The sequence below is a fragment of the Callospermophilus lateralis genome, chromosome 3 (assembly GCF_048772815.1).
Source record: "Callospermophilus lateralis isolate mCalLat2 chromosome 3, mCalLat2.hap1, whole genome shotgun sequence".
Lineage (NCBI taxonomy): Eukaryota > Metazoa > Chordata > Mammalia > Rodentia > Sciuridae > Callospermophilus > Callospermophilus lateralis.
In genome coordinates this window covers 109,595,441-109,881,023 of record NC_135307.1, presented here as the reverse complement: position 1 = coordinate 109,881,023, position 285,583 = coordinate 109,595,441, and the positions used below count along the sequence as shown (strand labels likewise).

The following is a 285,583-nucleotide window of genomic DNA, read 5'->3' as shown; positions in this document are numbered from 1 at the left end:
TGATGTGGGGGTCTGCAGCTCTGCTTGAATTGAACCAGCTTTTGTGTTACTGTGATAGTTTATTTGGTAAGAAAACTGGTCACAAAGCGAATGGCTTGCTTTGGCACATGCTCCCACTTTGATGTGCCACTCTCACTGGAGGCTCCCAAAGCCATGGGGCTGTTTGATGTTGAATGGAAACTTCCAGAACCAAGAACTAGCAAACCTTTTCTCTTTATAAGTTAATAGCCACAGGTATTTTGTTGTGGTACCGGGACTGCTGACTAATACAGCAGTTGCTGGCAGTGTTTCCTGGATGGAGGAGCAGTCTGCTTGGCTACTGGCAGAGCAAAGACAGAGCTTACTGAACAGAATTCTCTAAAATGGCATTGTCCAATATTGTGGCAACTAGCCACATGTGGTTATATAAATTGAAATTAATTAAAAAGAAAGAAAATGGAAAATTTTAGTTCCTGGATGGAAAAGACTGTATTATGCAAACGATCAGTGAAAGCAGGAGTGGATATATTACTATCAGATAAAAGTGGGCTTCAGAGCAAAGAAAATTGCCAAGGACAAAGAAGGACATTTTATAACGATAAAAGGGACAGCTCAGGAAGAAGGTATAGCAGTCTGAAGTATCTATGCACCACACTCCAAAGCTGCAAAATAGTTGAAGCAAGAATTTGGTCATTTCGTTACATGAGACATATTTCAACTGCTCAAAAATCACATGTGGGTAGTGGCTACTGTACTGGCCGGCAACAACTAGAACATTCCCATCATTGCGCATAGTACTGTGAGCAGCATTGCTCTAGAATATCACTGCTTTATCCTCACCATCTAGAAGAGTCCCCAGCACCTAGTAGGTGCTCAATATTTGCAGACTTAAGGAGCTATAATCCCAATGTGGCCCCTTTCTTCCTGTGTGACCTTGGACCTGTTGCTCTCCCCCTCTGGACCTCTTCATTCATCAAAGGGCTGGCCTCCTCTCTGAGATCCCTTTCAGCTTTAATTGGATGACTTCTCTTATTTTATTCACAAGGAGGGGTCAGAAGGAGCAGGGTAGGCGAGGGGGCAAGTTTGATTTTTAATTTTGGGTTCGGTTAGTGTGGCTCCCCAGCACTCCCCCATGCAGGCATGAGCTTTGCCTGCCCTGCCCTTTCCTGTCTGCCCTTCCTTGGTACCATTTCCCAGTATCACTGGGCCTCCCTGTGGACTGGGAAGCCTGCATGGGGCATAGGGGGCTCACCCCATTCACAGAGCTTGGCCCTCTGCCCTCCAGCTGTCTGGAGCCTGGAGCATGTCTTCCCTCTGGTCCCCTCTGTGTTTCGTGGTTTGAGGCAAACTGCCAGAGCCCCGGACCTGAGTCCCCTGCCGATGCCCCTGTGTGGGGGAGTCCTGGCAGTGGGGACTCTGTGCTGGCTGCTGCCTCAGTACACGTGCCAGCAAGCCTCTGGGGACAGGCCCTGCGGTAGGGACGCTGAGTTAGCAGGTGAAGGCCAGCCCGGGAGCTGGCAGTGGGGGAGAAGGCAGCATATCCCTGTGTTGTCGGGGGCTCTGTGCCAAGAGGAGGAAGAGAAGTGGAATCGCCTTCTGTCCTGGGCTCCTGGCGGAGGGAAGGGCTTCTCTGCCAGGCCCCAGGGCCCTGTGGGCGGAGGGTTTGGGAAGCCAGGAGGGGATATCTTCCTCTCCTCTCTTCCCTGGAGGCCTAGGGCAGGGCCAGCCCAAGGAGGCCATGCCCCCAGAACACAGCGGGCCTGTGCTGACGGGCGGAAAGATGCAGAGCACAGCTGTGGACTGGGAGGTGGGCACCCTAGTCCTGTGTTTGTGTGCTGGGCCTGTGGTTTGGGCCTTGGTGAGGCCCTGGGGTGTGGGATGGGTGTCTTTGGTCCTCTTGGGACTCTGCGCTCTGCCCTTCCCTGCCCCGGAGGAGTTGGCTGCTGTGTGGGCTTCCTTCTTCCCTGCTGGGCTTGGGCTGCCCAGTGGGAGGCCCCTGGGGAGACTGGAGGGCAGCAGCGTTGGGCTGTGGTGTTGGCTTCTGGGTTTGGTTCTCTCCAGGTCGGCTTCAGATCTTGCTGGTTCTGTGACTCTTTGTCCTTTCATCCTGTCTTCCCATCAGTGCCAACCCCTCCTAGGTCCCCTTCCCTCTGGCCGTGTGTCTGTAAAGAATCCCCCCACAGTGAACTCTGCTCCTTTCAATACTCCTGGGTGGAGTCCTGATGGACTCTGGCAGTCTTGGGATGTCTGATCTCTTTCCCTTACCGTTGTGTGGTGGGTCTGCGTTAGCGATTTTGGTCCCCAGTTACCGAATCGGTGTGTCTTCCTCTGACCTTCCTCGCAGTGCGGTCACGTAGAGAAGGGAGCATGACGCAGACCTCATTTCAACTATCCTGGGAGGAGGGTGGAAGCTGTTTCTTCATGTGCCGTGTGGAGTCATGGTCAAAGTCTTCGACAGCTGGTACCTCAGAGCGCTGGTTATGGAGAACGAGGCACTCACTGAGCGGAACAGACTCTGGCCTTGGCACACCTGGTGACGTGGGACGGTCCTGCTGCACGTCCTGTAAATGGGGCCAAGTCACACATGGGGTAACAGGCTGCTTGTACTGGCCCAGCTGTGAGGGTCACAAGAAGAGTGTGCCCAAGGAAATACGTAAGGACGAAACATGGCACTGAAGTTAGCCCATCGTCCCCACAGCCATCCTGGGATCTAGAGTCCCAGGATTGGGCTGTGCAGGGAGAAAGCCCAAGATTTCTCAGGCCTCAGGGGCCAACAGCCAGAGTGACCTTTCTTCTCTGTTCAGCCAACATTCCTGCTCCCCCCGGAGAGGCCTTCTACCCCTGGTTCTCTAGCAAACAGGACCTGGCAACAGTCTCTTGTTAAAACATGATGGAGGAGTGCAGCACAGTCTTGGGAAGGAGGAGTGAGGGGAAATGGAGTGGCCCAGGCCTGGAAGGAGAGCGAGAGCTGGCCGAGGGGTGCCCAGCTGACCCTGCTGGTGGATAGCTCCAGGGTGAGCTCTGTCTTGCCAGACGGTCTTCAGAAGGGCCACAAGAGCTCCCGCATCTGGGAAGGAGATTTGCCCACGAGCTCCTATCTCTCCTGGGGTACTGACTTCCGAGGCTCCTGGGTTGCCGTGTGTGTGGGTACCTAGTGGTTCCTGGGTTACCCCACACCTCAGGGCAAGAGGGCAGGGGGCCAGCGGCCCGGGGGCTGGCGCGAGGCCTGGTGCTGGAGGTTCTGCCTCTGTGGGTCAGTTGCTGTGGCAGAGGCTGAGCAGGGCCACCCAGCACTGGCAGTGGCCGGGTGGAATGTGGAAGTACCTGAGGAGGTGGTTAGAGGTGTCAGATACCAAATAGGTCGGTTTCCACCTTCCCCCTCTGTGAGCTGCTCCCAGGGAGAGGACACTGCCCCCAGGGGCCCTTGACCTCCCTGAGTGCAGCTCACATCAGCTGATTTCCTTTCCTGTGACCCTGTGGCAGAGGCTTGTTTTAGGGGGAAAAAAATCTGAAGAGAAGAACTCAACGTGTGGTAGCACCCCCACAGGGACAGACGGTGGCAGTGGGAGAAGTGCCCTGGAGTTTGTGGGGGGATGTGGGGTGCCTGGGGTGTGGCCTTCGGGAAGGCCAAGGCCCACTGTCCTCCTCCCCCTCAAGCACACCAGGCGAGTGCTGTGTCACTGTGCCACACCCCCAGGCCCCCTCGCCTTACTCCTGGAATGTAGGTAACTTTCCACACAGGAAGGCAGCTGGGTCCAGATCATGCTGGGAGTTGGCATGGCGGTGGCAGAGCCCACATGGCACTGCAGAGTCACCCCTGGCTGCTGGTTCTTTCTCGCCACTTATGATTTATCCCCTCCCCTGTCCTGGGGTTCAGATCCAGTTCTTCCTGGAACCGGTGGCCTTGGAGATGTCCTGGCTGGGAACCTCCTATTTGCCTTTCATCCTAATGGGCTCAAGAGGAGCCTGTGGCCTTGTGGCGAGAATCCAGGCAGGAGGAGACTGTGGGGCCTTGGGAGAGGAACTTCTCTTCCTGGGCTTCAGTTTCTCCACACAGAAAATCAGATGCTCTTAACAGTCCCTTCCCTTTAAAAATGGTGAGTCTGTGGGATGCAGGTGGTTCCTCTACGGGCTGCAGTTGGAAGGCAGCGGGTCATTCCGTCCATCTTCCTTATCCAGCATCCTTCAATCAGCTAAGGCTGAGCACTGTAAGGTACGTGGACAGGGTGGATGGGAGGAGGTGCTGGTGGGACCTTGTGAGGCTTCCTGGCCACGGTAGGGATCAGACTTGGTCTTCTCATTTTTGCATTCTGATAAGTGGGCCTGAGATCATGTCTCCAGGCAGGGTTGGGACTAGACCAAGGCAAGCCAAGCCCCTGGGGCCAACTTAAGGAAGAGCTCAGGCTCAGGTGCTGGCCCTGCCCTTGCCCAACCCTGACAGTGAGTGTCTTCCTAAACTGCTTTGAATTAAATTGCTATTTAGATATTTGTAGGTTCACACACAGTTGTAAGAAATAATATCCGTTACTCAGTTTCTTCCAATGATAACATCTTGGAGAACGATATAGTAGAGCATCACAGCCAGGATGTGGACTGATCAGTCAAGACACGGGGCATTTCCATCCTCGCAGGACCCTTCCTGTCCCTCTTTTGCAGCCATTCCCACTCCTTCCTGCTCTCCACCCTAGACTGTCACTGATCTGTTCTCTATTTCTATAATGTTATCATTTCAAGAAAGTTATTTTCTGTAAGTGAAATCCTGCTCTAACCTTTGCTATTGATCAGAGAATAATTCTCCATAGATTCATCCAGGCCAATGTATTTATCCATTAATTTGTTCCTTTTTATGTAAAGGTACAAACACAAACTAATGTCACTGCTCTAGGTAGTAGTCTATGACATGGATGTACCACAGTTTTTAAACTATTCACCCATTGAAAGGCATCTGGTTTGTTTATGGTTTTTGACTATTACAAATAAAGGAGCTATCAACACTCTTTTATAATTTTGTGTGAACCTAAGTCTTTATTTCTCTTGGATAAATGGTCAGATGTGCTGGGCCATATAGTGCTTGTATGTTTAGTTTTTTTTTTTTTTTTTTTTTTTGTACCAGGGATTGAACCCAGGAGTACTCAACCACTGAGTTACATCCCCAGTCCTTTTTATATTTTATTATTATTTTTTTAATATCTATTTTTTAGTTTTAGGTGGGCACAATATCTTTATTTTGTTTTTATGTGGTGCTGAAGATCTAACCCAGTGCCTCATGCATTCTAGGCAAGCACTCTACCACTGAGCCACGATCCCAGTCCTAATATTTTATTTTGAGATGACAGGGTCTCACTAGATTACTTAGGCCCTCAGCTAAGTTGCTGAGGCTGGCTTTGAACTTGTGATTCTCTTATCTTAGCTTCCCAAGCCACTGAGATTACAGGTATGTATCACTGGGCCCAGCTGTATGTTTAGTTTTGTAAGAAATTGCCAAACTAACTTCCAGAGTAGCTTTAGTCTTTTATATTCCCGTCAACACTGTGTGAGTGATACAGTTCTTCCCACATCCTTAATCACATGTGGTATTTTCACTGGTTTTTATTCTTTTACCTAGTTACTTAAGTTGGGGAATATTTTGAAGTCACTTTGCCAATCTTAATATCTCTCTCTCTCTCTCTCTCTCTCTCTCTCTCTCTCATTAATCTTTTAATTGGTATATTTAGACCATTTACATTTAATAAAATTATTGTTCTATTAGGTCTTAAGCTTGACATTTTATTTTTGTTTTCTATTTTGTTCATGCTAGGCAAGCGCTCTATCGCTGAGCCACAATTCTAGCCCCATGGTGTTGCCATTTTATCAGTTTGAAAGAAGTATAGAAACTTTACCTCTCTTTATAGCCATTTAGCTTTTCCTATTTTTAGTATAGTTATCTTAAATATTTCCCATACATAAATTTAATACAACTTAATTTCAAAAGTATGTAGACTTTGCTTCTAAAGATCATTTTGATAAACAGCTATATAAGCAAATACAGGAAGCAAAAGATTACTTCAATAAGAAGATAGAGGTTCTGAAAAAACAAACAAAAAGAAGTTCTTGAAATGAAAAAAACAAAAGACCAAACTAAAAACAAAATAGAAAGCACCACCAACAGATTAGATCACTTGGAAGACAGAACCTCAGACAATGAAGACAAAATATATAATCTTGAAAAGAATATTGACCACACAGTGAAGATGGTAAGAAGCCATGAGCAGAACATTCAAGAATTATGGGATAGGGCTGGGGTTGTGGCTCAGTGATAGAGCACTTGCCTTGAATGTGTGAGGCACTGGGTTTGATTCTTGGCACCACATATAAGTAAAAAATAAAGGTCCATCAGCAACTAAAATGAATAAATAAATTTAAAAAAAGAATTATGGGATAACATAAAAAGACCAAATTTAAGAATTATTGGGATAGGGGCTGGGAATGTGGCTCAAGCGGTAGTGCGCTTGCCTGGCATGTGTGCGGCCCAGGTTTGATCCTCAGCACCACATACAAAGACGTTGTGTCTGCCGAAAACTAAAAAATAAATATTAAAATTCTCTCTCTCTCTCTCTTTGGAAAAAAAAAAAGAATTATTGGGATAGAGGAAGGCATAGAGTTACAAACCAAAGGAATGAACAATCTATTCAATGAAATAATATCAGAAAAAATTCCAAACATGAAGAATGAATGGAAAATCAAATACAAGAGGCTTACAGGACACCAAATTTGATTTTTACAAAATCAAAATGGATCCACACCAAGGCACATTATAATGATGAAAATGCCTAGCATACAGAATAAGGAGAAAATTTTAAAAGCCACAAGAGAAAGGAATCAGATTACACATGGGGGAAATCAATTAGGCTATCTGCAGATTTTTCAACCCAGACCCTGAAAGCTAGAAAATCCTGGAACAACATATACCAAACTCTGAAAGAAAATGGATGCCAACCAAGAATCTTATAGCTAGCAAAATTAAGCTTTAGATTTAATGATGAAATACAAACCTTCTATGATAAACAAAAATTAAAGGAATTTACAATTAGAAAGTCTGCACTACTGAATATCCTTGGCAAAATATGCCATGAGGATGAAATAAAAAACGACAATCAGCAAAGGAAGGTGTTACATTTTGCTTTTATCCCCCTTCTTTGTGGTACTTGTCATATAGATGGCATTTTATACTTTGTGTGCCTGTCAACACAGATTTATAATTTTTGCTATGTGTAGTTGTCTTTTAGGTCAAATAGGAGAGAAATTACAACAAAAAATAGGTTTAAATGGTCTTTTATATTTACTTTTGCAGCTACATTTAGTGATGTTCTTTGTTCTGTCTTCACTGCCTGGTGTCCTTGCATTTCAGCCTGAAAGACCGTTTAGTATTTTTTATAGGGCAGATTTGCTAGTAGTGAGTCCTCTCAGTTTTTATCTGGAATTTCTTAGTTTCCACACTTTTTTGCAGGATAGTTTTTCTGGGTATAGAATTCTAGGTTGACAATCTTTTTCTTTCAGCACTTTGAATATGTCATTCCATTGCCTTCTGGCCTCCATGGTGTCAGATGAGAAAAACAGCTGTTAATCTCACTGAGGGCATTTGTATGTGATGAGTTGCTTTTCTCTTGCTATTTTCAAGAGTCTCTCTTGTCTTTCAGAAGTTTGATTACAATGTTTCTAGGTGTGAATCCATTTGAGGTTATAGTGCTTGGAGTTTGTTGGACACTTTGGATGTGTATATTAATGTTTTCCATTAATTTTGGGATTTTTCAGCTATTATTTCTCCATATATTCTTTCTGCCTTTTTTTCTCCTTGCAGTCTTTCTGGAATGTCCATTGTGTGCATATCGGCATGCTTCATGTTGTATTACAGACTGTCATTTTTCTGAATTCTTTTTTGTTGTTGTTCCATTTAGAATAATATCCACACCAAGGCACATTTTAATGATGAAAATGCCTAGCATACAGAATAAGGAGAGAATTTTAAAAGCCACAAGAGACAGGAATCAGATTACTTATGGGGGAAACCAATTAGGATATCTGAATTGAGTTATCTTTGGGTTTACTGATTCTTTTCCTGACTGTTCAAAGTGGCTATGAAGCCCCTTTAGTGAATTTTTCATTCAACTTATTGTACTTTTGGGGGGTTGTGGGGCTTCTGGGGATTGAACCCCAGGCTTCATGCCTGTTCAACCCCATAATTATTGTCTTTTCTAACTTCAGGATTTACTTTTAGTTCCTTTTTGTTTTCAAAGAAATAATAATTGGCAGCTTTCAAAATTTTTTGTTTGTGTTTAGTTTTCAAAAGTTTAATTATTATATGACTTAGAATGGATTTCTTTGGGTTTATCTTGTTTAGAGTTTGCTCTTAAATCTGTAGAAATAGGGACTGGGGTTGTGGCTTAGTGGTAGAGCACTTGCCTAACATGTGTGAGGCCCTGGGTTCGATCCACAGCACCACATAAAAATAAATAAACAAAATAAAGGTATTGTGTTCATCTACAACTAAAAAATTTAAGAAAATCTGTAGAAATATGTCTCTCACCAAATTTGTAGTTTTCATATGTCATTTAAGTACTTTTCCAGTTTTGCTTTCTTTTTCTTCTTTTATCTTCCTGCTTTCCTTCTATTTACAATCCCACATGCCCCTGAAGCTCTGTTGAGTCTATTTCCTTTCTATTGATCATATTGGATAATTTCTGTTGTTCTATCTTCCATATCACTAAGTTTTTCCTCTGTTTTCTCTATTCTGCTCTTCAGTCTATCCAATGAGCCCTTTATTTTAGTTATAAAATATTTATATTTCAATTATCAATTTTTCCTTTCATTCTCTATATCTTCTATTTTTTTTTGCTGAGACCTATTTTTTAAAAATTTTGTTTCAAATATGTTCATAATTGTTCACAGAAACATTTTATAATAGTTGCTTTGACATCGTTGGCAGGTAATTCTAAACATCTCTGTTGTTTTGGAGTTGGCTTCCATTGATTGTCCTTTTTCATTCGGTTTGAGGTCTTCTGGGCTCTGGGCATGGTGAGTGATTTTTGATTGAACCTGGGACATTTTCATGTTGTGTTATGAGACTCTGGTTCTTACTTAAACATCTTTGTAGTAGGCTTCTCCTGACCACTTGCTGGCAAGGAGTGGGAAGAGCTGCTTGTTACTGTGAGGAAGAGGTAGGAATCTAGATTCCCCTCATCCTTGACCCCAGGAGGGAGCGTGTCCACTTGTTCCTGCTCAGCAGGGGCGGGAGGCCTGCTCACCACCTGGGGTGCACTGCAGGGGCAGGGTGTTCCCTGCTGGAGGGAGCAAAAGGCCAGGCTCCCTTCTTGGCCTTCTCTGATGTGACCCCAGGGGAGGCCTTGCCCAGCTGTGTGATGACAAAAGTGTCGGCTGCCCAGTTGACCTTTGCTGGTGGCCGTTGGTGTCTTTGTAACTTTCTTCCCCCTTTTACAGATATTTGTTTTGTTTACATTTTATTATAAAATAGAAAAGTAGAGAGAATAGTACAATAAGATTCCACACACCCGCCACCTACGTTCTTCAACAATACTAATGTTGTCTGAGTTGGCTTCATCTATTATCTTATTTGAGGAACCATTTTAAAGTAAATTGTCACATCACGGTATTCACTCCCCTGTCAGCACGTATCTCCAAAAAATAAACACGTTTTTCTACATAATCATAAGAATGTTATCACAACTAACAAAATTAATGATTTCTTAATATCTCCTAATGCCAAGTCTATATTAAAAAGTTTTCTCTATTGTCCTCAAATATCTCTTTAGCTGCTTTTTTTTTTTTCCCCTAAATCAAGCTCCGGTTAAGTCCCATGCATTTGTCACTTGGTCCTTTGGTCTCAGTACTATTTAATTTAGGAGGATCGGTTCTGACCTTTGTACTGTTGTGGGGTGGGAAGGAGGGAGCCGAGGTGCTTGGGGTCGGAGCTGGGATGGTGACTCAGTTTCCCTCTGAGGTTCTCAGGGTGGAGTTCTCTTTAGGGTTACATCCTTCTTATAAGAAGACAAGTGGTGGATTGAGAGGGGGCTGAGAGGTCACCCCTGTGGGCCCATGGCTTACAGTCAGGACAGCTTAAGGGCTGTTTCTCCCAGAGGAACAATGGTACCTTTCCTGAGCAGTTACCTTTCCTAGGAATTCAGGGGTCTTACCCTTATCATCAGTTACCCTCACCCATATGTAGCTCCAGGACCCCCTGAACAAGGAATAAGCCTGGGCTAGCCAGCAAAAGGGCTAGGACAGGGAAGCCAACCCCTGGATACCATCTTCATTGCTATCCAGATACAAAAAAGGAGTATAACTTCAACAGGAAGGAATAGAGTTAGACATAGGCAGAACTCTCCTTTTGACATAGTAGGTAAACCACAAAGTGGGGATATTCCCACCCCTAAGGGGTTCAATAGTGGGTAGGAAAGAGCAGGCCCACTTGGAGGCAGGGAAGGGGTTGCCTCTAAAGGTTCATTCCAGCCTAAAACCCCAGTCAGGGTGAGGTCAGGTTGTCCTGGGAACAATGGCCAGAGAGCCAGAGCATCCCAGCCCTCTCCACAGCCAATCAGGGGAGCTCTAGGCTCCAGCCTGAGGCTGGCTGCCTGGGCTCCCCTGCAGGAACTCCTCAGGACCAAATGGCCTCTGTGGGGCTTAGGGTCAGAAGGGAACGGTCTCTGAAGTAGCAGCCCCCAGTGCCCAGTAATCAGTATCCATAATCCCATGGCACCCATGAGGTCCCTTCTCAACAACCTAGCTCTAGTTTACAGTTCCCATCCTGGGACCCCAGAATCTGATGGGCACATCCCAGTCACAGTTCCAAATGAAAACAACAGAAGTGGACTCCTGCTGCTTTTGAGAGACCAGACATTGTGGTGGGCGCAGTTCACAGTGACGGTTCCCTTCTACCATGGAGGGTTTTTTCTACTCCACGAATATTGCGCAGCGGCCTGCGTGGGAGGAGGCCCTCAGAGTCAGCGGATGGCAGGCTCTGATCTCCATGAATGTCTAGGCCCCTGCCCACTCAGAGGTGGCCAGGTGGGCATGCTCAGGCAGGTGGGATTGCAGAACACGCTTAGGGGTTGCTGGGGCGAGCTGAGAGGCAGGAACTAAGGTGTGTGGGAACAGCAGTTGCCTCACGTGGTCAGATGCCTCTGGTCAATTCCTCGGGGCCCTTGAGGGTGGAAGGAGCATGTCAGCCTGACAGATATGGTGTCTTTTTCTGTCACTCTTCACAGTGCTCTTGATATAACTGCCTTGGTGTCATTGGGTCAGGCCATCTCCCTCTCACAGGGCACTCACCTGCCCTTGGGGCCAGAGCTCAGGGAGAGGAGTACAGTCCTGCCTGGCGGTCCTAAAGGAGGCCCAGCCATAGGCATGAAGGAAACTTCCAGAAAGGGAAGGACCTCTTCAAAATTCCGTACTGGGTGGGTAGCTGGGGACGAGGGGTATTGCTGCTCAGAAGGACTGAGGGAAGAGAGAGGGTGGGGTCAGCAGGATGTGGGGGAGGCCCGTGGCGGGTGTGCAGGGGTGGGGGGGCCGGACTGCCATTGAGGGTGGCAGGAGGTTGAGGAGCAGCTGCCAGGCCAGCTGCAGCCATGTTCCTTCCCTCTCAGGGGCAGGAGTGCTTCCTGCCTTCTCATTCTGCCTGAGTGGCTGTCACTGAGGAGAATGGCACTTGACCTCAGCCTAGAGGGCCATAGACCTACCCACTGTGGGCGTGATCGCTCTCCCACCATTAAATATTTCATTGTAAAAATTCAGGGGTCCAATTGGGCTGCCAAACAGACACTGGGCATCGATTACTCTAATGGTCAGTGGCTGGGTTGGGTGTGTGTGTGTGCGTGCATGTGTGATGCACGTGCTGGGCAAGGACATGGTGGTACTTGTGCATGCTTGTGTGGTGCATCTGGTGTGTGTGTGTGTGTGTGTAAATATATGTGTGTACATTCATGTCTCAGTGCTTACTGCAGCCCCCATCTGCCAGTCCTCTTTTCACACACTGGAGAGGGTCAGTCCAATCCCCTGAGATTAGTAGTAAGGTCTGGATACAGGTTTTCAACTTTTTTTTTTGGGGGGGGTACCAGGGATTGAACTCAGGGTCACTCAACTGCTGAGCCTCATCCCGAGCCCTTTTTATATTTTATTAGAGACAGGGTCTTGCTGAGTTACTGAAGACCTCACTAAGTTCCTGAAGCTGGCTTTAAACTCACGATTCCCCGCCTCAGCCTCCCGAGCTGCTGGGGTTACAGGTGTACACCGCAGCACCTGACTAGGATGTCTTTTGGAAGGATGGCAGAGGGGCAGGGAGAGTTGGCACTATTGTATGGTGACAGTGGTTCTTCTGCAGGACCTTCCCAGCCTGGTTTTTCCAGCTCCATCTCACCCTCTCATCTGCAGCCCTGCCCCACGCACTCAGCCCGGTGTGCCTCCCCTGCCCTTCTGCCCTTTTTTTTCCAAAGTTTCCCGCCCTCTCCCTCCGGAGAGCAGCCATGGTGTGCTTCCCTGCAGCTTCAGCACATTCAGCCAGGAGGAGGGGTACAGGGAGAGGCTGGAGTGGAGGAAGGAGGGCTGAGTCCTTGAGGTAAGGCCTGGAAGAAGTGGCAGGAGCCATGGGAGAGCTGGGGATGGGCTGTGAGAAGGGACCTCATGGGTGCCGTGGGATTATGGATGCTGATTACTGTGCACTGGGGACTGCTACTTCAGAGACTCTTCCCTTATGACCCTGAGCCACGCAGAGGCCATTTGGTCCTGAGGAGTTCCTGCAGGGGAGCCCAGGCAGCCGGCCTCAGGCTGGATTCTAGAGCTCTCCTGATTGGCTGTGGAGAGGGCTGGGATGCTCTGGCTCTCTGGTCATTGTTCCCAGGACAACCTGACCTCACCCTGACTGGGGTTTTAGGCTGGAAGGAAACTTTAGAGGCACCCCCCTGCCTGCCTCCAGTGGGCCTGCTCTTTCCTACCCAGTATTGAACCCCCTGGGGGTGGGAATATCCCCACTTGTGGTTTACCTGCCATGTCAAAAGGAGAGTTCTGCCTATGTCTAACTCTATTCCTTCCTGTTGAAGTTATACTCCTTTTTTTTTGTATCTGGATAGCAATGAAGATGGTATCCAGGGGTTGGCTTCCCTGTCCCAGCCCCTTTGCTGGCTAGCCCAGGCTTGTCACTTGTTCAGGGGGTCCTGGAGTTACATGTGGGTGAGGGTAACTGATGATAAGGGTAAGATGCCTGAATTCCTAGGAAAGGTAACTGCTCGGGAAAAGTACCGTCGTTCCTCTGGGAGAAACAGTCCCTGATTATCCCATAGAGACTATTGCAAAGGGTAAAACAGTGTCATAAACAAGAGGAATCAGTACATGCAGCTTGGATTTCAGAGTAGTCTTTGGTTTCACAGACTAAGCTTTAGGAGAAAAACATTGTTTCTTCTCTTTTATTTTTATGTAGAAGTAAAACTAAAAATGTAGCATGTGGGAAACCAAGACCAGCTGTGATTCCTTAGGTCAGGGTTTAACTCAGTGCCAGACCCACACGGGCCACTGGAGAACCCTTGCTGGAGCCTGGCTTGGCAAACAGAGGCACATGAGCACCTGTAGGTACGTTTCCTTCCAGGATTTTTTCTGTGTATATTTACATATTCATAATTGATATAATATTGTATATAGATTTTGAGGCCTGTGTCTGCATTTGATCTCATGGCTTGGGAAGGTACCCATATTCTTGGAATTTTCTGGAAACATAATTTTTAATAGCTATGTAATAGATGGTCTTGTAGATACACTGTAATTTTTTCAACTCCCACTGGTAGATATTGAGATTGTTTCTAGTTTGGACTACATTATATAACATTTCAGAAGACTTTTTAAATAGTGTTTGTATGTCTCAGGCACATGATTACCCAGATAAATAGGGGCCTGGGGCTTCGGGTTGAGCTGTGGCTCAGGAACTGGGTCTGAGCGTGGGGGACCCTGCAGCAAGGACCAGGCCAGGCCAATGGCCAGTCAGCATACAAGGATCCTAGGAACCCTAGTGGAGAGTGAGCCCACAAACACTGGAGTGGAGACTGGAGAGAGATGGAGATGAGGGCCGTAGGAGTGGGGGTGGGAGGAGCGGAACCAGGGCATGGGGGCTGGGGGGAGTATCTCTGCAGAGGCATCTCTATTTGCATTCTTCACTATTGTTCATGAGAAAAGCTTCGAGTTCCACTCCACTGTGTATAAATTTGTTAATAAACTACATACATATACTACTTATCAATGCATACTAAATATTTAATAAAATGATTTTCTCCTTTTAGATAAAATCACATACCCAGGAGATTACATTTTTCCATTGACAAGCCACAGACCCCACTGCTCACACCCCTCTGGAAAACCTTCTATAGAGAGTAGGAAGCTGAGCCCAGGCCCTGCAGAGAGTTCTTGGGGCCAGAGTTATTAGGGGGACATCCAGGTGGAGAGAGAAGGGCCCCTGGATGGATCAGAGTCGTACTCAGTGGGTTGATCTGCAGATGATTATTTAACATCGTTCTGCATGATTTGAAAGTCCATATTCAGTGTGTTCAATGAATGAAGCTTCAGGTGGCTAAAGATCACATGGGTGGGGAAAGATGGAAGTGGGAGCAAATAAACTATGATGGAAATTAAAGCGTTGTGAACAGTCAGAGAAATGGCAGATGAGGAACAAAGCCGGTGAGTTTAAAGGACTCTCTGTAACAGTGGTTTCTAGCCTAGGGTTCCTTTAAGAATTATATACAAAATTTCAAAAAGAATCCTGCACCCCTACTATTGAACATTTATCTATATTAAGAGACCATTTTTCTCTGCTTTTATCCAAAACGCTGTCAAGTTCAAATGGTAGGTAGTTTTCACGCTCGTCAGAAGCTCTTGACTGGTTTTGATTAATTCGAAGTTGGAAAAAGTGTTTTCATTATTTCTTGACAAATGTAACTTGTTCTGCGGGCAGGATTTCTTGAAAGCTGGAGCCTTGTTGCGGGGGGGCTTGGGGAGAATTAATTAAAAGGGTCCTTATTAGAGGAGATGTTGAACTCCTGCTAGGATGTGAGACTCTGAGTGATCCATTAGGCGACCATCAAGGACAAAGGAATTTTGGAGACTTTATAGATGTAGTTCAAACCTTAAAAATGTCATTTCTGTGAGAGGCAGTGGCCCAAAAGGTAGACCAAATTTGCATTTAATGAAGCTGGGATGAGTCTGAATATGTCGTGCCACTGAGATGTCACAAAGCATTGGATGGTCCCATGAGACTCATGAATCAGTGATCTTACCCAGTATTGAGGTTTACTAATAATTTCAAGAATACAAGTAATCGGGGAGCGCAGATGAATCAGGCAGCAGTCTGGGACTCTAAGCAGCTCCACGAGGCCTTTTTCACCACATCTGGATTCCTCTGCCCAGATTGACAAATGAGGTCTCTAAGAACTCTACGTGATCCATCACTTACACACAGGGAGCTCTTCTGGGTTTGAATCACCTTCAATTTATATTCAGGTAGTTATTTAGCTTATGTGACCAAAGGGGTCCATCCATGCCCCATAAACTCATAGCTTTCCATGTTTATCCACCGTAGGCAATCCTGCACACCCATGCAAACCAGGTACCTCTGCTAAAAGCACTCCACAGGGTTTCTTCCTGAGCTCTGTCTGGAGCATGTTTGCTGGGAGGTTTGACCAATCCGCTTCTTTCTTTCCAAGGACCCCTCCTCCCCACCCCTGCTAAAGCATCTCCTGCTAGGGAGCCTCTCCAGACCAAGATGCCTCTGCAGTGCCACGGGCAGTGGTTCTTGTCTGAGTCACCTTCCTTCTTGGTTGGAAGTAGATGGGTCGATGCTGCACCCCAGAAAAGTCACCAAAAAGCCATTCTTCCCACTCCTGTCTGCATCTAAGTGGGCAGGGAAATTGCTAAACACACCTCTGTTATAGTTCTCTCTCTGCCCTTTCTTAAACCCTTCAATAGCTTCCATCACTTTTAGGATAATGTTCCAATCCCTTAATATGGGCCTGAATGATCTGGTGTCTTCCCTCCTTCCAAGCCTCATCTGCCAGCACTGGTTCTCCCCCTGAGCTCAGCTATATTAGCTTTTAGTGCTCTGAGTGATGTATATTCCCCTCCTGCCTCAGGGACTTTGCACTTACCATTTACTCAGCTTGGAGAACTCTTCCTGACATTTAGCCTTCTCTGTCTAGCTCCTACTCATCCTGCAGGTCATAGTTTGGGATGACATCTCTTGTACCTCACTAGTCCTCTCCCCCCATGTCTTACTCTAGCCCCTGCTGTGGTGGCTAGTTCCATATAGGCTTTGACCCACTTTTTACCTATGGACCCTGGCAGGGCCTCATGGTGGCCTGTTCCACATACCTCTGGCTTCTGCTCCCAGGGCTTTTCTGACTCTGAGGGAACCTGTGTGGCAACATAGAAGAGTCAGGGGTGTAGCCATCCCTAGCCAGTGGGGACAACACTGATGGGTAAATACTCCTGTGTTTTATTTCCTTCATGGAGACTGAGATCCTCTTAGGAGTCCCAACTAACTTGAGCTCAGTTTCCTGAGGCCCACTCAACAAGCTGTCCTTGCACTGGACCTCCCCGTCAATTCCTCTCTTGTGCTCTGGGAGCACCTCCCAAATAAACTACCTGCATGCATACCTTTGTCTCAGGCCATTCGTGGGAGAACCCAGGCTAAGACACACTCCAATGTCACTTCAACATGCCCAGAGAAGTCAGGTTTCTCTGAACTTGCATGCCTTGGAGTATTGCTGTGGGTTGATTTTGCTCCTCTAAAAATCATCTTTTGAGAGCTGGACACAGTGCCACACTCCTGTAATCCCAGTGACTTGGTGAGGCTGAGGCAGAAGGATTACAAATTTGAGGCCAGCCTCAGCAACTTAGTGAGACCTTGTCTCAAAATAAAAAAATATAAAGGGCTGGGGATGTGGCACATTGGTAAAGTACCCCTGGGTTCAATCCTTGGTATTAAAAAAAAAGAAAGAAAGAAAAAGAAAACAACAAAAAAGTTATTTTGAAATCTCAACTTCTAGTACCTTAGAATGTGACTATAACCGGAGGCAGGGCTTTAAAGAGAGCTTTAAAGAGAGCCAGTTCTTCTCCAGTGTGACCGTGTCTTCATAAGAAGAGCTCAGGACGCAGACAGAGTAGGAGCATCATCTATAAGCTAGAGAGGGGCCTTAGGAAACCAGGCCTTCCAACACCTAGATCTTGGGCCTTTTGCCATCACGGAAAGCACACGAGCGTGTTCATGAACTGTTGAGGCAGCATGGTTGCCTGGGTCCTGGCTTTGTCTCCTGAGAGTTTGTTGACACATGATACTAATCTAAAATAGAAATGCATTTAAAGACTCACATTGATGCAGGGACTGTTGGCTTATTCCAATGCTATTTCCTGGGGAGAACGGGATGTTTGGGAATGCCCTTGACCTTGCCTTGATTGCTGACCCAGCTCCAGTGGCTGAGGGCAGCTAAGGGCCTTTGAGGGATTTGGATGTTTTTTTTTTTTTTTTTTTTTTTCCCCAAAGAGAGAGAGAGAGAGAATGAATCTCTCAATATCCATCCTTTAGTTTTTGGTGGACACAACATCCTTTATTTTTACGTGGTGCTGAGGATCGAACCCAGCGCCCCGCGCATGCCAGGTGAGCGCACCACCACCTGAGCCACATCCCCAGACCCTGGATCTTTCCCCAAGAGCAGCACGGCTCCTGACGCTCCCCTGGGAATCCCATCACAGCTTTGCCTATAGAGCTCTTAGAAGGCAAAAGATACTTCCATTGATGCTATTTTGGTTGACTTTCTCATGCCTCATTATTATTATCACTTCCATTTTAAAGACAGGGAAACTGAGGCTTGGAGAGGTTAAGTACCCGTGTGTGAGGTGGCCGTGCCCGTTTAGCACAGGGGCAGTTTCATTTTTCAAATTTACGTTGACACTTGTCCACTCAAGTGAATGTGTGTTTTGTTGGGACCTAAGTCACTTAGTGGGACAACAGGTTCATGAGCCAGTTTGAAGAACAGGACAGGAACAACCAAGAAAGACATTAAGGGCCATGTGTCCCTCTGGGATCCACCAGTTATGATTCAGTGAGGAGTTCTCTCAAGGCCCTGCCTGTTTCCTTCGTTCTCTGTCTACGTAGGAGATGACTCTCCTCTGATTTGGCTAATGTATTGCAGAGGTCTCTGGATGGTACTGTCTGCAGGAATAGGCATCTCCTTCAGATTGGGGACCCCTGCAGAGGGGTGGGAACTGAGGCTCCCCTATCAGGCTGGAAGATCTTTCAGGGCAAAAAACAGGTCCTCCTGTCTGGTGGGGAGCTCCCCAGGGCAGGAGATGTGTCTCGCATCAGAGGGGGACTCCCTATGCTCTGGCTCTTTCCCATCTGGCCAGTGTTTCTGGCAGGGAGAGTCCGAGTCCCCCATCGGAGAGGGAGCCCCCTGAAGGCAGGGTTGTCTCCCTTGCAGATTGCGAGCTCCCCCACTAGGCTGGAGTCTCAGCATCGCAGGTCAACACTGCCTGCTCCGAAACGGGGCCCAGTGCTGTGGGTGACTGATTTGCCACTGTCCTTTCATTGAGATCTGGAAAGCAGGGGTTCCAAAGCCATCTCGTTTCCCGGTGAGGGAAGCTGTGAGTCATTTAATTGTTTCCAGAAGCAGCAGGTCTTAGCTTTGGGCCTTTCTTTGGATCAGGAACCTGAAATTCATGATGTCCTTTGATGGCTGGGGGCTGTGCACGGTGGCCGCTCTCAGGGCACAGAGTGAGGCTGCGTTCTGCCCTCGCTGAAGTCACGAGGATGCCATTTGGCACCTTCCTCCTTGCAGGGAAGAGAGATTGGGGTTGTGGTTCTTCTGAGGGAGTCTCTGTGGGGTGGAGGGGGCTAGGGTTGACCACTGGGGAAGCCAGGAATGTTCTCATGAGCCTGGCAGGTGAGGACTTGCACTGTGGTCTCTTCCTCCTTGGCTGAACTCACCTGTGTGGCTCCTGTGGTCGTAGGCTCCACTTTGGACTTCCTTGGGGCCTTGCACACTTGCTATCCTTGGAGGGCAGTGGGTAGGAAGTGTCCTCCCATTTTGCACACGAGGAGGTAACAGCTGACATCAGAACACAGGTCTTCCTGAACCAAAGCCCACATCTATTCCTCCCCATCACACCACCTCCAAGTACCACTCTGCCAGGTAACAAGCCAGTGCTGAATCATGGAACCGTCTGACATTTCTGATGTGTAAAAAGGCGGAATGGGGGAGCAAAAAGGGCCCCACCCAGGGTCAGGAGGTTATAGAAACTGGCTCTTTGTGTCTAGTGGGGCTGCTCTTCCTGGCTTTAGAGGACAGCGGAGAGGCTCACTTGGTAAAGGGTATGAGTCTCATAGGTTGGAGGGCAGATCCCAGCTCTGTTTCCTCCTGCCCTGTGACCCTGGGCAAATTTATAACCTTTCTGAGCCTCAGTTACTGTCATCTGTAAATTGGGGTAATTATAAAACTTGTATCCTGGGTTCATTAGGAAGATTTTACTATCAAGCCTTGTCAGGCAGAAGCCCCAACCTTTGCTGAGCTACCATTCAGTACATCTTTCTGTTGACTTTGGAACTCAGGCCAGGTAGGGTGGCACAGGCCTGTAATCCCATTGGCTCAGGAGGTGGATGCCAGCCTGGGCAACTTAGCAAGACCTTGTCTCAAAATACAAAAATAAAAATGGCTGGGGAATGTGGCTCCATAGTAGCGTGCTCCTGGGTTCAATCCCCAGTACCACAACAAACAAACAAAACAACAACAACAACAACAAAAACTCAACCTCACTTAAACAGATGAATCATTTGAAAATGGAGTACATTCTTTGTACTCAGAAGCCACCCATTCCTTCTTACCCCAGTCCCCATAACTGATGAGGCTGAACTCAGTTGAGGCCACCTTGAAAAGAGGACCCTCCCTGTTCACCTCACCTCCTCATTCCAAGGTCTTATCTAGATGCTTGTTCTCTGTGGCACTGTCTCTGTAGTGCCCCTGGTTGCGGGGTCTCAGCACCCCCGGGCCTCTAGGTCCAGGTTCCCCAAGCACTACATCAAAGACTTTTATTCCCCCACAATCATTTCTCTCTCTGGAGCCGGCTGTTAAGATAATGGATTTTCCCACTCAACCTCGTGATGCAAAGCCTCCATGGAGACCCCTGCGTGAGAGCTGGGAGCTAGGAGGGGCCTTTGGAGCCAGCTGGAGCCTTTGTGCTTTGGTCTTGAGAGTGTGTCTATAATCAATTAAGAGACCATTCTGGCGAGCGGGCCTGACTCCAGCCTGGGTTGACATGGCTGGTCCCCAGGCAGGATGGGACGACAAAGTAGGGCTGTCATCGTCCGTTTGTGGGGCACAGTTGAAACAGTGAGGCTGCCCTGGTGCTCTGCAGAGGACGTCCTCCATCTTACCCCTGGCCTGGTTTTGGAGGAGGAAGCGGCTCTTTCTGACTCTGGCAGTCCAGCCAGGCCGCGTCTTGTCCCTAGCAGGTCCTCTCTGTGAGGGGTTAAAGCCTCTCTGGGAGTGCGCAGAAACCCGATGCTAAGTGGGAACACAGTTGCAGCAGGAGGCTCAATAAATAAGCCAATTTATTTTACCTCACCTGCTTGGAGTTGGGGTCTTTTTTGATTTGACAAGGCAAATTTATGCAAATGATATGCAAATCAGACCCTTTTTGGATTAATAGGAAGGAAATTGAAGCTCTGGGTAATGCCCAGGGTCTGGTCTTGTGTCAGGTGCATGTGCGTTACGAATCTTGGTGCCCTGTGAGTTGGCTGAATGGAGTCACCAGGATGGTGTGTGGGTCCTGAGATCCACAGTGGGTGGGGCTGCCGGGATATCTGGAATGTCCTTCTGTAGGTCTCAAGTGGGCAAGGATTTCTGACAGGCCTGGCATTTTGAGGGTGCTATCCCAGGGTTACCCGCCACCACACTTTCTCCATTCCTCGCCCTTCCAGGGACCTCATTTGCAGGAAGGACCTCTGAAGGTCCCCTGACCCTCCTCCTACTTCCTCACCCACAAAAGACTCAGTTCTGCTCTTGACAACCTCATAGACCTTCCGTCCTTCCGTGGACCTGCCTTCTAGAGCCCTTTAGAAAAGCTGTACTTAGTGTCCACCCTAAATCCTTTCAGTTGCAGAATAATCGACAGCATTGTGTTCCATCCTCATGGAGGCGGATGAGCACGGAGCCCCTTGACCACACCTGCAGCACGTCAGAGTCACCCAGGGAGCCTTGAACACAGTGAGATCCAGTTCAATTGTTCTGGGGTTCCACAGGGGCTCAAGAATGCAGCCTGGTGGAGAACTACTGACCCAACAGGTCACTGGGCTTTATAAGATGACTTTAGACTGGGGATTCTTCCCCAGTTGCCCCTTGGAGCCAGAAGAGCCCATTCCTTAAGCATCTACTAAGTGCCAGTGCCTTAGACCCGCAGCTCCTGCAACCCTGTCAACAGCCTTGCAGGAAGAACCGACTCTTCCACAAGTAATCAGGCTCAGAGGCAAGGATTCCGCAGGAAAGCAGCAGGCACAGGGTTAGAACCTGGGTCTGCCTGACCTCAGAGGGCCCTGTTCCTGCTGTCCCCTGTGGGTCTCCTTCCTGGCAGTTGATCTAGCAGAGCTGGGAGGGGCCATCAGTGTTGGGACCTGCCTCACCCTCCCTGAGCCTCAGATTCCACGTGTGTCCTACGACAGTTGCAGCCTGGTGCCCATCTTGATCGTGGTCACTGTCCTTCCCCTGCCTGGTGTCCTTTGTGCCTCCAGCCACTTCCCCTAGCCTCCCAGCCCAGCACACATGGGGTTTTGAAACTTGGATCCTCTTGGCCTCCACAGAGGATTCCACTTAATCTTCCGCCCTCCAGGGAACACAGAGACTGTTGCCCTGGGAGAACAGGGGCAGTAATTAGGGTAAATAATTTAAGGTAACTTTTAATTTTTAAATAATTCCAATTTGCATCTGTGCAAATTACCTCTTCCCCCTCCTCCGTCTCCCACCATCCCTGTTTTGTTTGTTTGTTTGTGTACCCATTTAGAAGTTCCAGTTTCTCTTTCCTGGATGACCCGCTGGCTCTGGGTGGCCCCTGGCCAGCCCCCTCAGAACGCTCACAGACTGTGAGGCGGAGGCTGAGGGTGGAATCTGCTGACTTGGAAACATCTGAAGGGCAACTTGACGGAGCCCTGCAACCCCCTTTGGGAAGGCGAAGGAGGGAAAAAACCTGCTCAGATTGGTTCTGCAAGGGTGTAGGCAGGGTGCTGTCTGGTGGCTGGGAACCCCGGATGGAGGATGGCCTGCACTCTGGGCAGACTGCAGGCTCCTGGGGGAGAGAAGGACCTGGCTGCAGTCAGCACTGGGCTGGGGCCTGGCGCCTGCTCGGGGCTGCAGGGCCTCAGGCAGATAGTACCCTCCCTCTGAGCCTCGGGGCACCTCATCTCCCCAGGGGGATCCCAGCAGCCACCTGTGGGAGTGATGCTGGGTGAGCGCCTGTGCAGAGGGGCCATGAGATCCCAGTGCTCAGTGCTCAGCAGGGGCCAGAACTGTGGGTACAGAGCCGACGACAGAAAGGCTGGCGGCCTGGCAAGGTCTTATTTTTGGTCTTCTTTTTTAAAGATATTTTTTGGTTGCATACGGACACAATATCTTTATTTATTTGTTTATATGTCACGCTGAGGATCGTACCCAGGGCCTCTCGCGTGCCAGGCGAGCGCTGTACCGCTGAGCCCCAGCCCCAGCCCTTTCTTTTTGTTACTTAAAAATCATGTGTTCAAAGGATTTTATTAATTTTTTTTAAATTTAGAAATTATTTTAGACTTAGGAAAGTTACAAAGTGGTACCAAGAATTCCTTTATATTTTTCTCTCTTTCTCTGTATGTGCAACACACACACACATGCACGCACGCGTACATATGCGCACACGCACACACATGCACACACACACACCCCTTCATCCAGTGATTTCCAACAAGAAGCAGTCCTGCCCCCAGGGAATGTCTGTCTGTCCCTGGAACAATTTTGTTGCATAACTACCTGGGGGGGGTGGTGGTTGGGGACCAGGTGCTACTGGCATCTAGTGATGGAGGCCAGGGTGCTGCTGCTCACCCTGAAGCCCCCCACCCCACCCCAACGTGGAATTATCCAGGATGTCAGTAGTGCCGATGCTGAGTGTGTGCGTGTGTGTACATGTACACATCTAAACTGTTTGATGGTTACTAACCTGATGTCCCCTTACCTCCAAATGTTTCGGTGTGTACTTCCTAAAATCAAGGGGCTTCTCTTGCATAATCACAGCTCAGTTATCAAAATGATGGAATTGCATCCCTACGAGAAACTGGGGTTTGACCTTGATGTTGGTGGGGGTGAGGGTGCAGGGGAGCTGTGGTCAGGCCCCAGCAAAGGGACATAGAGGTGGTTGGAAACTTGGGCCTGGTCCGTGGGGATGGAGCCTCATGGCACTGGGCCATCTTTTGCCATTGTTCTTCCTGTAAAGCGGGGCTGACAGCTCTCACTACCCAGCCCCTTCCAGGCTGTGGCTGAGGGGAAATGCGTGGGACAGGGGGCAGAATGTCAGCAGCTGCCATGGGCTCGCTCCGCTAGTCCCTGGTTGTGGAACTGCAGCTCTGGCCAAGCCTGGGGGTGTGGATGGGCTTGTTCCTTCAGTTCAGGGACAGGCCCGGCCCAACTCCTGAACCTTGGAGAGCTGGGGGTGTGGCCAGGGACAGCAAGCCGGGAGTGTGTGTCTGTGTGTCTGTGTGTGTGTGAGAGAGAGAGAGACAGACAGACATGACTTGGAACTGGGAGGTCTTTGTACCCTATCATAGGAGGGAGGGAAGAGAAAGAAGGAGCCAGGTCTACTGGAGACAGAGAAATGCACGGCCCACCATGTTCCTAGAGTCCAATTTCTCTCAAGAAACGCTTCCTTTTCTACTGAAGAGTCCTTTGTAACCTCCTTGTTGGAATGATCCCAAGACAATTTGTTTTAGGACTTGGAATTGGAAAGAAAAAAACAAACATTTATTAACTGCTTTCTATGTACCATCACTCTCATATATTTCTCTTATTTCTTCCTTGAACCTTGTGAGAGAGAGAGAAATTAATACATTTGTTACCAGAGAAAAACAGGCTCAGAGAGGTTAAGTAACTCACCTCAGGTCACATAGTTGGTAGGTGGCAGATCTGTGATTAAAATATAAATGGGATTTACTTCAAAGCAGGTGCTGCCTATGGCTTAAGCCCTAGCTCAGCCATCACTAGTTCTGTGACCCTGGGCAAATTCCTTAACCTTTCTGTGTCCCAGGTTCCTCTCTCATAAAAGCATGCCAATCATGTCCATCCTCCCTGCCAAACAGAACACAGAGAAAGCGTGTTTTCACCGTCCATCAGCATTGTGCTTAGCGCCAGGGGATTCTCCTTTGGGTTTGATTTCTCATCTGTGGTGAGTGGGTGCAGGCTCAGCAGGAGGAGCTGGCCTGGCCTGGTGGGGACCACAGTGACAGACACAGTGAGGTGCTCCAGTGAGGAGACAGGAGGATGTTCAGGACTAGCTGGGGTCTTGGGTCAGTGCCATTTCTTTTTTTTCTTTCTTTTTTTTTTTTAAAGAGAGAGTGAGAGAGGGAGAGAGAGAGAGAGAGAGAGAGAGAGAGAGAGAGAGAGAGAATTTTAATATTTATTTTTTAGTTATCGGCGGACACAACATCTTTGTATGTGGTGCTGAGGATCGAACCCAGGCCGCACGCATGCCAGGCGAGCGCGCTACCGCTTGAGCCACATCCCCAGCCCCAGTGCCATTTCTTGAGGATGATGTCTCAGTGTGTGTAGCAGACTTGCCCCCTGTCCCCAGTCCCCTTTCTGGATGCTGCCTTTGAGAGAGGTCACCAGCTCCCTCAGCTTGAAGCCATGCTGAGCAGAGGAGGGTTTCCTGCAGTGTCACCACCCCCTGGCTTCAGCTCCCAGCTCAGAGAGGGAGGTTGCCCACAGTCCAGGACAGAGGGACAGAAGCCACCGAGGACTGCTCTGAAAGCTCTGGGCCCCAGAGCACACCCGGCCCTAGGGCAGCTCCCTCGCCTCCCAGGGGGCTCCTGCTGATAACTTCCACCCCGTCCCGGTCCCCTGGGGCATCCTAAGCCTTGGCGAAGCCTGAGAATCCTGGGGATGTGTTGGGGCGCCTCTCGGCCTGGGTCTGGCCAGGTCCTCCCTTCATTTCCAGACGTCCCTCTGACTAGGCCAAGCTGAGCCTTGTGAAGAAGGGTCCAGTCCCGCCCCCAATCTCCCCCGGTAGCTGCTGAGTGGCCCTGAGGCCTGGGTAAGCTTCAGGCAGAGAAGTGACTAGGAATACTAATGGGGGGTGGTGACATGGAGGTGGCACACCTGGAGGCTGCTCGTGGCTCTCTGCAGACCCTCTGAGTCCTCCGTGCCTGGTTGTGTGCCTGACCCAGGGGCCTGGGCAGCCTTGTCTTTTTAACTCCTAGGACACTCAGGGGCACGGAACATCTGACAAGGGCCTGACCCTGTGTCCTGCTGCCCAGTGCTTCTTCAATGACCTGGGCTCCGGGGGTGCTGTGACCTGGCATCGACCCTCTGCCCCCAGCCTTAGCTGTGCTATTTCTGCCACCCCTTTCTGGGGTGACTTCCTCCTGTCTCCCAGGTCCTTGACAGGGCTGGGGAGCAGGTCCCAACCTGGCTCTCTCAGGCCTGAGTGTGACTCCATGAGGGGTTTTTGTTTAGATCCAGACCGTCCTCTGACACTCGCTTTCCTATTCTCATGGCACTGCCAGAGCTTGGGATCCAAGCCCAGAAAGGAAATGAACATGTCCAAACACAGCAGTGTTGACACTGTGGGGAGAGCCCCCACCAGAGCACAGAGCTGCTGACTTTATGCAAAGTGTGCTTGAAAGGAAGGTTAAGGATCAGGTTAGACACGAGGGGGGACTTTCAGATGAGCTCCTGTTCAGGGCTGGGGATGGTGTGGGATAGGGGTGGGCTTTGGAAATAAGCCACTGCTATCTCCAAATCCTAGAAATCTCTGTCCCTGGGAATGACCAAAGGCCCTTTTTTCAGGGTTTACTAAACATTCTGACAATAGATGAGTATTTATGGAGCACCTCCTGTGTGCCAGGGTGCCCCTTGCTGGTGAGTGCATGGTGCCCACCGTGCTGGCTCTGGGGAAGGGAAGGGAACTTGGGTGTAGGAGGGTGAGGAGCTCTGATTCAGCATGGGTGGGTGGGGGCCGTGAGGGGACCAACAGGAAGGGACACTTGAACTGGGTCTGGAGGATGTGCAGGAGTTTCGGACTCCCATCCTGAGCGGGAGGCGCCTGATGTTTTGGAAGAACTATTAGACATCGGCGAAGCTGGGTGGAGAGTGACAGGGGCTCAGGCTGAGATGGGGGCTGCGAGCCTTTTGGCCTTGGCACCTCCCCTCTTAAAGGACTTAAAGGGAGGTGGGAGTGACAGGGTCAGATCTGAAATGAAAAGAGATCACCACCACTTTGTGGAGACGGGATGGGGAGAGGTGGGGAAGGGTGGGACCCACCTGCCTGGGTGAGAGGGTGGCTGCTGGCCTGAGGGGGGCGCTGTGGAGGAGCCACAGACTGCAGAGAGGAGGCTGCGCTCAGCTTGGAATGCAAACAGGAAGGTCCTCATCCCTATGTGACCCTGGGGAGAAGGGCCACAGCCATTCTTTTATGTTGAGGTGTCTAAGATGCACAGCAAACTGTACATATTGGAAGTGTCTATTTTGATGAGGTCTGAAGTATGCACATCAGGAAAACCATCACCATAATCAAGAAAATGAAGGTATCCATTACCCCTAAAAATTTCCTTTGTTAATCCTCCTGCCCTCCCAGCCCCATTGTTCTGCCTTTTGTCACTACAGACCAACCTGCCATTTTCACAAGTTTTTATAAATGGAAACATATATTATGAATCTCTCTCTCCGCTTGCCTTCTTTCATGCAGCATAATTATTTGGCGATTCATTCATATTACACATGTAAGCTCTTATTTGGGCTTCGCTGCTCAATTTCTATCTTGGTGAAGTCTTTTAAGCCCGTGCAGGTTGAAGTGAGGTCCACGGACGGCAGCATCTAGGTTGCTGGGAGCTTGTTAGAAATGCAGAACCTCAGTCTCCTCCCCTGACCTCCGACTCCATCTGCATTTCATCAAGACCCCCAGGTGGCCGGTGGGCACTGGGAAGCTAGGAAGCCCTGTCTGCAGCTGATGGGATCTCATCGCGTGCCTTTTCGTTCCTGGTGGGTGGACTTCAGGTGCGGGGAGTTGAGTTAATCACTCTGGACAGCTCATTGATCTGTCCTGGGCCTTTCTTTCATTTGGGGGCTTCTGAGTGTATTTCTTCCTTCCTCCACCCTCGCTCCCTTAGGCGCCCACTCTAATGTGTTTAGAATATGTTCTAAAAGATGCATGCCTCATTGTAGAAGATGTAGTGTCATTCCGTGAGTGTGCGTTTTAAATTTACATACATTTTATTATGCTACAAATCTCCTTCCATTCCCAACTTTTCCCACTCAGCATTGTCTTGTGCTCCGACATATCGCTCTGTGCATGTCCAGAAGATGGCTTCTACAGGCTGAGTCCTCCACGATGCTCCCACCACCTGTTACTCCTTAGCTCCTGATGGCTCAGGGATGCCCAAGCTTGACTCCAGTGCCCCTTGACCACAGCTTCCTCCCTGGAGGCCAAACCCGAGTCGCCATCCTTGTAAAAGACATGTCAGAGGCTAAATGACCCACGTCGCCTGCAGCTCTCTCTTGCTGTCACTTCTGTTCTAAGCGAAGATGGTGGCGAGTTGCAGGCCTCCAAACTGTCAGGCAGGAGATCTGAATAGTCGTGTTTTTCTTTGAGTTAAGTTTGCAGCTGACACGGAGGATGGTCTGAAATCCTTTGATAGTCAGAGTCCCTGAGCCTGTCTCTTTCCTCCTGAGCCCATGAAATGCCTTAACTTCTGAAAAATTTTTCCTTGTGAATAATATACCAGCGGCTCTGGGGAGCCGAGGGTTGCGGCAGTTTGCAGGTCTGTTTAAAATCCCGATTCTGCAAACTCCTCAGAAGGGAGTGACAGTTCCTACGCCTGTGTAATCATTTATAGATCAGGTAATGATTTCCCTCTTGGCCCAATGACAGTTCTATTCTCCGGAGAGCTGGTCAGCTTGTCAAATAGTGCTGATGTTCCCGCTGGTGTGGGCTTGGGGGATCAAATGCTGTGGCTCTGTCTGCTCACTCCTGTACCCACAACCGGCTAAAAAGTCACTTGCTTCAGAGGAACCTCAGGACTTGTGACAGGAGCTGGGGAACTGGCAGATTCTATTTGTCGTGGTCCTGAGGTCTTGGAGAGGCCCCCCTGCCGCCCTTCCCATTCCATTTGCTGATTGTCTTTAGAAGGGGCTGCCTTTCGGTGGAGGAGGCTGGGGAACATCAGGGGGTCCTCTGTGGATAAGGGGCCACCCAGAGACTTTCCAGTGGAACTCAGCCACTGTTTAGGAGGTCACCCTGAACCAGGCTGTGCTGGATGGGTGGGGCTTAGGGTACCCGTCTGACTGGTTGACTGAGGACCTTCCTCTGGGAGAACTTCCCTCTATGGAATTGCTCCTCACTGGGGGAAGCGGATCACTATGGGTGGATCCCAAAGGATGGGAGGTGGGATTCCCCAGACTGATGTGAATTGAGTTCTGCTCTCTTGTTACCATGATGAGTGACAAGCAGGGACAACACCCCTCCCCCAGCACTGGCCCTAAATAAAAGTCTCATTAAGAAAAATGGGTCTATGTCCATGGTTCCCAAGGGTGGTGCATGGGCCTCTGCTAGATGGTAGCCATGTTTTCACAGATGAGATTAGGAAAATGAGAACGATATGGTCGATTTCTCATGAAGCTAAACACATTCACTGTTAAGGATTGTTCTTTATTCTAAGATGTCTTCCTGTATCCTTAGTGTTCATGAAATTGGGATGATCATAGACATTACAGCCAGAAATAATGGAAGATGGCTTCAGAGGCTTTGTGTGGCTAAATAGAAAGTTGGCAAATTTCTTCTAGGTCTGCTCGGTGTGAAAGTGTGCATATTTTTTTTTTTTTTTTTGTCTGCAAACCTCTAAAGCCCGGGAACCCCATGTAATTCTGGACTTAGACTTTGATTCTTAGCTTCTCTCCAAAATGAATACATAGTGCATTGTATCCAATATGTAATGTTTCTTTGTTTCTAATAATAATGATTTTTGTTAAGATAAAAATCTTTCCTTTCACAACATCAGCAAACTCCACAAATTAGGTTAATTTAGCAAACATTTATATCGTAATGAATAGATTCATTGGAAATTGCATAAGTTAACATGTAAATGAGCAGCAGGCAGGAGGAATGCCAGAGTGGTCAGCTGAGGGTCATAGAGATGCAAGGGGCTCTTCTCCTGTGGCTGTGGGGGTCACAGCCAGGGCCACCGAGGAGGGGGCTAGGACCAGGCAGGTTCCCTGGCTTCCAGGGCACCCGCCTGGTTCCTCTGCTCTATTTAAACGGAGAGTCAGAGTGAGAACGTAATTAAATTGTGGCTGTAGAGCTCGACAACTTAACTAGAGCCCCCTCATGCTATACGCTCCAGAATTTAATTTTCCAAATAAACTCAGTGTGGCTTTGATGCCCAGGGAGGATCAATAGAATGGAAATTGCTAGCAGTTTCCCCTTAAGTGTTACAATGGACCACCGCTCTCCCAGTCCCCACCACGCTCCTTTTTTTTTTCCTGCCAGAGAGCGCCTGGTATTCATTCCAGGCACATACTGTTTGAGGAAACAGAAAAAAATAAATGAATAAAAAAGGAAGCCGTAGCCCTGTCCTCCTGCTATGAGATGGGGGCTCCAGGGTCACTGTGAAGAAGGAAAGCACCCATCCCACTCTGTGGGGCTTGGGGAGGGGGCTGTGTGTGGGACTGAGGTGTCCTGAGAAGGGACGTGGAGGGTCTTCACTTCGCCAGGTCCCCAAGGAGGCCCCTCAAGAAGGTGAACCAGACCTCAGGTCCTAAGGGGCTGCTGCCTGAATGTCACTGTTTGCTGATCTGCTCTTGAATTTGGGAAACGTTCTAGTTCTTTCACATTCTCTCAAAACTGTGGGGCCAGGGAAGGTCCCTGCTAGCCCTGGCTGGCTTGTTCCTTTGGGGCTGCAATTGTAGAAGATGACAACTAACCCACGGACTATCGGGAGGGTTTTTTTTTTTTTTTTGGGTATTGGGGATTCAACTCAGGGCACTCAACCACTGAGCCACATCCCCAGCCCTATTTTGTATTTTATTTAGAGACAGGTTCCCACTGAGTTGCTTATGGCCTCACTAAATTTCTGAGGTTGACTTTGAACTTGCGATCCTCCTGCCTCAGCCTCCTGAGCTGCTGGGATTACAGTCCCGTGCCACTGCACCTGGCTCTGTAGGGAGTTTTAATGTGGATTTTTCCACTGTGGAGCTAAAGGGTCAAATGTCATGTTCTTTTATTTTTGATCTTTTAAGGGAGATACCATGGAGCTTGTACAGATGGCAGGAAGAAAGGACTCTGGGGAGTGAGTCTCTTGGATCATACCCCCTTGTCTCCCGTGAGAGCTTTGGGACCCCTTGCCTGCTCCATGGATGCATATGGGCTGGGGCAGACTGTTACTGGGCATGGCTGTGTGTGAGATGTTCCTGCATATGTTGGGGGGATGGGGAGGCGACAGAGAAGAATGACGCTCGGTTCGGATCCTCAAGGAATTTATAGATTGGACAAGTAGCCAGAGGCTTTCATGCTCAACAGGGTTTTTGTGTGAGTTCAGGAACCTGGGACTGGATTGGGTACAGTCTCCTTATCTTGCTAGGGGGAAACCGAGGCAGGAAGGTGGTTTTCTGCAGTCTCTCACACTGCTCTGCCTTCCAACCTGCGGTTCCCCTTGGCTAGAACTGGTCAGGACATGGTGGTGGCGCGGGGTGAGTGGAGATTCAGAGTAGGGTGCTGCTCTGGGCTCTTCTGCTCCCTCCTCCTCTTGTGGAAGAGGTGCCAGTCACCAGCCCCCTAGAGCAGGGGCTGTGATGCTTCCTGGGGCTGACAGATCGACCCTGTTTGGAGATATCTGGAGAGTGAAAGTTCTGGAAAATTAATTAGTGGCAGTAGACATTGGCTACCCAGAGGCTGCGGGAATTTATGGGGTTTTTGTTTCCTTTTTGTCATGGAATAAGTTATCAGCATGTGTGTTGATTGATTTCCTGCTAAATTCCTCTCTATCTTAAAAAAAAAAAAAAAAGAAAAGAAAACATTCTCAGAGTTTGGAGTCCCTGGAAGCATTTTAATGAACTTCCTTCCTGAGTCCCTTGTTCTCTTGGTGTCCTGTCCCCACTCAACCATTCTCCCTTACTTCTGACTTCCAGCCCAGTGAAGTGGTTCTGAAGGGCCAGGACCCGGGAGGTGGGGCTGAAGCCAGGCCTCCTTAAGTTCTAATGCCCAGGGTACCTGCTTGCCTCCTGGATCCTGAGCTTGCTCTTCTGACCTCAGCATCGTTCACAGTCTAGGGGAGATCCAGAGGCAACATCCCAGAGATTCAAATGCAGAGGCCTCATGGATAGGAACGAAGTGAGCCTGCAGAGTCCTCCCCACTCCAGGGTGGACGGACCCACAAGGTGTTAACAGAAGAGCATGTTTGCACTGGAGGCCTCTGCCGCAGTCTGGCTGGGCACAAATCACGAGCCACTCACAGCTTTGTAGATTCAAACAGCAATTCTTTATTCCCGATCTCACACCGGCCTTCTACAAACACGTTCTGAGGAAATCCACGTTCTCTGCCCAAATCCACACCTCCACTGGGCTTCTGTCTCCCAAATATATTCTGAATCCCGTGAGAACTCAAGGGGAACTCAGGCAGCAGGATACGCCCTATTCTAAAGTGGGAACGCCCTAAACTCGGATTATCCTAAACCGGGAACACCCTAAACACGGATCCACCCTGGTCCTTGAGCAAGGTCACTTTACATGCAATGAAGCTGCAAAATGTCCTATTTCCATGAGTCCTTCCACTAAAGAAACATGGGGGTACGCTGGCAAGGAAATTGTCATACCTACTTGGCTGATGGCTCCCAGCAGGCCTCCTGTCCAGTGTTGACTGGGATGGCAGTGGGCAGTTGCTCAGTCCCCCCTTCTCTGGCCTGTTTGGTCCCAAAGTCAGGTCCTGTCTGCAGAGAAAAGCCCCCAGAAAGGTAGCTGAGTTGGGGACTAGGGCAGATATGGTGCCCTGTGCAGCTTTTGAAGGTGATGGTAGCTGCAGGGCCTCAGTGGAGGTGAAATTCAAAAAAAAAACAACAAAAAAAACCCAAAGCTGTTACTAATTTAAAATGTGACATTCCTCTCGTCCCACCCCCTGGAAACAGAGGAGAGGAATTATTGAATTTGTGACATAGGCGGAGAAAGATCACTGTGCATATTAAGCAAGGAGAAGAGTGATTGCTGAATACATGATGTAAGAGGAGATAGTCACCACAAAATTAAATACAAAAAAATTCAGCAGAAAATAATTATTGTCTATCCATTATGGGCTTGACATATGGTAAGTTCTTTACTTTTAAAAGCCTCCTGTAATTTCTAGATGACCCATTTAGCTGTCTGGCCCCCTCCCCCCCATGCTCCTAAGCCATCAGAGAAGTTGTTTCTTTGGCTTTTAACTCCTTGGGGGAATGTTCCCAGTCATAGATAGGAATGATCTCAGGGAAATGAGAACCCCAAAATGATCTCCCATTGGTCATGTCAGCAGAAGTCTCCCCAGTCCTGGGGCGCTTAAATGTTCTCTGTCTCTTTCTCCTCTCTCCCGCCCAAGCTGTAGCATCCTTAGAGGGAGAGAACAATCAGGGGACAGATCAAATATGAAGGGGGGCAGCTGGCCCAGGGATGGCCAGTGAACATTCTCATTGCTGGAAGATAATATCTGTGAGGACCTTCACCAGGTACCAGATGGCTGTTAGCTGGACTCCATCCTTCTCAGGTTCCGGGGGTGACTGAAGTGTCCAGGGCCATCTCTCAGGCAGATAGGAATTCCTATCCCATGGTCACTTGTGGTCAACCTCCATTCTAAAACCACCCAGGGTACTCCCTAGAGCAGAGCACTGGAGAAAGTGGCCAATGAGAAGTACAACAGAAGGGAATTAGGGAAGCTAGAAGAAGCACCTTCCAAAAACAAAGCTTGGCTTCTAGAGCAGCGCTGTCCAGAGGGAAGTCCCGCCATGATGGAAACATTCTATGTCTGCACCGTCCAGTACAGCAGCTGCCAACCACAAGTGGCCACTGAGCACCTGAAGTGTAGCTGGTGGGACCGAGGAGCTGAGATTTGAGCTTTATTTATTTTGACCAATTTAGGCTTAAATAGTTATGGTTTAAAAGAGGGTGGCTTGGAGAGGGGCAGGGAGGCCGGGGGAGAGGAGGTGTCTGCCAAGGCTTGGGGGCTTGCCTCCCTTGGGGGAGCTGTGCCAGCCCCTCAGAGCAGCTCCTGCTAGGGCCCAGGACTGGGGCTGGGCTGCGTTTCCTACTGTAACACCTGACATCTGGGATGTGTATTGCTTTGTCGTGGTCATCTAGGGTACAGTACCAGGGTTTGAGGTCCCTGCTCTCTTCTCCCTGGGAAAAAGCCAGAGTCACATTACACTTGAGTGTCAACGTCACCTGACGCAGCCTTTCATTTTACAGAAAGACTCAGTGGCAGGTTTCCTGATCTTCCCTCCAGCGGTTTCCCGCACACCAGGCCCTGGTTCTCCAGGGTAGGCTTTCTCATGAGGAGGCTCTGGGAAGACGCCACATTCCTTTCTTGGAAGGGCTGTGCATGGGGCTCTTCCCAGAGGTCTAGAACGGAGCAGCTCCGTCCCTCCCTCCCTGAAACCTCTTCCTTGCTGGCCTCATCTTTCCCTTTGGGGAGTTGTTCTGGGTGACGGTTCCTTCTCCAAGTGGCCATGGAGAAAGGATTGCTGATGACTTTTGGGTTTGGGCCAAGTATCCATGGACTTGGCAGTTTCCCTGGGTCCCCAAATCCTATGGAGTCATTGAGCCTCAGCCAGAGCAAGGTGCCAAGAATAGACCACAAAGCCCTGAGCAAATGATTCATCCCCGGGTGCCCTGGAGCCCGGGGAGAGGGTCCTGCCTCGGGGAGAGAGGGTGCATGGGAGCAGGTGTCTCAGTACATAGCAGAGGGCCTGGTCAGCTTCTCGGAGGACTTTCTAGAACAGGGGCCCCTGGCCTCCGAGGGATGTTGCCTTGAGCAGCTGTGAAGGGCTGTTGACTTGTGGGAAATTGTCCCAAGGAGGTCTCTGCAGGAACAAGGGTGGGGGCTCCCCCGGGTCTGGTGGGAAGACCTTTGGGAACAGCTCAGGTTGTGAGTTGTCCTGTGGGCCTCACTGGTCTCACAGATGCAGGAGAAGCTTGAGTAGAAGTTCACTGACTAAATAATCAGCTTGTCCTGAAGGTCTGTCCTAGACAGGGGTGACTTTGGTAGAAATTAGGGCCCCGAATCTATTGTGGCCTAGGGCTTGGCACGTTCAAAAGGAGGTGTGCTGTTGCCTGAAGGGACAAATATAAAGTCTTGGAAAAAGTGTCTCCAGGGGCTGGGGCTGTAGCTCAGTGGTAGAGCGCCTGCCTCACACGTGTGAGGCACTGAGTTCGATCCTCAGCACCACATTAAAAATAAATAAATAAATAAATAAAGGCATTTTGTCCATCTACAACTTAAAAAAATACTAAAAAAAAAAAAAAAAAAAGTGTCCCAGGCCACAGAGCAACTCTTGGGCAGATGGTCCAATATCTGGAAGGTGCCACACAGGGAGTATCTGAGGTGCCTTGCTGTTGCTGTCTCATGGTACCTTGCACGTGCTCCTCCCAGGGTGGCCCATATAAAAAGGGATGTTTCTGTGGTTAGGCAGAGATGGAAAAATGATCCAGAAAAAACAAGCTGATGAAATCTTGCCCCCACTCCCGCTTTTTTTTTTGCTACTAGGGATTGAACTCAGGAGCAATTAAACATGAGCCACATCCTTAGCCTTTTTTTTTTTTTAAATTAAAAAAATTTATTTTGAGATAGGGTCTCATTAAGTTGCTTAGGGCCTTGCTTAGTTGCTGAAGCTGGCCTTGAACTTGCAATCCTCCTGCCTCAGCTTCCTGAGCCACTGGAATTATAGACGTGCATCATTGTGCCCAGCTTGGTGAAAGCTTATTAGACAGAGAATGAAAGACCTGAGTTCTGGTGGCAGCCCTGCCATAAAGTGATTATGTGTCCTGGGGCAAGCCCTGGTTCTCTTTGAGCCTCAGTTTCCTTATCAGTCAAATGAGATGTGTGGTCTGGTGGGTTCTTGTAGGAAACCGATAGCTGGGTAATTTGAGGGGGGTTGAATACAGAGTCTGTTTCCCAAAGATTGGCAGAGTATGGGCAAAGCACCTGGGGTGGGTGATCTTGGGGCTGTTTCTAGTCCTAGACTGAGGGATTGGGGAAGGGAGCATTAGGAGAAAGGGAGCACAGAGAGGACCGTGCAACAGACACCCCAACCTGTGACCATCTGCTGCTGGGGCTCCCTGGCGGCTGAACACAGCTAGGAGCAGGGGACAGGTTGCTTATCAATTTTGTGCATCCAGGTCTGCCTCCCAGGTCCCGGAGCCGGCTGCACAGGGAGGGAGGAAAGAGCAGTGTCCAGCCCTCAAGGCTGTGGGCCTGGTGGCCTTCGGGCTCTGGGGCAGACTGTGAGAGACAGGCAGGGGCACGCGCGGGCGTTTGTTGGCTCTGCTGGTGTCTTGGGCGTGGGCTCTGCCACCCGAGCCCCCATGCCTGCCTAGTCCGAGGTGGCAGTCATTGCGGAGCCAACTCCTGACTTCAGCCCAGCCCTGGAGGAGGCGGAGGGCCATCTCCCTTGCCGCGCCATCCGCTGCCACCATCCGTCACTCTGCCAGCAGCGTGAAGTAATGATAGATTAGTGCACATTAGGCCTCCGTCCTGCAGGTCTGGAAGCCGGGGCTTTACCAATCAGTGTGGGGCGCAGCAGCGCGAGGGGAGCCGGCTCTGCGCAGGGAGCTGGAGGCTCCGGGAATTAATAAGCACTCGGAGACGGCGGGGATATTGAACTCATTCCTTAAATCAATCCTTAACCAAGAAGGATGAGGGAATGAAATTTGGGACAATTAGTGGGTAATGACGACCTTGTGAGGAGAGGTATTGATGAAGGGTGCAGGGAGGGGCGCACAGCTGGCCGGGGGATTGGGAGGGAGCTCCCAAGGCGGGTCCCCGGGTAGGACAGGTGGACTCTCCTCAGATGACGGTGGGCTGGGCTGGGGTCTCTCGCACTGGGCTTGGGGGCAGTGGCAGGTGGCAGGGCGGTCTCCATATGGTCTTCCTACTGGGTTAGGAAGAGATGGGGTAGAGAGAGCTGGAGACCCTGGCGGGGTGACCCAGAACCCAGTGCTGTCCCCCCCGGCTCCTTGTCATCTTTTCCAGGGCCCCCCATGCTGGAGAAGCACTTGGCACAGCACTTGGCAATGGGGTGTTAGGGACTCTGCTTCCCAGATGAGCCCCAGCCCCATTTCGGGGAAGGCGCCTGCAGTCCTTTCGACTGGGCGTCCCAGGATGCGCATGGCCAAGGGCTCCTTATCCCATCTCAGCTCAGGGCCTCCCTGGCGGGGCCTCTGCCCTGGCCCATGCTGCGGTCACTGTGGCTCCACAGCAGCAGCAGGGCCTGTGCTCTGGAGGGACGCTCTTTAGTGACTTCCTCAAATAGAGCCTGAAACAAAGATTCAGGACCCGGGACTGATTCTTGGGGTGTTTGTCAAGAAAAAAGTCTGAAAGGGAGGGAGGGAAGCAGGCAGGGAAAGAGGGAGGGAAGAGCAAGGGTGTGGCCTCACGTCACGTCCAGCCTTGGCCTGTCCCACAGACAGAGGGCCCTGCAGCCAGACCGACCTCAGAGTGGCCCTCCAGGTGAGCCAGCCTCGTGTGCCCGGGAGCTGTCAGGAGGGGATCTTATGGCCTATGGACAGGGGTCTGTCCTCAGTGGTGGGCAGTGCTTGGGAGGGGACCATGAGGATGGGGATGGCAGCCTACCTCACAGCAAGTGGGGAAGTGGCACCATGGTGTCTGTCCACCACCATTTCAGACCCCTGGTGGCCACGCCCCTCACCCTGTAAGGGAGGACAATGATACGAACTCCATGTATCGGACACATGTCACAAGCTTTCCAACAGTTGTCTCAACTCCCTTAACAGGAAAGCTTTGATCTCCATCTTCCAGGCAGGAAGCTGAAGCTCAGAGAGGCCCAGTAGTGTGCCCAGAGACCACGCAGCAGTCAGCGCAGCACTGGGACGGTGACCTTACAGCCACTGAGCTCACACGGCCACCCTGTGGGCTTTCCCCGGGTGCGCTCTTCACCAAGGAAGAAGTGGTCCTAAACGGAGCTCATTACTCCCAGCTTAGGCCATCTCCTCTGCAAAATGCAAAGTGCCCAGACGAGCTCTCCTTACAGGCAGGCCGAGGGGGTCCAGAGGAAGACTCCGGCTCTGTACCCTTCCTCTCCACCTGCCCCATCCCTATTGTCACCCTTCCCAGTTCTTGACCCGGACTCATCCTGGCTGTTGTTACCCTCGTGACTCTAGGGAAGAAGCCACCCTGTTTTTAATGCAGCCTTTTAGGTAGAAGATGAACGAAAGGAGCCACATTTAATTTAAAATGACAAGTTCAGTTTCTTTCTGGATTTTTTTTTTTTTTTTTTGGCAGACAATCCCTTAGTAAATTACATCTGACAACACAAAATAAATCGTGCCCATGATTTATGCTTTCTGTGGACTTGTGGAGCCCAGCTCCAGGGGTGGTAGGATGAGGGAGCTTTGGGGGGGACTGGCTCATTGCAAACGCCGTCTGTGTGTGGCTTCCTCGTGTGCTGCAGGAAGCCACCCGTCCTGCTCCTGCCTGTCCTGCTCTGCGTGAGGTGGGAAGGTCCAGGGAACCAGGCAGCCTCCCCACAACGATGCAGGGTCAGGATGGAGCTATTCTGGTCTTGGAGGTCCTCATCTCAAGGGTTAACCACGAAAAGTCCAATGAAACCAAACAGGCCAGGGAAGCTTCAGATAAGGAACCAAGGATGTGGCTTCTTTGAACGTTTTCCCAAAGGAGATGTCAGTGTTCGCTGAGACGGCCAGAATTTACTTTAGCTATTACTATGGATGAATAATTATGGGCAAGCCAGGGAGAACCGTGGGTTCACAGCAGGTTAATTGGGAATAATGGGTTTCATTCCAAACCATGAGAAATGATATTTCAAAGAGAGAGAGAGAGAGGCTCTGCTCGCTCGCCTGGGTGCCAGAGCGTCCTTTCCTCGCACGCTTGGCTCTGCTGGTCCTGACCAAGCTCTGGAGCCGAGACATCTGGGCCTGAGTCTTTGTTAGGCAGAGGGTGGGGGATCAGGGACGGAAGCCAGAGGGATCAGGTGGCTCCTTTGGTGGCTTCCTCTTTCTGAAGTCAGGATGGGCTGCCTAGCGGATGTTCATCGAGTGCCTGAGATGGGCGTAGACCTCGCACGGGACAGGGCAGTGGGGACTGGGCACCTCTGTGAGACCAGTGAACAGAAGAGGAGACAGGTGGTGGGGACAGGCACTGACAGATGGGTGCAGTGCCACAGAAACACAATGCCAGCCACAAATGGGAGTCACATAGGCCATTTGAAATTTTCTAGTAGGGACATTAAAAAGGGAGATAGAAACAGGTGACATTCATTTGCAGATGTCTTATTTAGGCATTGTATCCAAAATATTCTATTATCATTTTGACACATGATCAATATAAAAAATCATGAAGGAGATGTGGTTTCCTATGGCCCGTCTCGGTTTGGACGAGCTGCATTTCGAGTGCTCCTAAGCACGCGTGGCCAGTGACTCCCGGAGCGAACGGGGCAGGAGCAGATTGTTTCTGATCTCACACCCACACATGGCCGTGAGCAGCAGGCAGGCCTGGCAGCCGGCCTGGGCCTGGAGAGGGTCAGAACAACATGAGGTGCAGTCTGCGGGTGAGGCAGCCGAGGCCCAGGCAGGTAAGCAGCTTAAGGGAAAAGCATTCTCAGCAGAGGGAATGGCCTGTGCAAACCTGCACGGTGGCTGGCGGACAGAGGAGTGTGGGCTGGGCTGCTGTGAGCAGGAGGGGAGGCTGCTCACGGGGCCTGGGAGGCAACCTGAGGGTTTTGTTCTCAAAGGAGGAGCTGGAAGCAGGGATGATGGGGTCAGGTGTGGGGTGTCTGGAGCTCGCTCTGGCTGCGGGGAGGAACCTGGCTTGGAGGGAGGCAGGAGCCCCATCAGCTTGCCTGGTAGCTTGCTGCCTGTCCAGGGGGCTGCAGAGGGCAAAGCTGCCTCCCCAAAGGCTGCAGCACCCTTCACCCCCCACACAAACAGGCAAGAGTCGCCAGCCTGTTTGTGGGGTGGGGTGTTTTCAGCAGACCAGTGCAGTTGGCCCTGCCTTGAAGTTAGGGCCCTAGACAGGCAGTGCAGCTTCTGTCTGTCCAGCCGTGTGACCTCGTCTGTGCTCTTGTTCCATGGACCTTATTTAACTGTTAAAATGAAATGGGGGAAAAGGTGAGTAGACTGAGAGTCTCTGGAACATTCGGCCAGGATCCCCTGGGGTTGTTCTGGGGCACAACTCCTGACTGGTGCTGGGATGGACGGTTCCATGCCCCGGCTTCCCTGCAGCTCGGGGAAGTTTCTAGTCTGCTCAGGATCACGGGGACTTGGGGTGGTGGAAGTTGGATTCAAACCCACATCTGCCAGATGCCCAGGCCAGGGCTCTGTGCCGCTCCACCCATTTGGTTTGTTTCTCCCAATTCTTGAAAAATGACGACTCTTGAAAATATCACTTCTAAGGGGGAAGGGAAGGCACTGTGGTGGCTGCAGTTTGAGAAGACGAGCCTGCCGTGCTCTCCGGGAGGCCCCCAGCGGGTCGGAGGCTTCCTGCAGCCAGAGCTGGCTGTGGCCTCTTGGCCTTCCTGTCCCCCAGACCCCTCTCTGGTGGGCACAGCTGTGGGCGACTGCAGTCACCTGCCTGGAGCTGGCAAACAGATGGCCGTGGGTTCCTGGGCCAGTTCCAGTTTCAAACGTTCTCACTGGTTGTCAGACAAATGTACTGCTTTTTAGTTCAGGAATTATGGAGCACCTTATGTATGGCTATAAATCCTGTCAGCTCCCGAGGGTTCTGTCCTAGGAAGGGGCGGCCCCTGGAGAGGCAGGGCTTTTAAAGACGGCAAAGAACTAGGGTTGGGGTCTGAGTGGACCCTGGAGGGGTTATCTATTGAAGAAGGTGTCCTCTGGCCCAAACTCCACAAGGCCCGTAGGACATGTACCAGACCGGTTTGTCCTCATCTTACAGGAGAGAAAAATAAGGCCCAGAGAGTCATGAGCTTGCTCATGGAAAGACAGAGATGGAGCTAGGACTTGAGCCTGGGTCACCTAACTCTGGCTTTAATGTTGTCTCCACCACCTTGTCCTCAGAAGAAGGACTTCTGATGGGAGCCAGCAGAGCCGCCATGTCCAGCCGTCCAGCCTGTGCACTGCACACCTCTGCTTCAGTCAGTGTGTCCCCAGAGTGCTCATCCAGAGCAGTCTGGCCTCTGGGTCATCTTTTACAAGCCCACCCTCAGTGCCTCCCGGCAAAACGATGGTAGATGTAGGAAGTGGGTCCATACCCAGCCTCCAGAGTAGGGGTTTTTAGCTTTGTGTGGGTCACCCTGGGTGCCCACCCCGTCCACCAGCCCACTCCAGGTGGACCAGCCTCCTCCTGGGTTCACTCGGCACCATTTGCTTAGGATGGGGCTGGAGGGAGGCGGGCTCGGGGCTCAGGTCCGAACTGCGTCCAGCTGAAGGCCACATTTAGGGTGGCTCCTCCTCTCTCTCCCTTGTCCCCCACTGACATCCTGGAATTAAAACTATGGCACAAACTCTTCTGGAGTATGACACAGCTGTTCCCCCGGCACAGGCAGGAGGATTTATAGGTGAGGAGCAGCAGACGGATCTTCACTCTGCTCCAGTGGTCAGGCCGCCTCTGATTGATGCCCTGCGCAGCGCGTGGCCGGGACGGCTCCTTTTTATAGGCTCCGCCCGCCTTCCCATAACTCAGGAGGAGGCTGTAAATCCTCTGGGTGGCGGAGCCATCTTCCATTAGGACGGCCACCTGGCCTCCTGGCAGTCCCTCTGGCCAGCTCCAAAAGTGAACGTCCAGGCAGCTGTGAGCTGAGGGGACGGGCCCAGGACAGGGAGCCAGGAGATGTGGTCACTCAGAAGCTCCAGCCGGGAAAGGGCCCCTGCGGTCACCTGGGCCTGTGCATTCCCTTTGCTGACAGGGAGCTCTGTGCTGGCCAGCCAGGCCCTCTTTGGGGAGCTTCTTCTGTCCATCAAACTGGAATCCATCTTCCCAGAGTTTCCATTTTATTTCTTCTCCTTGGGGTCAAATAGAAGGATCCCAAAGATAGACTAATGGATTTGTTTAACTTCTCCGCTCGCCTCACATCCCAGCTCCTTTAATCCCCGCCCCAGCAGACAAATCCCCTGAACCTGGAGAGACTCCTTAAAGAGGCTCCCTTGGAAGGCAGCCTGGGTGGGAGGCAGAGGCTCGGGCTCTTGCTCCATCCTCCTCCCGCTGGGCCCTTCCCTCCGACCCGGAGGAGCCGAGACCTGAGACTGCGTAACCGGTTATGGGGTTGGGTGACTTCTGAGGTTTGCAGGGGTCGCTTTGACTATATACAGTGTTTCCCTTGTGTGACTTTTGGATTTAACCTGAGAAGTAATTCAATGACATTTCTTTTTTTCCCCATTTCTTTCCTTTTTTGAAAAAAAATATTGCCTTTCCTCTTGAGGTATAACTCATAAGTAGCAAAGTGTACAATTCTTAAATATACAGCTCCATGAATTTTTACAAATGGGTTCAATGTAGGACCCACACTCAGATCAAGATACATTTTTATTACCCTAGAAGGTCGCTCATGCCCTTTGCTGGTCAGTGCCTACTGCACTCCCAGAGAACTCTCAGTTTTTGCATCCATCATTGTCTATTAGTTTCACCTGTTTCTTTTCCTTTTCCATACTGGGGATTGAAACCAGGGCCCTAAGTGTTCCATCACTGGGCTACATTCTAGGCCTAATTCAACCTGCTCTTGAGCCGCATATGAATGGAGTCACACAGCAAACAGTTTTCTGGGTCTGGTTTCTTGCATTCAGCATTCCTTTTACCATGCTGTGTAGTATTTCTAAGCAATGCTGCACTATTTTGGAACCATTTCCAGGCATGCAGCTGAGCGGCAGCAAGCACCTCCGGTTGTTCTCTTTTAAAGTGTTGTCTGGTTGTCCCAGCCCCTCTTTGGTCTCAGCTGGAGCCTTGCTTCTCAGGGTGGCTGTCCTGACCCGGTCTTGGCTTCCTCCCACATGTGGACTTGTCACAGTGTTTCCATCTTTTCCATGTGGCAGTGGCCAGTCGTGAGTGGGTCACAGGATCCGCTAAGTGGGTTTCAACTCACTTTAGACTGAAAAATAGAAAGCTTTAGTTGCCTCCTACCTAGTAAAGGTCAGTCGCCACAGAGGTTGGGAAGGAGGCTCTGTAGAGCTTTGCATCCTGTAAATGTACGTATTTGTCCCCAGTGGGTCACGTGCAGTGACTTCTCACCAAGGTACTTGGCACAAGGTTGCAGGTGGCCGCAGTGTGATTGCAGGCAATGGGTGCTGTGTTCCCACAGCAGCTGTGACCGGCACTGGAGTGGCCTTAAGAGAAGGAACGTGTCCCTGGAGGGACGGCTCCGGCCCCATCCCAGGGCTCCTCGCCTGGCCTTGCTCCCCAGGCGGACTCCGGCCTGCCCTGTCCCTCTGACTGAGCTGTGGCCTGCAGCGGCGGCCCTGGGCCCTGCACCCTCCTCTCTTCAAGCCCACGCACTGGGCCTCGGGTGGAGGCCGCGGCTGGCTTTGCCTAAGCGCTTGCTGGCCGGGCTCTTCTCGCAGGGCTCCTCCCCACGGCGTCCCTCCCCACTGGGCTGTGCTGTTGATGTGTCGGACCCAAAGCATAGCCCCGTCCATTTATCCCTGCCACCTTTTATCTTCGCCCTGTCAGCCAGCGGCTCAGCCTGTCAGGACCTTTTGAGATCTTCATCGGATCCTGTCGCACTGCATGTTCCTCAAGCATCTCCTGGGCCTGCTGGGCTGTTTCCAAGAGGGAGCGTCTCCTGGGGGCTGTGCTGTCCCGTGGGCACTCGGTCCTGGCCACCCGTGCCCTGACCTGCAGGGCTCGGCCCTCCTCCTGGCTGTGGTAGCACCCGCCCTGCGAGCGCCGTCACAGCGTTTCAAGTAGCGTCTTCTCTCAGTCTGGTCTTCCAGATCCCTCCAGCTTTGTGCTGTCACGGCATCCATCACTGCATAGCACATATGCCATTTATTTATTTTCTTGTTCACCTCTTTGTCCCCACAAAGTGTATCTGGAACAGAAGTACCGTGTGTCCCCTCACTGACCAGAACAGAGCCTCACATAGACCGGGCAGTCAACAGATGCTTGTTGAATGAATGAATGACTTTAGAAATAAGTCAGCCTGATCCACATGCATATTGTCTCAGCATAGAATTTAGTTCTGAGCAAACAAAAAAACCCACCAACTATTTAAACAGATGGGGTTATTTATTTCTCACATAGTAAGATTTCTGGAGGTTGCATGATGCTGATGAAGTGGGTCCACTGTGTCATCAAGGACGTAGGCTTTTTTGTCCTTTGATTCTGTGATCCTTTGCATGTTTTCTTGTGGTGGTGGTTGCCTCATGGTCACAAGGTGGCTGCTGTGAACATGTATCACATTCGTGTTCTAAGCAGAAAGTGGTGAGAGAGGAAGGACTCTTCCTTAGTAGCCTTTGTCCTTTCATTTAGAAGATAATGCCTTCCCATAGTGAGTTCTCCCTACATCTCCTTACTAGATCAGGGACAAAGCCGACCTCACACCAATCACTACTCAAGGGAGATGAGATCACCAGGCTTAATTCATCCTTTGGGGCTGGTGTGTCTCCTGAGGCAGCAGGGCTCCATCTATCATGTTGCAAATTGGAGTTCCATCAGCAAAGAGAAAGCGGGAGAGGGAACAGCTGCCATGAGGAATGCTGAAGTCTTCCGGGGGTCTCTTGGGCTCTCTCTGCATTCTCCTGGCGTGGAAGAACTGCCTCTGTCTGACTGGCCCCGTGGCAGCGAGCCCGCGGCAGGGCCTGGGCGCTCTGCACCTCCTTCCAGCCTCCCTCCTCTAGCCCTCTCAGGATGCAGCCCAGCTGGGAGGTCCGCGTGACCTTCCTGCTGAGCGCCACTGCATCTCCTCAGCACCCCCATTTCCCAGAAGGCCCCAGGAGGGCACCATGGCGCTGAGACTGAGCCCCGGGCCCTGCCGTGGGCTGGAGCAGGTGCCATCATGACCCCTCTGGCGTCTTGGGCATGTCTGAGTCTTGACCCTCCCATCCTCCCAGGTGCCTTGAAGTCACTGAGTTCTGGGGTCGTGGGGGGCGGTGGGCTGCCTTGTGTGGAGGGGTAGCCCCTCCCGTGGGCCAGGTCAGAGTTCCTGAGAGGACCCCCTCTGGCTCCAGCCCCAGGCCTCACACTGCAGAGGGGCCATTCCTTCCTGGGGCCTTGGTCTTGCCCTGAGGCTCTTGGGCGCCGGCCGGGGGAGTGAGGGGGGATCCAGTGTTTCAGGATGGGCACAAGGACACCAGCACCTCCTCACACCAGCCAGCAGACACAAGACCGGACTCTGGTGCGGTGAGAGTCTCCCGGGGCCCGGTCCCTGCGGGCTGGGACCTCATGCTTTCTGGCTCCCTGCATTTTACCATGGTCTCCTGCTACCTGAGGGTGGGAGGGTTGAGCCAGCCCTGAAGGAGTGATTCCCTGTCACCGGACAAGTCCAAGCAGAGACGCTGTGGCCACTGGGCTGGGCACCGCAGGGCGGGTTCTCATGCCTGGGCAGAGAGGCTCTTCATTGTACTAAGAGCACCAGGACTTTGGTCCCATGGCCTGAATTCTTCTCCTGAGGACTTGGAGCAAAATCTCTCAAACCCTCCGAGTTTCACTTTTCTCCTCTGAAATGCGGAGGCAGCGACAACTGTGAGGGGAATAAGGTTTGACACCAAACGACAGCGTGGTCATGAAAAAATGTCATACAGCCGGCAGAATCACTGTAACCCAGGCCCACGGAAGGTCCTAAGGAGATCCAGGCTCAAGGCAAGCACCCTCCCCATTCAGGCCCAGGTGTAAACTCCAGGGTAAGGTGTTGTCCCTTGGAGAGCCAGGAGCTTCACAGGAGGCGCGGTCAGCCTGGCCTGAAAACCTGGAGTTGAGAAGCTGCCCGTGGACGACTTAAGTCAAGCTTGGAGGCTGGTTGTCTGGTGGTTTTAAAATGTGGGTTTATGTGGGTGCTATGGAAACAGGCCAGGGTGGGGGACTTTCAGATACACAAAGACAAAGGAAGTCGTTGAGGGTCAGTTATTTTTCTGCTGGGTCCCTTGTGAGGACCTGCGAGGCCCATGCTCCCCAAGCCTGGCTCTGTAACAGGGTCCTGGAGAGATCTTCCCTTCCCTGGAGAGTGCCCCGTCAGCAGGGCTGTGCGTGGGGGTGGGGGGCGGGATCCTACACCCCTCCCTCCAGGAACCCTGGGTGCTTCTGACATGCAGCCAGGTTTGGGACCCAGATCCCAGGTGGGGTTCAAAGGGCTGCCTATGCCCAACGCAAGCAGCGGCTGCCAGAACCTGGCACCCCCAGCACTGGTCCCAGCCCGAGGCGCAGAGTGGGCAGGTTCTGTGCTGAGGCTGGGTCCAGATGGTCCCATCTGGCAGGAAGGAGGGCCATGAGTCCGTGAATCCTGCCTTTAGAAAAGGAGAATTTTTAAATGGTTGACTCCTGTTCAACCAAACTGCTTTAGTGTTCCGCGCGAAGCTTCTGACTATTGATTGCACAGCACAGAGGGGAATACCCGTGGGTGACTCCAACTCGAGACTCCCCTAACAGCTGTTCTAGTTAAGGAGATGAAGATGACACAGGCATCAAAAGTGACATTTTCAATGTTTAGTACCTTTCCAGCAACGTACTTACCAAAAAGGGATTTTTTTTTTTTTTTTAACTCAAGGGTGCTTAATCACTGAACCACACCCCCAGCCCTTTTTTATATTTTGTTTTGAGACAGGATCTCACTGAGTTGCTTAGGCTCTCCCTAAATTGCTGAGGCTGGCTTTGAACTCGTGATCCTCTTGCCTCAGCCTCCCGAGCCACTGGGATTACAGTTGTGCGCCACAGTGCCTGGCTTCAAAAAGGGATCTTTGGAATCTGCAGCCATAATGTTCCCAGCCCATTTACACGTGGTTCACGCAGCCACTGGTTATCAGACAAACGTGTGTCTCACCTAGGGAACAAAACTTCAAGGGGCAACAGCAGGAGGCGCATAGGTGGATTAATTTAAAATAAAATCCTGTTCTCCTGTTCCGATCACACCTCGAATTGGCGCATGTGGGCGACCTCATGCTCTTCTTTCATTTAAAATTAAAAAAAAAAAAAAATCAACCTTACACACACCACATTTTGCAGCAAAACTTTAACCTTCCCTTTAGAAATCAGCCCCAAAGGTCAGAGCTGTGCTCCTGTAGATTTCCTGGGCTCAGCTGGGAGCTGATTGAGGCAGCTGGCCCTGGTCATCAGCTTTGTCACAGGCGACTCTATGCACTCTTTGTTACTCGCATCGCTGTGTATTATAAATATATTTATCTTCTTCCGTCAGGCGTCTGCAGGGCAGGTGCCAGGGTACTGGCAGTCCAGCTTAAGTGCCTCCAACAATGTCCTGTCTTGGTGACATTAATGCAGGAGATGGAGACAAAGATGGCAGGAGAGTCTGGGCCAGGTTGCTGCTGTGGGCAGCAGGCAGCCATGTTGCTAGGGCTAGAGAGGATGTCTGGCGCAAAGCCTGGCATGTACCAGTGCCCCCACTGCCACCTAGCAGTTGATTTCCTGTAGGACCAGTGACATGGTTGGTGCCACCCAGTCCAAGGGGTGGGATCTTGTGGCTGCTGTGGTCTGGGGCGTGTGAGGTGACGGTGATGGCTCAGGACAGTGCACCTGCTCACCTACTCTAATGACAACAGAGTTGATTTTTTTTCTCTAATTAAAGTATGAATGCCGCACTGCCAGCTGTCATCAGGAGAGTGGCCGTGCTGGCCCCTGGATGGCAGGGAGGGAGGCTGGCCTCCTTCGCCCCGAGAGAGGCCGTGTATGACCCAGGGGCCATCGTCTGTGTGTGGAGTGTTCTGATCCAGGAGCTGTCAGTTTCCGGCATGTACTCGGTCCCCATCATTCATCTCTAATCTGGGAGCCCAGCATTGGCCGGTTTCTGTAGCTGGAGAGTCGTGAGGCTCCGGGTCCCCAGGGGTCGGGCCTGGCTGGGAGCACAGGCCTCCCCAGGAGAGGCGGTGAAGAGGGACAGACCTGAGGCATGGGCCTCCTTCTGGACGTGTCTGATTAGCGGCTTCTAGGCCTCCTGGGCGGGGATGGTGCTGGGGCCTGAGGCTTTCTGAGGGAGCTGGCCAGACACAGCTGGGCCAGGGGTCCCTCGACTTGGGCAGAGGTTCACGGTGAGCTCACCAGTCTAGGGAGGACTTTGATTTCCTGTTTGAGTAAATATCTGGGTTAACAAAAACAGAGGGGACTGGAAGGGGACAGGGACAACAGGGTGCCCAGCCGTGGAAGCCAGAAGACTCCAAACAGGGACCTTGTTGCAGGGAGGCCTCTTCTTGGGGGCTGGGCCCTGCCTTGGCCTGACACAGGAGAGATGGCACAGCACAGGGCCACCATTGGACCCCTGCTGTGTCCGTCTCCAAGGGAAGGCCTGTTGTGTCCAGGTGAGGCTCCACAGAGGGGACACGGGGCCAGTGATGCAACATAGTGCTATGTGACCCCCCTCAGAGGCTATGCCCATGAGAAGGGACGGATGTTTAATCGTAGACATTCAGTAGAGCCCAGCAGGACTTCTGTGTGGCAGCTGCTGGGGGACATGAGAACTGGCCAGGTGCAAGGGTCCCAGCAGCAGAGGGCTCTGAGCCCAGGCAGGGGCCACCCCAGGACTGCTGTGACAGGATCCGTGTGCTGGGCAGGAAGCTGGCTCAGGGAACTCTGAGCTCCCTCCCCACATGGAGACTCCAGGAGTCCAGGCCACACACTCTGAGGGGACAGACGTGTGCCCAAGTGTAGGGTAGTCATTAAGGTCCCTTGATCCATCCACATTTCCATCACTGAAGACAGACCTGGCAGCTCCCCCACAGGGTCCCATGTGGGAAGGACAGTCCCGGCCTGGGGGGTCACACCACTCTGGGGCCTTGTCACCCCCGTCTTCCACATTTGCTCCCCAAAGCTGAGTCACCTGAAGGGGGGCATAGAGCCAGGGATCAGAGTGGCATCAGAGAGACCTGTGAGGAGGCCATTGTAGTATCCAGGTGAGAGCCAGTGTGCTGGGGACAGGGTGGGAGCCGTGGGGTGGGAAGAGAGCTGAGCTTCAGGGTGTGATCTCCAGAGAGGGCCAGCAGTGTGCTGAGGGGGGGTAAGGGGAGAGAGAGGGAGAGAGGGGGAGGGGGAGAGGGAGAGAGAGAGGGAGGGAGGGGTAAAGAGAGAGGGAGAGAAGGAGAGAGAGGGAGAGGGAGGGGGAGGGAGAGAGGGAGAGAAGGAGAGAGAGGGAGAGGGAGGGGGAGGGAGAGAGGGAGAGAAGGAGAGGGAGAGGGAGGGGGAGGGAGAGAGGGAAAGAGAGGGAGAGGAGAGAGAGGGAGAGGGAGGGGGAGGGAGAGAGGGAAAGAGAGGGAGAGGGAAAGGGGGAGGGAGAGAGGGAGAGAAGGAGAGAGAGGGAGAGAGAGAGGAAGAGGGAGGGGGAGGGAGAGAGGGAGAGAGAGGGGGAGGGAGAGAGAGAGAGAGAGAGAGAAGGAGAGGGAGAGGGAGGGGGAGGGAGAGAGGGAGAGAGAGAGGGAGAGGGAGAGGGAGAGGGAGAGAGGGGGAGGGAGAAGAGAGAGGGAGAGAGAGAGGATGAATCAAGGATCACTAAGAACTTGGCAGCCACTGAAGGTTGCAAGAGGGACCAGCTTTGGGGTGATCAGGTTTGGGGCATGTTAAATTTGAAGTTCCTGTTAGACATTCAGGTGGGAGATGGAGGCAGAAGGTGGAAACCCAGTGGAGTTCATGGACAAAGCTCAGCCTGACTTCTGTTTGGGAGTGGCCCTAAGATTGGAGGAAATCAGCCAGGGAGTGACCCTGACCCTTGACCCTTGACCCCTTAACCTCTGTCCACTTTGCAGGCTGAATTTGGGGGTTATTTTCTTCCCAGGCTCCCAAGCCTGGCATGTTAGAGTCTGCCCACCTGAGGCAGGCGAGGCAGAGTCTCCCACCTGGGGGCTGTCCCTCGTCCTGCCTCCCAGCTCTAACCCAGAAGAGGTCTCACCACTGTGTGTACCTTCCCATCCAGCCGATAACCACACAGTGTGGCGACCTGAGACCCTGGCCCCGGTGACAGCCAGGGCAGTGGGCACTGACAGGGTAGTTGGAGTCTTACCCAGGCCCTGCCAAGTCCCAGGGTGAACTTGCACAGCCTCGGTGTGGCCACATCTGTCAACTGAAGACTCTGCCAAGATCATCTGAATGATCCCTCTAGCTCTGGTGTCCTGACTCTTGATTGTAGTTGGGCACTCGGTTTCCCCTGGAGGGGATCTTGTCAGCTGTCAGAGCTCAATGGTTCCCCGGGGAAAGATCACGACAGGGAGTTCCCACTGGAGTGTGTGTGTGTGTGTGTGTGTGTGTGTGTGTGTGTGTAGTAATATTTCTCCATTGGTTGGTACAGAGCTGCCTCTCTGCCACCCCAAGCCCTTTCCTGGGTCCCATCACCCCGAGACCACACAGAGATTCATCCCTTGAGGGGCCACCTTCTGGGCCAGCAGAGGAGGCGTGGCCGGCTCCTCTGCCCCATGAGTTGTTAAAGATTTTAACTGTCCCCCGCACGTGAGTGTCTTCCTCGGGCAGGTTTCCAACACACATTTTGGAGGTGACTACGCCTGGCACATTCCTCTAGACCTTTGCGGCGCATTCTAGGAAAATAAATACAAACCCGAGTAAATAAAAATTAATAAGGGCGTCTTTATGACAGGAAGTTGGAGGCAGTCTGACGTTGGAATGGCTGTTAAATCTCTGGATTATTTATAACCCAGATGTTGACAGATGCTGTGTCGGAGAGTGGGCCTGTGGTTTTTCTTCCCTCTCTTCTCTTCAGCCAGTGTGGTAATTCTGCAGCCCCGGGGCTCTGGGGGCAAGCACCTTCGCCACCAATCCCGCAAGAGACGGCTCACGGTGGGGCGACGTCAGTGCAGCCCGATGGGGAGAGAGGACAGGAGCGTGGCGGGAGGGGGAGTGCAGCCACAGTTCAGGTGTTAAACTACTGAAGTGGAAAATTGCTCTGACAGTTATGATGTTGTTGTTGCGGGGAGCAAGGGTGACGCTGTCATTTTCTCCAGCCACTCCTTCTGGCAGTGCCTGTCTCATGCAAAGCCACTCATCGCAGGGTGTCGGGGCTGGGGTTTTGCCAGTCTTTGGAGACGCTGGTCTTTGGGAGCTGGTGGGGAGCTGGCCAGCAGCAGGTGGCCATCCTCAGGAGCTGTCATTACCCTCATCCAGGCTCTGATGGGAACCCGGAGGCAGCAAGTGCGATGACCAGGGCGGCTGGCACTTAGGAAGCACCCCCTATGGAGCAGGGGCTTCATATACAGGAGCCCACGACCCTCACCTGTCAGGTGAGGTGACTGAGGCCTACTGCAGAGTGCCCAGGGCGCGCAGTGGGCAAACTGAACCAGAGTTGGGTTCAGACTCTGCTTCTAAAGCCCCAGACCCAGCACCTCCCTGTGCTCTATGTGAGAAGTGGCTCCTCTCTGCTCAGGAGCACTGGTGGTGTCAGATATGATGACCAGGGGGCGGGAAGTGCTTCTCCAGATCACATCACGAGCCCCAGTTGCTTTCTTTCCTGGGTGTCGGTGTGCCAAGGAGACCCTGCCTCATGCTCACCAACAGCCATCTACTCAGGAGCGCCCGGCAGTCACCTGTTGGCCCCAGTGAGTTGTTGGAGCTGGGGAGTGGGGGAGCCATGTGAACAAGGCCCTTTGAACTTTAGAGCCCCGGTGGGAAGCAGGAAGGAGCCAGGGTGAATGGAGAGTCTGTCGTGGCCCAGGTTCCCCTAGAGGACTAAGGAGCAGGAGAGGATGGGCCGGTGGGCAGGGCACCAGGAGGGCCGCCTATGAGCAGCAGGGGAGCAGCCTCCTGCATCTCCCACTGGGGACCCACGCCCTGGAGCCTGGTTACCACTGCCCGTCAGGCTCACCGGTGGACCTCTGAAAATCTCCCCTCCCTTGACAGGAGAAGGTAGATGGAGGGCACATCCCTGTCATGAGGGCAGCCACTGCTGCCCTCTCACTGTGGCCTTGTGGATACACGCAACCCTTGGGACAGTCAGTGGTCACAAGACTGCCTGCCCATGTGCCAGATGGTAGTGGGTGGCCAGATGCTCTCCAGGGAGCCAAGCTGCAGAGAATTTCTCTTTTCTCCTCCTTGGAAGATGATGCTGGGAGGTGACTTGCCCAGAAAAGTCCTGAATGAGGGGAGGAGGACTGTCCAGCTCTTCATGGACTTGCTCTCACTTTTCCTCTTTGTTTCTGGAAACGGGAGCCCTCTTCCTTCCCTCCCCACCCCAGACGGCACTGCGGCTGCCCCTGTGCGGGGGTAAGCCTTGACACCAAAGAGGGAGGCTCAGGATCCTGTTTACCAAGACATCACTGCCCTCCTTGGTGACAGGCCTGTGTGTCCTGGGGACCTGGCAGTGCCCAGGCTGAGCTGGGCATAAGGGGAGCAGGTGAAGGGGTCATGCTGTGGAGTTAGGACCCCGGGACACCAATCCAGGAAGCAGGCAAGGGCTGTCCAGGCTGCAGGGAGAGGGGATGTGCAGCAGCTTCTGGCACCCGCCTCACCCCACCCCGTGGCAAGCCGCTGTGCCTGTGGCTGCTGTTCTCTCTGAGCCAGGCACTGCTGGGCACCCAGTGGGGAAGTGACTGGCCTGGCTTCCCTTTCAGCCTGCCCCCAGAGCCTGCCCTCTGGCCTGCTGCAAAGTGAGCTGGGAGCTCCCTCCTGGTCTCCAAGGGGAAGTGGGAAGTGGGGCTCCCTGAGCTGGGGACGATTCACCCACAGCTACTGGAATCTCTTGTCTATTGGAAATGGGTCCATCAGAGTGAGTGACCTGTTCTCCCTCAGAGAGGTGTTTGCTGTAGGAAGTAAGGACCTGGAGGAGCAGAAAGGGAAACCAAGGACCCCCAGAAGGCGGGGAGGCTGGGATTTCTCCCATCACTTCAGAATTCAGGGGCATTGACTTGGAAGGAGAGGTGGTGACCTGGTGGGAACTTAGAAACCCAGTCCCGGGAGGGAGAGCGACTGTTCGTGAGAGAGCAGGTCCTGAAGCCAGGGTCCTGACCCCAGCCCAGGGCTCCCTGCCCCATATTCCCATCCCCACTCTGTCCCACGGACAGGGAAGGTGGGCTTGTTGCAGTTCATGTCATCACTACTGGGGGGACTCCCTCACAGGCTCTGTGACTCCTCAAAGAATATTAATTATTCTCTAAGGAAGTCTTCCTTCCGAGTAGTTCCCTTTCTCTGGTGATTAACATGACATGTCATTAACAGTCAGGGAACATTGTATGATCAAAGACAGCATAATTCGTAGCAAGATTCTGAGAAATAGCACAATATTTGTTAATTATGTTATTGATTCTTAGGGTCTGGAATGCCCTAATTATTCCTGATCCCAGGTGGACTCCCCCATGCCTGCCAGGCTGGCTTTGAACTGCTGTCCTCCCTGGGGTGGCCCGGCCCCCTGCTCTGGGGCTGGTGGGACCAGAGCTTGCAAAGGGATCAGAGGAGCTTGGTCTCCCCGGAGCCACATGAAAGAGGGAGCCGCTGGGACGCGGGGGCTGCTTCTCCCAGGCTCCCCCACAGCTCTGACTGAGTCAAGGAGTGCAGTGTAACATCTCGCTTTAATTAGCCAGATGCCGTTAATTGACTTCTCGGGGCTCTGCAGGCAGGCCTTCTAGGGAACAGCGGGAAGGGCCTTCCTTTAGGCCCAAGGCCACTCCTGCTTCTGAGGATCACAGTGCTGGGTGAGGCCTGCTGAGGCCGACAGTGAGTGTCTGGGCCACCCTCCCTTGCTGGCTCCCAAACTGCTAAGTAGGACAGTGTGTTTCTATCGGTGGCTTCATTACAAAATGATGCTGGCTTCTTAATCGGTTGTGTTTAGGAGTGGGCTGGGTCCCTCGCTCTTATTCAATCCTGCCATTAACCTTTGTAGTTGCGTGACAGCTTCCCGCTCAGTAGGCTTGTCTGAGCCCCAGTGGGCTGCGTGTGGAGCGATGCTGATGGGGAGGGGAAGAGAGGGGTCTGTTCAGCTCAGGAGGTGGCTTGCGGAGGGGCAGGAGGCAGGACAGGAAGGTAGACTTCGCCTGAAGAGATCCATGGACACCAACCACGGTGATAATTAAGGGTCTGGAATGCCCTAATTATTCCTGATCCCAGGTGGACTCCCCCATGCCTGCCAGGCTGGCTTTGAACTGCTGTCCTCCCTGGTCCTCCAGGCCGGGCCGATTGCAGACAGTGACTGGAGCCTCACAACCACCCCTTGAAGCAGGCTCCTGTGATATCCCCATTGTACAGGTGGGGAAGTGGAGGACCAGAGAGATCAAGAGATTGTCAAGGTCGCACAAGGCGGAGTCAGGAATCAAGCCCATCTGGTGTTATGACCACCAGGGTTTGGGAACACTTCCAGAAAAATGCTACTGCTGAGCCTGGTCAGTGGTGCTCTAGGGTGGCCACTGTAGGAAAGGAGGATGAGGCACCATCAAGGAGTGGGCAGGGAGCAGGAGGAGCTGCTCCCGTGGGCACAGACCCTGGGCTCCATCCCCTGCTAGGCATCTGCTCTCCTTCTCTTCTCGGGTCTTTCCGGCATCTCCTTCCTGCTCAGGGTACTGAGGCCCTGAAGCAGGGGATGACTTGGCCAAGATCCTCCGGCTGGGGCATGGCAGAGCTGTGTCCCTGCGCCAGCCATATTCAAGTGTCACAGCGGGGGAGTGACACGGCGGGGGAGATGATGCTGGCCATGAGCAGACTGTGCTCCTATTGGGGATGGCAGCCCTGAGACCTCGGGCAGGGAGGGAAGGCGATCAGGAAGCTGGTGGCAGACCTGCTCATGGCCTCTCTGCCCTCAATCCCCCCATCAACAGCGGGGGCAGAGCAGATGTGAAGACACTGCCCAGAGGGCTAGACGGCGGCTTGGGTGGGCAGCAGTAAGGGACACAGTGATGGGAGGTGTGCCAGGCCCAGGGGAGTCGGACCCTGGAGTGGACCTGGAGATTTGCCCCCCAGGGGATATGGCACCCTAGGCTCTCCTGCCCCACCCCTCCCCACCCCTTGTCTCTGTATCTCAGGAAGATTGCTCCTTCCCTTGCTCCTAGTTTCCTTTTACATTCTGAGGCTATTGCAAAGGAGCACTGGACAGAGGATGGGGAGGATAAGCTGAGACCTGAAGGTTTCCATATAAATAGTTTCACATAGATGGGGTCATAGTGTACTTGATTTTTAGGTTGGTCTTTAAAAAAATTTTTTTTCAGATGGACACAATAATTTTATTTTTATGAGATGCTGAGGCTCGAACCCAGGGCCTCACATGTTCTAGGCAAGTGCTGTGCCCCTGAGCCACAACCCCAGCCCCTAGGTCAGTCTTTCCAAAGCTTTTCTGTAGCTTGCTTTCCTCCTGCTCCCCCCACATCATACTTTCCCCCGCCCACTTGAGAATCCCTGCCAATATCCTTCCATATCACACAACTACAGCCGTGCAAAACTCTCCCTCACACACGTTTATAGGAAATTGTTTGCTTTATAAAAACAGGATTAACTCTAGAATTGTCCCTTGGTTTCCAAGGGGGACTGATCCCATTGCTTCCTCAGGTGTCAGAGTCTGTGGTTGCTCAAGTCCTTTTATGCCATGGCAGGGTATTTGCATGTAACCTGCGCAATCCTCTCTTACACCTTAAATCATCCCTGGGTTACCCAAACACCAATACGATGTACATGCTATGAAAATAGTTGTCACACTGTATTGCTCGGGAAATCCTGACAAGCACAAATTTTCGCCAGTACTTTTAATCCACCACATATTCCATGAAAGCCTAGCATCAAAACAAATTATTCCAGCTGGGTATGGTGGCATATGCCTATGATCCCAGCAGCTCAGGAGGCTGAGATAGGAGGATCGCGAGTTCAAAGCCAGTCTCAGCAATTTAGTGAGGTGCTAAGCAACTCAGTGAGACCTTGTCTCTAAATAAAGTACAAAATAGGGCTGGGGATGTGGCTCAGTGGCTGAGTTCCCCTGAATTCAATCCCTGGCAACCTCCCCTTCCCCAAATTATTCTGTTAGTGAGCATTCTTCATTTTTATCCACTTAATTTGTTTAAATTAGAAAATTATTTTCTGAAAACACGACTGAGTTCAAATAGGTCCCTTAGTTAGGACCATTCAATGGATGTGCATTCCTCAGAGGACACAGTCCTTGCTCATGAAGCATTCTGCCTTCTGTCCTGGGGCTGACCACTCTCTGCTTAGTGGGCACCATCGGCTGCCTCACACTCTGCGCTGGCCACTGCGGGCCACTCTTACTTTCTCAAATGCACCTGCTCTTTCTCGCCTCCAGGGCTTCTGCCCAGAGTGGTCCTGCCCTACCTGCCCAACACTTCTGCCTCCCTCAGTCTCAGATACAGCTCCCTCCTCTAGCCAGTACCTGCTCCCTTGGCAATGGCCTTGCAGTCTGGTCTTCTCATGGACGCTGTGATTTCTTGGCCACGTGCTATTCTCTCTCCCACTGGAATGTGACCTGACACCTTATGTATGAGGCCTTGCCTTATCTGGCACCTAGCAGGTGCTCTGGTGAGGAGTGAATTATTGGGTGAAGGCCATGGCTTCCGGTCCCTGGGAAGAGCCCAGCAAGGACACTGGGCTGGGTCATCATGGAGGGTGCTAGTTGGAGAGGAGTATTAGAATTCAGGAACAGAGAGAAGGGCAGAAGCCATATTGATAAGGACTGGGCCTCCATGGGTGGGGCTTTAGAACATAGGAGATGTCTAAGGCTCATCTTTGGGTCTCAGTGAAAGCTGAAGGGACTCTAAGGACAATCCAGGACAGGTCAGGAAGAGTGTCCACATAATGCCTGCCTTGGAAAAAATGGCTGTAGGAGTGGAGCCGAGTGTTCAGGAAGGAGCTTCACGCAGCCTCAGAGGAGGTGGAAACAGGAAGTGAGCAGAGGGTGAGGGGTGGGATATGCCCCAGGGAGGGTTCCGACTTTGCATGTAGTATAGGGCCAGAGGCGGAGGATCCCTGTTTGTTCCCCGCTTCCCCTGTCTCCAGCTCCCTGGACCCACACCAACCCTGACAGCAGGGGCCACAGACAGGTAAGCACCGAGATGGACAGCAAGCGTTGAAACTTGGTAACAGCCTCTCACTGATACCGTGTCTTCAGTGGACCCTCCCGTTGACCTGGGTGGAGACACTGTGTTAGCTCAAGTGGCAGACCCCAAGAAGCCATGCACAGTAGGACAGCATATCAGCCCAGGTTGATAGATATGAAAAAGAGACTGTCGTAGACGATGAGTTCCTCCATCCAAATGGCAACTTTCATTTGTCTCCACCTCTCCTAGGGGCAGAGCAAGAAGAAATAGGAATAGGAGGGACTGCAGTTAGACGTCAGGAAGAATTAAAACATGTTTGCTGACACTGTTGCCTGGGAGAACTGAGGTCACTTCTGTGAAGGCTTGCTGCAACCACAGCATCTAGAACAGCCTTCCTGCTGGAGGTGAATGAGGGCGTTGTCTCACGTCATTCCAGATACATTCAAAGCACTTCACTTTCATTATTATTATTATTAGTAGTAGTAGTAGTAGTAGTAATAGTAGTACCATCCCCAGCCCTTTTTATGTTTTGTTTAGAGACAGGGTCTCACTAAGTTGCTGAGGCTGGCTTTGAACTCTGGATCCTCCAGCCTCAGCCTCTGGAGCCTCTGGGATCACAGGCATGTGCCACCACCGCCTGGCTTGCATTATCTTTTTGATCTTTTTTTTTTTTTTTTTAGTTTATAGAAGACTTTTATTTTACAAACCAATATAATTTTTTTTTAAATGGAGGGATACAGGATCCACTGTCTTTTGGGAGCTAGCTTTCAAATTTTTATTAAGGACAATTAGAAAAAATACAATTTCTACCTAATATCACCATTGATTCATAAATAACTTGGATGCCAAACTTGACTCACTAATGCTAACCTAAAATGAAACATATACTGTTCTTAGTAAAAATGGAAAAAATTTGATTTATGAGATTTTTTAATGTTAAGATGTAATTTTCCTAATTTTTGGCATCTTTTTGATCTTTATAACCACCCTAGAGGTAGATTGGAGCGAGAATTATCATCCTCACTTTGTAGAACAATCAGTTAAGAATCAGAGAAGTTATGTCAATTTCACCAAATTGCCCAGCAAGTTAAAAACAAAAAAGGATGTAAGACAACACCCCAGGGTTTTCATCAGTATAGGGAGGATGTGAAGGAGCCAGAGAGACAGCAGTACAAACAGTAGCTACTGTTTTCTGTGTACCCAGTAAGTGACAGCAGCTATAGTTGGTAAGTACTTACAATGTTCCTGAGATAATGTGTAATTATCTCATTTGATTTTCACAATGGATACAATTGCCATCTCCATTTGCAGGTGAGGAAACAGAGCCTCTGTGAGATTAAGTCATTTGTGTGGAGTCACTCAGCTGGTAATGAGCACCTGCTGATTCAGACCAGCTCTGACTCCTGAGTGTTTTTCTTAACCACCAAACTGTAAGCCAGACATCTCCTGAATGTGGCTCTCCCAGGACCCAGCATGGGACCTGTGCTCTTCCCCCATCTCACAGATAGAAGCTGAGGCTGGGTCACCTCAAAGAGCCTATCCCAGAGCCAAGCACCTGGCTCCTGAGCTTTGCCGTTCTGGCACATTCTGCAGCTTTCACAGCTACACGCTCTGCCCAGGCCCCCTAGGTGGATGGGGGTGGCCCAGCTTGCCTCTTCCCTCTCTCCACATAGTAGGGACTCAAAGTCAGGTATCCCCAGTTTGGTGCCTGGAAACTGCTAATTATGAACATCAGAGCAGCTGGCAGCTCCTTGTTATGTCATGGCACCGGGAAGATTTATGGCCACTTTGAAAGTGGCTTTGAAATGAGACAAAACTCAATATTGAATTTTTTTCGTCTCCTGTCCCTTTGGGATTTCAGGACCTATGAGATCAGCTTCCTCCCCGTTAGCATATTTCTAATGAGCGCTTATTAGGGTGAATTTCATTGCTGTGCTCAGAGTTTTCATTAGAAGGGGGAGAGGGAGGGAGGCCCGTGGGGGGACCTTGGGGCTCTGGGCTCTGTCCTCTGCTCAGTGAGCTGCACCCTCCTATCCAGGCTGCTGTCTGCTGGGCCAGAGGAACAGGGGCTGTTATTCTGCAGGGCTCCATGGCAGAGGACCTGGACTCTGGCTCAGTGCCTGCCCAGGGACACGCAGGCCATCGTGCTTCCTTACCCCCTCCCCCAGTGATATCTGCAGCACCTCCTGAGCCATCAGCTCTGTGTACTGTTTGCTGTGGCATCCTTGCCCAGGGCCCAGGGGCCTCGCGGAACAGCGGAGGTCCTGGAGGTTTGCCAGGTACCCACATATGGGTGGGTTTAAGTGGTGTTTATAGGAGCCCACAGCACCTGTACGGTGTGTGTGGGGGTGCTCTGGGGAGGGGCCAGGAAGTCCTGGTAGAGTGACTTTGCTTCCCCTGTCACCTGGGCCTGGATGGCATCTTGGAGATGGTAGGTAACCTCACTACCGATTTAGCAGACCCCTGTTTCTGCCACACAGTGATTTTTTTTTGGGGGGGGGGGATGAACCAGGGATTGAACTCAGGGGCACTCGAACACTGAGCCACATCCCCAGCCCTATTTTGTATTTTATTTAGAGACAGGGTCTCACTGAGTTGCTTAGGGCCTTGCTTTTGCTGAGCCTGGCTTTGAACTCACAACCTTCTTGCCTCAGCCTCCTGAGCCCCTGGGATTACAGGCGTGTGCCCCTGAGCCTGGCCCCAGTGGTACTTTGATGGAATGGGGAGCCCTGTGATTCCAGAGTTTAGCCAGGGTGTTGGCAGGGAGGGGAGGAAGGGGGTGTCTGTTTTTTAGGGTGAGGAAGGAGAAAGCTCTCAGTGGGTTCTCATCTGGATGCTCCTAGTGGGTGGATCTCAGCCCTGACTACTCGTTGGAATCACCTGAAGAGCTCTAAAAGAAAACAACAACACAACTGAAACTCCAGATCCACCCAGGGAGACTTGGTTCTGGTAGGTCTGGACTGAGGTCATACCTCAGTAGTTCAAGATGTTCCTTAGGTAATTCTAACGTGCAGCCATGGTAGGTACCATGGGTGTGTGTGTGTTGGGAGGGGGAGCTGGACATCCTGTCCAAGAGTGTCCTCCCTGGCCCCCACAGGGGGAGCCTGACCGCCCCTGACCAGAGCCCTCTGATGGAGCAGCCTTGAGTTTTGTCTTTGGAGCTGCCCAGGGCCAGAGCAGGTGCTGGAGGAAAAGCTGAGCTCCCTCAGGCCATTTCTGTGCCTTCTGGTCCCCATTCTGCCCCTCAAACTCCTCACCCTCAAGGTCCCACCTCAGGGGCCTCATCTGTAGCAGGTTCTTTTAGGTGGGCTGTGCACTGGGCTCAGAGGTCGTCTCTGCAGAAGTGCCGCAGTCCTGGGGAGGGAGGGCTGGGGGGTCCATCCCGAGGGCCTGAGGGCAAAGGGCAGAGTCCCAGGCTCCGACATCAGCTTCCGGAAGCTTGCCTGTGACCCCTCTGCCTCAGGAGTTGTCTGCCTCCTCTGCCTCCTCTCATCAGAGGAGGAAAATGAGTACCTGCAGGAGAGACTGAGGACGGTGGCAGGGAGAGAGCCTGGCTGGCCACTGGCAGCCCTTCTCTTCTCCATAGGGACAGCGTGTGCAGGTGGACTGGAGGGATGGGGGAGCCAGGAGCTGGTAGGTTAGAGGCGCCCAGACTCCAGCAGGCCCTCCTGCCCCCGGGCCGCACCATCCACCTGTCCCCGGGCTGCCTCTGCCTTGACCACCCGGTGGGGCACTGCTGGAGGCCTCCCTGCCCTTCCTTGGAAGCATGGTGGAGTGGGATGAGCTCCGGATTGGGGGTTCACAGACCTGGATTTGAGGCCAGCTCTGCCTGTCACCAGCTGTGTGACCTTGGGCAGATCTCCGTTGATCTCAGCTCCCATTTTCTGATGCAAAAACAGGGGACTTGTTCTTGAATCCGTTGATCCAGTCTTTGGTGGGTTATCAAGCATTTCTGGACGGTGGCATGGGGCCAGGCAAGAGAGCGCTGGGGGGGAACCCTTCTCCCCAGCGGCTCTTGCTGCCCTGAGTCACTGAGAACTCTGCGATGCTGTCAGGACCTTCACTAGGGTCCAAATTTGGCTCTTAAATGACAGGACTGTCAGTCAACCTCCTTTTACACATGGAGAAACTGAGGCCCAGAGAATCCATTAATTCTTCCCCTGGTGCCATGACTGGTGGGTGTCACTGGAAAACTCAAACTCAGGCCTTTAAGTCCAAGTCCTCTCCTCAGATGAGACCAGGCACTTGAAAAGTGTTTGAAACTGTTTATTAAGAAATCGGGGCTGGGGTTGTGGCTCAGCGGTAGAGCACTCGCCTACTATATGCGAGGCCCTGGGTTTGATCCTCAGCACTACATAAAAGTAAATAAATAAAATAAAGTTATTGTGCCCAACCAGAGTATTAAAAAAAAAAGAAAAGAAAAAAAGAAATCCATCAGAGGGGCTGGGGCTGTAGCTCAGTGGTAGAGCGCTTGCCTAGCACGTGTGAGATGCTGGGTTCGATCTTCAGCACCACATAAAAATAAATAAAGGCATTGTGTCTATCTACAACTAAAAAAGTTAAAAGAAAAAAGAAATAGACCAGAGTACAGCAACTGAATTCGGGCCACACAGCTAATTTATTGGTAGACCTAGAGCAAGAGACCTGGTTCTGGAGTCTCAGTCTTGGGGCTGTTTTTCCTGAACTTTGGTTGGGTGCTCCGCTCAGACCATCCTTGGAGGCCATGAATAGCCTTAATTGCAGATTCCACCCCTTGCAGGCCCTCCCTGCAGCACCTGTGCCAGGCTGGCATTGCGTCTGCTCCCTCCCTTCCCACATCACACACGGCGACACACACTAGCACAGTTCTACCATTTGGCTTTAGTGATTGCTCCACAGTGGGTGAAATTGGCTTGAAATAAATGTCTGCTCTGCCTTCCCCCCGGGGCGATTTCACCCTCCTCTCCACTCTGTGGAGTGATGCAGAGGCTGGCGGGCGCCTGTTCTGTCTAGATATGTCCTTTCTGATGCAAAGATGTTGCCATGGCGGCTGCTCAGCCAGATGTTGCTGAGAGCCAAGCAGAGGTGGCTGCAGGATTCCACCAGGGGCTGCCCCCTCCCAGCTGCCTGGGGTGCCTCCCAACATCTCGGGCTCATGAGCACGGCTTAAAGTTAAGGAGGGTAGAACTCTTGCTCTTTACGATACTAGAGTATTTTCTGAATGGAGCCCAGCATGGCGGGGGCACTGCTCACTCCTGGGGTGCAAACCCTTGTTCTGTGTTGCAGGGGAACTGACTCCTGCTATAAGAAAATCTACACCCTTGATGGTAGGGGCCACTGGGGATCGTGTGCTTGATTATTGAACCCTGGGATTGCCTTTCCCATTTGGATCTCTTGCCAGTCATCGTGACCCCTGCCATTCGTCCTAAGCAGGGGGAGTGAGGACTGTATCCCCTCTGGAAGCCTGACCACACCTCTCCCTGATTCCTCCTAGCACAACAGAGGCAAGCCTGGCGCACTGAAAGAAGGTCACTGGGGCCAGAGAGGACATGAGGGAAATACAGAGGACATTGTGAAATAAGCTCATCTGGTCCCGGAGGTCTGGTGTCCTTGCCTATGCCAGGGCTGTGCTCTGGAGTGGCACTCTGGGGAGTTCTGTCATGGGGTCTCGTGGCTTCTCTGCTCCTCTCACTTTGGTCAGAGCCAAAGTGACCTTGGAGACCATTAGGACTTTCTCAGCCAGGTTCAGGAGAGAGTGCAGCCCTCGGCCCTGTGACATGTGTATGTGTAGGGAAGTGACTCTTCTCCTGGGCTTGCAGAATGGTCACTGCACGGTCCTGGAGGGAATGGAGAAAATAGAGTTCAGTCACCTTCTGGGTGCGGTGGCTCGCTGAGAAGCCCTGGCTGACAGGACAGGGGAGCACCAAGGAGGTCGCACAGGGCCCAGCTCAGCCTTCCTCACAAAAGCAGAGCACCTTCCACACCTCTGCTCAAATTTTTTGAGCCTGCAGGAAACTCTGGTCTGTAGAGTTGACCACCCCCCCATCCCTACCCCAGCCCACGCACCATGCATGCACACACGCATACCTGAGTCCAAAGGGCAGGACATACATGGACCAGAGTGATGAACAAGCAGTCGTAAGTCCTGAGCTCACATCTAGGTCATGCTCTTCCAAATGTAAACCTCCCGTTTTGTCACCTGCCAACCGAGATCATTTAAGCTACCTCCTAAAGGTACATCAAGGATCCAGTGAGGTGAACCCTGCATCAGCCCAGCACCTGGCCCTGGGCGGGCTCTTGGGAAGCATCCATTCATCCCTTCCTGGCTCCCGTTCTCAGTAAGATGCGTAGTGGCCCATGTGTGCATGGAACATGACTCTGACTCTGTATCCAGTTCTGATCCAACAAGGGCTTTTCAGAGTATTCTTAGCTAATGCCCTCAAGGCACTGGATATGATGTCAGTCCCCAGTGCCCACTTGAGTTCAAACTTTCAGCCCCAGTGTCCCCTCGGGCTGTGCACACCCGGGCCCAGCCTGCTCTCCCACCCCACCCACCCCTTCCCTTCTCTTTTCCTTCTCCCTATCTTGGTGCAGCCAAGCATGTGTGTCAGAGGCCAGCGTTTAGCCAGCCTCTGGCCTGCCTCCCATTCTTCCCACCTCATTGAGTCCCTGTGTGTGTTCCAGCAAATTTAGAAATTTGTGGGCACACCACAGAATTAGAGCCCCGGGAAGCATGGTTTAGGCTTGGCACAAGCTCTCCTTTTTCTACCTATTGGTGATTCAACATATTAAAAGTGTCAGCCCCTCATGGGCCAGGTCAGCCTGGAGAAAGAGCAGAAAGCCAGGGAGAGAAGCTGGGGTCAGGCCGGGGAGCCTGCCTCGGCCTCCATCTTGCCTTGAGGAGTGGGAGGTCCAAATACCGGAATTTCCCATGGAGCTGGCGGGTAAGCAGAAAAGGCCTTCTCTGTTCCAGGGCCTGTTACCAAAACCCCTTTTCCTTTCCTGCCTGGGTAAGTGGATTATGATGAATAGGATCAAATCTCTCGGCATTTATTGGGATTTTGCAAGATTTGAGGATCTTCAGTCCTAAAGGCCTTCTCCTTGTTCAGAAGTGGGTATGAGGGGAGGGAAACGAAGCTGAATAAATTATCAGACAGAAGCCAGTCCTGGGAGCTGCTTCTCAGGAGAAGAAAAAAGCAAAACAAACAAACAAAACCTCTCTGGCTGCTTTGGCACCTTTCAGTTAATGGAAGCTTCCAGTTAATTGAGGTGGGGTTATACAGTGCCGGCTGGTACCCAGAATGGCCTGTGCCCTGCAGGGCCTGACTAGGGACGTGTCTCCAATCCTCCCAACGTCCTCCTCCTAACCTGCCATGCCTCTTGCAGGCCTAAATGGCTCTGTAGGCATCGTTCCATGGAACCCTCAGAAGGAAATACTCTGACATGTTAAGCTTTTTAATTTAGCACACACTGCGCGTAGATGCCCCCAGACAAAACAGAATTGATTTATAATTCTCTTAATGGAAGCACAGGCTTTAGTTGCTCCAGAAATAGATCGTTACCTCTGCCACCTTTTGTAATTTTTTTCCTCCAATTTTTTTTTTTAACCCCACTGTGGTCTGAAAATATGACGTTTCGTTTCGGCCTTTTCTCATAATCCACTAAATGCCAGACGTTTCTTTTCAGACCTTTAATTTATAGCATGTTTGTTCGGTTTCACTTCATTAATTAATGTTCTTCCCGGGCCCCCGTGACAGGGGCTTTGTGTAATGCTCTCTTACAGTAAGCAGGTGCTTTCATCCTTAATGAACGATTTCCTGGAAAATACTGAAATAAACAACGAATAATCAGGCCAGGAACACAATGAATCCGGGGCTTGTGTGCCATTTTGCAAATTAAACTCGGGGCGATGAGGGACAGATCCGTGATCTGCTACGGAGGTGTTTTTGAGGGTCCCTTCTTTGGGACGGGGCGTGGTGTGCTGAAGTTCTCAAAGGTGAGTGAGCTGCTCCAGGAAACCAGCGCTCAGAGCAATGTTTGATCACAAATGCTTACAGCCGGGGAGACGGTTACAGACACAGGCTAGGCCAGAAACACAGCCAAATTGGCCCCTGGTCCAGACTTGGAATCATCTCCAGCTTAGACTGTGGGTCAGCAGGGCCTGGGCTGGGCCAAATGACAAACTTATTGAAATTCATCTTTAATCCCTTTCTCTCCCTTTGGGCAACCTTGCCCCATCTCAGGGAGGCAGTGCTGACTGGGTGCAGGACCCCTAGCAGTTCATTCTGTCTGGGTGCACCCCTTAGGAGTATTTGCACTGCACCACACCCTCCAAGCTCCATCAAGAGGGCAATGCTGGACCAGTAGTGAGCAACTTCCCAGGGCCTTCCTGTTCACAGCCCCTTCCAGAAGTCCTGATTCTCCAGCTTCTCGTGATTGTCCAAGTCAGATTTCATTGTTCCTACTTTATAGATGGGTCTCCTAAAGGTAAAGTGACCTGCCCAATGTCACACAGTTGACAAGAGGCAGAGCTGGGATCAGGACCCCAGGAGAGTCCAGGGTTCCTGGTGCTTGTTGTCGCCCTGATGTGAAAGCCAGGCCTGGGTGAGCCCTGGAGAGAGGTGAAGTGCCCGGCAGGGCCAACCTGCCCAGGCTGCAAGCCAGAATTCATCAGTGTCACGGACAAAGGCTGCAATAAATTTCTTTTAAAATCTGAATACCTGATTCATTTATTATACTGGATAGAACTGACAAAAATGTACATTATCCATCCATTTTTCTGTGTCGTAAGATCATTTTGGGTCTTTGAGATGGCATAATGTTCTTAATCACGGCCTAGATATGATCACGGCATGCATATATGCCATCCGATTGCAATGGCAAGCTCCCCACTGCTGGATGGCTTCAAGGGCTGCCTGGGAAGTGTCCCTAATGGGGGTAGGCTAAGGGCTGAAGCCCTTACTAAATCCCTGCACACAGGTAAATGCAATCCAGCGTTCTCGCTCCTTCTCTTTCCACTTGGACACGGACACAATGCCATATAAATGTGGTCCTAACAGTTCATGCTGTTTTTTAACCTTGGTTTCTCACATGATAATATATCAGGGTCATCTTTCCAAGTCAGTGAACTTATACATATTATATCAATGTATCTATGCCTTTCAGATTACAGAGATGATAGCATTTATTGTTGAAAAACACTAAGGTAACAAAAGTGTTCGACACAGAAAGCACACATTTGCATTATTGTTCCCTCCCCCCTGCTGTCATCGCTCTGGTGTATGGGTCACCATATTTTCCTATTTTTCAAGCTTGCATAGTATTCTGTTATATAGACATACTAGAATTTATGTATTAAGGAGCCTACTGATAGGCATATATGTTACTTCAGGAAGGCACATATCTCCTTATTCAGAGCTGACACCACAAACAGTCTTCAACTGATCTTTGGCTTTGGTCATATTCTTTCTCCTTCCTTCCTTCCTTCCTTCCTTCCTTCCTTCCTTCCTTCCTTCCTTCCTCCCTTCCTCCTTTCCTTCCTTTTCTTTCTTTTTTGTGGTGCCAGGGATTAAACTCAAGGGACTGTACCACTGAGCTATATCCCCAAGTTTTTATTTTGAGGCTGGGTCTTTTTAAGTTGCTGCAGCCGACTTTGAAATTGTCATCCTCCTGCCTGAGCCTCCTGAGTTGCTGGGATTACAGGCATGTGCATCAATGAAATGGCGGAAAGCAATTCTGAATTAAAAAGACAAACATTGAAACATCTTGATCTGCGTCGTCAAGCTGCTTTTCCAAATACAACATGGCACGTTTCTACTACCAGTAGATAAGCATAGGATACTTCAAGCTTTGGGATAGTGGTATCTGGCTTTAGAATTTCCTGGCCTAGACTGGAAGGTTCTTGAAGGAGATCTGGAGAGTTTACTCCTGTCGACGCCCATGTCAGTGAGTTGGCAGCCAGGCTGTCCTGTCCAGCTTCCAGCTGGGGAGAGGCGGCCTCAGAGGAGTGGTGCAGCAGGACCTGCCCCAGTGTGGGCCATGGGTTGGAATGGAGCACAAGGCCAGGGGCCATCTTGAAGGGTGCCGAGAACTGGACAGAGGAGTGGGCAGGAACTAAGGGTTCCAGCCCCAAAGTGATGCTGCCCTTCCTGCTACTGAGTTGCAGCAGGCAGGCACCACTGCGATATCTGTTCAACTCCCACAAGAAGCTATGGTCGCCTCCATCCTTCTCATTTCGTGAGAGAGGAAAGGAAGCTCAGAGCCAGAGGGGACCACTGGCCTGTGGGAAGCTGGCTTGGGACTCAGGAGGGAAGACCCAAGAGAGAAGGGAGTGTGGCTCTCTGAGCCCAGACAGAATGGGGCTGGGAGGCGGGGGGCCATTGGTGACGCAATCCCCTCTCTTCAGAGGATGCGGGGGATTCAGAGGGAACCGAGACTGGCCAGACTGCACGTGCAGGCACCTGCGGGAATGCTCAGCATCGATCCCTGCAAAGGTCTCTGATTACCCATCACACTTGCCGGAGGCTTCCTGCCGGAGAAAGGCCTCGGTGCTTTGAATTAGCTATGTCCTGAGTCCCCTGCCCGCCACGGCTGAGTTCACACACCCGCAGCTGATGTTTGGGGACCTGGGGAGGATCCCACTGAGTCATCTCAGTGTCACAGTGACAGACAAGTGTTTGATAAATGTTTGCTGAACGGACGGATGAAAGCTGAGATCCTCCTTGATGACCCTGTGGTTAAGAATGACCCGGAATCACCGCGTAGGCACAGTCGAGCCCGGATCCTCCAGCGGGGCTTTTTTCCCCATCATTATTTTTCCTTTTTTCCCTCCCAGTTCCTTAGAAATTCTAGAAGTCGGAATTACAGAGATGGCAGGGTCGCTGAGGTGGGGGAAATGGGTCAGGAAGAAACGGATATTTTATTGGGCACCTTCTGTGTGCCAGACCCTGGGCCAAGCACTTCACCTGCCATCTCATTTAACATCCCAACAGCCCCAGGAAGTTGGTCTCACCTGACATGAAGGATGGGAGACCCATGGCTCCTGAGCAGGCCAGCAGTTTTATCTGGCTCATGTAGACAGGAAGGCTGAGTCAGGTTTCAAACCCAGGTCAGGCAGACTCCTTCGGTCCTTTCACTAGAGCCGAGCAGCCAACTTGTCATGTGACCTTAAGGAAGTCACTTCCCTTCTGGTGCTATTTTCCTGTCCTGGGGGACCAGATGTTGGGTAGTTGATGCTGCTGGAGTTTGCCTTTGTACCGGTTGTGACACCATGTGGCTTCCTATCCAGCCTGTCACCCTCCCAGCTCTGTGCTGGGGAGACTTGGCCTCCCAGGACCCCATTCTTCAGCACCCTCTCCCCACATGGGTTGCAGCTTGTGATTTGAGAAATGTTTTTTTTCCAAGTGGGCAGGAGTGGGGACGAACCCCCATGGAACCGTGTGCTCCTGGGTGGCTGCGTTGCCTTTGGAGATTTTATGGATGGAGCGGTGATTTAATGGAAGAGGACCCCACAGTTCTTAGAACCCCGCAGCCCTGGGAGGTGAGGGGAGGGGAGCAGGCCTGCAGTGGGCAGGTGGGGTGGGAGGGGCAGAGCGAGCCTCTGGGTTGGCCAGGCCAGCAGACTGTGCCCTGATTTGCAAAGAAATGGAAAGATGGAGATAATTGCTTTGCGAGAAATGGAATGGCCTAGGAACACAGATAAGTGTCCTCCTTCCATCTTCAGGGCGACTGGAGGCGGGGTGCAGGCGCTGGGAATTGGGGGAGGCAGAGGCCTGGGACCCAGAGGCTGCACATAATGGCAGGAGGCCGGTGCTTTATTAGTTTGGCAATGTCTCCCCCTCCCCCCAGGGCATGCTATGATTTCTCGCAGCCTGTCAGGGCTACTTGCTCTCTGCGGGGCGTGAGGTGCAGGGGGCAGGACAATCTTTGTGACCCTGATTAATGGTGGCTGCGGGCCTCCGTGGTGCCATTTTTGGGATTTGCAGCCTGAGGCTTCCTGGGCAAGGAGAAAGCAGAATTTATCAAGGTAGCGGGACCCGGACTCAGAGGAAGACATTTAACACGTCTCAGGAGGTGACTCCAATCCCTTCTGATTTATCCCAGTGGGGCAGGCAGCTGGCAGGGCCTCCACATTGGCACTGCGAGCTTCTGCTGCCCTCCTGCCGTCGGGGGATCACTCTTTTGGAGATTAAGAGCTGTGGATTTATTTTTTTAAGTTTTTTTTTTTTTTTTTTTTTTTTTTTTAAGCTCGGGGAGATTAGAAAGTGTTCAGCATAAAGCCAGCCCCTGGTGGGATTGCTGGAGGGCAGGAGGCTCCATCAAGGCAAAAGACGAAGCCTCTTAATTATGGGGCAATCTTGGCTCCTGTTTTCATCTCGCACTAATCAAACCCCGGCAAGGCCAGTAAACAGAGCGGGGCTTGGGACTGGGAGCCAGCTGAGAGCAGTGGGCAAATGAAGGCCAGGAAGATTGGCTGGACTCCATGATAACCTTGGCATGGCCCCATTGTGTGCAAACTTGGCTTTTCTGTTTTATTCAGAAAAAAAAAAAAAAAAAAAAAGAGGAGTGTGTGTGTGTGTGTGTGTGTGTGTGTGTGTATCTTCCTTCTATAAATAGAAGATAGAAATCTCTCTCTCTCCACCCACACGCTGGGAGGGATGTGAGGCGCTTTCGTGATCAGCCCCTGTTTGGGGTTTGCTTCTGCTGCTTCCTGTGCCTGAAAGTGCCTTTTCATGAGCCGCTTGGAACACCAGTCAGTCCCCGCTGGCAGCCTGAGCTATTGACTGGGCTTCAATGCCCGCCTTGTACAGGTTCCTGGAGCAGACAGGCCCTGGTGCTGACGGGATGGCCCAGGCGGGGGTCTCTGAATGGCTTTCAGGATATCATGGGTGCCCACTGTATTTGCTGCCAACAGATGGGTGTCCTTGTGGTGCAGTGGTAACTTGGTCCCCAAGGCCCTGTGCAGTGTGACTTGCAGTTGGGATGGGTCTTTGGTGTCCTTGGTCAAGTGTGACACAAGCAATGTGGCTGATCCTACAGCTTGGAATGAATAGAAGACTGGAGGAGGAAGTTGGTGGCAGAGTCGATAATCAGTGGACAAAGATGTGCTGGGCCCCCTCTAAAGTACAGGCGAAGCTCTGGTGCTGGGTTCACAGCCGTGATGCAGTAGACTCCCTGCCCTCATCAAGTAAGCGTTCTAGGGGCGTGTGCAAGGGGAAGGAAGGGAAAGGCCGAGGCCACACCTAGGTGGTCACTGTAGGAGAGGGGCAGTTTCCAAAGGAGTAACACCCAGAAGGACTGCAAGGGCATGGGCCTGGGCTGACTCCCTCCCACGCAGAGCCCAGGGTGGGCAGGCGTCGCCGCTCATCCTGGCACACCTCCCCCTGTTTCTCAGTGTGAATTCTAAGCAGCTGCTATAGTAGATCCTCATTCTTGTGGGAAAGGAAGCCTCCCAGGGCCTGCAAAATAGTGTCCGACCTCCCCCACCCTTGCTATCCATGTAAATTCATTGAGAAGGAAGGGTTCCCTGGAGATGACAGGGATGGGCAGAGAGCAGGTTCCAGGTATGTGGACCAGGCTTTGGTGGCCAAGATTTCAGCATCGTCAAAGGACCAGGCAGGTTGGAAAAGTGAAGCAGGTGGGACAGTGATTCTTGCACAGATGGACCATCAGGTCCTATCAGCTGATCTCAGGGCAGAGGCCATCTGTTCGTCTGCCCCTGCCTCAGTTTATGCATGATGACTGATGTGAGCAACTAGTCCCTGGCCAGGTGAGTGGTGCCACTGGGGAGACAGGCTGGACTCCACAGGTGCTGATGCTGGGGATGGCGGGCCCCTGACAGAAGGCAGGGGCCTGCCGAAGATGCCATTATTTCTGAGATGGCTCAGCCTGCAGAGTCAACCCAGGTCAGAGCACAATCCTGGGCTGGGAGTTCGGATCCTATGATGTTAGTCTCTTAAGATGCCCAGTGGCAGGTACGGAAGGCCCTTAAATGTAAACCAGGGCTGGGCTGTAGCTTAGTGGAAAAGTGCTTGCCTCACATGTGTAAGGCACTGGGTTCAATCCTCAGGACCATATAAAAATATGTAGTTGTATACAACTATAACTGAAAAATAAATATTTTTTAAAAATGTAAACCGGTGAATACAACTGCAGGGACACAGATTGACCTGGAGCAGGCCTTCCCTCAAACTTGACCCTGATGGAGAGGAGCAGAGTTTCTAAACCAGGTATTATGAAGAACTCTGCTCATTAAGCTGTGTCACTAGATACAGTTCCATGGGAACAATGGGGTAAAACAAAGGAAAAACGGGTCTCTTTAAGTTTTCTCAGAGCCTCAGGTCTGCTAAGATGCGCGGTGAATATTTAAGACGAGGACATAGTATGCAGCATTTTCAGAGCCTATTCACTCATGGAAACCTTATCTGAGAGATTTCTGTCAATATCTCTGGGGACTTGTGTTCCATAGATGCCAGTTTTGCAGACTGCCCTCCATGTTGAGCACGGCCGCCCTGCAGTGCCAGCCTCTGCTGCCCTGTGCCTCTACCCTCCCCTGCACGGTCCTTCCTCCATACGTTTGCTTATGTAGTCCCCGCCTTTGCCAAGTCCAAGTCTTTTGAAGCCCCCTCCCCCCCATCCCCCCCACCATGGGAGTTTTAATTCCTCTGCTGCTTGGGGTCAGCAGACTGCAGCTGAGGACTGCTTTCTTTGCGCCCTCCACAGCACCGCCCTGTGCTTCCTTGATCCCTTCAGGCTGTGGCAGGTGCGCCCTGAGGATGATTCCTTGTAGGCAGGTGTGGGAGACGTGCCTCCTGGCCTCCCTCTCCCTTCCACCCCACCGCCCAGTCAATGGTGTAAAGCACCCATGCCCCCATCAGGAAGGACATTTCTCCACCTCTAGAACCTTGCTCCCTTCCTGTGCTCCTTAATAGACAGGACAAGAGCAGGGGCGACCAGCTGATTTATTTACATGTTCTCTTCCTCTGCAATGAATCCAGGGGCATTTTTTCTATTTAATTATTAATGCCCTGAATCAGATGGTGCCCGAGACATTAACCTCTGTCACTCCAAATGGAGCGGGCCTAATAACCACTGCGGCAGGATTGACTTTCCCTCAGTCATCTCACAAGCATGTGTCTCTGGGATCTGTCCTCCCAGAGCCCCAGGAAGTCACATTTCAAGTGAATGGAGATGAGTTGCCCCCACACAGTGACAGCTCCTTTATGGCCGCGCTTCTCTCCTCCTGAGTGAAAGGTCTGAGACAAGTTGAAATGCTTTTTCTGAAATCAGTTTCTGAAAGGGCAGCCCAGGACTCAACCCACCTTCGGGGTGCTTAGGATTGCGTCAGAAAGATCAAGTAAATGTGCCTGGAAGATGTCAGTGCAGGTGGGAAGCGATCTGGCTGTGTCCTGTGGCCCCAGCTGTGAGCTACCTGCTGGGCTGCCTGGGACACAGTCGGGGCTCCATCCCTGTGAGGGCCTTTGCCAAGCCCTGCAGCAGGCAGGGTGAGGGGGAGGATATCTGGATGCACAGAGTTGGGGACAGAGAGCAGTCAGAGCAGCCAGGCTGGAGGGGAGAAGGAGAGATGTCCAGACAGGGCAGGGTGGGGATTAGAATGATTGATTGATTGATTGATTGATTCTTTGCAGTGCTGGGGAGCAAACTCAGGATTTGTGTGTGCTAGGTAAATGCTCCACCCCTGAACCACACCCCAGCCCAGGATGCACCTTTTAGATAGGGCATTGATATTCCAAGAAAAATGTCTTTGAGTGCTGAGGATGTCCAAGAGGAGTCATCTCTTCTACCCTCAAGCTGGACATCTTTCTCTCCCTGCCCCCCAACCACAGAGGTGGATTTGGCCTCAGATAGTCAACATGCTGTTCAAGACTGGGGTGTGAATCCTGGGGAGCCCCCAGCTCTGCAAATCTTGCCACAGTCATGCTAATGAACTGAGGAGTGTGGAAGCCAGACCTCAAATTGTGTCTAAATGCCACCCCCTTGGCTGTGTCTTGTGCTCCCCCCTCCATCCTTCTCCACTTCTTGAGTGCTCATCCAAACATCCATCACCCTCTCTGTTCCCTGGTCTCTAGGGATCTCCCTGTCAGTGGAAGGCAGTTGAACTGTCCTGTCTAGATGTGACTTAGAGAGAAAGGTTTCTTTTTTTTATTTTCTATTTTTGGTACTGGGGATTGTACCCAGGGACACTTTACCACTGAGCTACATCCCCAGACCTTTTTATTTTTATTTTGAGACAGGATCTTGCAAAGTTGCTGAGGCTGGCCTGCAACTTCTCATCCTCCTGCTTCAGCCTCCCAGGTTGCTGGGATTACAGGCGTGGGCCACTGCATCTGGTGAGAGAAAGGTTTTCATCAAGATTTAGAAAGATCTAGCAAATTATAGCGAAGATTTAAGTTACCTCCCTCTCCCATCATCATGGGTCAAAAGGAGCTGAGGATCCATCTTCTCTTCTGCAGGTAGCTTGATATTCAAGCTTAGTGAGTCTGTCGGTGCCACCCGGGGGTCCTCTGGGGAGAATGCTGGCGATAACAGGAACTGCCCAAGTAATGAGTCAGGGCCACCAAGGGGTTCTCCACTGTTGGCATTCAGAATTCCTGCCTTCTGGTCTCTGGTCACTGAGACCAGAATTCCTGCCTTCCACAGGACTGTGTCATTCCTTTGTTCATTTGATGCCCGATGAGCCTGAACCTACCCTGGAAGAAGATGCATGTGCCCTTCCTGCCCCTCCCCAACCCTGGAACCCTGTCCTGGTCAGGTATCTTAGGTCTAGTTGAATCTCCTGAAGGAGAGGGGAGTGACATGGTCGTTGGGATCCTCAGCAGCCCTGTGCTTTGTGAACTCGAGACTGCGTGGGGCAGCTACTGAGGTGCAGAGCGTGTCTGTCAAGCCAGGTTGGGTGGCGAGTGAGTGGGGGGGGGGAATGACTGGGAGCAGCTGGGGTTCCTGGACTCTGCAATGGAGCAAGAGCCTCAGCCTCACTCTTCTCTCTCCTAGAGGATGTGCAGAATCTGCCTAATTTGAATCTGGCTAATCTGCATTTAGCTACTTGACTTCCAGATCTCAAATAGAAAGTAAAACCTCATTAATCATTAATTTGGACCCCCATGGTTATACAGAATTTGTGACAATTTGTTTATCTTTGAAGGAGCTACTGAGAAAGGGTTTAACAAGAAAATTATTGGGGTAGGAGGAGCGTGTTGAACCTTTCAGAAGGAAGGAACTCCATGGAGCTGCGCTCTGGGGACAATTGGGGGTGTATACAAAATACATGGCTCTCCTATCCGCCCCCAGGGAGGATGTGTTCCTCATGTGGAAACTCAGGACCAGGGGGCTAGATCCCCAACCCTTTCAAGCCTGGGGACCCCTGTTCAACATCAAAATATTTTCTAGAACACCCCCATCCCCCTGTTATTAGAAGTTGCATTTTGAAAGTGTCGCTGGTTGAGAAGAAAAGCTACTCTGAATGCAGTAAAGCGTTTAAATAAATCACACTCACATCAGTGTACACATGAAAAATAGTGCTATCTTTATGAGTCATGGTGTTCATTCAGTTTTCAGATGACATTGGGATTCACGAATTCCAGCTCCCCTGGAGGTGACCCCCCTGTCCCCACCCCTAAAGTCCGCCACCCACCAGATGGGAGCCCTGGGACTGGCATCTGATCTCTGTGGCTGTAGAACTGTGGAGTCCTGAAGTCCTCTCAGCCACTCCCATTCAAATTATTCTGTATCTTTCTCATTTAGGAAACAAGGGGTTGAAACCTGAGTGTGCACACTGCACACTGGCCACATGCTGTCCCTTTAGGAGTCTGAAGCAAATGCTAGAGGCTGCTCCCTTACAGCCCGTTATGGGGGTGTCTCAGCCCTCGTCCACAGTGGGAATGACACCTTTGCCCCGTGTGAGGTGTAGGTGGCCGATATCTGTAGGGGGCACTCTTCCAGCCAGTGACCAGGGCCGTCCAGAAGGACTTTCTTGGCTCAGCCCTTATGGGCCACACCTGCCCCTTTCTTCTCTTCTGACACAGCAGGAGGGAGGAGGGAGAGGGAGTGGATGGGCAAGGCTGGTCAAAAATGGGGGAGAGGGACAGGGGAGGCTGCTGCCTCTCAAGTAGGCCGGATCCCAGAGTTCTTGGGTCCAGGCCTCAGGGGCCTCAGGACATCCTGAAACTATAGCCAAATTAGTGTGTTTGGGCATTTTTCTAAGGGAGACGGGTTTTAACTTTTGTTAGGTCTATAACTTTCCTCTTGGAGCAGTCCCTGAGCCAAAAACCATTCGGAGCCCCTGGCTGGGAATATGGGCTTTTCTCTGAGTCAGGCTTCCCACACTCCACTTACTCAGAACTGGAGGACTGTTATGGCGTTAGTCAAGCCCACAAGCGTAAAATATCAAATGCTCACTACCCCACGCGATGGAAGCGTGTGTGTGGCAGGCCTGTTCAGCGGGCTCCAGTGGGAAGTCTTGGTGCCAGACAGAAGCCAGGCCACACGGTCTGAGTAACGAGCTGCCTCCGTTGTTCTCCACTCAGGGCCCCGATGGCGCTGTTCGTGGCGGGTCTGGCTGCCTCCTTCCTCCTGCAAGCCACCCTCACTCTGAACCCCGAGGACCCCAACGTGTGCAGCCACTGGGAGAGGTAAGAAGTAGACGCTGAGCTGGCACTCCAAGGGGCTCACCCTGGGCTTGGCATCATGGGGGCCAGAGCAGCATCAGGAGAGGCTGCCGCTGTCCACAGAGGGCCTGCTGTCCAGCTGGGGGCTCAGCTCAGGTGCAGGAGGACAGGGCTGAGCAGTGTGGATTCCTTCTGAGCCCAGCACTGGGGGAGGTCAGAGTGGAGGCGACTTAGATGAACTGCAGTGGACAGTGCAGGGGACAGTCCAGTCCTGGCCTTCCCTGTGATCGCACGTCCCACTCAATTTACATTCAGGGACTTAGAGGCCCAGAGGAGTGTAGTCCCCGTCCACAGCCAGGTGGGGTACAGTAAATGACAGGACGTGGACCAGGATCCCACCTGTCTTGCTCTCTGATATGCTGGGGGTGCCTGATCTGGTCTCCAGGGACTGGCAGCAATATGGCAGCTTGGTTGGGTGGCCAGCCGCCTGCCCTGAAGAGGGGAGTGCCCTACTGCTTCTGTTCTGGTGGGGGCGGAGGGCTGCCAGAGGAAGGGTGCCCGAGGGCACAGCAGGAGAGCAGGCTGCCTTCTGCCTTAGCCCTGGGGGAACGGGCTGGTTCCCTGCAGATGGTCTGACTTTGAAGCACAAGGTTAAAGTATTGATTTTGGTGAGCAGAAAGACAGTGACCAGAGACCCAATCAGGAAAAACCGAATTAAACCCTGGAATTGATTGGCTGTGCTGACCAGGACGACTCTGCCACTTAGATGCTAATAAATCAAATGAATAAAATTAAGATGAAGGCCTGATGTGGGGTGGGGGAAGCAGATGATAAAGGAGGGAGGCGACCTGGGCAGTGCCCGCTCCCTGCCTGTGATGGTGAATGGCCAGCTCTGTGTCCTGGACACCTGTGGGCCAGGAGGGACTGGGTGGGAGGCAGGAAGACAGTGCCTCACTAGAGTGATCTGCTGTGATAGGATGTTCTAGTGGCAGCCTGACAGAGGGGAGACTGGAGCAAAAGGCAGTGGTCTGGCAACCCAGGAAGCATAGGAGAGGGGTGGTGGGAAGACCCAGTGCATTCCAATCTGGATTTTCTACCTTTAGCTCTATGATGTTGGGAAAGTCCCTGAGCCACTCTGAGCCCACTTGCAGCTCTGACAGTGGGGAGAGAAATTATTCTTGCCCCACAGCCTCATTGGAGGATCAAGGCCACCAGTGTCATTAAAGTGCTCTGAGGACCATAAAGCTCCATTTTTGTCTTTTCCTGACAACTCTGGATGCAGGAACTGGTATCACAGACCAGGGGTGTGAAAACAGTCTGGGGGCCTAGCCCCAGGGATTCTGAGCCAATATCACATTTTTCATAAGCTTTCCATGATTTTCCAAAGTCTACCCAGGCCCTTTGCCCCTTCTGGTTTCAGTGAATTTAAGCCTTTATTTCCCAGAGGGTCAGGGAGGTAGCAGGTAGAGCTCCCATTAGTCTTTTGGCCTCCAGCCTCAGCTAAGCACTTCCATCATGTGGCCCAGTAGAGGACCAGTGCTTCCTGTATGACAGTCAGGCCCTAGGACACCCCCTTTCCATCTGCCCACTTCTGTGTGGGGCCAGGGGTCCTCTTTTCCAGGGAGCCTTTCCTAATGGCAGGGCCCACACTGACTTCCTCTTCTCACAGTCCCATTTCTACCAGAGGATCTGTTCAAACATAAACCAAATTCTTAATTTCCTAAACCTTGGCACTATGAATGCATTTGGAATGTGAAAATATTGGGCTGGGCCTTGGGCTGGGCGAGTAAGACCATCAGCTGAAGCTGCAGTCTGAGCGAGCAGACAGGAGTGTAGCTAAGGCTGGGGACCTCTGGGCTCCTCCTGCTGCAGGGGGGAGGCCTTGCCTGCTGACACCAGGGTGCCTCCTTCTCGACTTTTCCAACGGAGCTCGACTGCCAGTTATACATGCACAGATCTAGCCTGCGTCATTCCAGAAATACACCCGGTCCTCAGAGACCGCTTAGGGAGAATTTCCCAGCTGGATTAGTGCTTCTGGCGGGCTCCTCATTAATTATGCCCCTCCACTATAAAACCCAGTGTGGAGACCTCCCCTGGCTAGTAAAGCCTGGCTCTACAAGATTAATCTGCCCCCTCATTAGCATGTTGGCAAATGAGGAGTGTTAAACCACCCAGCCATGAAGCCGGGACACACACTTCAGGTCAGAGACTTGGAGTCTGTACAAGGAAGGTTTCATTGCCTGACTCAGTCAGCCCAGGGCATCCTGCAGAGCTGGGTCCATCTCTGCCTGACACCCCATCTCTCTCTCTCTGTTGGGCTAGTGCCTTTCTTCTGAGCAGCCACTGTTCCTTTCAGTGCTGGAACCCCCAAGTGCTTAACAAAGGTGGGGACTCGCTCTGAGTGCAGGTCTTGCTTCCTCTGTCCTCCGCTCTGGTCAAGGAGGAAGTCTCCTTCTGTGACGACACAGGAAGTAAATTGTTGCCTGTCATCATGATGATGGCCATCATCTATTAAACACTTACTGTGTTCCTGGCAAGCATTTTATACGTATTCTCTTGTTTTATCTTCCCATCATGCTGAGGGATAGATAGATATCACTATTGCTCTCCTTTAGTCCTTACAATAATCCCATGAAGTCTCTGATGATACAGGAGCTGAGACACACGTGCAAGGATGTGCTGCTAACAAGCGACAACTTCACTTGTGACCCATGAGTTTGGGCTTCAGAGCCTGGCACTCGGCCCCCGGCATTCTCCCGCCTCTCAGTGAGGCACTTGGGAGATGTGTCACAGTGCCATGGATTTTCAGAGCTGGAGAGGCCTTGGGGAGGTGTTGAGCTGCCTCAGTTTCCCTAAGCCTGGAGATGAGCCAAGGTTCCAGCTGTGTCTGAATAGATTTGTGCCTCTGGCGCCTCTCCAGCGTGCTGGCTGGCGGGGACGTATCAAGAGCCCTTCTTACGTCCTTAGCGCATCCAGTAGAATTTCCCACCACCCAGGTCCCTGAGCATTGCCTCCTGCTGAATTCCAGACCTTTGACCTTTGAGGCATTTGAGAATCTGCTGTGTACCCACACAAGCCCAGCACCCATGCAAACGATCCAACACAGTGTCCTCAGGCAAAGCAGACAGGCTTTTAGAGCCTGGACCTGGCCATCTGGCCCAGGTCAGGCGCCTTCTGGGGGAAACACCGAATAAGACCAGCCTACTTCAAATGAGTTCCTGAGCCCTCAGCTGGGTGTGCTACAGCCTGCATAGGAGGTGCCATTTCACACCACCCCACCAGCAGGACAGGAGGGAGGCTTACTTTGGTTCAGCTGAGATCTGTTTCCCTATGCCTTCTACCCACAGGTCCACGTTTACAGCTAAAAGGCAGATGGACAGAATCTCTCTCCTATCAGGAGGTTTGAGGGCATGTCCTTGATGTGTCCCCAAATGCACCAGAGGTAGAATAGGCTAGAGAGTCGCTGGGGGAACGTAGGGAAGTCACTTATGCCGAGGTTCAGTTTCATTGTCTATTACAGTGAGAACAATGATTCCTTTTATTTCATAAGGTTGGCTGGGAATTAAAAGGGATTAAAACATTTAACACAGGGCACTTAATAAATATTAGCAGTTGATACCAGCTGAGTGACCTGGGCAAGCTGCCTTTCTGAGCCTCAGTTTCTTCATCTATAAAACGGAGCAACTTATTTCAAAGGGTTACTACCAAGATCAGCTTCCATACATGTTTTTTGAAGATGACAAAAATCTGAAAAAACATTTGATATATGTATCTGCATATTTATTTATATACATATATAATTTTGTCTTAGAAGTAGGTCTTAACTATGTTGCCCAGGCTGGTCTTGGACTCCTAGGCTCAAGTGATCCTCCTGCCTCAGCCTCCCAGATACTAGGACTACAGGCATGCACCACTGTGCCTGACTCACATAAAATATTTTTTTAAATTTGTCAACTCTGCCTTCCAGAACCACACAATATAAACCTAAACCTTCCTTTGCTCATTCTCAAATGAAAAAATGAGCTAGAATTTTAGAAAATTAGCTGGGCCAGAGGTCAGTAAGAGATGGGATGTGTCCTGGGGCCAGCCTAGGGTCAGGGAGGTTTGCATACTGGGGGCATCCAAGGTAGCGGGGGAGATTGGGGAGTGGTCTCAGGGCTGTGGTGGGTGAGCCTGGGGAGGGAGGCAGCATCCTGACTTCAGGTCACCTCAGCCTGTCCAATGCTGACCATGGCTTCTATGCCCTGTCTGGTTCCCAGCTACGCCGTGACTGTCCAGGAGTCGTATGCACACCCCTTCGATCAGATCTATTACACGCGATGCACAGATATCCTCAACTGGTTCAAGTGCACCCGGCACCGGTGAGTACCTCTCTCAGATGATGGGGCGGGAAGGGTGCAGGTCCTCACGGCTTGCCTTGGTGCAAGTTAGTAAAAAACCCCGGAGCAGATGTCGCCACTCACCTCCCGTGCCCCCTTGCCACTCTCTGCACACTGAATGCCTGAGACGCACTGCTGGCCGCTGATTTCTGGCCAGAGGAGCCTGGGCAGGGCAGGGCAGCCAGAAGAGCTAGATGTGGAGATGGGGCCAACTATTCCCTCTAACCTCCCCCAGGTTTTCCAGAGTTGGTTGCTTGTGGCCCTGGTCAAAGGCAGAGATGGGAGTCCTGCTCCTCCCCTGCTCCTTGGCTTCCCTGTGCCAGAGCCAGGTTTGCTCTGAGTGTGGCTCTTTTGGATACTTGGAGGCCACAGCTGCCGTCCATCACCCCTAGGCATGGGTGAGGGAGTGGCTGCTTACTAAAACAGGTTATATTCCCAGAACATGAATTATTTTGTTAAATCATTGAGTCGACTTGCAACTCTCCCAATGACCCGGAGTGTGCATGCTGAAAGCGGCACCATCCGTCTGCTTAGGTGTGGAATAGCTTGTTGTCATTCAGGGTCCTTCTCCTGAAAGCAGCCTGGCCCATGACCCTGCCCTGTCCTGCTTCCCACAGGGGGAGCAAACCAGGAGGGGGAGCCAGAGACAAGGGGTGGCATCTCTCTCCTCACAGGCATTCATGTTAACGATGCCGAGCCCACCTCCCCTTTGGGAGGGCTCAGGGTACTCCAACTTGGTGGGGACAATGGACTGAATGATGACCTCTCCGTCAAACTCCTCTGAGTCATTTTCTTTCCGGTGCCGGGATGGAGTCACTCATTCTTTCTCTGCAAGGCTCACACAGCCCCCGATACTGCCTCCTGTGCAGAGGAAGCTGCTTCCCTGGGAGGCCGGCTTACCTTCCATTATGGGCTTTTGACGAAGTAGAATGACCTTAGCTCACGACATTCCCAAATATCACAGATTTCCCTGAGGCCTGCACTGTCATTTGTCATGAAGCGAAGGCTTTAGGACTGGGAGGTTGTCTGGGCCTGTGCTGGGGGACTCCCTTCCCCACCTGGCCCACCCTCTGCAGGAGGCAGGCTGTGGACACCTCCGCCCCTGCTGCTCTGCTGCTGTGGAGGGGTCCATAGGGCAGGGCCTGTGAGTCTGATGGGGGACAGAAAGAGCCCTGACTCTAAGGCCCGGGGACCTGGGGCTGGTCCTATGTGCGCTCCACGGCCTTGAGCAAGTTACTTCCCCTCTCTGGTCTCTGATGGCCCCATCAAATCTCCTCCACTTTAACTTTACTTGTGACAGAGGGGCTTTTGATTCCCTCCCCAGGGTTCTGTCCTTATATATCCCTATTTCCCTTGCCTTAAACCTTCACCGTGACCCACTGCAGGGCCCGAGAGCCACCCTGAGAGGACTGGCATAGAGCAGCCAGTGGGCCTTGTGGCTTTGAAATTAGGGTGACCTGGGTTTGAATCCCAAATCTGACATTTTTTAGCTGTGTGACCACAAGCAAGTCATTAACCTCTCTGAATCTCAGTTTTTCTCATCCATAAAACAAAGGGTGGGAGTTACGGGTGAATGTAAAATAAAAACTCCAAACAAGTAATAAAAGAGAGCACATAAATAGGGCATCATAACGGTAGCTGCCTCAGGAGCTATTGGGACAGGACCAAGTGTGCCCAGGGACTAGCACCCAGGTCCCTGGGTCCCAGGCCGGGGTGTCTCCTGCCCTATGGGCCCAGCCCCTTCCTCTGCAGTGTGAGGTTTAGAGATTCCCAGGGAGAGCACGTGAGGCTCTCCACGAGCTGTTATTTTGGGGGTGAGGGAGATTTATGAGGGACAGAGTAGGACTCAGTGGGTCCTTTTGCTTCAGTTCTCTGAGTGGGCAGCCCAGACCCCAGGCCCAGGAGTAGGGCGGGGTGGGCCCAGCAACTCCCAGGGCCTGACTCCTGTCCAGGCCTCTCTGGGCTCCTCCAGCCGGGAATCTGGAAGTGTCAAGGAACCAAGGTGAAGCCCACTGCTGCCCCCCACCGTGTCAAGCCAGACTGTGTCCACCTTGGTCCTTCTGCGTAGAAAAGATCTGGAAGCCACGGGTTAGCCACTGGCCCTGCTCACAGTGCGCTCGGCCCCTCAGCGGCACAGACCCCGCCATCGATTTTTCTTTATTGTGTTCCTTCATATTCAAAGCTGCTGTGCATTTAGAGTAACTATTGAATGGCGTCCTCCATATAGCTTAACACAAACATCACCCTAAACGGGAGCCATTGATTTTCAATGCCCTCACGTGGCTTTCTCCCTCGTGCCTTAGGATCAGTTATAAGACGGCGTATCGGCGCGGCCTCCGGACCATGTACCGGCGGAGGTCCCAGTGCTGCCCTGGCTACTACGAGAACGGAGACTTCTGCATACGTACGTAGGGGCTGCTGCTCCCCTGGCCTGAGTGTGGGTGGGCGGGGTGGGAGGGGAAGGGGAGAGAGACAGGGCTGTTGTTAGCAAGGGTTCGGCCATCAGATCCACCTCCTCATGGGGTGGATGGGAGCCGGGCTGTTCAGGCCCCGATGGGGACAGGAGAGAGGTGGAGCTTTCTAGAGCGGGCCCTCTAGGGGACAGAGGGGAGCAGTGCTGAGTGCCGGGTACTGGGCCTAGGCTGTCGCAGGTGCCCAAGCAGGCTTTGTTGGAGGCAGGAGAGGGAGGGAGGAAGCTTGCCGCATCAGATGGCAAAACCACAGTCCCCAAGAAGAGGATGGCAGGGATAAGGCAGACCAGAGAGAGCAGAGCCAGGAGGATTTCCACAAAGAACTGGAGGACACTGGGTAAAGACAGTGCATGGAAGACACCTCTTACCCTGTGTCGGCTCAGAGAACAGAAGCCTTAGTGTCCCCCAGGAAGAGAAGAGCTGCAGGCCCTCTGGGTGGAGCAGTGTGGTACAGTGGGAAGCACTGGTCCCTGCGTGCCAGCCACGTGGGCTTGGGCCAGTCACTTCACCTCCCTGGGACAACAACTGTGGGTCCTGCCAGAGTCTAAGGGACTTTTCCCACTCACTGCCCAGTGGAATGGGACCTGGGACTGTCCAGTGGCATGTAAGTGTGCCCTTGATTGTCAGAGCAGCTGGGAGGCTTGTCAATTAGTGCCTGAGAGGCAACCCCATCCCAAAGCCTCTGCTCTCAGGTGGAGAGTCCTGCCTCCTCCTTGCCATCCAGATGGGCAGAGGGGGCTGGGCAGAGGGAGTTCAGGCAGGGTGAGCGTGTTTTTCTTGGGAATGAAATGACAGTTCCCCCTCCTGTTGTCACATCACCCCTGATGCTGGAGAAGCTCGATTCTAATAGCATTGCAGGAATGAATGAAAAATGCTTCTGCAAGTGGGTTCAATAGTGATGGTTTTTGTAGGAAAAAATGCAAAGAAATTCACTCAACGCAAGTCCCAAAGGTTGTTTCTCAGGAATAGGCAGAGAACTGAGCAAGGACTAGTCCCTGGCTGTGCCTCACCTGGGATGGGGGACTCTGGGGACATGGGGGCGGAAGCGAGGTCAGCACGGAGCTCTGCAGCGGTTCTGCCCACGCGGAGTGAAGCAGGTCAGGCAGTTCGTGAGCTCATAAAGCCCGAGCAGGGTGGACGTGTGGGGCCTGCCCAAGGCCAGGGCACGGCGATGGCCTCGGGAAGTTATAAAGGAGCCTGGGTGTCAGCACAGGGCTCCAGGATGGATGAGCACATGCCCTGCCCAATTCCCACGAGTGGATGCTAGGAAAAAGCTTGGGCTGGCGTGCCAAGTGTCCTGATTGCAGGGCACCGTCTTGCTGACTGGGAAGGGACTTCTTAGCCTCCTGACCTACTACTTATGTAAACTCCAGCGGCGGTTGGCCATGGCTGGTCGACCAGGAAGCTGAGCTTGGAAAGCCACTTTTAGGACTGGGGCTGTTCCCAGGAGAGGACGGCAGGGTTGCTGCAGCGAGGCCCAGACAGCGGATGTGCGGGGCAGGGCAAGGCGGGATGAACTCTCTGTAAAGCTGTCCCCACCAGCCAGAGCCTGGGTGTGAGACAGATAGATAGACAGACACACTCAGGCAGAAGAGAGTGATGTGACCTGCGCTCACTTCATGGGACGTTGGGCTGGATCATGAGGGATGGGCTGACTTGACATCTCAGGGTGGGGAGGAGAGGGAACCTCTTCAGTGCCAGCTGAGGCGGGGCGTGGGCTGGAAGGGGACAGGGAGGCTGGCTGGGTTAGGCGCAGGCGGGAGCGTTAAATTCCCAGGCAGCTTTACCAAGAGCCACAGGCTGGTGGCTAAGATAGTAGTTCATGGGCTCACAGTTCGGGAGGTCAGAGTCAGTGGGCAGGGCTGGCCGCCAGGGGAAGATCTGTCCCAGGCCTCTCTCCTGGCTTCTGGCAGCCTCTTGCTTCGCGACAGGGTAACCCCAATCTCCATATGGCATGTGTGCGTGCCTGTGTCTCCAAATGTCTTCTTTTTATATAACATGGTCATGTTGGATTAGGAGCCTCCTTGTTGACCTCATTTTGACCTAACTACCTCTGTAAGACCCAGTCTCCAAGTCAGGTCGTGGTCTGAGGTGCCGGGGTGAAGCCTTCGGCAGGTGGGCATTGGAGGGTTTCAGTGCAGCCCCTAGCAAGAGGACATCAGCTGTTATCAGTACCCGCCTGCTTCTTGGGATGGGAGGAAAGGGCTGGGAGCCGCCAGCTCGCTCAGATGTCAACACTTGTCCGCCAGAGAGACAGGCCCAGGCGAGGGAGCGTGGGAGAGGGAGAAGAATCAGTGAGATGGTCAAGACTGTGCTCAGGGCCTGGGTACCAGGTGAAAAGCTTGAAAACCGGGTCCCCCTGCCCCTGCATTTCTCCTTCCTCCCAGGGGCCAGAGAACCTCCAGCTTCTTAAGAACATGTCTGACGCTAAAAGTCCCAAGGAGAACCCTGCACGAGAACAACTCCTGAGTTCTGGGCAGGGGCAGGGGGAGTGTCACCCTCTCTCCAAATCATCTTCCTGGAAACATGTTTCTAACAGGCAGTAGGACAGTGGCCTGGGAGGGAAAGCCTTGGGTGACTCTGTCAGTAACTTGCTGTGCAATCTTGTGCAAGTCCCTTGGCCTCTCTGGACCAACTGCGATAGGATGGACCATCCTGTGCATGGAAGGAGGAAGAGAAGAAATAGTGAGAGTGTCCTGGAAAACACAGAGCTCAACACAGATCCAGAGTGCACTGTGTTGGTCTCCTTAGTAGCATTTCCTCCTCCTCAGAACAGCTGTCCTCATCAGGGATGTGGAGATCACATCAGACCTGGCCCTTGCCTCCTCCCCAGTACACACCTTTCCCCTCCCATTATCTGCAGAAGTGGCTGGCTCCTGGCCCCACCTTGGTCACCAGGCATCAAAGATTTCCTGAAGACCACTGAGCATAAGTGTCTTTCTTCTTTCATTTGAGACAGTGCTGTGAGTATCTTTGTCTTTGCATAGCTTTTATGTCTTGGTAAAACAGACTGTCACCTAGGCGATGGGGTTCAAGGCACTTTGGGAAGATGTGCTCTTTGAAAATATCAGCCTAGTAACAGACTGGGTAGGTTCGGTTATGCTGCAGTAACAAACAATACCCAAATCTCAGTGACTTAAAAGAGCATTTTTTTTTTTCTTGTTCATATCTTGTGCCTGTTATGGGCGAGCTGAGGTCAGTTCCTTGCCAACTTTAGCCCAGGGCCTCAACTGATGGAGCAGCCACTCTCTGGAATGCACTAAGGTGCTGGTGGGGGGAGAAGAGGCCTGCAGCTAGTCTTGAAAGCAGGGGGCCAGAAACATTTCGCGAGCAGTATTAAAGCTTATCACAAGTCCCCACCTGAATGCTCCAACACTTACTGTTCATTCAGATGAACCTAAATAACTTAATTGGGCTGTGTGTGCTCTTCCCAGGAGGTTCACAGACTTGATCATGCCCAATCAGAGTCAACCTGGAGGACTTGTTACCTAGCAGGCTGAGAATCTGCATTTCTAACACGTTCCCTAGCGATGCTGGACCAGGAACCTGGCTTTGAGAACCCCCTGATATGTTGTGTAAGGGGAAGTTTCTGTGCTGCCCATGGCTTCGGAGTAAATTTCAAAGAGGCCCGACGGGTTGCCCATAGATGCATCTCCAGATGCTCAGGGCTCCTCCTGATGGGCAGCAGAGAGACGGCAAGGAGGGGGGCCATCTGCTGAATCCCTCTGTCTCCTGTCTGTCTCCTGTGTGCTCTTGGATACATTTTCCCCAAAGGGACTTAGTGCTCTAGACTTTCAGATGTTGTTTTCTGGCCCTTCCAGTGGTCACTTGAAATGCCAGAGCCTGGAATTAGCCAGAAACTCCAGGTACTTATGTGACTGATGGCCTATTCGGGCTGTGGCCCTGGGGAGGTTCTGCATGCTCAGTCAGTCTGGCCCCAGAGGGGTGGGCTGTGCCAGCTCCGGAGAACCTGAGAGGTGGGGGGTGCAGAGGGAATGGGGGGCTCATAGGAGTTAAATCCAGTGAACTCCTTGCACCAGTGCGTGACTTACTACTTGCCTGTTTTACTACTGCTGTTATTTTGAACACCCAAATACTGCTTAAATTTAAATTTGACTTGTGTGTTCACTACTTTGCTTACCCTCTCTCTTTTTGCATTGCACTCTGGGCTCAGCTTCCTTCTTGAAGGATCTCCAGTCGTTCCTTCGTGGAGGGCCCATGGTGCTCACCTCTCTTGGGCTTTATTTGTCTGGAAAGGTCGTGAGTTTGCCCCTGCTCTCACCTGGTGGTGGTCTTTGCTGAGCTTTTCTTGCAGCAGAGTGAGGACGTGGTTCCTTTGTGTTCTGGGCTTCACTGTGGCGTAGCTCTGCAGGTTCTTGGGGATGTGTGTCGGGGCGAGGAGTTATTTTTATTTACACCATTTGCTTCTCAGAGGTACACATTTTCTGCAAAGCTCAAGATTCATGTCCTCCAGCAATTCGGAAAAATTCTCAACTGTATCTCTTCAAAAATCTCCTCCATTCTCTTGAGCCTCTCAGGTTGGAGCTCCAGTCGCCAGGCCCTCCCATCCCATGCTCTTCCCTAAATTCCCATTTTTCATCTCTCATCTCTCTGTGCAGCGTCTTGAGCAAGCTCCCAAGATCCGTTGTTCAGGTCCCACAACAGATTAACCTGTCCGTGGAGGTCTTCATTTCGGTAACAACAGGCTTAATTCCTAGGAGTTTGGGAGGTTCCTTTTCAGATATGCATGTTCTTTTTCTATCCTGTTCATTCTTTCATTATGAATTCTACAGCTTTTATTATTTTAAACATATTTCCTTTATCATCTCTATCAGGTACTTGTGTCTTGAGTTGTTCTCTTTGCTCAGGTCCTGGAGATGGACTCTCCTATTTATGATGACTGCTGAGACACACTATTTTTTATTGGTGCGTTATATGCATTTATGCACAAGGATGGATTTGTTACATAATTATACACGTACATAATATGTATGATTTGGCCACTATCTCTCCCCTGTACTTCCCCACTCCCCTTGGTCCCTCCCACCCCTTGGTCCCTCCTCTACTGATCTCCCTTGATTCCCATGAGATGGGTCAGGAACGGGGGGCAGCATTTCCTAGTTTCCCCTGCATGGAGCTGGCAGCTCTCAAGGCCAAGGCTGAGGCTAAGTCTGCCTTTGCTCTTTGTGTGGGTGTTAAGTCCCCGGCTCCTGGCTCCTGGAGGTGGCTGGGCTTGGGGAGGGCAATGGCCAGGTCTGATGTTTCAGTTTGGCTCCAACAGCTTGTCTTAACCTCTTTCTCTAAACTCTCTCTTTTTATCACACTTTACAATTCACCTTGCTCTCCTTAGAGCTCAGCTAGTTTAAAACTACTTCACTGTATTTTGGGGACACTTGTAATACGAGGAGGCTACCATTTGCCCTTTCTGCCTCATTGCTAGAACTGCTTTATAGTGAGCAGGGGATTGGGGGCTTTAGAACCAGACTTTTTTTTTGGGGGGGGGGGTTCTAGGGATTGACCCAGGGGCACTTGACCACTGAGCCACATCCTCAGGCCTATTTTGTATTTTACTTAGAGACAGGGTCTCACTGAGTTGCTTAGCCCCTCACTGTTGCTGACCTTTTGACATTTAATTCAGTGCTTTCTTGGACTGAGTGCTAACTTCTAGCACTAATGAGGACAACAGTGGCGTCATGTCATGGCTTGTCCATGTAGTATGTCATCTCTCACAGACTGGAGAAGCCAGCCAGACTCACTCTTGCCCTTTTACAGAACACAAAACTGAGGCTCAGAGAGGCTGGGTGACTTTTCCACTTGGCCAGCTAGGAGTTCAAATGGGTGCAACGTCAAATCCTGTATTTCCTCCTCCTTCAGAGGGTTTTCTTTTGGCAAACCTGTGTCTAGAAGAGAGAAATGGAATCAATCAAGAAGGCAGGTGAACAGGTTTGTAAGAGAGGAGGGGACTAAAGACCCACCTGTTTGATTTCAAAATTCTGCGAAGGTGGGCTCTGGTCCAGGATCAAGGAGTGTGGTGGGGCTGGTGGAGGACAGGTGTGAGCAGAGCCTGGGGCCAGCTGCAGCTCAGCTTCTCCAGAGCTCCCCGCGGACCCTCTAGCAGGCTCCTGGGGAATCGCACCTGCTGCTGTCATGGAGACAGTGCTGATGACACTCCCTTGGGTCACCAACACCTGGTGCTGAGCTTTGCTTCCTTTGTCATCCCTCCTTCCCTCTGTCCTTCCATCTATCTGTCCATATTTATTAGCTGCCCAGCCTTGCGGGCACTGCTGAGTCCTGGAGATAAGGCTTGACTAAAAAGCACGTGGGCTAGTACAGGAGATGCCAGCACAGCATGATGGGCACTGTTTAAATGCTCAGGCAAGGATGTCACCAGTCTGGTGGTAGAGACGGAAGGGCTGCCTGGCTGCCCTGGCAAGTTCCTGCTGGTGCAGCCACCATGATCTGGCCCTGTCTGTGCACTTAGAACATGGGTTTCGGATGCTCAGAGCAGGTGATTCACGCTGACCAAACTCATAAATACTGATGCTTAACCCTGAAGCCAATTAATGCCTACGCAATGGGAACGTAACTACCAAAGATCTGTTCTTGCCCACTTGTTAGTGCTTGCCAGGCCCTGATAAATTGCTGAAAGAGTGAATTCGTGGCCTGGGCATCCACAGTACCCAGCAGTGGCTTTATGGATTCTCCTATCGCAGATTCCTCCTGTGCTCCTCTGGATGCCATCTGTTTGGGAGTCAAATGACCCTTGGTTTCATGTGATCCTCACCCATCCTGTCCCTCTCCTGGCCCCACAACTCCTAGGCGCCCTCTGTCACGCCTGTCCCTGCGTTTCTGCCGCGGCTTGCCTGTCCATCCCACTCAGAAGAAGAGGGATCAGTCTTCCTTGTGCTCAGTGCCTGTCACTTGAGTGGGAAGCCACTAACTCCACCCATGGATGGAAGGACAGGGGCATGCAGGGAGACCCTTGGAGGGGGTTGGTTTCGAGCTGAGTCTGAAAGATGAGTAGGAACTCAGTAGAGCTGGACTGTGGTAGAGACAGAGTTTTAAAGGTGTCTGGCCGGGAGCAAACCCCAGTCACTTCCTCTATGACTCATGTGACCCTCTCTGTGCCTTGGTTTTTTCATGGGTAAATAGGGCTGCATTAAATACCTATCCCTTTGGGCCATTGTGAGGATGACATGAGTTTCTACAAATGAAGAGCTTAGAAGAGAGCCTGGCTCGTAAGAGCTCAGTCAACTCCAGCGATGGTTCTGTGTTTATTTTGATGAAGGAGGATATTCCAGGCAGAGGGGCAGCAAGAACAAAGATAAGAGGTGGGAGAGAGCAAGACAAGGTCAGATCACTCCCTGGACAATCTTGTGATATCATCAAACAGCAAGGGACACCATGTGGTGTCAGGGGATGGCTGCTGTGAGGGCAGCAGCGTGGAGGAGAGTCAGACTGTCGAAGGGGTGAGAGAGACAGGTCACGGGGGCCGGGTGTGCAGGCCGGGGTGAGCCGTGGATGGCCGTGCACTGGCCCTGTGCTCAAGGGGGCATAGGTGACCTGGGGCCTGGCCTCTGGGTTTTGTTGGCCAAGCTCTAAGCTTTTCGGCCAGTCCTTTCCCCACCCTCAGCACGTGCCGGCAGGGTTCCTGTGCTGTCACAGCTGTGGAAGGATCAAGGATCTGCTTCTTAATTACCAGCTGCAGCCAACATTAAGCCTCTGCAGTCTGACTGGGCATCCTCTGGGGGGAGCTGGGTTAGTGTCAGAAGCAATCAGGCTTGTCTACAAATCCCCTTCCTGGGAGTCCCGGCCAGCTAAGGCCTGGGAAGGAGCTAACCTGTCCTGAGGGCAGTTTTCCCCCTGAGGAAACTTCCTGAAGGTCTGGCTCGCCAACTTCTGCTTCCTCCACACCTGATTCCTCCTGGGATGCTACCGCTGGTTTCGGGTCCTCCTTGGCATCCGCCGCTTGCCTGACCTCGCTCTGCAGCAAGCCCCACGAGTCCCAGCCCCAGCTAACGATGGGACCGCCTCCTCCCAGTCTGTGCCTCTCCCACGTGGGCTCCTTGCTCCTTCTGCACCCGGGAAGTGTTGGCCTCCCCGTGGCCCTGCCTAGATGCTCTTCCCCCAGAAAGCCGCGTGCACCACATGGCCACTTACTACCTCACTCAGTCCTGTGTCACCTGGCAGAGAGGCCTTCCTCTCTGGCAAGGTAGCCTCCTTCTCCTCCCTCACCCTCTCAGCCTCCATTTGTTTCTCGGCCTGGCATAGAGTAGATGTTCAACAAAGGTCGAATGAACAAAGGAGCTATAAGCTCCTGCAGGCAGAAGCATCTTTTTTATTTTTTTAAATCTTTTTTACAGTTGTAGATGGGTGGCCTGCTCCTGGGGGCTGTGCCCAGGGTCCTCCACACTGAGGCTTCTCATCCTGTGTCTTGCTTCCCGAGGGTCGCATTGTCCGACTGCTGATCCCTGATAACCCACCCAAGTACCTCAACACCCCACTTTCCTTCCCTGGGGCTTTGTGCAGGCCCCCAGGACCCTGCTGGACTCTCCCAGCTTCTGCTTAGCTGCCTGTGAAAACTCAGTGCAAAGCGGGACGCTCTCTGGAACCCACCCGGATACCTCCTTTTTCCAGCCTGTCCTGATCTCAGCCCCTTCACCCCATTTCCCATGTATTTATGGTTCCCTTGCTGGGCAGGGAGCTCCTCAAGGCTGTGGGACCCTCTGTATGCCGGGTGCCCCACAAGCAGCCCATGCTTTGGGCAGGCCTGTTGACTTTGGGCTGGATTCTCTCTGGGGCCCTCAAAGCACACTCAGGGGATAGTCTCTGGGCAGGGCCTTGAGATCCTGAATGGAGGGTGGTCAGCCTCCATCCCCACTCTCCCCCGTTCCCAGAACCCCTCAGGTTCCCAAAGCCCTCCCAGAGTCCCGGTGTTTGCACCCATGTCACCTGTGTGTGAAGACTCCCAGGACCCGACAGCAGGGACTGAGCCCACTGTCCCAGAACCCAGAGGCGGCCCTTTGGGTTAGAGCTGAGCTTCCAGGCCTTGAAGAGGCAGCAGAGAGAGGGAAGCTGGTGGAAGGACCCACTGCTCATGCCCTGCCTCCTGGTCTCGAGCACCTCCTTCCCTCCTGACTCCTGGCCTTTGTAGCAGAGAGGTTTCAGAAGAGTGGCCATTAACAGTGTTTTCGAGTCGATGGACACATCAGTCCCTAAATCTCCTCTAATGCTTGCTCTTTGATTAAGGGATGCTTAGTGGCTTCAGTGAGGGTGACAATGACAGTTCAGAGCCTCTCTCTGCCTCCCAGTGGCCACTTCAGTGTCTTTGAAGACTTGCTTCAGAAGAGCCTTGATCAGCTGCCCATTGAGTGGGGGCAGGGGACTGGCTGCACAACATTTGACCAGGCCTTGGCCACCACCCACGAAGAGCCTGGAGCCAGGTCCCTTATTGCAGGTACATGTCCCACTGTCCCTACTGTGTCTACATCTGGGGGTAAGTGAAAAAGATTTAACTTTAGGGTTGGTGTTCTTAGCACTAAGTTAGAAGGAACCAGGGCCCCTAACTTAACCCTCTAGTGGCTGGATTATGGGAAGGGAAGTTGGGAACAGACTAGGGATGGCACCCACTTACCAACAGGATCAGGGGAATTTTAACCTTTTGCCATTCAGTATCCTTCTCCCCAATCCGAGTCTTAGCCTGAACCAGAGTCACTGGTTCTCATTTTCCTTGGAGATGTGGTACATCTGGACCTCACAGGAAGGGTAGCCCCGCACCAGTGCCTGGCTGAGTGCACATATGGGGTTGGGACCTGCCTGTGTGGAGGCTTCCCCAAACCCTGGTGCGAGGTGTCAGTGTGGGTGGGTTCCACCAGACAATGTAAAGGTTAGAATAGACCCAAGAACCAGATGGCTGCTACTGCCTATGTGACTTGGGGCAAATGACTAACTTCTCTGTGCCTCAATTTACTCCACTGTAAAATGGGGTAGCAATTGTACCTTCCTCATGGTGGTGTTATAAGGATTCAATAAGAGAATCATGTGAAGGAGCTCAGAGCGCACTGGGCACGGTGTAAATGCTATGCAGCTGTGGGCTTTCATTATCACACAAGTATGTCTATGAGTATTGGGGTCCACAGTGTGTGAGGATTTTCCCCTCTTACAGAAGCATGCATGTGCGTACTCCCGTGTTGCTTGCTGTGTATGTGTATTACATGTCTGTCCATGAAAAAGCCCCTGTGACCCACGTGCCTTGGATGTATCTGCCTGCTTGCATATTTAGAGCGTCTGTGCATTCACTCCTCCCAGGGCTCTTCTGAGTGTCACCTTCCCCATTATTGTTTCCCATTTTCCTTTCTCCTTCCCCTTTTCAAGCAGCCAGTGGCACTGAATTGTCACCAAGGGAGCTAGAACAGAGCCTTTGCTCCTGCTGGGATAGGAAGGGGGAGCCGAATGACACCATCAATCTCATTCCCCAGACTGAAGGCGGGCCTGGAACCAAGGGCGAAGCCAGGGAGGCCTTCTTGTCCCCTGGCCACCTTCATGCTGGGCCCATCTAGGAAAAAAGGGAAGCTCCCAAGTGTGAGAACAGGGTGGCCCCAACTTACAGGCAGCCACCATCCTTTTGGTGTGGCCAGGTGGAAGGACCTTGGCCTGTTTCTCCAGCCACCAAACAAACTGCAGAGGCCTGATAGTAAATCAGCAGCGAGTGAGCGTGATTTAGAGGACTCTGTTTGTTTGCTCAGCTAAGCTTTTGGCAAGGTAAATGCATAAGCTGCAGAAAATCTCTTTGAAACAGCCGCAGGGCTCAAACGCCCTTCAGTCCTCCATAAAGGATCCTCAAAATTATATGGACTAGATTAGTATCTCTATTACATAAAACCATTTCAATGCCTGCTGGGGCTTTGAGAATAAAGTCACCGGATGGACCTTTTGTTGCTGTGCCCCATCAGCCTCATGGTAATTGAAGATTTCCCTTTAAAAGTGTGTCAGGTGGAAAGAGCTCCTAATTTACTAAGTGGAGGGGCCTTTGTTAGGGAGCTGATTCTTTGTTCTGCCCGTCCCTTTTAATCTTGTTTTTGCACAATGGACTCACAGAAAGCACTACCAGCCGATTGATGCTGGGGAGGGAACAAACAAGGGCAGGGCTGCCTGGCAGGGGGGGCCCACGAGGTCCCGCCCTCTTCCATCTGCCTTCTCTTCTGCCTTCCGCTCTCTGGACTCCAGAACCAGTGGGCAGGTGCAAGCCCTGGGGCCAGCTCCGTGTCTTTGTAGGAGTGGCCCCCCTTGTTTTTTCCAATCGGAGAGCAGCTTCTCCTTTCTAAATGGAGTCCGCGCATGGCAACCCCAAAGGCAAGACCCAGGTTTGGGGCTGTATTCTCTGCGGGTTGTCAGATTTGAATCTAGCTGAGGTCTTCAGCCCCAAAGTCAAATGCCATCTGGTGCCTGATGGGACAGTTTTGTTTGGAGAGGCTGCCACGGTCCTGGGGCACTTAGGAACATTTGTTGTCTGGGAGCTGTCCCCAGGCTGGCTTTGGCTCCTAGGAGGAGGAGGAGGTCGCTAAGCCCCAGTTGAGAGGACTGGTTTATATTTTGCCTCCAGCAGGCAGCCACCCCCTTGGGGCTGGAGGCCACACAGAGAGGGGAGTTCTGTGTGTTTGGCTGCAGGATTCTACCCCTCTGGGCCTTAACTTCTTGACTGCAAAATAAAATGACCCATCAGCTTTGAAGTTCTGTGACAGACGAGTTCCAATGGTGGTGACTGTGGACCGAGGTTTTTGTCCTGTTGAAGTGAATGGGCCAAGTTCCCTCGAGACCCAAGGCTAATGGAATGTCCAGAATGGAAACTTGCAATTGCGGTTCTTAATAAAATGAAGTTCAGGAAGAGCCCAAGAGAGGCCAAGCAACTGAGAAAGAATCAAGACACAGAGCTCCTTGGAGATGCCCCGCGGTGTGTTCCAGGATGACAGGTGTACATTTCCTTAGGGTCATCTTGATAGGCTCCTGTGGGTGAGGGGCTTGTGAGCTTCCCCAGGGCAGGGCTGCTGCTTTCTGAATAGCACCCCCAATGGGCTGCCACAGCCCTCCTGGCTTCTGAAGACTTCAGTCCTTGGCCAGGTGGGGAGAGGGGAGGAGGAGCCAGCGGTGAGCACCTGAGCCTGGTAACCCCTCGCCAGGCAGAGGGGCTTGTTCGGGCTCATCAGCTGCATTTGGAACAGACCCAGGCGACTACCTTTGCTGGCCCTTTGCCTTCTCAGAGAGCAGGAGCCAGGGAGGGCCCTGCATGTGTGTGGCTTCAGTTTTGTCATCTGTAATCCTCGAGATGACTTTGCAATAACCTGTTTCTCTCTCTCCTGTGTGAACCTGGGACCAGGAGGCAGATGACTTGCCCAAGGGCTCCAGCCGGGGGGTGGTGGAGCTGGATTTCCTGTGCTCCAGTGTGGAAAAGCTGGGCCTGCAAAGCCCACCAGGACCTTAAGTTGAAAACATGGGGCCTCAGGGCCCCCGCCTTGGCTGGAGTCTCCTTGCAGCTCGCGTGTCATGTGGCAGGGCCACCAGTTCTGGCTCAGGCTCGGCCGTGGGGCACAGCCCTGCCCTCCACTCTAACCAGCTGAGTGACTTAGACCCGCCATCCCCTGAGCTTCTCTTTCCTCATCTGCAAAATAGAAGCAGCATCTCATGCTGCAGCAGAGCCATGGGCATTGTGATCGCTGTCCCTGTTGACCCCTGCCTTGCCCCGTCCCCTCTTCCTCCCGCTTTGCTTTTCTCTCATCCTCCTCTTCCTTTTCCTCCTCCTGACATACCGGACACACAGTGTGAGCTATACGCTAGGCCTCATTTCTGTCTTAATTTATTTAATCCTCATGACAACCCTATGTAGTAGGTACTATTGACATCCTCGTTTTGTTTTATTTTTACCACTTTACCACCAAGCTACAACTCCAATCTTTTTTATTTTGTGACAGGGTCTTGCTAAGTTGCTGGGGGCACATCCTCATATTACATAAATAGAGGTACAGAGAGGTTATATAACTTACCCAAGGTCACACAGGAGTAAAGCAGTAGAACTGGAATTCAAACCCAGGCATATGGTATCATTTCCATTCTGTTGGAGCCAGTGGCCACCAGCTTGATGCTCCAGAGCTGCTTTCTGAGCTTCTGTGTCTGGGGTGTATTGAGGGTGACAGTGGGCAGCTTTAGCTGGTAGGATCTGGGGTGTGGCTGCTGGACTGCCCCTGCTGTATGTGACTGCACCATCACCCAGCCCAACACTGTCCTGCTCAGTTCCCGTTCCCACTGGGATGAAGCCAGAGGATCCTGCTATTTGTCCTCTCAGTGCCTCAGTTTCCTCATCTGTACAATGGGGATGATAACAATACTTTCATGTTTGGGGATGAATTAGGTGGACAAATGTACATAAATTGCTTGGAACTGTGACTGGCACACAGCAAGTGTGTTAGTCACCCCTCCATGTCCATCCAATATGGCAGGATAATGCAGAGTGTCTCACTGCGAGGCCAAGGGCAAAAGGAATAACAGTCTTCAGATCTGAGAGGGATCCCTGTCTAAACATAGGATCAGGGCTGGGGCTCACAGGCTCCCTTCCTGACTTCCTAAAGAAACTACTTGAAACTGCCAGAAAGAATAGCACATAAATATTAGACTCATGGTCTGCGTCAGAGAAGTGTGACCAGGATAGGCCTCCTGTGGGTGAGGGGCTTGTGAAGCCCGGGAACTGGCTTTGTTCACTCTAGGACATGCCCAGATTACCACCTCTCCACTCAGCAAAGACAGAACATCTGGACCCGTGTCATCAGGATCCTTGGTTCAGCCTGCAGGGGTCCCTGAGACACATGAGGACTCCGAACTCCAGAGAGGGGTCCAAGGTCCCTGCCTATCTGTGACAGGAAGATCTGCCAGCCAGGGCTCTTGATTTTGCCCCAAGAAACTCAGGGTGGCCTTCGAGCATAAGCTACTCTTAATGGCACTGGTATAGCTTTTACAGCTCAAATGACAAAAAATGTAAGATGTGTCTGTCTGTCTGTCTGGGATGAAACAACCTCTGTCACAGGACAGGTTGACCCCTCAAGGTCTCTTCCAGTCCAGAATTCTGGGGTGTGTCTGGGCAGGGCGAAGGCCCTGCACAGGGAAGTGGCACGCTAGCCCCTGAGCCACTCCTTCTTGGCCCCTGGGGCATGGTTGCTCTCCTTTAAAGAAGGCAAAGGCAGCGTGCCTGGCCTCCAGCCCCCTGAGTGGACCCGGATGGAGCTTTAAAACTCAGCTTCTGACATGTGGACAAACCACGGGGCCACAATGTGGATGCCTCTGCTAGAGATCTTAATTACCTGCTAAGAGCAAGAGACAGTTTTAAGATCTGCAAAGTTGCTTGTGGGAAGTGGTTTATTTCCCAGAGCAGGGTGCAGAGCAAGGGGAGCCATATGGCCCAGTGGCAGAACAGCTGTCTCTTGAGAAGGAGCAATCCGGGGGCCCCCACCATCTGGGTGAATTATGAGACTTGCAATTTTCACGCATATGTTACAGCATCTCAAGACACAGCAGTCCAGGGGGTGGGGTGGAGAGAGATGGAATGTCCTGCGCTCGGTGCCCTGGTCTAGTGCACGGCCATCCATCTCCAGACACCTTGACTCAGGGCCACCTCCTGAGCCTGTCTGCCCTTGGCCAGACCATGTCTCTGAGGTCGTATGGACTGATACCCTACCAGCTCCCTGGGCCTGGGGGCCCCCACTGCCTCTGCCCGGCTGGTGGTTCATCCCCTTTCTGCAGAAAATATCCATGTCATTTCTATAACTGCAGCCTCTTCTCGCCTCTTTGGCAGGGTGGGAGAATCTAGTTGAAGAGTGCTTAGTGGTTTGGGGCTGTTATATTTTCTCTGCTCTATGATCCGTGTTAGGTTAAAAGGGCCAGAGCTGCTTCTCCTTCCCACTGAAGATAACTCAACCTGGACAGGCTCCCTGTGGGAGAATTACCGGTGATGAGGGACTTCTGGTTGGCTGGAACAGTTAATATCCTTCCCCCAAAGGGGTCCTCTCCTTCCCCACCTCCCCAGCTGGCTGGATTGATGAATATATTCCAGTGTGTTCCTACTCCAAATGATCACTCTTTTCCTTTGGTGATTGGTAGCTGCACAGAGCAAGTACTGTATATCCAGAGTCCCTAGGTGGGTCCCCTGGAGTGCCAGGCCCTGGGGCGGGTGTCCCTCCACTCCTGCTTCTCCCTGGCTTCTGTGACTCCCCCTTCCTAGATGAGGAGGCAAAGCACAGAGGCCAGAGGTCAGGTTACTAGTGGAGGTTCTTGTGCTGAGATTTGGAAGAGAGAGAGGATTCACTTTGAGGTCTGTCTGACTCCAGAGCCTTTTTCTAGAAGCTTGTCCTCCCGGGGTGCTGGTAGCTCTCTGAAGGTGCCGTTAGCAGAGGGTGTTCATTTTAGGAAAGAGTTGTACATAAATTGCTGTGTCTCCGCCTTTCAATGTCTCTCCCACTGACAAGCCAGGAATTTGCACATTAGATTCCGCTGTGGCTTCCTGGTCTGCAGATGGTTCCCGGCCCAACATGACCACTACCCGAGGAGGCCATGTGGGTCCCTCCATGCCCCGAGGATGGATAGAGAGTAACACAGGCAGAGGACGCTGGTGCCCTCCCACCTTGAAGACTTGATCTGAAGTCGACCCTGGCCCAGTCCAGATGTTCCAGCCACACCCCACTTGGGTCTCCACAATCCGTATGTCACAACAGGCCCAAGCTGGTTGGCATTCTGTGGATCATCCGGGTCCTTTGTCAGGGAGGAGTGCCATGTCCCTTGCTCCCTGACTTGCAGGAATGGGACAAAGCCTAAAGGCCACAGAATCCCCAGCCCCCAGAAGCTGCTCTCTCCAGAGGCCTGGAGTGGACTCTGGGTGTCTTGTCCCTTCACCTGCTGTGCTGTGTGGCGTTGTGTCACTGTCACCTTGGTCCCTGGAGGATGCCTTGAAGGTCCCCAAGGCAAGGTTTGGATCTGAATGTCTCCTTGTTTCTGTGGAGTAATGAGTTCGTGGTGTCTGCCCGGGGGTGACTGGGACAATCAAGATGGCCCCTCCCAAGAAAGGTAGGGGACCCTGCTCATTCATCTCTGGCAGTAGAGAGGCCAACCTGGTCTCTAGGAGGGGCTCTCTTTGGGTTCCTTTTTCCCAGATGACCCTGAACTTGGTGTGCCACTCCAAGCCCTGTGAGCATTTTGAGCTGGTGGTAGGGCGCCACCACTGAGTGACACACTGTCTTCTTCGTGGGTTCCATTTTCCTGGATGGAGGCCATTGAGAGCTCTCTTGTTCTACCCTGTAAGAGCGGGCGATGGTGAGGAAGCTGCGTCAAAGGACCTTCAGAGGCAGTGGGGGTGCCCCAGTTCCTCAAGGGGGCCACCTCCCTCTTCCCCTTTGTCTGGATCCAGGTGGGGTCTCCTTCCCGCCACACCCTGCTCCCTGCACAAGGGGTTCTGGTGCGGGGTTGGGGTGAGCACCTGGGAGGTGACTCCGGGGAGGTGGCTGCCTCACACCCCAGGCTGTCCTCCTAGGGTTGTGTGTGAGATCGTGTCCAGGGGCAAGGGGAGAGAGGATCCCTGTGGACCTCAGGGAAGCCAAATGATGGGTAGAGGTGCGGCTTTCTGACCCCCAGCAAGTCCTGTGGGGAGAGCAAGGACCCAAAGCCACTGGAGTAGCTGGGCTGAGGGCCGAGACCTCTGTCCAGAACTCCAGGCCTCACGTCCATGGAGCTGAGCTGGGAATCAGGAGACACACGGGTGGACCCCGATCCTTCCCTGTGACCAGACCAGAGCCCACATTCTCAGGGTCAGGTGGGCACAGCTGTCAGAATGCTGATGTCCCCCAGGGTCCTGGGGCCATCCTTGGCAAGCTTGGTATGTGAGCAGTGACCTACAGAGCTGTGCATTGTGGGGTCTTGATGCTGTCACAGCCACAGAGAAGGTGGCTCTCTTCTAAGGGAGGCAATGTGGTTTTGAACTGCTCTCAACAGGATTCCAGAATGAGTCCCTGCCTTCCACATAATGGCTTTCCAGACAGTTAAAGAACTGCCTCCCTTCTCTACATCTCCCTGAATGGTGGTTTCTTTCCTAGTGTAGATATCACTTATGACTACGCAATTGATTTTCAGGTACTTCTTACGTACCAGGCTCTGGGTGAGGTGCTAGAGAGACAGGAATTGTTAAAATAGACATGCTCCTTCACCCAGGGAGTTCAAATCCAGCATGGCTTCATTCCCAGACACTCCTCCCCTTGAATATAGGAAGGTCTGCAAGTCTGGCTTGATCAGGGCATTTGCTTTCCACATTTCTATCAATGTCTGTGTGAAGCTGGACAAATCACTTAACCTCTCTGGGATTCATCCTGAGGATAACACGTGCCTGCTTCCCTGTCAAGGTTAACATCTGGGATCTGACATAAATTGGATTTTTACTTTGTTACACCAAATACAAGGTGTTGTTTACCTCCAATTCCTTGTAAACAGAGGAGCAGGAAGGGAAAGTTGTTTATTTTGGTGACGTTCTTATGACAGTAATTAATGTATCTTTTTAGACAAGCGGATCATCCATTCAACAAATGTACTAAAGTGGTTAACACTGTGATCACTGACGTTTTATTCGGACAACGTATATTGAGTGCTTGCTGTGTTCTGGGCTCAGTGCCAGGGCTGGGGTAGACATTATGGGTGAACAAAAGAGAGGGGGTACCCCATGAAGCTGACAACCTATTCAGAGATAGGCTTTCAATAGTTGTCCTCAGATAAATCGGAAGGACATTCTTGGTGGGTGCCATGGAGGAAAAGAATGCAGGTGATGAGAGCCAGTATCAGGGAGGTGTCCTTCAGAAGGGAGGATGGAGGGTCAGGTGCAGGCTGGGAGCTGAGCCCTGCAGAGTTCATGGGCGAGGCCTGGGGCTGGGAGGGAGCTCCTGGCAGGGGGAATTGAATGGGCGAAGGCCCTGCGGTGGGAGGGGGGTTTATGCTCTAAGAAACCAGCAGACAGTGGTGGGCAGAGGGCTGGGAGGAGGTGTCAGGATGGGGCGGAAGAGGTGCATGGGGCCAGGTTCAGTGTGGCTCCCAGCAGAACAGAACAGGCCTTGGCATCTCTGGCTGGACCCAAGTGAAGGCAGGCAAGGCCCTGAGGCTGCAGGATTTGGAGGCCTCAGTGCTGTTGGAGGTTATTTGTGGCAGCCCTGAGGCTGCTAGGCACGGTGTGGTGGAAGCCACTGCCCGGTGCACTCCCCTGGTCCTCCCCTCTACCCTTTGTGGGAACAGGACTCATGCTGACCTCTGACTCCCTCCCTGGACATGACCTTCCAGGGTACCTCCTGTGGCCAGCACAGTGCCCAGCCCCAGCTGGCTAGGTAGGACGGGTTCTGGCTGTGACGCTGCCATGAACTTAGTGTGTGACCTTGGCAATTCCCCTTCCTCCCCTGAGCTGCTTGGCATTCACACCTGTCTGTGTCTAATAGATGATCCTGACTCTGCACACTATGCGGAGGGAGGGGGCAGAAATGAGACTGGAAGTCAGGGGGGATGGTGGGAAAGAAGGGTCAGGAAGACAAGTTGCTCTGACAACCCAAACCTGCCCTCAGGTCATCTTCTACCTCTTCCCTTCTCCTCCCTTTGCCAAGGTGCCAGGCTGCCTCTACCCACAAGGTGCCCGCCAGCTCTCCTTACACTTGTGAGGAAACAGGGTGTCCACAGCAAGTGAGTTGCCCTGGTAGCTAGCTCGTCTCCAAAACAGAAGTGGTGGAATTGAACACAGGGACCCCAGCTCCTGAGCTCACGGTCTCGCCGCTCTGCCTCCTGACCTTGTCATGAGCCCTTGCCCCATCTGTTGGGCTGCTTGTGGGTCTGGGGCAGGGCATCGCCGTTCTCATTTTACAGATGAGAAAGTGAAGTTCACCCAAGGTCATCAGCTGGGCCTCTGGCTCTGGGCAGGTGATCTTGCCTGGCTCGGGTCCTGGAAGCATGTGGAGTGGGGATCCCGGGAACTGGGTTAACACAGGAGTGAGGGGGCGCACAGATGCTGGCGAACTGCAACTCTGACTGCTGGCTTCTGAGGACAAGGCAGACTCCAGGGCAACCTGTGGGCTGTCACTGGGGTCTGATATTGTTTCTGTTGCTTTGATACAATATTCTGTTGAGTGCCTGCCCTTGGTGCGTTTGGGGCAGAAGCAACATTTTCTGTGTTTAAAGGGCTGAATTGCTTCTCACCTTTCCTCAGCTATTTTGCCCCTAGGGGAAAATAAAAGTCCTGCTTTTCAGGATTTCTGGTTTCTGGAAGCACCTGTTGACAGCACCAGGGTCCAGTTGTTTTGTAGGTGCCTCCCCACCTTCATGTGTCCCTGCCCCTTCTGGCACAGATGTCCTTGTGCCTTGCAGGGTGTTGTGGTCCTCAGCAGCCAGCCAGTGCCAGGCTCTGGATGGGAGGGAACAATGGACAGGGATCTCTGTCCTCCTGCGGCTGATGGCCCAGGCTGCCAGATGAGCCCCCAGCATGCCAGGTGATGATTTATCACGTGAACTGCTCTAGGTGACAGGCTGAGAGAATGCTGCAGGGAATGAGAGGCTGTGCCAAGTGCCACAGCAGGGAGCCTAGAGGTCAGGGCTCTCAGCCAGCTGGAGTGTGGGGGACCTCCCACAGGTGCCTTCAGGTCGTTGAGCCTCACGATTCCCATCTGTGAAGTGGGTAAATAACAGACCTATCTTGCCTACTTAGGGGAATTGGGAAAGGAAAGGAAACGACAGACAAATGTGCTTTAGGAACCACAAAGTGCCAGTGAAACAGTCGGAATCAGCCCTCTGGGCTCTGAAAACAGAGGCAGAAGTTTGCTTTGTCTTTCTTCAGTTCTTCCCTCCTCCTCCTTCCTTCCCACTCTCTTTTTCTTTTTCCCTTTCTGCAAATACCTACTGGATTTCCTCCTGATGTAAATAGCACGCTTTGTCACAGGACAGGGTCGGGGAGAGAGCAGGGAACAAAGAATGCCCCATCCCACCCTTTAAGAATTTGAGACTAGTTCAGAGCCAGATGTCACCACAACTGGGGTAGAGAGTCGAATGTGGCACTCCTCTGCCCCTGGAGTTCCGGGCAGGATGCATCAGGGGCTGAGCCTTAAATAAAAGGTGGAAAGGGGGATGGGCAGCCGGAGGGCAGGGAGGACCCAGCATCCCAGAGGGATCCACCCTTGGGTGGCAAGAGGAAGGGATACAGGGACCCAAAGAGGACGCCCACTGTGGGGCTGCTCTCTTGGCTGGAAGGTGATGTCCTCTCAGGCACTGGTGCTGGACCAATCTGGGGGACCATCAGCCTCCTCCCTGTGGCCCTCCGACTCCCACAGCCCCTGTGCCACTCCGATATGAAATGTCAGGCCAGGGGCACGTCCACACTCCCTCTTTTTTCCCTTCTTTGCCCCCACCCCAAACGGCCAGAATGACTGGGTAGATGAGGGACTTCCGTGGGGGAGGAGGGAGGAAGAGGGCAGTGGGTCGGGGAGGTGGAGGCTCCTGGGCTCTGCCCAGGGAAGATGCTTCAGGTGGGGCTTTGGATCAATGAATGAAAAGGGGAAGTAGAAAAGAGGAACGCGAGGAAGTGAGAGGGTGGGACAGAAGAGAGGAACGCACAGGGAGGGTGGGGAGGAAGGCCCTGCACAGGATTAGGCTGAGGAGGCTGGGGGGCGGAGAACAAGGCTCTTATCTGAACAAATCAATACTCCGTTCAGCGTGACACAGGCCTGAACACCATCTGGGGAAATCCGTGCGATTGTGTTATTGGGTCTCTCAGTGTTGTTCAGGGTCCCCTGGGACATTGGTGCTGCGTCCCCTCCCTGTGCTGCTGGCCTCCCACACACAGGGAACCTGCTATTGGCTGTGCTGGGCTGGCTATGACAGAGCCCAGGTCATTGCCAGGGAAGTGACTTCTCGGGCCCCAGCTCAGCCCCAGAACTGACCTTCAGGCACTGGCCTGCTTTGACCACTGGCCAGAAGGGAACCTTCTTCCGAACCTGCTGGCAGCCCCGAGCCCCCAGGATTCTCTGTGGTGGCAGTGGCTCTTGGAGCTAATCAGGGTGGGGACACTGATGCCCTCCTCTCCCAGGGGATGTTGTGGGAGGTCCCCAAGGCCCTCTCCAGAGGGCCTGGCCTTTTATGAATGCAAAATGTATTTATCTTCGGCACAGGTAACACATTCTTCTGGTTTAAAATTTATTAGTTACAAAAAGGGGTGCAGATGAACCCCATCCCTGTCCCCCCCTTCCTGGAGGAGACCAGCAATATCAGTTTTTGTGTATCTTTCCAAATGTTCTGTGTGTCTATGAGGAAAGACATATGCAAATTCTTTCCCTATACTTTTTAAAAAAATATATTTATTTTTTAGTTGTAGTTGGAAACAACCTCTTTATTTCACTTATTTATTTTTTGTATGTGGTGCTGAGCATCGAACCCAGGGTCTCACACGTGTGAGGCGAACGCTCTACCGCTGAGCCAATTTTTCCACAAAATGTTGAGTAATTTGAACTCTGCTCTGCTTTGGCCTTTTTTCCTCTTTAGCTTAGTCCTGTATCCTTTGTGGAGCAGGAAGTGCCTGGGGTTCCTTGTTGTGACTGCATAGTATTCCACGGGGTGGCTGTGCTGTCTCTTCTGTAACCTTCTCTGTGGATACCAGGTTATTTCCAGGCTTTTGCTGTTGCTGCCAGTGCTGCAGTAAAGGACCCAGCACACTTACCATGTCCTCAGGTTCAAGTGTATTGAGATGATGCTTTCCCCTCAGAGACATAGACAGGCCTGTGGATAAAATGGGTGGGAAAGAACAAGATCCCTGCCCTTCTCCTCCCCGCTGGTCCTCCACGCAGCTGTGGGGCTGCTCCAGGGCAGGCCAGGGTGGGGCGGGGGCATCCTGCAGGGTGAGCCTAGGAGGGACAGGATGGAATGTCGTTCCCCCCTCCCCAGGTCACCAGGGCTGGCATGATGGCCCACTCTTAGCCCAGGTGACCCTCCTCTGACCACTGGAGTTCAGAGGAGAAAGCTGGTCCAATTCTGCTTCCAGGACTCCTGTCAGCCCAGCGTGGTGTTTCTTCATGTCACCTTCAAGGGTCCCCTCCTCTGCCAGAAAGGCTCCTGGCTCCCGCAGCCCCCGGGCCAGCATCACCCTTTACCTGGCTGCCCTACGGCTTAGGTCTGCTGGGGGGCACACGGAACCACTCTAGATCTCTGCCCTCTCATCTCTGGGTTTGATTCTGGCTGTGCCAATTAGACTGTGTGACAGGTGACAGTGATTTTTTTTTTAAAGTTTATTTAAAAATAATGTTAAAGCATTAAATGTTCTAATGTTATTTGGAACATAAGGCAGTAACTGTGGGCTTACCTCTGGGTCAGGGATAGTCTGGATCAAGGAAGAGGACAGGGTGGGGTGGAAATCCATTTCCAGAAGCTCTAGTAGGGGCAGCCCTGAACATCCCCAGCTCATAGAATGTCAGGCTGCAAGGGCTCCGGGAATCTGTCCTGCCACCTTGTCATTGTTCAGGGGAGCGTGACCATCCACCTGGCTCATTAACCACGGAGCTGGGCACGGGCAGAGGCCTCTCCATTTGCAGGCCAGGGGTGATAAAGGGTCATTTCAAAGATGAGAAGTACAAGCTCATTTCCTGGGAAGGCAGGAAATCCCTAAACACAGCTCGGCGAGACACAAACGCAGCCTGCACGGAGAAAAGAGTGATTTTGCTGAGGACTAAATCATAAAATCACAGACTTCCAGAGAGGGGAAGGGAATTGAGGCATCCCCAGGCTGCCAAAGGTGCTGGAGGGAAGGCAGGGTGGGGGCGGGGGAAACGGAAGACAGTGACCTTCACAGAGGACTCTCCCATCCAATTTGCATTATTTTTATTAAAGCCCTAAATCAGTGGTGCTAAGTAGCTCCTGATTTGGCTTCTCATACAAGTGAGATTTAAAACCGGTGGGACCACGGGCTGCTTGCCACTGGGGATAGGGCTGTGACAGATCTCATATGCCTTGGGGTGGCCTTCATCATGCCAGATAGTGGCAGCAGCCCTGATGCAGACCCGGGACAAAGACTAACTTTGAAGGAAGGACCCGTCTCCATGGGTGGGCACCTTCTATCCCAGCCACACCCTACCCAAAGCCGTGAGTTCCTGTCACTCTGTCTAATGGCCTGCTTCAGATCTTAATAGGGAAAAGTCTCCGGAAACTTGTCGTGTGAAATCAAAAGGAAATATGGGCTGGGAGCAGGGAAGGGCAGACTCAGCACCACCGCGCGCAAGTTCCAAGAAGGCAGAGGCTTCAGCTCAGCGAAGCAAAGAGCTTTCTAGTGATCAGAACTGTTCCTAAATGCAAGGGACCGTGTTGATTCATTTGCTCATACATTCAGCAAAGGTTTATTAAGCTTCTTTGTGTCAGTATCGTGCTGGGCTTGAGGGCACAAGGGTGAGAGAGAGAGAGAGAGAAAGAGAGAGAGAAACAGTATCCTCCTTTCAGAGGCTCCTGGTCCAATGTTGAAGATGGTTGAAGAGCCAGTGATATGTGACTTGTTCCAGTATGGGGTAGGACAGGTGCTAGAAAACACATATCAGGAAATCTAACCTATTAATTCATCATGACACAGGCCTGAACACCCATCTGGGGAAATCTGTGAGATTGTGGGTGGCTGTGGATGGCTTCCTAAAACAGGCAATATTTGAAATGAAAGATGAGTCAGCCAGGTGAGGAGGAGGCAGTAGGGGAGACCAGCACATACAAAGGCCCAGGGGTTGGAGAGAACCATTCTTACTTGAGGACATGAATGCAATTAGGTGAGGCCAGAGCTCAGTAGAGAGTTGGCATGAGACATGGAGAGGGGCTGCAAACACTGGATGGGTGGCAGCACTGGGGACAGTATTATTACTTGGCACCTTCTGCCCCTAGATGCTATGGTTCTGGGTGTCAGCTAAATTCCCTGAGTTCAGCATGTTTGAGGGTCAAGTATGGGCTGCCTTCTCCTAGACCAATGATGTCTCTTATCTGGGATTTCTGGGACCCTTGGTGGAAGTCCCCTCTGCCAAACACCTTATAGGCATCATCCCATTTATTCTCCATGACCTTTGATTCAGATGATGCTACTAGTCCACGTTTACAGATGGGGCACACGAGGCTTCCCAAGAGTGGGTCATTTTAACTGACACACAGCTCACCAGGTAGAAGCATCTGGACCCTAACCCAGGCCTGCCAAACCTGAAGTCCACATGCTGAGCCACTCCTGTATGCTCGGGGCCTCCCTGCTGGAGAGCGGGCAGTGGGCCCCCATCTGCCTCTCCTTCTTCCCACCACTGCCTCCTTGGGGGTCTCACAGGTGCTGCTAGAACAGACCGCTACCTTGGGGAAGGCAAGTTGCAAGGCAGAAGCAGGGGATGAGTTTTTAAATCAGAGCACTAAAAAAATGCTTGACAAGCCTCATGTTTTGCTTTCCTCGTAGGTGGTAAGGATCAATTTCCCAAAGAAAAAAAAAATCAATCAGTTGGAATGTGTCTTTCTGGAAAAAATCTGGCATCTGTCAAATGGGGAAAAAAAGACCCAGAAAAAGATTTTCTTGGGTCGTGTGCTAGAGGTTGCTGACTCAGGCCGTATGTTCCAACATCATTAACAAGTTGAAAGCTGTTGCTCCTTGCAGGAATACGGTCTTGGTGGTTTGAACAGCTCAGCTGGGAGAATCCTCTACAAAGCGAAGAAGGCTGGGGGTGCCGGGAGCAGGCCGGCAGCAGACCCGGGGCCTGTGCATCTATTAAGGGAATTGCCAGCCATGCTGGGCTTTTAATCAGGCCCAGTGGCAGGAAGAACTGCTGTATGCAGGAACTTGATAGGAATGTTCTGGCAAGTTGAAAACTTTAATTGGTAAACAATTATTAACCTCAATATGGTTAAGCCATATTGAGGCAAGTCAGGTTAGTATCTTAGGGTGACTGGTAGAGGTACAAGGAAAGTCCCAGGGGAGTCTGTCATCTGACGCTGACATTTGATGATAGGTGGCCCCCGGGGCTCCAGACTGGGATGGAGAGGCCCAAACCTTGGGCTGTCGTCCTTCCTTTTCATCTTTTCTGGGACATTTCTTTCTATTAGCTGAAGTCCCTGGACTTTTTCTGAAGAGCATTTTGCTGTCCCATCATGGGGGGATTTGGGCCTTGGTATAGCCTTGGTCTCTCATCCTAGTATGGGCCACCTGGGAGACAGGTGGGATCCTGATGAGGGGAGGGGAGGACCCCCTGCAGATTCAGACATTCATTCAACATAGGCTTATCGAGCACTGTCGTGTGCCAGGCACTGTGCTAGTTGCTGGGGCATAGAGGGAATGGAGAGGCCCATGCCTTGCCTTGCTGGAGTTGGTGGGAGATGGACTGGCAGGACCGCTGTGCCACTGGGCAGGGAGCAGGGAGAGTCCCTAACCCCACCTGGGGCCAGGGGTGGGCAGAGCAGTCAGGGGGCATGGTATTCAAGTTAATGTGAAAGCTAAACACAGGTGAGTGGTGGGAAAGGGGGTGTAACTGGAGTTTGGGGCTGTATGAAGTCCCTATGTGTGTGTGTGTGTGTGTGTATGTAGGGGGATTCTTCACAATGGAAGACCCTTCAGTGGCACTGAGGACAGCCAGGTGTGCAAACTGGAGAAGTCAAAGGACAGATGAAGGGAGACTTTCTGCACAGAACCCTGAAAGGCAAAATTTCCCTGGCCCATAGCCAAGTATGTAATCCCAGCGGCTCGGGAGGCTGAGGCAGGAGGATCATGAGTTCAAAGTCAGCCTCAGCAACTTATCAAGGCCCTAAGCAACTCAGTGAGACACTATCTCTAAATAAAATATAAAAGGGCTGGGGGGGCTGGGGTTATGGCTCAGTGGTAGAATGCTTGCCTAGCACATTAAGCAAAGTGCTGGGTTTGATTCTCATCACTGCATAAAAATATATAAATAAAGGTATTGTGTCCACCTACAACTAAAGATAAAATGGGGAGGGGCTGGGGATGTGGCTCAGTGGTTAAGCATCCCTGAGTTCAATCTCCAATACCAAAAAAAAAAAAAAAAAAGGTTTCCCTGGTCTTTTGTGGGGTGGAGGAGGCTGGTTCTGTGCCTGGCAAATACATGAGTGGGTGCCCAGGAAATGCATTATGAGCATCCAATTAAGTGTCACCTTCCCATGCCCTCCCCTGTTCCCCCACATGTGGAAGCATTGCCCCCTCCTTGATGGGACCCATCCTGCACCCTGAACTGACTGTCATTTTAGCACCAATGACATTTTAGTGCCTTGCTTACTGGTTCACTCAACTGAGCCATAAAAGCAGGAACTGTGGCGTATTTGCTTATGGTGCCCTCAACATCTAGCACAGTGTCTGGCACACAAGTGCTTAATAAGTGCTTTCAAAGTGAGTGAGAGCTCAGAGGCAGGGAAATGGGTTAGAAGAACTTGGAAAAATGACCCAGCTAGGTTCCCAGTGCCCGGCACTGTTCTAAGCAGTCTGTGTGCATTAGTGATGTAATTTTGTAGCAAATTTAGGCCATATCGGGGCCATTCTCCCTATCTCACAGGTGAAAAAACTGTCTAGAAGTTAAATAACTTGCCTGAGATCACACACCAGGAAGTAGCAGAACACAAACTTGAACCCAGCCCATCCCTTCCAAGTCTGTTCTCTGATTTCCTCACTGTCCTGCCTTGGGAATTCTGAGTGCAGACCTTATCCCTCTGTGCACAGCTTGCTGCAGAGTATCTGAGGGTAGGACTGCTCCCCTTGGCCCCCAGACTCTGCTCTTTGGGGAAGGGATCAAGAGCAGGCAGGGGGAGGATTCACTGCTCAGGACGCTGAGGGCAGGGGAAGGCCTGCCCCTCTATATTCTGGCTCTCTCTCAGGAGGAGCTTGATAAACACTGCACACGTTTGTGGGTATTTGCACGAACAAGCAGAGGTTGCATGGGAGCAGGGAGGACTCTGGTCCCCCAACCTGACCCAAGCTGACATTTCCCCCCAAAACACCCAGGAGGAAGGGTCTGGCAGCCAGAACAGTGGCCAACTTTGGTTCCATGCTTCTCCTCCGTGAGAACCAGAAAAGGAAAGGGGGATATGCACAGTGCTCCCCGCATATTATCATCCTTCCGCAGGCTGCCCCTGGCCTGCGTCTCTTCCTTCCCTGCCCCATCCCGGCACCTCTAGTCTACTGGTCCCTGCCTCAGGGAATGGGGAATTCTGTCCAGTCCTAATTCAGGCCAGCCTATCATCCTCTGAGCTGGAGATGAAAGGAGCCTAAGAATTCTCTGGACTATGTCATCCCAGGTCCCCTGCCCAATTGTGGGAAGAAGAATATAGTAACCACACTCATACACACACACACACACACACACACACACACACACACATGCACACACACACACATGCACGCACGTGCACGCACACACTAGTTGGGGGAGGCAACACTTACAACTAGCCTCTGAATCCAGGTACTTTGCATGGTTTTCACTTGCTACTCACAGCGATGCTGAAGTCAGTGGCTATTTTACGGATGTGGAAACTGAGAGCCAGAGAAGTTGCCTGAGGATACATGGCAAATCAGTGGCCGAGCCAGGGCCCTGGCTTTTAAGTAGTGCTGTGCTGCTGCCAGAGAGTAATAACCAACCAGGGCACCTCCAAAGTGAAGACAAGTGGCTCTGGGCCCACGCAGGAAGTTGGGTAGGGGGACACCTGCAGAACCCTGGCCCCCAAACCAGGAGAGGGCTGGGTGCTTAGTGTCCTCTGGTGTATCAGCCCTGCAGGTGAAGTGCTGCTTTTCTAAAATTGTTCATGTCTTGGAGCCAGATGTGGCCATAGCAATTTAAAGCCAGTTCTGGACATGCTGAGAAGAAGGGCCAGCTTTTTGGACTCTTCAGACTGTGGAGGGGACTCGGCATTGGTAGTTATAAAGGATGGAGTGATACACATCTTGTGAATTGCTTTAGAAGTCCCCTTGGAGATTCCTCAAGTCCCCCTATACACACACACCATGGGCCCTGGGCCGTGTGACCTTGGGTATGGCAGAATCACTCATGCTAAGCATGTCACCTCAGAATTGGCACTTGGGCCCACTTGGATGTAGGTCATTTTGTTTCTAAGCTGAATCCAATGACAACCTGATCTGAGGCTCCTGCCAAGAATGCTAATGGTGGGCTGATCAATGTGCCTTGGGGCTCTGGGTCCAGGGGATGCTCCCGAAGCCACATGCCATAGAATTCTGGGAGGTTGATACCCTGTCCCTGACCCCTAGGCCTTCTGCCCTCACTAGGTATACGGCTCCGTTGGCCAGGGAGCATGGAAGTTGTCTTTATTTATCTTGACCTTTCCATGTGAGTAATTTTTATCTTTCCATTAACTAGTGAGACCATTTGCAAACCGCCAAGCAAAATATATTACCACCGACACCTCAGGGACTTGAGGGTCATCTCGGGTGGAATGCTAATAGAACTGAGAATTGATTCAGGCCCCCCACGTGCGAGGATCAACAGATTGGGCCACTTTGGGTCAGGGAAGGCCCTGTGTTGTTTCAGCAGTTTGCAGAGGAGACCCCAAGTCTGGTTCATCTATCTTTGTCTGTGCCACATTCTGCATCCTGGATCCTGCAAGCTCACCTGCCCCAGGACTGATGTCCCAGTCCGTGGTCTGCACCACGGAGCACACTTGTCCCCATGCCAGTCTCCATAGGTTCCCACACCAGCTGCCATAGGTGTCGGGTTTCTTCTCAAATGTGGTTTGAATCAGCCGGAAAGCCAGCAGCTGCTGCCGTGGTGCCCTGACACCCCAGAGCTGGAGGGAACATCCAGATCCTGTCATTTTAGACAGAGAAACTGAGGCCCATTGGAGGAAGGGGCTTGGTCAGTGACAGAGCTGGGGCTGGGACTTACTTCTCTCAAACTATGTCCAGGTGGCACTGGAGCCTGTGGGTAAGAGCAGGCCACTGTGAGTTCACACCTCGGGGTGGCCTATCGTCAGGGCTGTGGCAAGAAACATTGGCACGTTGCAGAGCCACCAAGGAGAGCTGAGTGAGAAGGTGGTTATTTGTAAGCACGTTAACAATGAGGAGAGACTACCATCCCCAAGCCCAGGAAACCCTGCTGGGACCTTGAGCCAGAATGGAGAAGGACCATCCCACGTGCTGCCTCCTCACGGGTGAACCTTGCCTTCTGCCACCCCCCACCACTGCTGTTTCCCATCCAGAAACCGGAAGCCAAGGAAGCCCCTTAATGCCATCGGTGCAGGTCACTTCCCAACAGAGGAGGGTGGAGAGGTGGGGCATGGGTCTGCCTCCTCAAGGGGTAAAACTTGGTTCTCAGTCTGATTTTGTGGAAGGCGAGATGCACCGGGTACTGGTGGCGTTTGAATTTCATGGGAAGGAAAAATTAAGAAAAAAAATGTTTAAAAATCCTGCTGTGGAGGAGGGGGCAATAAGGAACAAAAGGTTTGGGAGCACGGATCTAGCACATTCTCTTGCTAATTGTGTGGATTTGCCCTTCTGCATCCGTTTTCCAGCTGGGTGTGGCCAGCCAGCTGGATGGACCTCCCGGGTTACAGAGGGCCATGTGCACTCAATGCCTTCTCATGTGGTCCTTTTCCTCTTTCACTCACCACAGCTTCTAGCTCACTAGAGATGCTCCTGGCACCCCTGGGTCCAGCCCCAGCATCCTGGATCAGTCTGTGCTCTTAACCACTCATGTCCTGCTTCTCACCAAAGATACTTGTAGCATGTCAGGATATTAGGGGCAGGAGGGTAGATGGGGCTGGGGGACTGAGAGCAGCAATTCACATTTCTCAATGGGGCTGGGAAAGGGGGGATGCCACCTCCAGTCACCAGCTGGTCACATGGGAGCCTGCATCAGAGTCCCTGCCCTGAGAACCAATGGACACACAGCAGTGGGAAGAGGGACTTGGCAGAAGCTGTGTGTAGAGATATAGGAGCCAGAGGAGGAGGCCAGAGGAGGAGGCCAGGGGCCACAGAACCCTAGCCCAGACCCTCCCCGTTGTCAGCCAGAGTGGGATCATGGCTCAGAAAGAACTTCGAGGACCCTCCACTCTAGGTCAGCTGGGTGTAAACCCTAGGCCTCTGTGGAGGGCTGCCTACCACTGGCTTCCCTGGGGTCCTGGTTAGGAGTGGGCTGCCCCAGCCCCAGGGAGGGTAATGGAGCCTCGCCTTCATCACCCCCTAGGCAACTCTCCCCACAGCACCCAGCCCCTCCCCATCAGGTGTTCAAACACAAGTGGCTCAAACGTCAGACGCGACATCGGAGCCGCAGGGATTCACCATCAATATTTCAGGCTTCAACAGTGTCTGAACAACACCTATGAAATATGATGGGTTGAGGTTCTAACAAGCTCAGAAATAATACCAGGACGATAAGAAGCAGAAGTGGGCAGTGAGGTCTAGAGCAGGACACAGCCGTATCCCTGGATGCAGGGCAAGGTTTGTGGGATGACTGCCCATGTGCAGGGTCACCAGGGCCTAGTGTGCTGGACACAGGTCTGAGTCGGGGCCTGTGTCTGCAGTGTGGCAGGAGGTGCTTGGCAGACTGTCTCTCAGATCCCTGGAACTTTGGAGGGGACTGAGGAAAAGGCAGTGTAATGTGGAGCTTGCTCAGAGCATCCAAAGGCCATTCCCTGCCAGCGAGGGAGAACGTGCAGGAGCTAGGCCAGTGGTCCATTCTCTAGGGTCAAAGAGCAGAGAAGGTGACAGGGCACTACGTGGCCCTCCTTCTCAGACTTCCCTTCCCCTCCCTCCGCAGATACCCAGTATATCAAAGCAGCTCTTCTCCTGCCCTTGCTGGTCCTCCTGGGGACAGCTGCAGCACTCTATGCTGCCCGCTCTGCACTGGCTCTTCCAGCCCCTGAGCCGTGTGGTCCAGTGTGAGAGAGATGTGAAAGGCAAAGGTCCTGGTCTTGAGGGTTTCGCCTCCTCTTTCAGAGGCCTCTCTCTCCAGGCGCCTCATCCTTGAACTTCTCCCTTCCTGGCCGAGAGGCTGCACACTGTCCGTGAGGTCATGGACACTCAGGCCTCAGGTTCTCTATGTATAAGGTCAAGGGCTGTACATGATTTTTTTCTCGAGGTCTCTTCCAGCCCTGACACCTGGCAGGTTCACGATTCACTGCCTGCTCTCACTGTCTTGGCAGAGACCCCGGGGATCAAGGTGTTGCTCTCTGCAGTTGGAGGTGTCACTGAGCTAATCTGACAAGCTGTAATGCAAATGGGCCCAGCTGTGGCGTGTGCAGGGCCTTTGCCTGTGGGGTGGGGATGGGGGACAGGGAGCAGCTCCAAAGACTGGGAGCTGTCTGGGCCAAGGGGCTGGCATTGATGGGGAGCCAGGGGCTGGACACCTGGTGTCCAGTGTGTGCTGGGGACATTGACCCACTAAAACTTGTTTGGAAAGTCCAGTGGGGACAGGAGTGACTAGTTGGGGGTCTCACTAGTGGCCAGGAGAGCAGCTCACTGTGGCTCTAGGTAGAGCTGGCACCTGGGGTCAGGGTGTAGCCTGGTCCTTCAGTGAAAGCTGGGTTGGCCGTTCCTGGGTCTGGGGAAGCAGGGTCTGGCGCTGTGGATATCTTCAGCACAAACCAATGCTCTCCCTGAAAGCCACTTGTACAGAGAAGGACTCTGGTGATAGGCCTCTCCAGGCATGTGACCTTGCAAGCTTGCTGTGGACAGACTGACTCCAGACCACTGAGTCCTGGGCATCTGAAATGGCTTTCTTGAGGCAACAGGTTCAAGGTCAGGCTCTATGTTTGGGATGGGCCAAAGGACACCATGCCAATCACAAAAAGGACCTTCTTATTTAACCTAGGAGTGCCTTCTCAGTGGACATTGGACCAGGTGGAGGGTGTTGGCAGGTCAGTGGCAGTCCCTGACAACTCACCAAGGGGGCCACCCACTTTCCCTCCCAGGCCAAAATGGCAAAGAGAAGGTCTCTAGTTACTTTCAGGAAAAAAGCCCTTCATGTAGATCCCACTTGGGACATTGACAGGGTCGATCTTAGCAACTGATTTCCTAAGCCTTCAAAATTGGTGGGGGAGGTAATGGGTGTTTTCTCTAATCCTTCACTGATGGATTAGATGGTGGGGCAGATCTCTCAGGAGCAAAGGATGACCTTGAGAAAATGTGGATTCTGTCAAAAGAAGAAAGAAATAATCTCCCCCTTCACCCTGCTGTCAATAAGCCTCCCTGGTGCTGGCGTGGACGGAACCTTTGCTTGCTGCTGCAGCCTCGCGGCTCGGGAGCATTTGACTGCGTGATAAGAAATTGCCAGGCGCTTTCTAATTACAATTATCATCATCGTGGATGTCTCTCTTAATTACTTTCTTATAATTAGCTGTTGCTTTTTCCTCAGCATTTGTGTACTTTGCAGATTTGCTGACATTTGAGAGCCTCAAAATAGGGACAATTGGGGAGGGGGGCAGAAAGGTGGGGGAAAGGTGCCCGTTCTTTTCCGGCAGCCTGGTACATTTGGGCGCCTTTGCAGAAAGAAGTTGAGGCCGGAAAAAGGAAAGGAACAGGTGACTGACAGAGCAGGTGGGGTAGGAGCGCAGGAGTGGGACTTGGGGACAGTGGTTTGCAGAGTACTCCAGGGGTTTAAGCATATGGAGGGGCTAGTTTTGAAAAGCCACTGAGGCCCATTTCTTGGGCTTGGGTTTCATCTTAGGACATGACACTGGACATCAGTTCATTTCAGAGCTAGGCCACCCGCACCATGAGGGACTTGATTTTTCGTCCTGAGCATCTCTGGCACCGGGGAGCTGTGACAAGGTGGGTGTTGCTCCTCGCCCAGGGGTTGGTTTTCACTGTTCTGTTCTCTCTCCCTCTCTCCACGCCCCTCAGCCCTGTGTACGGAGGAGTGCGTGCATGGCCGCTGTGTCTCCCCGGATACCTGCCACTGTGAGCCTGGCTGGGGAGGGCCCGACTGTTCCAGCGGTGAGTCTGGTGTCTTTGAGGGTCAGGTGGTCCACTGGTTATGACTTGGGAGGGGGCTGGGGCATGTGCCTGCTTATCCTTGTGTCAGGATGGGGTGACTCAGGATGGGCTGCCTGAGCTGGCGTGGGCATCGGGGGACGCCATTCATGTGTGAAGGAACTTGTGGGGGCGGCAGGCTCTAGTGGGTATGGGGTGGTGGTTTAGGGGAGTCTATGAGGGTCTCTGTGTGTTTAAACATAAGGAATTGTGGGGCCACCTGTACTACTGTGACTTTGGATGGAACACCTCTGGATGGTCTCTGTGGATTGAAGTGAACTTGGGGTGCTGCCCAAGGGTGCAGGCGCTGGAGGTTACCATGATCTAGGTTTGTCCTTGGCTTTGCTGGTACAAAGACTTAGTTTTCTGGGTGTCCACAGAGGCACACAGGGACTGATTTATGAGACTGGTGGACACTGAGATATCTCTGTGCCCCTAAAGGTAGGAGAAGGGGACACTCGCGGGAGCAGGTCATTGTGTTCCTTCATCCCTGTGCATAGATGGTTCACATTCTCCTGGGAAGCTTCCTGGTGAACATGGAGTGAGGAGGGTGCTCTTGGAGCTAACCAGTGACCCACAATAGCATGGGGTGTCATCTCTTCTATGGGGCTGGTCACCAAGAGGACGAGGTACACCTGGCAGCTACCTGGGGAATACAGATCCTTCCCCTCTCCACTCATTTCCCCCAGTGACCCCTTTCCATGGGCACACTCTGCAGTCAATCAGTGGTTGGTTAAATGTCCACTGTCTTATTTGATTTTCAAAAAGCCCTGACTAGTGCTGAAGCCCAAGTTCCTTCCAGCTTTGTTCTGGGGTAGTGTTTTTTAATGGTGACTTGAGTAGACAACACAGCCAAGTTAATCCACTAGGGATCTAAGCCCACAATTTACCCATCTTGGGGAGCCACCTCCACGTTCCCTACCCCGTACTAACTGTGACGGTCATGAAAACCCGGAGAGAGCAAGTCATGAGAACCCAGGTCCACGCTGGTCTCCTGGGGTCTCTTGCCCTCTCTCACTCCCTCAGCTGGGGTGGAAGCTTCTACTTATGCTCCTTTTATTTTCTTTTTTTAAAATACTTTTTGAGTTATACATGAACACAATATCTTTATTTTGTTTGCTTATTTTCATGTGGTGCTGAGAATCGAACCCAGTGCCTCCCATGTGCGAGGCAAGTGCTCTGCCACGGAGCCACAACCCCAGCCCTACTTATGGTCCTTTTATCCAAAGGCCTCGTGTGGAGCCCCCTGTCCTCCCAGAGTCTGAGAACATGCTGGCCAAAGCAAGGCCGCTGGGTGTGTGGCTTTGTGTCTTGGTGATTATCTTGGCCTAGGGAACCCAGAATCCATTTGGGGTATCCAAGAGACCCTCTCTAAAGTGTGAAGACTCCCCAGTGGCCACGGTGGTCTCCTGCTTTCACCTGGTCCGGCACTTTGAGGTGGGCCAGACAAGGAAAAGTGAACCCGAGGGACATGTGAGTTCAGGGCACGTTCAACCAGTTTTCTGTGGACTAGAACCACAGGAATCGTGTTGGGTGACATGTCTGAGGGCTCCCGCCTCGTCCATGCCTGTTTCCCATAACGTGGCTTACAATGAATCTTTGATGAAGAACCATCTAAGCTGGATGAGGAGAGCCCTCTGGGATGATCTGCTGCTGGCTCACTGCCGGGAGCAGCCTGTCGCAGACTGAACCAGCCCGCGTCTCAGGGGACCCGGGCGCATGTGAATCAACAATCAGTGCAAATGTGGTGAGTTCTCGCACTGATGAACAGGACTCAGATAGGTCTTGCCCCCAGAGTGAGGATACCAGACACACAGGCAAGCAGCCCTGTTACTCACCAGCACAACTCTGCGCTGTCTAATCAACCCCCAGCGCAGTCATCAGACTCAGTGCCCAGAAACCCATAAGCTGTTTCCTGTCCATTAGATCCACCCGCATGGGCCGAAGGGCCACCACTCCTGGGTCCACTCAAAGGCATGTACTACTGAACCCACAGGAAGTCCTAAAAGATGGAGCCCAGCAGTACTGGCTACTATTCTCACTTGCAGTGTGTTCAGGCACGGAAGGTTAAATGCCCTCCTAAGAGCTCGCCAACCTCTGCCTGCGTCCCTCTAGTGGCAGGTTGCTCCCCGCTGCTGGGAGGCACATTCTGACTGGGGGTCTATCCAGGGGGAGGTTTCCCTTCTGGGCAGTGCAGCTCCGCCTCTGGGTTTACTAGTGACTTCTCACTCATGCTAAAGGCCAGGCAGGGTGACGGGTCACCAGGACCTTCCTTGCCATTCCAATTTCTCCGCAGAAATTCTCTGGACAAGGCTGCAAGCTCTGGGTACACAGTCATCTCAGAGCAGTTGATAGCCATTGCTGGGGAGGCATGGAGGACACCAGGGTCCCTTCCAGGTCAGCCCTTCAGGTGTTAGAAGACAGCCTGCACCTCCTCCCCTGCTTTTCTTCTCTAACCTGCTTTGATTCTCTCATGACATCACCTGACCTGTCTTCCCGTCTGGTTTCTTCCCAGTTCCTGTGGCCTTTATTCCATATATATATATATATGTTTGTTTGTTTGTTTTAGTTGTAGTTGGACACAATACCTTTATTTTATTCTTATGTGGTGCTAAGGATCGAATCCAGGGCCCCGCACATGCTAGACGAGCGCTCTACCACTGAGCCACAACTCCAGCCCCTGCTCTTTATTCTTCTTAAAAATAATTCCTACACCTGACCACACACCTACAGCCTTGGTCTGAGCAGTGGAAAATCATAATGGAGACTGCTACCATGCACTGAATTTTACTATGTATCAGGCCTTTGCCTATCTACTCATTTAATCTTCACAGCAAACCTATAATGTAGGAATTATTAGACCCATTTTACAAATGGAAAAATTAAAGCATAGAGAGGTTAAAGAATTTCCAAAAGAATTGGGTGCAGAGGCACACACCTGTAATCCCAGCTACTCAGGAAGATGAAGCGGGGGGATCTAAAGTTTGAGGCCGGCCTGGACAATTTGGTGACATCCTCTCAAAATAAAATTTAGGAAGTGTTGGGAATGTAGCCCAGTGGTAAAGCACCCCTGGATTCAATCCCCAACCCCCCAAAAGAGAACTTCCAAAATACATAGCTAGTAAATGGTGAAACTGGGACTATCTCTCAAGCAAAAACCTGGGTCCTGATGGGAACTCTTAATTATTACACTCACCTTCCTTCTGGGTGCTCAACCTCTGTTGATATAGTCTAAGGTTGAAATAGATACTTGATGTGAAAACATGATTGCTCACAGGGGAAGGAGGGATCTACCTAAAAAGTATGGCCCTGAGGTATGGTTGTGGAGGCAGAGAAACCAGCCACAAAAAACTAATTGATATCAGGTTTTCTTTGAGCCATTTGAGCTTGCGAGCTTGTGATTGTTCGGTTGGATGCCTGTGCTCTTCAGCGTCTTAGGGTCTCTACAGGGCCATGTCCTCGGGGACAGGTGTCTCAGTCAATGCAGTGAGTATCTCTGGAGGCCTCTGAATGGAGTCTGTACATATGACACCCTTGCAGAGGAGCCTAGGTTGTTTTTTCTCCCTGTCTCTTAAGCTATACCTGTTTGTGTTAAAAGGAACGTCCTTGGGAGGCTGAGGCAAGAGGATTGCAAGTTCAAGGCCAGCCTCAGCAACTGAGTGAGGCTAAGCAACTAAGTGAAATCCTGTCTCAAAATAGAAAATAAAAAGGGCTGGGGAATGTGAGTCAGTGATTAAGCACCCCTGATTCAATCCCTGGTGCCAAAAAAAAAAAAAAGGAACAATGAAAGAAAAAATGAAAGAAAAAAAGAAATGTCAAATTGCATGGAAATGGCAGACAAAAAAGGTGAAATCCACACACCCAGAGGTAACTACCACTGGGGCCTAGGTGCTTCGCCCACCATCCATGGTTTCTCTACACAATTGCACATAGAACCAGGTCTGGACCCCATGTATGTGCTAGTCTATCACTTGCTTTTAAAATTCACCTTTAAGTCATGTGCTCATTTCCTTCATCAACTTGTAAATTTTAATGGCCTTATAAAGTTTCATCCCATGGATTTCCAAATGCATTTAACCAGCCCCTTGTTGATGAGCATTTAGGTCCTTTGTGATTCTCCACTCTTCTGTGCCCAGCATCTTTTCCCCAAGGACCCTTGTGCCTGTTGGTCTCAGAATGAAGAACTTCCCAAGGTTTAGAAAGTGTGTGGTGGCCCTGACATTTGCGAGCTCCCCCCACAGGATCTGGGCAGCACCCTGGGTAAAACAGTAATATTTCTGAAGTAACATACGACTGATCAGATCTAGTGACATAAAGGTGATACATAACCTCAAATCAGTTCCCTGTAGATTTACCTCTATGTGAATTCTTGTGCAGAACTTCAAAAATATTTTTTGGACTTTTTAGAGAGTCTGGGTTTATGGACATGTGAAGAAGGACCCGTGGCCCTGTGTGAAAGGCTGCAGCGATCCTTCTTATGCATAAAAGGCCCACGAGATCCAGGTTCTCCTTAGGATAACTTCCTGGATGTGGCAGGGAAGGGTATAAAAATACATCATCCTACTCCCTGCCCCTGCCCTGCCCTTTTGGCTGCCAAAGGATTTATGACTTTGACAGTCTTGAAGCAGGCAACTCTAGTACCGAGGTGGGGGTGGGGCTTTTTATTCTTTTACAGACTTATGACCCCATAGCCTAATTTCTTTAAGACCTCGACTAATTTCTTTCTGCTCCATAAAAGAAGAAGGCAGACACGTCAGCTTTGTGGATCGTTCTAGGCTGTTAGATGGACCCATACGGAGAAATGGAGTGGCCGCACGCTTGGTCATAAACCTCGATCCCATATAATAATGAAGAGTAAAAGGATGAAATGTCAGTTTATACTGAATAAAGACGACAGAGTGACTCTTATTAAATTGTGCTAATCTCACAAGTGGAGATAAAAAGAAAAGAAGTTTTCCTATATTGAATATCTAGCTTTTTAAAGTAATTAGGAATATTAAAGCACTGACAATGATTGAGATAGAAACATTATTCATAACTTTTATTTCCGTACTGGGCAATGATCCAGTATATTTCATTTATGAGGTTTGAGCTGTAAAGAGAAGGACGTGAGCCAATTCCTAAATTAAATATGCCCTGTTAACTTTTATAAATGATACCCAAGAATTAACTTGGAAATTTAAGCTTTCATTGTATTATTTGATTATTGTATTTCCTGGGTCCTGCTTCTCTGCTCCCATGGTGCTTTGCAGTTTGGGTTCTGGACTATGGACTGGGATTTTGGTTTTGGTCTCAGGGCTCCCAGAAGGGCTGGGTAGACAGAGAGAGAAGGCTGCCCCTCCATTTCCACACTGTATGCCACATTCTTAGGCTACCCCAGAGTGCCTCACTCATGTACATAGGAGAAAGTGCAGGACAGGGAATGCCCAGCAGTGTCCTCCCGTCAGGTGACCCCTCCCCACTCCCTAGACACTGGGCCAAGCAGGACTGCAGCCAGCAACCACACTGGGCCACCAACAGTGGCTCCTGCCAAGTCCAATGTGTTCTCATCTTGAATGACGTGGGGACCCCTGGCTGACTTGGCTGTCACCCATCTTTACAAATTAAAGCAAAACATTTACCAGCTAAGAAATATGCCCACACTCTTAGGCCAGACTGGGACCTGTTACGTCAGTGCTTCCCAGACTAAAGTATGTGTTTGCTGGAGACTCTTTTTTTTTTTTAATTGCAATAAAATATCCATACTCTAAAACTTCCCATTTTAACCAGTTTTAAGCATACAGTTCTGTGACATTAGTGCATTCACATTGTTGTGCAACCATTAACCACCATCCATCTGTAGAACTTTTCATCTTCCCCAACTCAAACTCTGTGCCCACTAAATGCTAACTCCCCATTCCTCCCTTCCCCCCGTCTTGGCAGCCACCAATCTACTTCCTGTCTCTGGGAATCTGACTACTCTGTACTTTATAGTGGAATCACACAGCATCTGTCCTTTTGTGACTGACACATTTCACTTAGCATAGTGTTTTCAAGGTTCATCCATGTTATAGCATGTCAGAACTTCCTCCTTTTTAAGGTTGAATAATACTCCTTTTAGAGATCCCATTTTACTTATCCATTCAGATGACAATGGACATTTGGGAGGGACACTGGAGTTGCTTCTACTTTCTGGTCACTGTGAATAATGCTGCTGTAAACATAGGTGTACAAATGTTGGTTTGAATTCCTGCTTCCATTTTTTGGGAATATAGAAGCAGAAGTTGAGTTTCTGGATCACATGGTAAGTCTACATTTAATTATTCGAGGAATCACTATACAATTTTCCCCAGCGGCTGCACCACTTTTCATTCTTACCTGCGGTACATGAGGGTTCCAATTTCTCCACATCTTCTCCAACACTTGTTATTTTATTTTTTTATTTGTTCTTTTTAGATATGATACATGACTGTAGAGTATATTTTGACATATTACACATACATGGAGGATCTCATTCTTGTGGTTGTACGTGATGTGGAGTTACACTGGTCATGTGTTTTCATATGTGAACATAGGAAATTTATGTCCAATTCATTTGACTGTCTTTCCTATTCCCATTCCCCCTATTCTCTTAACTCCCCTTTGTCTAATCCACTGAAATTCTGTTCTTCCCTTCCCCAACTTATTTTGTGTTAGCATCTGTATATCAGAGAGAACACTCAGCTCTTGGTTTTGGGGAGATTGGCTTATTTCATCTAGCATGATAGTCTCCAGATCCATCCACTTACTAGCAAAAGTCGTTCTTCTTTAAGGCTGAGTAATATTCCATTGGGTATATATACCACAGATTCTTTATCCATTCATCTATTGAAGGGCATCTAGGTAGGTTCCACAATTGAGCTATTATGAATTGACCTGCTATAAACATTGATATGGCTGCATCACTGTAGTATGCCGTTTTTAAGTCCTTTGTATATAGACCATGGAGTAGGATAGCTGGGTCAAAGGTGGTTTCATTCCAAGTTTTCTGGGAAGTGTCGATACTGCTTTCCAGAGTGGTTGTACCAATTTGCAGTTCCACCATCAATTTATGAGTGTACCTTTTTCCCCACGTCCTCACCGACATTTATTGTTACTTGTATTCTTGATAATTGCCATTTTGACTAGAGTGAGAAGAAATCAGCAACCCTGGTTATTTTCTGATAGGGCCATTTTAATGGGTGTGAAAGTATTGCCCTGTGGCTTTGATCAGCACTTCCCTGGTGATTTTTGATGTGGGTTCTCTTTTCATGAACTTTGTGTGGCCATTTGTATCTTCTTTATATATCTTCTTTAGAGAAATGTCTATTCCAGTCCCTTGCCCACTTTTAAATCAAGTTGTTTGTCTTTTGTTGAGTTACAGGAGTTCTTTACTTGTTTTGATATTAAGCCTTTGCCAGATACATGATTTGAAAATACTTTTTTCCTAGTCTGTGGATTCCCTTTTCACTCTACTGATACAGTGTCATTTGATGCACAAAAGTTTTTTTTAATGAAGTCCAATTTAACAATTTTTTCTTTTGCTGCCTGTGTGTTTAGTGTCATATCCAAGAAATCATTATCAAATTTAATGTCATCAAGCTTTTTTCCAATGTTTTTTTCTAAGAGTGTCATAGCTTGGACTCTTATGTTTAGATCTTTGATCCATTTTTGAGTTAATTTTAAAATATATTTTAAGGTAAAGATCTAATTTTCCTTTTCTTTATTTGTTTCTTTTTTCTTTTTTGCACATAATACCAGTTTCCCCAACACCATTTATTGCAGAAACATGAACTAGAGATTCTTAAAGCTACAGGGTTTAAGTTTTTCACCATGTATTTCATAATTAATCTTTGTTTCTTAGATTACAATAAAGCAAATTTACTATAGAATAAAATGTATAATCAGCATCTATTGAAAAAAAAAACACACCAATATGATCATTTGAGCTAATGGTGGGCCTTTTGAGGCTCTGCCCCCAGGCCTCCCGACGAGCCGCATTACTTTAGGGGTGAAAGTGGAGAAGCAATGAAAACTGCAGGAAGACCATAATCAGAATCAGGCCTCCCAGGGCTGGTCACGGTTTGCAAAGACGGCTTAGCAAACCGTTCCAAGCACGGTTCCAGGGCTTGGCACCCTTTCTCCACCTGGGCTCTGGGATTATCTTCCATCCACAGGCCGGGCTGTCTGCAGTGTCCCTGCCGTCTGTGCCTGGACTCCTTGCCCCAGATTGCTACGGGCTCTGGTCCAGCCCACACTGTCTCATCTTGGGTGCTCCCAGGCCTCTGTGTCTTCCCACAGTGCTCAGCGCTGACCTAGAGATACTGTCCCAGCACATCTCCGACCCCATGTTGCTGTGGCTCAGCGTTCTGCTTTCCTGCTGCTCCCTCCATGGACCTTCTCTACATCCACGTACTCCTGGTTTGGAGTGCTAGGAAGTGTGGTCTGGGATCCCAGAACTTAATTTTCTGTTCATCTCAACAGCTGGGAGTAGCCTCAGAAATTATCTGGTCTACCCCTTCCATGGGGCCTAAAGAGAGGAAGAAACATGCCTGATGTGACCAAGCCATGGAGCATCGGAGCCGTAACGTGCTCCTGGGTTCCCTTTTTCTGGTGCCTTTGGTCTTCCTCAGGATACTGTGGGAGTTCAGGGGTGGATTTGCTTATAGGTGATGGGTTTCGTCATAGCAAAGCAAACAAGCCAAGGTGTTCTATAGATTTTGCAACAGATGACCTGAGGTTTGGAGCCTCCTGGTTCCTCTTCTATCCAGGCCTGGAGGCTACACCCATGGCTACTGGTCAGGCCATGGCACTGAGACTGGAGATTTCCAGGGAGGTCCAACCGTGCCGTCTTCCTTGTGGTACATGAGGGAAGGGTCCCTGTGTCTGGGATGCTGGGCACATTCTTTCAAGTGAACAGGACATCATAGCTCAGCAGTATAGGACACCAGAGGCAGAGCAAAGGCATAGGATGTGGGTCAGGGTTCCAACCTCTGGTCCCGGAAGGTGAAGGGGCTGAAAAGGAGATGGACATCCAGGGCTAGACTGGGTGGGAGTGGGTCCACCACTTAGGTCGGGTGGATAGGGCCATTGTCAAAACTGTGGGGCTCCTTGCCACACAAGGAAGTGGGGAGAGCTGACACCAGTGGTGGGGGAGGGGAGGGAGGAAAGATGCATGAGGGCTGCTGAAGGGGGCCCAGGGCCGTGTCCCCCGTGCATGCAGATGCTTCACAGAAATCATCTCCTAATGTGCCTGCAGCCTGGAGAGGGCACATGTGTCATTCCATTTCACAAATGACGGGATCAACGCTCAGGGAAATGGAGTTGCTTCTGAGAGTCATCCGACTAACAGTGGCACGCCTGGGAAGCTGAACTTGTTTCTTCCCGCAGCTCCATCAGCCTCTGAGGACATGGAAGTTGTCTTAGTCACTTCAATTTGCTGTAACAAAAATGACAAACATTTTTCTGCACAGTTCTGGAGACTAGAAATCCAAGGTCAAGGTACTGGCTTATTCAGCTTCTGGCGAGGGCCTGATTCCTCGTGTGCAGATGGCCACCTTCTTGTTGTGTCCTCATGTGGTGGAGAGGGACATCATCTCTTTCACATCTCTTATAAGGGCACTAATCCCATCATGAGGGTCCCACCAAAGGCCCCACCACCACATGCCACCACACTGGGAATCAGGACTTCAATATAGGGATTTGGGGGAAGCAAGCATTCAGTGCTCAGCAGAACCCACTGTCACTCACAGGAAAGCCGTCTTCTAGTTGCACCTCTGCCTGGGCAGCCCTGGGTGAGTCTTTTCCTCTCTGTGGTTCTTGGTTTCCTTAACTGAGAAGGTTAGCATGGAGCTTCCAACTCAAAAATGCTGGGATGCTGTTTTGGGGAAGTCAAAATCCAGGACAAGCTTCCCTAAGCCAGGGCCCTGGCTACCTTCTTGCTGAGGGCTGGTGAGTCTCCTCTCCTGCCCCCCTGACCCCCACGTTCCTCCTGTGAGTCTCTCTCTTGGAGAGGAGCAGGAAGGTGGAGCAGCCATGGGGGGTGGCCTCACGACACATCCTCTCCTCCCCAGACGGGGCTCCTGGGGAGCCCCTGGTTACCCAGATAAGGCTGGTACTCTCCTGGGATTGGGTATGCAGAGGGCACCATGCCAACCTGAGGCCGCAGCTCTCTCCTGGGGTGTGTTTTTCACTACACTGAGCGGGCTGCCAAGGTTAAAGCAACTTCAGATGAATCACCACAAAGCAATTACCTTGCTATTCCTCGCGTGCGGCTCTGCCCAGCTCAGGGCCCCTTGCAGGCCTGCCTGGGCCGCCTTCTGCCGGCATCTGCTGTGCCCGTGGGCCTTCCCAGAATGGAGGCTCCTTGTCGGCCCCGCGTGCAGGGGTGCAGCCACTGTGACGGGGACAGAAGGGAGCTGCAGACATGCGGCAAATGCTTTTTCAAGGTCTGTGAGCAAGAGGAGCTGCTCTTCCTCCCAGAATTCCAATGTTGAACAAAAAGGGCTTCGGTAGCCAGGCCATTGGCCTCAGCAGCTCCATCCTTGAGTCCGTTTGATGCACAGCACTGAGCACTTTCCAGAGGCCAGTGTTGCCAAGGGTTCAGGGCTGAAGGCGGGCTCAGAGGTGAGGAAGGAGGGCAGAGACCCATTGTCAGAAAACTTGGAGCTGAGGCCAGAGCATCAGCACGGAGCCCCAGGAGGAGGAGGGAGAGGCGGAAGTGCTGGCTTCTGAGCCACAGGGACCTGGATGGCCTCAGAGCCGTCATGGGAAGTGGGGGAAGGAAGGAGCCAGGCACAGCTGTGATCCCCACGTTAGAAGCAGAAAGTGAGGCCCAGAGAGGGTGAGCTTGAGGTCCCAGCGCTGGGTCTTTCTGGTGTTTTCCACAGGCCGTAGAGGACAGATGTGAGAACAAATGTAGTCAAGAGGAGCCCGTGGTAGAGAATGGAAGAGCCCGTGAGGAGGGTGGAGAAGAGCACAGGCCTGTCCCAGTGCTGAGACCTGGGGACTGCGGCTACAAGGGAAGGACAGCCAGAGAGCAGGTCCATCGGCCTCTCTGCCTGTCTGCTCTTAGCTATCGCCGTCCTGGGGGCCCGCCTCCCTCTTCTTGACACCACAGCTTGGCCATGCTAAGCCTGAGGAAAAGTTTGGTTTGCCCCCTTCCATAGCCTCCTTCATGGGGAATGAGAAGGAGCAGATTCTGGGGGCCTCAGGTGGCCCAGCCCATTGTCAGGATGAGGATGAGGCTGGGTCAGGGGTGGCCATGGAGACTCAGGACACAGGATTGAAGGCAGCGGTCCTCCTCACCCCTTCTCTACTCTTGGATTGGGTCATGTCCCTGCAATGATGCCCACCAGGGAAGGAAGGAGACCTTCCCAGATCCCTCAGGTGCCCCCTAGGGAGTCCAGGGCCTAGCTCTGTGCCTAGCCCCTCTCCTTCTCAGGTCCTGGGGAGGCAGCCCTGGGCAGAGGGCCAGAAGGAGCCACTGCTCTATGCCTGGAGAGAGAGCAGCCCCGCAGTCTCACCTCCTCTCCCCTTGCCTCTCAGAGCCAGGGAGGTACTGGAACAAGTAGCATCTGGGCCACAGCATGCGTGGCCTGAACGGAGAGTCAATTTTTGTAACCGAGAGAGCCAGAAACTGGATAGCCTGGGGTCTGTGGGAACTGCACGTTTGCAGGGGTGTTTTGGTGGAGGCGGGCCATACACTCTGCCCAACTCAAGTCCAGCCATCTGCTCCCTGAGAGAGAGGGAAATTAATAAATAAATGACACTCAGGGAGTCTCAAGACTGGTGAGGGGGAGGGGTGGGAGAGCCCACCTAGGATGTGACAGAAGTAGAACAGAGTGGCAGGAGGCAAGCTGGCACCGTCATGTGGGGCTGGCAGCCAGTGCAGGCACCTCTCCCCGGCCCCACGCAGGCACGAAAAGGCCGTTGCGCCTCCCCCTTCACAAGAACACAGCCTGTGCCTGCAGGGGCGCACGAGCAGGGCTTCTTGGGAGACCTGATTCCGGGGGAGGGAATCACGAACTGGGACTCTGCTGGGGAGGGGAAGGAGCAGGTGCAGCCTCTCCTGGGATGGAAGGTGGCTCTGTGCCCAGGAGTGTGAGCCAGTCCCAGCCAGCCCTGGCCATGCCGTGTGCTGCTAGAGGTGGACATACGATGGCCTGCGTCCATTCTCCCAGAGCCTGTGATTTGGGGCACTGGGACTCCTGCCCTGTGGGTGAGGCCGAGGCCCAAGCAGCTTAGTAAGTCTCCAAGGTCACTTGGCTGCGCCAGAATCTGAGCTCTTGGGGAGTTTTTCTACTAGAAGGCAGTACCGTGGAAGAGGCCAATGGGAAAGTGGCCCTCAGGGCTTCACTACTCCTGCTTAGAGACCCTCCTAACTCACACCTGGCACTTGCTCCCCACCTGTCCTATAGGAATTCGCCATTGTTATCCCCATCGTCCAGTCCAGGAAACTGAGGCCCATGGGCACTCTGCAAGTGGCAGGGCCAAGATTTGAACTAAGCATTCTGGCTCACCATTTTTTTTTTTTTTTTTTGGTACTAGAGATTGAACCCTGGGTGCTCTACCACTCAGCTGTACCCATCCCCAGTCCTTTTTATTTTTTATTTCAAGACAGGGTCTCCCTGGCCTGGAACTTGCAGTCCTCCTACCTCAGCCTCCAGAGTGGTTGGAATTAGACATGTGCCACCATGCCTCTCCTCTCTGGGAGACCACATTTGAAACTCTGCTGTCCTTCCCCCCAAACCTTCCCATAATGCCCCGGGGCAGTGTCATTTTGTCATTTCCCCACCAGAGGCTGCCTGCCTGCAGGAAAGGGCCCGGGCTCCTTGGCCAGGCCTTCAAGGCCTTCAAGGCCCCTCTGCAGGTGCCGTCATTCCCACTCCACACTTCTTCTCCCTCAGCCCTCCTTTCTCCATTGCCCTTTGTCTTCCAAGGCCAGCCCGGAAGCCACCTCTGCTGTGAAGCCTTCCTGATTCCCGTGGCTGTGCACATGACCCCTGTGTTCCTCGCTACCCTGGATATTTGTGTTTGCTCCCTGTCACCTCCTGTCCCCTGAGACTTTCTTCAAGGCAGGACCCAGGTTTTACCTGTCTCTTGACCCAGAGCTCCTCCTGCTGCCAGGCATTTGGCGGGCACCCCGCCTGGGTTAAGAAGGATCCAGGGGATTTGCTCTCCCATTTGATCACATCTTTCCTTCTTCCCGGATGATGCCCTAGTGGGGGCTGGGACTGGGGAAGAGGGTGGGGATCTGTTGGAGGCATGAGTGAAGTCAAAGCCATGCCGCTTGACCCTCTGGAGCTTTTTATCTCACACATGTGCCCGAAGGAATGGGAAGGTGAGGCCAGGGTCCTGCACAGGAAGCAGGGATCACGTTCGGCTGGAGAGATGGGAAAGATGCCCGGAAGGTGGAGGACCAGAGCCCCAGGGAGGATGCAGTTTGAGGTGTCAGAGGTCAGACGTGGAGGGAGAGGTACTCCCAGCAGGTGGACATGTCAGCAAAGGAGCAGAGCGGCGAGCCTGTCTGTGTGGACAGAGCAGAGGCTGCCAGAAGACTGGGAGCCAGGCTGGACAGCGGGCCAAGCAGATGGTGTGGTGCCCTCACACCAAGGCTGGTGGCCCAATGTGGCTCTGTAGGCCATGGCAGTCCCTGAGCCTGCCTTCCGCATCAACTAAGTCTGCAGTGCTTTCCAGTGGGGCAGCCTCTACTCTTCTCCCAAATTACCTGCGGCCAGGTCTGGGTCTAGGGATGAGGAGAGAGGGGACACTGGAGGCTCTGAATCCCCAGCCTGACCCTTCTGGACCAGCTAAGCCATGTTCCCTTGCCCCTGTTCCTGCCTGGAGGCTATTGAAGAACATATGGCAGGCTCTGTTGGCATCGGGTGGGGAGCAGGTTGGATGGAGGGAGCCCACTGTGATTAAGAGTTGGTGAATGGATCTGGGCAGGGGGTGACCCAGAGAGGCCAAGTGGGATGTGTCCTGGCCTGACACCCTCTGTCTCCCTGGCCAGACCAGGAAAGGCAGACCTGATTGTCAATGGGATGTCTCAGGATTGGGGGTGGCACTTGGGACAGTCCAGCTGCCTGACATCTCCGACTTCCAGCCCACGCTTTCAGGGGTAGCCCTGCCTTCCACCTCCAATCCTCAGACCTCTGAGGGTCCTCCAAACAGGAAGCCACTGCCTAACAGTGCTACAGCAGCAGAGGCAGCTACAGAACGGGGATCTGTCACCCTCTAATAAGGGAAGCCCATTCTGGCAGGCTGGGTAATAGGCCTCAAATTGAATAATTAATAAAGTTATAAAAATATGTCTACTATATGGCCAGAATAATTCAGCCCAATTAGAAGCAATTATTTCTTGCAGTCATGCCACTCTATATTTTTTATGAATAGCTCTAGCAACAAGACAGGATTTCTAGGTTTGGCTGCCTGCTTGAGAAGTTCTGTTGAGATCAATCCTTCCCTATGTTTTTTTCCCATCAAGGAACATCCATCTTTCCACCCATTCCCTCATCCTGTCCATCAGTTTAGCCAGCCATCTCCCTGTCCAACTTGGTACCAACGTGTGCCTCCACCTGTCCATCATTCTGTTTAGCTATTCATCTTTCTATCCCTTCATCTGTTCCTGTGTCCATCTGTGCATCTGTTCATCCATCCATTCATTCACCAAACATTTCTGAGGCCCTCCCTGTGCCAGACACTGTTGGAGGTTCTGGACATGTGGCAAAGAGTAAGACCTGCCTCTGCCCCTCTCCCAGCAGCTCTCAACCCAGTCAAGTGGACTTCAAGGCACAGAAGTGCTTATTCCTGTTCTTCTTGAGAGGTCCCTCTAAGTATGACTTTTTGCCCTCCATCTCTCCTCTCTTCCAAGATATATCTGTAGATATTTAGACTTTAACCTGGCCTTGAATTAAAAATAGGCTCCTCTTCCCAAGGTGGTTCAGCATGTTCCCCTATACTCTAGAGTTTAGGGATCTGCTATCTCTGAAAGCCCCACTGCTCTTGGGTCCCAACCTTTTATCAGGTAGTGGCAGTGGACATAGTATCTGGCTTTACCTTGGCCCTTCCTTTCAATTTGACCTGGGATAAAACATTTACTTTTTCTTGGCCCATCTGTAAAATATGCAGACTCTGTGCCATTGTGAGCTCCCAGGAGTGGGAAGAGCCCAGAGGCTCAGGGCTACCTGTCAGAGCTCCATGTTTGCTTCCTAGAACACCGGACACCAGTCTGATTCTTCCATAGCTTATAGACATCCTGCAGGAAGTCCTTTCCATAACACCTAAGTTCTTTTCACAATGAAAGCATTCTTCTGATTTCTCTGCCTGGACGTTGAATCTTTTCTTACAGTGCAACCAAACCACAATCAATTCATTAAGTCCCCATAGAGCCCTTGCCGGAAGCCTGGATCTGTGCGGGCCGGCTCTGATAGGATTTTTAAGTGAGTTGTTTTATGGTTACCAAATATTTACTAGAAGCCTGATATATGTAGATTACTGAGGATGCAGAAAGACGTAGGCCTTTACTCTGCCCCAGAAGGCCTCTTGAACATGGATTCCCTTTTGCCTCATTGCAAATCAGGGTGTTAGAGCTAGCAAAGGCCCTTGGAAACCTGCACAAAGCAAAAAGGCAAACCACAGGCTGGGAGAAAGATATCTGCAACACATATAATCTTCAAGATTAACACCCAGAATACATTTTTAACAATCCTACAAATCAATAAGATCAACCCAATTCAAACACTGGCAAAGAATATTAACACACAGTTCCCAGAAAAAGGATATCTGATGGGCAATGAGCCTATGAAAATATGCTCACTCCCTGACAATCAAGGACACCCTGATTTCAACCAAGATTTGCCACCATGTCATCCCAACAGATGAGGATAATTGGTTTCTAATAATTCCAATAATTAATAAGGATACAGACAAATGGATATTTTCATATGATGCTGGTGAGCGTGTGATTTGGCAATATGATTTTAGGGAGGAATTTGGTAATTTTCCATAAAGCTGAAGATAATACCAACCTCATAATACCAAACATTTCAAACCTTTTTCTACCACAATCTAGATTAACAGATACGTTGTCTCAGTGCATACAAATGCACACACTGATATTTTAAAATCTCTTCTACCTAATTCTTTAAAATGATAGTCCTGACCTATCAGGTTGATTTCATGACTCTCCTCTGGTGATAGCCTGCAGTTCCCTCCTCTCCAGCCCTGAATCATTGTTTGTAATGGGGGAAAGCTGCATGCAGCATAGAGGCCCCTCAAGAGGGTAATGGATAAATTGTAATATATTCATACAAAAAATCTCCACGGCAGTTAAAATGAATGAAGTCGTGCTTTACCTGTCTACCTGGGTGAATCTCAAATATATCATAGTGAGAAAAAAAAGCAAGTTGCAGAGCTGCATCCATATCATACAGTATCATTTATGTAAGTTTAAAAGTATACAAAATAATGAATATAGTATTTATGGGTATATTCATATGTAGTAAGTGTATGGTGCACGCCTGTAATCCCAGCAACTCAGGAGGCTGAGGCAAGAGGATTGCAGGTTCAGAGGCAGCTTCAGTGAGACTCTGTCTCAAAATTTAAAAATACGAAAAAGAGCTGGGGATGTGCTCAGTTGTTAAGTGCCTCTGGGTTCAATCCCTAGTACATAACAAACACGGAGGGAGAGGATGAGGAGGGTTACACATTGTACTCTGTGATGTTTTGCATCTAAAATTAAAACATCTGTAGCAAAATAAAGAATGTTCAGATTTGTTGGGTTAATATACTGTTTCAATTTTCTCTAAACTTTGCAATATAGTTGAAATGCTCATAGGCAAAAAGGGAGGGGGGCTCTGTCACCTCTTTTTCCACCTGATCAGCACCCAAAATTATGTGAGGGAAATATGTTCGTTTCTGATCCACTCAGTTGTTCATTTCATTTAGTTCAGCAAATTCTGACTGAGGGCCCACCATGGGTCTCACAATGGCGGGCGTGAAGTACAAGGTGGGCAGGAAGTTGGGAGGCGGGGATATTACAAACGGGGATATTACAATTCGGCAAGGACACAGGCTGCCTGCTCATCTCTGCCATGACCAGCAAGTAAACATTCATGCTGCAAAGAGGATCCCACAGTTCAGAATCTGTGTCTCCCTGGGAAGTGAGGGAAGAGTGGGTGAGGATGCGGCAGGGCCTTGAAGAGGGACCAGAGATGGACTGGCTAGAGACTCCAGAAAAGAGAGGAGCCTGGAGCTCCATACAGCTCCTGGGAGAGAAGAGGGGGCCAGGCGCCTCTTCTCTAACCAGCAGCACGATAGTGAGCTGGTTAAAGGGCCCGGAACAGTGGTGCCCAGGAGGAGATGAGATAATGGAGCCGAGGGGGGGGTCTAATTAATCAGGAGTGCCTAGGAGAGCCAGGGTCCCAGAGGCTGCAGGAGCCTGGAGACAACCCTCCAGCCCAGGAAGGGCATAGCCCTGTAGGCATCGCCCTTCCCACCACCCATCCTTGGACAAGGGCTCCACAGAGAGGAAGGGAGGCAAAGTTTTGCTCAAATCCCAGGCTGCAAATTTATATGACCAGCCCCCAATAAATTCCTCATGCCAGGGACCCTGCCATCCATCTCAGGGCGGCAGGGCAGAGGCGATGGTGGCGGGGGATAGCAGAGGAAGTGTCTGTCTTAGATTGCTCGGGGACAGGGCCACATGTCTTGCTAGGAGGCAAGCTCCTAAATCCTCCACTGACTTGCTCCCCTCCTAGTAAATCTGAATAGTTTAAAATAACTCCTTCCGACCTTGAGGCTGGTGCCAACTTTCTGCCATCCATCAGCCCTGGCCGATTTCTTATTAAGGTTCTGCTGTTCCCTTGGAAGAGTTGCCACCTTAAATCAAGGGGCCGATAGGGCAAGGGAGAGACAGAGGACCTGGAGACAGTGAGGCGACAGCAAGTCAGGAAGATGAGGTTCCAGTGTACCACTGGGTGGACCAGGCGGCCTTCGGGGTCCTGCTTTGTAGCCTGCATGAGAGCCCAGGCCTGGTGGCTGTTCAAGCCCTGTGGATCTTGTAAAGGCTGCCCAGGGAGAGGGTCAGAGTGAGCACCTTCCTGGGTCCTCCACCACGCTGCAGGGAGAAGGCTCAGGTGGAGGGGACCTGGAGCACTGGCTGCTGTCATCACTCACTCGGGAATGCATGCCAATTGTTTAGTAAATTGGTGTCCTGTGCTTCTTGTGTGCTTGCTCTAGGGATCCGGCAGGGAACAGGCTGCTGCGTGTTTTCATGGATAATCCCTTTTACTGAGGAAAACAGACAATAGAGTGAGGTGAGGGGCCTGGGGAAGGCCCCCAAGGGGAGGGAACACGTGAGTCAAGATGTCATGTTGATACAGAGCCGGCCATGCAAAATCAGGGATGGGGGTTGGAGTGTCCAGGTGTTGTATGTTGACCACCCTTAATTTCTTTCTTTCTTTTTTTTTTTTTTTTTTGGTACCAGGGTTTGAACCTGGGGTATTCAACTGAGCCTCATCCCCAGCCCTTTTTATGTTTTATTTAGAGACAAGTCTTGCTAAGTTGCTTAGGGCCTCACTAAGTTGCTGAGTCTGGCTTTGAACTTGTGATCCTCCTGCCTCAGCCTCCCGAGCCGCTGGGATTACAGGCATGAGCCACTGTGCCTGGCTCCATCTTAATTCTTGATCTGTTTTTGACTCAGCAAAACAAAATTCATTTGATGCCCAGGGGACTGTTGCTAACCCAGGCTCTGTGGGACTTTATAGATGAGTGTGCAAGTTCCTACTCACATTAGATCACATCCAGTAGCTGTGATCACACACTATGCAAGGAGCTATAGGGAAGGCTGCTTGGGGACCGAGGCATCCTGCTGAAAGTTCAGAGAAGGCATGGGTCCCTCCTAGCCGGGATGAGCAGGAAGGAGACCCCATGAGCAGAGCACCTGAAGGGCGTCATCTCACAGGAAGGAGCCATGGGCTCCATGAACAGCACCTGGGCCCAGTGGTGCTCATTTATTTTGGCAGATGTTGGTCCTGGGTGGTCCGTGTGTGTATTAATTACCGAAGTGAACGGAGTTGTTACTGGAAGTGAAGGGATACAGATAACATGTATTGCCTCATCAGCAAAAGAATTACAGGCTGGGAGGAAGGCAGAGCGGGAGCCCGCCCTCTTTTAATAATTGGCAGCGGAGGGTGTGGGCTGAATTCTTTTCCCCTGGCTATCATTGCTGCCAAAGGAGATCACGGAGGTTCCCCGGCTCTTCTGCATTACATGTCTCTTGGCTCGGGTCACACACAGCTCTGACTGGGAACCAGAGCCCTGGATGGTACGGATCATGGGGATGACAGATCCCCGATGCAGCTTCAGGGCCTCTCTGGGGAGAGCACACCCGCCGCCCCAGCAGGCCTGTCATTGACAGAAGCAGCCCCCGCCCCCCGCCCCAAGACAATTTGCTTAGCAAATAAAGATTAGCAGGCTCTCAGCTCCAGAGGACAACCAAGGCAGGCAGTGACTTGCCATACGGGTCAGAAGCTGATGGGCTCTGCCTTCCCAGGCTGCCCTGCTCCCACTGTGGGGACCATGGGCACTGGGGAGACAAGGACAGCCCATTCCCTCAGGGAACTGGAGAGACACAGGCAAGCAAGCCAGAGCAGGTCTATGTGCTGGGCCAGGACAGGGGACAGGCCTCTGAGGGGGACCTCAGGGAGCGTTTTCATCTCCCCCCTTCCCAAACAGTGCTCAGCATGGAATAGAATAGAACCTGGGGCAACATGGCCACTAAGTCAGACAGGAAGAGGCCACAGCTGAAGCGAGTAACTGCCATCTTGTCCTAGCTTCTGAAGGGTGGGGAGGAAAAGCTAATGCTTAGTTTTTTTCCTCACTTCTATTTTTCCTTTTAAATTTTTCCTATAAGCTTTGGTGTCTTCAGAGTCTTGTCTGAACCAGGGAGAAACATGGAATATTACAGAGCACCGCATATGTGGCGGGCTCTGGGCCTGGTGCTCACGGACATTGATCTCAATCCTCCAACTGTCTCGAAAATTCTTCTCACTCCATGGATGAGGGAGCTGAGAGGCGAAGCTGCCCAAGCCTCATGGCTGCCCAGGGGAGCATCAGATTAATTTGCAGAGCATTCACATTAGCCCAGAACTATCCACCGAGCTCTGCAGGAAGTTAGTAAATGCTCACCAGTGCTGACCTCTGGAAGAGCCCAAGGTGACAAACCTCTCTGCCAACCATTGTTGAACACCATTTTTACTTGCTTGGCGATTATTCCATAACACCTTTCCTGATGAAGTGGGCCTGTTTGTCACGTCAGACACCCACCCACCCAGTCAGGGTGGGCTTGGGAGGCGTAGATTTAGTCTCAAATGTGGGAGAGTGTGCTTTGGAGATTTCCAGAACCCGACTCTCTGGCTGCTCACTGCAAGCTCTGATTGAAGGGGCAGCAGAACCTGACTCGGGTCCCCCACGGCCTAGTCTCCATTTCTACACCCCAAATACTCTAGGGCTTTCTGTAACACTCGGCTTCTCCTGCTTACTGGGTAACCCAGGACTGAGCCTCTGGACCAGCCATCAGTGGGCCTCAAAGCCAACCCTGTCACTTTCATCCAGTCTTTCCCTGAATGTGCCCACACCAGCTGTGTGGTCTTAGGCAAGATACTTCCCTGGGCCTCAGTTTCCTTCTCTGTAAAATGGGAGCAATGTAATAGGGTCTAAGGGTTTTTAAGCCAGGTCATGGAAAGAACCTGACAGAGTTAGCGTCTCGCCACTGTTAACTCTGATTGTTATCATTGTCCTTACGAACTGTGAGCCCTGAGAGGGCAGGGACTTCCCACTCCCAGGGCCATTTCCCCTGGGCTGAGAGGAAGTCTAGGCACACTTCCTAATTACAGCAGTTCTTTTAGGATGAGGGTCTGCAAACTATGGTCCTGGGGCCCAGTCAGTTCCACTAACTCATTTTATAAAGTTTTATTGGAACACAGCCAGTCCATTTGTTTCTGGACTGTGGATGGCTGCTTTCTCTCTCCAATGGCAGAATTAAGTAACAGTGACAGGGACTGTGTTGCCTGAAAACAGAAACTATTATCTGTCCTTTATTGAAACTTGCCAGTTTCTTAGAAGAGTAGCACTTTTTGCCCCAATGTTCTTCTCCTTATGAAAAATATCAGATGTCTTAGAGAGAGGATCACTAACCCTTCCCCTCCCCTAGGACAACATTATAGTAACAATAACCACAGTAGTCGCAGCAGCAGGGCTGAACGCCGAGCCTGTGCAGGTTCAGAGCACAGGTCCTGGAATGACAGGCCTGGCTTCACCATTGCTCCAGCTGTGGGGCCTTGGTCAGGATGGATGACCTCTCTGTGCCTTGATTTCTTCTGTAAAATGGAGATCAGAGCGGAACCCTCTTCAAGGTTGTTGTGTGGGTTGAATAAGACCCCCTGAAACTGCTTGAAGGATGCCGTGACAAATTGCTTGATAAATTTGAACTGGTCTACTCCTTTAATCTTCATGCCAGGTCCCTTAGCCTTTACCTGCCCGTCCACACTAGCTCGACAAATTCCGAAAGTTAAGAGTCATACATAAAGTTTTGGATGAGTCACTTACTATGACGACTTCCTCTCTGACTTCTTTGTGAACACAGGACCAAACAGATACGAATAATGGGGACAGTTGTACTTGTGATTTTTCAGTAGCTGCCATTATCTTTCCCATTTTACAGACACAGGGGCTGAGGTTGAGAGGGTTAGAAGCTGTGAGAAGTGGGTCTCAGTCCAGGCTGACCCTGGAGCACCAAGGATCACTGCCACTCATGGCCACTCTTGCCAGCTGAGCCTCTGGATTGAGTGGATTCATGAGAGAGGGGCGCCCTACAAGCAGGTCAGTGCTGTTCTACACCTGGGACTGGTCACAGAGGCCCGTGCACTGTCACCGGGACAGGTAGGGACCGCACACTGGCTACCCAGGCTCCCTCATGACTAGCAGCCCCATTACAGGACCTGAATGAGTGGACTGAAGAGTAAATCAGCAGCAACTGGCCTCTTCTGTGTTGGAAACTTGGTCATGACGATGGGAGGGGCTCTGCCAATGAGCCAAGAAACACAGGACACCTGGGCTTGGATCCTGACTCCAAGAATCAGGACACCTGGGTTGGAATAATCCTGGCTCTGCCACTAATTTGCTGTGTGACTGTCCTCTCTGAGCTTCAACTTCTTCCTCTTTCAAATGAGGATGTTAGATGTCGCTAGATCAGACTTTTTAAATGGGGAAGGGGGGGTGAGAGCTCTCCAGGAGACATTTGGCAATGTCTAGAAACATGTTTGGTCGTCACTGCTTTGGGGAAGGCACTACTGGCATCTAGTGGGAAGAAGCCAGGGATACTGATAAATGTACAGGACAGTCCCTTCCACAAAGAATGGTCCCACCCGGATGTCAATAGGGCCACCACCAAGGAGGCCTGCCATCTATAAAGACCCATGCAGCCTTTTCTACATTTGTTCATCAAACACGTATTTATCAGGTACCTACCGTGTAGTAGGCAGGACAGCCCCTGCCCTCTCAGGGCTCACAGTTCATAAGGACAATGATAACAATCAGAGTTAACAGTGGCGAGATGTTAACTCTGACAGGTTCTTTCCATGACCTGGCTTAAAAACCCTTAGACCCTATTGCCATTGCTCCCATTTTACAGAGAAGGAAACCGAGCCCCAGGGAAGTATCTTGCCTAAGGCCACACAGCTAGTAAGTAGTAAGTGGTGGCATCGGGCATTTTACCACTGAGCCTGTGCTCCTAGCCATGCCTACCTTCCACCGCCCCAGACACGTGTGTGCTGTGGAGCACTGTGACCGGCCAGCACCACCACAACAAAGGCAGCCTGGATGCTCAGGCCCTGTGGACTCTTCATCATGCAACCGTTTAGCGAACTGGAAAAGGGCCTCATGACCATAAACCAGCCGGTAATGACCTGACAGGCCAAGGGGGCTGGAGAAGTGTTAGGGCCACGGAGACATTAATCTGCTTCCAGCCACTGCCGCTGGAAAGACATTTGTTAGAGCAGTTACGGGCCATAAAGGGCTCTTTGACGGTAGTCCTCCCCATGCAGGCCCAGTAGGCAGGAAGGGGCCGCTCGGGGCTCAGATGTTTTGCTCCCCTGACCAGAGGCAAACATTCCCACCTGCCTCAGGTGGGCTGCTGCTGGCTGAGGGGGAAGACCCTGGGTGGGACTGCAGCAGGAGAGCTGGATGGATCCCTTCTGGGACCTAAAACAGCCCCAGGGTCTCCAGCAAGTCCTACAATTGCTCTGGGCCTCGGTTTATCCATCTGCACAATGGAGACGTTAGCATTTATTTCACAGCACAGCTTGGGATTCTTTCACAGAGTTGTTCAGCATGGTTACTGTTGGTGGCTGTGGTGGGAGTGACAGCTGCTACAGCAGTGCACAGGGATGTCATCAACATTAGACCTGGGGTTCAACCTCAGATGTAATCAAACATTAAAACTGGACAAAACTTTATAAACTATCTGGTTCGACTCCCCCATGGTATAGGTAATAGCATCTATTCATCGCACGCTTAGTACACACGTCAAACACTCTTCTGAGCACTGGATTTATATTCATTTAATTCTCATATCAAACCTGTAAGTCAGAGATGAATATTATCCTTATTTATATATGAGGAGACTGAAGCCCAGAGAGATACCAAGTGGCCCAGCTGTTCACAGGCAGGCTGGCCCCACCTGTGACCCCTGCTCCGCCCTCATGCACAGATGAGAACTGGGGTCAATTGCGAGGTGGCAGGCAAATGCCATCTCTCCCTCTGTGGGGCCTCCATTGTCCCCTGATTGCTGAAGGCACAGGCATCCTCTGACCTTGGCTTTGCTGCAGAGATGATGCCTGATGGTTTTGCTGTTGTGGGCTGTGACTTTGGAGGTGACTCCAAGCCTAAGCTTGAGGTGCGGTGGGCTGATCTAGGGAGATGCTCTCAGGATTTGGGGCACCCAGAGGGGACATCCCAGCCTCACGGGGACTTAGATGTCTGGGAAGTTTCTGTCACTGGGGCTGGCGTGAAGACCAGCTTGTAGCAGGCTTGCCTGGTACCGGGACACAGGGGCAGAGGCACCCCTGGGGAGCAGGCCAGTGGGGTAGCAGAGTAGGGCCCCACTGCAGAGAGGCTGAGGGCTGGACCCCAGGCAGGCCGCTCCGTGCTCAGCTGTCACGAGGTCATCCGGGTTTTACACAAAGTGCTGGTATTCGTTGTTTTTGAAACTATCATTGAAATAGACACATCAAAATTTTAAAATCCATTGATGGGTGTAGGTTCTTCCTGGGTCTCCTGCCACACTGGAGAAACACTGCCTCCAATGAATCCCACATGTGGATGCCCGAGGGGAGCAAGGGAGGAGTCAGCGGCCAAACGGGGGCTTACCCTGAGGCCCCTTGAACTGCCTCCTCTCCCCCACTTTTTTTCTGATCCCAGAGAACTATCCTCAGCCCCTTCCCTGATCTTGCTCCTGAGCAGGGGTGTGGGGGGGGCTTGATTTGCAGGCTTCCTTCTTAGAATTTGAGGAGTTCTTAGTCCGACCTCACAGAGCCATCGGGGCCTTCCCTTCGAGTTGGCGATCCATTTGGATATTCCTGTGCAGAAAGAGAGATGTAGGAAATGGCCTTTTCACCCCTCAAATCCTGTTAACTTTGGGTGTTTCTTAAGATGCAAGGTCGACCGGCTTTTCTACCCGAACGTGGAGTCCTGATCCCTGGGCCCCAGCCTTTCTGGGTGGGGGGGCTGCCCATGTTCCTTGGAAGATAATGAGGGAACCCCAACTGCTCCCCTACCCCACCACGCCCTCCTCAAGTACCCTCAGCAGTGCAAAGTCAAGGGAGATCTGGGTGTTTGCCTAGTGGAAAAGACGGGAAAATCAATAGGAGGGAGAAAAAAAAAATCTCATTTTCAGGCTTCTAAGCAGGTATTGCAATCAATAATGCAAAGAGCAGCAGGAGGCCATTAAGCGACCCTTGGCAGTGTCCTCTGGGGCTTGGGAAATGTTTGCGGAGAAGCAGGACCTCAAGGGTGCCTCAGCCCCCACCCCTACCTGCCCAGGACCCCTGTGTGGGCCCCTCCTAGGGAGCCAGTCTGAGTCTCCAGGGGGGAAACACCACTTGGAAGTGGTTCACCAATTCTCACCCCTGGTATTGTCCCAGGGCAGTGGACCTGAGGAGATCAGAGAGTGGCCAGGGTGGGGGAGGGGCATTGGGTGGCCTTTGTCATGGGGGTGTCCCCAGGAGACGGCACTGAAAGTTTCCCCTTAGCTTTCCTTTTCATCACAGGGACAAACTTGACTTTATTCCGCTATCATCATAGAGTAAATAGACTCAGAGTTTATGTTCCATCATTTCCTAGTTTATTTTGTGCACTACGAAGGTTTATTTTCAGTTCTACTTCTGACTATTGCCAAAAAATGTTAGGTGCTGTGGCGAGATGGAGGGGCACACCCTGCCTCACCCACAGCGACACTGACTTCCCCCCTCTTGCCTCTGTGGGCTGTCACTGTGCCTCTAAAACCTGCTAGGTCTCTGTGGACGTGAGGGCCAGTGGACAGGGACATGGAGATGGGGCCCCGGAGGTGAGCCTGAGCGTAGCTCGGGGAGGAGACTCAGCAGGAGGAGACCTCGTCCCTCCCAGGTTGGTGCCAACGCCTCCCAGTCTGACCCACAGAGCTCCCAGTCTGATGGAGGAATCTAGACTCTGAGACAATGGAATAACAAATAGCACTTAAAATATGTATAAATATAGCATCTCACCAACTCTCACCCTCCCAGCAGACGGTCTTGTTCATCAGTTGTCCTGGAATCCTGTTGTACCAGGTCTTGCTGGAGAAAGTGGGTTGTTAGATGGAGTTAGAGTTGCTTTATACAGAGTTTTATTTTCTTGCTGTGTCTTCTTACCAAAGTGCTAGGAGGTGGGCGGAGTACAGATTCTGAACCTGGGCTTGGGAGTCAGACTGGGTTCAAATCCCAGCTGATGGTTTCTGTACAATCTTGAACCTGACTTTTCTGAGTTTGTTTCCTGTTTGGAAAAGGGAATGAAGCCACTCACACCAACCTCAATCTCATGGTGCACTTAAGAAAAACCTGCTCCATAGCTCCGTAGCCAGGCTGGAGGCCCAAGCCTAGAATCCCAGCAACTCAGGGGGATGTGGCAGCAGGATCACAAGACTGAGGCAACCTAGAGAGACCCTGTGTCAGAATAAAAACCAAAAGGGCTGAGGAGACGAGAGTTTAGAGCACCCTGAGCCCCACACAGTACCTGAAAAAGAACAAAGAAAGAATGAATGAAACCCACCTCTTCCAGGGCAGTGGCTGACCCAGTGGGTTCCCCCTTTATCCTTGTTCTAAATATATTCCTTTATTTGGTGTTTTAATCAGTTTTTTTTTTTTTTTTTTTTTTTTTTTTTTTTTTTTTGCTGCTTTGTCTAAAGGATCTGACCAAAACAAATGTAAGGAGGAAAAGTTTATTTGAAGGCTCACGGTTTCATAGGTCGAAGGCCAGCTCCATGTCATGGTGGGAGAGAGTGGCAGAGGAGAGGGAAGCAGCTCACATCAGGAGGCAGAGACTCCACTCTCCAGATACAAACATATACCCAAAGCCACTCCTCAATTCCCACCCCCTCCAGCCTCACCCGACCACTTCAGTTAATCCCCTTGGGGAGTAGCTCACTGATTAGGCTGAGGCTGTACCCCAATCATTTCCCCTCCAAACTCTCTTGCATTGTCTCACGTGAGCTTTTAGGAGACATCCCCCCTCCAAACCGTAACAACCTGACTGATGTCAATTTAATGGAGAATTTCCAAGCCCCGAGAGCTTGCAGGTTGAGGAATACTCTAAATTGAAAGGGGGTACTAATCAAGAAAGGCTCCCCTAAAAATCCTGTCACCTCCAAGCCTTACCTGAAGTCCTCGCACGGGGGCCAAAAGGCCAAAAAGGAGGAACCGTAATCCGTGACCCTGCGACCCAGTGCAGGCTGTGCCTGCTCCCCAGGTGCTCAAGGGTGGCCGAGGGCTGTGGTCTGGCGTGGGCTGAAGCCATGACCTGGAGTTTCGGCTGCCTGAGGATGAAGACCAGGCGGTGTCATTCCCCCAGCCTTTGCAGGTCACCTGAGTGTCCCCCCAGAGAATGGGCCAGGGCTGGCTGGGGGGGTGAGACCGCTGATAAGTTGTCTCATGGCTCACCAGGGCTATCCCAGCAGCTAGCCTGGACTCCAAAATGTGAGCCAGATCAGATTTCTCTTCTGCTCAGAAGTCTCCAGGGGCCACTTAGAAATGATATTTAAAGCCTCAAGCACGCCCTGGAGTGTTTCCAAATACAAATATCAATTTGTCTAGGCACAAAGTCATTTGTTTGAGATTATGCAACTTGCTAGCATTTACATAAATGTGAAAATTTGAGGCATGTTTAATTTGCCACTCCAACTATGGTTCAGGGTACATCTTAATGTCTGAATACATGTATCTTACCCAGTTGTTTCATAGGCTATATTTTATAAATTCACATCTGAAAATGTTCTTTACAATAATTTAGAAAGATAATAAATAATAACTTAGATAGTTTAACAACAGCATCTATCTCAAAAACAAAAACAAATCCTCTTCCTGTTACTTGGTCATGTCATTCAATCTCCTGTCCTTCAATTGCTCACTTTAGTATCTGCTCAAGCTATGCTGATCTCTTAAGGTTACTTTCTGCCTCAGGGCCTTTGCACTGGCTCCCCTAAAAATCTCCCCTAAAAACCTTCTGCCTGCAATTGACTTCTTCCAATTATCTGCACAGCTCACTCTCTCATCCTGTTTTCTGTGACTGCATAACAAATTACCACAAATGTGATGACATAAACAACACATTTATCATGTTGTAGTTTCTTTAGGCCAGGAATTTGGGCACAGCTTGACTGGGTCCTCTGCTCTGGGCCTCACAAGGTTGCAGGCCAGGTGTTGGTGGGCTACAATCCCATCAGAGACCTGACTGGGGAAGATCTGCCTGTAAGCTCCCTCAGTGTTGGCAGATCCTTCCCTGTGACTGTGAAGGCCGGGGGAACTGGTCTCGACTTCTAGAGGCTGTGATAGGGCTTGTGGCTCTCTCCCCAGGCCTCTCACTAAGTGACAACTTACTTCTTGAAGCCAGCACGGGAGAAAATTCTTCCAACGGAGAAAAGTCTTTCTAGAACTTTCTAGAAAAATGGTGCCTTGTATATAATGTAACACAGGAGTGACCCTTCACCTTTGCTATAGTCCCTTAACCAGTCGCGAGCTGCAAGCCCTGCCCGTGCTCCAGGTGGGAGGGGCTTCTGCAGGCCCTGAACAGGGGCCACCCTGAGGTCTGACCATTGCACTCACCTTCTTCCTGGCTCAGCTCCCGAGTTCTCAGTAGCCTTCCCTGGAACCATCATTGTAAAATTGCAGCCCTGCTCTTGCCCCAGGACTCTGATTCCCTTTCTCTGGTATATTATTTTATAACAGCCTCTTTTCCCCATGCTATATAATCTATTGTTTATTACACTTATTATCTGTCTCCTTCCACTAGAGATTAGGCTCCATACAGGCAGGGATCTGGGTCTAGTTCACTGATAATTGATTCCCCAGCCATCGGAAAAGACTGCCTTCCCCTCCCCCTCCCCCCAGCTCCCCGGGGCTGGCCTGGCGGCCTTCTCCTGCCTGGTGGCCTTCTCCTGCCTGGCCTCCTGTACTTGCTGATCCCTCTGCCTGGAAGGAGCTTCCTCAGCTCTTTGGCTCCGTGTCTCTTTGTAGAGGCGACTTTGATCCCTTGTCCTCCAATATCACCTTCCAGAGAGGCCTTCCCTGACCACCTGACCAAGAGGCTCCAGCACCCCCACCCAGATGCTGATGACACCTGCCCTGGTTTCACCTGCGAGGGTGGCTTGCTGTGTCCCTCCTGCTGACTATCAGCCCCCCGAGGGGCTCCTCTCCCTGTACCCGGGCAGCCCCAGCCCCCAGAGCTGGACCCTAAGTCAGAGCAAACAGGAATCATGACCACATGGGCCTGGGCCTGAGTTGGGGGTAGCAGTGCCCTCCCAGGCCTGGAGGGTGGGGGCAGTGAAATAGGAAAGCTGCCCTGGCCAGTGCCTGGGGTGGCCTGTGGTGACTGTCACCTCTCTGCCTCAGCCTCCTCTGTAAAGCCAGGAGGAGCTGGAGCTCGGCTTCCCCTCCTCCCCTCCCTCCTCTCCCAAGCGAAAACATCCCCCAACAGGGTGTCCCTGACCCACAGGACTGAGGTCTGATGCGTGGGTGGGGCCCGGGGCGGCCTCAGTCACCACGTCGCAGTGAGGCCCCCTTAAATGGCATCTGCTTCTCCTTCCCAGGGTCCTGGTCTCCGCACTCAGATACCCCTCTTCCTGGCTCTCCGTCTGTCCTGCTGCCTGGCCCTGGCCTCAGGCTCCCTGTCCCTCCAGTCCCCTGACCAGCCCTGGCTCCTCCAGGAGAGCTGGGAACCAGGGCCATCACCATAAGCCCTGGATATCAGGGAGTGGGCTGGGCCCTATGAGGGCTTCTGTTTCTGTCCCCTCGGGTCACTGTAACCCCAGATCTGTTGTCAACCGCTCTCCCGTGATTCCTTGGTCCAGCTGCCCTTCTGCGGATCTGTACTTCACTGTGGCTTCAGACGCAGGGGACCCAGGGATGAGCAGGCGTGGCCTTTCCTCAGGGGGCCTAGAGGGAGGGACAGACACACTCATCACCAACACCCAGGGCTGGCGGGTGGGCAGAGTGCCTTGGGGCGCTCAGAGGACAGAGGCCCGTCTCCGGGAGGGCGCACTTCACCCAGCGGCTGGCATCTGAAATGAGCCAGGCCGCAGCTGCGGGGCTCTGCACGGAGGGGCCGGCTCGCAGTGGGGCTTCCGTGCAGCAGACAGTTCAGAGCCGCAGGTGCGTGGAGCATGGAGATGGTGCTGCCAGAGGAGACAGGGGTTAGGCGGCACCTTGAGGGCCCCCAAGGAGTCAGGGTCACAGATGTCCTTCCCCAGCCAGCCCCCACGTCCTTCGCCTGTTGGGGGTGTTTTCAGTAGCTCCCAATGTCCATCCTCGGTACTCCCTCTCTTCCCTCTATTTCTGGCTCTTGAGTAGTCTTTGCCCTGTGACTCTGTCTCTGTCCTCCATCTCTCTGATTTCTGTCCCAACACTGTCCCCACCTCTCTGACCCCTCGTTTCTCTGACCCTCTTTTGCCTCAGCCCATCCCTGTCTCCCTATCCCCTGTTCCATATCCCCCGGGGCAAGGTGTTCCCTCTCTCAATGTCCCCATCTCCGTTCTGTCCCAGACCCATCCCCTCGTCCCCGTCCCTCATTTCTTTGCCCAAAGCCTTTATCTTTTTGCTGGCCATCCTTTGTCCCTCAGTTCCCCACCTTTATCACCAGTTCCCAAATTCTAACGCTCCCCCTGCCTGAGCTGACCGTCTCCTCTCAGGTTCTCCCCCAGAACCCTGTGCGGGGTGGGGGGGGGGCGTGCTGCTTTTTGAACAGAGAGCAGATTCCACCTTGCTTGCTTAACTATAATTAGGGAAATAAATCAGCACATTAGCTCCCTGCTCGGGAACTTCTTTTTCTGGAAGTCGCTCCAGGGTAGGGGAGTCCACAGGACTCTGGGCCGAGCTGGAGCTCTCCGCGCCTGGCAACGGGAGCGGCTGGATCCCTCCCTCCCCATCCTCCCCACGCTGGAGCCTGCACAGCTCATGTCCTTTCTGTTCCAAAGCCTGGAGAAAGTGGTCTGCCCGTCCTGTAGGGGTCCCGGGCCTAGGTGGGGCAGGAGGCCAGGGGTTCCACCAAGTCAGAAGCAAGTGGTAATGAGGGGCAGGTGTTGTCCATTAAGCCTATTCCTGATGTTCTCCTGATGTTCCCTCCTAGCTAGCTGCAGGGCAAATATGGTGGCCCATAAGCCTCTGTCCCATCTGCCTAGGGTTATTAAAATCCAATTAGCAGAACGAGGACCTGTTGAGCAGGGGCCCGCCTTCCTCTGCTGGAATGCCAGGGGCTGGGAAAAGGGCTAGTGGGGCTCCAATAAAGCTGGCAGGAGCAGCAGAGACTTAGGTTAGAGCTGGGGAAGGACTTCCTGAAGGTGAGGATGGCCTTAGGGGAAGGGAGCCACACTAGCCTGGCTGTGCCACCAAGCCACACCTCCTACTGGTCCTCCTTGTGAGTCAAGGGGCTTAAATGGTTTGTAAATGGGGCTAGATCTGGAGCAGATGCCCCCAAGTAAGTAGGGGAGATATTCCAAATATTAAACAATCCCTGGGGTGAAATGAGAGGATACCAACCCACTGACCCCAGCACCCTCAGCTGGGGCAGGGGTCAAACCTTTAATTGCTGAATGGTTGGGAGTCCTGGAGGCAGAAGTCCCAGCAGGGGATCGGTAGGGCTGGGGCCCTGGGGCGATGACACTCAGGGCTCAAGGAAATGGCTGCTTACCAGCTAGAGTGGGGATGTCTGAGGATTTCAGTACCTGGAGCAGAGAAGCCCATGTGTACCAGGAGAGCATCTGTACTGCCCCGTGTCCCCTCCTGCCTCAGGCCTCTGCACCTCCCTTCTGCAGAGAGGGCTGTGGCCGGGGCCTCCACAGCACATTTTCCCCCTCCTTGGGGCTTCGGGAACTGGGGAGGGGTCCCTGGGGGGTGTAAGTGGCCGGGATGCCCCGTCCTGTCATCCACACCCAAACCTGCTGGTACCTCACTGCACGGGGACCCTGGAGCCCAGCCCGCGCGGTCCCTCACCCTGCTGGAGGGATGTTTTCAACAATTCCCAAAACTGCTTCCTCAGCGCCTGGCTCGTCTTCGCCTAAGTAGGCCTCTTGGATTTATTGGTTCTGGGGGTGGAAAGAAAACAGTTTCTCGCAGAAGTATGTTTAGTGCCACATTTCAAACTTGCAGGCTTGATTGAAATGGTAGTTAAAACATTTTAAGGCTCTTAGGTGAAGTTGCATTTGCCTTCTGCACAGCCTATATTCTGATATTATCCATTTATTGCGGTGGCCCCGCTGTATGGCTGAGAGGTAATGCTTTATGGAGAGCTGTCAGCCCGTCTTGCAGGGATGTGGCCCCAGCTCCCGTCTGTGAGCCTATTACACTGAAGCCACCAAGAACGGAAAAAAAAAAGGGGGGGGTAAAATAATTGTGCATTTTAATTAAGCCTCAGTGAGCACCCTATTGTGGAGATGCTAATATTAAAGAATTCTTTTCACTTTGCTGGAAGCCGGAATATTTGTTCCCCATGTCATTTTTATATTCCTTTTGTGTGGCAATTAATATTTAACTCCTGGGAAATAAAACTGCCACCCGATATCATCTTTATGGCCTGGTATTAAAATAACTGTTTCTGATAAACTATTGTAATAAAGTATTGGGAAGACCCTACGGAAAGGGGGTTTTGTTCAGGTATTAATTCTACTCAAGGAGCTGGGCCTGGAATGAGGGGTTTTAATCCCAGTTTATTTCATTTTTCTACGATGACACATCAACGAACCTAAACACAGTCATAACCACAGTAAAGAGAATAAAGTGTGTATTTAGGGGGCCAGAGACTCAGTTGGCCTGTGTCCCCCCCAGAAAGGTATTCCCAATTAGCACGATCGCTCTGTCATGTCTATCACCACCTCTAGCCAGAGCGTGTCCTTGACGTAGTAGAAAAAGGTGAAAGTAGCACATTTGTAGTCCCTTGTAGGAGCCTAGCTCTACCTGGTCTCAACAGTATTTAACTGGGAGACCTAATTTAAGTTTACAAGTGATTACAAGGTGTCCTGTGGGACTCTGCTTACCGATGAATTCTCAAATAAGTTGCAAAACAGTGACGAATTAACTTGTTATGCTGTCAAAATCAATTACTGCAGAAGACAGCTTAACTTCCCGGCCCTGTTCTCAGGGTCCCTGAGCCAGCCTGGCCACCCTCTGCCCTGGGAGAGCTGATCAAGGCAATCGGCCGAGCCCTGGCTGCCTGTCACCAACAACCTTCCTCCCGGACTCCCCTCCCTCCCTCTCATAGCTTTGTTGAAGTCCCTGGTTTAGATTTGAGGAAGTGAATTCTCAAGAGCAAGGGAGTAGGGGTGGGGGCATGGAGGGGAGAGCCAGCTGGGCCCACCCCTTCCAAATGACATTCTCTCCCGCTAGTGCTGGGGGACCACAAAAAAAAATTGATTCTTGCTGTGGCTTTAAGTAAGATAAACATCTGAAGGCCCCGAGATCTTTCTTTTGCAGTATTGAATGGAAGGGGCAATTTATAAATGTTCCCTTAATATTTCTGAAACAGATTGGCCAGTAATTTATGGACTGCAACATTGAGGACTGAATTAATTCTCCAGGGAGAAAAGTCCGTATGCAGCTGGTATCTCCAAGCAGAATCGGAGAATGAAGGGTGAGGAGTGCAGAGGTGGTGAATTTCACCCACTCTGTGTCAAAAATGGGAAGACTGAGGCCCAGAGCCCCACAGCCAGCTCCTGGCTGAGGCCGATCTGGAACCCGGTCTCCTGAGTGCTAGTCTTGTTCTTGGCTCTACAGCCCTGGTCTGTAGGCAGCTCTCTTTGTTGAGCTTGCCTTTCTGTGGTTCGGGTATCTCCAGCCTCAGACGACCGAGGTGACCTGCTTCTGCTCTTGGCTTCCTCTTCCTTTCTGCTCAGGAGACACATCCATCTTTGCCTGTACCAGGAGACGTGGGCCTCATGCTCAAGATCCATCTAAGGGGCTGGGAATGTGGCTCAAGCGGTAGCGCGCTGGCCTGGCATGCGCGCGGCACTGGGTTCGATCCTCAGTACCACATACAAATAAAGATGTTATGTCCACCGAAAACTAAAAAGTAAATATTAAAAAATTCTCTCTCTCTTTAAAAAAAAAAAAAGCTCCAGCTAAGGTTCTCACTGTCCACGTGGGTATGTTGGGTTCATAAGGCAGGGCACTATTATCTGTTGAGCCCCTTCTGAGTGTCAGACACAGGGCAGGGCTGTGTGTTCATCTTATCTCATTTATAATCCTCACGACAATGCTGTGTAGGGCAGGTATTTTGATGTCCCACTTTACAGATAGGCAAAATGAGGCTCAGAAGATTAAGTCCTGCTATCCCTCTCTCCAGCCCAGAACAGAGATGATAGGGGTCAGAGGCTGCTGGTGATCAGGAAGATTGGGTGGGGCACTAACTGGGCCAGTGCTCCTCGCAGTGTCATGCACCCATGAAGTCCCTGGGGATCTTACAGGACTTCCTAGAGACTGCACGCAGGTCCCATTCAGTAGGTTGGGGAGGAGCAGCAATTCTGCATTTCTGGCAAGTTCCTTTATGATCCTGGCCCAGGACACCCTGCCTTGCCAAGCCTCTGTCCCTGGGCCAGGCAATCACAGCTGGCCATGTTTCCAATGGCCAGAGCCCATTCTCCTGCTTCTGGAATTTGGAGCTGCCTTTGTATTGTGCACTGTCTCTGGGAGAGAGATGGCGCCCCCCTCAGAGCCTCCCAAACCATGTTGAGGCTGGCCTGTGTTTAAAACCCAAGTAGAGGGCCACATAAGCTTTCTCACCATTGTGATTTATGAACTAGTAACTGAACAAAAATCGGTGGCTCACATTTACTCGGTCCTTGAATCACAGAGCATGCTTCAGGGGCAGGATCTTTACTGTGAAAATTAAGTCAAGACCCAAATGTTACCAAACATTATAAATAGCACAGGATTCATTTTCCAAATACCCCATACTATGAGACGAGAAAAGAAACCGGGGAGGCTGACTCTCTCGCGCCCATTCTCACGCACCAGCGCAAACACGCGCTTGCGAGCCAGGCACCTCGTGCAATTAGGTTGTGGCGCACGTCTGAATATCTCCTTGTACATGACATTTACGAAGAAAAACACTTGCAAATTAAATGTTTGATTAACATTACATCTTTTGCAGTTTAAAATGGGTGAGCATAATTGAAAGCTGCATTAGCTAAAGAATATGAACTTTAGATGAGCTTTATCCTGGCCTGTGAATTTCCATAGTAGTTTTATTGAATCTTTAGTGCCAATGGTCCAGAGTATTTATACATTACATTTCATGAAATACTTTAAAGGTTCAGGAGTTTGCAGGCTTATCAGGGGAAAATTGGTACAGTTTGAGCATAAATCTTATCTAAGGGCAATGAGCAATTCCAGCTGGACTTTTGGGTATATTTTATCAAGATAGAGTGAAATTTACCCTTTCTTTTATAGATGGATACAGGAGGGTTACAGCTACCCAGATTCTATGTCTACACCCGTAACACTTCCAGAGTCTATGTCTATACCAGAAAAATCACCTGTTTTTATTGCTGCTTCTAAAGAATATCCTCTTTTGTAATCTCAAGGACTATTCATTCCCTTCTGCTGTCTGTATTCCATTCTCTTTTCTTCTCTTTTTTTTGTGGGGGGAGGGGGGTGCCAGGGATTGAACTCAGGGGCACTCAACCACTGAGCCACATCCCCAGCCTTATTTTTTATTTTATTTAGAAACAGGGCCTCACTGAGTTGCTTAGTGCCTTGCTGTTGTTGAGGCTGTCTTTAAACTCACGATCCTCCTGCCTCAGCCTCCCAAGTCACTGGGATTACAGGTGGGCGCCACTGCACTGGGTTTTTCTCCTCTTTTTTTTTTTTTTTTTTTAACCTTTCCCCCTTTCCCCACTTTCCTTTCTCTGCCATTCCTCAATCACCCCTCAATCCTGGCCATGCCCAAGTGCTTCTGAACAGCCTCAGACCCACTGAAATGGCCCCCTATTTAGGGGTGCCCCTCAATAACTGTGTGTGGAAGACTTTTATAAAGCAAAGTGAAGCCCTAAGTGCATTATTGGGACTTTCTTTTGCTGAGATTCTCTGCAATCTGTTTGGAGGAAAGCTTCGACCAGGTGCCCTTGAAGGTGATTTTTACAGAAGAAGCTAGGGTTTGCTGCAAGAAGAGCCTGGAGTGGGGAAGGGACCTTGTGAGCAGTGGGAACCGTGCCTTGGGAGAGGGGCCTGCCTGTCTGGGAAATGTTGAACACTCCTGGGGGCAGGATGCTGGCGTGGTGGCAGTCAGGGGCTGGAACCAATGTCAGAGGGGACTGTGAGGATGAGGGCCCTCACAAAGGATTCCACAGAGAATCTAAACCAGGAGGTGACCAGCCTTGAGTTTCCAAGAACACCTGGAAGGCTAGAATGAAGGATGACCGAGAGACTGGTGGAGAGGGGCTGGCTAGGAGCTGCTGGTCAGTTCCCTGGGAGGGCCCACGCTGGCAGTTCTGCCACGGCAGTGGCTGGGGCTGAGCCGGACTGGGAGCTGGGGACCTGAGGCCTGGCAAGAGAAAGGCTAAGGCCTCTGGAGGAGACCTGTGCCAGGGAGGGGCAGCTGGGAATGGAGAGGGGCTCAGTGGTAGGTTTCAAGGGTTCCCAGAATATCTGGACTGGTGTCTTCATCAGTGAGGGGCCGGGGTCCTGAGGGTGGCGACTCAAATGTCACCAAAGGTAGGATGGCCACTGACTGCCAGAAATACAATGGAGGTCGGAAACACAGCTGTTGACTTGAGGAACTAAATGACAACAACAATAATGATAATGCCATTTCCACGTGTGTTCCACACTTTAAAATTTATCTGAGCCACGTGACCCGCTGTCCATACTAATACCACAAGAAATCTCAGGCAGTTTAATTGACTAAAGTCACAGAAAAAAAAGACATAATATTTAAACCCTCCTCTTTGAGTCTGGTGTTTTTTGACGTGCAAGAATTTCCATACTCCTTGGGACACTTGCATCTGGCTCCATAAAGGATATGAAAATTCCTTGCTTCAAGAAAGCTCATGATCTGGATGAGAAGACAAGCTTAATACAATGAAAGCAGCCAACACAGAAGTTTCCATGTATCACCCATCCTCTACCCACTCGAGTGAGTACCTGTGCATCCACCCATCTTTGTATCCATGAACCTGTCTGCCTGTCCATACAATTACCCTCGTGTCCATCCATCTATTCAACATTGATGGTAGTAATTATGAATTGGGTCATTCAGATCCTAAGCTGGTTCTGCATATTAGGAAACACGGATGCTCAGGCCCCCTCCCCAGATATTCTAATTTATTTGTTCAGGGGTGGAGCTAAGCTTTGGTGATTTTTTTAATAAAGCTCCCTGGGGATTCCAATATGCAGCCAGGGTTGAGGATGCTCTAAAGTGGTTTTCCAGCTCAAGGAAAGGAGGGTCAGGGAGGGCAGGCACGCTTGATGAACCTCAGAGCAGGAAGCTCGAGAAGCCCCTCATGCAGCCTCACTCCTAGGCAGGGAGGCCTAGATGGGGCTTGGCCCCTCTTCCTTTTCCTCCCAGCTTAGGGTAGCTTCTCCCTTTTCCATTAACAGACGGGGACAACATCAAGAGGAGATACCATCTATGTGGGGCTCTGAGGAGGCAGAAGTCCTGGGATAGATAGAGAGAAAGGGACACCAGTGGACGGCAAGAGCCTCAGCCAGCCCCCAGTCTTGAGCATTAGGCTCAACTCCTAGATCAGGCAAAGAGTTCTTGTCTCCTGAGCAGAAAGCAAACCAAAGCCAGAACAGAAAGCAAGACCCCTCAACGGTCTGAGGCTGGAGGTCCCACGGCCCTAGGAGTAGGGGTTTTGAATACAGGTAGCAGCACAGCCACAGACAGGGATCAAGAATGAGACGGTGCCGGGCACAACGGCACACCTGTAATCCCAGCAGCTTAGGAGGCTGAGGCAGAAGGAGCTCAAGTTCAAAGCCAGCCTCAGCAACTTAGCAAGGCCCTAGGCAACTCAGTGAGACCCTATGTCTATATAAAATACAAAAAAGGACTGGGGATGTGGCTCAGTGATTAAGCAGCCCTGGGTTGAATCCCTGGGACCAGAAAGAAGAAAAAGAAAAAATGAGACTGGTTTATGGGGAGATGGATCCTGTGTGCTTTTGAGGGCCCTTTGGGTGCACAGCAGGCAGGCCTCTCCCCAGACGCCCAGTGAGCACCTTGACTTGGCTCCACCTTCTGGTGGAGGTAACCGGGCCGCTGGGCCGCGCATCATCTCGTGATCATAATTTACCATCGATCGCGCTGTTCTCTGAAAGCCCCGGGCGCAGCCCCACCTGGAGAGCAATGAGGAGTGATGAGCAGGTTGCGGAGGAAGTTTAAACAATTACTTTGCTCTGATTAAGAAGGGTAATGCCTCTCTTTAAGGAGCAGCCTGATGCGGAAGTGGGGATGATGGATGCCGGCCCCGCCCACATAAATCTCACCTGTGCGCCGCGCTGCCTCCTCGTGATGCATGTATGAGATAAATTCTCCAAATCTATTTTTGTGCGGTTGCCAGCAGCCTGCTGATGGAGTAAATAAGAGTTATGGCCGCCATAATAGCATCACTTATGAGGGGCTAAAAAAAAAAAAGGCAAACATGTCCACACAGTTCTTATAAATCTATTATAAATGTGGGCTCAAGTTTCGGAGGAAGTTCCACTAGACGGCTGGGCACTCACTTTTCCTGGACTCCCATGAGTGACCAAGTGGCAGGTGCCAGGGAGGGCCAAAACGTGGCCTGAAAATGACCAATGGCCCCTTCCAGGTTGCCTCCTGCTCCCCTGAGTCCTAAGGCCTGGTCAGCGGTGAGAGCACAAGCCACACAAGGCCAACAGCCCTGCCCCACCAGCGCTGCGGATAGCACGCCACCATCAGCACCTCCATGTGCCAGCTCTGGCCTTGGCGCACTGGAGGGGCCACCAGCCCAAGATTCCTTTCAGAGAGCTCTGACTTGGGAGAGCTCCATCTTCCTTTTATACCTTTTCCTCAGCTTCTTGGTAGAGTGGACACCAGCTCTGGGGGGAAAGGGACTGACTCTTAGGCCTGCTCGGTCTGGGTGGGCCAGGCCTCAGTGACCTCCTGAAAGTCTTGAGGCCCACCACAAGGAAACTGTCCCCCTGCCTCCGATCCTACCTTTTCAGGTTGAAGGCCTCTGCCCGGCGTGGAGGCTGGAAGGCCGTGAGGCACCCTCCAGGGTCTGCGCCCTCTCCCTGCCCTGTGCTCATCTTGCTGAACTCATACTCTGGTCCTCGTCTTCATCTGCAAAACGGGGACGATAATAAAATAATACGTCACTTGTGGGGCATTGGTGATAGTCCCACAGAGAACTGTGGAAGTGTAAGGGGCTGTGAGACATAGGGCTTGTTGTCATTACCGTCCTCTGGGGCTCAGGCGTGGCGGGGAAAACAGCTGAGCCCCACTCCTTGGAACTGGAGGCCCTCAGGGAGAGAGCTCTCAGCCAGTGCTGCCGGGGCAGGGTCCTTGTCTTTGACTTGGGCGTTTTCTGACCTCAAGGAGGCTTTCAGTCCCCAGAAGGCAGTACTAGCCTCCGAATCAGCCTGGGAATTCCCGGGGCCAGCCCTCCGCATGTTGGTGTACCTCTCTCGATGCTCAGCACCTCCCTGAGGGGTAGAGTTTGTGGGCTCACTTTCTCTGCAGAGCAACAACCCCTCACCTGGACTCCCATCTCAGCCTCCATCCTGCCCTTCCAACCCCCAAATCTCAGCTCCGTACAGCTGCCAGTGTGGGCCTTTTAAAGCGCTGGTCAGATGGTGCCTTGCCTTGGGCTCCCCGGTGTACTCAGCATGATCACCCAGGACCCATCGGAGGTGTCTAAGGTCCTGTGTGATCCTCGGCTGTCTCGTTCATCTCCAGCCACACTGACCTCCTCTCATCCCCTGCATGTGGCCCGTCTCTCGGGACGCTCAGGGCCTTTGCACTGTCTGTTCCCTACTCCTAACTATTTCAGGTCTTGGCTCAAATACGTCCTTGCTGAGCCTTTTCCTGACGCTGTATTAAAAGCACAGTCTTCGCCCCACGCTCCCCTTCTTTGCCATATCATTCTCCCAAGCACACTGCACAATCGACAACCCGTATTTTGCACTTATTTTGTTTATCTACTAGGCTCTGTGTGGGCAGAGACAGGCCTGTCATGGTCTCTGCTGCATCCCCAATAGCTAGAACAGAGCCTCGTGCATAATTAGGCCCTTGAGAACTATTAGTTGCTAGACTGGATGAGTGAGTGGACAGAGGATGGCCAGAGTCAGAGAGGGTCCTGGCTGGGGAACCAGAGTAACCACTGGAAGGCACAGCCTGCCCTGGGAGGAGAGCGGGTTCTTGGCCCAAAGGCAGCCAGGGAAAAGGACCTTCTCCTTCACCCCTTTGATCCTGAGGGAGCTCTTCCTGCCTCCTGTCCCTGGCAGGGACCTGAGCAGAGAGGTGTAAGGACACAAAGCCGCTGCATCTGGAAACCATATGTCTAATAATCCCACAGTCACGGCCGAGGACTTTTCCAGAAAGCCAACCAACCTGTTAAAATGCAGCTGACCTACACCTGGTGAAGTATGCAAATGGCATGAGGTGGGGAGAGCCGCACAGACCAGGTCCCCATTAAAAAAAAAATCGCCTCCCTCAACGAGGCGGCCCTTGGCTTGCAGATTCTAAATGTCAATAGTTCCCTGAGTGAAGGCAGGCAGAAGGTTGAAAGGTTAGCCCTTTTAAGAAGCTAATTGCCATCAGTAAATTAGAACCATGAGCACACCAGCCCTTCCCTTTGTCACCTCTCCCCACACCCGGACCCTGCCCCTGGCCCAGAGGCCCCAGGAGGAACACAGTTTAAACCCAGAGCTGAAGCCAAGGTGCGGGCTTTCTGTGATGAGAAGATAATGGAGAATAAGCCCCTCCTCACCACAAGTGGTGCCTCCTGTGTTTGCAGCTAGTCCAGGAAGTAATGGCCCATCTGGACACCAGCACCCACTGGTTCCAAAGGTGGCTCTGGCTCTGACCTATGCTCTGCCATTGAGGCCCTGAGGTTGCCTGTCCCCTGTGCCCGGCTCTCTTCTGTGTCAGAGCTCTTCTCCTGTGTTAGAGGACACGTCTGATGGGTTTAAGCCATTTAACCTCAGCTTCCCTAACTGTAAAATGGGCTCGGTGGGAACGGAGCTGCTTCTGGGTCAGGGCTGCTTCTGGGTCTTAGGGCGGTGGCAATGGTGGGTGTAAAGTCTGTGGGGCACTCGGCACAGGCCTGGGAGTTTATCTGCCTAGAACTTAGGTGTCACTCGCGTGTGTCACTTGTCTCCTATGACTCCCCCATCTGGGAGTCTTGGATGGCCAGACCTCCTTGCCACTTGTCACCTACCAGGGTGCTGATCAGCCAACACAGGTCGGGCACTGGAGTTGGTCGGCCTACCCACTGCGTGTTTGTGTGCACCTCATTTCTGCTGATTATCAGAGGGAGCTGAGCAGGTGTTTCAGGGGTGGGGAGGCCCGTGGCTCAGACTTGCCCAAGGCCACATGGCTGCTAGGCCCTGCAAAGCCCTGGGCTGCAGAGAGGGGCCGCTCTCCCCTGGTGAAATCCATGCAGAAAACTCTTCATCCTTTGCTCCGAATCTCAGAGAAGGGCACCTTCTACGTCCCCCTCCGTGATGTTGTACAGTATCTGGAGGCTCAGAGCCTCTGGGCTCCTCTTGGGGCCTCCGTCCCTGCTCCTGTGAGGCTGCCCACGAGCAGGTGGGTGAACAAACATCCCTCCCACCCTCACAGAACTTAATGCCCCCTCCTGCATTCCACCCTCCAGGCCTCGTGTGGTGCCCTGTACTTCAGGCCCTATTCCTGCCCCCCTAGAGGGCCAGGGAGCAAGGTCTCAGCTTGTAGACCCCGGGATCGCCCCGCAGCACAGGTGGCCAGGCAGCATCTTGCATGAGCGGCTCCACTGCTCTCCCAGGCTCCAGCCGGCTGCCTGCTGTCTGTCCTTTGTTCTCAGCCTTTCAAACAGCTTGTGAGCCAGGGGAAAGGGGATCCGACCTGGAGAGAGTGTGAAAGGCACTGAACAAGGTGTCTATTCTGGACATAGGATCTTATTCTTGGTGGAGTGGTGCGGGCCCTTCATGGGTTGTAAGAAAGACAGAGGGGAAGCCAGGGTTTTTTTATGCCCAGTGTTCTGTACGTGTATTCATATTCCAAGGGACCTTTAAAACAAGCCAGGAGAAGGGAAGAAGAAGCCCCATCTTGTAGATGAGTAAACCCAGGCTCAGAGAAGATGAATAACTTGCTCAACTAGCAAATGGTAGGAGAAACAGAGGTTCAGAGATGTTCAGTAATTGGCCCACGATCACACAGCCAAGCTAGGTTTCAAATCCATTTCTGTCTCTCAGCGGGGAGGGATACTCTTTTCCCTACAGCATGCTATGACCAACTGCCTAATAGCCTCTGAATGCCTGTGCTACACAGCAGACATTTGGAGAAAACCTAAATGAATCTCTCATCTGCAAGTGGGTTTTGTCTCCCAGGTCCTCTTCTGAAGTACAGAGGGTCGAACACTCTATGAGGCTCCCTCTTGACCAGCTATTTGGAATCTGCTGAGCTGAGTCAAGTGAACGCCATGAGATGCACTGAAATCCCCGTGTGTTGATTTGGAGCACTCACTGACAATCACCTCCCCAAAACCAACACCTACAGAGGGAGCCTGGGCAAGAGGACCTCCCTGCCCCCGTTGTCCCCAGTTCCCACTGGCTGCTCCTGCACAGGTGAGCTTCCAGCAGAAGCCACCAGGCAGAGGCCAGGGAATGTATTTATAAGGGAACGGCCTGGGCAGAGTCATGGGGACAAGCACAAGCCTGCGGTGTGGGGGAAGGCCAGGCTGCGCATGATGAGGGTGAGGGTCACCCTACGCATCCCTTCATCACTGCTTCAGACTCTGTCATTAGAAAGGAGCGCAGTGTCCACTACAAGCGAGTAGACAAACATTCCCAAAGACTCAAGCAAAAGGGCGCAGTGGCGCACACTATGATTCCAGCAGCTCGGGAGGCTGAGGCAGGAGGATCGCCAGTTCAAAGCCAGCCTCAGCAACTCAACAAGGTCCTGAGCACCTCAGTGAGACTCTGTCTCTAAATAAAATATAAAAAAGGGCTCGGGGTGTGGCTCAGTGGTTGAGCACCCCTGGGTTCAATCTCTGCCCCCGTGCCTCGGGGCTCACACTAAAGAGTGAGGGAGAAACCATGGCCGAGAGCTGAGGCCCTCTGCTCACAGCAGCTGCAGAAAACCTGCAGGGTGCTTAGCTGTGCCCCTCCAAAAGGTCCAGCTGTCCTCCCTGATCTGCCCACCCGAGCTGAGCTGAGCTGCCCAGACACTCGCACACCTCCTGGGGCGGGGGCGGGACTTCCCCTGTAGTGAGGGTCTGCCAAAGCTTATTTGGGACAGTGGGCATGTGTTAGGGTGGTGGGAGGGGTGGCAAACAAGCAGCGGGGGGCGGGGGGAGGCAGAATCAGGCAAGAAATAGAGAGAGAGCTTACTGACACTTAGCAGGTTTACTACTTAGCAGGTGGAGCAGGTCACTCCACCTCTCTGAGCCTCAGTTGAAATGAGGAGGCAGCGGTCCTTATTGCACAGGGCTGTGGTGAGGCTCCGGAGACCTTGGCAGGAAAGTGCTTTGCACACTGTGAAGTGCTGTGCCTACTGGGAACTCTACTGTGATCCAAGAGCAAGGGAGCTGTAGGCCAGAGCCATGCCCGCTCCTGTTTCACCTGGAGGCGGTGCTTGTCACTCCCCTCCCGCCCTGCTGGCCAGGACTAGTCCCCCGGGCTCTCCTGGCTCCATGGAGCCTGAAAACCCTCCTGCCATGCCTGTGGCTCAGGATCCATAGGCAAAAAGACTTCTACAACCTCCATAGTCCCGGGATGGTAGGTGTGCACTAGGGAGGAACAGGATGGGAGGCCTCTGTCCTGCAGAGCCACCCACAGGAGCACCTGGATGGCTAACTCTCCGTGCAAGTCTGCAGACCTGGGAAGCTGCCTGCACCCACAGGGGACTTTGTGTGAACAACATGTGAGCTTTTGTTGTGTTAAGTCTCTGAGATTTGGGGGTTGTTTGCTATGACAGCATGATGTGGTGTGGTCTGTCCTGGCTTCATATACCCTTCCATTTTGCACTGTTTGGGCTTCCTAATCCAGACTGTCCCCTCTGCAGGACAGTCTGCTGCTAAGACTTTTCCCCTGCTCCCCTGCTGTGGGCACAGCTTCCCAGTAAAGACACCGCCTCTCCACTCAATCCTGCATTCCACTCACCTTGCCCCGGTTCAGTTTCCAAGAAAAAGTGGCCCCCCGATTGCAGATTTGAGAGGACTTTCCACCACCTATTCCTTATTGAGAAGAGAATCGTGGAGCAGCTTCTGGGGTGCAGGGCTTGTGCTTATCCCCAGGGATGTGAAGAGGCACTCTATCCCTTGTTGCTTTGAAGGAGTTCACAGTGTAGGCTGCAGACAGAGATACAGTGTGAGGGTGGCTGGCTGGATCCATCACTCTGTGGATGGATGGATGGATGGATGGATGGATGGATGATGGATCCTTTGCTCTGCATGTAGATGGGTGGCTTGACAGATGGAGGTATGGATTCCATTGCTGTGTGTATGGATGGATGGAAGGATGGATGGATGGCAGATAGGGGGATGATCCATTGCTTGTGGGTGGATGGATGGATCCATTAGTGTATTGATCAGATGATGGGGGGATAGACAAGTGGAGGGAAGGATGAAATGCACATCAGTCTAGTGCCTATTGTAATTGCCCTTCTCATTTATCCCCTTCCTTAATACCCACAACTACTCTCTAACGTACCTGTTAGTCACTCAAATTTGGGGGTGAGATATAAAGTCAGGCCCAAGCGATACTGGAAACCCTCTTCCACATCATCTTGCTATGGGATGCCTGTGGCTTCCTATGATCTCTTCATGAGTCGAAGCTTCCTCTCCTTTCTCATGTTAGACCCAGACCACTGCCGTCTCTGGGATGCACTTTCAGGCTCTGGCCTCGACCCTCCTCCCCAACACCCCATGCTCCTTGCACTGTTTTTTTTAGGTCTTAAAACCCTTACTGTGGAATATCAAAAATGCAGGCACGCATCACCTAATGGTAAGGATATGCACTGAGAAATGCCTTTAGGTGATTTTGTCATTGTGTGAACGTCATACAAGGTACTTACACAAAGACTGCTGCGATGTCACTCAGCACAGACTCCCATGGGACCACCAGGTGTGGTCTGTCATTGACTGACTGTGTATACAGAAGTAGCATAATATTATCACCCCCATGTAATCGTCACATGGCTTTAACAGGTACCAGCCCCCACCACCCTTGTCTCATCTCTGACCCCATCTGCTCTCCCTCTCCCGGGCATCATGGCAGTCTCTCTCTCTCTAGCTATTTCCGTAAGTGGCCACTCATATCGTCCCCACCTTGGGGACAGGGTTGGGGCCTTTCCATTCTTGCTTCCCCAGTGCTCAGGACGTTGCTGAGTGAATAGGTACCTAAGCCTCGTGGGGCCATGGGTAGTTTCCTGGCGATGCTGCTGAGGCCCTAGTTTATCGGCAGGGCCAGCCTGCAGCCAGCTCCTCTGGACAGATGCTCCTCAGACGGCGTGGGTGTGAGAGCCTTTCTGTGGTGGCAGTCTGGGCTCTCTGGGTAGCTGATAAGGCCTTCTCAAACATGGCTTCTTTGTGTCCACATCCCGCGGGCACAATTACATTAGCTGTGCAAGCACATGGGCAAAGAGCCACCGGGCCGTGTCGTCTGGCATGTGTGGCCTCTGCCCAGGCGTCCCACAGAAGCCCCGCCAGGACGGCAGATGGGGCTAGTTTAGGTCCTCCTCCCCCAGGACGCCTCTGGCACCCCAGCTGGCCAGGCAGTGCCTCGTTCATTCACTCTGATCTCAGCCCAAGAGGAGCCGGAGTTCCAGTCAGCCCTGCGGCCTCTCTGACAGAGGCGTCGAGGGCTGGTCGACATGATTGTTGGGTTGCCAATCACTATTGAGCACCTTCTGTTTACTGGAAGTGGAGGGGAGAGGAGTCAGGGGGAAGAAGATCCAGACCCAGACTCAAAGAACTCTCAATCTGTGGCGAGAAGAAAGTTCCAGAAAGGATTATGGAAACAGCCAAACCCGTGTTTATGGAATAGCAGACACAGCCAAAAGCCACCCCACACAGGTTCCCAAGCCTCCTTCCCCCCATCCCTGTCCCTGCCAGCTCCCTCACTCAGGAAGAGCGGAGACAGCCCCCCAGAGTTCGGAGACGTTCCCTGATACAGGCTGAATTATGTCCCCACAAAAGATATGTTGAAGTCCTAACCTGTGGTCCCCAGAACATGACCTCATTTGGAAACTGGGTTGTCACAGCTGTAACTAGTTGAATTAGGAAGAGGTCATACTGGAGCAGGCTGAACACCTCACCCGACACGCCTGGCGTCCTTCTGGGGAGACAGATGCGCAGGGAGCAGGCCACGTGACGAGCGCAGCAGGTTGGGAGTGGGCAGCATGCGCTGGGGGTGCCGAGCCACCAGGGGATGGCCCCCAGCAGAAGAGGCTAGGAGGGACCCCACAGGTCTCGGCCAGTGTGGCCTGCCGCACCTCGGCTTCAGAACGTCCAGCCTCCAGGACTGTGAGGAAATGCATTGCTGTTGTTGGAAGCCACCTGGTTTATGGCACTTTGTGATGGCAGCCTAGGAAGCAGATGTGTCCTCGGGCACTCTAAGCACCCCTGAAAAAACATCTGCTCCCCAGAAGTTGGTTGGGACCTTTCTTGGCCTTGTTTCCCAGTAGGGCCCTGAGCACATCCCGGGGGTGGGCGGGGGACACAAGGTCTTTCCCCCTGCAGTGTGAGCCAGGGCCTCCCACCCGCTTCACATTCTTGTCCTCAAGCTCCCCTGCCCTTGGGGTCAAGGACCTTGTAACCCCTAAGGAACCCCTGCCGCTGGGAAAGCTGTTTCGAGGACAAGAGAGGCAGGGAGGAGTCCAGTGTTTAGGAGCGTGGGCTCAGCCGGCCCCACGCCTCTGGGATCCCAGCACTGCCATGTCCTTGCTGTGTGACCTGAGGCAGGTCACCTAACTGATCTGTGAAAGGGGTGGTAATATTAGAACTTATAGATGACGGCTAGAAGGTCAAACAAGTTAACAGAGTGTCGGCACACTTTTTCTCTAAAGGGCCAGGTAGTCAGTGTTCTCAGTTTCTGTGGAAACTTCTCCCCCCGCCATGGCGGAACACCAGCAGACACAGACGCATACAGAGAAAGGGCATGGCTGCGATCCAGGAAAGCTTTATTTACAAAGCCAAGCGGCAGGCCAGATGTGGCCGTGGGCTGGAGTTTGCCAACCTTTGAACAATATCCCAGAAACACTTGGTCCAGTGTGCGGCAAAAACACCCTCCGTGTGTGGTGCTGTTGCTCCTCAGCACCATGGAAGTCACGAAACCAGGGCTGGGGTGTGCGGGTGCAGCTCAGAGCTGGCGCTTGCCCAGCATGGGCCAGGCCCTGGTGCCATCCCCAGGACTGCAAAAAATAAAGAAAGTCACAAGCTTCATTCTCATGAGCAAGTCTATTTGCTCTTATGGAAACCCTGGGAGGAGGGCTTCATCCCCACTACACAGACAAGAAAAATGAGGCCCAAAGAATTTATTCATCATGTTCTGCAGGAGCCAGAGGCGAGGCTGCGTCTCTGCTCCACACTGTTGCTCCTTCACTATCTCAGCTCCCACTTGCCTTGAGGGACACAGGCTACTCTCCCTCCCTGTTGACCAGACCACCAGAGACCTGTGTGCTCAGGGGCTGTGCTGTCCTCAGAGAGAGAAAGGGGAAGTGAGGGGATACATAAGTCACTGTGCTTCCCCAGTTTTCCAAAGTTGGCTTCTCATTTGGGAAGTAGGAATAACAAATCAGCTCACCTCAAAAGCATGGTTCTTTGCTCCCTGCACTCCTTCTCAGAGCCTTGCTTATTTATATGCATTTATCGACACAACAGGACCTAAAGAAGCAGGCACAGTTTCAGGCAGGGCTACCACCAGTTAAAATGGCCCCTTTGTGAAAATTGCAGAAGTGGCCCTTCCTCTGAGTAGAAGCAACCCCATGCTAGGCGTCCAGTGGCAAACTGAGGGCTTTCTGGGTATCAGTTCTATTTTTCCCTTGGCCAGGTATCTTGAGCAGTACACAATTTATACAACCATACATGTGTTCCTGTTCCTGAAGCTTCTGTCTAGTAGAGGTTTGAGGCACAGAAGTGAGTGATTATAGCAGTGATATGAGGGCTCCCAAAGAGAAGTGAGCAAGATGTTCTAGAATGATCTCAACTTCCCCTCCTCATCTGCCAGCTTCAGACTCCCCATTTGGAGCTGCCACTTTTGTGCCCAGCTGTTGGCCTGGACCTGTATCCCCACCCCCAGTGAAGGGTGCCTGCTGCACCTTGCAGGGCCTGGAACGTGCCCCCTGGAGGCCTGAGTGCACTCCTCTGAGAAATATGCCTCCTCGTGTACCACATTTGCATAATGCATGTCTTTAAAAGATAATTACTGTATGGGGAGGGGCCGGGACTCATCAGGGAAACATCTAGAATTGTTTTAGAGCCTGATGAAGAGCCAGTCTGAAGTCCTTCACTTTCTGCAGCCACCTCTGTCATCGCACTGAATCCAAGCCCCTGACCTGCCACCTCCCGGGGAAGCCCCCCCTGCTGCTCCAGGCCCTGGGCTCTTTCCCCTCTGAGTGGCTTAGTCGCTCACTTTGACATTTAAACACTCCTGGTCTGCCCGTAGCGATGGGCTCAGTCGAGCGACTTTTTGTGTCCTGAGTCGGCCACAAGCCTCTGACTGAGCACCAAGTGTTCAAAGGCGTTCCAAGGTCGGCAGCTCCAGCACTTCCGCTGACCCTGGGAGCAGGCAGCCTCCCCACCCGCCCTGGCCCGGCTGGGAACCTCCCTCCAGGGGGCTCAGCTGGGCACCAGGCCGTGGGACCCTGTTGGCTTCCTGGACGCTGTGACCCCAATGAGAAAGCAGGGGACGAGGTTCTGAAGTCATCCAAGCCCAGACTCACACCTGGGCAGTCATCTGTAAAGTGGGGATGATGCCACTGGCCTTTCATTTGTGTGAATGTAATGGTGACAGTCACATGTCTAACTCAGCGCTGAGCACCGTAAAGAGCCATCCCCCTCCGCCTCCCGGGGGGGGGGGGGGGGACGTGGCTCTCTGGCTGAGTTAGGCCGGGCGCCCCTCCTCCTCGACTGCCCACTGTCCACCTCCTCCCAGCAAAGCTTCCCCCGCCTCTCACAGAGGGGACAGTCCGCTTGTCCTTGCTGGACTCCTCACTGTGGAATGAAAGCCCCTCTCCCTGCTCTCATTTGCTTAAAGGAGATTTTTTCCAGTGGAATAATGCATCCTGGCATCTTTAAGATTTTATCATATGGTAGGCACCTCGTTACCTTACAAAACGGACCTGCTCATCATTCATTTCTGACTCGGGGGGGGGGGGGGGGCAGAGCCTGAGACCCTGCACTTCCAACCAGCTCCCAGGAGTTATAAGCTGATGCTGGTGCTGCTGGCCTGGGAACCCCAATTTGAGAACCATCGCCTAGACCACCCTCATAGGAGTAGGTGCCCTGCATGAGCCGTTAAGCACCACGGATGCGCCAGGGTTAAGCCAAGGCTGCCTTGGTGCTCCCACCTCTTTTCCTCCTGCTTTGGATCCAGGTGCTGCTTGGCACAGGTGCCAGTGAGACCCAGGTGATTGGATTAGTGAACTTGGCTCCATCCCCATCATCTGCTCTGAGAAACTGCATCATATGGTGGGAGGAACACAGGACCCGGAGACAGAAGCAGGTTCCACATGGTGCCTTCCCACAGTAGGTGTGACCTTGGGCTGCTAGTAATTGTCACTGAGGCAGGGGTGACATGGCTCTCCTGGGTCTCAGTTTTTCTCATCTATAAAATGGAGATGATATGCTCTCCTGGGACATGCCCCTGTGATCAAGGAGAAGCGCTCTAGTCCTTTAAATGAGTGCTGAATAAAGAATCATCTTATCCACAGTGGAAAGGAGGATGAGAGAGTGGAAATGGGTTTTAACAACAAAAAGAGGCAAAGCCTTAAGCCCAGAGAGGATTTGGGGGATCCCAAAATATCCCCCCCATTTTACAGAGGAGAAAACTAAGGCACCAAGGCAGGGAAGGGACGTCCATGGTCAAATAGCAAGACCAGGAGAAGAATTCAGCTCTCCCCGGCCCCTTCCTCCATAGGACAGTGCTACCGTCTCCCCAAAGGTGGACTCAGAATCCCACCTATTCCTTCACCCCATCTTTGAAAAGAGGCCAGGTGCGTGGCTGGATCTAGCATCCCTGACCCTCTTGGGAGGTGTCCATTACTCATCCGGTTAATTACTCCTCTCTTTCCTCCTCTGGTTCTGGGCTTGTCTCCTTTCTGCTTCTCCAAGCCAAGACTGAAACAATAAAAAAGTTTTATGACACCTAAAACTGCTTTGGTAAGTGCTACCATTAGCTGATAATAAAACGAATTTTTTGAATGCTGCAACCAGTTGTTTTGACATTTCTTCCTGATGTCACCTGGCCCTGAAGATGTCGAGGTGACCGATACCTCCACCCATGTTCCCATCATCTCTCCTGCCAGGGAATAGCTGGCTCCGGGAGGGAGCCCCAGGCTAGACCCTGGGGGCAGGAGCAGGCTGCTGGGGACCTGTTCCTACCCCTGGAGACCCTCGATCTAATAAGGAAGATGATTTTCTTCTTCTTCTTCTTCTTCTTCTTCTTCTTCTCCGCCTCAGGGAAAACCTAGTCTAATGGGTGATTAAGGCTCTGCCTCCAGAGGTCCCAGGAGGGCAGGAGACCCTGCCAGGGGTGGGGGATTTCTGGCTAACCCTCAGGAGCACTTACGCATACTTACAAGTGATTGGTGCTTTTTGCCCTCACAACAACCCCGTGGGGCAGTGATGGTCCTCGTCCCTGTTCCACAGCTGAGGAAACAGGGGCACACAGAGAGGCTATGTCATCTGTTGGAAGCTGTCCACCAAGAAAGCAGCAGAGCTCAGATCTGAGAACTGACAGATTTATTTTGGCAGATTGTGGGTTAATTCATCCCCTGACTATAGTAAGTGTTCAATAAATGCCTATTGATTCCTTGGCTCATAAAAGGATGAGATAAAAATGCAATTGGATTCGGTGCTTGGGGGTGTCAGGGGAGCCTTCCCCAAGCCGGTGGGGTCGGATCAGAGGACTGGGTGTGGTTAGGGCTGCCTCCCCATCACCCTCTCCGTGTCACCCAGGCCCAACCAGCAGTAAGAGCCGGGAGCTGCAGTTTGCAGGCCCTCTGCCCTCAGGTCAACAGGCCATGAAATGCCATCACTACCGGGTTGCTCTAAGAAATAGCCCAGGTCATTGTTGGTGACCATCCGCACTGCCCTGCGCTTCCCTCCTGCGGAACCTCTGGGGTCTCAGAGGACCTCAGGGAACCAGGAAAGTAAGAGGGAGGGGAGGAAGGCAGGAGGAATAGAGAGGAAGGGGAGGTCGAGGGAGGCCTGCTGGCCCAGTTACGAACCAGGAGTGGGTGCCCCAGGGGTGTGGGCGGTGCCGGCTGGAACGGGTGTGAAGTCAGCCAGCTCTCACCTGAGTTTATTTGGGTGAATCGATTTCCCTCCTCCCCCTCCTTTAGTTAAGAAGGAGATTAGATGGCCAGGCAAGGCAGCGTGTGGCCTGGTGTCACTGGTGTCAGAGCCAACAGGAAACACGAGGGCCGACCGGGAGCGGGGACCGAGTGGTCACTGCTGCAGTGTGGGTGACGGCAAAACCCTGGAGGCAGCGTGAATGTCCGTCAGCCAGAAAGCAGGTGTGTGTCCAGACCTGCTCCTTAAGCAGACGAAATATGGAACAACGTGGCTAATTCTCCAAAGCAAAGTGGACAGCGACCTCTCAGCACCTCGGCGTGAAACTAGCGTCCAGGTGTCATGAAGGACAGCAAGGACCAGGATGGGGGACAGAGACAGGGGAGCCAGGACTTTCTGAACAGGGCAATGCCCTGGGCACCTGGGATCCCTCTGGGGGACCTGCGGCACGTGCACAGGAGAAGTGGCCTTGGAAAGAGGGACGCTCATTCAGGACTCCTGTCCCCTGCTGGGTGAGGGTTGCCCCAGGGAAGCCACCTGCTGGCCCTGCTGGCTGGGCCTGCACAGACTGAGCATTGGGAAGGAAGAGGGAGCCCTGAGGCAGGAGAGCAGAGAGGCCCCTGGACTGCAGTGGGCTGTGGGCAGGGCACCCAAGAGGTTCCCACAGCTGTGCTAAGAGTCGGGGGGCTGAGGGGCTGGGCGCAGGGTACGAGGAGCCTCTGGTCGCTTCCATGCGTGATGCCAAGCTGAGAAACAGGCAGAATGTGACCCCTGTGAAGAGGGGTATTTATGTGATGAGAACAGAAAGCAGCCTGACCACGATGGACATGGCATTCAGACGCCATCGCCTCTGCGGAGAAAAGAGGGACCCCAACAGGGAGCAGCGCCGGACACTTCAGTTGTTGCTGTAATTTTTCTTTTCTGTGTCAAGCTAAGGGTGGGGACGCGCATCTTGTTTCAGTGCTTCTTGTGAGTTTAAGATATTTCATGATCGTTGTAAACACACGCAGAAACGCATACGGAGAGGCTGATCCCTGGTGGAGGCTGGATAACAGCTTTGGCCTTGAAGGAAGAATAAGATGTAGCTGGACAAAGGAAGAAGCCCTGCATCCCAGGCCAGGGGACCTCGTGAGCAAAGGCACCGAGGTGGGAATGAGCCTGGGAGATGAGTCCAGGGGAGCGTGGTGGTTGTGTTGGGGGAGTGGAGGCTGAATAACCAGGAGGAGGTCACATTGCAGGATGCTTAGTGTCACGCCGAGGAGTGCAGTTATTTATTTGTTTATTTAGGCACCAGGATTTGAACCCAAGGGTGCTTAACCACTGAGCCACATTCTCAGTCCTTTTTATATTTTATTTAGACACAGGGTCTCACTGAGTTGCTTAGGGCCTTGCTAAGTTGCTGAGGCTGGCTTTGAACTCGCCATCCTCCTGCCTCAGCCTCCCGAGGTGCTGGGTTTACAGGCAAGCACCCCCACGCCTGGCCCAAGGAGTTTAAATGCAACAGGAATGCCAGAGCGGCAGTGGCAGTCTTAACAGTGGTATTAATAGTCTTGATACGGAAAGAAATCATAATAATGTATTAATAATAAAACGATGACCCTCCTACTGCCCATGAAGCCTTTGCTCTACGCCGGGCGCTTCACTGTGCACTCTGCATATTTAAACTACGTAATCCCATGAAGGGAGTACTGTCATTAGCCAGTTTGGAAACGGAGGCCCAGAGAAAATGAGTAGTTGCCCAAGGTCACACACTTAATTGGTGGCAGAACGTGGCTTGGAGTCCAGGTTGGCTTCACGCCCAGTTCAGCCTCTCCACACTTCCTCACACCTTTGCCCCGCAATCACTGCTAGAGGCTCTTCACCCATCTCTGTCCCTGTTGAATCCTGAGTATGGGATGGTATTGCCTGTTGCCCTTGGCATGGCAAAGAGGGACCCCGCATCTCCCCCGATGTGGTCGTGGTGGTGGTGAGGTGGCTGAGGAGCAGCCTTGCATATCCTATGCTGTATCTCACGGAGGGAAGGCAGCCTGGGCACAGGAGATCCTGGCCGTGCACACAGGGACAGGTCACCTCCAAGTCGAGGGGTGCGCACTGGAGAACGTCACCTGTTATGGTAGAATGGAGAATTCTATGGAGAATACGCTCTTCTCCACACAAGAGTGAAGGAGACCCATTAAAAGCTGCTCACAGCCAGGTGCCGTGGCGCACGCCCGAAATCCTAGCGCCTCAAGAGGCTGAGGCAGCAGGATAGAGAATTCCAAGCCAGCTTCAGCAATTAGCAAGGCCCTAAGCAACTCAGTGAGACCCTGTCTCTAAATAAAATACAAAAAAGGGCTGGGGATGTGGCTCAGTGGTTGAGTGCCCCTGGGTTCAATTCCTGGGACCAAAAACAAACAAACAAAAGTGCTCACAGGACATCGTCCCTCTGAGGATGTGGTCCTGATGCTCCAGGAAGGTGTTCAGACAGAACACCCAGTGCCCCTTCCTTGGACAAGGTATTTGCTCTTCTTTTAACAGATTGATCATCCCAGGGACAGGATGGGCCAGTACAGCTGGGCCCTAAGTCCTACTAACCACCCACGAGTCCTCTGAGCTTTCCGTTTATGTTTCCCTGAATGGAAATCAGGCCCTGGGTCAGATCCTCAGGCCAAGCCTGGGAATCAATTAGGCATGTAATACTCGTTAGCAGTAATGAATGTTCCTCCCTGAAGTCCTTGTGCAGCTTGGTGGGGGACATGGCTTCTGTGGTAAGGATTGAGTATAAATTTTTCCCGAACAGGATCCTGACCCAGCAGGAGCCCCCAAAGCCTGCCATCCTGTGTGTGTGTGTGTGTGTGTGTGTGTGTGTGTGTGTATGTGTGTGCACGCGCGTGTGTGGGATATGTGTTGTACGTGTGTTTGCCTAGCATGAGTCCAGGGAGAGGGGGCATTGTGTGTGAGGTTTGGGTATTTATGAAGTGTGGGTTGTGTGGGACAGTGGTTCTGTTGGACTGTAGTGTGAATGTCTGCAAGTCTGCCTATGACATGCGCCTAGCATGTGGATCACAGATGTGTGATGTGCGTGCGTGGGAAACTGAGCCGAAGTCTCCCTGTGAGTATGTGCTCAGGTATCTGAGCCTGAAAGACTTTGTCACTGTCAGGACGATAGATAACTGAGAATTCCCGTGACATTGGGCAAAATTATGATCCCGCTTAGCACTAAGATAACATTGGTTGGAGAGAAGACAGGTGAAAAATGTCCCTAGGAACAGAGAAAGAATTCAACTGGCTCAGCAGAGGATGAGCTGGGGCTGGGGAAACAGGGAGGAATACTTGATTAAAATGGAAAATCTCCGAGGTCCAGTGGAGAGAATGGGAGAGCTCAGCCTTGAAGACTCTGGGAGGGAAGATGTAGAGCCACTGGAAGCAGGAAGCCCCGAAGGGGCATGAATGCTGGAGAGCCTGGAGAAGGGATGTCCCCATGTGGCCCTCAGAACATATTACTCACAGGAGCTAGCATCTGAGCACAGGTGGCCCAGGGCCCACCTAGATTATTTCTTGACATCTCTGTCTGGGTGCCACAGGAGAAATCCCCCTGCATCGGTCCAGAAGCAGCTTTCCTGTCCCCTCTTTCTGCTCTACAGAGGCCTGGGTAACGTGACAGTGTCCCAGATAAGACACTTGAGTCTAAAAATGGCTATTAATAATTATGCCAGAACAGCAGGTGAAAGCTGGGACCTTGCCAGGCTCACGGGATGTGGCATTTGGATGACTGGGTGTGGAGAACGAGGCTCCTTGCTCTTGGCCAGGCTCAGCCCTGGCAGGGGAGACCTTGAGCATTATCATTGCCTCCTCCGTGAGCATCCTCCAGACCCCTCCCTGGCCAGGTCCCCATGCCCTGCAAACTGCAAGGGCTTCAGGGAGACAGAAGAGTCAGCCTTCTCCCACATGGACACGTACATTGAGAGCACCCAGAAATTCGAGGATATTCGTGGGCACCCTTCTCTAAGTCTTAACTCCATCCAGAATTCTGTTTATGTAGACCACAGGGAATTTTTCCAAGATTCTCTGAGATAGATACAGGGCTGGATCCAGGCTCCCTGAACATCACCCTTCCCCCCAACTTTCTCTCTCTCTCCTTGTATTCCTTTAACACATAGTTATTATTTGGCCACCTAACTTTTGCATTGTGAAAATGACATTATACCAATATTATAGGAACTGTTTCAAAAATAAAAATAAATGACCTCTAGTTCCACCAACTTAACACAATAATTAGTTTTATTTTTGCAACGTCCCTTCTGATCTTTGTCGGCTCGCCTACAGTTTTATGACATAGTTATAATGTACATATAATTTTACATTCTTTGTTTTTTATTTCACATTTTATCATAAGCATTTTTCCATGTAACAGAGTTTTCATAAATATTTTAAATGGCTGCATAATAGTTTGTTGAGTTTATATACCATAATTTACTTAACAACTCCCCTATTGTTGAACATTTAGGTTGTTTTCCATTTGAGGCTATTATAGATAATGTTGCAATGAATATCTTCATGCATATATAACACTTGTTATTCTTATGAATGATTTCCTTTGGATACAATGTTACAGGCGATTACTGGGTCAAAGTAAATGAGCATTGTTATAACCCTTGATGTATATTGCCCTATTGCTTTCCACAATGATCATTCCCACTTTCAACATTATCAGTAATGTGTGTACCAGTTTCAACATGACGTTGTCCATGGTGCCTCTTATCATTTTTTCCCTAAATTACTAATTTAGGAAGTGCAAAATAGACCTCCATGTTGGGTTAATTTGCATTTGTTGGCTTTCTAGCAAGGGCAAATGTTTTCTGTGTTACAAAAGACCTTTATTGGTTATTTACTATGGGCTAGTGTCTCTGCTCCGTGTTTCAGGGGATGCAGAGATGATAGGACAAGGTCTGTGTCCTCAGGGAGCCCATGGTCCGGTACAGGCATGAACCCAATGGCTTCCCAGAAAAGGAAATTAGGTACAGTAGGAGACATCTTCCTGGAGAAGGTGTCATTGAGGTGGCTCTTGGATGGATGAGTTTTGGAACTGAAGAAGAGCAATCCACATGGAGATTTCTGCCTGAGCAAAGGCATTTGTGCCGCTGATCCTCCTTGGCAACCCTCATGCACCCCAGTAGTCCCAAAAGCCAGTGTGCAGTGGACATACTAGCAGTGGAGAATCTCCTCTTGATGGGCAAGGGGACCTGGGATAGGGGACAGGGATGAGGGAGCCAGGTGTAAAGACAGGGAACAGCCAGCAGGGGGCACAGCACTACTAAGTCAGGGACTCGCTTTGCTCCAATCCTCTGAGGTATGGTAGGCAACCCTGGAAGTCTGGGGCTGGGATGCTGTTGAGCAAGGGACTCCACACAACATGGTCATCAGAGCATCTTGAATTCTTGTGCCTTTTCTGTGTATTTCCCACTTTTGATCTTTTTTGATCCTGACTATTCCCCCAAGACAGTTGTCTTCACTGCTCCCATTTTACAGATGAGAAAATTGAGACTCCGATCTGTTAAGTGATTCACATTTGGTTGCAACTTAAGGTGGAGAGCCAGAACCCAAGCCTGGGGCTCATGGTTCTAAGCCCAGGACTCTCTGATGGACACAGGCCAGAGGAAAGGGACAGCATGGAGAGTAAAGGTTCTCAGCTCTGACTGCATATCAGCCCCATCTAGAGCTAAAAAAAAAAAAAAAAAAGTTGATTCTTGACACCCCCAACCAAGACCTACTCAATCCGAATTGGCCCAGGATCTGCATCTCCAAACTCTCCAGGTGGTTCTGAAGCACTGCCTGAGTTAAAACCAAGAGACAGGTGTTGATTCAGAAGGTCAACCCCAATTGGGCAGAGGGTGGAGCTGGGCTCTACCATTGGGAAGAATGAGTGACACCCATGGTATCAGCAAATGTGCGTGCTTCACAGTGATGGAGCAGAGTGCATTCCAGATGACCTACCCTTAGAACTCTTGCTTGCCCTACCTTCCTGTATGGGACCCTGTCTGCCAGGGGTCAGCTTGAAGAGGACACTGATATGCAGGTACCAAAGCCCGGTGTGGCCTCAGAAGATGGTGATTTGGAAGCTGGTTGTTTATGAGCCCAACTCTGGACTCATCCCATGCCTAGAAGTTGCGAATTTGAACCCAGGTCTTCTGAGTCTGTGTGTGCTTATAAATCTGGAAGCATGCTCATTTCCAAGTGAGTTGCTGGCCTGCCCAGGACTCTGGAGCTGGCTGGGGAGGCTCAGGAGAACCTCCACTGCTTTTGGGACTACTGAGGGTTGCCAAGGAGGATCAGTGACACAAAGATACGCTGAAAAAAGGATATTAATACTGATTTATATTTCATATGCACAATGTCATTTTATTCTCCCACTTATTTCAATAAGGCTCTTGGGGAAGTAAGACATTGCCTATTTTACAGATGCAAATACTGAGACCTACAGTGGATATAAACCTTGCCTAACTCCATATAGCTAGAGCAGTAAAACTAGGGTTCAAGTACAGGTCATTAGGCTCCAAATCCATCGCCAGCTTATTATGGGTGTGTTCAGTGCCACAAGTGTTTACTGAGAATATAGGTTGCACAGAAGCCTCGGGGATGGAAATGAGTAGAGCCCATAAAGTGAAAATCCCTTCATTAGGACAGCGCCACTCAAATTGTGGCCCCCATCACCTGGAGCTCATTAGAAATATAGACTCTCAGGCCTCCACCTCCAGAATTGGAATTTCCATTTAGTCAAGACCTCCCAGGTGATTCTCATGACACTAAAGTTCAGAATGCCTTGCTTGTCTCTACCCCGGTTCTGTACACTGCCTGTACATTTGAATCACCCGGGGAGCCTTGTGGGTGGGGAGTTACCTGCCCAGGCCCCACCCCTGCAGATCTGAATCAAAGTCTGGGGCAGAGCCTTGGCATTGATGTTTTTAGAGTTCCCCAGCTGATTGTCGGGTGCAACCAAGGGCAGGCACCTCTGGTCCAGGATGTCCTAACCTAGGCTGGCCCGTCTCTCTGATTCCCCTGCCCTTTCCTCCAAGTAGTCAATGTGATGAAGCTGAGAGGTGTCAGTTGCCATGTCTAGGAAAGCCCAGAGCCTGGGAAGCAGCTGCTTGGGATTTGGGCTAGAAGTTCACAAAAGTTTAGGTCTGCACACCCCTTTTCTCTGTGGGGAGCTGTGAGGAACAAAGGGGCGGAAGAAAGTTCTGGGAGGCCTGACCTGCTACTGAGGTTGCTGAATAGTGAGTCACACAGCAGTGTGGGCGTGGATCTGGGTGCAGGTTTCATTATCATTCCCACTTTATAGACTTAGAAACTGAAGCTTGGAGAGTTTGGGGGTTTTAGCTTTAGGTTTGTAAGAGCTGGAATTTGAAGCCAAGTTGGACTCCTCCATGTTCCTCTCTCCTCAGGATAGAGGACCTAGTGGAGCCCACGGGCCAAGCTCCTTCCTTGAGCTGTCTCCATTCCAGCCTCTCCCATATCCTCCAAGCCTGGAGGCTGGCCAGGGGCCCAGTGTGGAGTTTCAATGAGCCAAGCTAGAGCTGGCCAGGCCAAGGGCCCACCCGGGAGTCAGTGTGGGACCAGCCCCTCCCTGAGGTGGCTGCCAGCAGCCGGGGAAAGAGAGGGGTTGAGGGGAGGAGGAAGACGGAGTGTGTGTGTTTGTGCACACGTGGGCGTGTGTGTTCCCCCCTTTCTTGGGCACCCGCCCAGGTTTTGAATCTACTTGCTGCAAGAGAGAGTTCAATTTGGCGTGGATACAAACTCTGAGCTGCCATCTTCATTTAGTTAACGTTCTTTCTGGGCAGACCTGGCTGGGATTCATCTTCATTACCCAGTGAGGGGCTCACTCCAGGCCAGGCTTTGATCTCACAGCAGCAGAAAATCGCCTCTTGCAGATGATTTCCCCTGAAGGCCATTAGCAGGGGTGGTGGGAGGTTGAGTGCCAGGGAGGGGCTGCGACAGTCCCTCACTCCACCCAAACTGGGGCCCAGCCACCTCCAGCAACCCCCACCCCTCTGCCTGTCTCTGGCCTTGCTTAGCTCAGCTGGGAGGGGCTGGGATCCTGACTTCCTCCCCTCTCTGTCCCCACTGTGCTCCCTGCCCAGCCCCACCCAGCACCTAACAAATCCTCTTCACCTTGGATTTTTTACAAACTCCAAATCAGACCTACCAAGGTTCAAATCCTGACTTGACCCTTACACAGTGACCTTGGGCACGTGCCTTCACCTCTCTGAGCCACAGTTTCCACATCTGCAAATGGAGCGATGCCACCAGTTTACACATTCTTGAAATAATTCTACAACTTAATTGAAGTCAAGGGCCTTACACGGTGTCTGACACAGAAAGTGCCAGCTAATGCCAGGAGGCCAATAGCCCCTGGCTCCTGGAGGAGCCCTTAACCAGCCAGGTGACTTGTTCTGAGCCTTGGTGTCCTCCCCCTTGAGGTCCCAGTGGTGGCATGCCTCCCTAGCTTGCTGTAGGGCTGGTGGTTGTGTGTGGGCAGGTGGGCCAGGGCTGCAGGGCTTCTGGAGGTGGCAGGACAGGGACCAGGTAGTTGTGCTCCCCAAAGTACCTGAACACTAGGCAGAGACTTTATGGCCTTTAAAATTCTTCTGGCGTTTTTGGCTTGCACACCAGGCGCTCACACACAGCAAGGTCAGCAAGATTCTGGGTCTGCCTACCAACTCTGCTCCCTGGGAAGGAACATTCCAGCCCCACCCTGAGTCTGAGATTCTTGGCCACTGCCCACCGGCCCCTTTGCCTTGCTTTTGCTGGTGACCTCTATCTTCTTTGTCCCAATGCTTTCCTGCCCTGTCCCAGCCCCAGTCGACAAGGGCAGCCCTGGATCCCTCCATAAGGCCTGCGGACAACCCCACCCCACCATCCCAGCCCCATTCTTGGCTGCCAGCCCAGCCTCGGGCTGTCTCTGCAGGCCGTGCCCCCAGCTGGTTTTAATCCCCTGTGATTGGCACTCTCTGACAGTGCAGGGTAAGGACATTTGGTCTGAGCAACTGGCGCTTCACCGCTATTATCTGCCCACGGCGCAGGGTCTGTAATCCAGCCCATTGATTCAGCCGCTTTTCTTCTTCTGCACACGCTCCCGGGCAGGCTGACCCCACTTGGATTTGTGTGAACTCTGCAGCGAGCAAAGACAGAGGAGCCTTTTCGCCACTGGGGCTGCCAGTCTTTGAGAAGCTTGTCCGCTCAGAAAGGCCAGCTCAGAGGGATTCATAAAGTGCCTCACAAATCCAAACAAATGCCTTGTGTTCCTCAGCATGGTGCCTTGGCCAACTGCCTTGCACCTGACCACCCATTAATCTGCCTTTTAACTGGGTCTGCATGTGGCAGAGGCACATGGTTACCATCTCCAGCCCCAGCTGGGCATCCTACAAACTGGGTCACCCTGCAGGGCCACGATTAGTGGCCCATGGACATAGCCCTGCTTCTTCCAGACAGGATCCAACCCCTGACCCTGAACTGACAGGCAGTTTTACTGTAACCTGGAATTAAGGTCAGGAAGTAGCTGCTGCTGTGTCCAGAGGTTAGGAAAAAGGTGGGATTTCTAGCTGGCCAAGCCCAAGGGACTTAGAAGCTCAAACAGAAAACTCTTATCCTGGAGTTTGTGCACTGCAACAGAATGGGCCATAAACTCTTTGAGATTCTGTGCAAAATTACATGCATGTGTGCATTTTGGTGAAGACCACAGTTTTTATCATATTCTTATTTTTTAACTTATTTTTTAGTTATAGGTGGACACAATATCTTTTTACTTTATTTTTATGTGGTGCTGAGGTTCGAATCCAGTGCCTCATGCATGCTAAGCAAGCGCTGTACCTCTGAGCCACAACCCCAGCCCCTTCATCATATTCTTATAAAGGGCTGAGACCTAATGGTGTGGTCAAAGCAGAGCTGCCTTGGACCATTGGTCATGACTGTCGGCTCTACAAAGGAGCTCAGAGGTCACCCAGGTAAAGCTCTCACTTTACAGGGAAGCCAAGGCTGTCCCCTTTACCACATCCTACATTACCTTACATGGGGGCCTGAGAGAGTACCTGGGATAGAATAGCCAGCCCTTGAACCTGTCCTGGCTGCCAGTCACCACATCCAAGCCCCATTTTGCCAGGCCCTGCCTGCAGCAGGGATCAGCCAGTCAAGGCCCAGGGCCAGGATGGCACTTTTCCCATTGTAGGGGTTTCTATCTCTAACCTCTTGCACATCCCTCATTCTGGACCTTGCCAGGGTCTAAATGCCCAGACCCTTAATCTGCAGATGACCCAGGTGCCCTCACCTGGCCTGTCCCTTCCAATGCCAGCCCTTTTCCAGACTGGCCTCTCTTCTACAGAAGATGCATCTTCTGACTCTGGAGAGACATTTTTCTCTCTTGCCAGAAACCACTTGGAAATTTGCAAACTCTTGCAAGTGGAAGAAATAATAAGGGTAGAGCAGAAAGCAGCTCCCCTCTTTCCCCTTCCGCCTCCTGAGTTGTCTATTGCCTGCCAGCTCACCTGGGTCTTGGCACCCATTTAGGACAGTGCAGGAGGGCAGGGACATCTGGAAACTCCGCTCATCCTAGAATCTCCTGTAGAAACCCATTTGGGCCTGAGTCCTGGGCTGGCGGCTGACTTTCTCTTCCTGGAACACAGACTCTTTCCTTCTCACAGACTCTCTGGGCCACTAGTTCTCTACTTCAGACTTTGCCTTGGGGACAAGTAGGCAACACAGGGGCAGATGACCCCCCTATAGGTTCTTGTGCCAGTTCTCTAAGGGATGTTGGGAATTTCTCAGGATACTGTGTCCTGGATGGTGCAAAGAGCCAACAACACTGCCCTATTCAACTGCATTTGAATTCTTACAGGTGACTCCAGGGCAGAGGGGACTAAGACCAGACAGCAGGACTAGGAGGTTCTGCCATTTTTTTCAAATCTGATGCCCTTCTTTCCCCAGACATTTCCCTAGGGAGGAAAAAGGCCTCAGTTAGAGAAATGGAAAGACATGCTTCAGGTTTCAGGCATTAAGCAGTACTTTTAATTGCAAGTGACAAAAACTCAACCTAAAGTTTAGGCAGGAAGGGGATTTGTTGCCTTTTGTAACTGAAAAAAAGAGTGCATATTGCTTCAGGCACAGCAGCATCTGGGGTCTCAAATGTCTGCAACCTGCCTCCACCTTCCTTTGTGTTGGCTTCATTCTCAAGTACTTCTAGGTAATCCCAGCAGTTCCACGGTCTCCGCCCAACAGCCCCAGTGGGAAGAGAGCATCTTCTCACTTGATTATTCTGCAAAAGTCCCTGGATTGAACCCCATTGGTCTGATTGAGTCCTGTGCTGCCTATGGGTGGAGTCAGTGTCAAGAGCTCTCCCCACACTGAGACTGGGGAGGGGTGGTGCTGGCTAGCAGGATGGCACACTCCAGTAATCCCAGCAGCTCCAGAGGCTGAGGCAGGAGGATCACGAGTTCAAAGTCAGCCTCAGCAGTTTAGCAAGGCCCTAAGCAATTCATTGAGATCCTGTCTCTCAATAAAATATAAGAAAGGGTTAGGGATGTGGCTCTCTGTGGTAAAGGGCTCCTGAGTTCAATCCCTGGTATCAAAACAAACAAACAGCTGCCCACTCTCCCCTCCCCAGTCTAACCCCCACCTGGACCTGCTGGCATGGCCTCATTCGGAACAGGTGGGGCTTGCGGGGGAGAGTAGTAGTGGACTGACTTACAAGCATGGAGCTAGCAAGTGTAGGTTTGCTGGAGAGTTTCTCAGTGACCCGTACTGTGGCTCTCAGTCCTTGGGAAGGGTGACTGATGGATATAGAACTTTCCACAGCCACTGTGTCTCTATTGATCCTCATAAAATGCCATAAGAAGGGAGAGGCCACTAAGCTCAGAGGGTACCACAGCAGGCACGGGGTCACCCAGCAAGTCAGTGTTCAAACCAGTTCTCCATCCGAGCTCTCAGTGGTACTGTTCTAGAAAGGAGGCCAGGCCTTCTATAACAATCTGGTGATGGCCGGCAGACCAGAGGGTGGTGCTCTCACGACTCTCACTGCCCATGTGCTAGAGTCAGGACCCGTGGGCTCCAAGGAGAAAGGGGACAAAATTGGCCTGAACCCAGCGTCTGCCGCAGGAGCAGGACGGCGTCTTGCCAATGAAATATTCATGGTGGTTATTGAATCAAGTTTTATTGGAATAAAAATACACTTGCTGAATACATTTATTTCCCCTGGTTCCTTTCAACCTCCTTCCTTCCCTGAGTGATTTGATTTGGGGGCCAGGGAAGGTTTTTCCCTAGTAAATTGGACTTAGGTCAGCAGAAGAAGGATGCTATGTCAGGGTTGGCAAGAAAGGAGCCCTCTGGGGGCCAGGAGGCTCCTGGGATGGCCGAGGCGGCTGGGGGCTGAGCGGCAGGGAAGAAAGGGCCAGAAGCCGCCCTGGGACATGCTCTGGGTTCCTGCCCACAGAGCCACCCACCAGTTCACAAACGTGCACCTCCCCCATCCCAGCCCCGCCTCCTTTCCCTAGCTGTGGGAGGGACCAAGGTCAACACGGAACCAGAGAGGTCACAGGCCTGGGTCACAGTGGTGAGTCTCAGGCTAGGCCACCCCTCTGGCGCCATCTTGGAGGAATTCCATCCCAGGGGAGGTGCGGGTGGCTCTCTGCTCTCTCCTTTTCATGTTTTTCTTCCTCTGTTCGCCTCTCTCAGTGTCTTTCTCTCTTCTCGGCCTCTACAGACCTCCATTTCTCTTGGAGTTCCCAGCTTCCCCGGGGCCTCTCGCGCTGCAGATATTCCTTTAGGTCTCAGTATTTCTTTGGCTCTGTGTGTCTGCCCTACTGTGTCTGTAAAGGCCTCTTTCTTCTCCAGCCTCGCACTCAACCCTGCTGTACAACCCCCCACACTACACAGTCCCACACAGACCCCCCCCACCACACAGACACACACAGTCCCCCCCCCCCCCCCCCCCGCACACTCACACCCCCATTGACGCCTGAGTGCTCCTGCACATGCTCAGCACTGCACCCTCACGCTCAGTCTTGCTGCCGACTGACTCAGCAGCTAGGACGGGTCTTCTATCTCCCCCATTCCTGTCCTGAGCTGGGCACGTGGGCTTCACCTGCTGCTCTGTGGCCACCCCACCAAAGCCATAGGGTGTCTCTGAGGCCAGCCCAGCAGGCCCACCTGCAGGCCACCCTCTTATTTCACAGGGAGGGGGGGTCACAGGTGAGAAGCAAAAGGTGGAGCCCAAACATGGTGTTACCTCTCCTGCAGAGCACAGCTGGCAATGTCACCTGGCTGGGCCTGCCCTGCTCAACCACTGGCAGGAGGTGGGAGGACACTACACAGTCCCCCACCCCATGACACACAGGGGCTTCTCGTGACCCTGAGACGGTCAAGCACCCAAGGGAGACATTGTTCCTATGGAGCAGAGCCTGGCTCTTCTCACTCTGTGACCCCCATCAGCCTTTCCCAGAGAATGCCCTGCTTCCTTAGGCTGGGGGACCCTTCTTGGGTCTTGAAGCCCTCCTGGGGTGGGTGCTGTACGTGGGTGTGGCTCCTCGGGCTGTTTCTTCCCGGCCGCCTTGTCCAGCCCACCTCATCACACACCCCAGCATCCCGGGCCTTCCCCTCACCTCCCTCTCTCGTTCCCCCACTTGAATGTTCTGGCTTCAGCCCCACCAGCTCTTCTCTTGGAAAAATTTGAAAGTCAGGCTCTTTGCCTGGCTGGCAGGCAGCTCCTCAAACCCTCTCAAATCTCGTCTCCCAGGGCCTAGCTCATCTCTTTTTCTTCCTGGGCTCTCAGTCTGGCCACCCCCGTCTCAGGTTCCAAGCCTCACTGAGCTCTACTGCCTGCCTGACAAGTCAGGGTTCTCCCTCCCTGTCCCTCTCCCCTGCTTGGGGACACTCTCTTTGGGAGGCCTCACTCTGTGTGGACCAACCATCAGTCCTTGAAGGATGGGGAGTTTGGGCAAGTTACTTCTACAGTGGGCAGAGACATCAGCAGGAACCTCTGGCTTCAGCTCTCCAGGCCCCTCTGGCAAGTGGACCCCATGATTAAGGAGAAAGGCATGACCCTTGGACAGCAGGGAGTCAGCAAGCACCACCTGGGTCAGTCCAGCAGGGTGTCCATGGTCAGAAAAACCAGCTAAACCAGGGAATATGACAGCGACTCCTGACCCTAATCTGGTGTTCTCACTTTACTAACTATGTGACCTTGAGTAAGTGACCCAGCACTTTTGGGTGTCAGCTTCCCCTACTGGAAAATGGGCACAGAAACATCCATGTAAGGGCTAAAAGATGAAATGAGCTTGGTCCACAAAAAGTGCTTAGTGAATGGCAGTCACTATTGTCACCATCATGAGTAGTGTCCCAAGGACCCATGGGTGCCAGCAGTACTGCGAGGTGGCAGGAGCCTGCCCATCAGTCTGCCCACGTCTGCCAGGCCCGACATGCAGCTATCTGTCTGCAGATGACAGCTCCATCTCAGTAACAACTTCAGGCTGGGAGTGCTCCCCGCCCGTCCCCCTGCTGCTTATGATAATTTAATTGATCATGCTTGCTTGCTGTGCTGTGCAGTTCATCCTGGCTTAACTCAGGTAGGAAAGAAAAAAAATAATAACTCCTGTCCAACATCCCTATAATTAGGACTTTGGCTCTGCGCTGAGTCAGGTGACCATGCAGGAACTGAAGAGCTGCCGAGTCCCCCATGGTGTCTGGGGATGTTAGAGGGCAGAGACATCAGCTGGGGCCTGAGCTGGGCCACCTTTGGGACAACTTCCTGTCTCCATAGGCAGCCCTTTCCCCATTCACAGAGAGCAGATAATTAAACCAGCGTAATGAAGCCTCATTCACTGCTAATTCCTGCAGTGTGGAATTGAATTTACATTCCTGTGCAAAGGGGGGGGGGGGATTCGAAAATAAAACCTTAAATACTTGTATCAAGCTTACTATGTGCTAGACACCATCCTAAGCCCTTTACAAATAATAACTCATTTAAACTTGTCATTTCTGAAGGTGATATTCGGCTGTCAGCCTGGATTTGTAGCTGGAAGCTTTGTAAAAGAAGGCAGTTTGGATCAGACACAATTTGTCAATGCTGTAGGTTGTCAAGGGCGTTGCTAAGAGGAGTCGCTGTGTTTAAATGTTGTTTAACTCCTTGCTTTCAGGAAAAAAATAGATAGATGGAAAGAAGAGTCTTCTTTTAGAACAGAAGAACAAATTGTTTTGTTTTAATTGGTAAATTCAGGATTATAATTCTGATCTCAGATAAACTTTGAACCATATAAATGAGACAGTCTGCTGCTCTCTGGTGGCAACATGCAAGTATTGTAGGAAAAACGTTCAAGAGGAAGTTTATTTTGCAAACCTGGAGCCATAGCAGCAAAGAACTGGTCCTGATTTTTGAAAGAAAAAAAAAAAGACACCACACAGGAAGTGAGAGGATGACATACAGTTGACACATTATTGGCCTTGTGCTGAGCACTACAGAAGCTGAGTAAAGTAGGGTTTTTTTTTGTTGTTTGTTTGTTTGTTTGTTTAGTTAAATAGAAGAGAAAGCTAATCCTATAAACAAGTAACAAATTCTTTGCCTGGTCCCATTCTGTTTGGGTGCCTAGACAGGTGGAAGTGCCTCTCTCCTGTTGCAAAGTTAGGTCCCCTGCCCAGCTACCCCAAATGGGAAGACTGAAGAATCTTCCAATCCCACAGCAGCATTGGGAAAAAGACGATCTGTGGATGGGGAAAGGCTCCATCTTCCCGTCATCCTCTTAGTCTGCAACCTGAGACCACTTTGCATTCCCCAAGGCTCCTAGCTCAGCACCGCAGCAGAGCAGCTGTGTGCATCCATTTGGTGAATAAATCAATTTGATTGCCTGTTGCAAATTTGCTTTCCAAGATTTATCAAATATTTGCTGAGCCCATCCTCTGTCCCAGGTACTGGATTGGGAGTTTTCTGTGTGTGTTCTCTTTCAATTCTCTGGAGTAAACTCTTTACCCCTTTTGCATAGATGAGGAAACTGATACCTACTGCAGAATATTATCATTTCTGTGACTCTCCACCAGGATGTGATTTTCTTGACCCAGGAGCCATCTTTTATTTTTCATCTCTATTTCTCCATCATCCTATCATAGTGAGTAGTCACTAAGTGTTGAATGAATGATTGAAGTAGTGATTAATCATTCAATAAGAGGTTGCGTGACTTAACCCAGGATATACAGCTAGTATGTGGCAGGATCTGGATTCAAGTCTAGCCCCGAGCATCTTTTGTAGTATCACAACTGCTGAAATGACCTTCAACTTACTATTTTGACATCATACCAGTTGGCTAACAATCACCACAGAGGTGACTGATCCAAAATGGTGCTGGCTGGCAAGGGTACCGGGGTCCTGTGTGTGTAGACCCCTCCACTTGGCTCCCAGGTCTCCAGCTAACTGTGTGCAGTGGTGTTTTGGACTGTCTTGCTTGAGCTCATGAAAGCTGAGCATACACATCTCCTCCCAACCCTATGTTTTGTTACTTCACGTTGATAGCTAGAAATAGCCCACACGAGTTGTATTTATACCAAGGGAATTGGCCAATGCTTTAAAATCAGGACTTTATTTTATTTTACTTTACTGAAGAGCTGGTTGTTGGGCATTTATCAGCACACCACCTACTAGGTTACAGCTAACAACAGGAAGATTTGCTGAGCCCTTACTTTGTCCCAGGGAGCTTCCTATGCATGTTTTCATTCAATTTTCTGGAGTGACTCCACCTACTTCACATAGATGAAGAAACTAATATGTGCTGTGGAATGTTATCATTTTTAACTTTTTTCTCACCATATTGTGAGGTATGAATCTTTCTGTGGCTGTTTTCTCTGGGAGCACTGTTAGGCCATGTAGTTTGTTCCCTGCCACTTTCTGCAGGTGGTTATAGGTGCTGGGTACCAACAGGAAGTCCGTGAAGATGGAAGAAGAGAATTCTCAACCATTCTAATTCACTTGTTCCTCCCAGAGATTGGTATCTCCATGTTGGGGAAGGGTAGGGGGTGCTCTCTGTCCCTAGGAGATTTACCCCAGGGCAATTAGTGACTGATGGGCAACCCCACTGCTTATTCCTGGGGTGACCAGGGAATCTCAAGGCATTTTTTTGGTGATCTCCCTCTCTCTCCTGGATTTGTCCCTCCAAGTGGCCTTTCTAAGACTTCTGAACTGGGAAGTCTGGAGCAAACTGGGCCTGTAAGTGGAATACTTGAAGCCAGGTAGTTGTTTCACATGATGGAATCCTGCTCAGCCCAACAAAGGAGCCATGCGGCAAGGCAGATATATTCCCACACGTACTGGATTGAATAGTTTCCCCAAAAATTCATGTCCATCTGGAGCCTGTGAATGTGACCTTATTTGGAAATAGAGTCTTTGCAGACATAATCAAGTTAAAATGAGATCATACTGGAATAGTATGGGCCCTAATCCAATGACTGACACAGGCACCTGCCCCCAAGGCCAAGGTTAGCAGGGCTCACGGTCCATCCACTGCAGGTGCTGTCAGCCCTCCTCAGCACTTCGTATTTCCCTCCCAGAGTTCCGGGTCTCCTTAGCTTGCACCTGGACCACTGCAGCCACTTCCTGTGGTCTCTGTGTTTCCTATGCCACTTCCCACACACACCCCCTCTAATCAGTCACCATCCCCAAACCAACACCCTGGCCATGGCTCTCTCTGCTCACCCATTAGCCACTCTCACTGCCACAAAGAGGAAGTTCAGATTTTCTTGCTGAAATCCATGAGTCCCCAGGATATGGCCCTAACCTGCTCCTCCGGCCCGATCCCCCTTTGCCCCTTCACTCCCCCTGAGCCAACCTGATTCCAAATTGAGCTGCTCTTGTTCACTCTCCATATTTTCCTGGTCAGCGTCAGGTCTCACTCCTCTATTTGTTGACTGGGTGTCTTCTCTGGACCCCTTCATGGTGTTGCTGAGTCGGTACACCCCATGGATCCCCACTGTCACATGCCCCTCCCAATTTCTTTCTTTTCTTTTTCCTGCAAAGGAAAGGTCATGGGCTTCAGAGCAAGAGAGCCCAGCTTCAAATATTCGCCACTATTCACTGTGGGAATATGGCAAGTTCTCCTCTCTCCCTGGGCCTCAGTTTCCTCCTCTATCTGTTCTTCACTGAGTTGTGGAGATGAGATGAGATCGTGGATATAAAGTGGTAGCACAGAGAAGCCCCTTGGGAAAGAGAGGCTCCCTTGGGATTTCTGAGGACTCAGGACGCAGGTGGGTCATGTAAGTTGCCATGTTGATATCAAGAGCAAGTGTGGTGGCTAAGGGAGGAGGGTTGAATTCCGGAGGCCCGGGAGGAGGATAACTGGAAGGCAAGCACGGAACCCAGGTGGGAAGGTGAGACCAAGGTCAGACAGGGCTGGTTTACCAAAGCCACTCCGGACACACTGAGTCTCCCTGGGCTTGGCCTACCTGTGAGTGGGAAAGGGCTGGAGGCCAAAGACTTGTGATCTAGCCCCAGCTCTGTAGTACCTCAGAGGGCCATTCTGAACAAGACCCTCTCCTCTGTGCCTCAGTTTCCGTGTCTGCAGAATGGCAAGGTAGGAAAGGAAAATATCCAAGGTGTTCACTACAGAGAGTTTACAGCAAGATAGAAGCATCTCCCTGAGGGACAGAGCCCCAGAATTCCAAACACATTCTAAACATCCCAGTCCCACTGGCTGGCCCTTTCTGCAGAGACCCTGGACCAGGCCACCCTGCCATCAGTCACCTTCCCTGCTTCTTTGGGGAAGCTAACAAGTGCCAGGGTGGCCTCCTCAGGAGTCCTAGGGGCAGCGCTGCCACCTGGTGGCCTCAGCAGCTATGACTGCTGGGTGGGTGGAGGGGTAAAGGGCAGGTGCTTCTGGGCCCAGTTTAGGGCTCCTGGCACTGTGGAGATGACAGCTGCATCTGCCCTCCGTGTGTTTTCTTATTTGTTCCCAGCAGGAAATCAATGATGTCAGAAACTGTGGGATAACTCTGCAGCCCCGATCAATAGACCCTGATTAATTCAGTCATGGCCGTTGGGTAAATTTGCTGCATCATAATTAGAATTATTAATTAAAAATAGGAAATCGATGGACACAAATTAAGCCAAGAAGGAGTTAGCTGGGCTGCTTTGACATTGCTGGGGCAGGCCTCAGGACATCCCATGCCTGGTTCTAGCTTGAGGGTCCCGCATTCCGTGTGAACCCCAGGATGCCCCACAGTGGGAGCCCAAACTCCAGGGTCCACCACTAATAGCACAGTAGAGAGAGCTCCTAGGTATCCCATGCCAGAGCTGGGGCTCCCAGGAGCATCCCACCCAGTACCTTGATTATTTAATTGAAAAAAGTTAGAATTTTGAAAGAAAAACAGCTTTTTTTTCTGTCCATTATTTTGTATTCTTTATTCACAATCATATCTTATTTTATCATCTTAGTATATATATATGGACTGTGGTATTGTGTCCTCTTTTCTCTCAACAGCATGGCATAATCATTCTTTTGTCACATAATTAACTTTTTTAATGGCTGCATAATATTCTCCATCTATGCCATAATCTGCCTAACCAATTCCCCTTTGTTGGCCACTTAAGTTGATTAATAATAATTATTATTATTATAGTATGATAATGATAATAGATATCATTATAATAATTATTTTTATTAATCAACTTTATGGTTATTGTTGTTATTACAGCTAAATTCACTGGGTCCCTCCTCACAGTTTGCACCCTGGACTGCACATGCATTATTTCATCTAAACCTCACAGCAATCCTATGAAGCAGGTGCCATTATTATCTCCCTCTGATGGGGAAACTGAGACTCGGAGGAGTTAAGTGACCTGTCCAAGGTCCAGGCTTGTGGGAGGTGGAGCTCGTAGGAAGCTGGGGATCTTGAGTATGGCACGCTCCGCTTCCTGCTTCTCCTCATTCACATAGGCAAAGTGGCCGCACACGGCTTCTGCATCTCACTTTCTCTTCCCCAGATATCATTTTACACATGAGGAAACTGAGCTCTGCAGGGACGAAGTTGAGGTCCTCTAGGACCTTGGCCCAGGTCCTACAACCAGGCCAGGGCATATCCAACTCCTTCCTTCTCGGCTCCCTGTCTCCTCGCTGCTTCCTTGGGGCCTTCTGTAATCTTATGGTGGGCAGAGCCATCCCTGTAAGAACATCTGTCCCCACCTGGGTACAGGTGAAGTCGCTGAGGAGCCAAGCTGTTCCTGTCCTGTCTGGCATTTCTATACCAGGTATGGGGCGATCATCCCCTATGAGCACTCCTGACAGCCCCTTTATGCACACTCCCACATCATGCCAGTGAGTGTGAGCACCCGCAGACCAGCTCTCTGGCTGGGGAATTCCCTCCCTTCGCCTAATGTTTATCCCCATCAGGAGCGGACCTCCTGACCGTACCCTTGAGAGTGGTTTTCTCCATATTTATTTCACCGAGATGCAGGGGACATGCCGCTCATGTGGGCTGGGCCCCAGTTATTTGGGCTGTGGGTTATGAGCAATCTCAGTGGCTCCCATTTTTTTCCTCCCCCATTTAAGAAAACAACCAGTCAGGCAAGCACTAGGGAAATTAGCATGAGCTTACAAACCTTGACACTTCTGTTATTTAGTATGAAAAATAAATTATTCACCAGCCTGGTACTGTGTTAGCACCACATCACTTGTGACAAACCCCACACTCCATTGTGTTCTGCTGGTTTGTTGTGCACAGCGCCACAGGAAGAGCACTAGTCTAAAATACACAGATTGTTCCTCAAATTATTTTCTAAAATACATGCAGTTTGGGGCAAACTCTTTCAAGGCTCCTTTTTCCACCTTTTGTTCAGAAACCAAATATTATCAGCATTTTCACTTACTAGATTCCGCTCAGTAGCCCACTCGGCCACTTTCTTCCACCCTGTGACGCCTCTCCTCCTGGGGCAGGGTCACTGGGACTTGAAGAAGATGGTCTTGAGTCACAGATGGGAACCTGCCTGGCACAGCCTCCCAGCCCTGTCGTTCACACTGTCACCTCCTCCTCCACCTCCTCTTCCCACCCCACAGTCTGCATCCCTGGCCCCTGGGAAGGAGTCCCCCAGGATTCTCTGTCTTCTCAGAATGAGGGTACAGGGTCCCCGATGACTGTCAGGAAGTATCGTTAAGGGAGCAGTCTTCCCTCCACCGGTAATTTACAGCACTTGTGTGCTGTAAAAAAAGTTAGTTTGAAGTGTTCTCTAACCAACTTAATTACCACAAGCCTCCTTCTGAAGATCGTTCCAGCTAGTTGAATATTAATCTGCAATTCAAAGAGTCCCCAGGCACAGATTGCAAGATCTCCTACACGCAAGTAATTAAGACCACGGGTAGACAGACTCCAAGGAACCAGGGGTTTTCTCCCAGAACAGAGGAATCAAAAGCTCTGTGAACTTTAGGTGACGGTACAGTCCTTTTGCCAGCCTCCAAGCTCACCCAATGTCCAGTTTGGGACAGGAATTGAAGTGTTGGTACTTAAGGATTCTAAAACAGGGTGTAGTTAGACCGAGGCAGGATGATAGAGTGGAAGAGCACGGGACTGAGAGTCCAAAGCCTGTAACTCTTTTACATTGGGCAAGTCACTGTCCCCTAAGAGCATCCTCATCTACAAAGGAAGGCAGCTGGGTCAGACTGTGATTTGGGGTGTGGTGGGGGTGCCGGTGTGTATTTCTCGTTCCTGACCTAGCATCTACACACCGTTCAGCAGACACCAAGTGGGTAGTTTTCCACTTTTGCTCTGAAGAAAGGTTGAAGGAGGGCCAAGCAGGCAGGACTCAGGGACCTCTTTCTCCACCATTCCCCTGCTCCCGAGAACACCTCCACTTCTGACTTATATTCAGAGCTCTGCAAAAGGTTTCACTTAAAGAAGAAGAAAGGATTCTCCTGTTTTGCTTTTTAAAAAATCACTGAAAACCACTGTCTGCCATGATGTGTGTGCTTCCTGTCACCTGGTGGCCTCAGAGTGCAGGACCCCTTGCCAGCCCTGGACTCTTGGTTGGACACTTCACTCTCCCACACACCCTGCCTGGAAATGGCAGGACAAAGTTCTGCAAAAGGGTCTGAGGACTCCATCCTGCCTCCCTGCAGCAAGAGACTGCCTCTGATTGGTTCATGCTTCCCCCCAGCACCCAAGCCCCACCCACCCTCCTGCCACCACTACACCTAAAACAAGGGCAGAGCCCTCGGTCCACCCTCAGTAAATAGTTGTTGCCTGGATGAAGGGGTAGTGAGAATGTGCCATCTGCGTCATCATCCTGTCCATGTTTACCTTAGCATGGATGCTTGGAAATTATTCAGCTGTTCCACAACAAGAACTATAGCAGGGAATCAAAATATATGATTGAGGGGAATTTGTTTGACTTCGGTTGGAATGCCCGACAAGGCGTGTGTGTGTGTGTGTGTGTGTGTGTGTGTGTGTTTCTTATTTTCCTAAAGTGGTTCCAAGTGTGGGCTTGGCTATTGCTTGAGGCTAAGCTGTGCATAAACCTCATGCTGATCATGACGCATGTGAACACTGCCATCACCATGAGGAGGTGGCCAGGGCTGGCAGGAGGGCCTGGTGAATCACCTGTGCCCACCCATGAGCCTTCCTGAGTCAGCATACGCTATGGCAGCACAGTGACCCCTGAGCCCCAAGCAGGTCAGCAGTGTGCAGCCACCAAGTCAGAAGCTGAGTTGGCCTTGCTGGTAGCTGCTGAGCCAGCAGAGGAGGAATTCAAAGCAGGCCGATATGGAGAATGTGATGAGGTCCCTGGGTGAGGGAGCGGGAGCAGGCTCGTTTGTTTGCAAGGCTGGGTCAGCTGGCTCGGTTTCCTCTGCTTCCCAGGAAAGCATGAAGGTGCCTCTCCCACTGTGTGCCCATGTGTGCATGTCCCCTTTTCTTGGCGATTGGACAGACTGCCAGTGAGGGCTGCCAATGGGTTGCTGTCCTGAGCTCATCCCAGTCTGGAGCCCATTCTTCTCTGCCCGCCACTCTAGTCTTTAGAAAGGGCTTTTATATACAGGTTGCTTAATGTCATTCAGATATCTTATTCCTGGGATATAGACTAGAACAAAAGTCAGAATGACAACAGCAATTAATTTTCCTGTCGAAGATGCCAGCAGCAGCGGGTGGAGCCAGGCCAGAGCCAAGGAGCCCAACAGAACAGGGAGATTTCAAATGCATAGCCCTGGAGTCTCTCTGGAACCTCTGGGCACACTGTGTATAAGTCACTCCCATTTCAAGGTTCAGCCACACGTGGAGACGAGAGGGGAGGAGAGTCTACTTTCAGGACCTCAGTGTTTGGCCCTTCCCATCAGAGATGCAAAGTGAAGTGTCTGCTTGGCCCCCTCCTCATGACCCTCAGAAGATCCAGGCTGGCATTGCTCTGGCTCCATGGGCTCAGAGAACTCATTGGGAAAAGTCCATGGCCTGGGTAAGTAGAAGATGAGAACTGGCAGGAACCAAGCGCATCCTCCATTCCAGGGTTGTGGCAACCAGGATCATGTTGCCTGAGGCCCTGCAGCTGAAACACTAGCCTCCTGGTCCAGCATCTCTTGACTGCTCTGTCCGGCCTCCCTTCTCCCCTAGGAGTGATATCAAATTGGGTATGTGTGTGTGATTCTTCTCATCCTTATCTCACTCACAGTTCTGTGGGATCTGGCCTCGTTGTCCCCATTTTGCAGACGATGAATGCCAAGCTTCCCAAAGATTAAATACCATCATCATAGAGTGCTACAGGTTAGCTCTTTGGCATCCAATTTCAATTTACTTTTATAACCATCCTGGTGGACAGGTTTTAGAATACCCATTTTTCATCAGAGAAAAACATAGGGTTGGGAAGGTAAAGTGACTTTCCCAAGTCACACAGCTAGTCAGCAGATCAGTTGGACTTGAGCCCAGCTACTCTTCACTGTATGGACAGGCAAGTGGCGGAGCCAAGACCAAATGTGGGGCCTTGACACTCAGCCTGTCAACCCTTTATGCTGCCCCAGGGCAGGAGCCCCATTTCCCTGACAAGGAGACTGCCCCTCACTCAGTGAGTGGAATGACACCAGAGGATCTTTTCCACTTAGAGATGCTTTGCTCCCCACCTCCCCCTGGAAAGCCTGTGAGGCTTGCAAATGTCACCAGGCGCCATCTGAAAAGGTTTTCATTTTCTCCCAGGGAAGCCAAATGGACAGTTTTTCTGAAAATTTTCTCCAGAGTCCTTTCAGCTTAACCAGTCCCCAATACTCACTGCCCTCTTTGCTCCCCACCCTGAGAGATTGTTCCACTCCAGACTTACTGGAGCAGAAATCATAACAGTATCACCAGTTAATAATTATATTGCACTTAAGCAATTTTGCAGACGTGTTTCCAGCATTTGCCCACCTGGTGAAATGACCTCCACTTGGCAGGTGATGGATCAGAGGCGGGATTTGCAGCCTGTCAGAGACTGTGATAGGACTCAGCCCCAAGCCTTCTGGTTCCCACTGCAGAGTTTTTCAGCATAAGGTTGGAAAAGACAAGCAAAGACTAGCAGAAGGCAGAGCGGGGAGAAGTTTCAGCAAAGCAAGTGCCAGAACCCCCTCTATGAAGGGATGACTGTCATTTTGGTCACCAAAAAGTCCTGGAAATTGGAGCATTATTTTGTAGCGTGGAGCAACAAGAATGGAAGAAAGTATTGCTGTGCTTGCCATCATCTGTGTTCAAAAATTCATTCATGTGGAATTCAGCACCAAGGACAGCCCCCTGCAGAAAGCTGATAGCCCTGAATGTTATAAGACTGTCGACCTGGGAAGTGTCTCCTGGGTTCACAGTCCAACCTGCACCCTCTGCTTCCACAATATGTAGCGCTTCTCTGTCCTCTGCTTGAACACCTTCTGCAATAGGGATCTTACAATCCCCAAATTGCATCCATCAAAGATGGCACCTTCAAAGATGGTGCCACCTATAGCAAGTGCAAAATCAGGGAAATGGTTAATGCTCAGAAGAGAGTCAACAAATTCCTTTTTTAAATTACAGAGTATTTGTGACATACCAAAAATAATTGAGAAAATAATATAAAAAAGACACACCACCCAGATTAATCGAATACTAGCATTTACAGTATTCCTTGGATCCTTTCTTTAAAAAGAAAATGTTACAAAAATATTTGAAGTCCCATTTGTGCCCCTTTGTGTGGATTGAATGTTCCTCCCTCCCTTTCTTCCCAGGGATCATCTGTATGGATATTAAGACCCTTCTATCCAGAAAGCTGTTTCAGGGCCAGAGGGGTTCCTGCAGGCCTCCTTTTCCAATCCCCTCATTTAACAGATGAGGAAACCAAGGCCAGAAGAGAGGACTTCAGATCTCAGCGTTGTTCCTAGGTCCTATGGCCATTATCCTCTCTTTAACTTCATCTCAGCTTTTGATGTGGGGTGGGACAGGATGAGAATGTCCACTTTACAGGCCATTGGGTTGTTAACTGCCTTTTTGACTCTCCGCCTCAACTCCAAGATATCAAGTCACCCCCCGCTGCATGTGGAGATAGGAGGGGAATCCTAGTTGGCTCACCCATTTTCCACATGGAGAATGAGTCATGGTTAAGATCATTGAATAATAAGGTGAATCAAATCAACTTGCCCTGGTGGGGAGTGATGGAGGAGGGGGAAGGCTAGGCCTAACTGAATGTCAGACCATCATGCTCATGGACTTGAGCCTCAAGTCACCGTGAAGCCACGGGAAGGCTCTAGGCAGAACAGTGACCTCATCAGATTGGTCACTGGGAAAAGGTCCTTCTAGAAGTTAGGCAGAGGTAGCACTGAGGGGACAGGCTAGAAGTGGGTTCTGGCTTAGCAGCTTGTGCCGCTCTCTCCTAGTGCTGTTGGTTGTTGGGCAGATTCCCACCACACAGGCCCGCTTCCCCTCCCCACACCCTCCGCATTCAGCCACTCTCAGGGATGGAAAACTTGTTTCCATGATCCACTGGAAGAACATGGCAAAGAAGGGAGAGCATTGTAACTCTCTCTCACACTTGGCAAGGAAAGGCAGACAAAGGGGGGCATTTGGGACTATTCGTCTCTGACCTGCATCTGATCAGCTCAAGTTTTGTGGAAGAAGCATCCCTGGGCCTCCCGAGACCTGTTCTAGGCTCAGCATTGCCCCTAGGTTTTCACTTACTCTTTCTGGGTCTCTGTTTCTTCACCCTCAAGGGGACAACTGGACTGGCTGGTGGCTGAGGTGTCTGTGGTCCTGATACCTCATGCTTAGTGCTCTTGCCCCTGGATGTGTCACCTGTGGGGCTTTTGACTCTGAGGTCTGCAGCTAGTCTGCTCAACCCCGACCCTCCATGATCAAGACTGTAACCATCCATTTGGCATTTCTCAAGTGCTAGGCCCTGGGCAAGTTCTGGCAATCATGTTTACTCACCACCACCGCTCTGCCACGTAGGTGCTATTATTTTTATTTTACTTCAGAGAGAAGCTGAGGCACGGAACATTTTAAGAATTTGTCCAAGATCACACTGTAGAACTAGGATGTGAACCCTCATCTATTGGCCTTTACCCCTCATGCCCAGCCCCAAGCTCAGCCAGACGAGGTCCCCATAGTAGGGTCTTTTCTCACATAGGAGCAAAAAGCTTGTCTATAAGAGCCTTCTTTCTGCTGCCCTAAATGATGACAGACAGACAGCCATCTAGAACTAACTATAGTGTTAACTTTGCTTTGAAACCCTCTGCAAGCTCCCCAGCTGCAGATAACTGGAGCCATGAGCTCATGAAGTGTCAGAAGCTTGTCCCCACAACCCAGATGCAAGGAAAAAAAAAAAAAAAAAAAACCCACCACCAGTGGCCTTTACACGGAGTTGCAAGGTCCAGGTTCACCCAATCCCAGTGTCTCACTTTAAGGTCCCCATTTCAGCACCCCCCACACCCCCCTCGTATTCAATCAGCTGTCAATTAGGCATCCAACCCCCTGACAGGAGAGGACCACAGAGCCCTCAGCCCAGGTTCAAAGACGTTCTAACTGTGCGCCTGGGTTTATCCTGGTTCCCTTGTCAGAGGCCTGGCTTTGAAAGTAAAATGCTTTAAAAGGAAGAGAGGTTGGTTGGGGAGGCCTGCTGTGCCCGTGAGGTTCAGACATCCAGTTCCCACAGGCTGCCACCCGCGTCTCCCAGCGTGCCAGTCTGGGGCAGCTTCACCTTGTCCTCGGTGCCCCAGCTCCAGACCCAGCCCCTGGGGAGGGGGGAGAGGAAGAGGGGTGGGGCAGAGGAGAAGGGGGTGATGGTGGGGACAGTCAGAGCTAGAAGTGGAGACAGGTAGAGGGCCACGGAGAGACACTAGGAGAAGCAGCTTCTGGGTCTCTCATCCTCCTGGAGTGAGGCTGAGCCACAGCTTAAGAAGGAGCTTTGCAGTAATTCCAGATATTTCTGATTCTTGATGGTGACAGCATCCTCTCCTGGGCTCTGAAGTCCTGAGGCCTGAGGCAGTGTCCCTTCCTCCTCTCCTCGCTTACACCAGCTAGCCAGAGTCACTGGGTACAGATGTTTAGGTTGTGCACTGCAGAGACCCAGAGAAACTTTTGTGGAGGGATATGGCTGGGTGTGGGAACTCCAGCCCTCCCAGCAGCATCCGGAGAAGCAGGGGCCTCTCTGGGCACACTCAGGCCACCCATTCACTGGAAAGCACAGTTGGGAAAGTTGCTTCCAATCTTGACTCCTCCTAGTCACCCCTCCTAGGCCCTTTGTGACCTCTCTAAGGCCGATTTCTGTTCCCTTCTTTCAGCTCTAAATCTTATAAGGTTAGAGAACCTGAGAGTCTCCAGCCAGACTCTCCTGCCTGTTCTTTCCCTACAGCGTAGGAAGGCCTTCCTACCTCCAGGCCTTCCCCAGCCCCTCCCTTGTCTGAGCCCACTCTTCCTCCCGCCCAGTTCTCAAACCTCATCCTCCAGCCTCCCCAGTCCTGGCCACCCCTCTGAGTGATGTCTGCCTTTGCCTCTCCCTGTCCACCAGCTCCTTGGCTTCTAGTGTGATTTATCTTTTGTCCTAAGTCACTGGGCTTCCCCCATCCCCACTCCATGAGGACCTGAGGGGAGGAACCATGTCACCAGTTTTTTTATCCCTATCTCCTCTAACCATTTCTCACATAGAATTTATTGATGAATCATTATTCAAAACAACAAATATTAATATTGAGCCCCTAATACATGCCAGACAGACGGTCAGGCCTGCGTACACAGGGGGGATAAATAGACCTGGTCCCTGCCGCTGAGGCTCTGGGTTCCTGGACAGTTCAGCACTCACCTCAATATGCCGAAGGCTGCCCCAGACACACCTGCAGCTCCACCAAGGCACAGGTGACAAAGCTCGCAGGGTGAGCCAGAGAGCCAGGCCCACCCCGCAGCCCAGCCAGAGCCAGGATCCAGAGGCCCCTGGAGAAGAGCCCGGGCTTCCTGGGCCCTGGATTGGGGCAGCTCTGAGGCCACGTTCTGCATTGCATTGATCCCAGAGGTGCAGGCGGAATTCAGTCGCAGTGGCACTTTCCCTGCTTGCCTGTCCACGTCCCCTTGCCCCTGCCTCCTGCAGGGTCTGCTTCTGGGGAAGCCCAAACAGATCATCCTTCTGAAAGCATTTAGAGCCAGGTGATGACGATAATGACCTGTTATTAATCCCCAGACTAATCCGCCTGCTGAATGCGTTAACCCTGCCCGTCACATGGCAGCTTGATGGATGGCTTTGTTTATCTGCTCATTTATCTCCACACTTTCCTCCTGTTTTGTGGAATCGTCCAACACCTCCTTCTCACAGTCATGGAATAAGGTACCGTTGCACCCTGTCCTGGTGACAGCTCAATCAGGCTCCGGAGAGCTGTTTCATAGGTGAGATGAAAGAGCTAAACCTGAGCAGGTAGAGAGGCTGCCCAAGGTCCCACAGGTGGAAAAGGGCAGGGGGGGTCCCCGGGCAGGCCTGCGGAATTCTGCAGCTTGACCTGGTGGGGTGAGAGCCCCCGGGAAAGCAAAAGGCAGGCGCTGCTGGGCGCTTAGAATGAGTGGGGCACTCTCAGGACGCCCCCCAGAAAGAGGAGTTCATCGGAGCTTTGGTGGGAAGGTGGCTTTCAAGAGCCGGGGAAGCCCCTCCTGTGTGTGGGGTCTGCAGGACCCGGAAGGAGTGACAGGAAGAGGTGCTTTGGAGGAGGCTGGGCCCTGTCCCACAGAATGGGGAGAGGCTGGTGCTGAGCCTGCGCCTCTTCTAAACAACATGCATTAGATCCCCTCCCAAGTCCCCTGCCCCCAGAGCTCAAAGGATGATTCGGAAGCATAAAATGTAGATGTCCTGCTTAATGAGGCTGCCAGCTGCTGCCGCCAGCCATGCCTGCAGTCACCAGAAACCCTAAGGGTCATTAGCACCATCTCCCCTGCTCAGTGCCGCTCCTGTTCCTTGTGAGGAACACAGTATGCAGTCAGCTCTGGGAGGGGCTTGGCCTCCGCTGTGCTCCCCAGCCTTCTCCCTCCACAGCATCTTAGCCGCACAGAACCCACCAAGGCCAAAAGCTGCCCTCTGACCTCCCGGCAACTGGCACCCACTTTTAACGATGAGTGAGACGGACTTCAGGGGGGGTCATTGCTCGGCACCCAGAGACATAAATAACAAGGGGAGCTCTATCTGGGGAGGCCTCTGCCTCTCCTAAAGAGGGCCACTGAGGTTTATGAGATCTCAGTTTGTTACAACTGTCAGCACATTTTCTGAGTCACCTGGACACCAAGGAGTCCTCACTGCCCTGATGGGGGCTCTTCTTCCCCACACACCCAGGCCTCCTGCTCCTCTGCCTCCAGGTGGACTGTCTTCCCGGCACTGGGCCGCGCTGGGAGCAAATCAGAGGGGCAGAGGGGCTGCGGCTCTCTTCCTCTCTCTCTCCCACAAAGCCAGGGGCTCCGGGCCCACCCAGAGCAATGAGGGCTGCAGAGAGGAGCTGTCTCCCTCTTGGTGCTGGGTCGCAGGGAAGTCACTCAATAGAACCTTCAAGTACTTCCCGTTGCTCTCAAAACAGACTCCCTGCCACAGCCACCCTCCTCCCCTCGCTGCGTGTACCCCGCCCCAGGTCACCTTCCAACTTCCAAGCTGTGACTCTGCCATGCCTTTCCCTGCCACAGAGCCTTTGCCCATGGCTCTTTCTTCCAGAAGGCTCTTCTCACTTCTCGCTCTTCCCATGGCTGCCACCTTCTTGTCCTTTAGCCCTCAAAGTCCATGCACGTTCTTGGAGAGGCCTTCCTTGTCCTCCCAGGTGAAAGGAGGCCACCCTCATAGTTTTCTATTAAGCTTTTTTTAATACCTTCAGACCCTTATGTGAAATCATAATTACATACCTACCTGTTGATGTCTCCACTCATCCAGCCAATATTTAGTGAGCTTCTACTATATATATATGCCAGACTACAGGCAGGACTGGGCTAGGTGCTGGGGATACAGCAGTAAATAAAACAAGGCCCCACCTCATGGAGCCAGCATTCTAGGGCTAGTCCCAGACAATGAAGGAAAGACAAAAATAAATAATATCAGATCATGTCGGTGCTATAAAGCAAAGATAAAGCTTGGGGGAGGGACTTGGAAAGCGTGGTCCAAAAAGGCTCCCAGGAGGTGATGTTTGCTGATTGTTTCTCTGCAGCTGGATTCCAGGAAGGTAGCCAGGGCACATTATGCCCCACTCCATCCCTAGTACCCGGGACATAGTAGGTATTCAATAAAGTTTTATTGAGTGAATGAACAAGTGAGCAGTGCACGTGACCTCTCTCCACTGAGCAGAAGTGTCTTTCTTTGGCCTCATCCTTAGCAAGTGTCAGGAGCATCCAGTCCCCATCCTTTGATAATAACTCTTGGTAGACAGGGTGGTCATTTGTCACTCACCCCTGGACCTCCTCTCCAGGGAAACCAGAGGTTGTCACCAGCAGTGATGGATTGTGTGTCACCTCTGCCTGGCAGGCCAAGCTGGTAGCTGCTCTCAAAATCCCTCTCCCACTCCAGGTCAAATGGACCATGACAGAAATGACACAAATAACAAGACAGGGTGAGCAGGAGTTCCCATACTAAGGAGATGTGGCTTCCCGCTGAGAGGAGGACCTGGGTCAAGTAAAAGAGTCGTGCCTGGAGAAGGGTGGGTGGGGCCCACTCTTCTGCAAAGTAGACTGGGGCCTCAGGAAAGCTGCTTCAACTACTCTGGGTCTCAGTCTGTCCATCTGAGCAATGGGAGTGCCAGTCTTTGCTTTGGGGACCCCTAAACTTAGGAGTGCTTGGGAAGGCCAAAAGTGCTCTGTAGATAAACAGGGTTATTCCAAATAGCAAATTTCCTACAGCATTTAAAGGGTAAGTTAACCTCACCAGGTCTTACAGGAACAGTTACATGAAGCAGACAAAATTTCATTGGTTGGATTCATTTTGAAGATTCTGATTTTGCCTGTAATTCATTGGATCCCATTGAGCAGAAATCCAGAGCACATGCACGGGCTCTGAGAGCCACACTTTGCTTCCTCCTCTGGAATCACTCTTCTCCACATCCCTGCTCCCCCAGGTGATTCAGAGATGGAAGGAGTCTTGGGGACCATCTGGGGCTGGTTTCTTTATTTTACATTTCTTTGAAGATCCAAAGAAATGGTGTGATTGCCAGAGACTGCACAGAGTCAGCACAGGGCTGGACTGACCCCCAGTGTCCAGGACTCCCAGATAAGGCCTGAGGCAGGGAAAGACAGAGGTCAGGAGCTTCCTCAGGACCATGGTGACATTGATATGTTCTGCTTAGATGGGTTGATTTCCTCTCTGTATCTCAGTTTGCTCATCCACCAGACGTTACAGGGTCATTGGAGGATTTAATAAGATATGACCTATGAAGAGCCTGTCAGTGCCTGTGTCTAATGGCCCACTGCCTGTTAGCTGCCACTGTCTTGGCCATAGCCAGTGGCCACCAAGGACCTGATAGCTATGCCGACTGTGGGTGTCCTGCTCTTCTAGTTGGTACTTTGAGTGCTGTCCTTGGTTATACTTATCATCCTCAAGTTCCTGGTCCCTTAGGTAGCACAACAGCCTTAGGAAGTCCACAGAACTTCCCCAAGGACATGAAAAGGACTAGGATTTTGCCCAGCCAGAGATCCCCAGGGAAGCCATCTGCAAACCTGTCCCGCTCAGCTCTTCACCTCTCCTAGTCCAGCCCACTTGTATTCAAAGTGCTCTATGGAGCGGGGTGTGATGGCTGGCACCTGTAATCCCAGTGGCTTGGGAGGCTGAGGCAGGAGGATCCCAAGTTCAAAGCCAGCCTCAGCAATTTAGTGAGGCCCTAAGCAATTTAGCAAGACCCTGTCTGTAAATAAAATATTAAAAAAGGGCTGGGGGGGGGGGCTCAGTGTAGCCCTGGGTTCCATCCCCAGTACCATAAAGCAGCAGCAGCAGAGTGCTCTATTGGACCTACAAATCAGCCCCTGCAGCTGTTATAAGCCACCAAGATAAGAAACTGAGAGTCCGTGTTTGGAGTTGTTAATGAAGACAGCAATGTTGACAGTGTGAGGAAAGCCAGGCACAGGGCTGAGGGACTCATCTCACTACAGGCTAACATGGGTGTGCCACGCGCTCGTGGTGGGTCCCGGGTGGTGTGAACAGAGTCTTGCTCTGTTAGGACCATGTATTGGTCTGTGGGGGAATGGAAACCAGAAACAAAGTGAGACAACTGGTCCTCCCCTCGGGCAGAGAGACGAGCGCTGTCCAGCCTTCACTCAGCCTGCCTCCCAGGTCCTCGGCACCCCCTCCTCGGCATTCTGTCCCCAGCCCGGCCTTCTCCCTGCTTTTACTCATTCCAGTTCCTCCATCAGACTGTTTCGCACCACTAAAGTCCTGTTCCTTCTCATGATCTTCCATGGACTCCAGTTCTGCAGGCCCTCCGGGGGGGTCAGCCCTACCCAGCCCCACCCCGCCCCAACCTCCCACAGCACCCTGCCCTCCAGCAAACCCATCCCCCACTGTGCTATTTGACCCTGCAACTGGCTCTGACCCATCTGTGGCCCTGGGGGTGGCCAAGCCCACTTCCCTTTCCTTGCACTGGTCTCAGTGAGGTTCTTCCAAGCTAAAAAGCAGGGCTAGGCTCCAGGTGCTGCCTCTACCACAAGGACAAGTGGCTCAGCTGTGAATCCCTTTCCTTGGGGCAGTTGTCTCCTGTAAACCCTGTGGGACGGTCAGCAGAGCTGGCCAGCTGGGGAGAGCGCTTCTACTTTTGTGATAGCAACTTCCAGGATGATCCCTGCGTGCGGGCTGAAGGACGCCAGGTCCAACCTGCCCCTGCCCACGGCCTTCTGGTTGGCTCTGCATCTAGGCTGCCCAGGTCCAGGGGACCCTGGCCTGCTTTCTCTCTCCTGGCATCTGTGAACTCTCGCCCTGCCTGGGGCAGCTTCAGCATAACCAGCCTCTGTCTCCTCTTGCACCTTAGGAGAGATGTCACCAGGGCCACAGGCAGCCAGGCCTAGTTCACAAAGCTGTGTGGGCCAGGAGGGCGCCAGGCCTCTGCTTTGCTGTTTTTCTCTGCTTCCTGAATGTCCTGTTGGGGGTTCAGCCCTACAGGAAGTTCCATCGAGTGGAGACCAGAGTCCCATGGTGCCTCCCCGGGAGGAGAGGACTGCAGGACCCTGCAGTGGCTGATGAGTGAGACTGAGGGACTCAGAAGTCCCCCAGTGAGACCTATGGAAGAACTTTCTGACTGAGAGAAGTTTAACACAGGCATTTTAAGTAAGAAATTAGTTTTTTGCACACTCTTCCCATTTTTGCTGCTTTATCATGAGAGAAACCAACAGAAAGCTCAGCAGCCCTGGAGCTGTGGAAGGGCGTCGGAGGCCCTGCCAGGCCCCACCTCCAACACCCCAGGCACAGGGCACTGTGGGCGTCATGGGCCGCTGCTTGGTACACACATCCATCTGGGCAAATTCTGTTCGGCACAGACCCAGAAAGGGTTCCAAGGCCCATGACCATGCCAGGGAGAGGCTCTTTCCTCCAGACCAGACCTCACTGTGGAAGCGAGTGGGAGGGAATGCCTCGGTGGGGAAATGGGAGCTCACTCCCCACAGGAGACTTGGCCCCCCAGGAAACCTTCCCCCTGCGTTCCCGCTCCAACCCTGTGTTCCTTTCCCTTGGAGTGCAAGGGGGTGCGCAGCGGGGTGGGGGTGTCTCATTCCACACTGGGGAAAACAGTCACCAAATCCCCTTTGATCTCCCCCTATCCCCAACCTGAGTTTAGCTCAAGAATTTTGGAAGGGAGGTAAGGGGTGGACGCTGGGGAGGGCGCAGGGCCTGTGGCCCCCTGGTGAGCTGCGGTATCTGCCTGCTGCCTTTGAAAGGCTCTTCCAAAGAGGTGATTCCTTTGTGCACAGATGTGATTTATGAGGCTTTCTAGGCAAATTGTGGAGATAAATGGTCTTTGGGGCTGGAAGGCTTCAAAGGCTGTGTGTGGGCAGATCAGAGCAGCCGTGGGCTGGCCCTTGCTTAAAGCCTGTAGGAGGGAGGGGCTGCTGGATGCACACAGCGTGGGCAGCCAGTCCCTGAAGCAATTTGGGACAGTAGCAGCTTGCCTCTCCCCAGGCCACCCGGACTCATTGCTGTCCAGGGATACGCAGAAGTGCCAGGGTCATGGAGGCCCGTTCATCCCAGAGAAGGGTGCATCCACAGGCAGAGGTTTGACAGATTATAGGACAGCAGGGAGGGTCAGCATGGGGACTGCTACAGGAGACCACAGAGGCTGCCCATCTCTCTGATCAGTGTGGCCCAGCCGCCTGGCGAAGGCCCCAGAGCCTCACTCCTCTCCTGCCTCCAACTTGTGACCCGGACGGGCTGCCCACTCTCTGGGGTTGGCACCCCCTTCTGAATGAGAAGGTCACAGGACTAACCCAACCCCAGCGTTCCAGCTCTACGCTTCCAGGGCCTTTGGGGAAACAAGCGAGAGATCACCCTGGCTGGGAGGTAGAGGGCGAGTACCCATCCTCACCTAACCACAGCCCCTTCTTCTTTCAAATGGGGAGAACCAAGTATTCTGAGGAGTGTGGCTTAAACAGAACAAGATAACAACCGCCCCATCTCTAAGCCCCACTTTTTATTCCTCCTCGTTATCTCTCCATGCAATATGGTGGCATTCTGTATCCAGAGCTGTCCTTGATGAGAGAGAGAGAGGAGAGAGAGAGAGAGAGAGAGAGACCACCTGATAAGGTTCCTGAAGTTGATAAATTTGACTTTCACACCTTCTCATCTCCTCTCTCCTAACTCAGGCTAATACACACACACCCCTTCTTAATCTGGCTCCGGATCTGCTAATTGCCACTCGGATATTAACAGATAGTTGAGGTATTAATGGCTGATAATGCCTCGTGATGGGATCGGCACCCCCACACCTACACAAACACGAGCCTGTTGGCATTTTAATTGGGATTCTTCCCTGCCACCTTCCACCCCGTGGAGTCCTAACCATGCAAAGGCCCCGGCTGACTTCCTAGCTCTGGGAAAAACCCTGGTGACCTTGCCCACTCCCTCCTGGTATTCTGATGGTGAGACTTGTGAAAGGACAGATGGCTGGAGCTGGGCAGCCAAGTGGGGGGGTGATGAGGAAGGTCATGGGCTGAAGCCACTGCCTTGGCTCAGGGCATTTTAATGTCCCCCTTGCCTTTGTTCCCTCCTCTTTCCCAGCTACCCCCAGACTCTACCCGCTTCAGACATCCTGATTCCAGGTCCCACGGGGGCGGTGGGGGGGGATGCCTGCCACTTACAGTTGCCCCAGCAGCAACCAGTCCAAGTCCCTCTCACCTCCCCACTTTCTCATGGGGCAGCCATTTCCATTAGCTTGTCTTTGTGGGCTTCTCAGCCCTTCGCACACAGTGGGACTCAATAGCTGGTGATCATATGGTTCTCTCCTCTTCTAAAAGTAGGGGTCAGGTAGATAGACAGGGCCTGCTAGTTTTAAGTCCATCCCTCCAGTTTATTTGCTATGAAGCCACAAGCAAGTCACCCAATCTTTCTGGCTCTGTCACAGAGTGGGACCTTCCGGGAAACTGAGGCAGCACAACCCCCACCCCCCACTTCCAACCCTGAATCTTGAGGTTGAATCAGAAAGATCTCAGACATGTTGCTCAGAATAACAGGAATGAGTTTATTGAAGGGATGGGAATAGGGAAAGGGACACTCTTAGGGAGACAGCGAGTCGTCTCAGGGAGAAGGACAATGTGCCTCTCCTGTACTCCAGTTTTATTGGGGATCCCATAGAAGTTTCCAGAGAGCCCCACCCAGGTCCACCTCTTGGCTTTGGTTGACAGGAGGGTGACATCAAACTTCCAAGTCCCCACTGTCATGGCAACTCTAAGCCACCTTGGCCCATGCTGACCAGTTTTAATTGGATTCTTAACCATACATTCTTACAGGCTTAATTGTTAGGAGGAATTACCCTTATCTCCCGGATTTTCAGGATCTCATCCCAAAGTGTCCCCCTTCAGGGGACATTATTTGGGGCCTGCATTTCTCCTGTAGTGAACAGGTCGTTTGCTGAAGAATGTGTCATAGCCTGTCCACTTAGGCCGGGCAGGGCTGCACTTAGAAAAGAAAGCATGTTGGGGTCAGCACCATGGCCCATTTTACAGAATGAGTCTTTTAACCTCCAGTTCCCACCATCCTCATCTGTCTGTCCCCTAACAGCTCAAACCTGTAAAACGTGTTCTGCAGGGAGGGGCGCCTGAGAGAAAACTATGAGGAAGAAAAACTATGAGGAAGAAAGTCGTATCTGACTCAACTCTGCCTTTTGTAATCAGAGGTGATTTTACGTGCCTCCCCTGATCCCCCACTGGCAGGGAACATTTGTCAGTATCGGGAGCCACTTTGGGTTGTCACAGTTTTGTGTGTGTGTGTGTTTGTGTGTGTGTGTGTGTGTGTGTGTGTGTGTCAGGGGGTATTACCATCATCTAGAGGGCTGAGAGGTTGCTGAACACCCTACAATGCACAGGACAGCCTCACAACAAGGAATTTTCTGCATAGTGCCAAGATTGAGAAACCCTGATTTAGTTCCTTAATGTACGTGGAACTCAATTTTCTCAGCTGGATAATGGGTGCTACCCCCACTCACATGTTTTCCTCAACTCCTGCAACAGGCAGGGTGTGAATAAAAGGCACAGAGTACCAAGGGCGAAATGAACTGGGCCAGGTGTGAACGTAGCTGCTCCCCCGCGTGTGCTCAGGACCAGGGCTTCTCCCTGTGTGTGTCCTCACGCCTGGGCCCCTGTGACCCCTGGAGACAGAAGGGGCTCAGAGGTTCAGCCTGCATTCAGCACAGCCCTGGGAGCCTCAGCCTCCCCTCGGAGGTGAAGGGGGAGGCAGAGTGTGCGTGAGGGACACAGAGGAGGTAGCTCGTGTAATAGATCACTGAGAGCTAATGATGCCTCATTATAATCCAGTGCTGTCAGCATCTTCTAGGCTTAGGGACTGGGTCGGGAGATCTGGGGTTCACTCCTGGCCCCTTGGCCTATTAATATTTAATTCCAACCATCTAAGTGGTGGAAAGAGAGGGGACTGAGCCACGGCTCAGCTCCAGCTCGGTAGCCACCTCGCATTTGTCTTCCACACGAAGACAAAAACGCACCTCCACCTCCACCTCTGGCGCATTTCTTATGTGGGGACATGAAGCAACAGGGCATAGAATCACACGGTATTTGGACTGGAAGATATTTGGACCCCAGCAGTGACCTACTAGTGCTTCTAAGCGGGGTCCCCACGGGCATTTGGAGGGCACAGTTCTGCAACTGTGCATACATGTCCCCTATCATTTGTGACATCCTAATGCCTCCACACACACCATTTCCAGGTGCCCTCTGGGGGAGGGTTACCTACTCCAGGCAAGTGATCCACACCTGTCCTCCACAGGTGTGAAAACAGGAGCCCAGAGAGGGGAGGGTGCTGCCCCAAGATTGCACAGCTTCAGCTCCAGCTCACCTGCCAATGCCCCCTTGGAGTTGCAACACAGGTCTGAAAGAGTGGAGGGTTTGGCCTCTGAGAACTCGACTGTGCTTTTATTGGGACAAGTCCGTTGACAAATGGCCTCTCCCTGGGAAGTCACTTTATTTATCGGCTGGACTGGTTTCAGGCGGCTGCACCTCCATCTCTGCCTTGGCGCCTGCTGCTCTGTAGACTCTGAGCAATCCCATGACCTGTCAGCATCCCCTGCCTCTTCTCAGGGGCATGGCGACCACGGACCACTTCTGTGACTGCATCAAGCCTTTCCATTGCTGGGGTGGGGGCCATGGCCCAGGCCACAGTACAAACTAGGCAGCTCAGGGTCAGGGCTTCCAGGCCCCTGTCAGCCCCTTGCACTTCACTGCTGTGGAACACTCCTCCTTGCTGAGACTCAGGAGTCCAGTCTGTAGATGGGAAGGACCACCCTTCTCTCCCACCCACACATTGGCCCAGCATCCTCCTGCCCATTTCTCTGAGAGGACCAGTGAGAACAGAGATAACGGGAAGAAGGCAATTTTGGACCAAAGAGCTTTCCAGAGGTCCTATTTGACCCCACTGCCCCTGGATGATTAAATCAGCACAGCTAAAGGCAGTCCAGGCATGCGTGCTTCTTAAAGCATCCCCAGTGATACCAACGTGCAGCCAGATTAAGAACGTGCAGCCAGATTAAGGCTTGTGGGGTGGTGACTATTGGTAGCCGAGAGACAGGCTGGCCAGGCCCCTGATCAATATTGTGGGCAGCTCTTCCTGGGCCCAGCTGGGTGGAACAGTGTGTGTGTGTTGTGGGAGACAGCAATCACAAAACCCCAGGTCCCCTCTATTCCCAGTCCAGGGAGGCTCCAGGGCTAATGGAAGAGAATTGGACACAAGGCAATTTATACAGAAACTTACATAGTTTCTGTAAAGAAGTTTATACAAGCCAGGCACATTGGCACATGCCTTAATCCCAGCACTCAGGAGGCTGAGGCAGGAGGATTCAAGATCAAACCCAGCCTCAGCAACTTAGCAATTTAGCTAAATAAAATATTTTAAAAGGGTGGGGATGTGGCTCAGTGGTTAAGTGCCCCTGGGTTCAATCCCCAGTAGCAAAAAAAAAAAAAAAAAAAAAACCCTATACAAAAGTGGTGGGAAAAAAAAATGGTTGCCAACCAAATGATTTTTCCTAATAAAAGTAGAAAAGTCAATAAAGGCATAGAGAATATACCTAGTGTCTCTTTAATAAATGATCCTCAGGAACTCAAAAAGGTATTTGTGATTCAATCGCCAGCACTACAAACACAAAAACAAAATACCAAGGTTCATAGATAGCAGCATTATTCACCATAGTCGATAAGGGGAACCGCCCCAATATTCATCAACAGATAAATGGGTAATACAGAATGGGAAATACACATACAATGGATACCACTCAGTCATTAAAAAGAATGAAATCCTGATCATGCCACAACATGGATGAGCCTTGAAAACATTATACTAAGTGGAATAAGCCAGACACAAAAGACTGATATGATTCCACTCATATGAAAAATCTAGAATAGGCAAATATGCACATCAGGAAAGGAAATTAGGGCTGGGGTTGTGGCTCAGTGGTAGAGTCCTTGGCTAGCATGCGTGAGCACTTGGTTGGATCCCCAGCACCACATAAAAACAAAGTAAACAAAATAAAGGTATAGTGTCCATCTACAACTACAAACATTTTTAAAAAGAAAATTAAAGTCTCCCAGTGGCTAAGGGGTTGGAGTAGGGAGTTATTGCTTAATTGCTTCTGGAATTTCTTTTTGGGGTAATGGAAAAGTTTGTAAGTGGTGAAGTTAAGGCACACACGCTGTGAGTGTAATTAATGCCACGGGGTCATACACTTAAAAGGATGAAAATGGAAAATTTATGTTCCATATCTTTTAATATGGTAAGAAAATTCTGAATAAATCAATCAATAAAGTAACTCAAGAAAATAAAATTATGGGAAATAGGGTCACCTGTGGAAAACCTGGGACCCATGACAACCATCCACACACAAACCCACTTCTGAATAAGGCATTCATGGAGAGTCCTGTCTCTATGGATTATTGAGGATGGCTGATTAAGCCCAGGCTGGCTGCCAGAGTCCCCGGTCCCTCTTCCATCAACACCAGGCCACACCCAGCAGGATAGCAGGTGTTTGCAGCTCAGACTCCCAGTCACTCTCCAGCTGTGGCACCTGGGACAAGTTATTTAACCTCTCTGAGCCTCTCTTCCTTATCTGCAAGATGGAAATAATAATAGCACCTGCTATAATAAGTGAGAAACACCCACTCTCTACCTTTGTCTCATGGCCTGGCCCACGGGAACCGCCTCATCAATGGTAGGCACCAGCTGAGAAGCCTGCCCACGGTGAAGTCATTGAGAAGCCACTCCCCCCACCACGGGGTACCAGGAGCCCACAAGGCTGAATCCCAGAGTCTGACGTGGTCAGTAGGGAGGGGGGACTCTTTAGTCATACACTCTGGGTGCCCCTTAAGCGTTTAGTAGCTGCCCAGAGAAGACATAGCCACTTAAAAAATCAGCCAGGGCCAAATATAATTAGAAGGAGAGTCTGTGGCAGGAGAAAAAAAAAAATACTTGTGTGATGGGGTGACAGTCCAAGGCCAAGTTGGAAAGAGTTTGCGATTTTCTGTAGAAGAATGCAACATCCTGTTGTAATTATAGTAATGATGATTTTTAATTCACCTTCAGCAGAGTAGATAATTGACCTGCTGCAGCTCTGCCTCATTTCTCTGTCATTGCTGGGGAATGGGATGTTTTTAAGTGAATTTTCTAGATAAGTGAAGTTTATCCCTGTGAACCCTAACATTCTTTTCCATTTAATCACTCTGGGGAGAAATTTCTCTGGGATGGATTACATATATCCCTGCTTCCCTAATTAGAATATTCTAAATTGGGTGTAATCTTTTCCTGTCAATTTAGATATGAGGGGCTATTGGCCCTTTTATTAATGGTTCCAAGTAGCTTTACTTGTTTAGTCTCCACATATTTTCCATTTATTTCCATGGTTTCCCACTGTGCACAGAGCTCTTCCCACATATTTTAGGAGCCCCATAAAACATACACAGGTGGGCATACACACATGTGTGCTCAGGTACCAGTCTATGGTGTGAGAAACCAGAGCGTCAGGCTGCGTAGATGGGTGTCCACACATGCTTCTCTAATCCCCTGAACCACCTTTGCTAAGGCACTTCCACAATGTGCTGGATCTTCTCCAGCAGCCCTGCCCCTGCTAGACTGAACTCCAAGAGGCAGGGCCCCTTCCAGCACTCACGGAGCTTGGGAAATGTGGAGTGGGAAAGAAGAGGAATCGAAATGCCCAAGTGTTAATGCATGGACTTCGTGATGACATTCCGCTTTCCTTATCAGAGGGAGTTCTGTTTCCTACTGGGTTTTGGCTGTGCCAGAAAGAATGGAGGTCACCTGATAAGCAAAGAGTGGCTGTGTGCACTGGGATGCATCGAGGACAAACGGGCTTTGGACTCCAGTGATTTTCTACAAAACCAAGGTCTTAGGGCATAACTGTGTTCCCAGCAAATGAAGAGAATCCCTTGTTCTGCACCCTGAGGGTGTTCACAGTGATGAGCAGAGAGGAGGTGGTCAGGCTCTGTGGTATCCCTGGCCTTTTGCTTTGTAGCTGCCATCCTGTCCTCAATGCCACCTATAAGTTTCTCTCCTCTGAATATCCTCCAGAAAGTGTTCAATTTACCTGCAGCAGAGAGCAGGAACCATAAGACCTGGGCCTGCCCTTGCCATAACCTTGGTCAATCACTTAACTCCTCTGACCCTTTATCTCCCCATCTGTAAACTGGGGAAATAATAAAATCTAAATCAAATTTTGCTAACGTACATAAAGCTTTCAGAATGGCACACAGCACACAGCATTTAAAATGTAGTTGTCATTATTACAATGGAGTCAATGGTACCTTAAACTTATGTGAATCAAACATACATGTTTGGCAACAAAGAAGAGAGAGTGAGAAATGCCTCAACAGTAATTCTGCTAGTCTGTGTCCCCAAAACAGGGCAGGGTGGGGCTATGTGGGACTGCTACTGTCACTCTGTCCTGTGAGCCTCTTTCAGTTTGAGTAGAGGTTGTAACTATTAAAGGACTTTATTTTTGCCTTGTTGTAACACCAAGTGGGAAGTGTGGAGTGTGGATCACTCATAATTTGTCATCTTAGTTTGTGTAAATATTTGGGGCAGGAATGAAGAATATAGAGTAGATAATTGACTCACTATAGCTCTGCCTCATTTCTGTCACTGCTGGGGAATGGGATGTTTTTAAGTGAATTTTAAGTTGGGGATTTTGATTTTTAAGTTGGGGATTCTGGGACTTAGGAGTTCTGTCTTCTAAAGGATGATGGGCCAGGATCCATGACTTTGACTATCTGACTTGAGTGAACTAGTGGGAGCGACAGGTAAAAGATTAGTGGGGCTGATGGAATGATCCTTTCAAACAACCCTCTGGCCCCCAAAGAACCCAGGTTCTTTGGGGTCACTCTCACCTTGTACTCTTGTGCATGCCCCACACTGGAGTGCCACTGTATCTGGCCATACTGAGCCTACCCCATGACACCTTCCTGATCTTACTCAACTGCCTAGTTCCTCTCTGAGTGTCTAAATTCTAGAAATCAGGGACACAATGATCAACTGCTCATCTGTGTCTTCAAGCAATAGAGTAAGGAGCCATTCCAGCTTGTCCAGGACCAAGGTACCTCCTGGAATGTGGGACATTTAGTGCTGAAAGCAAGACTGGTGGTCACTCTATCAGGCAGTCAAATGAGACAGCCTTTACAGCCCACTGGAGATGTGTTCTGTCCTAGGAAGCCTCGCCTGATCTCCTAGCTGGGGATGAACTTTCTCTCCACTGAACTTCTCCTAGAACATTTGTGCCTGTCTAAACCTCAGCTCACACCCCACCCTCACTCCAGAATTCAGGGGAATTAAACTATGGTGCAGATACCTTGCTGTTGGGTGTCCTGTACACACCAGGTGAGGATCAGAATGGAAGGTGGCAGCAGGCAGTATGATCTTCCCGGAGCTCACCGTTCCTCCCCTTTCCACAGTTGTGGAGTGGATTTCTGTAAAGCTGGCTTAGCGATCACTCTGTGAAACATTTAATTACATATAAAGGTTTTGAAGACCCTCTCTAACCTCCCAGGGAAACGTTTCTTTTTCCTGCCTCTTCTGAAGCTGGCTGCTTGGGAAGTCATGAAATTGAACTGAAGATGAAGCAACCAGGGTGTAGGTGTTACTGAAAGGGAAAAAAGAGACACAAGGATGATGGGGAGATGGAGCCAGGAGAGGGGCAGGGGGTTGGCAGCGATGTTCCCAGAGTGAGGTGCAAGAGATGAGAAAACCCATGAGTGTGGGGAAGAGAGAGACGAGGGCAGGAAAGAGAGAAATGGGAGCTGGACTGAACTGGGGAGCAACTAAGAGGAGAAATAAAGTCACGGAGAAGAAGGGTGGTGGATGGGCTGAGAAGGGGTCTGACTGAGAGGAACAGAGAAAGACAGCCACCCAAGAAAAGTTTCAGAGATAAAGGGAGGCAGTTTGTCACTTCAGCATTTCAATACAGGAGAGAGAGAGGCTTGGGGACATTCATTTGGTTGGGAGAGAATGGCCAGACTGGGAGAGGCTTTTTGAAGCTGTGCTGAGGGAACAAGGTCCCGGCGGTTTTCAGCTTGTGTGGTTCTCTGGGTGGCTTGGTGGTAGAAATGGTGGAGGTTAGAGGCACCAAAGCCTCTACCTGGACACCCCTCAAGATGCAGACACGGGAAGGCCTCATTAGCATCGATTCCTGACCTCTTTTCCAAGGAAAGTCGGCGGGGAACCTTCAACCCTGACCATCCCTTCTCTTGCAGGCTGCGACAGCGACCACTGGGGTCCCCACTGCAGCAACCGGTGCCAGTGCCAGAACGGCGCCCTGTGTAACCCCATCACTGGCGCCTGCGTGTGTGCTGCCGGCTTCCGCGGGTGGCGCTGCGAGGAGCTCTGCGCGCCGGGCACCCACGGCAAGGGCTGCCAGCTGCCGTGCCAGTGCCGCCACGGGGCCAGCTGCGACCCTCGCACAGGGGAGTGCCTCTGCGCACCTGGCTACACCGGCGTCTAGTGAGTAGAGCAAGGAGCTGGGCGGGGCGGGGCCTGGGCGGGGCCTGGGCGGGGCGGGGCGGAGTCGTCGCCCTCACCACAACCGCACTGCGGTTCCCGTACCCAGAGCCTGGGCAGGATGAGTCTGGACAGGCCTGGCTGTGACATCTTCTGCCTTCTGACTCCAAGTCCCGCAGACCCTAAATGCCCAGGCCTTGCCCACACGGATCTCAGATCCAGATCTTGGGGTGACTGGTCCACCTGAGACTGTGCCTGGGTGGCCTAAAGCGCTCATGTTGAACGGGCTTCCCAGAGGGCACTTCCTGGTGAGGGGCTTCAGCCATGAGGTTGGAATTCTCTTCTGACCCTAACTCATATGCCTCTGCTCACTTGGAGCCTGATTGACCCTTCTAGGCCATTTGAGATATAGAGAGGGGTTGAGAGCCCTGGGCATATATCATGTGCAGGTTTGGGAGGGTTACTGTGCCCGGTCCTTTCCCCACTTTCCCTTGTCAGACCCTAAACAGCCCTTCACCCCAGTTCCCTGGAGACTCCATATTGTCAGGGGACCTCCAAGATTGCTTTGCTGAGCCTTCTCACAGGTGATTGACTTTCTCCCCCTAATCCTGTTGAAGGTTCTGTGACCTCTCCAACAGCCCTAGATCCCAAGAGAGCAGCCAAGGATTCTGACCAGAGACATCCTTGACTGAAGGTTCTCCCTGCCCTAATGCTTGACCAGCTCCCAGGACCCTTTGAGCTAGAGGCCAGGGCCATTGGATGAAGATCCAAGGCTGAGACTCCATGCACATTCTCCCACACACCTGGCAGAGAGCCTTTCAGAGCCTGGAATAGACATGTCCTAGACTCTGTCCCTCTCCAAATATAGGCAGATTCTTGAAGGCAGGAAGGATCCATGTGCACTCCTCAGTGCCTTTGCTCATGCTGTTCCTTCTGCCTGACTTGCTCTTGAAATTAATTTCGCCAAGCCCCAAGAAAAATTCATGTCTCTTAGGAAAGTCTTCCTCAGCCTCCTCTCCAGAGCACTCTTTTTCATACTAAGAACATTTAAGTCATCCCTCAAATACTGGCCCAAGTACACTATATTCCAGAATATTATATCTGAGCCCTGCTTCCCCCTACTGGCAGGGAACAGTACTGCATCTCAGCTTACTCTGAGCCTAATACATTTCACCCTGTGTGTGGACACACTCATTCCTAAGTAACTTGCCTCCCAGGGAGCCCTGGATCATTGGGACTAGTAGCACTGGGGCAGAGATTTGAATGCTGCTATATCTAACACTGTATTTCTCCATGCAGCTGCGAGGAGCTGTGCCCCCCTGGGAGCCATGGAGCTCACTGTGAGCTGCGCTGCCCCTGCCAGAATGGGGGCACCTGTCACCACATCACTGGCGAGTGTGCCTGCCCTCCAGGTTGGACGGTAGGTGGGCTTTCAGGCTCAGAGTGGGACACTATAAAGGTCTAAGCATCTCTCACATGCATCTTAAAAAGTTAGATTCCCCTCCCACCCTGAGTAGTCCCCCATTTATGATCACAAGGATTATTAGACTCTGTCAACGGTGTCATGGACACAGCTTGGAACCCCAGGTCTGCAATCTAAGTGCCATGTGGCCAAAGCGAGTTACTTAACCTCCCCACTGTGATTTGTCATGGGTAAAAGAGATAAATTTTTCTCATGAGATTAGCTCTGTTGGGCTGGGGTTGTGGCTCAGTGGTGCAGTGCTTGCCTCACATGTTTGGGTTTGATCCTCAGCACCACATAAAGATAAATAAATAAATAAATAAATAAATAGTATTGTGTCCATCTACACTAAAAAAAGAGAAAAATATTAAAAAAAAAAAAAAGATTGTCTCTGTGTTTGGTCATAGGTGCTCATATGAGCTACCAAAAATGGCAGAAGAGGGCTAGGAAAGGAGAGACAGCAGGATATGGTTCACCTGAATTCGTAATACTTTACCCCCTGTGTTCTCACACATCAGATACTATGGGCCCTAGAATCTGTATTTTAATGAGCATCCCAGGTGCTTCTGATACAGTCTCAACCAACCCAGGTCTTGTGTCTAGAACAACCATTGCAGGAAAGGGGGTTAGGATTTACAACCTTAGAGGCCTAAATTCAGGTCTCGTGTCCAACATTGACCCTGAGAGAAAGCCTCAGTTTCCCTGGTGTCTGCATCCCCTGTGCAGAGCTGATGTAACAACAGTAAACACTGCCCTCACGGCTGCCATGGTTGGCAGGAGCCTCAGATGAGACCATGCACGTCTGAAGTGCTTTGCAAATGTGGAGGCATCTTTGGCTGCCTGCTTTACATTTCTGGATGCTAAAGGCTACCACAAGCCCGCTTTCAGCCAACCGGCTCTGCCCACCAGTTGCTTCCCTGTTCCCTGAGGCTCCAAAGCATCTGCTAGATCACTGAGGCTGAATTTCCCAAGCTGTATCCTGCCTCTGTCCCCAGAAACATACCCCATTTTGGTGGGGGGCTCATTGGTACAGCTGGATGCCCTCCCCTAGGTCCTGACGACAGGGCTGCTGAGCAGAAGCAGGATATTTCAGGAGGGTGTGAATGCAGAGGTCACAGGAACAGCCAGGGTGAACAACTGCAGGCCCAGGGATGCAGGCACAGCCTTGGCAGAATGTTTTAGAGAAGGAAGGGACCTTGGGGAGCATCTGGTCCAGCAGTATCCTAACTGAGCTGCACACTGGAGTACATGAGGGGATGGGATTGGCTAAATACAGATTCCCTGGGTCCTCCTGAGCCTTCTGGGATCTCTGTCTTTAATAAGCTCCCAGATGATTCCGAGGAAGCCAGCCGTGTCTGCATTTGGATATAACTGATCAAAACCGTAGGATTTCTTTCTTTCTTCCACACAAAGCTACAGTTTCTTAGGAAGAGAATGGGAGTCAGAGGGCTAATAATTAGGACTCTGGCTCCCACCCTATCCCCATTGCTCTGTCTTAATCTATTTTCTGTATTTGAGTTCTAGATAAGAGTTCACATAAAAACAGGTGTCCTAGCCAAGCACTGTGGTGCACACCTGTAATCCCAGTGGCTCAGGAGGCTGAATCAGGAAGATCACAAGTTTGAAGCCAGCCTCAACAATTTAGTGAGGCTCTCTAAGAAATTAGTAAGACCCTGTCTCAAAATAAACAATTAAGAAAGGGCTGGGGATGTGGTAAAGCAATCCTGGGTTCAATCCCCTATACAAAAAAAAAAAAAAAAAAAGGTGGGGGGTGTCTTAGCTTTAAGAGGTTTCAACACCACTGGTCTGTACAAACCTTCCTCTCTTGGATGATGGAGTTAAGGGCAGGGAGGCTAGTGACACCAAGGCCATGTCCCTGATTATGAGGGAAATAGACCCAGAATCCAGGTCTCTAGACTCCTGAGGGCCAGCCCTGGCTGCCTGTGTTGGTCTTTTGGGGGGAAGACAAAGAGCTGATGCCCTTGCATCCCTGTCCACTTCTTCTGCGCCGAACAGTTCTCTGGAAAGGCCCTCTCAGAGATCTGCTGATGGGCAGGCTGGATCCTTATAGGCCCAGGAGTGGGTGGGGAGTGGGATGGGGAGGTGATGAAGGAGAATAAGCCCCAGCAGACCCTGAGCCCATCCAGCCCTCTGGAGAGAGGCTGCTGCAGGCTGGCGGTGGCAGAGAGGGCGGGAAGCCACCAGGCAGAGGCATTTTTCCCCCTCTCCCTAACACAGTGAGAGGTTTGTCCTTCCAGATGATGGGAAACTCTGTTGATAGAAATCTTTGGATTTGAGGACTTTATGTTTTTAATTTTATTGTAGACAATTGCATTTCTATTTTTGACATAGCATTTAACTTGCAGATTTGCATGCATTATTAATACCCCTCTCGCATGCAGAGCCATAGTATAATGAGGCTGCAGCTTGGCCTGAGGCTCCTCCCAGGGAGAGTTAGGGCCAAGGAGAAGACACTGGGGAGAAGGGTCCCCTGTTATCATCTTCCATTGCCTCACTTTCCTGTTGACCCCCATGTGGCTTCAGCCACAGATTTTCCCACTCAGAGACCATCTGGAATATGATTTCTTACTCCTATCATATGGCTGCTCCCAAAGGGTCAGAAGCACTGTGCAGAACTGGAATTCTGGCCTCCAGGCCACCAGCTCCTGACAACCCACCTGCCCACAGGACACCCCACTTGCCCAGCTGTCATGAGCCCTTCCTTGGAGGGGCCTTTACAAAGAACCTAGGAGTGATTTCCACCCCCTCTTTCTGGCCTCTGAGCCCTTGTCAGGCAGAGAAACTATGAGTAGTTGGATTCAGGTGGGCGCCAGAGGCAGGTGGGAAGGGAGGAAGGAATGTGATCAGACCCCCTTAGGAGTTCCCAGTCTGATGGTGGAGGCTAGATGGGGTGCGGGCATGCACCCCACATGCATGTCTGCGCAGATCTGCAGACACCCAAGTGAAGGAAACGACAGACTGGAAGAGAAACAGGGCTGAGAACCTGGGAAGTGGGTTCAATTATCACTGAGGGTCACAGAGAGGCTTCTGGAACTGAGGTTGCAGGATCATAAAGGATGCTGAGGTCTGGGAAGGATGGTTTGTGGCTGCCCATGGCCGGGCCTATGGTTGGGATCACAGCACCGACACCAACCACTGTTCACTGTCCACTGAGAGCTCCTGTGCCATCCTAGGACAGCAGCCATCATTGGAAATGAGCAGAACTCTTGACTCTCCTCCTGTCCAGCAACGCAGTCAAAGGTCTCACTACAGTTAGAGACATTCCTGACCAAAGGGCAGGTGCATTAGTCTGCTCAGGCTGCCATAACAAAGTTGGTGGCTCAAACCACAGGAACTCATCTCCTAGGGCTCTGGGGCTGGAATCTGAGATCAAGGTGTCTGCAAGGTTGGCATCTTCTGAGGCCTCACCCCTCAGCTTAGCAATGGCCGTCTTCTCCCTGTGTCTTCACACTACCTTCCTCTGTGTGTCTGTCTCAATCTCCTCTTCTTGTAAGGACATGAGTCACAGTGTATCAGGGCGACCCATATGACCTCATTTTACCTTAGTCACCACTGTAAGGTGACCTCCAAATATAGCTATCCTCTGATGTACTGGGGGGTCAGACTTTAACTTTAGAATTTCGAGGATACACAATTCAGTCTATTGCAGCAGGAGAGAAACCCCCCTCTTTCTGACACCTTCCTGTCTGCCCTCTCCCCTGGCGCTCCCCAAAAGGCTGCTCTTCTGACCAGCAATTGATGATGGATCACACAGTTTTCTTCCAGGTCCCAGGTTCTTCTGGGCTCCTGTCTCGAGCCACCTCATCAGCTGTCAGGTTGGTTCACTTAATATTCATTAAGAGCAGACTCATTAAGGTGCTCTACCTAGTTTCTTCACATCTCCAATCTCAATCCTTACAGCCACTTGGGAGACCAGGGGTTACCACTCCCATTTTATTGATGAGAAAACTGAGGCTCAGAATGATCCCAGGACTTGTCTTCACTCAACCATCTGGAAGAAGACAGAGCTGAGATTTGAGCCCAAGTCTGATTTTGCAAAGTCCAGTGTTCTTTCCACCCTACCAGGTAGCAAGACTCCAAGGAATCAAATTCTTTCAGGCCCCAGAAGCCCCAAGCCAGGGGGACCTAGAGATTCAGGGACTTCAGGTGCCTGGTGTTTGGGAATTCTGAGCAGGAGCTCAAAAGGAGCTCCCCGACTTGACCAAAAAAATCTGATTTCCCCCAGGAAAGACTGGAAGGGACCTTCTCTGCACCAAGCTGTCCTACTGGTTCGGAAGCCCTGGCTGGCCCACCAGGGCAGAGGGATCGATGGGTGTGTGTGCGTGTAAATGCATGAGGCCACACTGCTTGAGGATGAGGGTGTGGGAGACACAGCACCCCAAGTTGCTTAAAACGCTTTTTCAGAGTTTTAGGGTGTCCTTATGCAATCCAGGACTGACTTGCACAAAAACCAAAAAGATTCCTTGTCACTCATGAATGCCTCGAGTCTCTGGGTGCAGTGAGGAAAGCAGGGGTCTGTCACCTCCAGTGCCCCATCCCTGCCTCCAGGAGGAAGAAGTCCCCCCACACCACCCACCCACCAGTCTTGCAGTCCCCACCACTGCCTCCACCCCGCAGTCCCGCCGCAGTGGCCCATGTGTGGAGAGGAAAATCTGAGCTAAGTGACCTCCCACTCACTTCATTCCCACTCAATTGGATCATCTCAAAAGATGACCCTGGTCTGGCAGCCTTCTCCTGACTAAACTGGCTTTGTCAGGGTCGGCAGTTATTGGTGCTTAATAATTGTGTGTTGAACTAATTGATTAATTAATTGGAGAATCATCCTTAATCTCCATGAGAGAAATGATTATCTCTGGTGTAGAAGAGGCTGAAATGGCAGGAGACAGGACTGGGCTCTCGATGTCCATCCAAAAAAGAACTAATAGATATATCTAGTTTAAAGTTATATAATACCCTAAGGCTGATAGTGGAAGGGAGGGAAAAGGGGAAACCGGTCCCCTGCCCCACATACAAATCCCTGAAGGCAACCAGTTTTAAACCTTTTAGATGTTTCTTCTGGCATTTCCCTCCATTTTTCTACCTAACATGCTTCACTGCCATTTCTCGACTTTTCCATTTGAGATTTTAGCTGAATCTATTGACTTCCTGCCATAGAGTGAGATTTAGGTCCACCACGCACACAGATCGACACGAGCAACCCTCCTCCCAGCCTCCCGATGGAATTATATCACAATTTTGGGTTCAATCCTGTTTAACGTGTATGTTAATATGCCCACGTACATACTGTTAGTAACTTAGACCTACGACTCCTGGACAGAAGCTTAAAACGTCTCTCAATAACGTCAGGCATGGAGAGGGCGCTCAATCAGCATTTCGCTTTCGTTTTGATTTTGAAGTCTCGCTCTCAGAAGCCTGCATGCTTCTACGGCAGGATGAACTCTTGCTTTCTGGGTCTGCTGCGTGGTTGTCATCTAGCACTTTCTCTCTCCACCACCCTGAACTCCTTTCACCTATTGGATCCCATGCCTTTCTTTTTCTTTGATAATTCTTCTTTTCGGTGGGAAAAGAAAAAAATCCTCTAGCACCTATCCAAGAAATATCCATGGAAGGTTAATTTTTGAGGTTGTTAAAAATCTGAAAATTTGTTTACTGAATCCTCCACCTGGGTGTTAGTTTAGCTGGATGTAGAATTCTAGGGTGGAAATTAAATTATCCCCCCCCCCACCTCTCTCTCTTTCTTTCTCTTGCTCTCTCTTTGGTCCTGAGGATTGAACCCAGTGGCAGTCTGCCACTAATCTACATCCCCAGCCTTTTTTATTTTTAAGATAGGCTCTCATTAAGTTGTTGAGGCTGGCCTCCAATTTGTGATCCTCCTGCTTCAGCCTTCCAAGTTCCTGGGATAATAGTCATATACCACCATGCCCAGGTTTTCCTCTCCATATTTTTAAGGCATTCCCTGTTGTCTTCTAGTTTCTGGTTTAAAAGTCTAATAATTTGCTTCTTGATTTTTGTATGTGACTGCTTTCCTCTTTCTAAAAAGTTTTAGAATCATTTCTTTACCCATAAAGATATAAAAACTCACAATAATATGCCTTGATAGGGTCTTGTCTCCCTCTTTCCTTCCTTCTTTTCTCCCTTCCTTTCTTTCTATTATGTTTTCTCTACTATTTTCAGCCCTCTCTCTTTCTCTTTCTCTCATTGCCTTTTGTAGATTTCTTCAACCTCTCTTGCAGGGCTGGGGTGGAGCTCCGTGGTAGAGCACTGTCTAGCTTGCATGAATTCCTGGGTTTGATCCCCACACTGCAAAAACAAACAAGCAAATAATCTCCAGCTTTCCTATTCCAATTTTCAAATTTGTGCCATTTTCTTTTTTTATTCTCAAGAACTCTTTACTCTGGCTGTCCCCTTTAGTAGCGCTCTTCTTCTTTCATGAATACTTTCTAATAGCTAGCTACCTGAGAATATTCACTTTAATTATGAGAGAGGGTTTCTCCTTAAATTTTCTTTGCTCCTGGCATAGTTCCTGATTCCGCTGTGTTCCTTTTGTCTATTTATTTCAGTCTTCATCTTTCATATGAGAACCTACTTCACATATCATGTGATCTTTGACCTTTGGATCATGCTTTACAGTGAACCTCAGAAAAGTCAACTAAAGGCAAAAGGAGATTCTAGGTTGACCGCTGGGACCCTCAGACATCAGTATCTGTGGGTTGTTTCTCCTGAGCTCATCAGTGTCTCCCAAAAGGGATCCTCAGCCTCCTGACACAGGAAGTATAGTTTGGCAATCATCATTCTGAGAGTGAGGGGAAGCCAGCAGGGGGTCTGATGATTCTGCAGGTAGAACTACACCCCACCCTCAGTTTCCCTGGGTCCCTGGCCCAAAGCCTGTGTGTTCAACCTCTCTGAAAGGCTTGGGAAATCACCTGTTTATTTGAGATGGGGACAAAGATCAAGGGTCTTGTCCCTTCTTTTATAAACTTTCTAACAGTTCTGTTCACCCCACCTATGCCTTGGTCTTTCATGGATGCTGGGCTTCTGGACAGAAATCAAATCTCCTTTTCTGTACCGCTGATGCCTAACACAGCGCCTGGTATACAACACACATGCCGTAAATGTGTGCTAAATAGTTAGATGGCCATGCTGGCCTCGGTGTCTCCATCTGTAAGATGAGGGCTTTGGAGACATAGTGTCCAGGTCTCTTTGTTTCTACTGGAAAGATGGGGCAGTCTCTGAGGCCCAGCAGATGTGCCATTCCTGGGAGAGTGTGGCTGAGCATGACCTCTCTGGAGCGCCACCATGTGTGTCTTCCGACTGTTTCAGGGAGCGGTGTGTGCCCAGCCCTGCCCACCAGGGACATTTGGCCAGAACTGCAGCCAGGACTGCCCTTGCCACCACGGAGGGCAATGTGACCATGTGACTGGACAGTGCCACTGCACCGCTGGATACATGGGTGACAGGTAAGGTGTCGACTCTTGCCTATTCACAGCAGCCTTGCAGGGAATGGCTGAGGTTTACCAACCCCGCGTCGCTCTGTCTGCCCACCTTCCAGTTCTTACCTCAGCAGACATTCTGGGTGCTCCTGCCAGGGGGATTCATCCACTCAACCTTCCTCTTCAGCAGGGTGCAACCCCTCCCTAGCCCAGTGTCCCTGAATTTGCTCTGGTGTGCCTGGAGGAAGGAGGGGGGCACTGCTACCCACTGTCTGCACTAACGAGGGAGACAATGGCACATCCAGTTCAGAGAAGCTGAGTGCAAATTCAGTTCCCACCATTTGCATGGTTTCTTCTAGAAGTGGACTTTTACTCCTAAATTTGAGTCCCCCTCCAAAGATACTGACATCAGTTTGCATCCTCTGAAGGCCCATGGCCTCAAAAGCAGACTGAACCAGGGCCCCAGTATCCCCAAATGAGACCAGCCTGGCACAGTGGATGATCCACAAAACTGAGGAACTGCTGCGTGTCCACACTGGCCACCTTGGAGGAAGGAGGCCACGCTAATAGCACAGGGGCAGAGGAGGAGAGGCAGCAAGTGGAGTTTGTGGTGGTGAATGGGCTTGAAGCTGGAGGAGGGCATTTGCCCAGGGGACCCAGGCCAGGCCTCCTGCCCCTCACTTTGCACAACCTGGGTCTCTCCCAGCAAGAGGGCCAGTGACGAGGAGGCTCCCACCCCCTTGCCCAGCTCCACAGATCCGTGTTTCACTTCTAGCACTGGGTTTTGTTGCTCTGCCCAGTCAAAGCAAAGCAAGAAGAACATTTGTTCACCATCCCTCTGCCCCTTCCTGGGTGACATCCAGAAGCGGGATCAAAACAGAGTCAACCAATGAGTCCATTAGGGCCTAATGGATGAAATGGAGGCTCAGCTCTCACTGGAGTCGGCCCAGTCCTCAGTGATGCCCAGAGGAGGGACCATCCATTAACCGTGGTCCTCTGTGGCTCAGTCTGAAGCCTTTAAGCCCCGTCTGACTCTGCCAACCGCTGTTCATCTACACGACTTCCCAGCAGAGTGTGGGCTTGGCATCTGGGGACCCAGGACGAGAGCACCTTCTACCTTAAGTAAGGAAACACTAAGGATGAGCCGCTGGGGACAGGAAGACCCCAAATCAGAGCAGGACCCCTTGGCTTCAATCCACTTCCACGTGAGAAAGAATGTAGCCTTTTTGTCATTGGAAACAAGCAGGCCCAGGGTTCCAGTCAACCAGACCCTACCCCCGAAGACCCCACCTCATCAGCTCTCAGTGTCCACTGCCAAGATGGACTGAGTGGAGAGTCCAGAATCTCTTCTTGGAACCTGGCCCATGAACCGTGGGCGGGCAGAAACCCCCAAAGCCAAGGGCCCCTTCCCCAATCTTTGCCAATCAACCACCGGAGAGTTCAGAGGGCCACGTAGCATTTGGGTTTCCCAACTAAATAGGCTGCCTGGTGTTTAATATTTTGTAAAATTGCCTCCATTTATTTTGTAGGTGACAGCCGCATTAACCCACCCCAAATCATCACGAGCATATTAACACTGAGCGGGTGTAATAACGCGGGCCTCCCCGGATAGGCTGAATCCAGTGCAAATTAAACACAAGACGTAACGAGGGCTTTGCAGCTCATTTTGTAATTTAATTGAGCAATGTATCTGGTTGTTAATGGCGGGATTGGACACATTAGATTGATATGTTGCAAAGGAAGGATGTTTAAGTAGAAAACTAATTCCTGCTGTGATTACCCTTCTGTTCCACAGGCCCCGTTATTAGCATGCTTTGTGTAAAATTCATTAGCCATCGTTGCTTGATCTCTAAATAAATAAGTTGTTTAAATTGTGAGGAAGAAAAAAATAGAGGCTGATTATGTAAATGGATTAGGTTGCCATTATTTCATTTCTAGATTCTTTTCTGTGGGGCTGTGGAATCAGCCACCTCAAAATGCATGGTCAGGAGCTCCTTCAGAGGCGCTTCATGTCCGGGCTCTGTCCAGTGCCGCTAGGCAGAGGACAGGAGTGTTCCAATGAAGGGGAAGATGTGTCTCCTGGTGTGAGTTTTCTCTCCTGACATTTGAGCCATCTGGGGTAAGCAAAGCTCAGTGACTTCTGGAGAGATCCATCCTGAGGCTGAGCCGGGACCTGCCAGGCAGGTAGATGGTGCTTCTGCGGGTCTCTAACTGTCCCGGTCATCCTTCTGCCTCATCCTCCTTCCTGCCTTCCCTCCTCCACTCCTTCTCTAGACATCTCCCTCCCTCTTTCTCTTTCTTCTCTTTCTTTTCCGCCCTCTTTCTCTTCCTGAGGCCTCAGATTGGTTGACATGCAGCAGGATATGCAGGAAGATGACCGAGTGTCATCTTGACCACTCACAGGCTACGTGAGCTTGGAGCAGTCACCTCACCTCCAAGATTATCAGTGGCATCAGGGGTTGGGGACGGGGTTCAGCCTGTGCGGCTGGAAGCCCCTTTCTCCCTGGCGTTTGGGGCTATTGCCATCTTCACCCCTGCTGCCTGTCCTTCCTGGGAGGGGAGCGCTCAAGGCCAGATGCCAGTTACTCTCCCTGTCCCTGTCACTGTGGGAACAGAGCAGCAACGACAGAAGACACTGGGACACCCCCGTCTCCAGTCTCCCTGACACACTGGCTGCTCTTGTCCCCAGGCACCACCGACCTTCCCAGATCTCCTGGGGTGTGGCCACTCACCCTCATGTTGGGCCACTGAGCTCTCAGGGACATGGGCTCGCCCTGCCCTGCCTGTGGTCAGTTTCACCCATGACCCTCATGGATATAATAAAGAAGATTGGGCCATATTTTTTAAAATATTTTTAAAAGATATTTTATTGTTTCCTCCTGATTACTGCAGAAGACATACAGAACACCCGAGAAATGGGAAAACATGATCATTTAAACACATAATTCCTGAAATTCTCCCCACTGTTAACATGAGTATTCTTCCCTTTGGGTTTTTTCATGTCAGGATCCAAAATCAGAAAACCAGATGGGCTCTGTTTTAAGAAACAGTATTAACGGGAGCAATAATAATGACTAACATGTCGTAATGAACACTGAGCATGGGCCAGGCACCTCTCTAAACATTACACACATTATCTCATTTAATCCCCAAACAAGCTGACAAGGTTTCGTTAGAGTCCCATTTTATGATTTGGACGTGGGTGTCCTTTGGGTCAGCTCTCCACTGCCCACACCACTGCAGCAGCACTGGGGAACCGAGAATCCAAACTCCAGAGGCCAGAGGTCATTTCCCTTTGTCATAGGGATGCAGGAGTCACCCCCAGGTTTACCCCTTACCTTGCCAGGGTCCAGTTGCTAGGACAATGAATTTGCCTGCCCTGGGAACTAGTCCTGGGCAGTAGCAAGAGGCACATTCAGTCAGCAGAGGGGTCACGTCCATCCACAGAGGATCCACACCTGGTGGTTGTGAGTCATGTGAAGAATAATTGTTATTATGCTGGACACTCTAAGCACCAGCCGGAGCACACACAGGACACAAAACGGCCCAGTCCTCCTCATTGGGGTGGGAATGGGGGCTCACAGGTGACGGAGAGACCCAGTCCTGGCCCCAGCCTTGAAGAGATGTCCAGTCCCAGGAAAAGGAAATGGCCCCCATCTGATGAAGGAGGTGCCTCTTCTCCTCAGGGGAAGACTCACCTAGGGAAGGAGAATCATCGCTCAGCAGAGAAGAGAGACTTTAAGTCTGTCCCAACTGAACACAGAGAAACGAAATTACCCCATTTCATCAAACCGAAGATGCCACTGATTGTAAGATGCGTCATTATTTTATACACTGCTAAGAATGAAAAATACTTATAATTAAACTATGTCACGCCATCAGTTATACAACTTATCTGATTTCAGACATGTTAAGATATCTATTTTAAACATAAGGTTTATTGTTAATTGGTACTTAGTTTCAGTTTGTGGAGATGAAGAATTCTGGAGATGAATGGTGGTATTAGTTTCATGACAGTGTGAATGTATTTAAAGCCACTGAGTGGCTTTAGTGGTTAGATGATAAGTTTTATACTAAACATCATCTTAGTCCATTCATGCTGCTATGACAAAATACCTGAGATTGGGTAATTTATAAATATGGTTTTCCAGTGCTCACAATTTGGGGGCCCAGATGGCCAAGATCAAAGAGCTGGTGAAGGCCTGGTGTCTGTTTCTAAGATGACACCTCGGACGCTGTGATCTCACGTGTTATAGGGATGGAAGGACAAAGAAAGGGACCTAGCTAGTTCCCTCCAGCCCTTTTATGGGCACATGAATCCATTCAGGAGGGCAGAAGCCTCGTGACCTAATCTCTCACAGGCAGCACCTTTTAACACTGTTGCACTGGGGGATTAAGTTCCATCCTGAATTCTGGAGGAGATACAAACATTTAAACCACAACATATGTAGTTCAGCACAAATAGAAAAAACATCAGGTTTGGCCTCAGTGAAACATAATTGTCATTGCTGGGGTGCTCAGGAGACCAGGCCTGAGGCAGGGAGCCGACCCGGTGAACTACACCATGGAGTGCTTCCTGGAGGAGGAGAAAGAAGGGAGGCCATCAGGTGGGGAGGCAGGGAAGGGAACATTCTGGAAGGATCTGGAAGAGCAGGTGAGGGAGCCCAGCCCACAGCCCACTCTGCTACTCCACAGGTGCCAAGAGGAGTGCCCCTTCGGGACCTTCGGCTTCCAGTGCTCGCAGCGCTGTGACTGCCACAACGGGGGCCAGTGTTCGCCCAGCACAGGAGCCTGCGAGTGTGAAACCGGCTACAAGGGCCCGCGCTGCCAGGAGCGACTGTGCCCCGAGGGTCTGCACGGCCCAGGCTGCCTCTTGCCCTGCCCCTGTGACCCCGAGAACACCATCAGGTGGGTCTGGGCTGGGGCAGGGGGCTCTGGTGGAAAGGGTGGGCGGGAGCTGGGAGACCTCAGCCATCAGCTCCCGTAACTGCCTTGATATAAGGGGAAGCCAGGGCCACGTGGCCAGAGTCAGGACCAGAACCCACTCGCTTCTGTCTTCCACAAACAGCTGCCTGCACCTCAGACGGGGTCTCACCGCAGCAGGGAGAGGGCGTGGTGGCCGCAGGGCCTTGCGCCACAGAGAGCCAACACCAGAAGGGACCCATCTGGGGCCCAGGGAGCGTTGTCCCAGGAGGTCCTGGCAAGGTAGAGGAACAGGAGGGACAGAAGCCAGCCCTTCATCAGGGCCTCAGCACGGAGCCTGTTCTTCCCTGCTTCTCGGTCCTTTGCAGCTCGGGGCACCTGAGCAGAAGCTGGCCCCTGCTGCCAAAGGAGCCCGATCCTGGCGAGTAGAGAAGCCAGGCTGCCCCAGGCTGCCCTGAAGGCTCCTCCCTCCCTGCACCATGCCCCAGCCTCGTCAGCGAGACCCAGCCCTTTGTTCTGGCTGCCTCTCACCTGGTGGGAGCAGGTGCAGGGAGCACCCCTCTCCCTCTGCCTGTGGACAGCCCCGGGGCCCTGGCTGCTCTGGGCAGTGGTGCTGCTGCTGTTGGGGGAGCACATCACACTCAGTTTGCAGCCCTGGTGCCAGGACAGCTGGACTCAGCCTCTGCCCTTCTTCATTGCCAGCTTGATTTTTCACAGGTCACCTAGGAGCCTCTGGTCACTGCAAGCAGAGGCCCCTCAGCGTGTGTCATGGCTTCGATGAAAATGGTCCTCAGGGCTGAACAGAGGTGTTTCTAAGCAAGGATAGCAATTGGGAAGGAGACTGTCCAGAGAGGTGCTGGAGCCAGAAACCTGCCTATATGTGACCTGGGATTCATTTGCTCATTCATTCATTCAACAAACACTGAGTGCTCTAGGGCTGGGTCATGAAGCAGCCCTCAGGAACAGGTCTGAGTGCTCACTCACCCTGAGTACATTTCACCATTTTTTTTCAAATACCAGACAACACCAGAGGCACAGCTCTATATTATGTCCTGATGAGAAAGGAAAATTCTATTCATTGAACCACACCTACCATTAGTTAGAGACTGCTACCCTGGTCTGGGAAGGCTTCCTGGAGGAGGTGGCATCTGGACTGGGTCTGCAGAGCAGGCATTAAAAATAGGACCCCATGTGGCTGGTCAGGGAATGGGCAGCTGCCTCTGTTCCACTTGTCAGAATCACACGGGGACACCCACCCCCGCTGGGAAGACAAGGAAGGCTCCAAGGCTTCCGCAAGGCTTCTGCTGAGTTCTAGTGCAGGGGGAGCCTCTGCCACAGAGATCCAGCCAAGCCCCAAATTAAAGAGCTATTGTTTTCCTCCCGTGCCTGAGCAACCGTGCCCTGCATAATTTATCTCTCCTCTGAAGGAGTCCTCCATGCATTATTAATCTGGAAGGACTCCCTCTTCTCTGTCGCTAATCTCAGCCCATCCAATATTAATGATTATTTGCTTTACTGTCTTTAACGCATGTCATGTTTCAGGGACTGGGAGGCAGTAGCGATTCCTGGGAGTGGGGGCTCCGAGGTGCCTTCCGGGCCACCCCAGGCGTGCTCCTCCGAATTCATGTTCTCACTGAAGGGGAGCTTTGTCACAGCCTGGGCCCTGAGGGCACAAGTGGCCTGGCTTGTCCATTTCTGTGGCTGCTATGTCAGCATTGCACAGCGCCTGGCACAGAGTAGGTCTTCATTGAAAAAGTGTCACTGCGATCATGTTGAACAGCTCGTCTCTCCAGGTGTTCTGCACGGGACCTGATGTCTGCCTAATTTTGCTCTTTAACATTTCACCTCTTTCTCCTAGCACACTGCCCCTGTGGCCGGGCCCCCAAATGTTATTTGGTTCTGTCTAGCTCAGGCTTTCTCAATCCTGTCACTGTTCACATTTTGGGCTGGATGGTCCTTGGTTGTGCACGGCTGTCCTGTGCATTGTGAAGTGTTTGGCAGGATCCCTGGTCTCTACCCAGAGAATAACAGTGGTGTCCCCTTCCCATGCCCAAGTTGTGACTATCAGAAATGCTTCCAGTCATTGCCAACTCCCCAGGTCAGGTGGGAAGTGGGACCGACAGCCTCTGCTCTAACTGGACTCCTTCATGCTGCGCTTGGCTTTGATCTCATGGACACAGAGAAGAGCTCTTCCCCTCTGAGTGGACACAGGTCAGCCCCTCTCTCCCCATGAGTCTTTGACCCATTACAGAGGCTTCTCTTGGGATTCTAGAAAAGCAAAGGAGCGACTCTCTGACTCCCAATCTCAAAGCAGTTAAGTCGCGCTATGGGGTGGGGGTTGGACCTGAGGTCCTGGCCTCAGACCGACCTCTGTCTAAGCAAATGTCCGCCTCTTCTCCCCTCTATGCCTGTTTCCCAGCCTGTCCATCACTTTCCACCTAGTGGGGGAAACCTCTCTAGTGGTCTTTGAAAGTGAAATTGCCACCCCACTCCCCAAGAGATGAAGGGAGATCCCTGGAAGCCGCATCTCATTTCCTCCCAACTTCTGCACAACTTACCACAAAGTCCCCTGCTCCCCAATGGCTTGCAGGTCTTAAGACAAAGTACTCCCGAGGCCAGCCAAGCTCAGTCCGGCCCACCCAGCCCAACCTCTCTGTGCTCCTGCCCCGACTCAGGCTGCTTCCCAGGGTCGCGTCACACCCTGGGAAGGAAGAAGTGGCCGGGAGCTTCCCCACTCCATCAGCTCTGCAGCACACACAAAGAAGCCACCCTCCTTCATAAAGGAGTAACCTGAGGAAGAGCACCCTGAGCACCAGGCCTCTCAGTGTCCCCTCCACAACTGCATTGTCATAGACCCATGCCAGAAGGCGCAATCATGTATTACCTCTGAAAGATTTGATTCAGCCAACAGATGAGGCCTTGATGGAAATCTCAGCGCAGCCAGGAGGAAGGCAGAACAATCCGCTCTGAGAAGATTCCCGCGTTGTCCGTCTTTCAGTTCCCATTAGCCTGTGATTAATCTCTTTCTGGGGAAAACAGGAGAAAAGCAGGGGAAACCGAGAGACTGGAGCCAGCCTGCACACAGGGATAGTGGGTCTCGCCTGAGCCGCCTCAGGGCCTGGCCCGCCACGGAACTCAGGTGGGAGGAAGAGAAGCTTGGGAGCAGGGAACGTGCAAGGCCCTCTCCGGAGGGACAAAGGCGTGAGCATAGTGACCACGGTCCCCAGCTGTCCCTTCCCCATGCTCTTTTCAAAAGGACTTTTGGAGTTTTATAAGATAAGACAAATAATGAAATGAAGAACACAGATATATTATTTTTAGAAATCGTATCCTAGAGATGTGAAGAGCAGAAAGAAAAGGATGATTTCAGATCTGGTCTTGGGCCTTCTGTTTCCCAGAGTGGAGAGTAAAATTAGCATCTAGATAGCCTCCAAGCAGCCAAAGATGGCGGCAGAGATCAAAGGCGGAAAAGCAAGCTCTGCACAGTCCGTGTGGTTTGCACTGTGAGCAGGTGTGTTTTTCAGGGGGCCGCACCCTGGCCACAGTGAGAGCCTGCAGTGGGTAAATTCCAGCCCAATGCTTCTGGAGGCAGAGAGAGCAGAAGAATCTTCTGAGGAGAAGAGCAGAAAAGTGCCTGAGACCCTTTTTAGAATCTCCAGGACTAGGGAGGGCCAATGGCTGCAGCCAGGACTTACTGGGTCGATCCTGGGTCCAAGCGTGTCAGCCCTCATGACCATGACTGAGCCGGTCCCCCTACCCTAAGCCTCAATCCCAGAGAGGCCCCTGGAAAGTTGAGACCTAGAAAGACTCTGCCTAAGGGCTTTGAGTGGAGAGGGCTGAGGGTCAGGGACACCAAGTGGGTTCTGCCTATGGCATCTGTGCCCATCAATATTTGGTGTGGGGGGGTATTGATTCTAGAATGTGAAGGTCAGAAAGTTTCAAGAACTCATCCCTTACATCCATGCTTCTTTGTTACATATTTACAGTTTTTATTGTTTTGCATTTGTTTATAAATTTGATAAGACACTCAGTTTTGGAAAGTCAGAGAATTCATAGACATTTAAAGAAAAAACTTAAGAGTCACTCATAATTTCTAAACCTAGAGGTCAGCACAAAATGTGTTTCGTTGTAATTTCTTCATTCTTCATCCATGTCTGTGTCTATCTCACTTTTTCATATTTCAGATCATGACTTTGTATGGAATTTACTTATTTCACTAACATATGTGTTGGGCAGCTTTTTGTCACTGTGACAAGAACCCAAGAGAAACAACTTAGAAGAGGAAAGATTTGCTTTTGGCTCATGGTTTCAGAGGCGTCAGTCCATGGTCTGCTGGCTCCATGGCCTTGGGCCTGGATGGAGGCAGAGCATCATGGCAGAAAAGCATGGCGAAGGGAAGTTCCTCAGAGAGCGAGAGGATGAGCGAGAAGAGAGAAAGGAAGGGACCACACACAAGAAATGCCCTTCTAGGGCACACCCCAGGGACCTACTTCCTCCAACTAGGTCTCACCTCACAGTTTCCACCACTTCCCAATAATCCATTAAAATTATGAATGAACCCATCAAATAGTTTAATCGCCTGGTGAGGTGACAGTCCTCATGATCCAATCATTTCCAAAAGCCCCTCCTGTGAAGGCTGCTGCCTTGGGGACCAAGCCTTCAATACAAGAGACTTGGGGACATTTCAGATGCAGATCATAACAACTCTGTATCATGTCATTAAATATCTTGAAAACAAATGGATCCCTCTCTAGCCTTCCTTCATGCGGATGATCATAATTCATTTGACCATCATCCTGGTGTCAGAGACAGCCTGAGGCAGGAGATAAATATGGCCAGATAGACCCTGCTCTACCACTCACCCATTCGCTGTGTGACCTTGGACAAGTCATGTAACCTCCAGCTGTCCTCTGTGCAACAGGCTCAAATTCCTAATTCACAGGCTTGCTGAAGGTTAGAAATATGTGTGTAAAGTGCCTGGTGCTTTAATAGCCTGGTCACATATTATTTATTATTATTCAAATTGCTTCCATTTTCCACAGTTATAAATAATGCTTCAGGGAACATCTCTGTGCATAAATCTTTCTGCATGACTCTGATTATTTCCTTAGGATAGATTCTTAGAAATGGAATTACGAGACCAAAGAGTCAGAACGTTTTTAGGTCTCCTGACACGTAACCTCAAATCATTTTTGAAATTTTTACCAGCATTTAAAAAAAAAAAAAAACATCTTTACTGTTTTGGTAGAGAAAAAAGTGAGATCCAATTGTTGTTTTGACTTGATGATTAATGAGACTAAACATCTTCCAAAATGATTATTAGCTCCTTGCACTTACTATTCAGGAATCGTCTGCTCTGTCCACCCCCTCATTTTCTGTGAGAAAACCAGGGCCCCCAGGTGAGAAACTGCTTGGTTGGGCTGCACATAATTAGTTTGTTCATTAATTCATGCGTCAAATATACATTAAGTGCTTCCCCTGTGCCAGGACCCCTGCCAGGCCCTGAGAGGTAAGTGAGACAGACAAGGACTCCCCCCAGAGAGCCGCGCCCGGTGGGGCAGACCTGACAGACGTGTCAACAGACACAGAATACAATCAAACTCGGGGAAAGCTGCGCTCACTCCCAAATATGTAATTGGGCAGTGACTCTGAGCCAGGGTCCGGGAACCCATCCATAGCCCAGAGAGACAAAGCCCCGCCCTCCTGGAACTTAGCAGAAAGAGGCCTGGTGGCCCCTCCTGCGAGCCCAGCGCACGTTTCTCTGGATAGTTTCCCTGGAGCTGGACTCCAGAGCTGGACACTCAGGGAGTCTAGAGGCTTGTTTCCACCATCCACCTCCTTTTCTGGTGTGTGAGTCTGGGCAGTCCCAGAGGCATATGCCAAATGCCAACGATTTACTCAGGGACACATCTGTGTGCAAGGAAAACGGGGAGGGAGCCGTCAGACCGCAATGCAGCTCTGACCCGCGTGGAGGGGAGAGGAAAGGAAGGAAGCGGGTGGAACAGCCTCAGCTCCCAGCCATTCTAAGAAAGGTTGGTTCCAGAGGGAGCCTTGAAACCAGAGGTGAGCACAGAGAAGGCCAGTTCACCCAGCAGATGCCCACCTTAGTGTCCCTGATGTGGAGCAGCGGGAAGGAAATGTGGCCTCGGGATTTCAGCCAGCAGCTGTGGCCGTCCGTGTCGCACTCCTGTAGGAGCTCCGAGCAGCACATCCAGCATCCCCCTGACCGTGAATGGACGTTGGCTGCTGGATCACTGCCTGCCAGAGGTCGCTGCCCTCTCTGGGGTCATGCCAGGCAGCACCTGCTTCCAGCCAAATGGTCCTTTCTCTGGCCTCGCTGGATCAGAAAGAGCCCATCTGCCATGAAAGGGCCTTAGCAAAGCACAGGTTTGGGGGAACTTTATAGTGCAGATGTTGTGGTGAGGGAAGGCCACATCTACCCTGGGGTCTGATCTGAATTCATCTGACATCCATCAAACACCTGCAAGTTGGGGAGGCCCTGAGTGTCGTTGCCATCTTTTTGGGCCACACTAGGGATCTGCCTTTGGTGAGGTGTGTGTGAAACTCTGGACCCCGTAGCCTACATGACAAGGGACTAGAGACTCTGGTCTCTGTGTAGTAGTTTCATAAAGTGTACATGTTTGGGAGTCAGAAGTTCTGGGTTCTAATCCTGATCTTGCTACAAGCTAATCCTTGCTGTGTGACTTTAGGCAAATTACATAACCACCCTGAACCTGTTTCTGGGGACTCATGAGGCCATTAATGTGGTCTGAGTATCTTCTGATAAACAAACAAGGCACTGAGCCATTTAACCTCCCAGGTCCTTCAATCCGGCTATGCTGGGAAGACCAGGTTCGGGGTGGGCAGAAAGTGGGACATGGCTACAACCCTGACGGACTGTCCTCTTCCCCTTTCTCTCATTGACTCAGCTGCCACCCTGTCACTGGAGCCTGTACCTGCCAGCCAGGCTGGTCTGGCCACCACTGCAATGAGTCCTGCCCTGCTGGCTACTACGGCGATGGCTGCCGGCTGCCTTGCACCTGTCAAAACGGTGCTGACTGCCACAGCGTCACTGGGAGCTGCACTTGTGCCCCAGGCTTCATGGTAAGACAGGACGGCCCCTCATGGCCTCCCTGACCGCTTCCAGATCAGCTCCCCCCTGGCAAGAGGGGTTTGGCCTTTTGCCCAGGGGAGAAGGACACGAGTGTCTCCTGTGTCCCCTTCAGAGAGTCCATGACAGGAGAGCCCCTGAGGCTGTCCTCCAAGGGCTGCGGTTTGTCATTGTAAAAGCCACAGCGGAGGAGGTCACTCAATCACCCTCTGCTCTGAAACTCTAGCTTTCTTTTGTGCCCAGTTCCTCCCTGTCTGTGTCCTCATGAGGGTGACATTTTTACATCATAATACCCCCACGGTGCACATATGCTGTTTTCTGTTCTGCCTTCTTTCACCTACACTTCTATGTTGCTGCGTCTTAATTATCATCTTAAATGGCTGCAGAACCGCAGGAGCCCGTGAACCCCCAGTTTGCTCAGCCATTCCCTTACTGCTGAATATTAAGTTGATTCCAGCGCTCACAGCCGCTGGCAGTGAGCCGGTTCCCACCACTTCCCCCCACGCCTATTGAATTATTTCCTTAGGGTGAATTCCCAGGTCAGTGGGCATAATATATTTATGGCTCCTGATGGATGTTGCCATATCACTTTCCTGCAGGGTTATATCAATCTACACCGTCACCAGTAGTCTGTGAGTATACCTATTTCAATTTTGCTAACGTTAAAAAAAAAAAATCTTTGCTAATTAGATAGGTAGAAAATGGTTCCTCACTGTTGCTCTAATTTGCATTTCTCTGATTACTAGGGAGAGTGAACATTTTCCCCACGTGTTTGTTTACTGTTTGGGTTTCCTCATGAATTATGCTCGTCTTTATGAGGTTTGATTCTGGGGAACTTGACACTGGAAGTAGAATCCTATTCAAAGGTGGGGCATTCGCTGTGAGGCCAAGGACCCTCATGCAGACATCCCCCAGACTTTTTTTTTTTTTTTTTAATTGTGCTATAGGAAGTGGTTTGTGCAGTGTAAGAGTGTGGCCTCTGGAAATGGATCTGCGTCACATCCTAGCTGTCCAACTCACTGGCTGTGTGACCTTAGGCCAGCGTAACCTCTCTTAGGCTCTGCTTCCTCACCTGTGAAATGGAACACCTGCCTTCGCGGTTGCTTACTGGTGTAGAGAAAGGCCACCCAGGGCCGCTGTAGCAGTGGGCCTTGTTGAATGTCAGATTCGGTTGCGGCAGGTCTGGGTGGGGCCTGAGGCTCTGCAGCTTTGACAAGCTCCCAGGTGATTGATGCTGTGGGTGTGTCCCCACCCTGAGGAGGAAGGGAATGCACACCTGTGGTTTTGCACTGATACCTGGCCGGACTCCCAGAGGCGCTGGCACTGTTGGTCTGGGTGTGATCTGACTGAAGCCAGTGTGCTGCCAGGGTGGTGACCCACTGTCTGCAAGACAGCCATGTCATGAGAATGGCAGAGAGGGGTTTTGTTTACTTGGTGACACTGTCTTTTGAGGGCAGGTCACCCCTGGTCTGCAAAGCAGGACAAATCATGGCCTAGCGTCTCTTCCTCCTCCTCAGTAAAGATAAAGCTGGGTGAAAACAAACTCTTTGGTGTCTTTAAAGGGAAAATGTCTGTTCCTTCTAGAGGTTTCCTTCTAGTTGGCCTGAAATGGTGTGAGTTGTAGTCCATAACTTCCACGGAAAAATGGTAGCACCCTAGGTTTGGCGTTTGGGTAGGAGAGAATAATTACTTGGGATTAAAAATCTCACAGAACCAAATGATCAAGAGATTGAAGTTGACTGCACCCAACTGCTAATGGGGTGTCCCGACCCTAGCCAAGTTCCAGCGTGGCTACTACGGTCGTTCTGTGACTTTGGGAGAGTGTACATGGTGAGTGGCCAGGGGAGCTGAACCAACTGATGTCCAAGATGATCTGCTAGGTGGACTCCATGGACCAAATTGGGAAAATAGCCACTTCCGGGGACAAGAGGGAAAGCAAGAGCAAGAAGGCGTGTGCACCAAGCGGGTGGGACTTGTTGAGGGGTGTCACGGTCTGCTCATGTGTGTCATCATGGGTGTCCTGAGAGCTCCACCTCCTTGTTCCCCCTTTTCACCCCCAGATCCCTGCTTAATCTCTGTTCCTCAGAAGAGGGGAAAATCGGGGCCTGGGAGGGGCGGGGAGGGCCTGGGGAGGCTGGCTTCTGTGCTCACTGCCTCCAGCCAGAGCTCCACTAGTCTAAAGGCCAGGCCACCGCCTCCCATCTGGGATGCAAATTACTTCCTGTCCTTGAACTCTGGGGGGCTTGATGCTTGCTGGCATCATCTCACAGTGGAGTCCTTCCTGCCTGGGGCTCAGGAAGAAGACAGATGGTGAGCCACGCTGCCCTGGTGAGACCCCGTGAATTGCCATTCATCTCCTGCTCAGCCTCATTATACCTGGAAAGGCTTTTCTGGGGCCCTGTTGGATGTTAGGCAGGGTCTCCTCAAGGTGATTACAGCACAGTCAACTCTTCTCAACCAGCAAATGACTCATTTCTGCAAGCACCAGGCTCCAAGGGGGATACTGTTACTCTGGCCCTCACCCCAGCTTCCCAAGTATGTGACTTCCTGCAATTAGCCAGCTCTGGCCAAAGTTGGGGGGTGGCACAATCAAACTGCAGAGCACACTCCCCTTAAACTACCCGGAAGTCAGTCATAATTAGATGTGCCTTTGTCTGTTGGATGGTTTGCCTGTTTCCCAACAGGCTTTAGGATAGGGAATTGGCGATGGGCTAATGAAAAGATCCCGTCTCTGGGAGTTCAGAGACCTTCATCCTAGGCTTGTGACCTTGGATGCCTCACTTCACCTTCTTGGGCCTCAGTTTCCTTATCTGTAAGATAGAAGGAGTCAAGCAGTCTTGCCTGCTGTCAGATGTGAGTGGCCAACATGCTTGGTCATGGATAGGAGGCCACATCCTCAGCTGTCCCCTCCCACCAGGATGTCGTGCAGCTTTATGAATGCCAACTCTCTGAGGGCTGGGAGGGGTCTTGGGCTCAACACCACCAGGCCCAGTGCTGATGAGACAGTACAGAACCATTCCTGGGACCTCAGTGACCTGCCTGCTCCAGCCAGGTGGTCCCCACCTCCAGAGGGCACAGGGACATGGGGCAGAAGCAGACCCTGCTTGGCGCTGGGCATGTTGGCCCTCACCCTCTCCCCTCTCACCAGAACACTGGATATTTATTCTGCTAAGGACTGGGGTGGGGTGTGTATGCAAAGGCTCATTGGACGCCCATCCAGCCACCACCAAGGAGTCGTGCTCTGATAATAATCCTTCCCACACCAGCAGCGACACTCACCAAGTCCGTGCTGCCTGCATCATCTCCTCCATGCCTCCCGGGAGCCCTGCAGCGGTACATGAGCACTTTCCTCGATTTGCAAACGAGAAGCTGAAGTTCTAACAGGATAAGTGACTCACCTAGGATTAAGAAGCCAGTAGTGGCAGGAGCCCCCCCCCCCCAAAAGCTCTTTTGTTAGCTGATGAGCTCTGATGGAAGGGGCACTGTAGAACCAAACAAATATGTGTTCAAATCCTGGCTTTCCCACCCCTGCTCAGCCTACTGGCAAGTCACTGTCCTGCTTCAGCCTGAATGTCCTCATCTGTTACAGGAGACTTTAGCTGTGAGAGTGGGAAACTTCATGCAGAAAACTCACAGCTTAGTGCCTGGAACATAATAAACCCTGGTGGAATGCTAAGTTTTTAGGGTGGTGAGGGGACTTGCTTCCCCAAGTCCTGGCATACGCATACACACACATACACACACACACACACACACAGTGTCGGGATGAGCTAGCTGTTGCAGGCAGATCCACCCAGCACCTGTGCATCACCCTGAGTGATCAGTCAGTCCCAGGAGGCACTGTGAGGTGGATATGTCAGCATTTGGGGAACAGAGATGGGGAGGGAGGTGGGAAGAGACCCTGGGCATTTTACCCGTTAGCTCGGCAGCAGCAATGGCATTATTTGGGGGCATCCATTAGTGAATCTCACTAGGGCTTCCCAGTGGGGGAAGATAGTCTTGGGCTGGAAGGTCATAAGCGAGTTCGTAGCTCTGGGTACCCTCCTTTGAATTTTCTAATTCTCACCTGTAAAATGAGAATGAAATTCTCTGCCCAACAGAAACAGTGGTGGGGGTTCCAGTCATTCCAAAGGGAATACTTAAAAGGGGAGACATTGTTTCAGCACCTTGGACAGCACCATGCAAGGCCCCTAAGCACCCTCAGAACCCATGCCGAGCACCAGGGTGAACTGGAGATGGAGTGAGGGGTCAGTGAGGGGAGCTCAGACCAACTGAGTCCTGAAGTACCTGCAGCTCTATCCTGGCAGAGTCTTTCTGAAGAGGTGAGGACCTTTCTTTTCACCCACCCACCCTGGCTAGAGGAGTCGCTGCATCGTGGATGAGGGGCAGGTGGAGCCTACCATCCACTTGCAGGTTCAGGTCACATCACCCTTCTCCATGGCCCCCCAGAGCCCACCAAAGAACATGCAAACCCCTTGTAACTTGCTCTCAAAACTGAAGCCCAAGTCAGGACTGTGGCACACCACCTGTAGTCCTGCTACTCAGGAGGCTGTGGCAGGAGGATCGCAAGTTGGAGGCCAGCCTGAGCAATTTAGCAAGACTCTGTCTCAAAATAAAAAGTGAAAAGGAATAGGATGTAGCTCAGAGGTAGAGTACCCGTGGGTTCAACCTCCAATACCCCAAATCAAAACAAAACGTTAAACAAAATAGTTAGCCCACCCTAATCTCATGTCCGGCTCAGTCCTGCCAAAACCTGTGTGGTAGCCACACACGGCTCCCTTTTCCCCACCTACATCAGGGCTTCTTTGCCTTTGCCAAGGCTGTCCCCCTGCCTAGAACACCCTCCCACGGTCCTTCTAGAACCCATGCACATCCTTCTCAGCCTTCAGGCCGAGATCCAAGGCTGCTCTTCCACAAGCCTTCCCTAAATCTCCTCTCCTCAGAGGCAGCCCTTCCATCCCCCCTCCTCACTGCACACGGCCCTGAGGACAAGGCCTTGCCTCCTGCCAACCCTGTGCGGGAGGGAAATTCATGGTGTTGCCAGCAGGATCGGGACTTGAATCTACCTGTTGGCCCGTCTGAAGTTCGTGGCCGCCCTCCAGCACCCCTTCTGCGTTCTTTGGACAATGGCGGACCCCTGCCTTGGGCAGTACTGTGTGGTGGTGACGCAGACCCGGGCGCTGGGCCTCCTGCCCCTGTTTAGTTGCGTGTGAAACAGGAATGACCCTAAAGCCCACGGAAGCGCTGGCCGGATTCGGTTCACCAGCATTTGCAAAGTCCTTAGAAGAGCTGGCAAACTAGCCGTCCGTCAACACGTTTTAGTTATTGCCATTTTTTAAACATCGATACTGTCACCAAGGGTGTCCCACTCAGGAGGCCGACCAGGCCTGGCCCCGGGGCCCTGCTCGGGTGGCGGGTAGCAAAGCCAAGTGAGGTGAAGCCTTCCCCCTGCTGGGGCTGAGGGCTCTGGGGTTCCCAAGAGCAGCCCCAGAACTGAGGGTGGCCTCCTCCTCACAGGGGAGAAGGTCCGACTCCCCCCACCCCCGCTCCGCAGCTGGCCAGCCCTCCCTGCCCTAATGAAGGCCTCCCCAGATGCCATCCTGATGGAGCCTCCTGCGCTGCTCCAGGACTAATGGCTGCCACCGTGGCGCCTGCGGGGAGCAGCCTGCGTGGTCACTGCTAGGGCAGCATGGTCTCCCAGGCCCCTCCCGGCCATCCTCCCGCATGGAGCCCCAGTGGCCATTCCTCAGTAGATGTCCCCTTCGACTCTGGCTGTAATGGGGACAAGGAGCTCAGGAGGTGGGGGCGGGGCCATGTCCCCCTCCCGGGGGGATTGGGGACACATATTTCTCCCCGGGGATGACAGCATTTCTATTACCTTAAAGGGCTCATCTATTTATGCTGCGATTTTTTGAAGCCCTGTCTGCCGTTATTGAACCCTGCGTGCCGGCAAAGGGAGCGAGCACTCCATCACCCAAATGAACAAACTCCTTTCCGCATTTGTCTCCCCTTCTGCGCACTGTCGCTGTGTGGCTCATGTGCAAACCTCAGCTGCTTTGGCCAGGGAGACAGGAGGGGGCCAGAGTGATGAAACTGCAGATCAGTGGGGCAGGGACTCAATTTCCTCCAAGCCTCCCAGGGTCCCTCACAGACGTCCCCACTCCCAGCCTCCCCCAGCAGGACAGAGAGCGCCTGCCTGTTGGGTGGCCCCTGAACTTGTGCTGGGGAGCGAGGGTAGGCACAGCCAGGAGAGGATGCGCACTGAAGTGACCGCCAGGTGAGGGACGATGATGCGCTTCCTGTTCTAATCGTTTCATTCTTCATCAAACTGAGGTCTATAAACTATTAGCCCTGAGAGCAGAAAATCAGCTTCCTGTTCCCCACCACCACCACCACTATTGACTAATTTCCTAATTATAGTAGTAAAAGATTTTCCTGGATGCTGTGCTGGAGACGAGGAATTTACCCTCTGGCTGCTCTGGCCCCCTGAGCAAAGAAGCACCGACAGTGCTAAGTAGCAGAAACAATCCAAAAATATCACACACACACTCCAGTACTCAAGCCCAGCTCTGCAGTCACCTGCTGTGGTGGAGTTATTTAGGCTTCTCAAACCCTAGCTTTTTATCTATAAGACAAGATAAAGAATGATACTATGTTATAGTGTGATTGTTAAGATTGAATGAGATAAAGTAGATACATGCTTAGAACAAAGCCCGGCATGTAGTAGTTGCTCAATAAACGTTCGCCAGGATTCATTATGTGGCTGTGTGGAAAAGATACAGCATTAAGTAAAAGGGCATGAACTTTGGGGTCAGAGAGGCCTGGGTTGGAATCCCATGTGGTCTGTCTGTCTGTCTGTGTGAGCTTAGGCAATGTACCGAGCGTCTTTGAGTCCCTGTTTCCCTTTTGTACAATGGGTTAAGAATGCCAGTCCTGCGGGTCAGTGGTACACTGAATGAGATGCAGTGCGGAACTCACAAGGTAAAGGTGGGAACCGGCTCCTGAGGGCAGAGATGGAAGGATGCTCTGCATTTCACGGTGCACCTTCTCCCTGCACAAAGAAAGAATCTGAGGTCAGAGAGGGAAAGTGACTTGTCTCCAGTCACACAGAAAGCCGCGGGTGGAGGTCCCAACTCCCAGGTCAGTGCTGTTTCCGCTTTACCTCCATGTCATGAGCCGACACCTACTGATGTTTCCCTGCGCAGGGAGGGACAGGGGCGGGGTGCTGGAGGAGGGCAGCAGCAGGTGAAGTCGTGTGGGCGATTAATCTACGGAGCAAAGTCGTGGAGATTGGCTTTGTGTCACTGAGGCTCAGTCCAGTCTTCCCCTGGGGACCCGTAGTTTGTGGCTTCGTTAGGGAAAATTGCTGACTCTACTGTTCTGAAAAGTAAACCTGCCACCTCGGGCCACCCTCTTGCTGCCGTGTTCCTGGTGCCCTCACCTGCTCCCTGGTTCCCAGCTGGGGCTGTGGGCCTGGCCCAGCACTGCAGCCCTCTGTGCCCGGAAGACGCTGCTGGGGCAGGTCTCAGGTCCCCTGCCCTAAACACACCCAGGCTCCCTTTCCTCTGGGAGGGGAGGGCCTGGGTCTGAGCCCTCAGATTCCAGAGGGCGGGGTGGGGGGCCACAAGTCAGAGGAGACCGACAACCGCCTGGGGTGACCATGCTCCCATCTCCAGCGTGTCGTGCAGGGCGGCCTAGGCCAGCCTCCACGCTCCTGGTCAATCTCACAACCACCCTGAGGCAGAGGCTGTTAGGACCCACTTGGCAGATGAGGAGACTGAGGCTCAGAGAGGCAAAGTCACCTTCCCTGGTTGGTCAGCGGCCAACAGGAGCGGGGCCTATGGCTCTTTGAACCCAGAGCCCGGGCTTTTACCTGCAAACCAAGATGCCTGCACGGGACGGGGCTGTGGGTACATTGTTAAATAACAGACTGACACTTTCTCAGGCCTCTTCCTAGGATAGGGGACCACCCCAGCAACCTCATTTCTCAGCCGGGGCCTCGGTGTCCTCCCACCCTTCATCTTCTCCGGGAGGGAGGCTGGGCCCTCAGCCCCCCACACCTGAGCTGCTGGTCCTCACCGCGCCTCTGCCAGGAAAGTCAGGAAGGTACTGTTGGTGTAGTTCATAGATGAGAAGACTGCAGTTCAGAGTGGTCTTGCCCCAGATGATGGGACTTATAAGGACACGAAGGACCCAGGGCTAAGGCCTCCAAGGCCAGGCTCCCTGAAGGACAGCTGGCAGGGAGCTGGGGTCAGTCCTGAGGACAGGACTAGCTGGGAGTCCGCCTGGCCTCCAGCCCGACTCCTACCTGCGGGGGCTTCCGGAAGCCCCAGAGCAAACAGTTGCTTAGAAGGACTGACTGGTGGACACCCCAGGGTGTGGCACCCAGGGGCCCGGGGCCCGCAGACTCCACCCGCCAGGTCTGCAGCGGAAGAAACCAGCTCTGTGGCTCAAACGCCAGCACCCCGCCCAGCCGCCCCCAGCCTGGCGCTCTCCCCTCCCAGTCATCAGCAGCAGTAATACTATTTGCAAGAGCAATTATCTACCCCAGGAGGGGAAGGGATTCCTGCCCGAAGATGTGATTATGTCTGGAAAATGAAAGATGTTGTTGAAAAAGGTCATGAATAAATCATATCAAGGTGGGGTAATAAGAAAACGAGGGGTGGGAGGGCACATTTAAAAAAGAGCCCTGTAAGAGTCCTCTCCCAGAAACCCTGGAAGAAAAGAACTTTTCTCTCTTCTACTCGGTGTTTTGAGGAGGAAGATTCAGTCCCTGAGCCAGGCCCAGGAGGCAGGGCGTGGCCACATCCTCCTGGGTCCTTGTTCTCACCCCCCTTCAGCCTCTGGGGGCCTTCTGTCCCCCACAGTCTGATTCCCGCCCAGGATGTTGTCCCTATCATTACTGCTAGTCTGACTCTGCCAGGCACCAACCTGCGTCCACACCACACAGCCCCACCCCAGGGGAACTGGATTCTGATACTACAGTGTGCACCCCCCCTCACAGATCCAATCCCCAGTGTGAACCAGGCAGGGCCATCACTCACACCCCACTTGAGATATTCCACTGATATTTTCCAGAAAATTGATACAACATATGTCACCTATACACATGTCACATATACACATACATACAATCAAGTAACTATGTATACATCATGAACACGTCTACACTGACTGGTCATGTGCATGGTGCCTCTAGAGTTGTGCAGTGCACATCCTATAGAACTGTACAGAGCAGCCTCAGGTCACTGGCAGCCCCTTCATTTTAGACAAATAAAGGTGAGAATAAATGTTATGTTCCAGGTGCTTTTGGTCCTAACATTTATTCTTCTTCCCCTTGCCTGGGAACCAGGCAGAATTACTCCACTCCACAGGCCCTGGGCACTCCCTGCTCAGCACAGGGAGGCAGGCAGGGGAGGTGGCCATGACAAGAAACCTGTATCCCTCTCTCCCTCTGTCCCCCTGGCTCTTGGCTCCTCGCGTCTTGTGCAGTTTCTTCTCTGCAACACGCGTCTGCTGTCAGGTGCTGCTTTCTCCGTGACGCACTAATGAGGTCCAGCGGGGTTTGCTGTGCCTCGCAGAGGCCTCGGTGACTGGTGTGCGGTCCAGCTGTTCTCTTCTTTGCCTTGTGGGCCACGTGTCCCTTTTCCCCTGGAAAATCACAAATGAGGCTCCCTCCCTGGGAGCCCTGCTGTCTGGGAATGAGGGGGAAGCGGAGGCAGGGGAGTGGCCCAGGGCCGGCGTTCTGCGTGGCGAGCACAGCAGGCACCTAGCAAGGGCTTGCGAATAATGGAGCACACTGCTCACGTGTGCTGCTGGCATCGCTGTGACACTGGACACTGATGACCCCAAACTCCAGGTATAGCTGCAGAGAGCAGGGAAGAGAAGCCATCAGAGGCTCAGGGGCAGCAGAAGCAGAACGTCCTGAGGCAGGAGGTGCCTGTGTCCCAGGCCCCGTGGGACAAGCTTGGCTCCACTCACCCTGGGTCCCAGGTCCAGGGCAGTGTCTGACACATATTAGGGCTTAAAAAGTGTTTCCTGGGTGTCTGAGTTGATTCAGCACCAATTACTGAGCAGGGACTGTTAGGGAGGCGCTGGGCGGAAGGCCAGGGCCACAGGCGGTTCTCACACTCGTCAGAGCTGAATCTTTAAAAAATTATTATTTTGTTATGATTATGGTAAGTGTCACAAAGGAGCGAGTAACAGGGATACCTGTTGTGACAATGGAGGGGAGGGGAGAGTTAAGGAGTGTGGGAGCTCTGTCACCTAGTCTAGTGCAGTGGTTAGCAAGACCCGGGCCTGTGGCGGGGCCTGGGCCGGCGCAGACATCAGTAGAAGCTGGTGGCCTGTAGGGATGGGTGCTGGAGGCCAGGTCAGCGTGGGTCAGTGCTTTTGCCTCACTTGAGCCCATGAGCTCTGACCCAGGGCCCTTTCTACTCCTCCAACAAAAGGACCTGTGGAACCAGGTGCAGTGGCTCCTCAGGGGGCTGAGGCAGAATTGCTGGTTCAAGGTCAGCCTGGGCAACTAAGCAAGGTCTTGTCTCAAAGTCCAAAACAAGAGGGGCTGGGACGTAGCTCAGCGGTAGAGCACTCGCCTAGCGCCTAGCGCCTAGCGTGCGTGAGGCCCTGGTTCAGGCCCCACCCTGTAAAACAAGACACACCGCTTTCCCTGGGTCTGTCCCCAAGTCCTCCTTGCCGAACTCTGATAGGCTGGCAGGTGCACACCGGCTTCACCCTGGCCCAGATCTGAGAACCCAGTTATGCTATTTACACTGCCTCCCGCCCACGGGCCTACCTAAGGGGACCTAGAGATGAACTTCCACAAGGGCCTCCCTCCTTTAGGTGAAGAAAGGTCGACCACTTGCCATTCTCCTCCTTCTTCCACTCCAAGAAATACTCATTAACCTCCTGCATGTTGCTCGGAAAACGGGCGATCAACATGAGAAGCCCAGCTGTTGATTAATTTTCCCAAACAGGGCCAAACTACAAAGCAGCACATTGTGGGGGGGAAATTCCACAAACAACATTTGAAACCAATTTAATAGAACATATAACTCCTTCCCCGGGGCTCAGGCCTGCTACGCTGGGCAGGAGCCAGGTGAAGGCAGAGGAGAGATTTGCACGTCTTGAGCAGGACCCGCTTGGAGGGTTCCGTTCTGCCCGTGGCGCTTTCAGATCAAGTTCAGGATGTTAATAGCCAAGGCTGCATCTATAATTAACAGCCTTTGGATGGGAGGAAGCGTTCACATCCGTCTCCCATTCACCGAGTGAAGATGCTGAGCGGGCCTGGCAGGCAGCACCCAGTGGAAACTGAGGGATGGGCCCTGCACAGGCTCCGGGTCCTGGGAGGAGTGGTGTGGGATAGGAAGATGAAACCCAGATCCAAGGGGATATATAATCACCCAGGCATCACCTTCCAGGTGCTGAGAAAGGGCCAGGGCTTCTGAGCCTCAGTGGGTGGCCCTTGAAGACACAGACTGTGTTTAGGTAATGAATATCTGATCGATAAGAACGGATCAGCGCAGGCAAACCCAGAATATCACCATACCTGTGCTGTGATTGATTAGCTTTCTGCAATTGAAGTGGGAGACAGAAGATCCGAGTTCCAAATCCATGTCTCCTTGCACTGGCTGTGTGCTCCCGGGCAAGTCACTTACCGCCCTCAGCCTCAGTTTCCTCGCCTGTAAACCAAGGCAGTGGACCAGGTGGTTGCCAGTGTCCTTTCCATCTCTGGCACCAAGGGCTCTCTCCACACCATCAGGACAGGTGTGACCAGGTCCAGGCTGGGTACTAGCAGAGTAGGTGGCCACCCATTGGTATCATTCTTAGAGGCCCAGGAGGGTCGTCCCTAGGCCTACGACTCACCATTCCTCACTCCTTTGGGTGAAGACCCCACTCCAGGCAGGAGGATGCTCCTGGGGACAGCTACGGGGCCTGAGAGATGATGCAGCCAGTGGCCCCCAGCCAGACACTGGCAAAGGCTGCCGCAGGTTGCCAGGAGCAGTTTTGAACCAGTTCCCCAAACCAGCCAGAAATCCTACATTCCCCACAATGAGGCTGATAAGCACTAAAGATTTTCTTCTGCTCTTAATTAGAATTAAATTATCTCTATATGATAGCCCAGGTTAATGTGAGCTGATCAGAAGCTCTTCTTGGATATAGGTGACATCATAGGAATCTCTAGGTCTTGGTCACTGACCAAATCGTACCTGTCCAAATCTGGACTGGCCTTGGACACCGAGTGACAGAAGTGTCTTTCAAATTGAGAGGTTTCACAGGCAGAGGATCATAGAAGGGTCCTGGATAGTGAAAAGTTGGGGACACTGGTTGACTTCAATGCCACGGATGATTGGCATAGAAAGCAACGCTTGTGTATTCCCTGGAACTATCACGTGTCCATCAGGAGAGAAGCCTGCCTTCCAGAAAGATGTGTGGGAATCCTGGATGGCGGTGATCTTGGGGAACAGCCTCAAAGAAGGGCCGTAGGGGCCAGGCCTGGCTTGGGGCGTGGGCAGAGGGTCTGGGCCATGTAGAACACGAGGTGCCAAAGGCCTTCACCGCAGACTGAGCTCACAACCCTGGCTCTCACTGGGTCCTTTTCCCCAGAGTGTGAAGAGGCTGACAGACATGAACACAGGGCGGGTCTGGGGCAGGCACTGCGCTCCGCTTCCCTGGGAGCAGTGGCTCCTACGTCCATCTCTGCCCTGTGGCTCTGGGTGGGTGCCATCACCCCTCAGGTCCTGTTCAGCTCAGAGTCTCCATGAGCAGAAGCTCTAGGAGCTGACAGGATAACGTCCCGGATGAGCTTCTCAGCCTCCTCCTGGCTAGGCAAGCTGGCAGGGGTGCTGGGCAGGGCAGGGAGCCACACACGGGGATCTGGCCCGGCTTTCCCTTTTCACAAGAGAGCCAGGGAGACTCAGAGTCAGTGTGGCAGCAAGGGACTCATCCTCAGACCAGACAGTTCTTCCTATGGGCAGCAGGAGTCACCAGCCCAGCCTACCGGGGCCTTGCTCGTTTGTTCAATACACTTCCGTGATTCCTGTACCCTGTGGCTGGAACCCAGCTAGGGATGCTGGGCAACCCCGACAGATAAGGTCCCAGTTCTTCCAGAGCTTCTAGTCTCATTGGAGGGGTAGAGAGTAAACAGGTGACCAAACACGTCACTCAAGGATGGAGTCTGGGCCCAGGGCCCCTTTGTGCCCCTGGAGCCTGTCACAGGCTGGCTCAGTACTGGTTGCACTCAGCACACGCCTGCTGAATTGGCTGGCTGAGAGAGAAGCATATGGAAAGTGCCGGTCCTTCAGGTCCTGTCCACTGCAGAAGGCAATGTGTCGCACACACTACTCATTTCAATTAAACATTTATTGAGGGTCCATTATGCACCAGCAGTGTCCATCAGGAGCCCAGAGTCTAGGCGTGAAAACCAGATCCATCTCCCCTGATGGAGGCAGGAATATGAGCCACAGGACCCCCAGGGTGCTAGGATGGTGGCTGCTGGTGTGTCTCATTCCCACTAGGACAGGGCCCGAGGGCAGGGGAGAGTACCCGGGAAGAACCGATGGGGAAAGCGGGAGGAGGCACAAATTTGTTCCTGAATCTATACAAATGGAAAAATGGACACACTGGAGACAGCACAGAAACACACTGAGTGCGCTGGCCACCCAAGCATGCTTGGACATAAATTCCTACATTTGGGAGGCTGAGGCAGGAGGATGGCAAATTCAAGGCCAGTCTTTATGTTTATCCTGACATCAGCCCCTCAGACTCTACACAGATCATCAGGATTAAGGCCAGTTAGTGGTCCCCACAGCCAAGGAGGCCACAGCAAAGGATAGGTGGGGGGAGCTCTGGGGTGGGCAGGACTGACAGGCCACCCTGAGGGACCCTGTAATTGGCTTGCTGGAAGGTCAGTCCCCAGATACCCTGCTAGTCAGCTCTAGAGCCGCCCCGCCCTCAGGTCAGAGGCTAGAAGGTGGGGAGGGGGTGGTCTGAACCAGTGTAGCTCAGGTTCCTGTGCTGGTTGAGGTGCTGGAGTGAGGCAGGCGGCCACACTGGGCCCCCGGTGGGTGTGGGGAGTTCAGGAAGCTGGCTGTATCTGGCTCCGCTTTAGGTCGCATCCGTTTCCCCACTTGGACTTTGTGCTGTGGGAACTCACAAGTGTGGCCCCTGCGGGAGTAGTTGTCCCGTCCCCCCAAGCCGGGCCTTGGTGTGCAGTAGTCAAAGTTGCCACTCCTGTGTGAGGACAGGAACGGGGAGCCAGCCCCCAGGGGAGATGGGTGGGAAAACTGACCTGGAGTCCAATTCCTGCCCCCTGGAGCATCTCCTCCCCTCCTGCACAGGACCCCACCTTTGCTGCTGGAGGAATGGCTCTGTCCTCCAGAGCTGCCTCCTGCCTAGACCTCCAAGGCTTGGTGTGTTCTTTTAATAAGAGATGCCAGGACCCACGCGGCTCTCTTATTCTGTTCTGGTACTGGGGATCTGGTAACCGGGAGCACTCTACCTCTGAGCTGTGTCCCCAGCCCTTCCTGTTTTTATTGTTCTGAGAGTCTTCCCTAGTTGTCTACACTGGTCTCTAACTTGAGATCCTCCTGCCTCAGCCTCCCAGTAGGATCTTAGGCATGTGCCACTGCATCCGGCTACACATAAGTTCTTACAGTGCTTTCTACCCAACCCATTGATCTACCTGCTCCACAAATAGAAACTGATTTAACCCTCTGAACAGTCCGGTGCATAGGGTCATTAGTCCCACTTCACAGATGTGGGGAGCAAGGTCCAGTGCGTGTCCGCAGGGTGGCAGCAGGTTGGGAGAGGCCACCTGCTCGCTTGGCCCTGCTCCTCTCTGGAATGCAGAACCGCTACTCCCTCTGCACATCACTGCTCTGGTTGTGGGGCCCTGCCACAGCTCTGGGTGGCAGGCAGCTAAAGCTTCTTGACCCCATCCGCAGACCCTAACTGGGCCCACAGGGGACCGGAGGCCTCCAGGAAGATCAGGGTCAAGGACCAGACAGGAGGCTGGGCCTCTCAGAGAAAGGTGGACACCGTGCCTGAGATTTACGCCCAGGCCCAGGTCCTAGAGCTTGAATGTGTCTTTGTGGGCCATTTCTAGTCTTGGGGAAGTGAGTTTTCAGGGTAATGGGAAGCTGACAGACTCCACTGGTCAAGCCTTCCAAGATTGGGCAGGGGAAAAACGGGACGGTAGGGCCTATGATGCAGGCCTGGCACTCCTAGTGCCTCCTCCGGACATCGCCTGTGCTTGTGCTACAGTGTAGAGAGGGCTGACCAGGAATGTCCCCTTGGCCAAAGGACCACAGCCTCTGGTCTCTCTGTGGCCTAAGTGAAGGTGAAGCCAGGTGTTGGACCCTCAGAATTGAGAGTGAGCTCCTTTACTCCAGGGCTGCCATTTTACAGATGCTGGGACTGAGACTCAGAGATGGGCAGTAACCTAGTCAATATCACACAGCCAGTGGAGCCCAGATGCTTATCTGGTCTTCTGGTCCAAGATGTGCTGTTTCACAATAAGCTAAGGCATGAGTCCTGAGAACCTGCTGGAGCCATCTAAGGGGAAATGAGAATTCAACAGGCCCCAGAGCAGACAGCCCCAGTTTCCCAATGTGGGAAGGCATGTTCCAGGGGGGGGGGGGGGGACTCAAGGAAGAAAGGCTAAACTCCATTTTCTGCCATTCTAGGTCCCCAGCCTCCCTTTAAAATACCCCCTTCACACCTCCCCACACAAACTCCTCCCTTCAGCCACCCTTCAAGGGCTTCAGTTTCCTGGTCCGCTGCACTCTTGTCCCTGACGCTCTCCCCATCTGGATGCCTCTGCCCCTCACAGCATGCTCCAGCCCTCAAGTCTTGAGTCCCTATGCCTGCACTCCTCTCCTCCCCAGCAACTGGCCCCGAACTCTTCTCAGGGCCAACAGCACACACTGTCCCTGGGGCAACGGATCCGCCCTTCCCACCCAGGCCTCACTTCCCAGTGCCTGGAAAGCTGGGCTCCCAGCTGAGGCTCCTTCTAGAAGTTGCCCTCACAGACATCCCTCTCACCTGGGGAATCCCATCCCTGTGGCCAGGACCACATCAGCCAATCACTGATGAGAACGAGGGCTCTCCTTCCTTCCCCTTTTATAGATGCTGGGACTGAGGCATCTATAAAGGGACTGAGGTCGACTCTGAGGGGTCTTCCTGCAAGGTCAGCAGAGGACTTTACCACCTCCGGTCAGCCTCTCCACTCAGTCCTCTTTCCTTACAGAGGTAAGGCTTCTTCTCACGAGCTCACTCATCCCATCTCCAAGAATGCCTGCCAGGAAAACCGGTTTATGTCACCCAGTAACGATGGTTCCCAGGTTGGAAGGAGGTCAGTCATTCCAGCTCTGTGGCCTTGACAGTTAGACAACTTCTCCATATACAGAACTGAGCGAGGTGACATATGCGTGGTGCAGGATACTGGGAATGTGGTTAGTACCCAGGAATCATGATCATTTACCCCTGGCTTCTCTGAGGTTCAGGCAAAAGGCAACAGGATACTATTTGTGTCACAGTGTTGTTGAAAAGAATCAAATAAGATTGGGAAAGAGTAAGTCCTGTGCTGATGTGACCTAATACAGACTTGTGGGGCCACGCTCCCTGGGCCTTTGCCTACCCTGGAGCCCTGGTCTGGAGGCTGGACCCCACCCCAACTTTTAAGGGTCACTGTAATCATTTTTTATTGTTGGGGTAACAAATTGCCACAAATGTAGTGTTTTAAGACAATACAAAGTTTCTCATCCTACTGTTCTTGGGCCAGAGTCTGTGGGTCTCCTCAGGCTGAGGTCAAGGCCTTGGCAGGCCGGCTCCTTTCTGGAGAGCTGAGGGGAAGAATCTGGTTCCTGCTTTTTCAGGTTGTTGACAGAATCCGTTCCTGTGGTTGTAGGATCGAGGTACCCGGTTTCTGCTGCTGTAAAAAGATTGATCGTAGTTTCTAGAGGCTGCTGCATCTGGCCCTGTGCCTCTTCCTCCATCTTCAAAGTGAAGGCCGGCTGTGGCGGACCCCTGGCTGACCCTCTCTCGGCCCTGTCTCCTCCAGTCCTCTTCTATCTTTAAAGACTCATGAGCTCACCTGAACATTCCCAGCTGCTGTCCCCACCTCAAGGTTCTGAGTCACATCTGCAAAGTCCCTTTTTCCTTGTAAAGTAGCACATTTACAGGTTCCAGGGATCAGGGCCTCTGCAGGGTGGCACATCGCCCTGCCTACCGCAGCCACCCAGCACAGGGAGACCCCTGAGCAAAACTCACTCTCTTTCCAGGGAGAGGTGTGTGCAGTTCCCTGTGCGGCAGGGACCTATGGCCCCAACTGCTCATCCATCTGTAGCTGTAACAATGGCGGCACCTGCTCCCCGGTAGACGGTTCCTGTACCTGCAGGGAAGGTAACGCCCTCTCTCCCGAGCCCGCTGGTGACCGAGGGTCAGGAGGGGCTGCTCCCGCCCACCCAAGCCCATGCAGGGCCAGAGCCCAGTTCACACTCCATCCAGGGACGTCAATAGCAGGAATGTCATAAAGGGGTTCTTCTCAAGGATGTCAGGGTCCTTGAAGAACACACAGAGTGGTGGGCCATGACCGAGCACCTGTAGAAGCTGCGCCACTCCTGGGGTTGGAGGGACAAAAGGAGTCCCAGACCTGGGCATGAGGCTTACCTGGTAGGAACTGGGACATGGACAGAGGTGGCCTGGCCACTGCCAAAGCCCTGGCAGGAAGAGGAAGAGGTCACAGCTGGCTTCTCTCCTGCTCCACCCCCTAGTCTGTGGGCCAGATGGCCCTTGACCAGCCCACCGGGAGCCAGCTGCTGGGTCCTCCCACCCTGTGCCACAGAACAAAGGAGGGAAGGGAGAAGTCAATCTGAGGGCAGAAGCCAGCGACCAGCCTCAGAATGAGGAATTGAGAGGGGCAGGGTGGCGCTCCCCTGTAATCCCAGCAGCTCAGGAGGCTAAGGCAGGAATCACAAGTTCAAAACCAGCCTCAGCAATTTAGCAAGGCCCTAAGCAACTTAGCAAGACTCTTCTCAAAGTTAAAAATAAAAAGGACTGGGGATGTGGCTCAGTGGTTAAGCGGCCTGGGTCCAGTCCCCAGAACACCCCCCACCCCACCCCCCAAAAAGAGCAGGGAGTTGGCCTGTCCTGCCCCTAGGGGGCTTGGGGGTAGTCTGCAGCTCCACCCTGGGAGGGAAACATTTCCCACCTGCGCTGGTTCCCTGTCCCTGGTGGGACCTTCTACCTTCTGCCTGTGACAAAAGCAGTCAGGGCCAGCCAGGCAGGGGTACCTGGGGCGGCGGGACTCTCTCCCTGAGCAGCTGTCCTGGGGCAGAAGGTTGGGGGGACGCTGCATAACAGAGCTGGCGGGGTGGCAGAAAGCTGTGCTGGGTGGGAGAAGTGACCGTCCCTCTCCCTTCCCACAGGGTGGCAGGGTGTAGACTGCACCCTGCCGTGTCCCAGCGGGACCTGGGGCCTGAACTGCAATGAGAGCTGCGCCTGTGCCCATGGGGCGGCCTGCAGCCCCTCCGATGGCTCCTGCACCTGCACCCCGGGCTGGCTGGGGGACACCTGCGAGCTGCCCTGCCCCGTGAGTGCCAGAGTGGACCTCGGCCACTTTCCCCACAGGAATGCACAGAGAAACACACTGGGCTTGGTGAGGACACTGAATTCAGGTCATAGGCCTGAGTTCTCCGTGGCCACTGTCCTGCCTTGGGCCTTGGGCCTGCTGTCTATCCAGCGGCATCTGGGTCAGCAGCATCAAGGGCTGGCCCTCTGACCCAACTCAAAAGCAGCTGCAGATTCGTCCCCAGCAGGAGCAGGACAGGGAGCTATAATTCCTCAGGTTCCAACAGTCATGACTTTCATGGTCAGGGTTGGTACTAAACCAAGCACAACCCAACAGTAACTACCCACACTTAATCCCTAGATCTTAGCCTGTTAAACCAACTGATGTGAAATTGAATGAGAGTGGGCTTTGAGGTCCTGGGTTCAAATCCTGCCTTTGTCACACACTATTACCTTGAGTGTGTTACTTCCTTTCCCCAACCCCGTTTCCCATCTTTAAAGTGGGAATATAATAGAAGCATCTCATAGTATTGTGAAGATTAAGAGAAATGAGGTATATTAGGCTCTTACTAAAATGGTTACCATATTTTCCCCATGAACAAAGAATAAATCATAGCTGTTTCTCACATGGGATCAATGTGTCCCATTTAGCAAAGTGCCCTTTCAGTTACAATTTTAGTTAATAACCATTACAACCTTCTGAGCCTAATCATTGAAAAATGGGGCAGGACCATCAACTCCCCCTCTCCAAACCTCATACATCTATTAATGCAACCAATAATTCTTGGGAGTGACTTTGTGGCCCTATTCATCTGATTACAAAAAGCACCCCCACTGTGCCCCAGTTTCCATGTCTGTATCCCTGTGAGGTTATGGCTTTGTCCTGACATCCAGAGCCAGTAGAAATGTGTGCACTTCTAGGAGTCAAAGTCTGACTATTTCCTTGTCCCCCTCTTCTCACAGGATGGCACATTCGGGCTGAACTGCAGTGAACGCTGTGACTGCAGCCATGCTGATGGCTGTGATCCAGTCACAGGCCACTGCTGCTGCCTGGCTGGATGGACAGGTAACTCCTCTGCCTTGCTACTACCAAGGTCCTGAGAAGCTGGGCCCCTATATTCTCTAACTGTTCTTTTTCTCCTCCAATTCCATTCTTCTTGTTTCTTGAGTGTGCACCATCCCCATTTTCTGCTCTGGGCTCCAGTTTTGTATTCTGTTCAAGTGAGCAAACACTTCTTGACACCCATGATGTACAGGTTCTGTTCTATAAGTTAGGGACACACTAGCACACACACACACACACACAAAAAAAAAAAAAAAAAAACCAGATGGACAGACTTGGGTGTAGGTGTTCAATTTGTAGAGAATATGGTGGAGAGGGGACAAGGGACTCTCTGGAGCCCCACCCCAGAATCCTGATTCCTGAGCCCATCCTAAGCACAAGGTGAACCCATCTGCTTCCCTTCACCCTGAGGCCCCTGAGCAGTTCTGTGAGCCCTGCTCTCCTCTGGCATGCATGTTCCCCCCCTTGGTCACAAGGACCCCTTCTTGCCCAGATGCGCATGGAGGATGAGCTTTTCAAAACTCAGATGTGTTCACAGCAAGCTCTCAATGCCTTAATGCCTTCCCGTGACTCCTACCTAAAACGCAGGATCCTACCATGGCACTATGATGTGGCCCTCTGTGTCACTCACTGATCCCAGCCACCAGAGCGCAGGGGTACTTCTTCAGGAACCAACCACCATCCTGATGCCTGGCCTTTGTACCTTCTTTCTGTCGGTCTGGATCACTCCTTCCCCTTCTCCTTACCTGATAGGATCCTATTTTCTTTTCTCGTTGATGGAACCCGGATCCTGTGCATGCTGGGTGAGTGCTCTGTTACTGAGCTGCATCCCCAGCCCTGAGGACCCCTTCGGCGTGCCAGGTTTCAAGTTAAGGCTACTTCCTCTGGAACGGCTCCTCTGGAACAAGGCCTGTGCACTACCTGGCCATGTCCCACAAGAGCCCCCACTTGTCAATTCTGATAACCTACCCCTTTCCTTCTGTGGCAGTGCCACATTGTCTTTGAACTCTGAGCTGAGTGTTTTGTTACTGGCCTGCCTAACTTGACCATGGGCTTTGGGAAGGATCTGCCTCATTCCCACCACATCCAGAGTTGCTGCTCTCTGAGATGGGGATAATAAGATGGTTCAGGACAGAACTTGAGCCAGACTGCCTGGGTTCATGACCTTGGAGGGATCCTAACCTTTCAGGGCCTGAATTCTCCATCCATAAAATGCAGAAAATTATAATCTTCACAGCTAACTACAGGGTCATCTGAAGTTTAAGTGAGTTGGTGCCACAGAGCGCTAAGAGTGCCTGGCACATAAGAAGTGCTCGGTAGAGTGGGCCACAGCACAGGAAGTGCTCAGTAACAGCACATATGTGAATGGACCCACCAGCCGGTCCCAAGGTGGGCAGCAGCAAAGAGAAAGAAATCCAGTTGCTTCTGGCAGTGTAAGTTCCCATGTAAATAATTCACCTCCGTTGCTGCCCAGCTTCTGTTCTTCACAACCAGAAAGCTTCCAAGGGCCCCAAACAGGCCTCTGCAGCCTCCCCCACCTGGCTCCCCTGCCCTCTTGATTGCTGCCCCTCAATATATGGGGAGGCTCCAACCTGGTCACTCTCTGAGCGAGAGCCAAATGGAAATCCACTTTAATTTTTCATTGCCTTAATTTCAAGTGAGCTGATCAGATTTTAATGACATCTGGTGCTTAAAAATTCTGTCTTTGATGGACAACCTTTCTGCGAGGCCTCTGCTGTTCTGAAGCTCATTTCCCCAAAGGTGGTCCTGACATCTTTTCAAAGAAGCGATTGATGTCCTGAGGTTTGTCATGCATAAGGAGGCCAAGGAGAAGAAGGGATGGGGAGCGGGTCCAGACTTGGGCCTCTCCTCACTCAGGGAGCCTGTCCCACCCACCCCTAACCCAAGAAAAGTCAGAGTTTCCTTCCCAGCCGTTGGCTTGTCGCTCAGCACAGGATCTGGTCTGCCCTGAGGTGTGTCTCCTTCTTCCTCCATAAGCCACAGCTCTCAGTGACTGGCGTTCACTCCACCCTCCCCATAATAGGCGCTCACTGAATGCTCACTGAAACAGACCTGAGAGTAGCTGGCTTGTGGCCATATATGTTTTCTCCCCTGGAAATGGAAGAGATTTTAAAGATTGTCTGCTGCAGCCTTCTTCAGCTACAGTTGAGGAAACAGCTGGGTCTCATGACAGGGGTGCCAACAAGACGGGAGACCCAGGATGCCATTCCATGGGAGAGCCTTTAACTCATTCAACTAGCAGTTATTGACTCAAGCAATTACCAAGACTTTACCTGGCAGTGCCTCACTCCCAGCACCGACCCAGGCTCAGTGGCAAAATTCAGCCCCAGTCCTAAGTACCAAGTATGTGCCAACACTGTGCTGGGTACCAGATGATCAAGGCAGCACCCTGCCCCTGAGGAGTGCCCCGGTGAGCAGGGCCAGGATATCAGTAAGCTTTCATCCTCATCTTCAGATTGCTGGCAGGGAGAGGGGATTCATGTATATCAAACTTTCAAGTAACAGAGACAAGTGTATGCCTCTATCAAACAGAAGTTTGAATCCCTGGGCAGAATCCAGAAAGACTTCCTAGTAGAGAGCCCTAAGGGCCCTGAAGGGGTGTGGGCTGCTGAGCGGCTGGCCCTGTGGCATGATCTAGGGATCACAGCATGTGGATCCTCAGCTTTACCCATGATGGGTAGAGAAGGGGGGTCCTGAAAACTAAAATAATGCGATTCCCTTGAGTAAAGAGGAAAAGAATCTCTAACAGATTATTACCCCTGCTCAACTATGGGGGAAGTGGGGACTTGGAGAAGGTCATTGAGGAAGCTGCTTCTTTAGAAGCTGTAGCTGGGAGCTTGCCACAAGGACAAGGCCAGACCCTCCAGTGGGTCTGGGTAATCCAGCTGCCCAGTAAGTCCCTTCCGGTACTGGGCACTCCCCACAGGAGGCCCCTTTGACCCTTCTTCCCACTGAAATGCCAATTTTAAGCTCCAGAGAGCTCTTAGGACACATAGGACCTCAAACAGGAACCCTACTCCCCTAGAACCAGGCCCATAATATAATGCTTGCCAAATCCTGGAGCCCAGCGGGCCCTTGCAGCCACCTGCAGTCTAAGCATCAGCACCACACACTCGTGGGTCCCTGTCTAGGACCCTTTCTCAAAACAAACACTCTGAGGATCCCATATACGGGAGTGGCTATACCTTTAACAGCAATGACTGGAAAACACAGGAGCAATAAGCTGTCATGAATCCAGTGGCACTTTTGTGAATTTTGTTTAGAGGATCACCATCGATATATGGTTTTAGAAAAGGGCAGCATCTGTGTGACACACCTGCTGTGGCCAGGCTGCAGAGAGCACAGGTGGGATCAGGGCCCCATCAGACAGCCACACTCTGCCCCCGCCCAGCATGCCTCCGGAGGGGCGGCAAGTCTTCTGCTGCAGCGTAGATCAGGATTTTCATCAAGCACAGGCGAAGGAATTCCTTAGGGCAGATTACAATTTTCCACATGTAGTCAGCCTTCTGGATCCATGGGATCTGCATCCAAAGTTTCAACCACCGGCAGACAGAAAATATCTAAAAAACCAAATTGCATCTGTACCAAACATGTACAATCTTTACACAGCATTTACACCATATTAGGTATTGTAAGTAATCTAGAGAGTGAAGGTATCTGAGATGTGTGTTTCTTACACTTTGTATGTTTTATTTTTGGTGGGAGGGTACCGGGGATTAAACTCAGGAGCACCTGACCACTGAGCCACATCCCCAGCCCTATTTTGCATTTTATTTAGAGTTAAGGTTTTACCAAATTGCTTAGCACCTTGCTTTTGTTGAGGCTGGCTCTGAACTTGTGATCCTCCTACCTCAGCCTCCTGAGGCACTGGGATTACAGGAATGCACCACCATGCTGGCCTCTCATATGTTTTCTTATATGCAAATACTATGCTATTTTACATAAAGGACTTGAGCATCCTTGGATTTGGATATCCCTCATGGATACTGAGGAATGGCTGTACCTAGAGAAGGGGAAACTTGGATCTGTATCCAAAACATTGAACAATTTTGTGGTTTCCCCTTCCCCAGGGCTAAGTCAGTTGCCTGAGTAGATTCACCTCTCAAGCACTTGAAACTCCACAAGAGAAACCACCATCAATGGGGAAAATATGGCAAACGTGGCTGCCCCCTGCCATTTCTCAAAAAGTGGCATTTCTCCCTAAACCCACCCCCACCACCACACAGCTTCAAAACTGAGGCATTCCAGGGAGGGACAGCACCACCGACCTCTGGACCGAGGGTGAAGAAAGCCTGCACATCCCCTGCTTCCCGTAGCCAGGTGGGTCTGTGCAATTCCAGGTGCTTCCAAATTGGTCCCTCTGCTCTCCTGCTGCTGTGAGGGCTGACTCTTCCTTCACTGGGTCTTTCATTCTCTTCCTCACAGTCCCCATCCTTTTAACAAGGTAGACAGGGTTTTAAAACTAATTCTGCCCCTCTCGGAGCCTCTGATGTTCACCTTCCAAAGCCCAGGTGGTCCCTGGGCCCTGCAGCCGCCCTTCCAATAATGCTGTCAGCCAAAGCCTCCCGCCAGTGAGGAAACCCCACCCCAGAGCTGAGCATCCAGCCTCAGGCATTTAAAATTCCATCTTTGCCTTCAGGCTGAAATCACTGCAGCACAGAGTTCCTCTACCTAAGCTTTAAAAAACTGCAGAGGGCTTTCTTTCCTATTAAGGTATTTTATCTACTCCCCCATAGACTGCTATTTGTCAAATGAAGGTCATTAAATCAATTTGTTGGGTTACAACTAGCATTTTAAAAAATAGTTGGTTTCTTTTAGATGTATGTATGTAATATGTTATAAAATATATACTATACTGAGGACTATGGTCAAGAGAATATGAAAAGACCTCACTTACTCTCGGAGCCCCTGCCTGGGTTGGTTGGCTGGAACCCAGGAATGACTGGCTAACACTGGTGGGCAAGTAGCTCAGCTCCAGCCCCAGCGCCCCCACGAAGGCACTCACTTGCCCAGAGCTGGTTTCTCTTGGACCTGTTCTTGATGCCAGCTAAGGTGTCAAAGATGGAGGCAGCTCTTCATCATCTGGTCCCTTCTTAAGTATCACAACATCATCTCCTGCTATGCCCTCTTTAAAACTTTCTGGTTCAGTCACTTTGTGTTCTGTGTAAGTTCTCTCAAGGTATGGTGCTTTGTCCTGCTCTTTGCAAGCCTGGTTTCCTCTCCCTGATCAATTCTTCCTAGATTTTGGAAGTCTATTGGGGCCTCACCTCTTCCTGAAAGCTCTCCATGACCAGCTGTACTCTGCTGGGCTTCTTTTCCACACCCCCGATCACACTGTGCTTGCCTCTGCCTCTTCATACTGCGTTGTCCACCCCTCCATTCTTTCCTCTACCCTCACCCCTCTACCACTGACTGCAGTCTGCCTCTGGCCCACAGGCATCCACTGTGACAGCACATGTCCACCCGGTCGCTGGGGTCCCAACTGCTCTGTCTCCTGCAGCTGTGAGAACGGGGGCTCCTGCTCTCCAGAGGACGGGAGCTGCGAGTGCGCGCCTGGCTTCCGAGGACCCTTATGCCAGAGAAGTAAGGCTAAGCCCTGGCCCCAGAGACCCAGTTGGTACCACCTGAGGGAGGCTGGGCTCTTGGAGTCAATCCCCTTCTTTCCCCTCCCTTTGGTCCCCTCTCTCCCTGCACTGACTGTTCTGTCCCCAATTCAGGGCCAGCCTAGCTCCTTGGTTAAAAACAGGACCAGACAACAGTTCCTCCCTCCAAGAAGGGACAGGCCGTCCCAGGTGTGGGGAAGATGCAGCTTTCCTGCCTTTCTGAGGAGCCTCTCTTCACTATAATATGGGATGGGAGGGGTGGCCAAGCTTTCTGAGGCCCCTGGGGCTGCTGACCACTATCTCCCCTTCACCCTTAGTCTGCCCCCCTGGATTCTATGGCCACGGCTGTACCCAGCCTTGTCCCCTCTGCGTGCACAGCAGTGGGCCCTGCCACCACATCAGTGGCCTCTGTGAGTGCCTCCCAGGATTCTCCGGAGCCCTCTGCAACCAAGGTACTGTCTCTAAGGGGAAGGCACAGGGCAGGGAGCAGGTCCTGGGAGGGAAGAGTCAGAAAAGAGAGGGCTTGGGGTTCTGCTCCTATTCTGTGATGGCGGCTCCTTCCCTCTTCAGGGCTCAATTCTGGTAACCGAGCACTCACTGCATGGCATGAGAAAAAGTCATCCTGCATTTAAAGGAACAGGCTTAAAGAGGTGAAATGACTAGTCTGTGGTCTCCCAGCTAGCGAGTGGCAGAAACAACTTCTGGCTCCAACACCCTCACCAAGGGGATGAAAGATGAAATAAGCGTAGAAAAGATCCATTGCAGGCATCGACTGATTATGCGGATTGCCCAGAGGACTCCGGGAGAGCATGGGGGTCAGTTCTGGCGTTGGCTGCAGATAGGAAAGCCGCAGTCCCTCTCCAGTGAGCTCGGGGGGGGGGGGGGGCATTGCCAGTCCCTCTCCACATGCTTTCCTATCAGCCTCAAAACCCTTCAAAACATCAACTCCAGGGCCACTGCACTCCAAGGGAGTGGAGAGCCTACTTGCTTTGCTGTGCTGCTATACTAGTTATCTGTGGGGAAATGCGTCACTTTGTGACACTTGCAGGTGTCACCATGGTTGATTTCAAAGTACCAATGGTTTAACACCACTCACAAACTTCCTCCACATGAACAACCAGAGAAAATGTAGGCACTGGGCTCCAGAACACACCATTCCTTGCTTGGGACTTAGGCAAAGGCAGTGTGGATCTGGAGGACACTCCATGCATTATGCAGACTTAGCTGGGCTTTTAGTCTGTGAAGGAAGAGAGGCACCCTGGTGGCAGAAACTGCCTAAGCAAAGAAAAGAGGCCTGGATCTGCTATCACCCAGCAGTAGGGAATGGCTGAAGGAGGTGGAAGCTAGAGATGGGAAAAGGGGCTGGGAAGGTAGGCTGGGGCCTTCAGAAGAGCTCTGAATGCAAACCTGAACCCCATGTGGCAGAATTTGCACTCTAACCCATAAGGAGTGAAAGGATCTTAGGATAATGTAAACTTAGAGCTAAAAGCAACGTCAAGGTCACCCAGGCAAGAATCTCATCTGGCCTTGGTTTAAATACTTCTCTTGACTGAGAGTTCACCACCTCCCAGGGGAACCCATTCTTTTGATGAATAATCACTGCTGAGCTGGGCTATTTAAATCTGCGGGCCGTTAATATGTATGAGTGGAAAGTTTACTCCATGATGCTTTGAGGTCATGAGAAGTTTGGGCCCCAGGGAAACATATGTGACAGTTTCATTTGCTTGCAACCCTCCTAGGACAGTTCAATCATGACCTGACATGTTGAGGTTTACTTATTAAACATAGGAGACCCAGCCGTCAATACAGATAGGTCTGGTCTAAATTAGGACCTAACCCGCTGAGGAGTAACTCCCGCATCCTGCATTGTCTGATTTATCGCCCACTGGCCTAATGAGTATTTTCCACATACAGATCTAATAGAGTTTGCTATTAATGGCAACTGCCCTGGTTAAGCCTCAAACCTTGTAAAAAATTGAACTGACACTTTCTAATGACTGGTTTTCCAGTGAGTTACAAATTACAGACACTGCTTCTGCAGAATCATTAAACATAGATTAAATATAACCAGATGTTTTCTTTCCACCAGCCCCCCTTCTCTCCAGCACCCTTACTCTTGATTCAACTAAGAAGTCAACCAATTAACGTATTAGATGGTCACATTAGCAGCTCTGTGGGCAAACATGTTGCCATATGCGTGTGAGAAAGACTTCAAAGACTGTCTTGTTAGAGAAGTTCAGAGTTGTTTGGGGGATAGGGGAGTGAAGCTACTTGGGCACCCCAAAGAATTAAGGCTGGATGCGGATTCTCCAAAGAGAACACCTCCTTGAGACAGGGAAGAAGAGTCTAGGTGACTTGCTCTTAAGGAAGCTGAAGGTAAAGGTGGAACTGCACACAGGTGGGACGTGTGTCTGCCTTCTGGCAGTAGACCTGCCTAGACAGGGTTTTGCCAGGGAAAGCACAGGGCCCGGGATCAGCCAGCCTGCCTATAGCTGAGCCTTCTCATCCCCATTTCAAAAATGAGGAAATGGAGACCCAGAGGGGTGATGTGGTTTGCTCAAAAGTACTTTAATCAACAAGCAGTAGAACTTCCTAGCTGTGTGACCTTGGGAAAGTTGCTTAAGTTTCCTCATCTGCAAAGTGGAGTTAATAATATGGGAATGATGAGAATACCTAATAATGAAAACATGCCAAGGTTAAGTGAACAAATATTTGTGAAGCACTTTGAACAGTGGTGTATATTAATACCATATGTATTTTTGTTGAACATAGAATAAAACTAGGACCCAAATCCACCCAGGGCTTTGGACTGGAGAGTCTGGCCACAAATTCTGCCTTTATTGTGTCTCAACCACTAACCATGTCCAGGGGAGGCAGAGGGAATGCAGATCCCTGCTACCAGATGCTCACAATCTGACTGGGGAAGGGCTGGCAACATAAAGCAGTGTGGTGGGAAGGAGGAGATACCAGGCCAGGGTTTGTGAGACCTAACCCAGGAAGCTACTTCCTTCAAGTCCTTGATTCTCCGTGTGTCTCAGCCAACAGAGGGCCTCAGGATTCAGGAGCTGCCCTCCCAAGGAAGGCAAGGAAGCCTCTTTTTGGACAGGCTGCTGGAACTGGGCTTTGGGAGGAGCATGCTAAACCGAGAAGAGCTTAAAGGGATGGGGGTCAATCCCAGTAAGGTCCTCTGGAAGATTACTGCTCCCAAGAATAATTTTGGGCATTTTGGAACATTTCCTAAGAGTGTACTGGACATCAGGGTCTGTGCTGGACACTCAGATACAGTAAAGCACCAGAGCCATGTTCCCTGCCCTCAAAGCCTAGTTCAGAGGAGGAAATTCTGAGCTCAGCCTTTCCCAGAAGGACTTGGGAGGCAAGGTCAGTTTATTTCCATACATTCGGCCATTGTGTAGTGATCACCTGTCTTTCCAGGCTTTGTAGGGAACACAGATATGGATGGGGCCCAGGCCTGACCTGAAACAGGCTCACAAGTCTCATAGAAGACTAGGGAAGAAACTACCTGGAAACTGAAACAAGGTCATAGCCACCCAGAACAGAGAAGAGGAGTGAATCCATTAGGATTTAGTTCAGATGTAAGCCTCATAAAATTCAAAATAAGTAGCTTAAAAATAATAAGCATTATTTCCTTCATGTATTTTTTAAAAAATGAAAAGATCTACAAGCAGGCCAATGGGGAATGTTAGGGCAGCTTACAGAGAGAGATGACAGAGTCCCAGGTTCTTTATTCTTCAGAGCTTACCATGGGCCAGACTACAGTCTCATGGCCACACCTAGCTGTTCAGGAGTCCAAGGAATGAAGTCTTTATTCCAGGTGGCCATAGCGCAACCAAAACTCAAGATTCTAGTTCAAAGGAAGAGACTTAGTATTGAGGAACAACTAGCAGTCTGCTAGTAACACAAGAATCATGGAAGAGGTACATTTAAGATGAATCTTCTAAGGCAGGGTAGGATGTCCACAGCTGGACACAAGGGTCAGGGGAAGGCAACGGCTTTAGCAAAGATCCAGAGAAAGGCCTAGGTGCGTTTAAAAAGTGCAATGTGGGAAAGATGGGAGTAATCCAGGACAAGCCAGGTGAGATAGGTTAGTGCTGGAGTCCAAGACCCCAGAGATTTTTTTCTGGGACAATGGGGTGCCGTTGAAGCTGTGTGAGCAGAGCATAGGGAGGTCATGAAGAGAGTTGTGCTTGAGAAGTAGGGTCAGGGGGTGGACTGCAGGAAACCAGAGATAGGCAGGTACCCAATTAATACTTAGACCTGGTCCTAAAGAGCTTACAGTCTGATTGAGGAAACCTGTCCTTCCTCCAAGATCAAGGAGTGACTCCTCCAGAAGGGGCTATGGCCAAAACTCTATAGGTGACAAAGTAGAAATGCCATGGAGTGCAGGGAAGAACAGGGTCTTTGGGGACCAGAGGACACTAGGCTGAGGCTTGAGGAACAGGTTAGAGGACAGATGGACAGGGACAGACAGCAGGGCCAGTCCTCCAGCAGACAAACTACAGACAGACCTGCCACATTGCATTGGTCCCTCTCCTTCCAGCTATAAGCATCCTCATCTTGTGGCTAGGGGATTGGTGATACGAGCATGTGTGGTGATGCAAAGCTGCAGGCTGGGGAACAGAATAGAAAGCATTGGACTGAGAGTCCACAAGGGTAAAGCCCAGCCTCACCACTTCCTCCTGTCTGTGAGACCTAAGTCGAGTGATTCCACCTCTGTGGGCCTCAGACTGTTCCTATCAAAAAGGATCATAATAGAGCCTTCTGAAGATGGAAACACACTTATATGCAAACAGAGAAGAGTGATAAGGGTGCCATCCAGATCCAAGTCCCCAGGATGGTTGTAGCTGTGGCCCAGGACCCTCTGGGGGTATAGCTGTGGGTGGTGGCTTTAGGGGTATGAGAGACAGGACAGGTGCCAGGCTACCCTGTGCCCACAGTATGTGCTGGAGGGCACTTTGGGCAGGACTGTGCCCAGCTCTGCTCCTGTGCCAACAATGGGACCTGCAGCCCCATCGATGGTTCCTGCCAGTGTTTTCCTGGATGGATTGGCAAGGACTGCTCACAAGGTAAGCTGCTCCCCATGGGAATACCCCCATCTAGGGTCAGTCCCTGAAACTTCCTTCATTGCCAAGAACCTCTCTGCCCTGGCACCTCCACTCAGGAACAAAATCCCCATTCAGCTCTCTAGTCCACATGAAAAATCACCAGGACTGACCAAGGATATTTTAACTCCTGTTATTAAAGATATGAATGCTATTAATTTTGAGAATTAATACTCCATTAGCACCTGTGTGAGGAGCAGCCCCTGAGTTTGGATGGCATGCTGGAGTTTGGGAAGTAGGCAAGACCAAAGCAGTCACCTTGGGAGGAATGCAGGCCTTCTGTGTGCCCAGTGTGGTGTCCTGGGCATCCTAAGCCTGGACAGGGCCTTATAGAGGCCGTTCATGTAAGGTGCACCTAGTCTGATTCAAAGGTAGCATCCCCTCTCCAGGCGGCCCCCAATCTAAGGACAGAGACCTGGCCCCAGCCCTGTGGAGCTCCTCCTCTGATGGGTGAGACCAAGCCAGGAGTCATAAGAGGCCCCAGTTAGATGGTGTGGCCTGAGGGAATTCCATTCTCTTTAGGCAACTTGGGCTCCTTCCTCAGCTCACCAGCTAAGAGGAGAGACAGTCCCTGCCCTGGGAAAGTCCCCACTCTCATGGGAAAGCTAGTGCACACGGTATATTCATATAAGCCCCAGTATTTATTCACATGCTCCAAATCAGGCAGCCCCTGGAGAGGGAGTATACAGGAGCCCTCTAAGCCTTGCTCAGCAGTCACAGAAGACTAGGAGAGTGGCCAGAGAATCGGGATCCAGTGAAAATCCTGGGCGACTAGGCTAAGAAGTGAGTTGAGGAAATCTGGGAACAGTGCATCAAGCCCCTGAAAGCCAAGAAATGCTCTATCCTGGCATCTTGGCTCTGACATGTACTCCCCTTCCTCTCCCTTTCCATCTGCCCCTCTCTGCCTTGCCCTCACCCTCTGCATCCCACCCACCCCCCAGCTTGCCCATCTGGGTTCTGGGGCTCTGCCTGCTTCCACACATGCAGCTGCCACAACGGGGCCAGCTGCAGCGCTGAGGATGGGGCCTGCCACTGCACTCCGGGCTGGACCGGACTCTTCTGCACACAGCGTAAGCCCCACCTCCTGGCCTCCCAGCCTCCCAGCCACTCCCAATCCCATGCTGCAGCCTACTGGCCACCGTGAGCATAGTCCAGGCCTGAACAGAGGGAGGGAAGAAGCTGGCCCCAGGGTCTTATTGGACTCAGGGTTCACAGGCCCAAAGTTCTGGAAGGTCAGGGATCTAAGATACCCCAGCAATCACAAAGACCAAGCCCTCTTTGGATAATGGAGAGGAACAGCCTATGGCATACAACAAAGAGATCTGAGTCTGGCCTCTGATTCTAAGACCCCTTTGAAGGAAGGACCACCCAGTCCCACTTCTACCCCTTCAGCAAGAGGGTAGAAAGTGTGAAGATGGCACTGGTCCAGGGTCTCACTAGTCTTTACCCTATGCTCTGTGAAAGAGGAGACTGAGACACATCTGGTCCCAGCTGCACCTCCACAGTTGTCCTGACTCTGCAGAAACTCCTGTGACCAGAGATCTCGTTTCTCCAGGTTGCCCAGCAGCATTTTTTGGGAAAGACTGTGGGCGCGTTTGCCAGTGTCAGAATGGCGCCAGCTGTGATCACATTAGTGGCAAGTGCACCTGCCGCACAGGCTTCACTGGGCAGCACTGTGAGCAGAGTAAGTTGCCCTAACCCCTGATCCTGGGTGTTGGGTGCCAGGCCTCAGCCTCCTAAAGGGGCAGTGTCCCCCTCGAAGGTCCATTCATTCAAGATTCTGCACTCCCTGCTCGGGTTTTTGGGGTAATTCCTAAGGAAAAAACCAAGGGCTATGTCTACTCTAGTGCTTAAAGAGTTTCCAGGGGAGGGAACTGAGGGCACAGCAAGGGCTGTGTATATAAGGAGTATATAAGGGACTAGAGAAAGGCAGGATCTTCTTGTTTTGTTTAAGTCCCTGTGGCACCCAGCTCAGGGCCTGGCACATGGAAGAAGTATGGGTGAGTGGGTCCTGCCCTCTTCTCCTATGCCCCATATCCCACCACTCTGGGCTATAAGTGCTCTGTCTACCTCCAATATCTAAACAAAACACAATGGGAGCCTCGGTTAAACAGGCTTCACACCACACGAGACAGAACTGGCCTATTGCTGTAGGTAACCCTCCGTGGAATGGGAGGGTTGGGGAATGGCTGCATCTCACTGTCTACCCACATTTTTCATGCCACACAGGATGTGCCCCTGGAACCTTTGGCTATGGGTGTCAGCAGCTCTGTGAGTGTATGAACAATGCCACCTGTGACCACGTCACTGGCACCTGTTATTGCAGCCCTGGATTCAAAGGAATCAGGTGTGACCAAGGTAACGCACAGGTGACAGGGTGCCTGGGCACTGTGGAGTCTCCATGGAGTTCCAGCTGGACTAGCTGGTATTTTTAAAGGATACTTCCCTCGACTAACATTTGGGAAGAGAGTGGAGGCAAACACCTGTAGGCAGACTCCATTTCCCTCTGCTCATCCTTGGCAAATTTCACATGAATCAAGCAAGGGTAACCACAAGCCAGTGTTATGGGGAGGCAACCAGACCAAGTCAGAATATCTGCCAAGTTCTAGTTTTGCCATTACCTGCTAGGTGTCCTTGGGTAGGTCATTTGTTTTTTCTGGGCCCGTTATGCCACATGCAAAGTGGGAAGAGACTTGTATTGCCCCATGACACAAGATTCCTCTGGAGGCCAAGGGGCTCTATCTTGGCTCCAGCTCTATACAGTCAGGTGACCTTATGGTGCAGCTGCCAGGATCAATTGAGACACTGAGCAAAGGACTCAGGAAAACACCTAGCACATGTGAGTACTCCACACAGGGTGGTTTTGTGTACGTAAAACCTTTTATAAAGTGCTGCCTACCTGTGAGGGATTATATGGTTGTTGGTTTAGGAGATGGGGGAGGAGAATGGGCTCTCAATGACCTGCATTACAGAAAAGGGGTCAGAAGCCATGTTTCCACTGCCGTCTGAGGATATATCATGGAGAATAATGCAGCACATTTACTCCCTGGTAATGTTGGCCGGCTCTGTTCATTAGCAGCCAGCAGCCAAGGAAGGGTCTAGATGCTGCTGGGTGGCAGGATGGCCCCCCAGACTGAGCATCAGCACAGAGTGGGGGCAAGCCTCACATATAATCAAGAGGCACCTTGTGAGCAGTAATCTAGGCACACAGGTGCAGCACTCCCAGTTTTCATTGCCAGTCTATCACTGGGTGCTCACAACTCCCCTGGGAAGGTGGAGTTATTGTCTCTGTCACGAGTGAACCAACTGCAAGCTGTGTCACAAAGCTGGTGAGCAGGGAAAGGAGCTGACTCCAGTTCTTCCTGGCTGCCAATTACTGGGTGTGTGATCTTGGGCAAGTTACCTCACCTTCTGGTGATTCAATTTTTCATCAGTAGAAAGGGATGAGAATAATCCCTTTTTATTGGGCTGCCACAAAGATTAAGTAACTCTAACTCATTTTTGTGACAGAACAAAATACTCAATAAATTTTATTTTGTTTCACAACCACAGTTACATTTGCTCCTTGTCATGACCCTGGACTCCATTGCCTTTTAGGAGGTTGAAGAAACTGAGGCTCCGTGGGGGGTGGGTCACACAGGGATTGAAAAGGACCAATTCCAGAACCAGGTCTTCAACCACTAGAGGGCTTAAAGGAGTCTGGGAGATCTGAAGAGCAAGCCGGACAAGCTCAGGCTCTTCCTCTGCCCACAGCTGCCCTCATGATGGAAGAGCTGAATCCCTACACCAAGATCAGTCCAGCTCTGGGTGCAGAGCGGCACTCAGTGGGTGCTGTCACAGGCATTGTCCTCCTGTTGTTCCTCATCGTGGTACTGCTGGGCTTGTTTGCCTGGCGCAGGCGGCGACAGAAAGAGAAGGGGCGGGACTTGGCTCCCCGTGTCTCCTACACACCTGCCATGAGAATGACCAGCACTGACTACTCCCTCTCAGGTAAGGGCTATGCCCTGGGTATTCCCTCTTCAATCAGGAGGAACTACACAGCATCCTTGCAGACACCCAGGTTTAATGAAGACGGTTGTGCCTGCAGGGCTGGTGGCTGGGTCTGGGTGTGGTCACCTCCAGATGGGAGTGGGAAGTGAGAGCCTATCTGAAAAAGGTACATGGAGCTCTAAGCGTTGTCATTTCCTGGATCCCCAACTCTGAGCAGCTAAGGTTGGTATTTCCTGGTTCTATTTCCCCACAGGTTCCCCATCCTAAGCTTCACCCAGGGGTACCTATACTAAGCAGTAGCTTTCCTAAGCTCTCCAAAAGAATGTCTCCCCAGCCCCATGCCTCTGCCTTGCAGGAGGCTAGGCCTTAGGCTCTAGTGCCCAGGCTCTGTCCATTTCATTTTTCCTGGTGATGGCCTCAGGCCAACCTTCCCTGAGGCAGGAGGGCCCTATTAGTCCAGTAGAAGAGGGTGGCACCTGACTTGGGAGACATCTGAAAGTTTGGCCAATGTCCCTCTTACAGGCACGTCAGAGCCCAGTCTGTTCACAGATGTGGTGACACCTCCAATGGGCATTCTCCCTGGGAGTCCAATTTGGGTGTATGTATGGTGATCCTGGGCCAGACTCTCTCTCTCCCCTTAACCTGGACTGTCGCCTTGGAGATAAGGCTTTTTGCTTCATATTTAGCTTAACAGTAGAAGCCAAAATGCTCTGAAAAATGCGCATAACCCTGGGTCAGGAGAGGCTGGGCCTGCCTGGGTGAGCACAGGACAGCTCACTGCAGCTGCCTCCACAGTTTATGGCAGACCTCCAGCCTCCCGTATTTTATACTTAAGAGAATCCAGACCTTTAGCCATTCCTACTGTGTCACCTGCTGTTTGCTAGCTCAATGCTAGGGGCTTCAGGATAGACAGGTGGCCCAGGTGCAGTCCCCTGCCTTCAAAGAGCTCCTAGCCTACATGCTTCAGCCAAAGTCAACAGCCTCTGAAGAATGCCCAAACCCACAGAGATTTGGGTGTTTTCTTCTTTGACCATATGAGTAAGGCTGGCTGGGTTTTCTCATACCATTCCACTGGTATTCCCCAGCTCTATGGAAAGGTCATGGAATCCTCAAGAGAGAAGGGCTGGGGTCAAGAGGAGTGGGATTCTCTGTATGGGGTCTGACCCTAGGGGTAGGCAGGAAAAGGTTGGTCCCATCCTAAATAGCAACCCAGGGACAAGTGAGGCCATCAGGGCCAACATTCCTCAACAGGCTCCAGCTGAGTACCACCCTCTACACACTGGTGAGCCTGACTTGCATTCTGCATGCTGCAGAAGGGCTTGCATGAGGGAGGCAGCAAACTAGGCTCTCCAGATTTCCATAGGGTAGTGGGTGCCAGGAAGCTGGGAGAAGGGGAACTGGTCACTTTGCAGGGCACTCTCAAGGCTGTCCAACTCAAGCATTACTTTTGGGGGTGTATAATGCCAGGGGGAGGTATGTGATGGAATATGGCACCTTGTTCTCTTCCCAGATTTGTCTCAAAGTAGCAGCCATGCCCAGTGCTTTTCCAATTCCAGCTACCACGCACTGGCGTGCGGGGGGCCTGCCACCAGCCAGGCCAGCACTCTGGACAGGAACAGCCCCACCAAGGTACCGGGCCCCTAAATCCCCAGCCCCCATCCACTGTTCTCTCATTTAGCCTTCACCTCTGCCCACGTGGAACTAATTCATTAAGAGCAGGCTTGGGATTCATGGTACATGTAAACACAGAATCATGTAATGAGAGCATGTATGTGGAGCCAAGTGTACTGTAACCAGCAGGCATCACATGTAACCAACCTACAGCATCACTCTATGTAACATATCCCTGCACCTTGTGTGGAACCAATTGGTATCAAGTCATTTAATCACCATATGTAGTTTTCTTGTTATATATAACCATGTATATTCCATTTAGACACCTTTGCCAACATCAACACAAAATCAAAACACTATACTACCTACCACAAATCACTACAGAATGTTAGCAATACAATGTGTGTAACCAGCACAATATACCATTACTCAGGTAACCGCTCAATGTCTTTTGAACTTGAACATACCGTGTCATCAGTACACACCATTTGTTGCAATCTGAACCAACACAAGAGATGTGTAACTCAAACATCAGCCATAGCCAGTGTCCACTTCGACAGGGAGTTGGGCAGATTGTGCACTCTTCTGGATGGGGCCTTCCTGACAGCTCCCAGAAAAACCCTGGTTGATGGCACAGCAAGATGATCTTAGTCACAGGCCTTTGGGCAGGGCTGTCTCAGTACATCTGTTTATAGATAATAATAGTGTGCCCCCTTAATGTGCTAGTATGTGACCAGGCACTGGGAGAGAGAATGAGGACAAATAGACCCAAGGACAAGGAGTAATGGGTTCATGCTACAAAACCTCCTGACACCTATGTATGTGCCCACACATACATGTACACATACATGTACATACACATACACACACACACATCCCAGCAGAGCCATTTTGAGGAATGAACAGTTCCAGGACTCCTGGCTTCCTATAACATCCATTCTGAGCCAGGAGCATAGCTTTCATATTCCAGGCCACTGACTTGGAGCTCTAGGAATTCCACCCTCCTTGTCTGCCCCCTGGAGAAAAACCACCAGTCCACAGACTTGGCAGTACTGGAGCCTAAACCCCACAACAATGCTAACAAAGACTCTGTACAGCCTCAAGCAACCAGTCAAGGCACCATCCTCTAACCCCTCCCAGCCTGTTTTCCTATGAACAGGAGTACTGCATGTGGGGTACCTGGAGGCCCCCTTGTAAAGTCTGTGGCCATCAATCCCACACATAGTCCATTAGCACTGGCCACTTTGTGTGTGTGTCCCTTTTGTTCAGACCTCTGTTCCCAGCTTTACCTTTAGACTTGTTTGAGTAGCTGGGATCTTAAGAAAATTTGGAATTTCCCAATAGGAGACCACATTACCAAGGCTGCAAGCAGGCTAGAGGCAAAAGACAATAGAAATGAAAGACAATGGCATTCTTGGTCTCAATTTACAGGGAAGCACCTTTCAGTAAGGGGCCAAAGTTACTGCGGAGTACCCTACTGGGTATTCTGACTCTCTGGCTCACCTCACCTCACCTCACCTCACCCCAGAGTGCTTCTACATGATCAAGGACCCCTCAATGTGACAGAAAGGATATAGCAGAAGCAACAAGCTATGGCAACATCAAAAGGACCCCAGACTAGGAGCTGAGGTCAGAGTTCTAGACTCAGCTCTGCCACTGACTCCTTGTGTGTCCTCAAGCAAAGCTCAAAGCCAGAACGCAGGTCCCCGTGTGTGAAATGAGGATAATATGCTTGCCTCATATGAAGGGTGGCTGTGAGGTGTAGGGAGAAATGAACATAAGCCTCCAGACTTCCTGCCCTGAAGCTTTCCCTTGGTCATATGAAAGGGAGACTATCATGTATCCCAGGTCAGGTGGCGAGCACTGTGGGCAGCTTTGACACCTACCTCTGTGGTGGCAATGGTCTCATGTTACAGTTGAGGCACTTCCAGAGCCCCTTTTGTGAAGCTTAGCCCCACCCCTGAAAGGGGCTCACTTGCTTCAAGCCTTCTTGGCCATTGGGAGGCCCTGCTCCTGCCCTCTCCCTTGCCACAAGAGCCTGGGAATCCTATAACTTCAACCTGACAGTGTGGACGGGGGATGTTCTGTTCCCATTGGCCTCAGCCACAATATGGTGTCTCAAGCCCCTATTTTGGTTCTCATCTAGTACTTCCCTCCCCTCCGTGTCCAACATCATCACAGGAGTGGGTGTATTGAGGTGGAACCAAGTTATGGCTGGGGAGGGAACCTGGGGGAACTAGGTATTAACTGGCTTTCCTACTCTCCAAACAGCTCAGTAACAAGTCCCTTGACAGAGACACAGCAGGCTGGACCCCCTACAGCTATGTGAACGTGTTAGGTCAGTAGTGGTTTCAGTCTGGTTCCCCTCATCATGATCCACTGTTTTCTTCTTCCATGTTGAGAGGGCCCTAACCCAGCTCAAAGGGAGAAGGTTGTAAGTCCTGAGCACGGTTTGCCCCAGGGAGAATGGGAGCAGGGAGAAACCCAAGCAAACGAAGCCCAGGACTCCCTTAATTTCTGTAACAGATTATAGGGAGTGGGTGGCTATGACCCTGGGACTACAAAGGAAGACAGGTAGGGCTGGAATATGGGGATTCTAGATGGAAGCAAAAGGTCTACTCACCGTCTGGGATAAGGACTTTTGTCTGACCCAGGCCCTACCAAAGTGCTCCTTTCAAGGGCTTCCTCCCTGTGCCCTGTATGGGGTGGAGGTGGGAGGTATGGGGGAAACAAGGCAGATGGCCTTGGCTCTCTAGCAGATACCCTGCTCCATCAGCCCTGGCCCCTTTGGACTTTACACATTGAGGCCTTGATTCCTTCTAGGCTGCTCCACCCTGACCCTTGCCTCCTCAGATACTTCCCACCCCCTCTTCCTACCACACCAGGCCCCAGAAATAATGGCTCCTCCCTGTCATTCCTCTCACTAGACTCCCATTTCCAGATCAGTGCCCTGGAGGCCAGGTACCCGCCCGAGGACTTCTACATTGAACTTAGACACCTCAGCCACCACGCTGAGCCACACTCACCAGGTCAGATGCCCCAGACCTACCCTCCACCCTCTCAGACCAGATCCAGCCCCTGATCTACTCCCCATCCCTACCTGAGCCACTCCTATGGCCCCAGAAGTCTTGTTGCTGAACCTTCCCCTCCTTCCCAATGCCAATTCAATGCCCAGCCCTAAGAAGGCAATCTGTCTGAATCTGTTCTATCATGGCCAGTAGATGTGGACAAACCTGGGTTGCTTTAGGTGGAAGGGACTCAATATAACTGCACTCCCTGTAGCCCATAAAATGCAACCCTTGGGAAATGGAAAATGGCTTGGGGATGGTGACACCTTTGGAATTCTCCAGTCCCTATTAGTGCAGGTAACAGAGTTTGTTCTCTGACCAAAAAGCCAAAAGTCCCCTAGAGACCCCAGAACCACCAAGGGCAAATTTAAGCATTCCCAGATCACTGGGTAGGGTTGCAGAGCAGAAATCTGGGGAAACTGAGGGAGGATCTGTCAACCAACGCCCTCTGTATTCATATATTAAGCTTGAACCTGGTGGCTTGGGAGAGGTGCGAAAAGGAAATGTGGTAAGTCCTAAAATAGGAGCATGGGGGTAGGAGTTATAGAAGTAGGTTTTAAGGAATGAATAAAATTAATGACCAGAAAATATCTTCCCTAGTCACTGTGTCTTCACAGACTGGTTTCTAGGGTACCCTGGGGCAGGGCCATAAGACACTGGAAACTCTGGGCCCAACCTCAGTTCCAGCTGGCTTCAGGAGCTCAAGGGATATCAAGCAGCTCTACCAACTTCTGAAGGTCCTGGGTCCTGCAGCACTCGAAAGAGCAAAAATTCTCAATTCATCCACCTATTGACCCCGCATAGGCAGCAAGTACTCTATACCCATACCCAGATGCTGTGTTTTGTTTTGTTTTGAATTTTTAAATGGTGTTGAGGATCGAACCCAGTGCCTCACACATGTGAGGCAAGCGTTCTGCCACTGAGCCACAATCTCAGCCACAGATGCTGTGTTTTTGACTACGGGTATCCCGGACAGTAGCTAGGACACTCAATAACCCTACCAACTACGCCTCCCTGCCAATACACATGCCACCTCCACCTTATATCTCTTGCCACATGAGATCATCCTCTGGGTTCATGTCAGGGCATAGCCAAGCACCACATATTGTCATTTGGCAGCTTACATTCAGGCAGGCTAGTTGGTGGTCAATGGGAGAGAACAGTTGGGGATATCTGGGCCCTAGTTGCAACTCAACTTCTCACTTGCTGGTATGGTCTTAAGCAAGTCTCTGCCACTCTTTGGGGCTCTGTTCTATAAAAAAAGAAAAAAATTAACAGCCTAACCACCCTCCTTAAGTCGGGGCAAAGAAATCTCTTGTCTGGTACAAAGTGCTAGTCTGATACTAGATACTGATATCGAGACTGGTGCAGTCTTGTTTCTGCAGGGCACAGCTTGTAGGCCTTTTAGAAGAATGGCCAACTTGAGAAAAACTTGGGCCTGGTTCTGCTGTATCACTCAGTAATGTGTACACAGCAGTTAGACAGCAATGAAACCCTGCAAATTCAACTTGTGAACTCTGTGGAAGAGAGCAGCAGTGGTTGGTCTTCAGTGTCAGAAACAGGGGAAGAGTTAAGTGGAGTCACGCTATATTTTAGTAAGCACCTGCTGCATGCCTTGCTTTATATAATGTCCACAAAAGCTGGGGACGGGGTGGCTTTAACTTTGAGCCACAGTTATTACTGTCCCAACTTAGAAATACTAGACCATTTCTTTTCTGAGATCAGCAGTGACAAAATAACCCATACATGGTCCCTGAAGCTTTATGTCCTGCCTGACTAGGGATCAGGACCACGCATTGTGGGAACCTAGGGAAAAAAACTGACACAAAAGGGGGAAAGAAATTCTTGGAGCTGGAAAAATACCAGTAATACTTTTCAAAAATAAATCTCAATTATATACTAGTGGCCCATCCCCAAAAAATGGGTAACTGAAAGAATGGTTCTGGATTACTATACTTCCTATAAAGATGACTAATCAAGAACCTCAGCCATCTGTGTACCTCCCTCTGGCTCCCCTCATTGAGTCTTGGATTCAAGAGAGGATAGGCAAGACCAGAGCTGAGAGAGATGAGAAACACTGTCTCCAACCCATTCCAAAATCCAACAGAAAGGAGAGTTGGATATCCTACATCCTTCCCTCAAGCTAAAAACTGGTCCTGCTTCTTCTTATCCTGTACCTTTGGAGCCTGGAACTTCACTTACAGTGACTGCATGTGACATCGGAACTGCCTTTTATTACCTCCTAAAAGGCACTCTCCTGAGGTGAAGGTTAAAGGGAAGACCGAGTGTGCCAGGGGGCGCTGTGGCATACATTAACGCCTGGAGCCTTTTAAGAATTCCTATACATGCAAACGGATTCAGGGTAGATTAAGCCCAGAATAATTTTCTACCAATAACTATTTATTTTTTGGTTAGGAGAGAAAGGGAAATAAAAAGAGTAAGAACATAAGCAGTCTAAATAAACCTCACCCCCATATTTTCTTCCCTTATATTATTTTTATACAGGTGCTTGTGGAATGGATAGACGTCAGAACACATACATTATGGACAAAGGCTTCAAAGGTAGAGTATCCAATCCTGACGTCCTATTACAAAGGGCTTAGCAAGAGAAAGTACAGATCTGAAATGACCAGGAATTCTGCCTGAGAGAAACTGCATATCTCAACCCACTCCCTTAAAACAAAAATTAAAAGGCCACAGGACCTGGGGCTGCTGGGTAGCTCTGCCCAAGAGGAGAAATCATAATAATAATGAATTCATCTTTCGATTTCAGTTGCACCTGCTTAGCAAACGATTGTGGGTTTTATATAGATGCCAACTAAATGTCTTCGGAAATGTAGAACGTCATTATCCCACCAATTAGTATGAGTTAAATTGATAATAAAATCTGAAATAAAGTCAATCTACCTGCCCCAGAGGCCTCCTGTCGTGCTGGTGAAGAACGCCACCCTGCACCTGCTGCCTTTCTGGGGCATAAGGGATGAAAATGATACCCAGTGCTAATATTGTATGTACTTTACTCAAGAGATCTCAGCTTCCAAGAGTACCCTAACACATAGGAAATGCAAGACAGATAACTACCTCTAGGAAGTCTATGGGTGAAGCCAAAAATGAAAGGTCAAGTCCTGCCCCTGGACTAAGTCCTAGGTTTAAATGCCAGAACATATAAAATAAGGGGTTTTGGAACTCTGTCACCTATTAACTGTGAGCTCCCCAGGGCTCAGTTTCCTCATCTGCAAGGTTGGGATAATTATGTGTATCCTTTTGTCAAATGCCTCTCCTATTATCTAACAAGGTTATCATGAGTATCCAATAAAACCACAGATGGGAAATGTTTTGCATATTATAATCACTGTACTAATGTAAAGGGGCTGTCATTTTGTCTCTGAGGTCTGTTTAGAAGAGTCTCAGCTAAACTGAAAGAGCTAATGACTGACAGTAAAGGTCCCAATGGATACCCTAAATCTAGCTCTGCACCAGAATCATCTGTTAAGTTTAATACTGCAGGTACTCATATACCATTTCCCTGAGATTCTGAGGCAGAAGATGAAGGGGGTCCTAGACTCTGCATTTTTGATACCTCAGGGTATCCTTAAGCAGCTTATTATCCAACTACCATTTAGAAACCACTGGTCTAGACTGACCCCATTTCCCAGGTTACTTTTCTGACCTTTCAGATTTAGCCCCAAGATACAACCATCTCCTAACCAAGTGAGAGCTACAGCTCTTATGGTGATGGTTACTATAAGTGGGGTGAGCAAGGGGCAGGTGTGGTGGTAAGTAACATGTTCTGAGAAAGAGAACACTAAGGGTGAGTGACTATCATCATTAGAATGTTCAAAGCCAAAGAGAATTGTCTAAGGACAGGAGGTCAGACCCAGGCTACTTTCTTGCGAGAATGACTAGCAATTTTTCTAAAAGTTCTGATTTAAAAACCATCCAAATGGAAGCAAACACCGTTTCAGGGTTGGAAAAAAAAAAAAACAGAAAGGACGGAGAGCTAGCTGTCCATTCTATTACTGTGATTTTAGTTGTTTTCTGAAATACACATGGGGTTTGGGCAGAAAGGTCTCTAAGGGCCTTTTCAGTGCTGAGAATATGCATGACTCAAATGTGAATAGGCTCAGTCAGGCCCAGATGCTAATAAATGAGAGCACAACTTTCCTGTGCCCTTTATCATCCTGTGCATTGTGATTAAGATAGCTACTTTTAGACTCAAAACCATAAATGTAAAACAAAGCTAAGGAAAGCAGTATCTCTGCTTTGGCACCATTCCATTCCTGTTTTATAGAATCATACATCTGAGCCTCTGAATGCATGAAAGGCCCTAGCAGGCAGGCAGTCAGGTTTTGTTTCACTACTCTGACTATAATCATCCTTTAAACTAAAGACAAAAGAATTGTGTAGGCAAATGTACCAGCAGGTGTTGGGGACCAACACATCTGAACAAGAGAATTCACAAAGGAAAAAATGAAATGTCATGGTTCAAAACTTTATAGAAATACTTACAAAAGACATGAAACAAATCCTTACTGGTTAAACCCCAAATTAACAACTAGTTTGTACCATAAATTAAATCATTTCCTAAAACTACAGGGCAAAACGAAATCAGAACTGCTAAGAATCCATGTATTCTCTGAACGCAATGGAAAAAAGCCCTTGCCTATAAATTGAGAGATTTGGGTTCTTTTCCTTTTGTGGTACCGACTAGGTCACAGCACTCTGTTTTGGATCTTGGGTTCTTCCTCTTTCAAAAGAATGGAGTGTACTAGCACCGCCTCTAAGGCCCTTTCCAGTTCCAACATTCCCAGTCTTAATTCGGTCTGTGCCCACTCTTTTTCCTGTTACTTACTGAAGAACTACACCCTCTTTCATCCTGGGGCTGTGACCACTTTTACTGCTAAATGCTTTTCTCTCTCCCCTTCTCGAGGTGGCTTTGGAAAGCCATTTCCTCTCTCTGAATTTGTGCTTCCTCATAAAAAGATGTTTAGTTTACTTCAAAAGCCCCTTCTGTGATGATACTTGATCACATGTGATTTGGGAAGAGGTAAGATTTAATGAGAGCAAATGCCAGGTCACTTATAAAGACTAAGCCTTCAATTCTGATCCTAATTACAAGGCCCCAGAGGAGTGACTCCCCAGAGCTTGGGTAGCCTTGGCTGAAGCTTCCCTTTTTTTTTTTTTTGCAAAATACCCAAAGGGCATGGACTGGGTGGGGGTGGGGCTGTAAAAAGATGAGGAAGTATCTAAGCAACTGGTTATTCTTCCCCTTCTCCTGCCCTCCCTTCTTGCAAGTAGGTGAGTAATTCAGCTGGAGAGTAGCTTTGTGAGGTAGAGTTTTCCAGTTTGCCTTGCTCTTCCTCATCCTCTAGTTCCCAGCAAAGATGGAGTAATACCCAACACACGCATACTCTCCCCACTATCCTCATGCAGTTCTACATCCCTCATCTTGACCTCTGGCCCTTAAATGGAAGATACCTCTATCTGAGCCTAATCCCTTCCCATCAACCCAAACTTCTCTTTTATGGATTTAAGTACATGTCCTGCTCCAAAGCAATCAATTTATTCCCCAAATATTGAAAGCAGCCCTGACTTTCTAACAAAAATGTGAAGGAGATACCACTGGCTAGCTGATCTCTTTTAAGCATTGAGCTTGAATTTCAAGGCTCCCCAACTACCATAGCTTGATCATGGGACACCCACAGGAGGCATCAAGTTTACAGCTTAGCCTTTTTCTCTCAGCAGGGTTTGGCCCCAGTTTAAAGATATTCCTTGTCCACAGTAAGGTAAAGCATCTGCAGATCACTTACATTTAGAGATAAGAGCAGGAGCTCTGGATAACAAGATGTCCTGAGGGAAAAACATCCTGCTCAGTTATCAGAGAAGACAGGGATTGAGTCCTAACTTAACTACTTACTAACATTAAACATTATGTAACAAACTTTCTGGATTCAGTTTCCTTGTTTTCAAAATATCAATAACATTCCTTTGTGCTCAGTCCCCTTCACAGAAAGATATGAGAAGTGTCAAAAGGAATTTGTGCCACACAAATTGAGCTATCGCTATTCCTCAAATTCTAGAAAATATGCAACCAAGTAAGCTGTGATAACCTTTCTTTAAATAATACACAGTTTCCAGATAAAAAGCCCCGAGTCATATTGCCTTACTCATTCGCTGGTTAAGTAGAGAATCCACACTGGGACCCATGGGCCATCTTGGCTTCTTGGATTTACCACCATTCTTTGTATCAATAAAACAAAGCACCTACTGAGAGGCAAATTGTATGTGGGATTGGGCAGGTCATGATCTAGGACCCACAGCCACCTCTCCCCAAGTGATCCTCTACCCGCAGTTGGGCCTATTCAGCCTTTCTTTAATCCTTGCCAAAACTGCCTGAGACTGCTCGTTATATTGTAAGAATATTTTCTCCTTCTCTCTGTGGTCATATGCTATAAAGAAGTCATAATCTAAGACAAAGCCAAAACATCCCTTTCTAGTTGCAGAAAGTACTCTGAGTCTGACTCTACAATTTGTCTGCTATTGAAGCAGTATGAGCCTGGGGAACTCAATTCCTCACTGTAAGTCTCAATTTCATCATAAGCAGTTAGGCAGAGGAAGGAGTAAATAATAATTATCACTCTATCAGTAATACCTGTATCATCCAGCAATGTAAACATCTGAAGGAACAAATGAATGAATGTACTTTTGTACAAGATTGAGGAAATGTTACCTGAGAAAACAAATAATTGCAGAACAGATGCATAAATTAACAGAAAAAAAAAATCCCATCCCAACCAATTACCTGTTTTGAGAAAAGACTACTTGTGGTGGCACACATCCCACCACCTTCTGCCTCATGGAGTGCTCTGCACTCATTGGCCCAAAGTACATCTAGTTACCCCTTGAGTTATATCACTTTCACTTTAAACATTTTCAATAATCTCACAAGCTAGAGACAACATAGATAAACAGCAACCTAAAATGTAAATTGTGGGGTTTTAGTGAAAGATTATGAAAGAATTTCATCACCTGCTATCTTTCATAGAAATTTAGAGCTGAAAGTCCTCTTAAATCACTCTTTAGTATCAAGGACCTGTGACTCAGTATTTGTTTCTAGACTCCCCATCTGCCAAAGCCTTCCATATGAGGGTCAGAGCTGTCAGACTACATAGTATAGTCTACTTTTTTTTCCAGGCAAGTCCTACCTCACTTATGATGATCTACAGGAGGGAGAAATCGTCACCAAAAAGGGAATAGTGTAGCAGTTAAGGAGGAAATACCCTTTCCCTGTGAGACCTCAGTAACTTCCTCCAGTGGAGCTACAATTCCCTTGTTTCATGACTGGAAGTCAGTTTGCACGTACCCTGAAGTCTTGGAGATGAGGCAACTGAGAGGTGGCAGGAAAGACAGCACTAGTTCTAGTGTCAGAGGACGATACTGCTGAAATAGGTTTCAGCATTCATGAGAACTGGAGAAAGCAACCCTGAAGATACAGTGCAAGCTTGCTAGAAAACAGGAACTTCCCAAAGTCTATTTTGAGACTGAGGTACTTTTTATACTTATCTACCCAACTATGTATTCAGGAGCTCCTGAAAGGCAGGGATACTGCTAGTCTACCACCTAAAGTCTGCTAAATTGCTGACACTTATGCTAAAACCCATCTTTATGCTTCTTCTGAACTGAAGCCTCTTAATCATAAGAATTCAGAACAATATTACAGAAAACACAGGCCAAGAGTGCCAAGGCATGGATTCAAGTCTTAGCACTGCTGTTTCTAGTTGTGACCTCTGGGCCTTCATTCTACAAAATGCAAAATATTACTTCTCAAAACTATACGTGAGGGCTGGGGCTGTAACTCAGAGGTAGAACGCTTGCCTAGCACGTGTGAGGCACTGGGTTTGATCCTTGTCACCACATAAAAATAAATTTTAAAAAAGGTATTGTATCCATCTACAACTAAAAAAAAAAAACTGTATGTGAAAGTGTATTATGGGTGTCTTAAATTAGTATCTAATTACTAAAAACAAATACTTTCCTAACCTCCAAAAATGTAAGTTTCTTTGAGAAAGAACTCTGCCTACCCAGGAAAGACTACCTCAAGAATTTAATAAATAAATAAATCTTCAATTATCATAGGTTTTTCTAACCTCAGGTTCCTGATGGCCAATAAACTCAACTGCAGCCTGTTCCTGATTCTTAAATGACAACTTATGTCCTTGCTTGTCCTAAGGAATCTCTCTTGCCTTGCAGATTACATGAAAGAATCCGTGTGCAGTTCTAGTACCTGTTCCTTGAACAGCAGTGAAAACCCTTATGCCACAATTAAAGACCCACCCATCCTCACCTGCAAGCTTCCAGAAAGCAGCTATGTAGAAATGAAGTCGCCTGTGCACAGGGGGTCTCCGTACACAGATGTGCCAACCTTGTCGACATCTAATAAAAATATATATGAAGTTGGTAGGTGTCTCAAATAAGTAACTTAGTGAAATCAGGGCCATAGTATAGCATCAAGTAAAAACAAACCCTCTCTACTCACCTGTCTTGACAATACACACTTCCTTTGGTTGCTTTTTAAGGAATCCAAGTGAACCCAATATTGCCCTCCCCTCTAACACAGGAAATCAAATTCTTGTAACTCTGCTTTAAAAAAACACCAGAACTAATATGAAGCAGAAATAGTGGGGATGGGGAATGGGTCCACACACTTCAACTGATATGGATACAAATCCCAGTTTAAAAAAGAAAACAATCAGAATGGACATCTGCAAGTTTCTAAGTTGCCCTCTTCTATCTTCTCCTGGTTTAAACTATGTTCCTGAGCTCTTTGATAAGACCCCTACCTCTGGATATCCTAAGTCTCTTGGTGTTGACCAGAGAGTGGGATCTTGACAGCACATTCACTTAGGTTTACCATCTCTTGAGTAAGCCTCAGTTCTTACCCTCAGATATTTGTCATAGATTTATAAACCCCTAGCTCCTCTCCCTGCCAAGTTAAATAGTACTCTCTTCCTTCTCAACAAGACAACCAAAGCTAATCTGTTCTCTGAACTCATTTTTCACTATATTCCTTAGAGCCCACAGTCAGTGTGGTCCAAGAAGGCCGCGGTCATAACTCCAGCTATGTCCAGAATCCATACGACCTACCTAGGAACAGCCATATTCCTGGTCATTATGACCTTCTCCCAGTAAGACAGAGTCCTGCCAATGGGCCCTCCCAGGACAAGCAGTCTTAAAGAGGGATAAGCTTCTCTCTTACAGTGTTCTCTGCTGAATATTCTGACTCTCTGAAAGAAGACAATCCCTTGACTTGAAATAATGGTACAGATTGACTCCAGCTGCATATTAGTTCACCTGGAACTAAAGAAGAGCTTCCGAGTGGGACTGGGGTAACTATTCAAGGAAGTCTGTTCACAAAGGCAAATCCTGTCACCTACACACCCCAGTCCCCAATGCCCTGGATTATGAGATTTTTAAAAAACATTTAAGATACCACTACTCATCAACCTCAACTAAATACAGCATATATATATATATAAAATATTCTGAAACACGATGCTTATAAAGCATGTAGAATAGGTTTTGTAAACCTTCCTAGGAGGAAAAGGGGACTGCAGAGGGGAGAGGATTACTTTAAAGCACCTGAAATGTATTGTATTTTTGGCTGCTATTTCCATCAACATCTGTTTCATAGATATGAACTGTTCTAATACCATTCCTAAAGTACCTGTACATATATGTCTGGTCCATCAAGTCACAACAGTCATGATTACAGTAGTATATAATCTGATGCTGACAACTTCCATTTTTAAAAACAAGACTTTAATAAACACAAATTAACTTTCTCTTTAAGGCCCTGTGATAATTGGCCAAAAAAAAAAAAAAAAAAAAATTAAAAGGAAAGAAAGAAAAAGAAAAAAAAAATTTAGTTTCCAAAGTGCAGTTGTCTCTTTCAATCTACAATGATCTCTAGGCTAGCTTTGCCAAATTTTGCCAACTAAAAGTTCTGGAACAATGCAAGTCAGTCCTGGCCTTGTCATATTGCCTTAGTTCATGCAATACCCAAGTTATTCCATGTGAAATAGAGCACTGACATTATGCTTTGTGAGAATATGCTTTAAGAAAGTAGTCACAGACTGACGAGAATTAAATATCCTGGGCTGGGGTTGAGTTTAGTGATAGAGCACTTACCTAGCATGTGTGAGGCAAGGGGTTCGAACCTCCACACCACATAAAAATAAATAAAGGTATTGTGTCCATCTACAACTAAAAATATTTTTTTAAAAATTAAGTATCCCTAAAAATGGCTATTTGGCTTTCCCAATTTAGTTGGCACTCCTTGACTCACAAAAGTACTTGATTTCAAGCAGTTAAAAATCTTGAGTTTGCAGTATAGAATCTAAAAGGAAATTAGACAAATGTAGATACAGCAAGTTTATGTTGCTTAACTAAATATATTATGCTTTTTGATGGAACTAAATAAGACAAATGATCAAAGAATGGACTATAAGTAATTTTAATATGATGTAAAATCTTTATAGTAAACAGAACATGAAGCTATGCAGTGCTTCTACCTTAAAATCACAAAATACTGAGATGGCCAAATATCTATTCCAATGAGTTAATGCTCCAGATCCCAGTGGTCAAATGTGTCTATATCTTCCATTAATAATGAATGTAGGTAAAAGAAAGCTCAGATAATTCCAATGGAACTAGCTTCTAAGCCCTACAGAGAACCTCTTTATAAGAATTCAAATCAGAAAAGGCAAACTGTGGTAGCTAATGGTCACCCCTATTCCACTTCATTCTCTGGTAACTGTACAACCAGTAAAAAGGACTTCTAAAAAAGGTATAAAGAAAAGGATCTAAATGACTGCAAAGCTGGAATATGGCTACAGGTTGTGTGGGAGTTCTAAAACCCTTATAAAAATTGGAAGTCTGCCATAGAACCCATTAGTTTGGGCAATAATCAGCAAAAGCAAGAAAATAAATGAGTAAATCCCCCTCCCCGACTTCTCAAGGCATAAACAAATTTTAGTGTTAGAGGAAAACATATAATACTTACATGAATGCTGCATGTGTGCATGGGAGCGAGTGATCAGCAATAGAAAATTTACTTTCCAAAAAAGCCTTATTAAAATATAAATACTAGAAAATTACTTTGTAGACCCAAGTAAATATTTCTTACATATGTAGAAAGAAATAATAGATGAGACTTACCTCAGTATTTTAGGGCCACAAAGTGCTCAATTATCTTTGTCAAGCAAAGATGAAGCAGCATGGCAAAGTCAAATCAGCAAGGAGAAACTTCATCTCAATCCCAGGTTTTATCTTCTTCCCTTATCCTGCATGTGCAATAACTGCTACCTGACAAACTGCAAATAAGCAGCATCACTCAAGTTTCAAGTTTCACCTCTCTTCTGCAAACTGCCCCCTTGGCAAGTGTATCCAGCAGGAGGTGAAATGGCTAGAGCACTGAGTTGAGACTTCTGTATTACTCTTGTCAAGTTACTTGCCTGTTCAGGCTCCTTTATCCCCCATGCATAAAAAATGAAGAAGCAGAGTGGGAAGGGAGCTCTACCAGCTCTTCAGCTCTAGCATTCTATGACTTTTTAAGGCAATGTAATACAGCTCAAGTCAGGCAATACAGAAAGGAAAAGGCAGAGGATGTGATTAATCTATGGTAACAACACCACCTTCACATATCTAGGAGTCACTGGTAAAAGACATTTCAATCTTACAGAGAAAATGTTAGAATAACTTCTGTCTAGCACTGTCACAAATAGGTTCAGGGTCAGCCTAAGCATGTGCACTGTACATTGTATTGGTGATTTGGAAAGATCTGTTCGATTATTTTTCAGAAACTCAATTTTCAATCAAATAAAATGATATGCATACAATTCAAATAAATAGGAAGAAACAATTTATTGTACAATAGCATAAAAGATACTATTAAATGGCAATACTTTTTTAAACCACAGATTTGTAATATATTTGTTCACTGTGCAGAGGGATTGTACCTTGTACAAAATAAAGTTAATTTCTCACACTAATTTAACAAGAATGCCTACTGTGGTGTTGCAAATTGAAAATGTGTCTATAATCTATACTTTGGTTTAAGGGCAGAACTAACCTACATTTTATGTGGTCACTTTATGTACCTGGAAGAGTGAAAATTATTTCAATAGATGCTTGAAAATAAAGTAAGGTTGTTTAAACAAGGAAGTCTCTACATTTAAAGTAATGAATAGAAGCAATATATTCTTATGTCAAAAATAATTTAAAATCTTATACACATCATAGTAGAGGGTTTCTCTGCTTTTCCAAATATTTGTACTCAAAGACAACAATCACGTTTTGTGCTCAGCACCAGAGGCACAGGGGAACTTTCATGGAATAGAATAAGGGCAAGGTTATGGGCTACCTAATTTACATAAATTCAATAAAAAGGTTTCCACTGGTAGAAGTGATCATTCAATTCAGTTACTCTGAGTGCATCTGTTTTAGGAACTTTTAAAAAATAGCTTTCTGGAGGCTGGGGTTGTGGCTCAGCGGTAGAGCGCTCAACTAGCACATGGTAGGCGTTGGGTTTGATCCTCAGCACCACATAAAAATAAATAAATAAAGTAAAGGTATTGTGGGGCTGGGATTGTTGCTCAGTGGTAAAGTGCTCACCTAGTGAGTGCGAGGCCCTGGGTTCCATTCTCAGCACCACATAAAAAAATAAAGGTATTGACAACTACAACTAAAAAATAAATAAAATAAAATAAAGGTATTGTATCCAACTAAAAGTAGATTAATTTTATAATAAAATACAGATGCTAAAATATAGCTACCTGAATAAATGATTCAAAAAATTTAAATTTCTCCTCATACTTTTGCTGCAGGTTTATGTACTCAATATAGAAGATTGAAGAATGATACATTCTGGCTGGGCATAGTGGCACACACCTGTAATCCCAGCAGATCAGAAGGCTGAGTGAGGCAGGAGTATCAAAAGTTCAAGGTCAGCCTCAGCAATTTAGCAGCTTAGCAATAACCTGTCTCAAAATAAAAAATTAAAAAAGGGTTGGGGATGTGGATCAGTGTGCCTCCCCCCCCCCAAATACATTCTGTTCATCATTCATCTGAAGGAGAGGGAAGACAGAGGAAGCCTATGTAATCAGTGGCAACAGAAGACAGAAAATATCTTTTAAGAAGGGATGGACTGGGAACTGGGATTGTGGCTCAGAGATAAAGTGCTCGCCTAGTATGTGTGAGGCACTGGGTACGATCCTCAGCACCACATAAAAGTAAAATAAAGGTATTGTATCTACCTATAACTAAAAATAAATTTTTAAAAAAAGGGATGGGATTAACAGACATATAGGGGTTTGTTAAACTAGTATTTATGCTTTCGTATAATATTTTATTGTAAATACATATTTATAAGATTGTAATATATAATTCTGTATGATTTTTAATAAAACATCTTAAAACTGAATGGCACTTCTCAGATTATAGATCCCCAAACAACACCAGAATGAACCCTAGGATTAGACTCCCTCACTCTTAGATAGCCTTTTCTAATTATTCTGACACAGGGTTGAGAGTGCAGGATAGATATTAGGAATATAAATATAAGCAGAACATATTCTCTGCCCTGTGGATCTTAATAATGTGATGATTACTAAAAGGCAGTGATAGAGGACTCTGATGACCACTGGGGCGCTAATTATTTTCTTCTCAGACTTGCAGAGCTAGAAAGACTTGAGTAGTGGTCCAACCCAAACCTATGGAAGCTTGAAGCTGTGGTCTTCAACTTCAGTTATCAGATCTCCTCATTCTAGCTTCTGCCTCCTAACCAATTGTTTTCTGATGCCCTCCCTCTCCTGCCACCCCACAGAAAATTGTGTAAGAGAAAACATGGAAACCTGAAATCTTACAAAGTACTGGTTTTTAGGCATTCACTTTAATGTAAACATATATAACAGAGAACCCTGACTGATTTCAGATCAAGGATAGTCTATAGAAACAGTGTTGCTTCCTGGGGCTTCCCAGACTATTCTATTCCAGGCATGTTTTCTTCTTTTATAATATACTTGGACCCATATGATAAAAGGTTTTAGCAAAGAGGCTAACACAATGGTCCGCAATCTCTTAAAGATATGGGCTGGAGCTGGGACTGGGGCTCAGTGTAGAGTACCTGCTTCATACGTGTGAGGCACTGGGTTCGATCCTCAGCACTACATAAATAAATAAAGATATTGTGTCCATCTATAACTAAAAAAAAAGATATGACAAGGGCTAGGGAGAGAGCTTAGTGGTAGAATATTTGCTCCACATGCAGTAGGCTCTGGGGTTCAATTCCATCACCACCAAAAAAAAAAAAGAGGAATCATACCACTTCTCTAGTGTTATTTAAGAAAATGGTACACTGAGAAACAAGAGTTTGTCATAGGAGAATGGGTGTTAGAAGCAGGGCATTTAACTCTGTAGGATGGGGTAAAATTCTGTGGTATGAGGCAAGGTTAAAGTACACTGATTGAAACACAGGAAAGGAATCCTATTTGGCTACTAATTTTCACTACCATGGCTGATACTGGTAAGAGACTAGTTAACAACCAAACTACATGATATTTTATGTTCACATCTGTATCAAGAACTACTACTCTAGCTGGGCAAGGTGGTATACACCAGTAATCCCAGCTTCTCAGAAGATCACAAGTTCAAGGCTAGCCTGGGCAATTTAGCAAGACCCTGTCTCAAAATAAAAAATTAAAAGGGGTGGGAATGTAGCTCAGTGGTAAAGTGCCCCTAGGTTCAATCCCCATTACAAGAAATCAAAACAAAATACTATCATTCTATGTTTAAATGTTAAAAGAACCAAATTCAATTAATGTTTAGATTATTAATAGTCAAATTACACAAATGGCTAAAAATTGCCATTTATATGAATGACTGTGTACAAATAAACCTATACACTTGGATTTAATCACAGGTTCTAGTGGATAACTAGCTCTGTGGATTGGTCTATCTTCTTATAGATTCCTAATAAA

At 51.0% G+C, this 285,583-nt stretch overlaps 1 protein-coding gene across 5 annotated transcripts; it reads left to right on the top strand.

The window, feature by feature from the left end:
- Positions 1-75,078: 75,078 nt before the first annotated feature.
- Positions 75,079-279,781, top strand: Megf11 (multiple EGF like domains 11). 5 transcript variants are annotated; one of them, XM_076848643.2, is made up of 25 exons: positions 75,079-75,176; positions 79,412-79,513; positions 81,835-81,935; positions 114,884-114,976; positions 210,309-210,555; positions 211,852-211,972; positions 219,356-219,492; positions 224,161-224,373; positions 231,318-231,492; positions 248,782-248,902; positions 249,928-250,091; positions 251,033-251,135; positions 256,590-256,736; positions 257,074-257,208; positions 261,712-261,840; positions 262,818-262,946; positions 263,432-263,560; positions 264,106-264,234; positions 265,630-265,866; positions 267,377-267,495; positions 269,752-269,818; positions 270,408-270,509; positions 273,054-273,110; positions 278,799-279,005; positions 279,621-279,781. In XM_076848643.2, exons 1-25 carry the CDS (start codon positions 75,079-75,081, stop codon positions 279,779-279,781), a joined length of 3,423 nt encoding a protein of 1,140 aa, XP_076704758.2. The 5 variants fall into 5 exon arrangements, with proteins under 5 accessions (XP_076704758.2, XP_076704759.2, XP_076704762.2 ...); XM_076848644.2 differs by lacking the exons at positions 267,377-267,495; positions 269,752-269,818; positions 270,408-270,509; XM_076848646.2 differs by lacking the exons at positions 269,752-269,818; positions 270,408-270,509; positions 278,799-279,005; positions 279,621-279,781 and adding an exon at positions 273,322-273,411 and having other exon boundaries at positions 75,118-75,176.
- The last annotated feature ends 5,802 nt before the right edge of the window (positions 279,782-285,583 follow it).

Excerpts from the sequence above, each read along its gene's own strand:
- Megf11 (XM_076848643.2), top strand. The coding sequence starts at position 75,079 with ATGGCGCTGTTCGTGGCGGGTCTGGCTGCCTCCTTCCTCCTGCAAGCC. Across the intron at positions 211,973-219,355 it reads CCTGCCCTCCAGGTTGGACG|GGAGCGGTGTGTGCCCAGCC; the intron begins GTAGGTGGGCTT and ends CGACTGTTTCAG. Across the intron at positions 224,374-231,317 it reads GACCCCGAGAACACCATCAG|CTGCCACCCTGTCACTGGAG; the intron begins GTGGGTCTGGGC and ends TCATTGACTCAG.